The sequence below is a fragment of the Paramormyrops kingsleyae genome, chromosome 17 (genome assembly GCF_048594095.1).
Source record: "Paramormyrops kingsleyae isolate MSU_618 chromosome 17, PKINGS_0.4, whole genome shotgun sequence".
NCBI lineage: Eukaryota > Metazoa > Chordata > Actinopteri > Osteoglossiformes > Mormyridae > Paramormyrops > Paramormyrops kingsleyae.
Window position 1 is genome coordinate 19823753 of NC_132813.1, and position 288358 is coordinate 20112110.

Consider the following 288358-nt stretch of genomic DNA (forward strand, 5'->3'; position numbering starts at 1 on the left):
CTGCCGTTTCATCACAAGCCAGGATGGTGGTGCGGCAGCAAGCCTGGACTCTGGGAGACTTTAAATTCAGTAACTGTATGAATATCAGTTTCCTGTCTCTAACAGGCCCCTCTTTCAAATGACTCGGCATATTTCTCTCTCCTTCTTTTTCCAACTTTAAGAGGACTAGCTTTATCGGTGACAGACGAAATAAGGTCCTTGACTTGGGTATTCATTACGTGACGGTTCACGCCTACAACTTATTGTGAATAAGAAACACAGGGTCCCCCTGCATTCAAACTGCTCAGTGACATTCAGCCTATAGGATTCATGCAATTTCATACTAATGCCCTATTTGTGTGGCTTCAAATTGGTTCATCCATCCATTTACTAATCAGTATATCAGCCTATCACAAGCAGCGTAGTGTACAAGCCTCGATTGCACCCTGGAAGGGATGCCATCAGTGAATACAGATTCTATATGTGTATATACATAGAGATAGAAGGTATCATGTGCAATATTGTTTGAAATATTTGATAATCTGGTTCTCATCAGCTAAAGCATTTCAGGTTTGTGTCTAATATTATTATCCATCCATTTTCTGCTCCTGCACCTGGACATGTGGTCGGTATTGTCCTGGGAAGCCTCACACCTGGCTGGGAATTGGTGCTGATGGGATATCACAGACGGATGGTTATGGGGAACAGGTGGAAGCCTGCATGAGACTCCTCCCAGTAGGGCCAGAAGTACCACTGGAGGGTTTACTGAGGAACGTTTGCTTCTTCCAGTGATTTGATTTAGATTTGATTGATAACTTGGAGTTTTAAGACTTGCATTATTAAACATCCACATGCACATTTCCTGGGGTTATTGCTTTGAGGGGCAAACTTATTTTACTTAAAAGAAAACACTACAACTGTTGAATGTCCTCTACCTTTGTCCTTTGCCAAGTGCGGTGCCATAGCGACAGCTGGTGACGGCCAGGCTGGCCCACAGGTCCGGCCAGATTCAGGGCTCCATGTTAATTCTTCCTTTCCTAAATTCATCTCCTGACTGGTGCTTCTCCAACTGTTGGCTGCTGGTTGCCCTCTGGCTTGCTGGTGGCCATCATGGCCTGTTGTGGTATTAGGTATAAATCGAGACAGAAAGTCAAAACAATGCAACTGAAATTAATGTGAGGATGGACAGGTAATTACCATTTCTTAATGGTAATTGAAAAGTTTAGCCTGGCAGAGAGAAGCAGTCTTTGGTGTCGGCAGCACTCCAGAATATATTTTATCGCTAATGAGACTATCTAATTGTCACCCAATACACCTGGCACAAGGAATACAATACATTTTCACAATATTAATTTTAGCAATTATATTATTCTCTATCCAATAATGACAATACCTTGGCATTTGTAAGTTGAAGATGTCTGTAAAATGCTTGAATTTTTTTTAAAACATCAAGATGATATCAATAATGATATTTTTACATTGCTGGTTTTTAACAGATAAAATCACTTTCCAATATAACAAGTGTTCTATATATTGGCATACAACCTTTTCCCAGGAAGTGAACCAATAATATCCTCTAAGACCATAAAAAAAAGCGTACAACGTAGGTCATGCCAGTGTCTCAGAGTGGCAGGAAGCTGGCCAGTCATGTGACAGTTCAGGCTGTGAGCTGACAGAGGAGCTGTCAGCTGCTGAATCAGCTTCAGGGTCCCGAGTTCCTTGGGGTGCTGTTTCCTACTTAGCACTGCCTGACACTTGCTTTGAAGTGGAATCGAGACGTGGGGCTGACTAGTGCGCACACCATTTCCTGTGTGGCTGATAATTATGCAGTGTGATCAGGTCTTCATAAAGCACTCAAGGACTCTGACTTGCCAAGTGTAAAAAGGAGTAACGGATAGGATTGTTGTTATCCATCATGCTTTACTACGTACAGAGACGTACAGTGAGTGATGTCAGAACTTAATCATCAGCTTCGGAAATGATTAATAGCCACTTCGCAATGCTTCTCCGGAAGTATTACTGATTGGCAGCAGGAATTAAAATATTGTCTTAAGGCAAATTAGCATGCTGTAAACCAAGGGCGTAGATTTGGGTGTGGAGAGAAGGGATAGGGTCCTACCAGTACTGCGTTAGTGCCATGTGTGTTTAGGGCTGCAGGAAGTTTGGAGCGGATTTGGTCCCTAACAATGTTGAAGCCGAACTTACACCCTTACCTTAAACTAAAGAAACTACTATTACCGGTATGTTTCATGCAAAGACCAGGATCACTATGTACATCAACTATGACGTGGAGAACTGATGAACCATGACAAACGCTGCTGGTGGGCATAAAATATCAAAGTTCATGCCTGGGTCTTTCACACTGAAGGCAGTGACCCAACTCCACTGCCAATGCAGAAGGGCCCCTTATTCAGGCCCCTTGCATCACTGCACTACAGAGAAACCCTCGTGCTTTAAAGTAATCAAGTAATTTTGACATTTTTAGAATGTAAGTCGATCAGTAATGGACTGGTGTCCCATGTGGGGTCTCCCCTACCCCGCTCTGTGTCCGACCAGGGCTGGGCTACAGGCGCACTGTGTTGGAGGATGGATGAATAATCTAATGACAGTTAAATAGAAAACATTTATTTGTTTAATGTTTAAAAATAAAATTGAGACTGAAAAAAATATATGAATTTTGCATCAATTTCTGTTGAGCAGCAAATAAAGCATATCTCTCCAGATTTACTGTATGCCTCATGTAGTGAAAAAGCAACAGGCAGTCCTTTTATCAGAAAATTTGATTTCTTTTATAAGTGCTGTCACTGTTGCACTGCATTCACTGAAGTCCTCTGTAATCTTACTAGAAAAATCAATGCAACCTGGTGTTGATGGTGCCTCTTCATTCAGCATCAAAACGGCAAGACAATACTCACGCAAATGTACTGCATACAGAAAATGCTTCAGAGGCTCGCAGAAAGATAACCATCTTGAGTCATACTGTAGAGGTCCATCTTCCAACTGGCCATTCTGGTTGACAGGCTAACAGGAGGGGGAGGGATGGAGCTTATTCTAAGCAGCATGAGGCCCAAGAGATATTCTGGGTGGGATGCTAGTCAATCACGGGGAAAGCCACACCCCCTTTTAGAGACACTGATTGACCTGAATGCAAGACTACAGAAACCACAGCATGCAGAGGTAACCCACAAAATACATGAGGAACACGCAAACTCCACACACTCAGGGCAGAGGTGTGATTTAAAAACCCAGCCCTAGAAATATAAGGTAGCAATCACACCACCCTAGAACGTTCGACATTTAATATGCCTTTGTAAATTCAGAGGAGAGCTCTATGCAGATCCAGCTGATGCCACAATGCATAACTAATTCAGACTACCTGTAATGTTAAAAAAAAAAGAGAAAAACCAGAATTTAATTTGTCTAGAGTTAATTAACACTTAGGAATGCAAGAAAGCAGATGGAAGGCGAGGCTTCCTAAAATAAGATGTCTCTAAGACCTGAAGGAGTTTGCAGCCGAGCCTGACTGTGTCACACAGCAGGGTCCTAGGTAGTGAAACAGACGGAGAACAGAACAACACTTAATTTGTCGGCGGGCCTGTGAAAGGAAGATGCATGCTGGGAAGGCTGCAGTAGGCTGTCGCAGTGCTATGGAGATGATCGCAGCGTGGGGCCACTGGAAACGAGCTGGGATCTGAGGCCCTAATGACGCCGGCCGCACTGCCGGCTGCCCCTCTTCCAGCCCCTCGCAGACTTGGCTGCACACGTGAAGCAACTTCCAAGCTGTGCAGCATCACCTTCATTAGCATGGAGCCATAAGCCAGGGCGTTTCCCCAGAATGTTCACCGATATCAGCTCCTTGGTATACGCCAGGGGTTCTCAAAGACCGGACTGTGTTCTAGGTGCAGACCCAACCAGAAGGCGGACCACTTATAATAATGCACCTTATGAATCAGTATGGTTAATATAAACGTGGTTTGAACTACAGAAATACAATGTAGAACCATCAAATTCCCACCCCCCGAAATGACAGATGGTCGATGCAATCAGTGAACGTTATGTATTGATGTCTACTTTGAAGGTTATTAATTCATGAAATGCTGTTTTATTACTGAAAATTGTTCCGGACCCCTGACTTAGAATGAAAATCCGATGATCAAAACGTCTGAGAACCCCTGGTATATACGCAGGCGCTGCATGACATTTTTAATATCTGCACATGGACTGATGTCACGCCCAAGGTGCGCCCTGCCTCGTGCCCAGTGCATCCTGGGATTGGCAGACCACCTTTCAGCTGATTAGCCGGTACAGCTCTGCGGTGACCTATCCCAGGAAGGCAAGGGGACTCCCAGCAAGGGAGCTCAGTTCATAGCATCGCATAATTAATGATTGTAATCATTTTGATGTTGCTCTCCGCAATGTTGCCCATGGCATCCACACCGGGTTTATTGTCCTACAGGAGATCCATCAAAGACTTTGCTTTCTTTACACACTGCAGGAAACCTGGGGCTGTACAGGAGGCACCTTCAGGCTGCCAGACACAATTAGCACTATTTCTGTCTTTTAGTAAGTCTGGGAAAGTTACTGCGAGGGGCTGTTTGGGGGAGGGGCTGTTGTTGGAGGACAAGCTCCACTCCTCACCTGTAATCAGCTGTAAGGAATATAAAGTGAGGCTTCCCTTTGTGCCAGATGGGGACACTGGGAACAGGAATTTGGCTCTTTGGGGGTTCAGATTTATTTGTTGTTGGTTTAGAAAGCAAAGCAGCTATTTGTACACTTGTTCGGGTCGCCCACCCCTCCATGGGTGACGAAGAAATCCCCCGTTTCTTGCCAAAAGGTCTATCAAAGACCCCGAATGTCGTGCCGACAGAAAGCTGCACTATATTGCAGAGGGGGGCCCTGTCGTCTCACCCGAGCGGCTATGTGACAGATTGCTCCCGCCTCGGGACAGGAGACGGCTGAGCGGATGGCGTGTTCTCTGACCGTGTCCGTGCCACTCTGGTGAAGATGTTTAGTGCTCTGATAAGGAGAGGGCCAGTGAAGTCAAACAAAAAGTGGGTGGAGTCTAAATGACATTTTGGGGTTTTGCTGCAAAAATCAGAAATATTAACTGGATGTGGAGGGGGGGGGGGGTCTTGGCTCACCCTGTATGTGGAGTTTGCATGTTCTTCCCCTGTCATAGTCCAAAGACATGGGGTATTCCCCAATATGCGTACTTGACCATTCTTGTGTTCTCACATACCTAATTGACGTCATCTTCCATTGCCAAAGACCAGTTCCAATACAAAGAACAGAAGTACAGAGGACAGCAGAAATCCCCGGATGTCATTGTTGCTCCGCCCCAAATATCAAGGATACATCAGTTGCATCCCCGCCAAACGAGACCAATCCCATGATTCATTGCACCCCAAGTTCTTTCTTGGGAGGCAAGTAAGCAAGACCTCTCTCGGCAACATCACAACTACGATCTTTGCGTTCTTGGTATTGAAAAACACCCATGCAGTTCGGTAAATTCTCTAAAATTGTCTCCAGAACATCTCTAAACTGCTCAGTGTGCCTGTGTCTGTGAGCACGGCGATGTGCTGGCATCCCATCCACTCTGTCCCCTGCCATGCGCCTGACGCTCCCGGTAATTCGCTCACCACGAGCCTACACTGGATAAGCGGTTATGGAGAGTGGATGATTAGATTACAGCACATCACATTATAAACGGGAAAAAAAAACAAGTTGATTAATCTTGGAAATGCTTCTGTGGGTCCTGCTGGGAACATGAGCACAAATCTCAAGACAGCTAGATAACAGTCATAAAGTTATCTGTGGCTTGCTAATAATGTTAATGTTATTTCAGTTACTGTACAGGGTCAGTTTTCAGTCACCACTTTAAGAGTGGCATTACATAAAACAGCCAGTAGGGGGTGCTTCAAGGGGTGTAATAGAGTAAGCGTCTCTGGACCGGTTTATGCTGTAAAATGGCGTGGACCTGTAAAATGGTTCCAAAATTTGCCAAGGTTGGGGTTGGTAAAATTGTGTATGAAGATATGGATTTTTTAGTGGATTACTGCACTTTACTATTCAATACAGGACAGTAATTCATGGGATGGACAGCAACTCTTCTGCCAGCATTGCGTGGCCTGGGGGTCGGGAACTTCTACTATAGACAGAAGATGCTCCCAGATTATTAGTGAAAAAAATTCTGTGGTTTGACAATTTGTGTAAATTTTATTAAATTTGTTGTGATTCCGAATGACTAACTGTGATGAGATCACATGTAATTAATACAGTCTCTTGCAAAACAAAATTACAGGAATGGAAATTGATGATGATTTCCATTGTCAAATGCAGACTGTTTTTTTCCCAGGTTGAAGGTGGATGGCGACAGCCCCAGATTCAGACAGAAAGGGACACAGCCCTGCACCGTGAGCGGAGCGAAAGCAGCCTCATGCACGCAGGACTTTGGGATACAGATGAGATAAACAAATCCATTAACTCAGGACCGGTGTTCATGGATCATATCACACATACTATCACTTGTTTGTCCATTATTCAAAAATTGAGAACTCTCCTATCATTTTTCATCCATCCATCCATCCATCCATCCCTGCTCCTTCTGTTCTGGGATGTTGAGGTCTGGGGCCCATACCAGGGGCTATGGCTGCAAGGCATGGAATAGCCCGGGATGGGGCACCAACCAAGTACAAACACACCATTCTTGGGTGGGAGGTGCCCAGAGGAAACCCCATGACAACAATGAATTAAGAAAGCTGTCAATGTACAATAAATATACCATCGTTCGTTTTCTTCGTGATGCCAGGTGCAGTTACTCAGACCTCTCCTGCAAGCCCTGGTCATTCAGCATCTAAATAAATTTGCAGATTACAGATCTGCGGATCCCCAACATCCTTCACTTAAGGGAGAAGGGAGATAACTTTCTGAATTGAAAACATGCTCTCTATCCTCAGCACCTTAAAGTGGCCCAGCAGGGAAGGCCCTGAGGAACCACTTCACTGCTATTAGCTGCTAGCACTGCCTCCACCCCCCCCCCCACCCCCCACCCCCTGCAGCTCCGTGGCAGAAGGAGCCGTCAGCCAATCGCAGCCGCGAAGGGGTCGGCCCGTCTCCCTGCTCCGGAGTGCCGCTCGCTCGCGCATCAGTGTGGCGAAAGTGGAGAATAATCAATGAGAGCTGAGTCTGTCTGCTGCCTTGAGCTGTGCCGGGAGAGCGGGACAATTAGCATTAATTAACGGGATTGAGCAACATCGCACCAAAAAAAAAAGGGAGAAAACAACAAAAGCAAAAGAAAGAAGAGAACATTTTGAAGGATGTACAGTCAAGTCTGCTTCCTGGTGTTTCTGTGGATGTTTGTCCTAGTCATCCTGTCAGGTAAAGTAACTCTCTTCGCGCTGCATTTTTTATGACGCCGATCACAGCACCTTCCTGCTGTGGCCAGCAGGGAGCATAGCAGTTAAGGACATAGTCTCACCTTGGGGCACCTGAAAGTGCTCATGCTGTTGTACCACTGAAAAGAGAAACTCGTTCTGAATTAGTCCAGGAGAACGTTTAGAGGTAATATCTTTAAACTGCGAGTAATTTTGGATTTAAAAAAAAAACTAGACTGCATTAATCGCACGATGCTGAAATGCATAACAGCAGCCTGCATGAGATGTGAGTCTCCCTAGCTGCCCTGCACTGGCGCTACTTTGAAGTATCTTCATCAGGTTTAAACATCAGTCCTCAGAAACAGAGTGAAATATACACGACTTGCGCTTCCCTGAGCAGGAGTCATACAGAAGGCTCTCCAGAATTACATTTCCTCTAAGGTATAAAAGAAATAACCATCCCATCACCCTTTCTTCAAAAGTTCATTGCTTTGACCCTCGTGCTGAGAGAACCGCCTTTCTCCACGGTGACGATGGAGTTACAGTCACGGAAATGCAGCTGCAGTCGTTTTGCTAGTAGATTAGATGAAGAGGGGAAATTTAAGGACATCTTGATAAGGTGAGGTAATTATAAGATAATGAGTCAACTTGTTCCAGGTCACGAGGTATGAGTCAGGAGGACTCTGAGCTCCATATGGATAGATGGATGCCTTTGCTCTTCCTATTATTATTATTTATGCTGTGCTGATGAAGCCAAGACTGCTGTCAACTAACTGTCGAGGTAATTAATTAAACAAAATACAGAAATGAAGCCGACTTTATATGGACTCGATCAATTCCAGGTTAAAGGCTTGAAATGTATGTTGTCTGCTTGGTTAAGGATAGATCATCAGTGAATGTATCGTATATGAACTTATAATTGAACTTTCATTTGCTTACTGTGTTGGCCTCAGTGTTTTTAGACCTAAGAGCTGAGATGCTGTATTACAAAGTAATATTTACATTATCAGAATGCTATACAGATTTGGGTGCTTCATTACACGTATGTAGTCACTTGGGGTCATGATGACAGGGTGCAGTGAAGTCACACAAGCCTCCCCCACTTATGGGGGGGTCGGCACAAAAATTCATGAGCTACTTTTAGATTACTGCAGAGACATCAATGACATCAGAGCGCAGAGCCGATGTAGAAAAAACTCCGTCAGAGTGAAAGGAGCGGCGGCTGATGCTCCTGCCTGAAAGTCCTGTGCGATCCCTGGAGTGAGTTTCACACACAGCAGAGTGCGTTTGCATAAAGTGTGCGTGACACCCCCAAAAAAAGAAGCCGCCTGTCACAGGAAGAAATGAAAGCAGCCAGGCCCCCCCCCCTCAATAGTGAGAAGCAGGAGCATATATAAACTTTGAGGTGTGAACTCGGTCTTCCTCAGATTTTAGAGCAGGCGCTTTTTTGAGGGGGGCGGGGGTGTCGCTCTGATTGAGCCACAGGCTCTCATACTTATACATAATTCTACAATGACACACGCACTTTGCATTAAACCAACAACCAAATCCCACATATGACTGTTTAGCAGAACCTTTCCGCTTCAAATCAGCGTTGTAGTGCGCTTCTTAACAGCCTCAGTCTTCATAATGCATACAAATCACGCTTTAAGCTACTTTGAGCACATTTTACGACGCATTCTAGGATTTGAAAAATACATCTTAGAGGCTTGGGATGCTATTATTCAGCGCTGAGAACTCAAGAGGGAGCCTTACGCATTTCATTTCTGACAAACCGCAAAGACAGACTCTTTTTCAAGCACCAGAATCAGATTAAATATTTTGAATGTATTTGCCAGTTTTTTTTGCATTTTTACAGGAATCCTGCTAAATGCTGATGCTAATCCTTCCATGATTCCCTGTTTCATGCACTTTAAAAAAGCAGTCTTTTCAAAATGAATGGCTGGATTATTCTGTTCCTTTTGTGTAAATTTGGCAGCTATTTGTAGCAGTTATAGTACATTATTTTAACGGATAAGCATAAATAATGTGTTTATCGTTTCATAAAGATCTATCAGACCCTCTGCGGTGTGCTTATACTGGGAGGTGTGGCCATAAGGCTTTCTTAGTGGACCACTGATTACATCCTGGTGCATCATTCAGCAGAGATCTGGGTTCGATCCCCACACCAGCGAGGAGACCCAGTTCCCGTCCTGCCAGCTGGGCCGCTCTCTGTCTCATCGCTCGGTGCTGGTGCCGTCGTCTGGGTCCCCGTGGGCGGGATCTGGCGGCTAGCATCCTCCCCCAACTGTTTCGCCTCTCTGGATGAAGGCCGCGGTGTGAAAAGCGGCGAGAGGCTGACGGCATGTGTACCGGGGGAGGTGTGGGCTGGTCTTCACCCGTTCAGAGCTGGCGTGGGCTTCTTGGTTTCCAGGGGGAACCTACCATGACACCATCAGTCTGCAGCACACTGGGGGACATCAAAAGAACAGTTTATACTCTGATGTGGTTCCCTTTTTAAAGTAGCTATTGCCCTAAGTCGTGTTTTTTTTAAGTAGGATTTATAAACAGTGTTTGTATAGATGGAGGTGAAGCCTTATATGTGTTCATATCTGAATGTGCTGCTGGGAAATTATAAGGTCAAATCCATACAATCAGAATTAAATCTAGTTCCTCGTCATCCTATAACATAACATAGGAGAGATATCTGGTTCACACTTGGGAAATGATGTCGTCTGTGAACAATCAGCCAAAAGCCAATAGGAGACCAGGTTTAACCAACCCGCCATCTATGCATCTTGGAGGTGATTACAAAGATGGCTGTCAGTACCAGCTCACCTAGGGACATGCCGGCCTTGTGAGAAGATTATACTTCTGCTCTGGAAATTATAATATGTATCATTAGTCATTATCATAATAATAGATGTAATCATAGTAATCATAATGATATAATTGCAAACTTCCCTGCCTGGAAAGATCTGTGTTTGGGATGTGGGGGTCCCCTGGGGTGTGCAGTGTCAGAGGCAGGAAGTTTGGCTCCCCACTGCAAAGCCATGTACGTTAAATATTACCTGTTCTAACACCTTGCTCACTGAGCCACTCAGCAATGCAGCATCGCTTCTGTGTGCGAAACCGCAGCTCACAGCTCCCCCCCCCCACATGCAGCCTGTCTCATACACATTCTCTCTCAAAGTGGTTCCTCAAAGAGAACAGTTCCCTCCCACCAAAAAGCAGAACCCTATTTCAATTGGTAGAGAACATTCCATGACCACGCTTAATATTTTGTTTCTTCTATTTTCTACTGATTCATCCAAACATATGCCCTATATAAATCGCACTGCTTTTAGGCCTGAAATATAAAAACACATATTGCTATAAAAATCTGTATCAAAGACAAGTTTTGTTGTGCATATGTGTTTACTCTGGTCCTGAAAACTTCTAAGAAGCAGCTTAAAAGCTTATTCTCTCCCAGCAAAAGCAATTTGTATATGCGCTGTTTTGAACAATAATGGCTTCCTGCACTTTCAAAGGCAGCATTGATGCTCCCTGGTACTGTGTCCCAGCAGCGGAGCCACTTTAGGCCTGAAACACCAGACTCATCCATTGTGGGTCCATTTTCTCTCCCTTCCCACACCCCCACACTTTTTTTTTGCTGAAGGATGGAGCGACAGCATTTGGTCGTAGGTGAAGGAGATCTTACACTACATAGAGTACAGAGAAGTCTTTCATCCTTCATGGCAGGATGTAGAATTTGTGGGGTTTTGTGCCAAAAAGGCACAGAAAACCAATTTTATATTGCTGGTTGAGTTTGGAAGCAGTGAACATTGCTAGCAGTGTTACAGACTTAGTGACACGACCTGATGATTGCACTCCTGATCTCTGTCACTGGATGCCTTCTGCCTTCTAAGACAGCCATCTTAGATCTTACATCGTCCTGTTTTTACTAACATACTGCTTCATTAACATCCAAATGTCCAGCATTAAAATAGCGTGAATTAATTGCAAATGAGTTTACTCAGAAGGAAAACGTTCACGGTGAACGTTGATGAGAATGAGGAACATCGCCGTGTTAGAAGCTGTCATCTTTTATGCCGTGATTGCACAGGGAAACAGTTTAAGGAGAGAGCACGCTGATGACATGAGATTGCTTTTGCCCTACCTGGGCACGTCAAACATCTTAGGAAATTTGCCTTTCAGATTTGGGGAAGGTGCACTTTTCTTCTCCTGATATCGCCAATGACTCTTCTAAAGAAGACATTACCTCGCTGAAACGTTGCTCTGGGTCAGGAGATTTTCTTTTCCATCTTCAAAGTACTTTTGTGGTGGACTTTTAAACATCTACGGATTTGGGCTAATGTGCCGATGCTTAGTTTGAGGGTTCACGTGTGTCTGATGTATGGGGATGATCCTTGATGTGTATTTATACCAATATCTGTATCTGTGTGTGGAGATTATTCTTGTATATATGTGTGCTCAGTATGTGGGATGATCCTCTGTGTTTGTAGGGAGGATCCTCTCTGTTTATGGAATGATTATTAGCTTTTTGTTGCTATTCCTCTGGTTACTCCAATTTCATTATAGTGCAAAAACATTTTGTTTGCTTCTAGAATGATCTTAGGGCACGAGTTTGTGTATGGAGGTGCCCTGAGATGGACTGGCATCCCATCCAGGATGTCCCCAGCTTTGTGCCATATGCTCCCTGGGACAAAATCTAGACCCCCCCCCTCCACATTACCTTGTCCAGGGTAAGTGATATGGAACATGGATGAATCCTTGTAGTAGCCAAGACTAAGATCCTGTCAAGGTATTCTTACACTCTGCAGTAGGTTTGAGGTCAGATTCCCGGAACATCTTTGGTTTTTCATTCACATACATGATGTTTGTTGACTTTATATAACTATATACCATCGAGAAAAAACATTACTTTATCTCATCTATCAGTCCCAGGAGTGTAGCAAGGAACTTTGGAGCCACTGTAAAATTTACGCCCCCCCACCATCCCCCAGGGCCCAGGAGAACATAAAGCACTCACTCCCTCCCAGTGACGGCCGTGATCACTTCATTACATGGTGACATGCAGTGCTGAGAGGCCTTATAAAGAAGGTGGACAGGGAGACGCTGTCCCCTGTGAAAGAGCAGTGTGTAGTAAGCATCCCCTTCTGTGTGAAAGGGGAAAACTGGAGTCAAGTGCCAGGGACAGCAGTCACCGAGAAACAGTTGGCATGACAACACCAGAGGGTTTGCTGCAGAACAGAAGAGCTTGCAGTGCTACACAGTCTTACGTTAAAGTTACTGATACAGTAGGTGCATTACAACAGAGTAGCAGAGGACACTTTTGAAGCTCTGTGATTGAGTGATGCAGCCTCCTGACAATAGATGGAATTTGAGGTTTTACAGTGGGGGAGCAAAGAAAAACAAAATCACTTGCTAATCCTGTGTGATATCTATCTATGGGGTACCAACGAACCACTTATGCAAAGCTGCCCTTGTCAATTAATTGCAGTTTTGCCGCAGTTTTGCTGCAGTTTTGCTGCAGTTTTTGCCCCAAAGTTCATCCATGTTCCTTCCAGGGCTGGACTGGGATTAAAAATCAGCCCTGGAGTGGCAAATTTTGCTTGGGGGGAGTCCCCATTAATTTTTCAACTTGGGGGGGGGTCTCTGATGATAAGTTTTGCCAGCCTACATACCCAGTGATCCACCAGGAAAATGCCTGCTATGCCAGATGGCCAGTCCAGCCTGTCAATGCAATGTGCAGGACCTAGATTTATGAGAAACTCTAAGAGTATTTTGTATTTCTGCTCAGTAGTTTATTTAAAGCTTGTGTTAATTGAGTTGGTATCATTTATGCTCAGAATGCCCTGTTTGTTTTAATGCAGAAGGAATCTTCTTAAGAAACTATTTATAGACTGACTGGCTAATTCAACAAACAGGGGATATTAACATGCGATTGCATTCTACACAATGCTGAAAGCTTCGTGCAAACCGCAGCAGAAATGCACACGAGAAGGAGACCATGCGTGAATGCTTGCAGTGCCGTTTTTTTATTTTTCCTGCACCGAGGCGTGTTTTTTATTTATTTTTTAGAAAACGGTGCATTTCTACACAATTTGAAAGGCAAGTCTTGCGTTTTGCTCTGACTGGTAAAAAGCACAAGAACTACCCAACATGATTTTTCTTATTTTTATAGAGATTAATCATTTTAAATATATAGCGAAGCAGGCATTTCCATCTGTTGTTTGACTACTTCGCGGTGCATGTCCTTCACTTTTACTCGCAAGGTCAAACGAATCATTTCGTTACTATTCTGCTCTGTTGCAATCTGCTGTCATTTGTTTAGTCATACAAAACATCTGAATTATTTATGAAATGACAGCAAGTTTCTCATAATTTTGTTTTATTGTGCCACCCTGCATCTCTTCCATCAGTTCCACATCCTTCATTAATAGTTTTCCACTGCAGTGTATTTTTTCAATCAGATATTTAATCAGTTTTATGTATCTGTGCAACTGTGTGTGTCTGTTTCTCAAAACCCTTTGAAAATCAACATTTACAGCCTGAGAACTTTGTCTTACATATTTTTAAAAAACTAAACTTACACCATATCTTAATTCAGTGTGAGGTTTTTATGCAGAGCCAAGTTCAGTAAAAGTCATATGATTTGCGAGGACTTTTCATTAGGTTTGATCATGAGGGCACGGTGCTTGAGTCTGAGTCATTGTAACGCAGTTAGTGTCTTGTCGATTTTAGCTTGATAAATCTTGCATGACGGGATGCCACAGATGTTTTCATTAGAGCTCATAAACAAATGACGCTTGAGAAGATCTATCGGGGAAGGTTGGCCCTCACTTTGACAGATGCAGAATTATTAACGCACCGGCATGAGCTGAGAAATCCTGCTCCCATGTTTTCTTCCCCCCTCTGCCACGACACTTCAAAGAGAACCTCAGATCAGCAGATCGCTTCCAAATAAGCAGAACAAGCCGTCCTTGGGGGCGGCCTCATCCTCAGGCAGCAGAGGGACATGTTGGTGACATTTGAAGATGCGGAATTTGAATTTGCCCCAGACGAACGTTGCAGGTTTGTGTGGTCAAGTGGGGTGATCGGCTCTTCTTTGGCGCCTTTACGTGTAATATCCAGAAAAGAGGCATCTTACAGATGACATGAAAGATGTGCTGCAACCTAAAACCGGAGAGGCTGACTCTTGATCTCAACAGACAAGCATTCAGTGTTGATTACCTTGGTCGAAGCTGCCTGTCAGAGATTACTTAGTTACTGGCTGGGGCTCGCCTCTCCATTAGGAAGTTTTATACCAGAGATATCCAAGATATCTAGTTATTTACAAGTGTGGGGGGATCCTGACATTTCAGTGTACATAACGTCTGTCAACTGTGTCATGTGACCTCTGTATGGGACAGCTAGGGGCCCTGTATTAGCCAATGAATAAGATGCAGTAAAACTGACATATTTCACTTTGGCCTGATCTTTCATGCCCACTGTGCTGGTTCTCCTTACCATTAAGCCATAGAATCAAGCCCACGAAGTAAAGCAAATATCTCCCAGTGGGGAAATGCAGCTTGTACTCATTACAGCATTTAAGGTATGCACTGTGTCTGTGGGAAGCCTGTTAATTAATCATGGGATTTGACAAAGCTGCCATTGTCAGAATCAAACAGGCAGTATCTGGGAGAGCAGGCACTGATAACAAGGGTGATATCGAGTATTAAGCTGTATTATGAGTATTATGGTGGCTTGATGGGTAAAGTAAAAGAGGTTATTTTAAGAGCCTGTGTGTTTGGGTTGTAATTCTCATTACGTAAGCAGACCATAACTTTATGGAACCATAGGCCAGTTAAAGAGAGGGAGAAAAGAGTCATGTGACACCTAGATGGGAGGTTAAGTTAATTGTTTGAGTGGAGCAGAGTTATGTAAAACCCCAAATCAGGAAGAGTTGGGGTGGTATGGAAAAAGCAAATAATAATCATAATTTAAAAAAAAAACACAATGATCCTGAAATTTAGTTTGACTTTAATTTCATTGCAGACAGTTTGAACCTAACCCACTGCGCATAGTGACGTCGGAATGACATCTTTAATATGTCGTTTTTGGACGTCCAATTTTGGTCCACTGAAGGGGTTGTTTTGTAACGCCAGGCGACGTCTTTTTTTGACGTCTAATGAACGTCTAGTATTGACGGCCGTGGGACCTCCATGTATGGGCTATTTATAGTCCAAATGTGGTCGTTGTGGACGTCTTATAATACCAAAAGCAGACTAATTTTAGACATTGTGTAGCCTATGTCGTGTCTCGACTAAATTCATATATAAATGAACAATTTCACTATGCTTTCAATTAAAACTTAAATTTAAATAACGTATTGCTGCGACGGGCAGATGGAGGTATCGCGAGCAGAGAAACACGGAGATTACTCTGTCGGGGAACATCCACTCAATTAATAATCCGTACAAGGATTACATCAGGCACCCAAAGAGCACCAAACATAATTATACGTAAGAAACACAAAGTTGTCAGACAACGAACTGTAAGACGCATCCACGGTGGGACATTTCTGTAAGCTAATTACACACGAGGATCAGACCGGGTACACACAAGACACATGTAAACACATGCGCAACAATAAGGAATTACCTATAAACAATAACAGCAACAACACAACAATGGCTAATTACAACTGCACGCGGGGCATGCTGGGACATGAGCCCCGCCGGTGCTACAGTGTATACAACAGAACAGTACAGAGCTAAAGTATCATGAAAAGTAAAAAACATAATTTAGCATTAACCTGGTTTAGCAAGCTGGATGTTAATTTGTTCGACCGGGCATCAAGCTGCTGCCAGATTTTGAAATCCCGCGTTCTGCACGTGCACAAAAGTGTCCGCGAGGGACGTGGATAAAACTGTTACAGCTGCTCTGCACTACTCAGTTTTCACATGGTTTTCAGAACGAACATAAAAAACAATGCACGATATAATTTGTTATCATATCAGCGCAAATGCACATAAAATACGTACGCATTGGCATAATAAATCATGTTTGTTTCGAAATAATCATCTGTATTCACATTTATTATGTTGATAACAACAATGTTGATATTTGTAAATAAAACTATATTTCCTTCACCTGTCATAGTCGTCCAAATAACGTCAAAAAAATTACGTTCAAATGTTGAATGTCATATTGACGTGCAAGTTGGGTCATGGATGGACGTTCAAATTGTGGACCTAGTTTGGACGTTGTATAGATGTCCAGAATTGGTCATGGACTGACGGACCTAATATAGACATGATCTGCACGCCTATCCGACGTCCAATGTTTAGTGGGAAGATATTTCAGGTTTTGTCTGATCAGCTTCATTTCATTTGTTAATATACATCCATTCCTGCATTTCAGACCTGCAACACATTCCAAAAAAAGTTGGGACAGTAAAGTATTCCCTACTTCGTAATGTCACCATTCCTTCTCACAACACTTCACACACAGACTTTTTGGCACTGAGGATGCCAAGCGATGAAGCATTTCAGGTGTTATATTCTCCCATTCTTCCTGCAAACACGTCTTAAGGTGTGCAACAATATGAGGTCGTCATTGTCGCATTTTCCATTTTAATACTCTCCACACATTCTCTATTGGGGACAGATGAGGGCTGCAGGCAGGCCAGTTCAGTATTCACAGCCTCTCCTTCTGCAGCCATGCCTTTTTAATGTGTGCGGAATGCGGATTTGCATGGTCTTGTTGAAAAATGCATAGATGTCTCTGGAAAAGTTGTCTTGATGGCAGTGTATGTTGCTCTAAAATCTCAATGTACTTTTCTGCATTAATGGTGCCATCACAGTATAAATTATCTTTGCCAAGGGCACTGACACAACTCTAGGCCACGAGAGGCCCTGGCTTTTGGACTTGTTGCTGGTAACAGTCTGTATGGTCCATTTCGCCTTTGGTCTGGAGCACAGTGACCATTTCTTCTAAAAAAGATCTAGAATACTGATTCATCTGACCACAACACACGTTTTCACTTGTGATGGCCCATCCCAGATGCCTCCGAGCCCAGAGTAGTCGACGCCGCTTATGGACATGGTTAAGAAAAGGCTCCTTTTTTTGCGCAGTAAAGTTTTAAGTGGCACTTGTGAATGTAACTCCGTATTGTAGAGCTTGACAAAGGTTTGCCAAAGTAATCCCTTGCCCATGTGGTTGTATCAGCTATTGATGAATGACGGTTCGTGTTGCAGTGCTGTCTGAGGGATCGGAGATCATGGGTGTTTAGCTTAGGCTTGCACCCTTGCCCTTTACACACTGTAATTTCTCCCGATTCCTTGAATCGTTAAATGACATTATGCTCTGTAGAGGGAGTAATATGCAAATCCCAATCTTTGACAAACTGGAGACCCTCTGCCCATCTTTGTTCCTCAAAGATTCTGCCTTTAGTGGATACTGCTTTTGTACCAAATCATGATTACAATCACCCGTTGATATTACCTGTTTGAAATCAGCCTTAAATTGCCCTCAACCCAACTTTTTCTGGAATGTGCTGCAGACCTGAAATGCAGGAATGGATGTACAAATGAAATAAAGCTGACTGGACAAAACATGAGATATCTTGGATTCTTACTGTCTGCAGTGAAATAAAAGTCAAATTTCAGACTCACTGCATAGTTTTTTATTTTTAGACTTGTTATTTGTATTTTCCATACCGTCTCAACATTTTCTGGTTTGGGGTTGTATATCAAAAGGAAGGTTAAGGAAAGAATGGACAATCAAATAAGAAAAAAATTATGGATCCAGTGTAAACACACTCAGACGTATATCCATTCATCTTCCACAACTTTTGACCAGTAGAGGGTCAAGGTTAGGCTGAAGCTTATCCAGAATGCAGAAGGCACAAGGTAGGAGAACAACCTGGATGGGATGCCAGTCCACCACTATGGCCAATGTGAGATGCTAACTCAGCCAGGCAGATGTTTTTCACTGCAGGTAGAGACCCACCAAAACAGAAGGAGAACATGAATGCAAACTCCTACACAAAGTGTGTGTGTATGTGGGGGGGGGGGGGGGGGGGCAATTAAGATAGGATGACCAGATAATCCATGTCAGGGAGGACACTTTGGATTTGAGGATTTGTAAACTACCACTTCAAATAAAATTACCTGGATTTCACTTAAGCACTGAGTTCTTGTTGTGTGCTGATTGGTCAGTCACCTATAATCATGCATGTGTCACTAATGTTAATGTGAAACAGCAGGATGAGTCTTTCAATCAACAAAAGAAGCCAGTCAAAGCACAAGAACTGAACTATTTAGCAAAGCATAGCAGCCTTTCAGTTGTACAGTAGTCCGTAAAACCCGAAGTAGCTGAAAGTGTCCTCTCTGACATGGATTATCTGGACACTCTATCTAAGCTACTATGCCACCTACATGTGTCAGAAACACTGTATGTAGGAATTGTTTTTTTATGGGTTACAGTGAGTTTACAGTGGTACAGTCAGCAGTGCAAAGAAATTTACACATCAATTTATATACATCATTGATCCCAAGCTGGATATTCTGCAGTGTTGTAATGTTGTGTATATGAATGTATGTTGTGTAAGTGTTGTGTAGAAGACAAATTTGAAAAGCTCCCCACACTCTCACTTCTTATCAAGATCCTCTGCTCTCAGCAAAAGTGTTTTTGAAAAAAGTGTCATTTTAGGAAGCGTCCCAGAAAATGAAAATCCCTGACCTTTGCAGCTGTGCACTCATTAATGCCCAGTGTGAATTTATTAATGTAACATAATTAAAATGTGTTTTCATGTTATTATCATCTTATTAAAGTAGCTGTTGGGTACTTATTGATGGAGGAAAGTTTGTTTTACTATACTGTGCAAAAGTCTTAGGCAGTTAAAGTAAGTTGTAGTCAATGATTGTACCATAGGCATAAAACTGTTGTAACGGCGTGTGGGCGAGCAGGGAAGCAGGCAAGTCGAGCCGTAAATATAGGCAAACGGGGTTTATTAGCTTGAACCGGACAACACAGCAACGAACATCAATGACGGATCTGGGGAAACTAACTCAGACGCGGACTAAATACACAGGACAGGCTGAACATAACAGGCAACAGGTGATTACAATCAGGAATTAACATGAGGTAACGAGGGGGGCGTGGCACACAGGAGGATCGAACAAGCAGGTCATGACAAAAACCCCATGTAACTTTTATGTCTCCATATACACTCACCTAAAGGATTATTAGGAACACCATACTAATACGGTGTTTGACCCCTTTTCGCCTTCAGAACTGCCTTAATTCTACGTGGCATTGATTCAACAAGGTGCTGAAAGCATTCTTTAGAAATGTTGATAGGATAGCATCTTGCAGTTGATGGAGATTTGTGGGATGCACATCCAGGGCACGAAGCTCCCGTTCCACCACATCCCAAAGATGCTCTATTGGGTTGAGATCTGGTGACTGTGGGGGCCATTTTAGTACAGTGAACTTATTGTCATGTTCAAGAAACCAATTTGAAATGATTCGAGCTTTGTGACATGGTGCATTATCCTGCTGGAAGTAGCCATCAGGGTACATGGTGGTCATAAAGGGATGGACATGGTCAGAAACAATGCTCAGGTAGGCCGTGGCATTTAAACGATGCCCAATTGGCACTAAGGGGCCTAAAGTGTGCCAAGAAAACATCCCCCACACCATTACACCACCACCACCAGCCTGCACAGTGGTAACAAGGCATGATGGATCCATGTTCTCATTCTGTTAAGCCAAATTCTGACTCTACCATTTGAATGTCTCAACAGAAATCGAGACTCATCAGACCAGGCAACATTTTTCCGGTCTTCAACTGTCCAATTTTGGTGAGCTCATGCAAATTGTAGCCTCTTTTTCCTATTTGTAGTGGAGATGAGTGGTACCCGGTGGGGTCTTCTGCTGTTGTAGCCCATCCGCCTCAAGGTTGTGCGTGTTGTGGTGTTACGTGCCGTAAGTTTTGGTTACGTGCCGTAAGGGATATGTGCCGTAAGTTTCGGGTACGTGCCGTAAGAGTTACGTGCCGTAAGTTTAGGAGGATGCCTGCAGGTGCTTCGGACGTCCTGCCCACTCGCCGATTGGTCGCCCGCCCCCTCGACTCCGCCCTCAGGACCTGACCCCGCCTCCCTTGCCCTCGGAGCCGTTTCCGGTTCACCGGCTGAAGAGTTCGCCGCTTCGTCCCTTCGTCTGCCCGCTACTTGCTTCTCGCCTGCTAGCTCGCTCTTTGTTCGCCTTTGCTTTATTGATTGATTGTGTATGACTGTTTTGCCCTTGACTTTCGATTCTCGCCTCGCCCTTATTTGTACTTTCGCCTTGGTTTCTGATTGCTTGATTGGTTTTGGACTTTCGCCTGTGTTTCGACTTCGCCTCTCGGTTTTCCCTTTTGATACCTTTGCCTCGGCTTGGTGTTTCACTAGGTGTGTAGGGAGTGTCTGCCTTTTTGGTTTGTTCGTTAACGTGGGGATTATTGTGTGTTTGGTCAGGGAGATAGATTTAGGCATTGTTGTTTCGTTTCACCATTTTCTTTGTGTTCACTTAGATAGCTCAGCTTGGGTTACTCGGTAGATGTGCTTTTGTTTGTTTCTTTGGCCTTTGTCACTCCTGACGTTCGTTACACCTAGTGTTTGTACTGTGTTTGTGAAAAACTATAAAAAAAAAAAAACTATAAAAAAAGACTCCCTCTGTGTCCCGTGTTCCCTTCTCCTAGCCCTAGTTGTCCTGTCCTCCCCAATCCCTCCTTCCCTTTCACTTTGTTGCGGTCCAACCCTAGACTGGATCGTAACAGTGGCTTCACAAATGCTTTGCTGCATACCTCGGTTGTAACGAGTGGTTATTTCAGTCAAAGTTGCTCTTCTATCAGCTTGAATCAGTCGGCCCATTCTCCTCTGACCTCTAGCATCAACAAGGCATTTTCGCCCACAGGACTGCCGCATACTGGATGTTTTTCCCTTTGCACACCATTCTTTGTAAACCCTAGAAATGGTTGTGCGTGAAAATCCCAGTAACTGAGCAGATTGTGAAATACTCAGACCGGCCCGTCTGGCACCAACAACCATGCCACGCTCAAAATTGCTTAAATTACCTTTCTTTCCCATTCTGACATTCAGTTTGGAGTTCAGGAGATTGTCTTGACCAGGACCACACCCCTAAATGCATTGAAGCAACTGCCATGTGATTGGTTTATTAGATAATTGCATTCGTGAGAAATTGAACAGGTATTCCTAATAATCCTTTAGGTGAGTGTAAGTGTGTGAGCTTAGCTCTTTCAAAATCTTTCCAATATGGGAAAACTCTATTTTATAAAAATCTGTGACTGCAATGAAAAACTAAAAAATCGAAAACTCTTGTATTTTGTTTTGTTACTCATGGTTAGGGCTGGGTTGGAGTTAAGGTTGTCATAGTTAGCATTAGCATTTTTCCCATAGAAATTCTTATTTTTCATTGTTGTATGTTAAAATGTTAAGCAGTTTTTTTATTCTGAGAAAATATACATTTACTAACCAGATCAGATTATACGGACACAAAGACTAAGACTGAGACTTATCTAATTGAGACCTAAACTGTACGTGTGTTTGGCATGGGCCATTAGCAGCCTCTTTTCTCCACCACGTCTTCAGACTAAAGTGAGCAGTGATTTTTCTCCACTGTGTATTCAGGCTGAAGTGAGCAGCGATTAAAAAGACCAGCAGAATTGCCAGGTCTGGAAAGAGCATTTAACTGCGGGGAATAAAGAAGACAGACCTTCAAAGCTGGAAAGTATCCTGGTAGCACATTCTTCTGAGGTGCGAATGGGAAGAGGGTGATTATGTAAGATGGCAGAAAGTGTTCTGATGGAGTAGCATATTTCTCCTGAGGTGTGAACAGGAAGAGAGTGATTATATAAGCTGGCATATACAGTAAGTGACTGTGTGGGCAGTGACTCTGTGCGTTTGTTGGTATTGTTGCCATCAAAACATGAGGGATCGAGCCCGAATGTTCCATTTTGGCTGCATAAACTGTGAGATTTTCCAATTGTTGGCTAATGGATATTTAAAAAGGGTCAAAGGGAAGTCTTCCTTCCCTGGAACTCATATAGGGAAATTGTATTGCAAACATACAGCCATATGTCTGGTGTACATTGTCACAAGGCAAGGGACAAAGGACTCGGGGGCAGACGTGTAGGTGAAATATAAGGGGCTTTCTGAAATGTTTCTGAAAAACATTGGCAAGAATCAAATGGGATCATTACGGGAACATGTAAAGGCATGGGCGACACAAGGGTTTGAGATCAATGCCTAGACTGGGGAACACAAGACTGGGAAGCACTTAAAGAAGTTAAATACATGACTAACAAAGGACCAAACAAGAGACAGTTGGGAGTGATTCACATGAGATTTAGGAATGGGAGGTCAGACAACATGTAACAGACATGGCTTGTCAGGGCCACAATAGGCTGGAAACAGGAGGGTAACATGGGCAGAGCATGACAGTACCCCCCCAAAGTCTGCCCTCAGGGCATGAAGGACAAGCAGGAGAGGAGACCAAATGCCAGGACGGACACACAGGGCTGGGACACTGGACAAGATGGAACCTGAAACAGCAGGCTTCGTTCAACACAGGACTGGGAAGCACTTAAATACATGATTAACAAAGGACCAAACAAGAAGTGGCTGAGAGTGAATCATGAGGTCTAGGAACAGGAGGTCAGATGAATAACATGCGTGGCTCATTAGGCCCACGTTAGGGTGGAAATAGGAAGGTCAGATGGGCAAGGCATGACATACAGGTATGGGGGTACATTCACATATCAATATGTGTACATATACACTGCATGTATGGGAATGTATATATTATTGACTTAGAGTAATAATGGAACCAGCTGAGCTTCTAATGTAACCGGCAACAAATGCAAGTGCGCACTGGAGCGTCATATTATGTTTGGAGTCAAGAAGCGATAAGAACAGGATTCGATGAGCAGAATCGGAATCAGATTTGGAATTGATAAAGTTTAAATGATACCCAACCCTATGGGTGTGTGCATGTGAGGGAGACAGAGACTGACTAGAGTAGAGAGCTAATGCTAGGCTGTTGTCATCATAACGTGGGTTGGAGACAGTTATGCGCATCTACCTGTGTCCGGTCTATAGCCTCGCTCTCACTTTGACCTTTGGTGGGAATGAAACCAACTTTGGTGCTTATGATTAAAAAAGCACCATCGAACTTAATGATTTTTTTAATTAAAGCACTGTTCACTCTGTAACCTTTTCCTTTAAAATAAAATATTACATTGTTATTTCTTTAAATTGTATGTTTATTACTTAAGCATTTATCAGAAACTCAGTTAGAATGGGAAAAATATGAATGCGTTGCATGTCAATTTAAGTGGTGCACTTAAACTTTGTGCTGGTGCTCCTAAACTTTTCAGTAAGGAGCACCACTGCTACTAGAGGAAAAGGTCAGTCTGGAACCCTAATCAGCATTATCTCCTCATTATCTCCTATCTAGTGTAAATGATTTACTTGTCGTGTGTCATCTTCATAGTGAGTGCTTAGGCTTGTATATTCTATTCACAAAAAGGCCTGAACTTCTTTCACGTTTTATTTACTTTATACCAGTGTTTCCCAATGGAGTCCTCGGGGACTGGCAGACAGTTGACGTATTTGCTCCCTACTGGAAGTTAGGAGGGAGCAAAAATATTGACTGCCTGGCTGGGATCTGGGAGGGAGCAAAAATGTGGACCATCCATGGGTCCCCAAGAACCGGATTGGAAAACACTGATTTATACTATGCATTTTAGCAATAGTTACTGTATCATATACTAATTTTAAAATAATATAAACCTCCATCCATTTTCTATAGCCACTTGTCTAATGCAGGGTCATAGGACTACTGCCTCAGTCACAGTTGCAGTCTTGGTATGCAGGTTCGGCTTGTAATGGTGCAGAGTGTTGGAATCCAGAGTGTCTCCTGTATTGTGCCCAATGTATCCTGGGTAAAGTTCCAGGCTCACCATCACTATATAGTTTATCTGCAGCCAGAATTTCTATCACTCGGAGCTTTTGTTAAAGAGCTTACTGTTTGTTGAAATGTGGCCTTAACTGTACTCGATTTGACCTCGTATGAGGCACACAAGAAGCGCCCAAACAACCGCTTTATGTCAAGAAACATGATCTGTTTTGTATTGTTATAATTTCTGCAAAGAATTTGCAACTTTATAACATAGCCTCACACTTCCCATCCGTAGCGAATTTCAAAATCAATTTGGTCTCCCACGCATGCCTGCTTACTGGTGGTGGGAGCATCAGCCCTACTGACTCATCATCGTGGTGAGGGAAACAGACTGTTCAGCAGATGAGAAAACAAGGGGTCTTTCCTCTGTTTCCTAGGAGCTCTCAACAGGCCCAGATGTTATAGTGAAAAGACGGCAGGCTGTGTACTAAGAGTCTAATTACCTATATGGGCAGCCAGTCACACAAAGGTCGGGATTTACCGGCGGGTGGAATATAACACAGCAACAAAATAGCTATTTACGCTGTTTGGTGTCAGTCATCGCTTGTTCTATCTCTCTGCAGTGGAAGGTGGCTCCATGTATCTTCTGTAGCTGTCATGCCACCCAGGGTATCTGGAGTTTGTATGTTGACATGGATTTCCTCTCGCATTTCAAACACATCTGCCTTCATTGTATTTCTGTTGCTAAATACCCTTGCTATGCAGTGGTAGATAGTTAAGGTCCAGTACAAATCCAGACCAAGATCTTGTTTCACCCATCCAGTTGAGTATTCTATGATTGTAAATCTTTATTCTCAATTGGTTGGTTGAAATAAAATCTTCATCTGGATTTTTGCTTTCTGGACCTGAACTTTCCACCTATGTTGGTGCATGATTTTTGGAATGTCTGCCCTGCCTGTCATTGTTGGATGGACTCCTTTATCATTGTGATAAAAGCATGATTATGGGAGATGGATATACAATTCCGTTTCCAAAAAAGTTGGGATGCTGCATAAAATGTAAATTAAAAAGGGATGCATTGATCTGCAAATCATATAAACCCACACTGAACTGAAAATAGAACGAAGACAATACATCAAATGTTGAAAGTGAGAAATTGTATTGTTTTATGCTTAAACAAAACACCTGGTTGAATATCTCACAATTAATTATTGATTGGCAACAGTTCAATAAGATGATCGGGTATAAAAAGAGTCTCCCAGCGAGACTCCGTGGGAAAATAGTGCCACAATTTAAGAATAATGTTCCTCAACACAATATTTGCGAATTTCATCTTGTATGTCGCATAATATCATTAAAATATTCAGAGAATCCAGAGAAATCTCTGTAGGCAAGAGACAAGGCCAAAACCTAATACTGGATATCCATGATCTTCGGGTCCCCAGGAGGCACTGCATTAAAAACAGACACTATTTTACAGTGGAAATCACTGCATGGGCTCAGGAACACTTCCGAAAACCATTGTCTGTGAACACAGTTTGTTTCTGCATCTACAAATGCAGGATGAAACTCTACCATGCAAAGAAGAAACCATATCTAAACATGATCGAGAAACGCCGCCAACTTCTCTGGGCCTGAGCTCATTGACGATAGGGTGAGGCAAAACGGAAAACTGTCCTGTGGTCTGACGAATCAAAATTAGAAACTCTCTTTGGAAATCATGGACGCTACATCCTCTGGGCTGAAGAGGAGAGGGACCATCCAGCTTATCGGAGGACCATTCAAAAGCCAGCATCCGTGATCAGCATTAGTGCCCGTGGCTTGGGTAGCTTGCACTTCTGGGAGGGCACCATTAATGCTGAACGATATATACAAGTTTTGGAGCAACATATGCTGCCATCCAGATGACGTCTTTTTCAGAGAAGGCCTTGCATTTTTCAGCATGACAATGCTAAATCGCATTCTACGTGTATTACATCAGCATGGCTCCGTAGTAGAAGAGTCCAGGTGCTAGACTGGCCTGCCTGCAGTCCAAACCCATTGAAAACATTTGCTGCATCATGAAAAATACAACAAAGAAATGAACTGTTGAGTACTTGAAATCCTGGCAAGAATGGGACAACATTTCACTTTCAAAACTTCAGGAACTGATCTCCTCAGTTCCCAAACATTTAACAGTGTTGTTAAAAGAAGAGGTGATGCAACGCAGTGGTAAACATGCCCATCATAACTTTTTTGAGATGCGTTGCTGGCAGATTGAGCATATATTTGTCATAAAACAATAAAACTTCCGTTTCAACATTTTATATGTTGTCTTTGTTCTATTTTCAATTAAATATAGGTTAATATGATTTGTAAACCATTGAATTCTGTTTTTTATTGACATTTTACACAGCATTCCAACTTTTTAAAAAACGCTGTTGTATTACAGCTCTATCATTTGGCAGCACTGATATGCAAGACTATGAAGGAATGTTAACAGCGGAAGATCACCGGTTGCTCAATAATAATAATGACAGTGATGCGGCAAACATATGACCTTACATCACAAGAGGACTAACTATGCATCTACCTTTTAACTGTTTATTGTGGTCAAGATCCCCCCTGCCCAGACTGGATGCCAGTCCATTGCAGGGCTCATACACACAAAATCATGCTCAATGGGCTCAATAAAGACACAGAGTAGCCTAATTGCATGTTTTTAGGCTGAGCAAAGGCAGGATTTGAACCCGCAGCCCCGGAGGTTTGAGGCCACGGTGCCTCTCCATTAACTAAACAATCAAAGCAAAAAGCAGATATCTCACTGAAAAAGAAGACAGACAGTCTTATCGTACAGCCGGCGCAACACAGGTATCTTTGCTAGCATGTGCCCAACGCATGCATCACTTCATGCATCACTTCATGCATCACTTCTGGCGCCCACATTGTTTAAATACCAAATGTACTTGCATCCGTGGGTGTATGGAATTTAAAGTGAGGTGTACTTAGGTGTGATGTTGCCACATTGCTACACTGAGACACCAGACAGCGGCCAACAAAAACCTGGTCTGGCGCAGTATTACACTGTTATTTTAAAGGCGACGTTGGTTATCAATTGCACGTGTTCACTTTGCAAACCAGCAGATCCGTTTCCTCTGCAGAGAAGCATTCTTTTCTACTACAGTACCTGGCAAATCTGCCATTATTGCAATCTGCCAAGGTGCAAGCACACCTGGCTCTTAGAGGGAATGGAACACTTAGAGAGCCTTCTGGACCATGCGCCTGGCACAGCCATTATTTTTTCACTGCTAAGCATGTATTTGGCAATGCCCTAAAAGAACTTGGACTATGAGCCTCAGGCGTCGTCCACACATACACAGGTTTTATTAAACACATAGCTTTTTCCATGCATTTTGGCCATTTGTCCTCAAGCGAGCAATGTTTTATGTCACTGAAAATGGAGTTTTGTGTGAAGATTTTCAGAAACGTCACTTTCAGTGTGGACGTGTAGCCGGGGAAAACAGAACTTTTGGCTTGTAACGTCAGAGTGTGCATCGATATCTACTTCGAGGTCAGAGTGTGCGTCTTTCGCTGTTACCATTAGCTGCTTCTAGTCTAGCGGAACTTGCTGATACACAAAACTGCATGTTTCTGCACACTGGGAGGGAATCTGCACATGGCGAGGTCATGCAAACTCCTCACAGAGAGTCAGAGGGACTCCAAACACGGGATGGGGGGCATCATACCACCAAAAAGTCACAAAAGTCACCCAGAACTATAATAACAGAACTATTAAGCATCAAATTTACATACACAATTACCTCCTTATACATCAAGTGCAGACAGATGGCGCTACGATATTATATTCTATAATGTGGCGGAGGCAGGACAGCAGGGTTCTAATGAGCAAAAGGAATTTACCATAGAAAAAGGAGCAGAATGTGGACGAGGCTCATTTAAGACATTCCAATGCAGCACTTTATCTAAGAAAAGCCCTCCAAAGCCCAAATAAAGTCACTTAAGTAAAGTCTTTACACAACTCAAGAAAGCTTCCTCTCCTCCTCCCAGCTGACCCAGTAAGTTCCCATCAAGGCTATAAAGATAACCCGGCCCAGCTGGACGTCATTATGGATCTAGTGGTCGCTCACCTTGCCTAACCCTAACCCTCCACCCTATCTCTGCCACTGACTCACACATGATTCTCGTGTGTTAATACAGTGCTCAGCTTGCATAATTCAGTAAAATCTTGCAAATTTATAGCAAAAATTATTACTTCATTCATTTACAATATGCACTACTGTTCAAAAGTTTGGGGTTGCTTAGAAATTTCCTTGCTTTTGAAAAAACTTAATTGATCATTAGAAAACCCTTTTGCAATTATGTTAGCACAGATGAAAATTGTTGTGCTGGTTAAAGAAGCAATAAAACTGGCCTTCTTTGGACTAGTTGAGTATCTGGAGCATCAGCAATTGTGGGTTCAATTACAAGCTCAAAATGGTCAGAAACAAAGAACTTTCAGTCTATTCTGAGAAATGAAGACTATTTCCATGCAAGAAACTGCCGGGAAACTGAAGATCTCGTACAATGCTGTGTACTATTCCCTTCACAGAGCAGCGCAAACTGGCTCTAACCACAACAGAAAGAGGAGATGGAGGCCCTGGTGCTCAACTGAGGGAGAGGATAAATATATTAGACGGTGTAGTTTGGGAAACAGACGCCTCATAGGTCTTCAACTGGCAGCTTCATTAAATAGTAACTGCAAAAGACCAGTCAGGACGTCAACAGTGAAGAAGCAACTCCAGGATGCTGGCCTTCTAGGCAGAATTGCAAAGAAAAAGCCGTATCTCAGAATGGTCAATAAAAAGAAAAGACAGAGATGGGCAAATGAACACAGACACCAGACAGAGGAAGACTGGAAAAAAGTGCTATGATGAAGTTTGAGCTGTTTAGACCACAAAGAAGAACGTTTCTGAGACTAATCAAATGAAAAGACGCTGGAGGACTGCTTTACAACATCTGTCAAGCGTGGTGGAGGCAATGTGATGGTCGGGGGCTGCTTTGGTGATGGTAAAGTGGGAGATTTGTATGAGGCACAAGGGATTGTGAAGAAGGAAGGCTATCACTCCAATTTGCAACTCCATGCCATACCCTGTGGATGGCGCTTAATTGGAGCCAATTTTGTCCTACAACTGGATAATGACCCAAACACAGCTCCAAACTATGCAAGAACTATTCAGGGAAGAATTCATCAGCTGCTATTCATTGTATTATTTAGTAGGCAGCACAATCATCGGATCTCAACTCTACTGAGCTGTTATGGAAGCAGCTTGACCGAATGGCAAAGTTTGAAGAACACAATTATTATTTTAACTTCAAAAATGATTATTTCTAACTTTGTCAATGAATATTTCCTATGTATTTAGCTACATTTCCTATTCAAACTCATTTCATGTATTCAAATGTTTTCATTCAAAATAAGGAAATTTCTAAGTGACCCCAAACTTTTGAACGGTAGTGTATGTATCATGAAACAATCAGTAGTTTTAAGTAAAACATCCATTTCAAGTAGTAATAAATTGAAACCTAAAACATAGATCTAAAAGAGCTGTTCTGAGTTTTAAAGTTCATTGGCAAGCAGTCTCATTTGGTGCTTTTTAATTAGTATCACCGTTGCAGTAACACAGAGTGTTTAGTTTCCCTTTGGGAGGCAATGACTACAATTATAATTAACAGCAAAATGGTAGGAACAGAACTGAATGAGTCAGTCAAAAAATTATGACACTAAATAGAAAGAAAAGATATGTGCAGATGTGTTAAATATTACTTGTCAGTGGGCTTTTGTTATGAAACCAATACATTTCCAACATTTTTACAGAATCAAGCAAGCGTCCCAAGACTTTCTGTGAGCACTGTATTTCTGTACATCTGCACATCTGAGAAGCTGGGGACCCTACATTCACACTCTACTCTGGCATCCCCTCCAGGGCATCTCTTACCAGTTTGTCGGAGCTATTCTAAAGGCTTTTCCATTCTATTCCGTTATACACTCTGCTAAAAAAAAAAATTAAAGGAACACTCTTTAATCAGAGTATAGCATCAAGTCAATTAAACTTCTGGGATATTGACATGGTCAGTTAAGTAGCAGAGGGGGTTGTTAATCGGTTTCAGCTGCTTTGGTGTTAATGAAATTAACAACAGGTGCACTAGAGGGGCAACAATGAGACGACCCCCAAAACAGGAATGGTTTAACAGGTGGGGACCACTGACATTTTTCCCTCCTCCTCTTTTCTGACTGTTTTTTCACTAGTTTTGCATTTGGCTACGGCCATTGTCACTACTGGTAGCATGAGGTGATACCTGCACCCTACAGAGGTTGCACGTACAGCACAGTCCAACTCCTCCAGGATGGCACATCAATACGTGCCAATTGCCAGAAGGTTTGTTGTGTCTCCCAGCACAGTCTCAAGGGCATGGAGCTGATTCCAGGAGACAGGCAGTTACTCTAGGAGAGCTGGACAGGGCCATAGAAGGTCCTAAACCCATCAGCAGGACCAGTATCTGCTCCTTTGTGCAAGGAGGAACAGGATGAGCACTGCTAGAGCCCTACAAAATGACCTCCAGCAGGCCACTGGTGCGAATGTCTCTGACCAAACAATCAGAAACAGACTGCATGAGGGTGGTCTGAGGGCCCGACGTCCTCTAGTGAACCCTGTGCTCACTGCCTGGCACTGTGGACCTCGATTGGCATTTGCCGTAGAATACCAGAATTGGCAGATCTGCCACTGGCACCCTGTGCTTTTCACAGATGAGAGCAGGTTCACACTGAGAACATGTGACAGATGTGAAAGAGTCTGAAAAAGTCATGGAGAACGTTATGCTGCATGTAACATTGTTCAGCATGACCGGTTTGGTGGTGGGTCAGTGATGGTCTGGGGAGGTATATCCATGGAGCGACGCACAGACCACTACAGGCTAGACAACGACACCTTGACTGCCACTGGGAATCGGGATGAAATCCATGGACCCATTGTCAGACCCTACGCTGGTGCAGTGGGTCCTGGGTTCCTCCTGGTGCGCGACAATGCCCGGCCTCATGTGTCGAGAGTATGCAGGCAGTTCCTGTAGGATGAAGGAACTAATAGCATTGACTGGCCTCCACGCTCGCCTGATCTAAATCCAACAGAACACCTCTGGGACGTTATGTTTCGGTCTATATGACGCTGCCAGGTTGCACCTTAGACCGTCCAGGAGCTCAGTGATGCCCTGGTCCAGAACTGGGAGGAGATCACCCAGGACACCATCCGGCGTCTCATTAGGAGGATGCCCCGACATTGTCAGGCATGCATACAAGCACGTGGATGCCATACAAACTATTGTACGATTTTGAGTTAAAAAAAAAAATAGACTAGCCTGCCGCATCATTTTTTCACTTTGATTTTTGGGGTCTCTTTGAATTCAGCCCTTTGTAGGTTGATAATTTTCATTTCCATCAAACGATGTGGCATCCTTTCATTCCTAACACATTACTTAGTCCATATCAGTATAGATATCCAGCATGATTTTTTCCCATTGAGATCTGAAGTGTTCCTTTAATTTTTTTGAGCAGTGTATGTTTGTCCTGCTAGAGAATGGTTCATCAGTATTAATGGGCTGGTAATTTATAATGTACAGAAAATATTTATGATGTATAGAATAGTATCTGTCCATTTGCTTAGCTTGTCCTTCACCAATCTCATAATGCACAGCAAGTGCTGCAATGGTTTGAAACACACAGATGTTGTTTTGTGTTAGTTCATGCATTGCAATAACAGAAGCTGTGGCTGAGAGAGGCTCACCTGCTGAGGGGTGTTAATTATACATACGTGTGCTTTCTGCCTCGATTTTATTTCTGTTATCTGTCATTATTCATGAGGCTTCCGTGTTTCTCTAGGTGTAATAAGAGGTCTGTCTCAACCAGCTCCACAGCTGTGTGTATAGATAGAGTACTCTATAGAATACTACCACTGGAGTATAGTACTGCTATGTAGAATACTACTGCTGGAGAATAGTATTACTACATAGAGTACTACACCTGGAGTAGAGTAATACCACATGGAGTACTGCCACTGGAGTAGAGTACTACTACACAGAGTACTACTGCTGGAGTAGAGTACTACTACATGGAGTAGTGCCACTGGAGTAGAGTACTACTACACAGAGTACTACTGCTGGAGTAGAGTACTACTACATGGAGTACTGCCACTGGAGTGGAGTACTACTACACAGAGTGCTACTGCTGCAGGGCTACATTCAGCCATGGTGCTCTGGTGTGTACACACATCTTCAGTCAGATTTTCTTTTCTGTTTGGTGTTCAGTCAGAAGCCAAAACAACATTCGGATGATGACATTGCCCTTATTACCATCCATCCATATTCCAGCCACTTATTCCGGTGATGGTGATGGGGGAGCCTTGTGGCTGCCCCAGCCAGCGAAGGGAACGAGGCGGGGGGGCACCCTGGATGGGATGCCAGTCCATCAAAGGGCGCACATTCAGGGTGAAAGCAATTTAGAGACAGCTTGGGAGGAAACTGGTTTATCTAGAAGAAAAAATGACATGACAAAGTGGAGAGTCTATTCCCTACACACAACGGGGGCAAGAATCGATTGCCAAACCCAGACAGTGTGAGGCAATAGTCCTACCTGCTAAATTCCAGGCTAACTACAGCATAGACCAATGGTCACCAACTGGCAGACTCTGGGCCGCATCTGGGCCGAAGCAAAATTAAATCCAGGCAGTACAACCATTGGGAACTCCCCCACCCCAACCCCCCCACCCCCCACCCCCAGCCAGCCACATGCTTTGGACCTTGGCTTTGTGTAGCCAATGGTATTTGGCCCTCGGAAAAAAAAAATAGCTGGGGGCCGCTGGCGTACAGTGTACACCGTGTTTATGTATCATTGACAGCCCTGAATCAAGCACCTAATGATACTGAATTCTTCAGTCCCATTCTATTTACATCAGCAGAATCATTGCAGAGAAAATGAAACAAATTATGCAGTAATAATATTTTCCACACGAGGTCTCTATAGCCCTGCTCATCAGTCACATTTACCAGACAATCACACCTACAGTACCTATCATAAAGCAGGAACAATGGCACTATGCAAATATTTTACCATTAAACTAATAGTTTGTGAGGGGATAATATTAGACCGTCTTTCTGTTTCAGGCTCACTTTAAGCTGAATGAGTAAGAATATCCCAAGGTTGGCATTTTTCTTTTACGACCTTATGTTCCAGCCCTCATTTACTGCTGCCATCCCTTAGAAAGGCCTACGTTTTATTTTATAATAAAAATTGTAGGACCTTATGGGGTATGAGTGGGTGCTGTTATTATCTCACACCTCCAGGGTTGAGGATTTGGGGGTGGGATTGCAAACGCCTCCCTGCTTCCTTAGGGTCTTGCTGGTTGTCATTGCCCAAAGCCGGATAGTTTAAGTGACTCTTTGCTGTCCTTGGTGCGTGGAGGACTCGAAAACAGACAGGCCTGTTGTTCAGGGCACGACCCACTTCGCACTGTGGCCTTCCTGGGATGGACTCTGGATCACTGTGGCACTTAATGGAGGTACATAGTGTAGATTCCATTTTCAGTCCAGCTGCGGACCAGAATCTGCCAGTCGGAGACCATTGGTTTACGCTATACAGTTAGCCCGGGGCTCCGCAGACAGTAGTCCTATTTCACTTGCCTCACACCCCCTGGGTCAGAATGCTTCATCTCAGCAATACTGGAAACCACAAACTTGCAAATCAGGCTTCAGAATATATTTTATGAAGGGATGAAATAACACAGGACAATGAAATTCTTCATGTGTTTGACAAAGGGTTACTATATTTGCGTACTTAAAACGTATCTGCAAGTCTGTCAACTTGAATTACATTGGCATTTTCCATTGTGGATCGAAAATATTTTTTCCTGGAATCCTCGGTAAAAAGAAATGGTGGTTTTGCAGTAGAAATACTTCACTTGAGGGATTGATAGGCATAATAAGATTTAAAGAGTCATGTTTAGGTGTGTTTATAAGCTTCTGGTGTCCTGTTGAGGGTCTTTTTTAATCTGCTGAGTCGTAATCTTCTGCGTGGCCCCCACTTTCCGTCTCCAGGATTAATGTTGTGTGACGAAGATCACAGTGAAGTGACAGGAGGCCAAGAGCAGATTAAACACCTGGCATTTCAGAAGACATGGTGATTCTTTTTAAATCGCAAGATTTGTAGAAGTACAAACCAGTTTTGTATTAAAAACATGCTTTGTTTTAATATTTAATGGGTCTAAATCTTGTTACACACTTGTTCTCGCATACTTTATGATTAAACAAAAACATGAATGTTAACGTCCAACAATATGAGTATATTGCAATATTTTGTTGAATGATGTCATAAATGGGCTTTATAGCTACAGTTTATTGCCTCCACAAGAGATGAAGATGATGAAAATCAGGAGCCAGACCAGATTGAAACATTTAAAGAACACCATTTTATTTTACAAAAATGGATGGAGAATTGTATAGAGAACTGTCATCCATCCATCCATCGATGCTTCCATCAGGGGGTGAGTCTGGAGTCTATCCCAGGCAACTAAGGGCATGAGGCAGGGGTGCACCCTGGATAGGTGCCAAGCTATAGTTATCAATACTTATTATTTATTTATATAGTTACAATACTTTCAAATTCGTACTTCACCACGCTGACATGTGTTGTAGAGTGATCAAGCTTTTGAAATGATAAACAACATCCTGGTTTGTTTTTTCATGCATTTCTGTGTTGGGCACAGACTTGCTTTCTCAGCAGCAGTGTTGCTTGGCAGCACTGCAGCCTGCTGCATTGTTTGATATATTCACATGCCATGTAATTATATAGCAGTTAACACAGCAAAGGCCTCATACTGTCCTTCCACATTCAGATGCTTCTCACGTTACAAGAACAATTACATTTGTCACCATGGCTAAAAATATGTTGAAAGAAAACTTTTAAAAGCTTTGCCGAGTCAAACTCATTTTAATTGCGATGCAAGTGTGACCAATGCATTATGATGCACCAATAATTAAGAAAGAACCCAAATTTGTGTAATTATGTATAAGCACTGGGTGCTTCTGTATTGGGGTCCCCGTCAAGCGCCCTCATTCTCAAACCCTTATGGTGTCCAGGTGTGATTGCTGGTGTGACTGGATACAGGGAACTGGGCACTGACCTACTGCAGCCGTAACAACTGTGGCAGAACTGGCTGTTTGCCCTCATTGTGTGGTCTGACTCAGAACATCCCCATGCCCTTGTAATTATGATGAGATAATTGGTTTTCCATTTTAATAATGCTTATGGCATATTAATCATAATCATGGTGGATAAATACAACAGCAAAGGCAGCAGCAATAGTAATTTAATTTAGAAATAAATTGCATCGAGTGCTGTCATCAAGTGCCAAATGTGAAATGATAAGTCTTTTCAGTGCCATAAGCAGATATGCCAGAATGAACATCTTTGATTTCAAGCCTGGATTTTAGCGGATTTGGGGTCCAGGTGCATATTAACTGGTGGAGCTCCAGTGACAGGAGGATGGGGGTGCGGTTGTCAACAAACAGAATGTTCCCCTGAGGCGGAGGTGGCCGGGTCTGTGTCAGGGTCCGACTGACATGGATCATTAGGTCACAGATGCACATTATAATTCACATCAGAGATGGCAGGGAAGCTGATGGACTGGATCAACAAAGGATTTGGGATTTTGTTCAGTTTCTGGCCGAAAGACCACGTATTTACGGCCTCTAGGGGTGGCTGGTTCTCCTGGAAAGCGTATATACAGCAAATGCAAGAAATGACATACTTGTATTTTTCCATCAATGGGCTAAAAGTCACGTAACATCATATTTCAGGCTGGCCACAAACAAATGTTTATATAACATACTTAAATTAAAACTAATAGTCCATCAGTTAGCGTTTGTATTAGAAACAAGCGGTAGCCTATCGTGGTAATATTACTAATACCATGTGACAGACTGGCATCCTGTCCACAGCGTGCCCCAGGTTTGTGCCCCATGAGACTGGCATCCTGTACACAGCGTGCCCCAGGTTTGTGTCCCATGAGACTGGCATCCTGTACACAGCGTGCCCCAGGTTTGTGCCCCATGAGACTGGCATCCTGTACACAGCGTGCCCCAGGCTTGTACCCCATGACAGACTGGCATCCTGTCCACAGCGTGCCCCAGGCTTGTACCCCATGACAGACTGGCATCCTGTCCACAGTGTGCCCCAGGTTTGTGCCCCATGAGACTGGCATCCTGTCCACAGCGTGCCCCAGGTTTGTGCCCCATGAGACTGGCATCCTGTCCACAGCGTGCCCCAGGTTTGTGCCCCATGAGACTGGCATCCTGTCCACAGCGTGCCCCAGGTTTGTGCCCCATGAGACTGGCATACTGTACACAGCGTGCCCCAGGTTTGTGCCCCATGAGACTGGCATCCTGTCCACAGCGTGCCCCAGGCTTGTACCCCATGACAGACTGGCATCCTGTCCACAGCGTGCCCCAGACTTGTACCCCATGACAGACTGGCATCCTGTCCACAGTGTGCCCCAGGTTTGTGCCCCATGAGACTGGCATCCTGTACACAGCGTGCCCCAGGCTTGTACCCCATAAGGGAATGGCATCCTGTCCACAGCGTGGCCCAGGTTTGTGCCCCATGAGACTGGCATCCTGTACACAGTGTGCCCCAGGCTTGTGCCCCATGACAGATTGGCATCCTGTCCAGAGTGTGACCCAGGTTTGTGCCCCATGATAGACTGGCATCCTGTCCACAGCGTGGCCCAGGTTTGTGCCCCATGAGACTGGCATCCTGTACACAGCGTGCCCCAGGTTTGTGCCCTGTGACAGACCGGCATCCTGTACACAGTGTGCCCCAGGCTTGTGCCCCATGACAGACTGGCATCCTGTCCACAGCGTGCCCCAGGTTTGTGCCCCATGACAGACTGGCATCCTGTACACAGCGTGCCCCAGGTTTGTGCCCTGTGACAGACCGGCATCCTGTACACAGCGTGCCCCAGGTTTGTGTCCTGTGACTGACTGGCATCCTGTACACAGCGTGCCCCAGGCTTGTGTCCTGTGACTGACTGGCATCCTGTACACAGCGTGCCCCAGGTTTGTGTCCTGTGACAGACTGGCATCCTGTCCACAGCGTGCCCCAGGTTTGTGCCTCATGACAGACTGGCATCCTGTCCACAGCGTGCCCCAGGCTTGTGCCCTCTGACTGACTGGCATCCTGTCCACAGCTTGCCCCAGGCTTGTGCCCTCTGACTGACTGGAATCCTGCCCACAGCGTTCCCCAGGCTTGTGCCCTGTGACGGACTGGCATCCTGTACACAGCGTGCCCCAGGCTTGTGCCCTCTGACTGACTGGCATCCTGTCCACAGCGTGCCCCAGGCTTGTGCCCTGTGACGGACTGGCATCCTGTCCACAGCGTGGCCCTGGTTTGTGTCCTGTGACGGACTGGCATCCTGTCCACAGCATGCCCCAGGCTTCTGCCCTGTGACGGACTGGCATCCTGTACACAGCTTGCCCCAGGCTTGTGCCCTGTGACGGACTGGCATCCTGTCCACAGCTTGCCCCAGGCTTGTGCCCTGTGACGGACTGGCATCCTGTCCACAGCGTGGCCCAGGTTTGTGTCCTGTGACGGACTTGCATCCTGACCACAGTGTGGCCCAGGTTTGTGTCCTGTGACTGACTGGCATCCTGTCCACAGCGTGCCCCAGGCTTGTGCCCTGTAACGGACTGGCATCCTGTCCACAGCGTGGCCCAGGTTTGTGTCCTGTGGCGGACTGGCATCCTGTCCACAGCGTGCCCCAGGCTTCTGCCCTGTGACGGACTGGCATCCTGTCCACAGCGTGCCCCAGGCTTGTACCCTGTGACTGACTGGCATCCTGTACACAGCGTGCCCCAGGCTTCTGCCCTGTGACGGACTGGCATCCTGTCCACAGCGTGCCCCAGGCTTGTGGCTTGTGACGGACTGGCATCCTGTCCACAGCGTGCCCCAGGCTTCTGCCCTGTGATGGACTGGCATCCTGTACACAGCGTGCCCCAGGCTTCTGCCCTGTGATGGACTGGCATCCTGTACACAGCGTGCCCCAGGCTGGTGTCCTGTGACGGACTGGCATCCTGTCCACAGCGTGCCCCAGGCTTCTACCCTGTGACGGACTGGCATCCTGTCCACAGCGTGCCCCAGGCTGGTGTCCTGTGACGGACTGGCATCCTGTCCACAGCGTGCCCCAGGCTGGTGTCCTGTGACGGACTGGCATCCTGTCCACAGCGTGGCCCTGGTTTGTGTCCTGTGACGGACTGGCATCCTGTCCACAGCGTGCCCCAGGCTTCTGCCCTGTGATGGACTGGCATCCTGTACACAGCGTGCCCCAGGCTGGTGTCCTGTGACGGACTGGCATCCTGTCCACAGCGTGCCCCAGGCTTCTACCCTGTGACGGACTGGCATCCTGTCCACAGCGTGCCCCAGGCTGGTGTCCTGTGACGGACTGGCATCCTGTCCACAGCGTGCCCCAGGCTGGTGTCCTGTGACGGACTGGCATCCTGTCCACAGCGTGGCCCTGGTTTGTGTCCTGTGACGGACTGGCATCCTGTCCACAGCGTGCCCCAGGCTTGTGCCCTGTGACGGACTGGCATCCTGTCCACAGCTTGCCCCAGGCTTGTGCCCTGTGACGGACTGGCATCCTGTCCACAGCGTGGCCCAGGTTTGTGTCCTGTGACGGACTTGCATCCTGACCACAGTGTGGCCCAGGTTTGTGTCCTGTGACTGACTGGCATCCTGTCCACAGCGTGCCCCAGGCTTGTGCCCTGTAACGGACTGGCATCCTGTCCACAGCGTGGCCCAGGTTTGTGTCCTGTGGCGGACTGGCATCCTGTCCACAGCGTGCCCCAGGCTTCTGCCCTGTGACGGACTGGCATCCTGTCCACAGCGTGCCCCAGGTTTGTGTCCTGTGGCGGACTGGCATCCTGTCCACAGCGTGCCCCAGGCTTGTGCCCTCTGACTGACTGGCATCCTGTCCACAGCATGCCCCAGGCTTGTGCCCTCTGACTGACTGGCATCCTGTCCACAGCATGCCCCAGGCTTGTACCCTGTGACTGACTGGCATCCTGTACACAGCGTGCCCCAGGCTTCTGCCCTGTGACGGACTGGCATCCTGTCCACAGCGTGCCCCAGGCTTGTGGCTTGTGACGGACTGGCATCCTGTCCACAGCGTGCCCCAGGCTTCTGCCCTGTGATGGACTGGCATCCTGTACACAGCGTGCCCCAGGCTTCTGCCCTGTGACGGACTGGCATCCTGTACACAGCGTGCCCCAGGCTGGTGTCCTGTGACGGACTGGCATCCTGTCCACAGCGTGCCCCAGGCTTCTACCCTGTGACGGACTGGCATCCTGTCCACAGCGTGCCCCAGGCTGGTGTCCTGTGACGGACTGGCATCCTGTCCACAGCGTGCCCCAGGCTGGTGTCCTGTGACGGACTGGCATCCTGTCCACAGCGTGCCCCAGGCTTCTGCCCTGTGACGGACTGGCATCCTGTCCACAGCGTGCCCCAGGCTTGTGCCTTGTGACGGACTGGCATCCTGTCCACAGCGTGCCCCAGGCTTCTGCCCTGTGACGGACTGGCATCCTGTCCACAGCGTGCCCCAGGCTTGTGCCTTGTGACGGACTGGCATCCTGTCCACAGCGTGGCCCAGGCTTCTGCCCTGTGACGGACTGGCATCCTGTCCACAGCGTGCCCCAGGCTTCTGCCCTGTGACGGACTGGCATCCTGTCCACAGCGTGCCCCAGACTTGTGCCCTACTCCTAGGCTCCACCCCCCCCCCCCCCCCCATGGCTCCGACCAGGATCAGCAGTTAGAATGTGGATGGATGGATGGATGGATGGATACTAATATGTAGAACTTTTAATGAAAATATTATTCATTAGGAGGGTGTGGTGTCACACCTCCAGGGTTCTGGGTGTGCAGTTTGCATGTTGTCTCCATGGACACAACTTTATGACCTTTAATTTAAATGCACAGGATGAAACCCCCTCCCTTGTTTTATATACCTGAGTAATTACTCTCAGAGGAATAGAGGGGCTTGTTCTAAGACCTCACCCCTCCCTCAAAGCACGCACAGCCTTCATGTGCCATACCCCCACAGTTCTGAGATGTGCGGTCAGTGGAATTGCTGCATCTAAACATCCCATAGTGCATCCCTTGCTATGTGCCCTGTGCTTCCTTAAAGGAGAATAACCTAATGAATATCAAAAATTTGTTTCACAGTTGATTCTTGGTTCTTGAGACATTTCACAAGGATTCAAATCCGGTCGGCACTCTGAGTCACGATCATGCCAAGTTTACGAGAACAACGGTTTGCTTGTCTGCCTGCTGAAACGACACAAAAATACATTCCCCCCGTGCCGCTTGTGCGCCAGAGAGTCACGACGGCTTTTCAATTCAACCCTCAGTGCTTTTTCGGAATATCCGAAGCAGGTCAAAGGTGAACACAACTCATTCAATCATTCTTCTTGGTTCTCAGATCTTCACGGCCACGTCAGCAGAAAAAAGGTCCCTCAAGATACACAGGATGAAATATCACTTTGGAGCCAGATAACACAGAGACTAATGACTCAGACTCAAAGGCCGTTGCCACCATGTCATCCTCATAGCTAGAGGGTTGCTTTGGACTTGCTACTTTACCATGTGACCTTGGTACTACAGCCTGTCATCCAGGATTAACTCGCTCATTTCAGCATTTCTGCTCATTGGGGTCCTACCTCGAGGGTCGTTAATTCCCTTCTAAAGGCATTAACACACATGGTACAGTTTCACAGACCCGTTCACAGTTGGGCTGAGTCCTGCACAATAGCTGCTCTTTAGGGAGACGCTCCAAGTCAGCTCATGTACTAAAATCAACAAGCACATTCTAATAATAATGATCCAACACAAGCTGCCTGTTCAAAACAGCGTCTTTTCTTCCTCGTGCATGAGAGTCTGGCTCAGATCCCAGCCTCTCTGCCTTAGTCGCTGAGGTGTCAGCTTGCTTACATTCGACACAGAGGAGGCGTTTAAGTGCACATTACAAGCCTGTAGAAATTGTCACCGTTCATTTTTAATGTCTGCAAAGCTGCCGTGTTCATAGTGGTTTGACAGGATGATTAAAAATGTGCAGTCTGCACACGTTTGCCTCTGAAGATGACTTATGGAGAGAGACATGTGGGTGTTCTTTGTGTTTACTTTGATTTAAATGTAATTCTGTGGTCCTTATGTATTTTCATCCATATGCACACGTTTGCCCATGAAATGTATTTATGTCTTCTGTTTATCTGTCTGGTCTATATCAAATTCATTTAGTTCTCCTGAATTAATTTGCAGTATTTCGTACACTTGGACACAACCCAACGCAAAAACAGAAGCAGCCAGATGTGTATATAACACATGCAACAAGAACACAGTAACTTAGATTAGAAAATGCGTCTTACAGTCATATATAACCCAGTGTCAATAAGGGGATGATCTGGAAACATTTGTAGTATCTGGACTCTTCATTCCCTGAGTCCCCTCGGAATGGACGCTTTATGCATTTCAAAAGGCTGGCAATAGTGATGGAGAATGAGCAGATATAATGTTGGAAACACTCACTCAGGTGGCACGGTGGTGCACTGCTTTTCACCGTTGCCTCACACCTCCAGGATTAGGGGTTTAAATCCCAGCCCTGATCTGCATGTGTGGAGTTGACATGTCTCTTGGAGTCCAAAAACATTCAGTTAGGAAAAATGGAGTCTCTAAAGTGCCCTACGATGGACTAGCATCCTGTCCATGGTCTCGCCCGCCTTGAGCCCAGTGACGGACTAACATCCCGTCCAGAGTGTCTCTGCCTTGTGATTCCTGAGATAGGCCTCAGGCTTACAGTGACCCGGTACTGGATGAAAATTTATAAGATGGAAGGAAGATCTTATGGAATTAGAAAACACCATGCCTTGCCCTTTTCTATTACGCTGTCCATGTTATACTGTTTCACACCATTATATTTAGCAAATTTTATTCTTTCGCTTTACTGAGGGAGAAAATAGAGTTCAGCACAAACTGCATGTTATTCCTGTCTATCACCTACATGGCTGCTGCAACCTTCATCTGTGTGCGGTATGAAGTTTCAGTTCAGGGAATTGAGACCAGGACCTGCTCATCATTATATGGCATCATCCAAGTCCCTCGCGGTGTCGTCTTCTGAAAATATGGCTTGTAATATCCCAGCTAACAGTAAACATCCACAGACCCACAGGGAATATTCCCTAGATGTCATATGGCTGCTGCATGAAGGTTTAAACATAACATTCAATAAATATTCAGAGAGTATTTTTTTCACCGGGCAGCACATGCACCTATTGTAAGTTTACTTGTCTTGGCTGAAACTTTCACATGAAGTAACTTAAAAATGTGTCTGTTTATGCAGTTGGATATTTTAGGTTCACATTAACCCCCTTGCTTAAATATACAGAAGCAGGGGCACCCTTGGGATTGGGATTTGACCCAGCAACCCTGACAAGGTTCAGATCTTTTTGACTTAAGGAGAATATTTCTGAAATAAAGAGAAAATGAAATGAATTCTCTCTGGCTTAAACTTTATATAACTTCATTAGTCACATAGCCAAATTTTTTTGGATTGGATATTCCCTTTTGCCCTCTCAGATATATTTACATAAATTCCGTAAATATTAACTTTCTGAGAGGTGGAAAGGGGAACAGGATCAGAGGCATGAAACTCCGGAGTTACTCCGGTAAGGAATAGCTACTCTTAATCGATCTCCTGGTGAGTCTACATCATAAGAAAACAATGTTACATGTTAAATAACGACACGGAAAATGAGTGATGGATTCAGTGGGTTCAAAATGAAGTCTGACCTTTCTGACACAGACTTAAAGCCCTAGTTAAATCCACTGAGGCATTCTTAAGCGCCATTAAATATAAATATAGCTCATTTCTGACCTCACTTTTCCCCAGACACACTGAAGATTTTTCATTATTCCAAGAACTATGAATACTGTACAAAATATTCCATGGTAAGACACCAGAGTAGCAGTACAGTCTTTAGGGTCTTGGTTTAAAGGATTACAGCTTGTCAGCTGTGACCTTGCCCAGGTTCACCTCACACAGCTTAACACAGCCAAAGACCTTGCTTATCTCTTTGAAAGAATACTTCTGGTATAGGCTGTAGCTGTCATACATCATATTGTTTCATGTACACTATATGTCACAGTCAAGCACGCCTTTCATAGACGCATGAACCAGCTCTCCGCAACCCTCAAGCTCCAGTCCTGCATCATTAACACCAGACTGATCCTACTCTCACAAAAACCACCTATGAGTCGAGCACGCCTCTCATAGACACATATACCAGCTCTTAGCAATTTGCAAAACAGCCCCAGTCCTGCATTATTAACACCAGGCTGATCCTAGTCCAAGTTGGGGACTAGGAGAGCAACAGCCCCTCTGCAACAACTACAGAAGCTGTATTATTAAACAGGTGCTTTGAAGTCAAAATGCATTATTATTTATTTGATCTTTGACTGCCTTCATTTTGATAATCCAATGGGAGAATAGTATATGCAAAGATTGCTAATTGAATTTAATTTCTATACTGAATATACAGTCAGTAAATTCTTTTTTGATGCCACTGCAACATGCTTATGTATGTGATTCATCACAATTTAAAAAATAATCGCTTGACAGTCCTATTAATCTCGGCTCATCTGGTCGCTACTTCACTAACAGGGCCACCGCAGCCCTTTTAGGGGCGTTAACCAAAATATGAATTGTAGCCCCTTGCTGGGTAAAATTTGCCAGGGAGGGGGTACACTGCAGAGGGGGCCAGTACTTCTAGTGGTGCCCTAATATCATGTAGCTGTTCTGTGCCAAGACTGCAGTGGGTTAGTGTATTTCTAAGGGCCCCAACTTGCCAGCTAATTTCACTTTGTTTCAGATTACGTGAAATCGATTGTTTATAAGTTGTTGCCCCCTCAGAAGGGGGAACCCTAGAAGAGTGATTGCTCATGTGTGTCAGTCCCTGACATACGTGTGCAAGTGCCCCATGACAACCAGGCCTGAACTGGCCAACCGGAGTACCAGGAGTTTTCCCGGTAGCCTAGCCTGCCTTTCTGAGCAGACCTTTAAATAACTGGATGATGAAACAAACTAAGATGTTTTAGTGCAAATTGCGCACACATTACGATCCTTCCCCATGCTTCTCATTTCACGACAGACAGACAGACACCATGTATGGTTTCGCTAAATAGGTTATCAGTGAGTGTTACTTTTTATCTATTGGTTTATAAACAATTTTCATCTTAAATCGATGTCAGCTGTGTAGCATCATCATTAATTTATTTATTTGATGCCGTAGTTTATATTATGAGGTCATCCCCCCTTGATCCCATCCAGGAAGTTGTACATTAGATAGAATGGAAACTTTTGAGAAAATGTTTTCTTGTAAATAGAGAATATTTTGCAACAACCCAACAACCTGTGTGCTAAATTTTGCATAATGTGGCCACCCAGTCAAGAATATGGCTTCGCAGTGATCTCATAGGTTATCTCATACTATGCAACCAGAGGTATATGGGGTAAAGGCGTCCCGTACATATCTTTGCCTATTGGGCACCTAAATCATTAAATCCATCTCTGGGTACAGTATGATGTCATAGGTATCTCACAGTGATGTTAGACTAGTGATATCGTGATGTGATGTCACTGTGAGATCATTATGAGATTAGGATTTTATCTCATATACATTAGAAATATATGACATTGAGGTGATATCTAATATATATCATGTTCTGACTGAACAATACCGGTCCAAGCTTCACTGCCAGCGCCCCCAGTCTGAGGCAAAGTGAAACTAGCTGGCAAGTGCAAGTATTGGTCTCTGCAGGATGGAGTAGTGGGAGTGTTGACAGATTAGTGGGCGTGTTGATAGATTAGTAGGAGAGTTGACAGATTAGTGGGCGTGTTGACAGATTAGTGGGAGAGTCGACAGACTAGTGGATGTGTCAACAGATTAGTGGGGGTGTCAACATATTAGTGGGAGAGTCGACAGATTAGTGGGCGTGTTGACAGATTAGTGGATGTGTCAAAATATTAGTAGGAGAGTCGACAGATTAGTGGATGTGTCAACATATTAGTGGGCGTGTTGACAGATTAGTGGATGTGTCAACATATTAGTGGGCGTGTTGACAGATTAGTGGATGTGTCAACAGATTAGTGGGGGTGTCAACATATTAGTGGGAGAGTCGACAGATTAGTGGGCGTGTTGACAGATTAGTGGATGTGTCAAAATATTAGTGGGAGAGTCGACAGATTAGTGGATGTGTCAACATATTAGTGGGCGTGTTGACAGATTAGTGGATGTGTCAACAGATTAGTGGGGGTGTCAACATATTAGTGGGAGAGTCGACAGATTAGTGGGCGTGTTGACAGATTAGTGGATGTGTCAACATATTAGTGGGAGAGTCGACAGATTAGTGGATGTGTCAACATATTAGTGGGCGTGTTGACAGATTAGTGGATGTGTCAACATATTAGTGGGCGTGTTGACCGGTTAGTGGATGTGTCAACAGATTAGTGGGGGTGTCAACATATTAGTGGGAGAGTCGACAGATTAGTGGATGTGTCAACATATTAGTGGGCGTGTCGACAGATTAGTGGATGTGTCAACATATTAGTGGGCGTGTCGATTGATTAGTGGGCGTGTTGACAGATTAGTGGATGTGTCAACATATTAGTGGATGTGTCAACATATTAGTGGGCGTGTCGACAGATTAGTGGATGTGTCAACATATTAGTGGGCGTGTCAACAGATTAGTGGATGTGTCAACATATTAGTGGGCGTGTCGACAGATTAGTGGGCGTGTTGACAGATTAGTGGATGTGTCAACAGATTAGTGGACGTGTCGATAGATTAGTGGGAGAGTCAACAGATTAGTGGGCGTGTCAACAGATTAGTGGGAATGTCAACAGATTAGTGGATGTGTCAACATATTAGTGGGAGAGTCGACAGATTAGTGGATGTGTCAACATATTAGTGGGAGAGTCGACAGATTAGTGGATGTGTCAACATATTAGTGGGAGAGTCGACAGATTAGTGGGCGTGTCGACAGATCAGTGGATGTGTCAACATATTAGTGGGAGAGTCGACAGATTAGTGGGCGTGTCGACAGATCAGTGGATGTGTCAACATATTAGTGGGAGAGTCGACAGATTAGTGGGCGTGTCGACAGATTAGTGGATGTGTCAACATATTAGTGGGAGAGTCGACAGATTAGTGGATGTGTCAACATATTAGTGGGAGAGTCGACAGATTAGTGGGCGTGTCGACAGATCAGTGGATGTGTCAACATATTAGTGGGAGAGTCGACAGATTAGTGGATGTGTCAAGATATTAGTGGGAGAGTCGACAGATTAGTGGTTGTGTCAAAATATTAGTGGGCGTCTCAACAGATTAGTGGGCGTGTTGACAGATTAGTGGATGTGTCAACATATTAGTGGGAGAGTCGACAGATTAGTGGATGTGTCAACATATTAGTGGGAGAATCGACAGATTAGTGGATGTGTCAACATATTAGTGGGAGAGTCGACAGATTAGTGGATGTGTCAAGATATTAGTGGGAGAGTCGACAGATTAGTGGGCGTGTTGACAGATTAGTGGATGTGTCAACATATTAGTGGGAGAGTCGACAGATTAGTGGATGTGTCAAGATATTAGTGGGAGAGTCGACAGATTAGTGGAAGAGTCAACAGATTAGTGGGCGTGTCAACAGATTACTGGGCGTGTCAATAGATTAGTGGGCGTGTCGACAGATTAGTGGAAGAGTCGACAGATTAGTGGATGTGTTAACAGATTAGTGGGTGTGTCAAAATGTGGCCATGTCAACAGAAAGAGTGTGGGGAGGTAGGTGGAACCACACATGTAATTTCCTTTGGGCTTTCAGGAGATAGGGCTGCAAGTGTAAATAAGCATTGGAAATGTTCTTATGCTATATGATTATATATGAAACAATCATTTAATTATTCATATTTGTTAATTATAGTTATTGTGTAACCCAGTGCCCAATAGCCTCGTGGAACACTAGACAGTCCACGTTTTTGCTTCCTCTCAGCTCCCAGCACACCTGTACCAGGTATTCCGTGTTCCTGATTGGATGGAGCTGGGAGGGAGCTAAAACGTGGACTGTCTGGGGTTCTTCGGGAACTGGACTGGGAAACACTGGTCTAACATAGGTTTGGTAAAAGTTTGGTCTCTTTCCGAAAAAACATTTATTGACACCATTTTGGGCCAATAGAAATAACGTTTGGCACTGTTCTACTGCACAAGTCACCTTTGCATAAAGCCACCCTGCTAGTCACCCATTACTACATCCATTACTACATCCTGCAGTCACTCACATCCTGGCAAGTCGTCACCCCCTCAGAAGTTTTGCACCCTAGGCAGCAGTCTATGTCACCTATATGACTGACCGGCCCTCAATCTAGCCTATATCACATTTTTAACAAACATGTAGATAGCATGTAAACCACCAGAATACTAATTCCGTTGGTATTACGAATAAACAGGAATTTTAAACTTTAATTCATTCTGATGCTATATACAGTGTGTGGTGTTAGATTTCAGATAATGAAATTTAAATTAAATAAAATGACCCAGTCTTTGTCAACAAATTGTATATATTAATATCTTTTATAGATATACGACTTTCAGTGACATAGATATATCTTGTCTGAGTTGCCGGGCTGACGACCATTTTAACACGCTTCACCGGTGTTTTAAAGGGGAGGAGCAGCTGGGATGCTGCGCGGAATCCATCGGCACCAAGGATAGGAATGTTACTAACGCGCTTCTCCTCACTGAATTTTACTGAGCTACATACTTATATAATATGCATGTGTGAAATTTTAAGATTCTCTGTGTAAACTCCCGCTTGATTCTGTTAACTTCACGCTGACCGAATTGGTTTCGAAACATTAAGATTTTCATAGAGAAGTACGCTCGGGAGGAGCCGCCTGCACATTTCGGAGTTTTCAATGGAAAAATAAAAAATATTATTCAAAAGTCAACGAAGACTGCATTTTCAATCTCAAAAGAAATGTTTTGTGTTGCTTTTTTCCCTTTAACTATTAAAAATAACTATGGACTATGAATTATGATACACTGGATATTTAAACGTATAAGACTGTTAAACTCATATATGTGAATCAATTAATCAATCGTGCAGCAATTCACGCTTCCTGAAATTCTGTTTTCATAAACTTTTGGGCTCAGCCGAAGGATTTCTCCGTCGTTGGCCGGGGATGGCTGTTCACGGGTGTTTTGTGCTGCGCCGGAGGTGCCTCGCCGGGATCGCGCTAAGACTGCTGTTTCTTCTGCCTGCAGGAGCTCCAGCTCAGAGCGGGGACTCGTCTTTCTCCAAACCCATGGACAACGTCACCGTCAGGCAGGGCGACAATGCCGTTTTAAAGTAGGTTTCTGAAACGCTTAAATTCCAGCTGTCATCATTCAGTGTCATTTTCGTGACGTTTTGAACATATGCCATTGAAATGATTTCTTTGTATATGTCAGGTGTTCTGTCTGATATTGCTTCCCCTCCCTTTCCCAAAAAGGTATTTTACCTGGCCAAGTCTTCAATGCCGCAGTCTCTGAAAGCCGCAAACAATAATTAGGCTACCTAATTTTTCGATGATTTTGTCCTTCAAGCATAATTTGTTATTCCCAATATAGCCTAAACCTAAAGTAAATGTTAAAAGCATCCTCCATATCAAGCTTTAACTTAGTCTTATGACCAAATGTTGCACTAATACTAGAAATCAATTTGAGGACAGGAAGAGAGTCTGTGTGAGACTTGGGTGGGGTTTGTGTTTTTGCTTGTTTTGTGGAACTCATTTGTTTGACACAAGATATATGAGTAACCCTGAACAGGTCAGGAGAGTTTTGTAGTATATAGTACAAAGAATAAAGACTTCTCTGAGATATGTAGATGCAAGAATGGTTATGATGTCTGTGGCCGGCAGGAGCAAACATTGGTCTATGCTTTGTGGACTGGTAGAACAAAGACTGGTCTGTGCTCTGTGCTGTACAGGGCAAATGCAGGTCTGTGGTCTGTGGTCTGCATGCCACAGCAAAGTGAGCTGTGATTTGCAGGAGCAAACACTGATCTTGGGTCTTCATGAGTAAAGACGTTTTATAGTGACCATAGAGAATTGGTCACTGGTTCCTTAAAGAAGCAAAAGAGACATATAGTTTTATTAATAAGCCACAAGTTGGATGAGGGCTGGGCTGTTACAGTGTTGCATTAACCTGATTATTTAGTGGGAAAATCATTAAGATTAAACACTTCTGTTTCAAGCTCTGTTTTCTTCTGTAATTCCTTAGAATTCGCGGTCAGGTTGAACTTTGTTTTGGGCTATGATGCACTTTGGAAATTATTCAAGAAGCGACTAACTGCATATCTCTGTAAATGTGGGTGTGACCATGTGTTTCTGTGCAGACTCTTAATTTGAAAATTTAAGCAACAATATGAGCAAGTGCCAGATGGAACAGCTGGCGCTGAAAAGAATTAGGTCATGAATATATTTATTATTCATTTTTGTAAACGCTTGTTTTACAATAGGGGATTCATATCATATTCGGAAAGTTCTATTGCTAAAGTTTCATGAGATGTTTTCACCAAACAGTAAACCCACCTTATCGTTTAAAAAAAAATCAGAATCCAGGCACTATGAACAACTGAGGGAATATGTTTACATTTTAAGTGCCATAGTGCCTGAACAGAGACATCCGACAGAGCAGACAGATGGCAAATTCAAATTTTGTATAGCTGAGGTGATTTAGAAACGTAGTCAAACATTTGACTTTGGTATCCAGACTGGAAAATTACTCTATAGTTATGGCATAATGAGTTCTCTCTTTCATCCCAAACATTGCAAAATGATCCATATTAAATTTACCTCCTCTGTCAACATCTTAGACAATTTCTTGCTTATTGATTTACTTATAAAGAAGAATTAAACTTGCCTTTAGAAAAAACCTTACATTTTTTTTTTGTTTTTGCACTAACCAAACACAGAGGGCTGAAAAGTAAGGGCATCATTATGAGACGTTAATGCTGCCTGTGTCTCTGTTTGTAAACGTGGTAACTGTATAAAGGCCATTTTCTATAGTATAATCCTTACATTTAAGTTCAGTGCTCAGGTTTATTAACAACCCAGATCTACAAAATTTCAGCCCTTGATAGAAAGAAATGAAACAGAAACCAATTTTATGACGACAAACGGATTTGCATTTCTAACTTAGTTTTGCTTGTGTAACTAGGTAAAACTGAGAAAACGTAATCTCAGATGTCTCTAGTTTATTAATGTAACAAGAGTTTGGGTCATCTAAATGCTCATCTAAAATGTAGAATTGCTTTTTTCCATTTGATGACCAAATTGCTTAAAGTCTGAATGAGTAACGCTGATTGCTGTATGTGTCTAAGAGTGAGGGATGTGTTTCCTATGGTGCGCCATCTAGAGGCAGCAGTTTGCCTAACTATATGTTTTTGGACTGCAGGAAGAAACCAAAGCCCCTGGAAATAAGCATGGGGAAAACTATTCTAATCCATAACCCTTATTGCTAACCCTAACCCCTAACCCTAACTCCACACATGCACAGAGCTGGGAGTCAAACCCTGACCTCTGGTGGTGGGAGGCTGAGTTGCAACCAACAGGGCCATCCAAGAATGAGGGGTATGCAGTTTTAAAATGAAAAAGAACAGCTTGTCTCTGTGAATCATCCTCTAAATACTTCTGACAAACACCTCCTACTTGCCAATAGTAATCAGCGAATAAAAATTTCAGTCAAGGATGGAATCTGTGAATTAGTAAATGGTTCAACACATGATGTGCATCCAGGTTTAATAATACTGTGTATCGATAAATACATTGCTAAATACTAAATGTATAAAGGATTTGTAAAATTATTTAGTCAGGTCAGGTCAGGTTGGGGTGCCTGCACTGGTGCTGCGAGTTGCAGGGCCCACCAATTATTTAGACATTAACAATAATAATTATAAAAGCAAGTGCATGGTTTTTGGTAGCAAAATGAGTGTCTGATACATAAACTGTAGATCAACCCGTCTTTATATAAACACACGAATGACACTTTTCTTTGTCAGGCTGCCCTGAACAGCTTTGTTATCTTTGGTTTGAAAGCGGCACGTAAGACATTGTGTCACACTCCCACGAGCAGTAAGCTGCCTGGATTGCTATGGCAGTTGTGTCTCCTGTCTGAGTGGGGATCTGCTCACAGCAGCAGCCGCTTGGAGACCCAACATCCTGCTTCCTGCACTTAAGAGCCACCTGGGCTTGTGCAGCGACTGTCCTCTTTAGTGGGACACCAAATAGGAAGGGTTTAAACTGCTTTTAATTATCTAAGTTTGTCCACTTTAACAGAGGCTTTGAAATATCTATTGCTCCTAGATATTCTTAAAGAAAATTTATTTGTTTTGTGTTATAGGGAATTATGAGATGATTATGCTTGTGAATTTTGACTTGATTTCGCTGGAGTTGAGCTGTACTGTTGAGCTGCCTGGAGGTTCATTTGGTTGGACAGCATCTGCTGCAGAATTTGGTGTAAACTAGATGGAGGATTAAAGCCTCCTGATTTGCAGGACAGGGAGAATTTGGAGTGAACTGGTTTTGGTGGGAATACACTCACCTAAAGGATTATTAGGAACACCATACTAATACGGTGTTTGACCGCCCTTTCGCCTTAATTCTACGTGGCATTGATTCAACAAGGTGCTGAAAGCATTCTTTAGAAATGTTGGCCCATATTGCTAGGATAGCATCTTGCAGTTGATGGAGATTTGTGGGATGCACATCCAGGGCACGAAGCTCCCGTTCCACCACATCCCAAAGATGCTCTATTGGGTTGAGATCTGGTGACTGTGGGGGCCATTTTAGTACAGTGAACTCATTGTCATGTTCAAGAAACCAATTTGAAATGATTCGAGCTTTGTGACATGGTGCATTATCCTGCTGGAAGTAGCCATCAGAGGATGGGTACATGGTGGACATAAAGGGATGGACATGGTCAGAAACAATGCTCAGGTAGGCCGTGGCACTTAAACGATGCCCAATTGGCACTCAGGGGCCTAAAGTGTGCCAAGAAAACATCCCTCACACCATTACACCACCACCACCAGCCTGCACAGTGGTAACAAGGCATGATGGATCCATGTTCTCATTCTGTTTACGCCAAATTCTGACTCTACCATTTGAATGTCTCAACAGAAGTCGAGACTCATCAGACCAGGCAACATTTTTCCAGTCTTCAACTGTCCAATTTTGGTGAGCTCGTGCAAATTGTAGCCTGTTTTTCCTATTTGTAGTGGAGATGAGTGGTACCCGGTGGGGTCTTCTGCTGTTGTAGCCCATCCGCCTCAAGGTTGTGCGTGTTGTGGCTTCACAAATGCTTTGCTGCATACCTCGGTTGTAACGAGTGGTTATTTCAGTCAAAGTTGCTCTTCTATCAGCTTGAATCAGTCGGCCCATTCTCCTCTGACCTCTAGCATCAACAAGGCATTTTCGGCCACAGGACTGCCGCATACTGGATGTTTTTCCCTTTGCACACATTCTTTGTAAACCCTAGAAATGGTTGTGCGTGAAAATCCCAGTAACTGAGCAGATTGTGAAATACTCAGACCGGCCCGTCTGGCACCAACAACCATGTCACGCTCAAAATTGCTTAAATCACCTTTCTTTCCCATTCTGACATTCAGTTTGGAGTTCAGGAGATTGTCTTGACCAGGACCACACCCCTAAATGCATTGAAGCAACTGCCATGTGATTGGTTGATTAGATAATTGCATTAATGAGAAATTGAAGAGGTGTTCCTAATAATCCTTTAGGTGAGTGTATAGTGTCTCATTCCCAGTTGTAGCATTTCTGGAGTTGAATGTTTGTGTTAAATAAGAGAACTGCCAGGCTGGTTTACTGAACACACAGATAGTATCACTATGGCTGTGTTAAGTAAGAGAACTGCCAGGCTCATTTCCTGAACACACAGATACTGTAGTATCACTATGGCCATCTTCCCCAGGCTTAACGTCATAAATGCTCTATAGGCATTATGTTTCAGTAACTATTTTTAATATTTGTCTTTGCACTTGAACTATTTATCCATCAATCCCTCCACCCACCCACTCACCCTTCCATTCATCTTCAGTGCACTTGGTTTAGAAGCAAGTAAATTGTCTTGTAGCTACACATTACAGTTCTAGGTTGCAGGATGGCAAGTACTAGAAGCCACAAAAAGACAGTAGGATAAAGACATACAAAGAAACCAGTCCTATTTTTTGCTCAATGTGAAAATTTCATACATTTGAAATATGTTAATTACTCAAAATGAATTTGTTGTTGGTCATAAATTAATAAATGTATGTATATTAGGAAATGTATGCAAAATATAAAACTGTAAATCTGTTTTGCAAAACACAGCCAAAGACTGCATCCATTACACTGCAATTGTCTTTGTACCCCCCCTCCCCCCCCACTTCCTCCCTAGATGCATCACAGACACGAAGGTGTCGAGGGTGGCGTGGCTCAATCGCACCACCATCCTGTTTGCCGGCCAAGAGAAGTGGTCCTTGGACCCCCGCGTGGTCCTCCTGAACGACACACCTGTCACAGAGTACAGCATCCGAATCCGCAACGTGGATGTGCACGACGAAGGTCCCTATGTTTGCTCCATCCTCACCAACAGGAAGCCCAAGTCCTCAAGGGTACACCTCATAGTACAAGGTCAGTGTCCACCCGGGACCCCTCTGCCTTTATGGAGGCTGGAAGTCAATAAAAAAAAGGCCCATTTCTTGTATATCACAATTCCTTCACCTAAAAACATGCTCAACTAAAATACACATATGAATGATATTAGCACTTGCATAAGGTTCCAAAACTCTAAAAGTCTGGCTCAGTTTCCCAGCATAAATCCGGCAGCTCTGTACAACCTTTAGCTGAACAAAGTCATTCTGCCAAAAAAACCAAAGTAAACCTGGTGACAGAATGAAATAATCTGGTAAAAACATGCGGCAGTTCTAAATGTTTTTCTTTATCTTACCATTCTGGTCACACTGAATTCTTTCAAAGAATGATTCACCTGCACATGCTCTGTGGCCTCACAGCATCTCCATTCTCTGGTCCCTGAGCCTGTTGTCTCTGTTGGCTCTTTTTAGAATCACCTACTATAGACTTCTATTTTTAAATATTTTTTGGTGGTATCTTCTTGACAGTTGGAGTGCTAAAAAGTTTCTGTTTTCTGTGATTTCTTTAGTGTGATGCATTGTTGTTGAAAGAAATCAATGTGTAATCAAGGGAACTGGGAAAAACACAGGTGATTTTATTTAGGGTCACGTGACATGGGCCTCTGCAGTGTGTCGCTTTAGCCAACGGCAAGGAGACCCAAAGAGAGTCCAATCTGACCTTTGCTATGTCTGGAGGCTTAGATAGCTGGCTTCCTCCAACTTGCATCACTTTCCAGCGGTATCTTTTATCATCTGGACGCCTGCAGGGCTGCGGGCGGAACTGAGCTCTCTTCCAAGCGGTTCATGATGCTCGAGGAAGCTTGGAGCCCCCAGGAAGTGGGTGGCTGACAGCACACTCATCAAAGGAGGACGTGTGCTGCTCTCCATCCTCCCTGCGTGTGCTGAGGGGGAGATGGGTGTTACGCGTTATTTGGCCGATACGGAATTTGGCGAAAAATTATGCAATTAAAAAAACAGCGTGAGATATCAGTTTTCGCATTATTTTGCATCGTGTTTTTTGTCCTGCAGTTCCTGCAAGGATTGTAAACATATCCAAAGATATGACAGTGAATGAAGGCAGCAACGTCAGGCTCGTATGTCTAGCTACCGGGAGACCAGAGCCCAGCATCACATGGAGGCGCCGTTTAATGCGAGGTAAGAGGAGCGTGCTCGCATGCCAAGACTGCTTTCTTCTGCATTTGGCATAGATTTGGCGCATTTTCCACTGCGATATGCCCGAAACATTATCCCAGAAGCTAAGTGAGCTGGAAATGTCAAAGCGGTGAAGCTGGCTGCCCTTAGCACCCTGGCCGGGTGAGGTCGACCACGAAGCAGGAGGGTCTCGTTTCAGCCCTCTGCCTCTAGGTAGATCTGAGCAGGGAGTGCTGGTGAGCAAGAGCCTCTGCAGGATATTCAGGTCAGTTCAGTTCAGTTTATTTTTATTGTTTGAATAAGCACTTGGCTGTGTGCTGTACCAACAGCGCTAATGAGATACGACTGACGGTCAAATGCAAACCCACTATGCCTGAGAAACAGTAAATGTGTTTAAATGTGTTTTGAGTTTAGAAAAGCGAGTGCAATGCTGAAAGAGAACAATCCATATTGTTAGACAGATATTTACAGTAGTGATATGCACTTTGTAGCTTTTCTTAACTGTTTCACTGTAGTAATGCTGCGGGAATCATGCTGTATAATCAAAGAATATTTAAATATTTAAAAACCAGCTTCTGTCCATCCACCCCAAGATCTTTTCCCCAATAGGCAGCAATACAAATATACAGTCCCAGTCAAAAGTTTGGATACACCAAGCCGCCTACAAACGGGAGTGATAGTGTCACGTCACATGACCTGGCCACCTGACTTAAACACAGTAGAACACCCAGAACAGGATGCCAGTTCCTCATAGGGCACACGTACTGTCATTCTTCATCACACACCGTGAACACTTTAGATCAACCACATGTTTGATCTACGGAAGCATTGGGATAAAGCCCATAGTTACATTGGAATTTAACTGCAATTCCAAGAGCAGAGATACCCAATTTAGTCCTTGGGGACCCACAGTCGGTCCATGTTTTTGCTCCCTCCAAGGTCCCTGCCAGACAGTCCACATTTTTGCTCCCTACCAGCTCCTGGTAGCAAGAATGCAGACTGTGTGTGGATCCCCGGGGACCAGATTGGGAAACACTGCTCTAGAGCAGGGTTCTTCAACTCTGGACCTCGATTCCAAATCCAGGCCTTGTTTTCAGTTCTCCCAGGTAGTTGTTTAATAATTACTGATTCTGATTGGTCAGAGGCTTCACACCTGACTGACAGGTAAAGGAAGGCTGGAAAACCAGCAGTGCTCGGACCTCGAGGACTGTAAGTTGAATAACCCTGCTCTAGAGGGACTGTATAAGGCCAAAGTCCTGATCACTGTGCCAGTTAAAAATATTGACATACTGTACAGTACTGTGCAACAGACTGGCAGTCAAAGAAAATGATGTTTAAATGATCTTTATGTTGGTGTAAAACTATGCTATAACCTCTGCCAAAATCACCCCATTATTTCCAGCAACTATGCAATATACCCATGTATTTTTGACTTGACCACTAGCATACCTGGTTTTTAACTGATTTTTTTAAAGTAATTAAGTTAATTAATTAAGTGAGCTGGTGGTGAAATTGAAGAAACACGTGGAATGGCTGGGGTGCCCCTGAGGAGAGGTTTGGGAATCGAAGTGGTGTTCATCTTGCCATCCAACATGTCAGTAACTTTTTGGAGAACAGAAGATATTTCTACTAGTTTTCATTGTGTTACTCTTAATTTGCACATGTTCTAATGTTAAATTGTGCACTTACTACCCAGATGAGTAGCTTTAAACATTTCTTTTTACTGCCTAAGGCTTTTGCACAGTACTGTATATGAAAAATAATTTTTATAGTATGTAGAATAAAATAATGACATTATTTATGCTCACAAATGATGCGTTAAAGGGCAATTTTCCCTCCTAATGATCTAAAATGCACTGTTATTTTAATTGCTGTGTTTCTTGGTTGCACACTAAAGATGTTCTTGCTCCAGAGCCAGTCAATGATCTGAATGTAGACATGCCAGGCTAATTAATACCTTCATTAGGGAGATGTGCCTTTGCTAGAAGCCTCGAAGGATTCTCTGTCGGTGCCATGGGGGAAGGCCAGCAGTTAAAGGACACATTAGTGAAAGTGGGATAGTGATCTCTGTTATGCTGCACACTTGTTTTCTCTGGGCAGGTGGAAGGGTGATCAGGTCATTATGCAGCTGACATACACAAAGCTCCCCCCATCGTCAGAGCCGGTTGTGTCATTCTGTTGTTGAATATATTTCTTCTCAGTATTGTCTTAATTACTGTTGCTCACATGCTACATTTTCGTTCCTGTTCTTTTTCAATATGCACACTGCAAAAATGATTCAGCACAATGCGACGGACTTTCCAGATAAATCCATGTAGACCGTCTGTCTTGTCACCTGTGCTGAACGAGTCCCGCGTGAGTCTGTTTCATTTGCGCTGTGTCACCTGTGAGAGGATGCAAATTGGCCTACGGACCGAGCACCGCTGCGTTCCGTCCAGGCTGTGGCCCTGCATAATCTGGATTCTCCCTCGTTGGCGCCAATTACTGTTTCCACAAATCTCAGCGAGAACGGAGGCTGCAGAATAATAACAAGCTGGGTTTTTGCGACACTTGTTTAACATTTCCAGTCGACCCCAGTTGTACCTCAAAGCTAAGACCTAAAAGCCATAATAGAAAAGGAGATAAATTACTCATGAATTAAAGGACAGATAAAAACATTTAATTAGCCAGTGACTGAATAGTGACATCAGCCTCACCTGCCGATGCTTCGATGAGCCATTTCCCATGATTCACTGCAGTCCAATGCTCCTATAAAAAGTGACCAATGAAATGTACTGCTCTGAAATCATCGTTAAATTGTATGAATGAGCGTGCAAATCAGACATCTCACCTCTCCCGGACAGTTTTGCAGCCCCCTTTCCTGCACTACCCCCCCCCCCCCCCCCCCAGGCATTATGTAATTTTTAATACCACCATACTAGTATACCATGTTATGTAGTATTTTAACGGTATTTTAAAAGCAGCTCTATTCTAATCTGTCCACCACCCTTGTTGGTCCTTATCCACCACCCTGAAATCAATGCCTAAGGTGTGAACTTGGATATCCTGTTTGGTGAGCAGCTAACTTATTTACTTTGTATATTTGCCATAATCATTTCTGCTTCTATGAAAAAGGATGTTTAGGAAAGGTTACGGGTTAAAAACATACTTTTAGAATGTCAGAGTTCATTTGTTTATCAGTGTTTTTGCCTCTAGCATGAATTGTAATGTACCCATGAAAAATTAATATTGTCTTTTTATTCCAGGAAACAAATTCCTGTCGGAAGGCGAATACATCGACATCACAGCGATCACCAAAGAACAATCTGGAATTTATGAGTGTACCTCCAGCAATGACATCTCAACTCCTGACATGAGAACAGTGCACATCACAGTCAATTGTAAGCTCAAGACTGACATTAATTCACGTTAATCATGCATCATGGTTCGTAATGAGTGTGCTGGATCACTGCAGCAGGAAGTGTAGGGAATCATCTCAAACTGGACCTTTAGCAGTCTTCATTGGCAGCTAGCGTTCAGTACCAGGCCATGGACTTTGAGTATGCTGCCATCTTGGATGTTTAAAATGACAGGATTTGATGCATGCTGCAGCATAAAGGTTCATGATGCAATTACCCTGATTAAAAAAGTGTGCATTGGATAAAATTAGGGATGAACTCAGGACATTGTTTCTTTCTCTGTACCATATTGAATTGCATAGCATCATATTCTTTTGCATCATATCGCATTGAATTGCATTTTGCTGAATCAAATCATAAAAAAATGCACTGCATTGCAATAGGGGTGAATTATATCCTATCACATTAGTAGTTGCTTCCTATGTATCTATTATGAATCAGACCATTGTCAGTGTATTGAGAGATGTGTTTTGAACTGGCCTCGGTGACAGATGGAAATCCCTAAAGTATATTGTTTTATCAGTGTTCTGTTTTAAACTGGAACAAAAACATTGATACACTATGAGAAAGGATAATTCCTAACAAGTGTCTATGATTAAATTTTTACTTATGAACGATGTCACATAGATGATAAAAATATGCAACCAGAAAATAACTAAATCACCCCAAAGATCAATGTATTATCTTTGAATGTTCACAACTGATTGGTTTAATTGAGTTTTGATCTGTCTGATGAGCTTGACCTTATTTTTAGGCCCCGCCCTTCATTATGATTGGTTTAACCGAGTGTAATGTGGTCTGCAGACCCGCCATCCATCCTTAGCGCCAGGGCGACTGGAGCCACCAGGGGGCAGCAGGGAGCCCTGCAGTGTGAAGCCTCGGCAATCCCGGGGGCGGAGTTCCAGTGGTACCGAGAAGGTCGCAGGCAAGTATGGACCAAAGGGGTCAGGGATGATCTGGTTAGTCTGATCTGAACCTATATTGACAAGATAAAAACTTCATCTATTATGATCAGGGCATAATGGATAATGCTTAAGATATGGGTTTAAGATTAACTAACATAATAAATGATGAGAGAAAGCTCTCATTTAAATGATGCCAAGAGGAAGGAGAGCTCTGTAAATATCCATGTGATGCATATGTCTAGGTATAGTGAATTTGTATTAGGTTCTTAATTCATATTTAAATTCGTAATTAGTTTTCATGATGGCTCAATGGGAAGTGCTGTCTGTGTGTGTCTGTGTGTCTGTGTGTTTGCATGTTCTCCTCATGTTTTCTCTCAGTACTCTGGTTTTCCTCTGTAGTTGGTGAAATTTCCTTCTGAGTCTTTGGATGTAGTTGTCCTGTGATGGACTGGCATCCTGTACAGGGTGTACCTGTATCTTATGATCTATACTGCCGGGGATAGTTAATATATACTGAGCTATTGGAAACAGTGAACACTGAGCATTTACAATTTATGATTTACCTGTAAGTCCTTTTAGACGTAATATGTTTTTACACGCTCACATGTCTGACTTTTTTTCAGGATCCTCAGTGGATTGAATGGGGCAAAGATAGAAAACATGGGTAAAAAATCCAGGCTAGTCTTCTTCAACGTTTCTGAGGAGCATTACGGCAACTACACCTGTGTGGCCACAAATGTGATGGGAAACACTAATGCTAGCATGATATTGCATGGTAAGTATTACTTCATATTATTGCTTTTGGGAGTTTTCTTACACAAAAATGTTCTGAGAGCAGAAGGAAAAGCTATTGGTTCTGAGAGATAACCAATTAGATTGTAGAGGAGATGGGTCCAAGCAACTAGAGGAGGTGGGACCAACAATCAGATGTCTAGGTCCCGCCTCCATAGTTGCTTGGACCCACCACCTCTACAATTTGATTGGTTATCTTTCAGAACCAATCAGTTTTCATTCTGCCCTCAGAACATTTTGAGGTAAGTAAAACTGCCACAAGCCATATGATTATTACTGCTATGTAACAGCCTGTACAAACAGATCTTATTAAATGGGATCTATTCAACCCTTTCCATAATTTCCTTGTGCATTTTTCATCTTTTAACATTTGCATGTTATATTAAGATTGTTCACAAGTCAGGCCTCTGAAATTAACATTCATCCATTCATCAACCTACCTATCTTCCATGACTCCTTATCCAGTACAGGGTCCTGTGTTGTGAGAAATAAAATTAACTGTTTTTTTCCCTGTGACATTTTTTTTGAAGGGGAGGGATTACTCATTGTGTGAAATGGGCCTCACAACATGTACAGTATCAAATAGGGTCAAGCATGAAAGAATAAATTAGCTTCCAGTATAACAGATTCTCTCGGAAATTTCTAGGACCAGATGCTGTTCACGACGTGAGTGGGGCATGCCTAACCAAGCACTCCTCCCTGTGCCTCCTATGGACTGCAGCTTTTCTGCTTGCTGCCCCCTTTTGAAAGAACTGTGAACTGCATCCAGCAAAGGGGCTGTTAAGGTCCAAGCAGCCATATGAAAACAAGCTACACAAACCAGTTCAGTGTCTGGTTCAGTCTTTGTATTTTTTCTTTTTGTGATCTGACAGGGATAAAGGTGCAGCACACATGTTGGCATTTAAGTTGCATTACTGAAAACAGAATTAAAGATGGTGTATGGTGTAAGTTTTTTGTATGTAAAAGCATAGTACATATTATGAGATTTTAGTCATATTGTATATTATCCACAGTCAACACCCATTTTGACATTTTTTTATTTTCACTGGGGTTTTAATATGTAGATGAATTGTTTATTTAAATTATGTCTAATCAGCCATATGGCACGGAGGAGTTATTTCAGTATTTGAAATTGTACGTTAACTTTATAAGTTGCTGTTGTCTTTTTGGTTTCTACAAACTTCTAGAGATATTTTGTGTCTTCGTGCTGTTTTATTTGAATTTTAATGTAACAGAAACATTAAAATTATGTTGAATGTGGGTGATTTTAGAAACAGCACAATTGAAAATGTCTGATTAGTGGATACACCAATGAGTCTAACAAATATTTGAACATTTTCTTGCATCACATTCCATATTCAAGGGATTATTGGTATTTAAAACAAAAAAATGTAATTAAGGACGAGGAAATGCCTGGTATAAAACAAAAGTCTAGTTAAAAAACTAGATCATAAAACACATAGAGTGCAAATAGCTTGCGTAGAAGTAGTGAAAAGCTGATACTGCAACAACAAGAATATACTTTTCATGGATATGCGTGACTTAAAGTATGCTGCTCTCTTCAGTTAGTCATAGAGAGAAAAACTAATATTATTCCAGGTGTTTCATTCTAATTCATCACTGATTACAATGCACAGCTGTAGATCACTCACTCACTTGCTAGTCTCATTCTGTATGGACTGAAATGGAAATAAATATGTTAGGACTGCAAGGTTCAGTGTGATTATGGCTCACTTTCTGTTGAGGTTGTGTATATATGAGTGTATGTGACCGTATATAGGAGTATGTGACATCTGAGTATGGGGCAGAATGAACAGGAGTCAACAGCATTGCCCTGTGTTATTTAGGAAAATAAATATCATGAGAGAAATGCAGAAATCCTGATGAACAACCTTAAACCAAAAATGCAAAGTGTGAACCACATTTTCTTATTTTCAACCCAACAGAGATTGTTCAGATTCCAACAAAATCTTTCACCAATGAAGTAGTATAGCCTAGATAAAACTGTCACTGTTAATCTCCATAGTGACCTTGTATGATGTCAGCAGTCCTGCTTAATATGTAATAAATACCAGTAATGCATATGTAACACGTAACGCTTCCTCCAGGGAGAATGGCAAACAGATACAAATGTCATGGGGGGGGATGACACCAGAGAAGGGGTAGAATGCAGAGAAACGATAGGAACAGATAGGGGAAACCCAGCGGGGCCGTCGGCCATGTAGGAATTAACGCCACAACCGAGTCGGATGCATTTATCACAAGACCGAAAAAAACAAAAACAAAATACCAGGTTACCAAGTGCCAACTGACTACCCCGCAAAATAAAAAACAAAAATTATACCCAGTATTCTGAAATACAATATACATGTTGAATTCCTGCACATGAGATATCAGTTAAATACCTTACAGGGTTCACATTATTTACAAGTATTTTATAGAGGTAAAGTCAGATAGCGGTCCATAAGAGGAATTTTACAGACTTACAGGAACTTTGCAATCATGGGTTTATACTGTAAATGTCAATTACACCAAATAGTGAGTCCAAATTACATGTAATAGTGAAGATAGATTTCACTGTACAGTGATTCTAGATTACAATGAACAGTGAGTCTAGATTACACTGAACAGTTAGGCTAAAGGGAACTCTGACTCGTCCAATTAACAAATAGAAAAAGATATGTGTGAAATCAGTGATTATTCAAATATTGTTTTACAGGGCATTTAAGTTTGGCCCGTAATTTTGTTTTTTATTGCTTTTAATTGTATTAATACGACAGTATTAATTGGCCAAACAAGCTTGCAATGCCGGAACATGATTTTTGCTATATACTGTATCTTTCCTTGCTGTGTCATATTTCAGCACTGTAGTATGTGTTGCAAATGTTCTAAAAAAACATTTAAACGAGTTATGTTACATGTAGACCTAACCACACTGGAAATGTGACCATCCACACAAACAAAAACTAGGTGATCCAGCTGATCTCCAGCTTCTAACAACCTCAGAGCTGCGGCCCCAGGCTTATTTACAGACATAATTAATTCAACTATTGAATTATTTAAATTGCTTATTGAAGTGATATCCTGTGTGTAATGGTCTGCCACCAGAATTACCCAGACAAAGCTAAGGTGTAAAGCTTTATTTACGTTATGAATAGACTGTATTTTAAATATGATAATGCTATACTGCTGGAATTAATTTTCTCTAGTATTTCAATAAAATGGCAGTTGCTTTGAATTTTCCCGGTCAGCCAGTCTTGAGAGAGCTGGTCTATCATTCTCAACCCTAACATTATATAGCCTATGTACCAGGGGCACCCAACCTGTCAGTCGATTTCGGTGGGATTCCAGGTCAAAAATAATTGGATTATTATTGGTGACCAACTGGTTCATTGGTGGCAAAATAAACTAAGGGACCCCCCTCCCAAATTCCTGGGACAATTGTTGATGTGATGTGACATAGTAATGAAAATACACATTCCCATCTTGATATCGAAATTTTTTAAAAAAACGTTTCATAAGTTATTATTTTGCATTGTTGTCTGAAACATGTCACACTTTAATTCAACCCCATCACAGTCATATTGTAATTCAACTATTCAGGTTTGCTATAAGTTTATAATCATATTCTGGCATGACCTCTCAGTTTAGATATCTCTAGTAAATAAACACATATTATAATTAAATTTTTAAAAAATAGAGAGAGAAAATGTCAAGCACCTTCCGCTACAGGTTACCAGTCTAATCAGTAGTATATTTTGGGACATTAAAAGTTCTTAAACCCTCAAACCCTGTCGTAGATTAAGCTGTCCTGATGTACAGTATTCAGCTTAAGACACGTGCTCGATATCTACAACGCACAATTACTTCTTTATGTCATAATATACACCAACGTAGAATAAAAGTGTCTTTATGCTTGAATAAGTGAAAGACGTGTATGATGATATATCATTATGATAATATATTGTGTTCTTTTCAGTCATTATGCTTGTTTCATTATGCATGGTCCCTTCATAATGATGTGTTTGCCATGTATACAGAATCAGCAGGCTTTGGTCCTGTAAATTAAGACATATATTTATAAACTATATGATGAGATTATAGAGTTCGGCTCTTGGAGGTTTATCCTCAAGCAGATAATCAAATGTTAACATGTGGTGCAGGAAAAAAGTGTGCTGTGATCATTATTCTCATTATTGTTGCCTTTTAGTGAATATATTAAAATATAACGAATATGGCTAAAGACATATTACAGGAAATACCTTTATGTTAGATTAATTAGGCTACAAGGATAACGTTTAACATTATTAGCTTTTTTGGAGTAAAACGGTTTCATATTTTCGGCCAGCACTGAACGGCTTATTACTGTTTTCTGCATGGCACCTTCCAAGGGGAAAAGGGACGTTTGAAGGAAAGCGGTTGTCACGTCATTAATCACACTGCTGCCTGCCCTCCAAGGACAAAGCGCAAACACTTCCCTCTCGCCTCTGTCATGGCATTTTGTCTTGCCTTTGGATATACATCTAATTCCGAATATGTAAATGGCGTAAACTCTATCGATAGTCCAGCCTCGTTCATATTCCATTCCAAAGTTAAAGAGACAGGTATATAACGGAGGCATAGTACATTAAATGGAAAGTTCAGCATGGAAATATTTAATGCAAGTGACCTAAAAAATGTGAAATGCTCTTTCAATTCACAAGCAAAATCTATACTGGTGTTGCTCGTCATTTGAATGCTCACTCGCTGCTGACAAAACGAAACCAATTTTGCAGGGAAAATAAATGTTTTGAACGATTTTGAAAGAGCCCGATATATTTCAGTTTGCTTTTCTATAGCCTCTTCCCAAAAGAGATAATTAGTGCACAGATGCACTAATTGTTGCATGTAAACACTGCGACCACGGGGCATCCGTCAGATTAGCAGCCAGAACGTTTTCTTGGTAGGATTCCAGTGGGTGAAGGCTTTACTGTCAACAATTATTTACTCGAGGAATTACGAGGAAGTCGGCATTCTGTGATCTGTAAGTATAAATTGGATAGTACACATTAGTCAGCCCCCTTGCAGCACTTTACAACTGAGGAGAGTTTAAGTCCGTTCTGACCTCTACAGGAATCGAGTGAAGACGCATCAAGACTGCTAACAAACCGTGTGTTCTTCCTATGGCTAAAACTCCTACCACGACATTTTCGATTTGCTGTGGACCAGAACGAGCGGTATGCTGGCTCCCAGACAGAGGTGTTGCAGTATTCTAGTTTAATTTGCTACAGACAAATGCGTGTGCTCGTTTTTCTGTGTCTAGCACAATAACATCTTGAAATATTTCAAAACTATAGGAAGCATGTCTAATATATGGAGTTAAATAAAAGATGAGCCTACATTACAAAATGAAACCAAGGTTTCTACCCGACTCCAGAAAACAAAGCCCTCAGAGGTAAAGCCTTATAAGGAGACATTTTTCCTGTTGTCACTTTTTGGTCGATTCTCGACTTAATTATTACTGGTTTCTAGTGAGATCTCTTTTTTTCTAAAATCCTCCTTACTTTAGCTGAATGCGTCTTTTCTTTTGCTGCCTTGGCAAGGGGCGAGTCAGTTCTACATCAACCACCTGCAGACTGACTTGTGCCTAGTCATACAGTGCTGTTCAGTGTACCAGCATCTCTTAGCCATCTTTTAAACACTGCGGGGTGGACATTTGACACAGAGTCACAGGCAAAAGCCCGTTAGACTAGCCTAATGAATATCAACAATGCCATGGGCCAAAATTAACAAAGAGCAGGAAGTCATACTTCTTGTGAGGAACAGGTGGAACAAATCAGCATGACTAGACCCAGTCACCTGACTCTATCCCTTCATACAATAGCTTATTATTAGCACTATGCAGGCTGTGGTCTATTTTAGAAGCTTAATAGCAGTGGAGAACATTAACACAAGCCTGTGGAAGTGCCTGGCAATTATGTTGATAGCGAGGCTCAATTTAACATCCAGTGTTCTTCTGCAATCAAAAATTGCACAGCACTAAACTGATCTAAGGTTGTAAGTGCAGTTGAGGGCGACTGATGGAGCGAGTGTCTTTAAAACGAAAACAGTAATATTGCATTTTGAGAGGAATAGGCCCAAACAACTCCAGCCTATTTTTGGCTCATGGGAGTTTTCAGTTTCAGATTGCAAAGGAGGTGGGACCAGCTGATCAAATGTCTTGGTCCCGTCTCCTCGCATTGCCTCCTCTACAATCTGATTGGTTATCTCTCTGAACCAATCATTTTTCATTCTGCCCTCAGAACATTTTTGTGTAAGTAAAACTTCCATGAGCCTATTTTTGTCTTGATTTTACATAATTATCTACCTTCCATACAATCTGGCAATCCTGGAGCGAGTGAGTTAACAGCGGGTGCACGTGCATCAGTAATAACACACGTCATACTGAGAGCTGCAGTACAGGGTCATGGGACAGCCTGAAGTCTATTCCAGTCAGGGTAGGATACCAGCCAGGGGGACAATCCAGTCCATCACAGACTCACACACAAGTAGGTATTTTTCTTGGTCTGTGTTGGAGGGCCGATTAGAAAATAAAGGTTTTCCTCAGTAGCATTGTCCCCTGTATCAGAAACACAGACAGTGGCTGGGAAATCACCCAGATGCGTACTCATCTGGTTATGCAAACTGTGGTGGAAATCGGGACCTTCTGTGCCTGTGTTTGGTCAACAGAATTGGCAGATTTGTTTTATCAAGAAAGCTTTCAACCTCCTGCAACTGATTGAAATTAAGCCACCGTCTGTTCCTCTCAATGTGTGATCTAGGGTATTGACAGCCAGACTAAAGCATCTGGAAATGTCTTGGTAAACTGCAATCTAAAGCAGGTATAAGTGTCATGAAACAGTGATACTCAGCATCTCTATTAGAGGGATTAGACACCAGCCACACATGACCAATCTATCAAGTATTCTTGGATGCAGGACAAATTTTTAACATCAAGATCAACATGTTTTGTAACAAATTATTGCAAATGCACACAATTTTAACAGCATGAAAACCTTGTGATTTAGTGCTCAGGTGGAAAGAATCTCTCCATAATTGCCAAATGATTTTTAAAATATCATCTAACAGTAGACTCTCTAAATTCTACATAAGAATATTGCATTATGCTACTGTTTCTCACACAGAGATCAAGATAAATGTTACATTTTAAAAAAAGACATAGAACCAAAGTTGGGATTGTGTGTGTTTTTTATTTGGAATGAAACAAATACGTTAACCCATCACAGAATATTACTAGAAGGACATCTCAACAGTGTATTTAGTATACCACCTGCGATGTATTATGCACATTCATTATTGATTTATTCATTGATGCTTGTTTGGTTGCATATTTGTTTTCATTTTGGGAGCCTTTGTGTTGGGATTTATCTATACAATGCTTCTGGACAAACAAAACATTCCCTTCTTCAACAAACAAACATATGCACCAAAATGTGACATGCAAAGTTTACCATATACACCAACAAGTAATATTTTACTTAGAGCACACCAGGGCCGGTCAATCCTACAGGCAACATAGGCGGCCGCCTAGGGCGCCGACTTGCCCCCAATTTCAGTTTGCCTCGGGGGGGGGGGGGGGAGGGGGGCGGGGCAGCATTGATGATCGCCTGGGGTGCCACATCGGCTAAGGCTGGTACTGGAAAACACATCAAAATTTTTAACTGGGAATTTTAACATATTCAGAATATTTAAATAAATTACTTCAGTGTTAATAAATCCATTTCTTTTTTTTGCATATTGCCACAATTTAGTGCATAAATTCAGTGCATATAGGTTTGCATGAAACCAAAATCTGTGCAGTACAGTTCATCATTGTAACCATGGGTTTGGTGAATAGGCCACAGCTTTTGAAGGTGGTACTTGCAGCTGAAAGCCTATTTTAGCAGCATCAGACAACAACATAGACTGAAGACTACGGTGACAAAGTATGAATCATTAATAGTATTTCACATGAAAAAAAATACTAACAAATTACTTTGTCCAAAAGTATTTCTTCCATCACCAATTTCTTTATATTATATATTAGCATCATCCAAGGAGTGCTTTCCGATCACGAAATAATAATCAGATGCCTTGCTCAGATACTCTGTGAAACTGAATGATCATTACTTAGCAATTAAAAAACTTAAGTAAGATGTGCATAACACAATCTCTTACATATGCCATGTAAGCAAACAAAAATAAACAAAACACTAGATTTAGTACCAAAAAAGCAAGAAGAACTGAAGGTTTAAATCAAATATTTCTCAGTAAACACTAAATATTACTGACAAATGCTCACCATCAAAATGTTCAACGTTGATGAGAGGTGACAAAACAATTTCATATTGTATTTACCTTGAAAGCTATTATTCGGCATTGATATAATTCCATGAAGGTATACTCAGTAATGACACAATCAGTCCAAAAGAAACATATTAGCTGATCATAATTTGATATTAGATTGCAAAAACAAAAATCATTGCTAATAAATATTACTTTTGTGCTTGAAGGCATCATTCTACAGTCTATAATAATAACACATCACACCAAAGCTGGCATCCTTCTGGTCAAGGACGACATCAAAACTTCAGCAAGACCTGAGCGAGGACGATGACGAGTAGACTGGTGAGGGAATATTCCATCATGGTGCCTCCGCTCCTCTCCTGCACTGACATGAGCCCTGCCAAGGAGAGTGGACACTCAACAAGAGCCGTGGCCATTATCAAACGGGCACCACTGCCATGCCGTTAACCCACCAACACAATAGCCGCCACTGTTTTTATCAAAATCAGAACAGATGATGTTCTTATCACGGTAACATGTCGACTTATTACAAACACCCATCAGTTGCATATCCTATGAAACACAACAGCTTTAACGCACAAATGACCACGTGTCTTGACTGAAAAGATTATTAGCACAATATCTTTTAAGCTATGTTTTATTATTTTGTATGAATCCTAGTATTCAGCATCTATTTTTTGTCTCCTTTAAAAGACAAGTGGCAGTGACTTCTAAGTAATGACAGCTTCGGGTTAGAAAGCAGCCAGTATCCCTTGACCAGTTGGGCTTAAGGATCTTGTTGAAGGACCCAACGGTGATGATTACTCTGCTGGCTGTAGGATCTGAACCCACGACCTACTAGACAGAGGAACAGATCTGTAGCTCACTGAGACATACACTGTCCCCAGCGTGACAACTCCATGGTTACATCATGAGCCTCAATGACAATTCTCACACATAACTGCACACCAAACTTCCTATGGAATCAGAGAAGCTGACCAAAAATACAAATCATAGCTTTAAATAATATTTAGAGACTGCAGTCACATTTAGGACAGATGTACTAATATGATTTTATGTGTTTTATATGGTAAAAATAATGATATGATGCAAAAAAAGAATCATTTCTGTAATGTAATGAAAGTAAAAGTAACAGCATATTTTCAGCATGAATATTTTTGCATTCACTAAATCCCCTAGCACAAACTTAACTGAAACCGAAATTTCTTTTATCAACTGTTATCTGTTATCAATGGTTATCATCATCAGATGGAAAAATGATTGAGATGCTCTGATTCTGTTTCTTTAATTGAATTTGCATGTCTCCAGAAGACATTCTTAATATGCCAGACAGATCTTGGGTTAATTTCGCTGTTTTTTGAAGGAAGTACTATTTCTTAAACAACATCCACAGAGACACATGAAATACAGAAAAATAAAAATGAAGAATGGATACTTACATGAAGATTCTGTTACAAATACCAGCAACATTCAGCCAGGTTATGTTGAGGTTTTAAATATCAAAAGAAAAAAAAATGTTAATATAAATGCATTTACCTTTTCTGAAACACACATTCACACACAGATTACATAATAGCAAAAATGGCAGCAATTTCTGATTTTGAGCCATTAACTGTGAATCACATACGTCACATATTTACATACAGGGGGGGGAGCCCTCTGAATCTGAATTTTCCACAGTATCCATGCCCCTGTGACTCCCCTGTGTGTGTACATCACACACACGCACACACACACACAGACACACACGGACACATGTGTACACACACAAACACACACACATATAAGTGTGTGTGTGTGTGATTATATTGATGGTACAGCTTGTGTTAAACGTGCATTTTTATGAGTAATACATCACACATTACACATGCATATGTCTATAATCTATGTGTGTAGATTGTACTGCTTTTGTCAAATGGCCACGCATCGAAGTAGATAGTACAAAGTGTATCACACGTGTGCGTATTTATGCATCCAGAACTGCATGCTCACTAACCTTGTAAAACAGAGCGTTTGGTAGCTTTTATAGTAAAGAACACATAAAATGAAGCAAAATAATATATAACATATCCTACACTCAGTGAGAACTTGCAGACTTTGGAGCAGAAATACACGTGAACCAGAAAGGCAAAGTGCTGTCCTCCAATTAAACATTACTCATCATTTACAAAAATGTTAATAAGTTGCATGATTTCAGGCAATCTGATTCAACGATGAAAATCTTCCATTCAGGCACTATATTAATTAACAGTTAATTAATTAGTTAATAATGGTAAGACTTCACGAGAGGGCAAAAATTACTTAACTCATTTACTACTCAAGAACAAATCATGAACTAATATGGGGTTCCCTATGAAATGCATGAACTGAATTGATTAATTACGAATGAACATGGGATTAGTACTTAGTTAATGGTTAATTAATGCATTAAGTAAACATGTACTACATTATTCATGTCCCCTCAAATAAAGTTACCATTTTGTATAATTATTGTAAATGAGGAAGATTTATCAACCATATTTAGAGTTTATAATTCTCCTGTTTATTCTCCTTGTGTAAAAAACAGCAATGAATAGATATTGCATATATTGTACATAAGTCATAGCCAATAAAATACTGCAAACAGAAGTTGCATTCTGAGGAGTTTCAAAGATAATAATCCTTACTTACCATAGAGAACCATGCTTGCATTTGCAATACCAAGGTTGTTTTTGGCAACACATGAATAGTTTCCGTAATTAGCCTCTGACACGTTGAAGAAGATCAGCTTTGAAAGTTTGCCCTGGCTTTCTACCTCAGAGTTGTAAGAGCCACTCATCACCCTGCAAAGTGATTGGTTGAGGATTGACATCACATAGGGCACCTTTAATTCTGACCAAAACCATAAAAATATCACAATCAAGGAAAAGACCATATTAGTAAACGATCATTGTATAATTTGATCAGGAGTTAAAAAGATTGGCTACAGCTGGATGAGTTCCCATGGTTACCTTTCATTATCTTTGTACCACTCAAAATTTGCTGCAGGTTCAGCCTCCGCTTCACAACCAAGGACAGCCTGCTGGCCAACGGGAACACCAACATCCTTCACCTCCATCAAGGTAGGAGGATCTGCAGCCAGCAGTGAGGGAATGTAATGACCATCGGATAGTAATACTGAAGCATTGACATACTGATAATAATTTACATTTAGTTAATATGGACAGAAACAGAAACACTGATTAACTTACAGTTGACTTTTAACTCAATAGTTTTTGCATCTGTAGATACGTCATTGATTGCTGAGCACTCATATGTTCCCGCTCTGTGCCTGGAAATATCCTTGATTTCCAAGTATCCATCCTCGGAAACAAGGGAATACGCTGAGAAGGCAAAGACAATGATTGAGGATAAGTTGTGTTACATGTAAACCATTAATTTTTATCTTCAAGGTTAAATGAACTCATTACAATTCTTAAGATTACTTTTCTTCCATTGTCAGGGGTCTTCCAGATTAAAAGAATTAAAAACTATGAAAATATAAACCTTCTATATTGTGATGACGGTGAAAACTGTAATGATTTAGAGCATTATCTATATCTGGGCTATTGAAGATGATCATGGATGATTAACTAGTCCTGAATAAATCCTCTCCACCATCTTTGTTCCAGTTGATGATGGGTTGTTGTGTCCTGTCATAATGAAGAGTCTTTCATAGCTGCTTATCTAGTACAGGGCCACAGTTAACTAGGGCTGGGCAATATATATCTATAAAATATTGTATCGTGATTATGAACATTCATGTTGTCATCAGCCTTGTTGATACACTTGTTTTCTTGAACAGTCATAATGCATTATTTGTACACAGATTCCATAAAGGTATGAGTCAGAATAATTATTCATTATACCGGTCACATGCTCCATAACAATTAGTAAAATAATTTGATCACTATAATCAGAAAACCTCAAAATCGCCTGTCATATTTTATGTGTGAATTTTGGAATATTTGGAATAAGCTCTAAAAATCATCACCTGCACCTATTAGCGGTTTAGGCAAGAGGAAGAGAATCTTTCAGCTGTCAGAACTGAAGTATGTACATACTTGTCTTCTTCTACACGTCCCTGGGCATTGACTGTGAGAGGACCAGAGCGGCATACTCTGCATACTAAGCTTGAACTGGCCAAGAAAGGCCAAGCCAGGGAGTCACGAGTCCAGCCATCAAAGTCACCGCAGGGTGGAGATGGATCAGACAAGCTCAGGGAGTGAAGGCTTGGGATACTTTTATTTCCCCACAGGGGAGCCGGGGTGGGTCTGGCCCACCCAATCTTGATCTTAACCCACCCTAAGGCTCAGCCAATAGCAAGCAACACAGATTTTTTATTCGTTTATTTTTTTTCCAAGCTGTAAGGACTGCAGGGCACAACCTAACACATTTTGGTTTTGGCTGCATAATTTCAAAAGTATATGAGTTACATCATATTCTAATCATATATATTATACAAGCAACATACACACCTCTGCTACAAATGGCCACTTGAAGTTTGTTTCTAGGACCTAATGTTTTTGTACAATTCCACTGAAAGTGGCGGAACTGAAATGTTATCTTACTCTATGGGCAGGGTTAATTGTAACGCTTGCTAGGAAAGAATGTTTGAATGCAATTAATTCAATACAATTCTATCTATATATGACACGGGGATACTGCTTATGGATCTCTCTCTTTAAACGCATTAACGAGCCACACAACATTTTTTGGGAGTCAAAAAGTCTAATAGAGTTCAATCTGAGGGGGGAAAAAACTCAAACCTGAAAACCCATATTTTGATGCTTTGGCAATATTATTCTTGAAATCTTCATGCCAATAAAGCCCATGGAATTGAACTGAATTGCATTTAGCTATTTTTAATCCAGTATCATTGTACTCTACAGGCAGCTTGGTTGTAACACCATGTCACGACTAACCCTGTTGTCCAGAGTTTTTCTCAAGCCTGGTTAACACTTGCTATGAGTCGGTCACATGTTTCAAAACAATGCTATGTTTTAGGCAACAAGATGGTTATTAAGGTAATATAAAACTGGATTCCGTGACTTAGACACGCAGCTCAGTAACTGAAAAACAACTACTTTCATGCCTCGAAAACACTCTTTGCTGTATATCTCCACGAAACCTTGGGCAAAATCTGTGAAAATTAGCGGGATACCATCTGCTAGCCATGTGGTAAACTGACTGGAAGCACACCCTACTCCACCCTGTGGTGACATGTAAAAGGTCAGTGTTACATTTAATGCTGCCTTAGCAGGTACCCCATGCACCCCTACTCTTACAGACAACTCCCCCAGACCCCCCAGGGAATACTGTGCCCCACCTTAGACCACTGCAGTTAAAAAGGTATCCCACAGAAATATCTAGGCCAAACCCCAATAAACCCCGAACAATGCACTTTTGCAGAGTCTTTTCTGCCAGAAACACTTAGCTTGTTTTTTTAATGTGTCTTTGTTTGATGCCAAAACTCTTTAATTTCCAATATTACAGCCAATAATGGGAAGCTGATTAGATCCATAACTGTTATCCCAATGTTCCAAAGGAGTGACCCTGACTTGCCATGTTTAATGCGCCCTTTCTGGTACCATCTGTCTGTTATCCTTTCCTCAGTGAATCGGGCCAGAGAATGGACCCTCGACATGAAAGCAGGTGTTGTTTCAGCTGGAACAAAATCTAAATATTTACATATCCATTGCACAGATGAGGGACAAAAAAATCTCTGGCAGTCTGAACTGTAAGATGGTGAAAGCACCTGCCAGCACGGCAGAGCAAAGAGCGAGGAAAAGCACAAGCCCAACGCGGGTGTCAGTTTTTTAATCCCTGTCGAAACTGCTGCTTTTGTCAAGCTTCTCTTTTGTACACCATTCCCATTTTTGGCTTGTCCCTGAGAAGGGATAATATAAAAACTCCGGTAGAGTACTTTATTATTATTATTATTATTATTATTATTATTATTATTGCTGTTGTTATTGTTGTTTCATAATCCCCTTAAGGCTATTCCTCTACTGATTGTGATTTCATATAATAAAAATAACAAATAATAAAATAAAAACTGCATTAACTCTCCAAATATTTGTCATCCTACTTCTTTGTTTTTTCTTTTGTTTGTTTTTATTATTTTTTTTTACAAATGTACTGATATTCATATATGTAGCTTCCCTTCTTCCCTCCTCCCTCATGCTCGTTCTTTTCTCTTTATGTCCTTTGTATTCATTCTCTGATTTGCGATCACTACCATTAGTAGTAATACCATTATATTTGTTATTATTATTATAGGTATTATTGTGCCATTTAACAATGTTTGTAGTGACTTTTATTTTTGAAAAGAACTAAAAAATGTGGATCACAAAAAAACAACTTTCCACACTGTCCACAGAGAAGCCTTGTACTTACAGTCCCCGAACAAATAACAACCAACTCGTCATCCACCTTTTGCTCATGGTAATTCAGATTTCAATAAATGCTTCAAAAATGCACAGGAAGCAACTCAACTGTTAAGAGACTTTAAGGAAATGGGGCAAAGGAGAGTGGGTCAGAGCATGTGTGCGACCGAGAGAGGAGAAATCCCGCCGTCGTGACACATACCTGTGGGTGACACTCGTTTCCAGCTTATGGTGGGTTCGGGGTTTCCGCTGGCGGAACACATCAGACTGACGTCGGAGCCCTCCATTAGTGCCATGTCCTCCGTTAAAAATGTGATCTTGGGAGGGACTTGAGGGGAGGGAGAAAGAGAAGCAGCAGTACTCTACATCACCAAATTAGTAACAAACTACAGAGATGCTTTACTTCACAATGACCAATGACAGCTTTGCTAAACCATGTATATCCTGTGTGTGCTGTATATAAAACACATGTGTACACGTTACGTAATAAATACAGTCAGGACCATAAATATTTGGGCAGAGACGAAGTTTTTCAATTTTTAAGTTCTGTACATCAACACAATAGATTTTAAAAGAAACAAGTCAGATGCATTTGAAGTGCAGACTTTCAGCTTTAATTCAGTGGGTAGAACAACATTGCATAAAAATGTGGGGAACTAAAATAATTTTCCTACCCAATCTCCTTTCAGGGGCTCATAAGTAATTGGACAAATTAATATAACTCCAAATAAAATATTCAATTGTAATACTTAGTTGAAAACCCTTTGCAGGCAATGACTGCCTGAAGTCTTGAACTCATGGACATGACCAGACGCTGGGTTTCCTCCTTTTTAATGCTCTGCCAGGCCTTTACTGAAACAGCTTTTGGTTGCTGTTTGTTTGAGGGTCTTTCTGTCTGTAGTTTAGTCTTTAGCAAGTGAAATGCATGATCGATGGGGTTGACTCAGGTGACTGACTTGGCCATTCGAGAATATTCCACTTATTTGCTTTAATAAAGTCCTGGGTTGCTTTTGCTGTGTGTTTTGGGTCATTGTCCATCAGTATTATGAAACGCTGTCCAATCAATTTGGCTGCATTTGGCTGGATTTGAGCAGACATGATGTCTCTGAACACCTCAGCATTTATTCGGCTGCTTCCATCCTGTGTCACATCATCAAGAAACACTAAAGACCCAGTGCCACTGGCAGCCATGCACGCCCAAGCCATCACACTGCCTCCACCATGTTTTACAGATGATGCTGTGTTCTTTGGATCATAAGCTGTTCCAGCCCTTTTCCATACTTTTTTCTTTCCATCATTATGATACAGGTTGATCTTTGTTTCGGTAATCTAAAGAACAGAAATGTCATGACAAAAATTGGTATAAGGATCTTTAATTAAATCAGAGTCAGATATAATTCGGTCTTTACCTAAAACGGGTAAGTAACTTTACAGGAGCGCTCGGAAGGACCCACACGCATTCCAAGCCTTCGGCTGTCCAATTGGATTCCGCCATTAGGCCAGTGGACGGTTCCCCTACATGTTGTAACATCTCAACACTACTCTCATAATCTGAATCCAGCACTTCATCGACTGATTTTTGGCTTCATATTTCTTTAACAAGCAGATATGGAAAAGAGATGTCTGGGTAGATGTTTGTTGTAATTCTTGTTTCAGTTGACCAGGTTTCCATTTGGGTTGTGTGGCGCTCCAGAGCAAATCTAGATGTTCCACACTGGTGTTGGAGACCTAGCAGGAGATGTCGTGAGATTTCATGTGAAATATTGGTGAAGGGGTATGACGTACCTTGGACAATAACGTAAACCACTGTCTTCCGCATCCCACGGGGGGTCTGTGACACACAGACGTACTGCCCATCCTCTTGAATGCCCACATCATCGATCCTGATGACAAACTCACTCCTGCTCAGGAGCTCCAGGCTAACTCTCCGGTCAGTCGTCCACTTTGTCTCTCCCGTGTAGAGAAGATTTGTGCGGTTCAGCCAGGCTGAGAGAGTTTTTTCATCATCCTGTGGGCACCTGGAGAACAACAGCAGAGACACACACGCGTGTTCTCTTCAGCAATAATTTACATGAATTGAGAAGATAATTAGGGATCTCTGGGGGAGGAACACACAGGTATGTGAGGTGAACAAAAATTGCTACATAAACATCATTCCAAGAGTCTCAGAAAAACCTTTTGATCAAATGTAACCGCGCAAGGACAAATACAATGGCAAGAAACAGGATTTTCTCACATCATCACAGCTATAAACCGCAATGCAACAATTGGATACTGCAGTTTTAGTTTTCATTAAAAAATGTACAAGCTAAGTTTCATAGATTTGTCATAAGCAAATAAAAGTGAAAAATCCCATATTAATTGTATGCCCAAGAGGACAGGAAGATCACAAAATCTAACAAAGCGAACAGGAGCTGGCATGGGCTGGCATCGTATCTCCTTTTTATTGCTGTCCCTGAAATATTGGCATCCCTGCCAGTGTGTCTGCCCTTGTATCAGTAGGCTAGCCTTAGCCTCTGTCTAACTGGGCTTGTCTTTAAATCACAAGGCCCACCTCATCGTCTATATCACTGCCAAAGTGCCCCTACAGATCAGAGATTTTTGTCTTTCCATAAAACTGAGCCAAAGTTCTAAGCACTACGTGACTACTCTCTCAGGGAGACTGGATCAGACTCCGCAGCCCAGCACAGGTTAATGCTGTCAAACATGGTGCATTAAAACAGTCTATGGCAGTGTTTCCCAATCCGGTTCTCGGGGACTCAGACAGTCCACTTTTTTGCTCCCTCCTAGCCCGCAGACCGGGAGTTCTACAGGGTACAACATCAGCTCACTCACTGTCTCTTCCAACTGGCAGATTTATGAAGCTTTACAAGACAGCGATGCTTTGAGAGATGCAAATACTTTTAGCAACTGTTAAGACGCTGTTATTTGGGAATGTGTGTGTGAGTGTATGCAAAAAAAACGCATTATCGTTCTGAACTACAAATGGGATAATTTCATTTAGTTTGGTTTTTGGCTCACATACAAATATGCCGAATGTCTTTTACACCGAGAACAATAAACATCACAAAATAAGTACGGAACTTGGCCTTCAGGTCTGGTGATCCTGTGGCCCTAAGCCATGATGGGCAACTACATCCCGCCGGACGTATCCTGCCGCCTTCACTCTTTTTTCCAGCCTGCTCACTGTGCACAAATATTAAAAGTATGTTTTACAAACGCACGAAAGAGAAACACTTTGAAATAAACACTAGCCCGTCATGCTGGCTGACCACTAGGAGGCGCTGGAAACAGTTACCCAGAGAAATGTAAAATGCTAAGGGTGAGCATAATATCTTTTTGAAACAAATATCCGGTACAAATAACATGCTCTTTTCAAAAGTGACTGCCATCCGATCATTACAGACAAATGTCTGTGCCTGTCTTCAGTGTTTCTTTTCATTTTATGTTGTGCATTATGTTGTTCGCGTTTTAATCTATCTTGGTTAAATATTATTCATTGTTATTCATCATCCGTTCAGTCGAGTACGACTCTTGGTCACTCTATGGATCAATGCCTTCCATGTTTTCTGATCCATTGCGAATTCTTTCAGTTCTGCTGCTCAGTCCAGTGTCATCGGTGATGGTATCTAGCCAGTGAGTTCCTGTGCATCCTCTTCCTCTTTTGCAACATCCTTCTCCAGTGATTTGCTTTGCATGACGTGACCAGAGTAGAAGAGCTTTTATTTTGTTATATTTTCCTCTAATGAGAGTTTTGGTTTGATGTGTTCCAGAACTGATTGGTTAAATGTTCATAATTAACTAGCTCAAAATTAAATACTGCCCAAGCCTACTTACATGGCTTGTTTGCTTTGCATTTTTCACTTTGTGTTTAGTCTTCCTCCCTTGCGTGCATTTTTCTGCATTGTTTTCTAGCACACATAGTTTTGCTATGTATTTTTTCATAGTCATCATTCAGACCATGGTATATCGTATTTTGCAGGAATTTTCAAGCAATATGTTAATTCGTTGTTAACATATAGGCTTACATGTGCCTATGTATTTGTGTTATTTGGTCCTAATTTAAGATATTATAACATTACAAAAGGTATACAATAAAAACTTACAATTTTAATATTGCTTGCAATGCTGGCGTGGCTAATCGGAATATAGATAGAACACCCACCCCCCCAACTTGATAAAACTGATTGACCCCATCATAGCTATTACTACATGTTATTGCCCAACTAGGGCTGCTCTGTCCCAGGCCATCAGAGTTACAAAAAGGGCTTATACACAAAAAAATCTATAACCATATCCTTGACACTAAAGACACACTAAAAGATGTATGTGGCAAGGAATGCAGGCCTTCACAGATTACAAGTCCTCCTCACATACCATGGATTGTGATACCTGCCTCCCTGACAGGCTCAGCCCTGCCCAGTTTAATGTGGCACACAGCAAGCAACAGAAGAACACCCCCCCCCCCCCCCAACCACTGAAAAGACACTCCACCTACATACAGCAGAAGTAAGGAGCACCCAGTGTACAGTGAACCTCAGTAAGGTGGCTGGTGCTGACAATATCTTAGGTAGGTTTCTCAGGGACTGTACTCATGAACTGAGAGATGTTCTGACAGACATTCTTAACACCTCATTCAGACAAGCATTTATCCTTGAGTGCTTTAAAACCATTACAATCATACAGTGCCTAAGAAGACAACTGCTTCAGTGCTTAATGACTATCGACCCATAGCTCTCACTTCTGTTGTAATTAAGTGCTTTGAATGGCTAGTTATGGGACACATTAAAGTGAACCTCCCTGCCTCCTCCGATCCATATACCACTCCAACTGATCTACCATAACCTAGGCCCTACACACCATACTGAAAAACCGGGACAATAAAAACAAAGAACGCAAGAATGTCGATCGTCTATCGAACAACTTCTCCAAAATCTGTCCCAGCTTGGCCTGAAAACATCATTATGCAACTTGATCCTGGACTTTCTGATAGAGAGACCACAGTCTATCAGGTTGGTGACATCATCACTTCTGAACACAGGAACTCCCCATGGCTGCTGCCTTAGCCCCCAACTATTCACGTGCCTGGCATTCGACCACCTCTAACCACATCATTAAGTATGCAGACAACACCACCACTATTGGCCTTATAAGTGAAGGAGATGAGTCTGCATGCAGACACAAGGCAATAGAGCTGGTGGTAACATTGTGCTAAACATTGTGGACTTCAGAAGAACCTAGGGGGAGTAAAACTCTTTATAGGCCTACATCATTGGCTCTGTTGTCAGAAGAGCTAAGAGCATTACATTTCTGGGTGTGCACCTCATTGAGGAACTCCCCTGGAACCAGCATGTAACCTCCCTGACCAAGAAAGTGTCCTGTGGTGCTTGAAACAGGCAAGACTGTCCATCTCCTATAGAGGCACCATCAAAGTTGTCCATGCAAACTGCATCACAGATTGGTTTGAGTCCTGCAAAATGTCAGACCACCAGTCCCTCCAGCCGGTCATCAAAATTGTGGAGAAGATTGCTAGGACCGCTCTGCCATTATTTATTGCACATTCTGTTCATTTGATTCCATACCAAATTTGCACATTTTCCCCCACCAATCAGGTAGTTAAGTGTATTTCTTTCGTCTATATACAGTATTATGATATGGCCAAGTCTTAAAATGTCATATCGTGACCAAAGAGGATGATATTTCACCTCAGCGTGTGACTCCAATACATCATGTCTGAAGTTGACAATAAAAGATCATTTGACGTGTTAATCCCTTCTCATACAGGCTACAAATCAGCAATTATGTGGAGTGAATAGAGGATAAGCTATATGTTGCGCAGGAAAGAAGATCTCCAAATTAGGGTAGATAATTGAAGAGTTAATCAGTAGCCTCACAGGGCCTTTTTAATAAACTCAGGATATGACCACGTTCTTCTGGTGCACATTTCTCAGTGGATCATTGCAATCGTCATTCTGTTTAGAGGAAAACAGTGTTGCGATGCATTTTGTTCAGGACTGATACATAAATACAGTAAGATATTCAGAGGTGGGTAGTTCATGTTCAGAGAGAAAAAAAGTCCAGAGCAAGATTTTGCTTTGATCAACCAGTTGAGTATAAAGAATCACAGTCACACAATACGTACTCAGCTAGTTAGTTGAAAGAAAATTGACTTTTTCTGGACTTTTACTTTCTTGACATGAACTACTCACCTCTGAAGATATTCAGTCACAGAGATGCCGAAATGTTGAGATATTCATCTATCAGCCCATCTTCCATCTGCTTATCCAGTACAGGGTGACAGGGTGACCAGAGCCCTTCCTGAGAAGCACGGGGCAGGAACTCCTTGGATAGGATGCCAAGCTGTTCAGATGATCAATCTCAGAGAAAAGAATTAAGTTTCAGACGTCCGGTCGTCGACAAAATCCAATATTGCATAAAATAAAAAACAAGCCTTTTTGAGATAAAATCAAGGGAATGAAAATAGGGAGAGCTTTATTTTTGATAGGCCAATTTGCTGACGTCGACAAATCGCTGACTGTGAAGCACCTGCAGGATGATGCTGTCTCCCCTGCTGTTGTTCACGGGTGACTTACTACCCTGGGGCCTTATCTGGGAACAGCTGGAGCCACTGAAATTGGAACGATATGATGCTGCACAGGGGCAGGAAACCACACGCCACATGCAGTTATCAGAATAAAAATAGAAACCGCACCGATGAACTGGCATTGTGAGCTCAGTCATGAGGAGTTTCTGGGAAATAAGTCCGTTAGTTCACTGAATGAACACAGTATCCATCAAAGTGTCTTCCAAACTCTTATCCTGGAGTCTATCCCAGGCAGCACAAGGCAGGGGTTGCCCTGGATGGGATATGTGCGCGGGCACACACACACACACACGTTTGGAATTATATCTTTGTGGGGACTCTCCATTCATTTCCATGACCCTAACCCTAACCCTAATCCCAATCACGACACCCTTAACCCCTACCCAGGTCTAACCTTACAGATAAGTACCCAAACAAAATACAAGACTTTTGGCATTCTTACTATTTAGTGCATCCCAAAAGTAAGGAAGTTTCAGATTTTACCACGCTTTGGGGACATTTTGGTCCCCAAATGTGATCTATGCAACCCCCCCCCCCCCCCCCAACACACACACACACACACACACACGCACAAACAGATTTTGAAAACCCATTTCCTTTTATTTTATTTTTAGTATTTACAGCCAACATATGTCTGTGTGACCACTAAAATCACATAATAAATTCCTAACCAATCAATAAATGTATATGATAGCTAATCCAGAATTCTGAAAAAAAAGTAACTTAAAAATGTAACAGAGGGTCAGAGGACAGATATGAGAGCAGAAGACGGATTTTACACAGACGTCAATACAGACGATATTTTATATTGACTCTCTTTCTCCGTTACATCTGAAAATAAAAAATAAGAGGGTAAGAAGAAAAGCAAGGCAGCTGTGAGACACACAGTCACACTGTCAGGTGTGAGCCCAGATGTTTTTGCGTCAGACTCCCGCATTAACATCGGAGAGGGACAATATGCTTGCAAAATTTATCTTTTTTCTTTAAATGTACTGTAATGCTATACCTAGACAAGAAAAAAAAATAGATTAAATGTCTGTGAAAAGTGCATTGAAGTTGCTTAAGTGCAAATCTCTAAGACAAGGTGAGCAACAGTAGATACACACTCTATAGTGCAGGCGTGGGCAGTCTTATCCACAAAGGGCCAGTGTGTTTGCAGGTTTTTGGGATAACCTGTAGGACAGCTGTTCAAACCCAGGTGTGAGGACTCCTCAGCCAATCAGTCCTCGAATTAGTAATCTAATTAGGGAGTTGCAGCGAAAACTCGCATACACACCGGCCCTTTGCGGATAAGATTGGCCACCCCTGCTATAGTGAGTGTAACAGAAATGATAACCATGGACAATAATGATCCATGGGCGACCTCTGCAGGAAACTTCCGGTACTACATCTCTGCAGAAAATTAATGATTCACCATATAATTCATATTATTTACATTGTAATCGACCAATTAAGATGAACTGATTAATATTTTTTGTCTCAGCTTAATCTAATTTCATATTAAGTTACTTCCTTAGCATAGATTCAGATGGTCACAATGCAATTACACAGTAATTACACAAATAACTATAAGCACAAAAGAATAATTCAGCAGCAAGCGATCAGAATGTGTCACAAACCTGAGGAAGACAGTCTCCCCTTGGCGCACTGTGATATTCGCCAGAACTCCATCCAGATGGGAGTCCCCATAGCTATCAACTGGCAATCCTGGGTAGGTTTGGGAGAGAGATGGAGCTTTAGTGTCAGAACAACCATGCACCCATTGTGCTGAAGTAAGATAAAAGCTAGTTATATATCAGTGGACCAGTTATGGATACGGTTCCCTGGGAGTTTGATTCTGTATATTGAACTGCACACACACAGTATTTCTACCCAATGGGAGCCAAAATGTCAATATATACAAATAGCTCCTAGTAACTCCAGAATGTTATTTGTGGAAAGAGAGCTGGTGGTTTTCTGTGTGGTCCTCAAACTCCATTCCATCTTCAGTCGAATGAGTGTTTTTTCCATAAGCTAAATTGACATCTTAATAGCTTCCCAGATAGCATCATTTTTTTGTTTCGACATTGAATTATAGTTAAATACATTGAATTATGGTCAGTGTTAAATTATCAACGTTGAAACTGAATTGATTTTCGGGCAGATTTTCAATAACGAAAAATTGATGGTGGCAAAACCTTGATTCAATGTTGATATAAAGTGAAAGATTGAAGATCAATGTTGTTTCAACCTTTTTGTCTGATATGGAATCATATGGAGTCATTTCAACGTATGTGTGCTATGTGGGTTTATTTACATTCATTCAATTACCTAAAATTGTACCCACTAGCCAGCATAGTTAGCATAATAAAATGGCATTCGACACATAATAGGAACTTTAGATATGGCAGCACATTGTGTCAATGTGTCCTGTGGATGTACAGAAATCTAGAGAAACTGCAAGCAGCCAGTGGAGGGAAGCCAGGTGAAATGTGTCCTCGCTTCAGGAGACATGAGGTCAAGGGTCAAAGGCTACATGTTGGGAAGGGTTTCCGTGTAATATCAAGCTACACTGAACCAAAAGGAAATTGTAAATAGCCCTACAAGGGCTTGCAAACCAGCAGGTTACATGGTATGCACTACCAGTTCATCCCACCTACCAACCATTATATATCTTGATCAGAGTCATGGAGATGGGGGCCTGGAGCCTACCTCAGGCAACACAGGGCACAAAGCTGGGGGGCACCCTGCCTATTAATCATAGGGCACAGACATGAATACACTCACAGAAGCAATTATACTCTCTGGGCAATTTAGTGACTCCAAAATGGACACTGGACCATTAGTATATTCCCTTAGAAGAGTGTTTATCAGTCCAGTCCTCGTGGACCTACAGTCAGTCCATGTTTTTGCTCCCTCTAAGCTCCCTACCAGACAGTCCACATTTTTGCTCCCTCCCAGCTCCTGGCAAAAGCGTGGACTGCCTGTGGGTCACCTAGAACCAGATTGGGAAACACTGCCTCAGATTGTGAACAGATGAGATGTACAGTAGCAATATACCAGCAAACTGAAAGTCTCTGGTCACTGAGCTGCTCCCACAACAGGAGGATGTGTTAAATGACAGAATGGTGATGCCCAGCCAGCTCTCATTACAAAGGGCAAGGCAGACATTCATACAAGCAAACCATGACCTGCTGTCAGCGTCGCCGACTCTAAATGGGCCATTGTCTTTGGGATTTCAGACGCATCACGCCCACAGAAAGGCGCGAATGCTGCCTGTGTTCTGGAGGATCACGAGGTTCATGGCATTATGTACACACACGCACTTGGGCCACACCGTCGTCCTCCCTGCATTTACGGATTTAACTATTTTACTATTATTTTACCCTTTAGGCTGTCCCACCATATGCCAAACTCGTCCTGACCCCATTCTAAGTCACACTCAAACACAACTGTAAAATCAAACAATCGCAATGCTATACATTTTAATCCTACACATTTGCAATGTCACATACATCAGTGGTCACATGATTTATGGTCACATGATTGCTGTGCAATTGGATTGCATTCCTGCCTATCCAGTTCCTATAATTGCTTATCCAGTGCAGGATCACAGTGAGCCTGGAGCTGATCCCAGGACGTACAGGGGATGCCTTTGATAGGACACGAGTCCAATGAATGAATGGATGAAATGAAATTAAATGAAATGAAGGCAACTTTATTGTCATTATACGTTCAGTACAATGACACACTGTTTTGCTATTCTCAAGTCATTAAAAAATACTAAGACAAAAAAGACACCAAAAACAGATAAATAGCATAAAACCGAACATAAACTAATAGGTGCACTAAGCCCTACTATAGTGGGAAAAGAAATGTGGTGGATTGGACCAGAAAATTTTAAGCCAGGATCACTCTCACTCTCAGTCCACCACAGTGCATTCACACTCACATGCAGGAGTGTAGGTCTGGTTTCAACACTGATTGGAACTAAATCAGCCCTGAACCCCCCACCCCCTAAAACAGGCACAGCACTCCTATCATACTGGTAGGACATGTCTCTACCAACATGTCCCTACTGTTCATACCCATATCTATTCCCTTGCTCACAAGTAATCCCGCTCGGAGACACGAGTTTTTTGATTGAGGGAGGAAAAAACCTTCTGGGAAAAACCCAAGTAAACACACAAACTCCTCAGCAGCGCCAGGGGTGAGAATCAAATCCACAACTACAATCAGGTTTTCTGATGGGAAAGCAACCTGCATAATAACAGCATAGAAGTACCACGAAGAATGAAACAGGTTAAGTCATTCAAATGGAACAGAAATCTGAAGGTAAATGGGCTTCACTATCTGCAAGTGCACAAAAGAGGGCTGTAATGGTACAGGTATTCGTCGTGTACCTTAGGTAGGTACATCCTATTCACTTTGCTTCCCACAATAAAATGAATAAAAGGCATTTATTGACATGGGCAAAACCTAAATTCACAAGTAGATGTTCAACATGGAGAACATGCTAACTATGACTGTAACTTGGTTATGGTTAATCCTAGTTACAATGTCAGAATTGGTAGCTGGGGGAAATTATGGTTTCCCTATACATTACACTAGCTCTGGAAAGAGAGCAGTTAAGACCAAGACTCTGTCGGCTCTGTGTTATACCAAAGTTGGGTATGATGTTGGAAACACAACCAATGGGCTAACTCATTAACGATGACATCACCTGAGTGTGTGTGTGACCGGAGTGAAGCAGAAACTGCAGCTACAAGTTAAGGTGCTTTTACCAGGAAATTCAGGGCAGGTTAAAACAATAATTATGGCTTTTAGGGGTGTTGATTGTTACAATGAAACTCAATTCTGTAGTAGAGAAGATAGGATTCAGAAAGGATTTTACTCATGATGATTGTTATGATGCAGTCTTATTTTGGAATTTTTGTTTAATAATTTGCACATTGTAAAAAATATGTCTTAGGTTTTGTTCAGACATGTCAACACATTGGCTTTGGTTTACAACTGGTCCTCATTGTGCTTGTGTTTGCAGTTTTAATAATAAATCATTTCCATATAAATTCTGTTTTCCCGCCTTACTGAAATTGGACAACCGTGAACCAAAAACCGAGGATGGTACTGAACCATGAATATTGTGCACTGTTACAATCCTGGTACAAAACTGTTTGAACTGCAAAGTGGTAGATATTGGGCAGGGTGTTTCAAAATGACAGGATTGGGAGAAAAGGCACAAGGAAAGTTCCTTTTTTTTGTTAGAAATCAAATCTGAACACTCGCCGGACAAATAAAAAGTGAACCAGCCGAGATTAGCCACAAAGTAGCTTTTGAATGTCTGTCGTACGACATATTTTGAGATCACAATCGGAAGGACATGATAAAGCTCATTGTTCTCAGATGAATAAAGAATCACAGAAGCAGCCATCCGTGGGCTGAGACATTCCAGGCAGCATGGGACCAAATTTCACTACTGCTCTTTTGTCGAGGGGAATTTCACAATCAGTCATTACTTATGTTTCTAAATAAGTAAATAAAGCATTTGCAATGCAAGATGCAATGTAGCCCGGGCCTGTTAATTACTATACTCTATTGCAGCATCTTCCATGCATCTCCACAGCTGGACACATGGTGACCTAAGCTGACGTAGTTACTTTGGGTACGTCACCTTTGGTGCATCCAGGTGAAAAACTGACTGCCGATTCTCCTTTACGAGAGCGAAACACGACACCTCAGGACTTCCAATGACACAAGTGTAAAAAGAAATTGAAGAATATCAGGAAGGTCATTTCGAGTTCAGATTATCCAGATGGATGGAACAAAACACAGTTTACCCAGTACAGGGTTACAGAGAACCTGGAGCCTGTCCCACAAATGGATGGGATGCCTATCCATCGCTAGGCACGCATGCACTCCCACGCTGACCCCAAAAACTCCAGTTTGCTTAACTGCATGTTAGTGGATTCCAGAAGGAGACCCAAGCCAAACAAGCGGAACATGTAAACCCCACTCACGCACAGCAGGGGGCAGGATTTGAAACCCAGACACTGGAGGCGAGAGATGACACTACAAAATGAGTTGGCTACCTCCGGGTAAGGCTATGCTGCCTTGCAATGCTGTGACAGTCTCCCTGTCAGAGTAAGTAGTCCTGCTCAGTCTTGGCTGAAGTGGCTGCTATTTAGACAGCGAGAGGATACATTTACGTTCCTAAACATCTTTCCTTTTACACCGTCTACTGGTTGAAAATGTACTACATGGCTACCATACTTAAGCCTGAAACAAAAGACAGGTAGAAATAAAATAGTATCTCATCTTCTGGTCTGTAGTGCTTTTCCATTCTGTATTGTCCAACAGCACAGCACACATTGCAATCCTTTTTAAATCCAATGCAACATATCTTGCATAGGATTCAATGCCCGGTTTAAGACATGCAATAAAGAGTGCGCTTGTGCTGATGTTCCTTGTGCACTTTGATAGATTTACCAGTAAGTTGGTTGATGGTGACATTTAATACATTATGCACATGTATATGTTAACGTGTGAGTATAGTAGCTTTGTCGAATGTACACTTTCTCTTGCTCACACTTTCGTACCTGCTTTTCATGATAACAATGTAGAAAGTACATTAGGTAATAGGGTTTACTAATCCCATTCTTCGGGGGACTGTAAGAGTATTAAGGGCTCAGACTGGATACAAAATCTAATTACTGTTGTAACCTACCCTCTTACCCTCATGTCAACTTATCCTTAAGTAAGATACAACTAATTCCGTATACATATATACCACACCACTATATCTCATGTGGCATTGTCACACTGTCATGATCCAGTAGAAACAATAGCCATTGGACAACCGTGACCAATTGTAAACCAAAGCCAATGTGTTGACATGTCTGAACAAAACCTAAGACATATTTTTTAAAATGTGCAAATTATTTAACAAAAACAATAGCCATTTTTAGCCAGTTTATTTTTTTTAGCCTATAGACCGCTTCTACAATTTAGGAAAAATACAATTGAAAAGGTCAAGCCATCAATCATTCCATTTTAAAATGTATTTATTTCTTTATATTTCCCCAGGTCAATTGTGCAATGTGATTTTTAAATTTGTGCCATGAAGGTGGAAAGAATATAGTGTGAGACATATGTAATAAAGAATATAGTATGAAATATACAGTATGTAACATGAAGAATATAATGAGAGATGACCATGAACTTATGCAGCAGTTTCGCATGAATCGTAGGAGGACATCAAGTGACCTTCCAAAGGAATGGGAAACATTAAGTGCAGGTGTGAAGTGCACCGCTAAAATAGTTTGCATCAGGCTCCTAGAAGCAGGACTGAGGTCCCATACAGCAAGGAAGAAGCCCTTCATTAATGAGAAACAGGGTAGAACCAGGCTGCAGTTTGCAAAAAAAAAAAATATATATACAGTATATTATTCACAGACGCACACCCATAAATTGAGAAATGAGTGAAACAAAAAATTGTACTGTGGTCCCAGAGCTGTATGTAACATAAAGACTATATTTTGAGACATGTGTCACACAGCGAGTAGCACTGTTGCCTTACAGCTCCAGAGTTATGGGATCAAATCCCATTTCTTCTCTGTGTGTAGAGCGTGCATGTGCTTGCTGCCGCACAAGATCCCTCCTACAGTCCAAAGATATGCAGTTATGGTGACTGGTATCTCTAAAGTGTCTGTGCCTTGTGATGGACTGGCATCCCATCCAGGGTGTCCCCTGCCTTTTGTGTCCTATGCTGCTAGACTCCCTCACAACCCTGGCTAAGATTGTGGATGAATGCTTACTGTAAGCCTATTCCAACATAGTTATATATTTAACTAACACTTCATAATATATTTTGAGATGTGAGAAGCTGATATACACATGCTGGACTCAAACAATAAATCAAACTGTAAAGAGAAAACCAAATATCCGGCTTGTCCTCAGCAGAAGACCAGGAGAGTTAATGCATCTGCATCTCAATCCTCACTGTATGGAGTTAGTTTTGTTTTTAACCTCCGAGACAATGACCACTTATACAAGATGCATAATTTCGGCTGTGGGGGCTCTGTTTCCTCCTGGGGGACTGTGCTTTGAATACCTCCTCCCAGTAGCGCAGCACTGTATCCTACACATTTTTTATGCTTTAACTTTGCATATAATGTCCCTTTGTACATAATGTCTCAATGTATGCTCAAAAAATGTAACAATATATATATTGTACATAGACAAAGAAGATATGGGAATTTACAATTCGAGTGTAGAGGTAAGAGTACATTACAGGCTCTGCCCATTCAACTGATTGCAAATACACTGAGCGAATCCTACACATGTGGCATATTCAGCTTCATGCTGCTCCTTGTAGATTTCTGCTCATTCATGGACGGTTGATGACACCAGGGCTTTCTTGATCTTATTTTTGATTGTGCTAAGGTATAGGTCTACATTCCATATTTTGTGAATTGAAAATTGAATGCCTTTCTGAAAAAACTACATTTTATGACTGATGCAATATCAGTGATATTAAAAATTGTTCTTGATTTAGTGCTAAATGATACAATACACCGAATCAATAACCACCTATCCATCTTCCAAACTCTTATCTTGGGCAGGGTCACCCGTACCTCCTCCCAGGGCACATGGTACACGCTGGAAGGCATGCCAGATCATCACACGGCACACACTACAGGCAACTTGTAGATGCCAATCAGCCTGGTCACATGTCATAGGATTGCAGCAGGATTCCCACACAATGTGGAGAAAACAAGCAGACTTCACATATGCAGAGAAAGGATTCAATCACTGGACACAGAAGGCGTACAGTACCAGTGCCACCTAACATAACACTGCGCCACCCAACCAAAGAGCAACCATCCGTTAAAAGCAAACAGAGGAAGCAGTTGGACTGCTTACACGAGCGAGTAGCTTCACAACCAGCATCACACTACTCATTTAAGCTATTTATATTTTTATAGCCTATTTAATCAATTTATTTAATTACATTATATAAAATGTGAGAGAAAGAGTAGCCAGTGAGTTTAACTGATATGTAACTGACACGTTTTCTCTTTATTTTACCATCCATATTGTATTCTGACATGGGTGTAGACATTAGTCATTTTAATAATTTATTCATTTCACTGCATTAATATTTATGTGACAAATACAAAATGCATGAAATGCAGACTTTAAGGCAATTTAAGGCAGTCCAGCTGAAACACAATTCAGTCTATCTTCATTGTATAGGGTTACTGATCCGTACCTGTATACAGAAGGGTGTGGGTTCAAATCCTACGGCTGATGGTGTAATCACTGTTGGGCCTTGGAGCGAAGCCCTTAACCGCCAGCTGCTCCGGGTGAGGTGAATGCTGACTGAGCCTGCTCTCTGAACCGTGCCAGTACGTCACTTTGCCCAAAAGTTTCTGATAAATAATTAAACGCTCCAAAGTTATAGGTGATGCAACGGACGAAGATCCACAGAAATTTCACCTTCTGTTTGAAATCCTGGGGGTTTTTGTTCCACGTGCGTAAGGAGGAACCCAAATATTTTGATGTGACAGCTGACAGATACGTTAATGCGCTTAAACTTTGCTCAGCCTGGACATGCGATATAACACACCTCTGCAAAACCAGTGTTGGATTGTAATCCATCACAATTACTGAGAAAAAACATGCAATTAAATTAGTTACTAAATTAAAATGCTGGTGGTTATAGAGGGTTATATCCAAATATATTATTTTAGGTAAAAAAGCTTATACGTGGAATATAACATTCATTTTGTTACTTTGCATCAATTTGTCATGCAGAAACGCCTTCTTTTGGCATATTGGCAGACAAAGCCATTGGGACTTTGGGCGTAAAAAGCCGATCTGATTTCCCCTCAGAGATACGTCTAAATGCTTGTAGCCTTAGGACACACACCATAAACAGATGTGAGGGTCATGTGATGGTTAGTTTTTCAGCAACATATGTGCATTGGAGTGGTGGAAATATAATTACTGTACTTTACACTGAAGGAAAAAAAGCAGCCAGACTACAGAGTAGTATGTAGGGTTAGTGCTGATTTTCTTAAGTGTGAACACAGTAACTTTTATACAAAACGAGATGTTTTCAGACTTGTATTTTTCTAAAGTTTGGTACTATTACTACTTAAACCTTATCTTTGCTCCATTGTGTATTTGGTACTGGAGACTTATGCATACTTTTTGACTAGAAATGGTAAATTGGAGCATGCAGTAATATTTTTAATCATGGATTTCTTTATTATATTAAATTTGGCAACAGACTGCACAATTTGCACTTTAAATATATTTCTGTTAATTTTTGTGAAAGCTGTTATTGAATAAAACTAAGAAACAGACTTTTGTAAAGCCTGCTGGGGGTGTATTTCTTCCTGTAGTAAAGCACATAGCTTTTGCTTGAGCAACATGATCATGTTTTCCCATTCTTAGCATACTCAAACAATGCCACTACAACACGAAATGCAGATAGTTTCCCATGTTCATTGAAGTGTATTGATACAAATATATATTTTAATGCTTAGTAATTGATAAAGGGGAAAAATATCAGACTGGTATCAGAATTGGCAGATACCCAAAATTTTAATATCAGTATTGGGATCGGACAAGAAAAAAAACGGTCTTGTGCCATCTCTACCTATCACATTTCATAAGATACCATGCCAACACTGCATTACAGGACATCAGCCTGACGTTAATGTACAAGGCTTTGAAGAGTTCATTGGTTGCTGAGTAAGGAACCCAAGATCGTGCTTTGGTAGTGGTGCATGACAGGAAAAATTCCAATCGGCAAACTCTGGACAATATCCGTGCCAGAGCGACATCAGTGATGAACTTTAAGTGTTAAGAAAGCTGAAGGTTAATCTTAATCTAGGATCTGCTTACCTTTGCCTTACAGGCAGACGAACCACACATGGAGGAAAGCTGTAATCCACAAGTCCCTGCTTCAGTCTCCTGCCTTTGCAAGTGGCCTGGGATTAAACTCATACAGTCTGATGCAGTAAATCATCCCAACTAAAGTGGTCAAGTAACAGCTTTGCATATGAAGAAATAATAGGTGTGTTTTTTTTCCTTAATTATTCATTACAGGGAAGAGTGTAAATGTATTTTGCAGGTTTTAAACTTTCATGTGCAATCCAAAAGTAGTTCTAAGAGTTCAGCTAAACATGTGACATTCTCAATTCATACTCCTGAGTCAGAATAGATGTTTCTTCAGTACTGATACTGAACCTTCTACAGTACTGATACATTACTACTGACGAATACCTTGTGCATAATTCACTGGAATATCTCTGTCAGTGCACATCACATATGCAGGAACTCTGACACATTTATAAATCATAAAGAGTATGGCAGACATTACATCATGTACTATGTTACATTGATTTATTTAGCATATGCTTTTGTCCAAACTGATGTATAATTAAGAAAGTAGGGTCAGCCTGTCTGCAGAGATATTAGGGTTAAAGGCCCATTTTAGGGGCCCAACAATGAAATCATTCTACTAACCACGGGATTTGAACATGCAACTTTCCAATGCTATAAGTGGCAAGTCAAAAAAACCAAGCATTTTGTAAGCTTGAAACGTTTTTCCCCATCCGGTTTCTTTTGACCAATACAAGGTTGGTCTGACAACAGTAAAGGGATTCTGGGAAAAATTACGTACTTGCCGGAAGCAATTACATTTGGCACTAGAAACTTATTCCAAGCAGTAGGATTAAAGTGTTGGATTCAAATAAAGTCATAAGTGGTGTATACAGCAAATTCTAAAGCTCAAAACAAACAGATAAAATATGATTTAAACCAGAAGAGCTTTCATCACAAATGTCAACAAATCTAAGTTTAGCAGAAGCCTGACTTAAATAGAAAGTTATCCTGACAAACGTGTCAACATTCTGAAACACAAAGTGCACTTGAGTCCGTCTAGCTCCTTCACCTCAATTGAGATATTTGTTTTTTTAAATTTAGCAACATAATATATTTTTCAAGCAGTGTTAGATGAAGCTTCACCCCCCCCCCCATCTGGAAAACTTCTCCTTGGGGCCAAGGCGCATATGTAGAGTGCGAGAAAAAGTGACATTGGCTGGCTGCGTCCATCCCCCCAGAAGATGGCTCTGGTTTCAAACTAGCACTATTGTCTCACACATCCAGGGTTGGGGTCCCAAGTACCTCCACTCTGTACGTGGAGTTTGCATGTTCACTCAGTGTCTTGCAGGTTCTCTCCCGCAGTCCAAGACATGTAATTAGACTAATTGGTGCCCCTGAATTGCCTGCAGTGTATGTGCCTGCGATGGACTGGCATCCCCTTTGAGCTGCACTCCAGACTCATGCAGCCTGGAATAGACTCCAGGAGACTCCAGGCGAGTCTGTCTCGACCAAAAGCAGAGCAAGTTCAAAATATTTTTTAACTCAAATTGCATTTGAGAAGAAAGTAAAACATTTGTTGTGACACGATTAAGGATAATTTAACTAAGCTTTTTTATTTACCTCAAGATAAACTCGATAGAAGCCAAGACAAATATTATGAAAGGAGAGTCACTCTTCTTTGATATACGACTCATTTTATCGGTTACCTCTACTCTAGTCCCGCATGGGGCTGCAAGATCCCTGTCATCATAACAGCGTACCGAACGACCAAAAAGCCCCCCTGCAGCACCGGAAAGGAAGTTACGGGCTAACCTGATATTTCGATATATCGTTTAGTTTCTTATGGTAAAGCCATCAGAAAGTATATGCGCGAAGAAGCAAACTGAAACCAAACGTCACATGAACCGGCCAACCTAATCATCAGCATATAACTTTTGTTACATATTAATTACTTAATTCTAGAATTTGTATCTGTTTAAATTATTTAATTCTATAAACATCCACAATTTATACCTCAAGCTGTTGAATCGAAGATATTGAATCATATATGTAAATAGGCAAGTTTAGTTTACTTTTGACATGGTGAACTTTCACTGAGGGCCATTCTTGCTATTACTTACTTATTAGCTATTACCGACTTTTCTGACAAACGCCATCTGCTAACACAATTAGAACCAAAGCAAAATTAAATCAAACACGCTGCGCTGGCATAAAATAATAGTAGCATAATAGTAATAATAAAAACTAATTATCATATCATCGCAGGACTTATGTCCCTTATATAATAAAGATGACACCGGAGTCTCGTTGTAACATTTACTCACCACAGTAAGCAACACTAACGAATCAAGTAAACAAGTCACTTTTACTTCACAATATACTGTACCACTCAAATGCGCATCGCAAAGGGCAGCCTTCTAACTGTTGACAATTTTCCTTTTTTTATATATATACTAAATATATTCATAAATATGTACACTTTTATATATTAAACCCGAAAAATGTAGCAATGAAAAATAAAGGTCGCGTACCTTGCTGAGTTACCAGAATGACGACTCCCATGAAGATGACACAGCGGGCAGTGTTCATGGTTGTTCAGATTGAAGACACTCTCAGCTTGCGTGCAGCCTCGAGAATGGAGCGCTTTCCGCGTCCCAGCTCCCTTTGATACCGTCCCTGCTGTCAGCGGCGAGCCTCCTTCTACTTTAATCAGGCTGTCTATTGGTTGCAAGTTACTCATTGTTCATAGGCGATTTCTAGGACGCAAGCGTCCAGATGTTTATATGGGATGTATTTTTTTTAATCGACACGCATCAACAGGTCTTTTGTTGGGGGCTTGGAATCCGAAACTGAAAGAAGCATCGCTTCCCCGGACAAACCCGTTAATACTGCAATGACCATGCGGTCTTACCTTGCGTTTGCCTTGCCAGTAAAGAGAACCGCTCTTCCTTGCGTGACGATGAGCGCACAGTTAATCCCACGAAGGTGACGTCGAGAACTCCATCCATTGCAAGCAAAAAGGTAAAACACAAGGTCGACTGGAGGACAGACATTAAGCACCTATAAGGCTAAGTGATAACGGGGAATATATTCATCAATCACAAATTGAAAGAAATGAGCAGGGGCTGCTTCAAAGTCTTTGTGAATGAATCAGCAATGCAAAACAATTTCAGACCTCTACCAATTATTTAATATTTTCCACAATCACCAGTGTTTGAAGTGGGCCAGTACACACTGGCATGCAGTACCAGCACCTCTTTGTTTTTTCTTTAGAGTTCGGACACCTCTCAATATCTGAATCTACTGAATAACAAGGGGAGTACCAGCATCTGGTGCTGAATAACAAGGGGAGTACCAGCATCTGGTGCTGAATAACAAGGGGAGTACCAGAATCTGGTGTTGAATAACAAGGGGAGTACTGGAACCTGGTTCTGAATAACAAGGGGAGTACTGGTGCCTGGTGCTGAATAACAAGAGAAATACCTGCACCCGGTACTGAATAACAAGGGGAGTACCAGCACCTGGTACTGAATAACAAGGGGAGTACTGGCATCTGTTACTGAATAACAAGGGGAATACTGGCACCTGGTGCTGAATAACAAGGGAAATACTGGCACCTGGTGCCGAATAACAAGGGGAGTACTGGTACCTATGTCAAGCCTTGACAATCAGTGATGCATACTGCTTTTCTCTAGCTCAGTACTTTAGAAAATAGAATGTGGTTTAATATGTAGTCATCATGTGAAAATGTATTTGCTCTGGGGAATAATCAAATTGGAAATGAAAAATATGACCTGATTACTGAAACTTACAGTAGCATATCACAATAGCGTAAAAATGTATACTTACTCTAATGCAAAAAAATGGGAAAATGACATCATTGAGTAGTGTGTTTCGTCTGTCAAAGTGGTATTACATTTCTTAGTTTTTCCCATGAAAAATTTATGTGAGCATTAAGTATTAAGCATTGTTGTTTCACTCAATGAACTTCTATCAGTAGGAATTGAATTTCTTACGGTTTTTCAAGTGCAAAATTTATGTGACCATAAATTTTTGTGCAAAGCGTTATTTATGCAAGAAAGATGAAATGGAAAATATTGTGTATTGTTGTCTTTGTCATGACAGCCTGACCGTTAATCTGTTATCCAAAGTGGGTTGATTTCAATGGAAAAGCAACATGGAGGGATATGTCTGCTATTACAGCTGGAGTTTAGTTGACTGTGAAGAAACATATGTCAGACTTCTATAACATGGTAGCAAAAGTCTCCACTTCAATTAACATATTGAACTTTTAGTTAGGGTGGGAAGGCAGGTCTATCAGCAGCTGTTCATTGGGCAAAAAAAAGACATTATTTTCATTTTATACAGGAGTAACAGTATATCCATGCAAAAATGTTTTTGTCTCTCCAGGTCCCGTGTCCCCGGTCTCGACGCGTCCGTCGCCTCCCCTGGGGCGCGCCCGGAGTGCGCGTCTTTGGGGGTGGTTCTGTCATGCCCCGATCGTCCACTCCTCTCGTGTGCCACGCCCCCTCATTAACCCCATGTGGATTCCCTGTGTTTACCAGCTGTTCCTGATCGTTGTCAATTAATCCATTGCATTTAGTCTGCGTTTCCGTTTGTTTCCCCAGTCCGGTCATTGTATTGTCAATGTGTTATTGCCTGCCCTTTTGTTGGATTTCATTTTATACAGGAGTAACAGTATATCCATGCAAAAATGTCTAGTATTCACCAAACAGTTCATTAACTTCACGTGTCTTGATGTGTGTTAACCCGGAAAATAAATCCCTGTTGTGCATATTCACGGCTTCCTTCGCCTGCTTCCGCGTTTATCGCATGACGTCAGTAATATCAAAAAATGTTAGTTGAACTCGGTGAGGTGAACAAATCAGCAAACCGATTAAAGTTGCAAACATAATCTGTTTTAACGCAACCGAACAAAACATCAGTGTCAATATTAATATGCATAACCCTATATTCCGTCAATTTGCTAATCATATTCAAATAATCAAAAATACTACATAATAACTTATATAACTTGGTCACAATTTATTGCATGCAGGCTGTATTTTGTGCATTTTAATATTGTTGACACTCATGTTTGGTTCGGTTGCGTCAAGATATACAGTACTATGTGTTCCACTTTACTCGGTTTGTTGATTTAATTGTTCGCCTCACCAAGTTCTCCTAACATTTCTTGTCATTACTGACAGCTATTTATTGTATTTATTGTACCTGTGTATACCTGTTTTATTATTGACTACCGATAATGAAGGAAAAAAGTATTGTTCATGGCGCTTCAGCTCTGTCGCGACCATTCACACGGACTATACCTCAGCCTTAATGTCAAAGTAGTGCGCGGCAGCGTTGTATTTACTCCTTCCAGTAATATTAATTGCAAGGCTATTGTATCTTACTGTACCCTAATGCCAGGTCTAGCAAACATAGTATGGCGTGCTGAAATAAACCTCTTACAACATGACAGCTATACGCAGCTAAGCTATTCCTTCCAAATAATAACTTGTGCGCAAAAGACAATTATTTATAAATGTATGAATATTTTTTCTTTTTCAGTAGACACAGTCAGTCTAAGCTTAAGTAACCAATTTAAAGCTAAATTTGGAGAGAAAAAAATCAGTGGTCGAATGCTACCGTTGTTGTTTGTTCTACCCACTTTTTTCTTTCGACAAAGCTAAACACCCTCCCACTGACAAATCCAGGCTGTGCGTGGAGATCATGTGATATCAGGTACTGCCTCCATGGCGTAAGTTTGCATAACGTCATGTCCGGACTCTCTTGTGGAGATCACGTGTTTCCGTCCCTCTAGTGGAGATCCTCCTGGTGGAGATCTGCAGCCAGATGCTCTTGGCTTCTCCCAGCTGCAGACGCCTGTAGAGTGGAGATCCACCGGAAATACGTCATCTCCACAGGAAACACGTGGCCTCAACTCTGTGTCACAGCGAATAAACCCTAACCTTAACCTTAACCCTAACCGGAACTCCACTTTACGTCCTTAAAGATCACATGTTTCCAGTGGAGCTCCACTCTACAGGCGTCTGCAGCTAGACCCTCTTGGAGAATTTGCACTCGCAGGTTGGTATTTGCAGGAGGACTTGGATTTGCAATACAGGTTTTGTACTTGAAAACCATTCCATCTTTGTAAAAAATATTTTTATGAAGATGTTTGGTTTCGCATTTCCAAAAAATATTGACTTGCATTTCCAAAATATCTTTTTATGCGAATGAAAATTGTGTTCAAATTTCTTTTTACGAGTGCAAATTGGAAAGTACACATACAAGGACATATGGCACTATTCTGACTCCATACCTGTACATCTAACCGTAATGCATTGCGTCAGGATCAGAATGCATTGCTTTAAGCCAGCGCTGTAAGCAAGTGGAACGCACCCAATGACCGGACTGGGGAAACAAACTGAAACGCGGACTTAATACAGAGGACTAATAACAACAACCAGAAACAGCTGATCACATGGGGATCCCGCACGAGGTTAACAAGGGGGCGTGGCACACGGAAGGAGCGGACGATCGGGGCAGGACAGGGATAAGATCTTTATCGTTTTGGAAGCCATTAAGAAAAAAATGCTCTTCTTGTTTAATCCTATTCATTTTGTGTTTAAATGCAAAAAAAAAAAAAAACATATTTAGGTGTAATTTTAGGGGGCCGGGAACCAATTAATTGGTTTTCCATTATTTCTTATGGGAAAAATTCGATCAGAACTCGAACTTTTTAGGATTCTATCCGGAGTCTGAGGTACCACTGTATATACACACAAACTCACACACAAACGGTTGCTGCAGCGCCCCCCGAGGTTCCTGTGGCACCGCCAGTGCCCCCCGAGGCTCCTGTGGCACCGCCAGCACCCCTGAGGTCACTGCTCTCGCCCCCGAGGTTCCTGTGCCTCCAGCTCCAGCTGCACTACCTCCTGCGGTGCCCCCAGAGGTGCCTGTGCCTCCAGCTGCTGCGGCGCCCCCTGCTGGCCTGGAGGCCGCTGCTGCTGCGGTGCCCCCTGCTAGCCTGGAGGCCGCTGCTGCTGCACCGCCTGAGGTCCCGGTCCTGGCATCCCCTGTGCTCCCTATGTCTCCCGAGCTCCCCGCTCAGCTCCCCGCGGCTCCCGAGCTCCCCGCTCAGCTCCCCGAGGTTCCGGTGGCCCCTGCGGCGTCCCCTGCGGTTCCAGGTCACATGGCTCCTGATCTGGCGCCCCCTTCTGAGGAGCTGGCCCTGGCTCCGCCCACGCCCGAGGTGCCCGCTGAGGCGCCCCCTGCTGGCCACACGCCCGAGGTGCCTGCTGATGCTGCCGCTCTGCCTGCTGCCGCCGCTCTGCCCGCGGCCCTGCCGGCTTCCGCCGCTCTGCCCGCGACCCTGCCGGCTGCCGCCGCTCTGCCCGCGGCCCTGCCTGATGCCGCCGCCCTGCCCGCGGCCCTGCCCGTCCAGCCCGGCTCGCCTGTCCAGCCCGGCTCGCCCGTCCTGTCCGTCCAGCCCGGCTCGCCCGCGGCCCTGGTTGCACCGCCTGTGGCCACGCCCGCGGCCCTGGCTGCACCGCCTGCGGCCACGCCTGCTGCCACACCGGAGGCCCTGACTCCAGTCCCCCAAGCCCTAGTCCCAGTCCCCAAGGAGGTCCCAGTCAGCCTGACCACCGCTCCTTCCTCCTTGGAGGAGGAGGAGCTAGAGTGGGACCTCCCTGATGACTCTCTCTCCCTTGCCCCACCGTGACCGACGCCCCTCGAGACCCCGCCTGTCAGTGTCGCCTCCGGGCCCTCCCCCGGTTCCTCGGTGCTGGTCCTCGGCCTCTCCTCCGGCTCCGTGTCGCCCGCCTCCGGGCCCACCTACTTTGGCAGGGCATCGGACGGCGCCTTCGCCGGCTTCCCCTCCACCTGCTCCGGCTTCCCCCTCCTGCCTGCCTCTGCCGGTGGTCCCTCCTGCTCCCTCCTTGTCCCCTCCGGCTCTCCCTCGTCCCATTCCCTTGGCCCCTGTGGAGTTCCCTCTGGCTTCGGCCTCCCTCCCGCCTGCGGCCCCTCCGGCCGCTGCCTGTCGCCTGCCTGGGCTCCTTCGGGCTCCCTTTTGTCCTCCGTCCCTGCCTGTCTGGTCTCCCCTGTCTGCTGCTCGTCCCTTCGTCCCTCCTGTTTCTGCTCCTCCTCCTCCTGTGGGTCCTGTGTTCCCTCCTGGCTCTTTTGTTCCGCCTGCTTGTGTTCCCCCTGTGTCTCCTTTCCTGGTCTGTTTGTCGGCGTTTCCCGTTCTTTATCGGTTCCTGTCCTTCTTCTTGTCTCTGTGCCTGTTCTGTGTTTCCGTCTTGTTTCCTGTGCCCCGTTGATGTGTTTTGCTCTTGTTTTTGTCTCTCCAGGTCCCGTGTCCCCGGTCTCGACGCGTCCGTCGCCTCCCCTGGGGCGCGCCCGGAGTGCGCGTCTTTGGGGGTGGTTCTGTCATGCCCCGATCGTCCACTCCTCTCGTGTGCCACGCCCCCTCATTAACCCCATGTGGATTCCCTGTGTTTACCAGCTGTTCCTGATCGTTGTCAATTAATCCATTGCATTTAGTCTGCGTTTCCGTTTGTTTCCCCAGTCCGGTCATTGTATTGTCAATGTGTTATTGCCTGCCCTTTTGTTGGATTAAACCCCATGTTCCCCGATTCACGGCTTCCTTCGCCTGCTTCCGCGTTGTATTGTGACAATATTATGGATATCTTCAGTCATGTGAAAAAATTAGGACACCCCATTAAATATTTCTGTATTAAGACATACCAACAAATCAGTATTAAATCTTCTTTCAAATTATATCTGTAGATAAAGGTGATGTAATTGCATCATCTATGGATGTTACCAATGTCAAATTCTTTTTAGTGATCAACTCCTCCATAATGTCCTTGCTGCTCTGTTGCAAAATATGGAATGGCTGTGTCCGAATTCAAGGACTGTATTTTGTAAAGGACGTGGTCTACGAAGGTGTAGCCTTTATTTTATTTTTTGTTGTATTTCTGACAGTCGTTGAGAATCCAAAGCATAGCAATGTTTCTTGTTCTCTCTTTGCAGTGAATATAGCCACTTCATTGCAGGACGAAACTCTTATGGTGGCAAATGACTACATGGACTTTTGCATTGGAATAAAGAGGACACCTCCCAGCGAGTCCGCTAAAGCCATGCGATACCTGGCAAAGGACGTTGAGAATATTTATGGGTTCAGACTGCGCCCACTTGTGCAGTTGTTCTTGGTCAGCAGTGGCTTTGACACCTGGACCAAACTCAGGAATATGATGCTGGAGGTGGTTGGAGGTGAAAGGATGAGCTGGGGCCAGATTGTGTCTCTCTTCACCTTCATGGGAATACTGGCAGTTCAACTGTCTACCGAAGAAGAAGATGTCGCCTGCAGCAGACGGCTAGCGGAGATGATAACTGATGTTCTCATTGGAGAAAAACAAGAATGGATGATCCAAAATGGAGGCTGGGTAGGTGCATGTAATTTTGTAATTAAAAACTGCTCCTTTTATGTACAGTAGTTTCCTGTTTCTTCTGTACCTGCTTGGGTGTCCCCCTCCTCTTTGTCTCAAAGGTTGCAACTGGCATTTATCCTCTCTCTGTCTCTTGTGTAGAGGGGGTTCGTGGACTATGTCCACACAGTCAGACCTGGATATCCAGAGTCACCTGGGAAGACAGCTCTTCTCACAGCTGCAAATGTGGCAATTGCAGGGATTGCCAGCTCCAAACGCTCCTCGTGCGTGTCACGCCCCCTCATTACCTCCTGTCGGAATCCTGATTGTTGTCACCTGTTCCCTATTCCGTTTGCCTTGTCTCTTGTATTTAGTCCTAGTCTCAGTCAGTCTTGTCAGATTAGACATTGTGATGTCATGTAACGTTCGTCTGTTTGCTTCCCCGGTCCTGTTTCCCTAATTAAATCCCCGTTATTCTGACCTCCTGGCTCCGTTTCCCTGCTTCCCTGCTTGCCTTCTTGCGCAACGTGACAATCTTCTTCTACGTTAGCGTATTACCTTTCCATGTTATTCAGAGAAATGTTTTCCTGAAAGATTTTTGATCAAGTTTTTGTTAATTTGTTTATGTACATATGGTTGACTGTTGTTTCCCCCATGACCCTTTTCTTGGAAGTTAGAAATTACCTATAGTCTGTTTGGTATATTTGTTTCATTTTATGACATTGTTGCCCTCACAGTTCTACAGTATAAAACCTTAAAAAAAATTAATAGTTATTAATTTAAAATTAATTGTTAAACAATTTCTCCCCTTTTTATGAAACTAGTATATTTTAATCTAGTAGAAGTGTATTTTAAGTTTTAAGTAAAAGTAACTTGCAATAAGAGATTTAAAGAGACTTGAATGAGAGACGTTTTACTTATATGACGTCTTACATTAAACGGGTGTGGGAATTTTCTTAATCAAGATGGCACTTTCTAATTAGGTACCTATTTAGATACTATTTAGATAGATGGATATCTAAATAGGTATTGCATTACCTAAATTGTTAATTCACGTTGTTGTAAGTGAAATTTGGCATAACGGGGGGCAGATTGTGTATATAGGCTGATTTAATGATTTGGTTTAGGATTTGCATATCATATTATGAAGTTTGTGATTTGTGTGTATAGTTTACTAGCTAGTTTATACTAGCTGGCTAATGCAGCAAACTCGAGCAGTGAGTAGCCAACTTTCAATAATTAAAACCAAGGACACAGAGATGTTTGACTTCATAACCACCTCTTTATTGTTTTTAATAGATCAGATATCTGCTAAAAAGAACCCTATCAGGCTTGGTTCAGTCTTCATTTGTAATCTTCAGGAACATCAGTTTGCTAGACGGGACATTCTACCAGAAATATGCATTATCTGTCCTGGATTGTTACAATGAATAAAGCTTGTATTATCCAAAAAAGTCTAAAACTGACTTGATGGTTAATTTCTGTGAATGTTTCTGTAAATGAATATGTCATTCATTTGATCCTCAGATGTTTTTTCTTTATTAACACTTTTGAAAATTACAAATCCTGAGAAATGGACTGTCCCCAGCCAAATTGGGCTACATTCTTCAGTTTGTTATGATGAAATTAAGAAAAACAAATGGGCTGCCCCAAGAACACATTATTCTCTCTCTCCCTTCAAAACATCTTTCAAAATTCAGTGTAACAGAACAACAAGATTGTTAATTTAACACCGCAAAAAACTGCTGCTTCTATAAACCTGTAAATTAATGTATTCGTGTATAGAGTCTGGCTGCCGATCGAGTGTCGGGGTTTCAGGCTTCACAGAGAACTCTACATATCGGCACTTCTACAAAAACTACTAGTGAAACTTTGGAAATTAAAGGAAACAGTAAGTTTTTCTATGCCATTTTTGTTAATCGAGTGTGCTTAAAAGCGTGCCAAAATCATATGGCCTAGGTTGTTTGTGTCTATAGTATATACGAGTAATGAACAAACTAACTATGGGATATTTGAAGTGCTTATGTATGTGACGAGTAATTAATTTTTAATTTTTTTTTAGATCGTATTTTACGATGTTCTGCTTGCAATCCAATGCTGCCTTATTTAGTTAGACACGCTGTCTCGTTCCAAAAATGTTGTATCTGCCGTCGACAGTCGGGAAAGAATTTCAAGAGAAACTCGTTCGTATTAGGCCTACATAAGTATAAAACAAACGTTACGAATATATATTCAAATGAAACTGGTGATACTTAAATTTAATAATGATTAACGTAGTATTGTTTTGGCGGGAGCGAGAGAGGCTCGAGCCACACCTTTTTCTCTTGTGAGGATCGATAACTCATCTGCAAGTGAGACTTTTATTTTTTTAAGCCTAAGAAGTTATATAATTAGACAGGACATTTGGTAAGACATTTCGCAAAGCAGTTGTAATATATGTCACTCAATTTTTGTTTCATATTTCGATTTTAGAGATATTTTCATCTTTAAAAACGATTTGACTAAGGTTTGTTAGCGTTTGGACTCGTTAGCTGACTATATGATAAGCTGCTAGGTTTCCGTTTTTAACAGACGTGAGAATCTAAGGTACAATATGTTAGAGAGTATAATTCAATAAAAAAATATTTCACATGACTTATTCAGGGTTACAAACTCTCATGTATCTGGCGACGCTGACGCTTTCAGGCTCACGCAAGAAATCTTAAAGTTTTCAATACATATAATATATATCGTTCCATTATAAACCTAAAATTAGCTACATCAAAACGTGGGGATATAGTTTGCAAACCTTACAAAAACTGTTACCTACATATCAATGCGTGTGCAGACTTAACTCGAATTTAAAATCTCACGCCAGCCAACTGACCAAAGTAGGCAACCCTGCTTATTTGTGGTATTTAGCTTGCTCTTTAGCAATTACTTTGTTGACATATCGGAAAACAGGCGTTTCAGAGCAATTTTTGGCAAACAAGAATTGCCAGACCACAATATCGATTGCCAAGAGTTGGTGAAGTAAGGAATAATGTACAGGCAGCCGGTAGTTATCGCAGAAATAAGCCCCGACAGTGTGATCAGGACCCGACGCGAAGCGGAGGGTCTTGTATCACACTGAAGGGGGTTATTTCGCGATAACTACCGGCTGCCTGTACATTATCCCGCTTATTACACGGCTACTTGCCACATAAGGAAAAAAACTGGACATGAATATGAATTTGAAACATTTTATTGGCATATTTGTTTTAGATTAACATTTTTAAACGGTAATCTTTGTTGGCGCGGAGGGATTTTAAACATACAAGTAGTACCGGCTATGCGTTATTACTTTGGAGCGGTTATTATTTGAAAAGAACGAACCTGCAAATGTCTCAACTGACCAATCAGAATCAAGCATTCCAGAGAGCCGTGTAATAATGACTCATAACGAATCTTTTAGATGAAATGTCCTAAAATATTCGCCCATCACTAATAATCACGGAATGTCTCGAATATGCGCGAAATGCACCAACATGTCAGTTGACAATTTTTGCTTCTAGTGGGCGGGACGGTGTGACGTAAATTGCAAGTTTTTTTGACGTGGTTTAGAACGTGCGGAATCCGTGTCACAATCACCATGGTAACGGAGACGCTTATATATACTGCAGGACGGGATACAATGCTCATTTCGTCTCAGATAAGATGGGAATCTTGAAATTTGCGTGTGCAACTGGCGCGGTGGCTGCTGCTGCCGGTACATGGTACCTCTACCGGCGGTTCAGGAGAACGCCAGAGCAGGGGGAAGGTACCTGAATAGTTATGGTCTCTATGTATATGTAATAGCATGGATGGTGTCATGGAGTCGGTATATTAATGTAATGTATATTGTTGTTATATATTTTTATACCAGTGATTTAAAAAAAATGCTTCATGTGTCCCTTTCAAAATTGCATCTCTTTGGCGCCATGAAGAAATTTAATGTGAAAGTTTGCTTATTTTCACCAAACATATGGTTTTATTGTTGTATTTCTGACGTCGTTGAGAATCCAAAGCATAGCAATGTTTCTTGTTCTCTCTTTGCAGTGAATATAGCCACTTCATTGCAGGAGGAAACTCTTATGGTGGCAAATGACTACATGGACTTTTGCATTGGAATAAAGAGGACACCTCCCAGCGAGTCCGCTAAAGCCATGCGATACCTGGCAAAGGACGTTGAGAGTATTTACGGGTTCAGACTGCGCCCACTTGTGCAGTTGTTCTTGGTCAGCAGTGGCTTTGATACCTGGACCAAACTCAGGAATATGATGCTGGAGGTTATTGGAGGTGAAATGATGAGCTGGGGACAGATTGTGTCTCTCTTCGCCTTCATGGGAATACTGGCAGTTCAACTGTCTACTGGGGAAGAAGATGTCACCTGCAGTAGACGGCTAGCGGAGATGATGACAGATGTTCTCATTGGAGAAAAACAAGAATGGATGATCCAAAATGGAGGCTGGGTAGGTGCATGTAATTTTGTAATTAAAAACTGCTCCTTTTATGTACAGTAGTTTCCTGTTTCTTCTGTACCTGCTTGGGTGTCCCCCTCCTCTTTGTCTCAAAGGTTGCAGCTGGCATTTATCCTCTCTCTGTCTCTTGTGTAGAGGGGGTTCGTGGACTATGTCCACACAGTCAGACCTGGATATCCAGAGTCACCTGTGAAGACAGCTCTTCTCGCAGCTGCAAATGTGGCAATTGCAGGGATTGCCTGTCTTCTTGTACGTTAGTGTATTTCTGTTCCATGTTATTCAGAGAAATGTTTTCCTGAAAGATTTTTGATCAAGTTTTTGTTAATTTGTTTATGTACATATGGTTGACTGTTGTTTCCCTCATGACCCTTTTCTTGGAAGTTAGAAATTACTTATAGTCTGTTTGGTATATTTGTTTCACTTTCTGATATTGTTACCCGTACAGTTGTACAGTATAAAACCTTCAAAAAAAATGTTAATAGTTATAATCAAATTAATTGTGTTAAACAATTTCTCCCCTTTTGAATTCATGAAAGTAGTATATTTTAATTTAGTAGAAGTGTATTTTAAGTTTTAAGTAAAAGTAACTTGCAATAACAGATTTAATGAGACTCGAATGAGAGCTGTTCTACTAATATAACTAATGTCTGACGTTAAACAGGTGTGAGAATTTTGTTAATCAAGATGGCTCTTTCTAATTAAGTTCCTATTTAGATATCTAATTAGGTTTTTCTAATTAGGTATCTAAATAGATATTTCATTACCTAAATTGTTAATTCACGTCGTTGTAAGTGAAATTTGGCATAACAGAGTGTAGGTAGTGTACATTGATTTAAATTACCTCTGTATTGTTTTTAATAGATCAGGCATCTGCTAAAAAGAACCCTACCAGGCTTGGTCCAGTCTTTCTTTGTGATCATCAGGAAACTGCCAGGAACATCAATTTTATAGACGGGACATGAAATGTGCATTATATGTCCTGGATTGCATTATATGTCCTGGATTGTTACAGTGAATAAAACTTGTATAATCCTAAAAAGTCTAAGACTGACTTGATGCTTCATTTCTGTGAATGTTTCTATAAAAGAATATGTCATTCATTAGATTCTCAGATGTTTTTTTCTTTATTAATACTTTTGAAAATTACAAATCCTGAAAAATGGACTGTCCCCAGCCAAATTGGGCTGCATTCTTCATAGTTGTCATGACCTGCTCGTACGATCCTCGTGTGTGCCGATTGTGATCACCTGTGTCCTGTTATTTTGGCTAGTCTTGTGTATATCAGTCCACGTCTTCCTCTGCTTCCCAGATCTGTCATTGACATTTGTACCATGTGGTTAGTGTTGCTTGTGCTTTTCCCGATTAAAACCCAGTCTTTCTGGATCTCTGTCTGCCCGTGTGGTGATTCCCCGCTTTCTGCTTGATCGCCCAACACGGAACATAACAATAGTTTTGTTATGATAAAAAACTTTAATCTAAAAGAAACACCATTACTATAAATATAAAGTATCATCACTTAAGACATGAAAATTATACAAATTTCTACAAAAAAGCAGTTTTTTACAACTGTCCCCATGTTTTTGGTCAGTGCTGTTACGTTTACATGAAACACTACAAAAAATGTGTGTATTACGACGTTATGTATTTTCTGTCATTATGTATTTTAAATAAAATATTGTGATGGGCCTTGTGCCCTAGATTCTGGATAGTCTCCAGACCCACCGTGACCCTGAATGGGACAAACAGGTACAGAAAATGGATGGATGGATGTGTCATTGCTATATTGATATTCGTTTGGATGCATTCTCAGTGATGACAATAATTGCCAATGTTTATTAATATAATTTGGTTACAGTCCCAAACAATGTAATTCCTTTTGAACATAAGTCAAACAAGGTTTCCCTCCACTATGTCCGCCAACACTCTTTTTTCCCCCTGTTTATGATGATGTTCTCAAAATGAAGGGTAAAAGTTTATGAACAAAAACTAAATCTAAAACCTATTTGGCAATTGGCTCTAAAATGAGAAACCTGATTACCACTGAACGACAACCAGGAGACACCCACCCAAAGCTGCATAGCAAATGTTTATGTATTACCTATTAGTGTTACACTGTAGCGGTCAATCAGAATTCTCAGGGCAGATGATTTTCTTCCTGCCAGAGTTCTGGGAAGGTTGTGTGGGTCTTAGAGGCAACTGGATATTGTTTTTCCCTTTTTTCTGTAATAATAAAGATGTCCCGTTCCTTCACAGACGAAAAAATGCATCTCCTGTCTTCTCTTGCCACAACACAATAAAACTTATCAAAGAATTTTGAGTTTACAGTTTATTGTTGGTAAATTAGGCCTACCAGGTGATGGTAAGTCCAGAATAGTGCCACCATGTAGGGAGGAAAACACACAGGAAGGGTGCGGGCTGCAGAATGCGCATTACTGAATGCTGAACCAACATAATCATCTAAGGTAGGTAAGAAGGCGTTTGTGGCACCATGACACTTCTGAATTTTCCGTACCCCTTGAGGTATTTCAACACCCTTAACAGATGCATTCTTACAAAAGCTGATGTACGCTTCGGATCCATAGGAATCATAATACTTTAACTGCTGACCAAAGTCATATCGAGCCGTCTCACCCACAACCCGCACAACTCGTCTTTTTAACTCCTTAATGTCAACTGTGCCTTGGTCCGGAGGGATTAAGAGTGCCGCTTTGTAGTCATCTCCATATACCATCACATGGAAATGGAGGTGGAACTCACTCAATGCATGACGCTTTTGTAGAATATATGCAAGCATCCAGGTGTACTGATTAAATCCTGCAATTCCTCCTTGTTGCCCCTCCCAGTGATATGTTCCAGACTGATCTGGAAGATAAAAGAAACTTTTCTCATATGCTTTCTGGGTCTTGGCAAAAAATTACTTGACTCCGAACAGTGCATCAGCTACTTCTTTACTGATTGGTTCCACAGTCTCGTGGCGGAAATTACTGCACCATCATGAAACATCAAAGTTGATGTATAGTACTCGCCAGTCGTGATATAGCTTAGTGATATTCCTAAATGAGAACATTCGTCGAATAATCCCCAAATTATCAAGTCATTGACTTATCGGTAATGTACTGATCTAACAGGTGTTTAATGTTCTCCTCCTGCAGGCAGCTTCTGTATCGATCTTGGTAAGTTTTACACCCAAATGGGCATTGCCACATAAGGACTAGATATAGCAGGATACTTACTAGTTCTTTTTCGGAGTGCAACAAGTGATCCAATAGCAGTCGTGTTTGTTTCTGGTCCAGACGGGTGGTAGTCCTGACTACATAATACGGAGCACACTGAGCAGTGGCGGAGCCAGGAAATTTTTTGCCTCATGTAGCTTACTAAACAGTTTAATTACGAATTCACCGAGGCATAAAGAAGTTAGAAAATGCTTATACTTTTACTATCTTTTCTTTTGTATTAGATTAATAGTGTTTAAACAAGATTACCTGTAATTATTTGTTGTTCCGTCGCATTTTCAAATTCCCGCCAGTGGTATTGGACTCCTCTCCGCTCCACTCCACTCCACTCAATGACAGTAAAAGAACTCCACTCCACTGGCAGTACCAGGATGTGCGCACACAAAAGTGTCCGGCATTGCTGTGGCAGTACAAAAAAGGTTCCGCGTCACGCGGGTGGTTGCATGGATGGCTGTGGTCAGACCAGGGGGGGCCAATAGGGTGGCCGGGGTTCGGCGGGGGGTGGCCACGGCCCCCCCCGGCCACCCCCTGCCTCCGCGCCTGACACTGAGAGCTTTATCTTTCAGGAATTGACTATAATGCTGCAGGGTATCTAATTCCAGTATCTGCCTGAGATCAACATGCACAAAATCCTGTGTGGATATTTTCCCAAACCACTTGATAATCCAAGATGAATACCAACTAATACAGCAAATTGTTCTTCAAGGTGGATAAAATTACGGAGAAGGGTGTCACTCTTTGATATCCTACCAATGTGAGGGTTTGGGTAGGGAACAAAGAGGACGCTGTCGCGGAATCAGGTGCAAGGGACTTTAATTAATAAAGAGAAAAAATTGTCCGAAGATCAGAAGGTCTACTGGCGAACGTATCGCTCAGAAAAAACAAAAGGAGCAGGCTGGATCGTAGTCGTGGGACAGGCTGGGGTCGGGTGATGTACGGAGTCGGTCTTGGGGGCTGGGCTGGTCTCGTAGTCGGGGTACAGGCGAAGGTCAGGCGATTCACGTCGGGCATCAAAGGGGCTGGACAGAAACTCGGAGTCAAAGCGGCAGAACAAACGGTCAGAAAACACGGAGAGGCAAAAACAGGAAAACGCTCGAAACTCAGAAATAATTCTTGAAGATCTCGCATCAGGGTGCAAGATCCGATGGCTAAAATAGTCTCCCTAATCTTGGAAATAATCTGCAACAGCTTGCGGTAGGTGGAAGCACAGAGAACCGGAGAAACCGGACAACCCGGTATAGCGGCGTAGGACTGACAGCTCGTAAAAACGGGGAAGGCAGGATCAAGGAATCCCCGGCGGCATGATCCTCGTGACGTCAGTCAGGGGATCCCCGGGGTTGATCCGGGGTACCCCCCCCCCCCCCCGACGACCGCCACCCGGCGGACGACCAAGCCCCCCTCCAGGATGGTCCTGCCAGAAACCAGCAATGAGGGAGGGGTCCAGTATATGCCGAGCCGGCACCCAAGACCGCTCTTCAGGCACGTAACCCTCCCAATCCACCAGGTACTGCAGGCCACGGCCTCGGCGACGAGCAGCCAGCAGGCGACGCACTGTAAAAGTCTCCCCCCCACCTATCAGCCTCGGCGGTGGAGGAGGAAGAGCAGGAGAGGCCAGGGGACTGACAGCGTGTGGTTTCGGCAGGGAGATGTGGAACGTGGGGTGTATCCTACGCATAGCAGCTGGGAGCCGAAGGCGTACGGCAGAGGGATTAACGATCTTCGCAATAGGAAAAGGTCCCACAAAACGAGGAGCCAACTTCCGTGAAACCACATGTAAGGGAAGGTCCCTGGCATTCAACCAGACCCGTTGCCCAACCCGCAAGGGGGGTGTCCGGGACCGGCGTCGGTTAGCGTACCTCTCCATCCGGGCTCTCGAGCGCAGCAAGGAAGTCCTGGCGATCCTCCAGGTGCGATGGCAATGGCGTAAAAACTGGTGCACGGAAGGATGGGAACAGAGGGGGTTGGTACCCCAGGCAGGAGTGGAAAGGAGAAAGACCCGTAGATGAAACCGGCAACGAGTTATGGGCGTATTCTGCCCAGGTCAGGTAGGAACTCCATGTAGCAGGCGAGTGGGAGGCCAGACAACGTAGCATCCGCTCCAGGTCCTGGTTGAGCCGTTCCGTCTGACCATTAGACTGGGGGTGGAAACCAGAGTACAGACTCGCTGTGGCCCCAAGCAGCCTGCAAAACTCCCTCCAAAAACGAGAAACAAATTGTGGGCCTCTGTCGGACACAATATCCACAGGTAAGCCATGGAGCCTAAACACGTGCTCGATCAACAGTTGCGCTGTCTCCTTTGCAGACGGCAATCTAGGAATGGGTATAAAATGGGCTGCCTTCGAGAATCGGTCCACAACTGTAAGGACCCCGGTATATCCCCGGGAGGGGGGAAGACCGGTCACAAAATCCACCGCCACATGAGACCAAGGACGTCTAGGGATGGGAAGAGGCAGCAAGAACCCAGTTGGAGCTCATGAGGGGTTCTTATTTCAGGCACAGGTTTCACACGCAGCCACAAAGCTACAAATATCCCAGAGCATGGAAGGCCACCAAAACCTCTGCCCAAGTAGAGCCCGAGTGCGGTGAACCCCTGGATGGCAGGCCAGGAGAGAGGAATGTCCCCACTGAAGGACCCGGGAGTGCAAGAACTTTGGTATGAATAAACACTTAGAAGGGCACCCCTCTGGTGATCTGATGAGAGGTTGGACCGCCCGGACTGCCTCCTCAATGCCCCACGTGACAGCTCCAACAAAACATGAGGTTGGTAGAATTAATGATTTATGTGCTAAATGCTCACACAGTACTGTCTATTACGTGACGATGGCATAAAGCAAGCGGATCCCTGATTGTGGATACTCAGCAGGTTTATTATGAACACAAGCAACAGAGTCAAATCAGGAGACAGGAATCGTAGTCGCGGGACAAGCCAGGGGTCAGTTGCCCGTCGAGTCAATCCTACAGACATGAATGGGACAGGAAGACGATGGGGGAGGACAGGATTGACATGGACTGGATTGGAGGGACGGACAGGCAAGGCAGGCAGGGCAGGGCAAGGCAGGCAGGTGAGAAGGCAAGACGGGCAGGGCAGACGGAGCAGGACAGGAAACAGGGAGAGACGAGAGACAAATAAGTGCATTGGCAACAATACGTTGCACCGGGAGTCTCATCTGATCTGCTTAAGACACTGAGCTAATCAACGGAAGATTGCCATTCGTTGCTAGGTCCCGCCCGGGTGGACTTGACAGAACCCCCCTCCCTGACAGCCACCTCCTGGGGGCCGCACGAGCCATCGTGGATGACCCCTGGGACGGAGTGCAGGTTTCGACGGATAGGTCCGGTGAAAGGCATCGACCAGGGCCGGGTCCAGAATGTCCCTCGCCGGTATCCAGGAGCGCTCGTCAGGACCAAACCCCTCCCAGTCGACCAGGTATTGTAGTACCCCGGCCCGTCGGCAGGAGTCTAGGAGTTCCTGCACCTGATATACTCCCAAGCTGTCCGGTAGTGGCGAAGGGGGGGGGGAACTGTCACCACTCTTGGAGAATGAGATGGGCTATGCCGTACCAGCTTCAGGAGGGAAACATGAAAAGTGGGGCAAATGTGGTACACCTTGGGCAGTTGCAGGCGGTAGGTGTTGGGTCCCACCCTCCGTGTGATCCGGAATGGGCCGATGAACCGGGCTGACAGATTCCGACATGTGGGCAGCTTAAGGTTACGAGTGGAAAGCCATACCTGTTGTCCAACCCGGTAGGCAGGAGCGGAACGACAACGTTTATCCGCTTGGAACTTCTGCCTTTGTGTCTGTTGTGAGATAGCGGTCTGAGCGTGGCGCCAGACCTGCTTTCTGTCATTGTACCAAGCCTCCACACTGGGCAAGTCGCTGGCAGGAGCTTCCGATGGGAAGATCGGGGGTTGATAACCTAGAACACATTGGAAAGGTGAAAGGTTCGTGATCGGATTCAGCTGAGTATTAAGCTCATACTCGGCCCAAATCAAATGGGTGGCCCACTCGGCAGGTCGGTCTTTGTAAAAGAACAGCAAGGCTTTGGTCTTCTCAGCCAACCCATTAGACTGAGGGTGGTAGGCTAATGTCAAGCTGAGCGACATGTCGAGCTTTTTGCAGAAAGCCCGAAATACTTGTGAGGCAAACTGAGGACCTCTATCAGAGACGATGTCTTCCGGGATGCCATAGTAGCGGAAAGCTGGAAGCTTTGGGGAGCTTAGGAAGGTTTCTGACATTTTGGAGAATTGATAAACAACTGTCAATTTGACCGTGTTACCATGTGATAGGGGAAGGTCCGTGATAAAACCCATGGCCAAGTGCGACCAAGGACGTGACGGAATTGGCAGGGAAGTGAGCAGTCCTGCAAGTGGTTGGTGCGACGCCTTGAGTTGTGCGCACTTGAGGCATGAGTCTGCATACTCCTCCACGTGTCTCCTCCATCCGGGCCACCAGTAACATCAGGCAATTAACTGGAGGGTATTAGACACCCCTGGGTGTCCGGAGCTGCGGGAGGTGTGGACCCAGCGGATTACTGCTGGTCGGTGTTGAGAAGGCACATATAGTCAACCCTGTGGGCATCCTGCTGGGGGAGGGTGCCTCTCGTTCACAGCTTGAAGGGGTTCCTCCAGTGATCAGGTGATGGTGGCCACAAAGCAAGTAGGTGCAAGGATGAAAGCAGACTTACCCTCTGCCTCTTTTACACAACTTCAGCCTCTGTTCATTGAGTTCTCTTCATTGATAGTCACTACCTCTGTGCAATCTGGCTACTAAGCTCTGAAACCTCAAACTCGCCTGAAATATCGTGAGACTCTCTCTCAACGGCCGTGAGGGGAGCTTCGCTACCAATCGTTTACATTACCTGGTGATGCAACTTGCTGGACGAACCTTCTAACCCAGGTTACTAAACGATACTGGTAATTAGTGAATCCCACAATTTTATTTTCTTGCAGGGCTGTGTTTAGATTTGTCACTTGAAGCAGAACAGGGGTTAAGTGACATGGAAGGGAACTGGGCTTACAGTGAGTGGAGCAATATGAGAAGACGAGCACAGAAAAAGGTACAAAAACTTGTGGAATCGTTAGAAAATGACCAGGATAATGTGAATTTTAATAGAAATGTGAAGGTTTCAGATGTGTGTGAAGAGATGCACACTGATAGTGAAGAAGAGAGTGCGCTTAGTCTAACTATGGAGGCAGAACATAGGTTTGATGATTCTGATGAGAAGGACATGGATCGCACAGATGCGTGCGGTGAGAGCAGACTGGGGCATTGAGTTTAGCATTTCCTCTTTCTGCCCAAAGATGGAAGAACACTGCTCAGAACAAAAACAACATTGAGACTTTAGCAGGTGGAATATTTCACTATTTTGGAATATTGAATGCTTTTCATGGGATTCTGGATAATGTGTGGTCTGTTCTGCCAGACACACCTTTAAACTACAGCTGAATTTTGACAGTTTTCCACTTTTTAAGAGCACTGGTACTCTTGGCATGTTGCAGGGGTACAGTAAGAACCCAGTTCTGATTGGCCTTTTTTGTGGCAATTCTATCCCTAATTCTTTGTCAGAATATTTGCAACATTTGGTGAATGAATTAAAAATGCTGAGCAGTGGATTTGTTTTTGAGGGAAAGACATTCATGTTGAATATCAGCTCTGTTGTGTGTGATGCCCCAGCCCGGGCCTTTATCAGAGCTATTAAATCACATACTGCATACCATGGGTGCGACAAGTGCCATCAAAGTGGTGTTCGAATAGGTAGCCGGATGACATTCCCTGAGGTCAGTGCAAGGCGAAGAATTGACAAATGTTTTAGACAAGCCACTGATGAGGACCACCACCATGTCTTGAGACTTACTGAATTCCTCATACACTCGCTTTGACTGCATTTTCTATGGCTGGATGAATTTTATAGGTCTTGATGAATTTTTGCCTATATCCAATTTTTGCATGTGTGTGTTTTAGCGGCTGTGCGACATAATCGTCTCACTTCCAATGCCACAGACCAAGAAGCTGAGATGAGGATAACCAAATGGCTGCAAAACGCGCCTGATAGGAATGGCGGGCGAAGTCAGAGAATGAGAAAGGATCTGTGAAATTGAAATTGTTTGTTGATGTGATCCAGTGTGTTTTTGCAAAATGTTAAATTTGACTTAATTGTTCGTTTTTTTCACAAATTTCAGTGTTTGAACTGTGTTTGCATTGTTAATGTTTCAGTTTACAGTTAAATGTTTTTTGAATTTGATGTTGTTGATTGATTTCCATTTAATATATTATTTTATATATTGTTAATTATAATAAGTTATTCAATTCAAATAAATATTTGTATAACTGAATCACCTTTGTTGAGGCATTTTTAATTTGCCAAATACGGCACGTTATTACATGACTTGATTAAGGTACACATAGGCTGACATTTGGTATCAGAGCTGAAATTGTTCTGGGCCAGAACAGGGCCACCAACATGTCTGCATCTGGCTTTGTGCTGGCCCATGTGTGGGCCACCTGTGGCAAACCAGATCTGGGCCACCAAGGGGCCATCATTCATTGCGGTATGTGGGCCGGTAAGCGCATAGTGTGGGCCAGATCTGTGCCATACCAATTTTGCTATGGGGCGGGTAACGCTAAATTCAGTCTCAGCCTCGCATTCGCTGTGATAGCATCGTGCATGTTTACACTAGCTGAATACATATATTTAGACAGTAAAAATACATTTAGACAATGATAGTAAAAGTAATTATTATTAAATAATAAAATACATTTAAAAATAAAGATTTCTTATTTTAATATTATTAATAATAAATCATTAATACATTTAATTATAATATTGTTATGCCGAGCGGGGATGGAACGTAGGCAAAGGCACAGACGTCAGGGTATCGGGGAATACGGGGTTTAATTACAGGTAAGGCAGGCAAAACGCAGATGGACAATACAATGACCGGACTGGGGAAACAAACTGAAACACGGACTAAATACAGAGAACTAATGACAACAACCAGAAACAGCTGAACACACGGGGATTCCACACAGGGTTAACGAGGGGTCGTGGCACACGGAAGGAGCGGACGATCGGGGTAGGAAGCATTGTTTTTTTTTTAAACTTTACACATTGTCTTGATACATTTATTTTGTTACTTTACAAATTACTGTTTTGATAGATGTGTTTAGTATAGTATATGCTCTTCTTGTTTTACCCTGTTCATTTTGTGTTTAAATGCTAAAAAAACATTAGGTGTAATTTTAATTTTTTGAGGCTGGGAACCAATTAATTGGTTTTCCATTATTTCTTATGGGGAAAATTCGATCACAACTCGAACTTTTTAGGATTCGAACCCGAGTTCTGAACGGATTAAGTTCGAGTTCTGAGGTACCACTGTAATTACAAGTAGTTTATTTTTGTAATCAGGTTACATAATTAAGATAACATATATAATCCATTACTACACAACACCTCATCAACAGCTTATAAGGAGGCCTAATTACAGGCTTTGCTTGTTTTCTGGAGTGTTTCCCAAAGCCTTCTTAACGCTACGTCGTTTGTAAGTTTTACCTTTTAACATAGTACTTACGAACGACGTAGAATTAAGAAGGCTTCAGGAAACTCACCCCTGGTTAATGTTACCCTGTGTTTTGCTGTAGCAGCTGACTTAAACAGTTTCAAGAACTGAAAAATGCAAAAGATGCTAGTTTATAGAGCATGTGTATATACACACACTGAAATAGCATGTCATGTATTTTCTGCAATAGAAAGCCTTTCCTAGAAAGTCCTTTAATGACCGGACTGGGGAAACGAACGGAAACGCGGACTAAATACACTGGATTAATGACAGCAATCAGAAACAGCCGGAAAACACAGGGAATCCACATGAGGTTAACGAGGGGGTCGTGGCACAGGAGGATCGGCACGATCGGGGCGTGACAACTGACACCTATTGCATTTACTGTACCTGTTTATCATAGTGTATTATTATTATGATTATTACACACGGACTGTATAATTCAGCCTTAATACCAAAGAAACAGTTTGCAGCATTAAAAAAATGTAAAAGTAAAAGTTACTTGTTGACTGTAAATGAATGGCTCTCCAGTTCGATTTGTTTGAGACATAGTTTTGGTAGACATAGTTTTCATATTACTCTCGGCCTCAAACAGAGTAAATTATCATGTGCGCACAGAATATGCCTACTAATATTGACACTGATGTTTTGTTCGGTTGCGTTAAGACAGATTATGTTTTCTACTTTAATTGGTTTGCTGATTTGTTCACCTCACCGGGTTCAAGTAACATTTTTTGATATTACTGACACCTATTTATTGTATTTACTGTACCTGTTTATCATAGTGTATTATTATGATTAACGATAATGACCGAAGGAAAAATATTGTCATATCGCATGAATTCATGTCGCTTCACCTCTGTCGCGACCATAAACACGGACTGTATAATTCACAATTAATGCCAAAGAAACAGTTTGCAGCATAAAAAAAATGGAAAATGAGTTCATGGTGTTACTTGTTGACTGTAAATAAATGTCTCTCCAGTTTGATTTGTTTAGACGTCGAGACGTAGTTTTGGTAGACATAGTTGTCATATTACTCTCGGCCTCAAACACAGAGTAAATTATCTTGTGCGCACAGAATAAATTGTGAGGACAAGAAAATAACTTGTGCCACACGATTTAAAAAAAAAAATCACCCTATGGGACTTTGGGGGCTCCGTATTAAAGTGAGAATTTAACACGTACCGAAATAATAAAAATAACACACGCTATTAACATCCCTTCTTGTAGAATTAAAATACATTATTAACGTCCGTTTCCAATGTTAATAATATAATTTAAATCGATCACCAAAATAATAAGTATGTACTTCAAAAGACTCGATTTCTGTTCGGTCGAGTTAAAGTCCGGGCTGTGTGTGACGATATTATGTGATATCTGGTACCACCTCCATGCATGTTTGCATAACGTCATGTTCGGACTCACTTGTGGAGATCACGTGTTTCCGTCCCTGTAGTGGAGATCTGAAGCCAGATGCTCTTGAACGTAGTACGGCGTCCTGAAATAAACCTCTTATAACATGGCAGCTATACGCAGCTAATCTATTCCTTCCAAATAATAACTTGTGCGCACAAGACAAATATTTATAAATTTATTTATAATTTTATAAATATTTTTTCTTTTTCAGTAGACAGTCGGTCTTATCTTAAGTAACCAATTTAAAGCTAAATTTGGGGAGAAAAAAATCAGTGGTCGAATGCTACCGTTGTTGCTTGTTCTACCCACTTTTTTCTTTCGACAAAGCTAAACACCCTCCCAATGACAAATCCAGGCTGTGCGTGGAGATCATGTGATATCTGGTACTTAAAAAAATTTTTTTTTAATATACTTTATTCAACAATTGCACAGTGTACAGGAATGTTAATCTCCATTATAGAAATCACAAATTGTGCATTTTCCAATATTGCAGGTGTTTTAACACAAACAAAACATAAACAAGACTCACATCATCACATTTTGCCAGGGGAAGTACGAATTTACAAAAAGATATCAAAGTGTTTACAAACCTTCACAGTTCTTGTTGCCTTTTGATTAAAAGAATGCTTAATCGAATTGACATATTGCTTGACCTCATTGCTAAAAGCAATAAAAGATGTTTTGGAATGCGCAAACTTACATTTATGAATGTAATATTTTGCCAACAGAATAATGAGATTAATAATGAAAGTTTCATTAGGTATAGTTTTAGTTCTGTTGAGGTCATAAAGGCCAAAAAGAACATCCTTCCAAAATAACTTGAAATCTTTCTCAATTTTTCCAGCAATAAAAATACAAATGTCAGACCAGAAATTTTGGACAAAAGGGCAGTGCCAAAACAGATGGGTAACTGTTTCAATATTCACAGAACAGAAAGTGCACATTACATCAATATCTTTTTAAAATTTTTTAACATGATCATTAGACGGGTAAAACATATGAATTTATTTAAATGATATTTCTCTAATTTTGTTGGTCAGCAGGTATCGGCTGGGTAAGAGCCAGACCTTCTTCCAGTCAATGTTTTGCACAAATTTATTCCAGTATGGAACCACATATGGGACTGTGATAATATCTGTTTTGAGCAAAGATCTAATTAGTTTGTTGTTCTTTCCATTGTTACAGGAAAAACAAATCTTACCAACTGAAGTGTCAGTCAGTGATAACAAGGTTAGTTGTTGTGTGTCCAATCTTGGTTGAGCTCTAAATAACATGCAAACACCAGAAGAAATTGCTCCAAAGACTTTGGCATAATCTCCAGGAGACACAGGAATTTTGTATTCTTCTAGAAACTCACAATAGGAGTAAAGACAACCAGCCCTGTTAAACAATTGGTCAACAAAAATAATGTTATTATTAAACCAGTAATCAATAAATAAAGATTTGTGTTTAAACAGTATGTCTTTGTTGTTCCATATATAATATTTGTTGGGTGAAAAGTTATGTTTGAAAATAAGAGACCATGAAAGGAAGGCCTGGCGGTGAAAGGATGACATTTTTATCGGGACTTTATCAATATTATAATTACAGGTTAAGAAAAAGCTCAATCCACCCAGTTTTGACAGAATATGACAGGGTATGACATTCCAAATAGAGTTAGGGTTTTTAAAGAAATGTTTTAACCAATTTACTTTACAAGTATTATTAAGAGTACAGAAATCAATAAAGTTTAATCCACCCCTTTCATAGTCATTTGTTAGAACAGATTTCTTCACATGATGAGTTCTATTTTTCCATAAGAAGTTAAAGAGTAGCTTGTCAATCTCAGTATTATGTTTGTAATGTCCACATACAGAGATAGAGCTGGATATGTTAACCGTGATAAACCTTCTGCCTTAGACAGTAGGGTTCTGCCCCTGAAGGAGAGATCCCGTAACAGCCATTGGTTCAGCTTTTTTTTAGTTCTTTGAATAATAGGGTTGAAGTTCAATGAGGTTCTTTTTTGTTGGTCCTTTGTGATTGTGATTGATATCTGGTACTGCCTCCATGGCGTAAGTTTGCATAACGTCATGTCCGGACTTACTTGTGGAGATCACGTTTTTCCGTCCCTGTAGTGGAGATCCTCCTGGTGGAGATCTGCAGCCAGATGCTCTTGGGCAGCTGGAGCCTGGACCCTTCTCCACTATTCTGACTCCATATAGATGCATTGCGACCTCTCACCCGGCTGCACAAACTGGAACCGCCTCTGTGACGACACACCTTTGCTGTTATTGGCTGAAGAGTTTAGTTACACGCATGACGTTTGTATCCCAGGCAGTTCCGATGCGTAATCTGCTGTTTCTCCCGAATATCACGTAAAGCAGTGAGAACTGGTTTTCAGTTAATTTACCTGGTAAAATAAAGTTTAAATAAATGACATAAATGCTCTAATAGTACATGTAAGTTAGTGGTTTATTTATTGTTAGCAGAAGGCATTCAAGTAAGAATTGCATTGTAGTATGACTCATTTCCTGGCGCGTACAATTTATATTAGGTCAGCGTTCATGGTTCAACTTCTGATATTCAGATCGAGTTCTAGGTCAAACTGGTTTGTTCGACTTTCAAGAAATTCGACTTCTAGTGAGTTCGAGAACCGAGGTACCACTGTGTATATACACTCACCTAAAGGATTATTAGGAACACCTGTTCAATTTCTCATTAATGCAATTATCTAATCAACCAATCACATGGCAGTTGCTTCAATGCATTTAGGGGTGTGGTCTGTGGTGTGTATATACACTCACCTAAAGGATTATTAGGAACACCATACCAATACGGTGTTTGACCCCCTTTCGCCTTCAGAACTGCCTTAATTCTACATGGCATTGATTCAACAAGGTGCTGAAAGCATTCTTTAGAAATGTTGGCCCATATTGATAGGATAGCATCTTGCAGTTGATGGAGATTTGTGGGATGCACATCCAGGGCACGAAGCTCCCGTTCCACCACATCCCAAAGATGCTCTATTGGGTTGAGATCTGGTGACTGTGGGGGCCATTTTAGTACAGTGAACTCATTGTCATGTTCAAGAAACCAATTTGAAATGATTCGAGCTTTGTGACATGGTGCATTATCCTGCTGGAAGTAGCTATCAGAGGATGGGTACATGGTGGTCATAAAGGGATGGACATGGTCAGAAACAATGCTCAGGTAGGCCGTGGCATTTAAATGATGCCCAATTGGCACTAAGGGGCGTAAAGTGTGCCAAGAAAACATCCACCACACCATTACACCACCACCACCAGCCTGCACAGTGGTAACAAGGCATGATGGATCCATGTTCTCATTCTGTTTACGCCAAATTCTGACTCTACCATTTGAATGTCTCAACAGAAATCGAGACTCATCAGACCAGGCAACATTTTTCCAGTCTTCAACTGTCCAATTTTGGTGAGCATGTGCAAATTGTAGCCTCTTTTTCCTATTTGTAGTGGAGATGAGTGGTACCCGGTGGGGTCTTCTGCTGTTGTAGCCCATCCGCCTCAAGGTTGTGCGTGTTGTGGCTTCACAAATGCTTTGCTGCATACCTCGGTTGTAACGAGTGGTTATTTCAGTCAAAGTTGCTCTTCTATCAGCTTGAATCAGTCGGCCCATTCTCCTCTGACCTCTAGCATCAACAAGGCATTTTCGCCCACAGGACTGCCGCATACTGGATGTTTTTCCCTTTGCACACCATTCTTTGTAAACCCTAGAAATGGTTGTGCGTGAAAATCCCAGTCACTGAGCAGATTGTGAAATACTCAGACTGGCACCAACAACCATGCCACGCTGAAAATTGCTTAAATTTCACATTCTGACATTCAGTTTGGAGTTCAGGAGATTGTCTTGACCAGGACCACACCCCTAAATGCATTGAAGCAACTGCCATGTGATTGGTTGATTAGATAATTGCATTAATGAGAAATTGAACAGGTGTTCCTAATAATCCTTTAGGTGAGTGTGTATATATGTATATATATATATATATATATATCTCGTTTAGGTTGGGTGAAATTACCTCAGTGCGTCATGTTGATTAATTGAACATTTAACCTTGATTACGATCAATGAGCAATTATTTTGGGTATTTCTTGTGTTTTTGCCCTCATAGTCCACTGACTAGGTGGCAAGCTTTATACTGTAAATATGCTCAGTTATTAAAGCTGGGATATTTTTTCTAACGAAACAGTGCATATCTTTGTGATTTTAAAATGATTGAAGGAAACACAAATGAACTATTTATGATTATTTATTGAATATTTCAAACTGAAATCAAAGCAGGTATCACTTGCAATGAAAATGTCTTATGAAAAAGGTCACATTTTTGTTTTAATGTTAAAAACAAGTATCCTACAAATAGCTTGCATTTCTTGCAAAGAATTTTAAATATTTCTATGTGAAAAGCAGAAAATAACAACTCTCTTGTAAACAAACTATTTTGAATAATGCTATGTCAAAAATAGAAAATAACTTGCATCTCTTGAATATAAATATTTTAAATAATGTGCAAAAATGTCAGTAGAATGCTGCTGCTTAAGAGCAAGAGAGGGGCTTGGACAGGACACCTGTAACGGATCAGCAGGCTGTGTTTCCTGTGTGCTTGTGGTTTTCTGACTCTTGACCGCTACACGTACGTGACCTTCCTCTCAGCGATCTTACCTTGTCACACTGCTCCATTTACTATTAATTAATCTAGGTTCTTAGTAAGAAACACTAACATGTTTACCTTTTTGGGTTTCAAACGGATCTGAGGCGTGTAACAATATGATAATCTTTAAGACAGCTGACCCTGGCTCGCATCACAATGGATAGAAATCAACTGCGCGTAATTTGAAAGTGGCAGAGACCAAGGTTTCGCGAACGTCTTCCCAAAGGTTTTGAATTGCCCTACACCGCCACCTAGTGCAAAATGCGTTATTTGCAATTTACATTTTTTTCCACAGCAGCCTGGGAATGGGTATGTACGTTATTTCCAGTAATCACTTTAAACGTTACCTTTGCCCTGGGACATATTGTTATTGTTAAGTTACAAAGTCGCTGTTTAGAAAACCAGCTTTCTATTGCTACTAAATGCGTTCTGTATACTTCCATTAATCCCCACAAAAAGCATTTCCATGCATGGTATCGGAGTTTACATATCTGTGTCTTTGGAAATGTGAAAAAATGGTTAACTCAAATCAACACCATTTCCCTACATTTTTAACGCTCTTAAGTATTCTACTCTGATACCCAGAGAATCACCTTCATTAGATTTAAGTTCCAGTAGAGAAGTTAAAAATTCAAAGCAGGAATCTCAGAACTTTTGGGAGAAAGTCTTTATTTGTGACATGAAATGCATGAATTTCTTGATGGGTTCAGTAATAACAGCTATTTAATAGTTGACATTACTGAGTACTACACAGGCCCATGACAGTTGAAATAAATGTTTTCAATTCCATCCTTTTTCAAATGAGTATTAGTTATCATTTTTTTTCTAAAAATGATGTAAAAAATACAATTCTTTTTCTCTTGTGGGACAGTTGTAGATATACTAAAACATGTTCCTCTAAAAAGGGCTCGTTCTTTGTTCAGGAGATGTTACCAACAGAGTCATTTTTTACTTTTCTTCGTTCACTGAATCGCTTGAAGAAGACTGTAAAGGAGGAGAAGATAGAGCTTTCCTGCCCTTCCGTCCTTGGCTTCTCCTGAGATTTGGAGGGTTTGGATGAAGGAGTGTGTGCTGTCTGGGTAGATGCCACCCCACTGTCCCATTCAGAGTCTGCCTTCGGTTGGCAGGAAGTCCGTCGTTCCGGCCCTGATGAGGGACAGTTTGCATCACGAGTGCTCGGGCTTCTTGAGGGACTGGGATGGTTTGCACTGTGTGAAGGCCTTCGAAACACATTCTGTTCTGACTCAGGGAGTGATACTTCTGATATTTGGCTAGTGGGCTTCTCCACTCTCAATAGCTGACTGCCATCTACAGACTTCACTTTGCCTATCACCCCAAGAGAAGGCTGGGCTCTATTCGCAATACTTGGAAGGACAGACACATCATCTTCACTGTTGCTGCATGTGTTGCGGAAAGAAAAGCTATGACGACGAGAGATGCTGGGCATGTCCTTAGATGTTAGGCGAGGGCTGAGGATGTTTCTCGGTGTGCCATTGCTCGAAAGGTCCACCAGAACCTGGGCTCTGTCTTCCTGGAACTCCCGACGGCGAGGGGATACGCTCTTTACACTTGGTGACCGCGGATTATCTAGACCGTAATCTCCAGATGACTGGCTGCCTTGGCTCTGGTAGCGAAGGATCCTGCGGGACACCTCTCTAAGGTTCTCTGCTTCCTTATCGTCCACCTCCTCATCCTCCACCTCAACCAAAATAGAGGTGGATCTTTTGGGAAAAGGCCTATTGTCATTGGACAGCTGTTCATGAGATATCTCATCAAGCTTATCAGGAACTGGCACATCAACCAACAAAATCCTCTGAGAGCCACTCTCTTTTGTTTCAACTGTATCCAGGGGTATAACCTCTGAAGGACTTGGGGTCAGTTCTGGAACTGAATTTCGCACATTTTTGTCCAAATCCTTAACCTTGGATAAAAACTGTGTAGCGTGTTTCTTGTCTTGTGACTCCAGTTTTCTGTCTCCAGGTGAGCTGGCCTTAATTATTTCAGTTAAACTGTTGCTGGTGGGCAAATGCATTCCAGCTTTCTTCCTTGAAGCATGATCGGTCAGGAAATTATGCAGGAAGGACTCCAGTGCCACACCTTCAACATCCTTTTCCTGAGCAGAGCAGGTGGCGGTGGAGCGGCGCTTGGTGACGCTCTCCAGCCTCGCAAGTTGCCTCTTCTTCACCTCTGTCACCTCTCTATTCCTGTTCTCCTACAGGGAGCCAGACGCAGGATCAGAAAGTTCAGCATTAGATAGGAAAAAAAAACAACGGTACAACTAACCAACCGGGAGACCCGACCTTCTATGGGCATGTTCCTTGGACTTACCTGGATGGCTCGTAGGAACTTCTCACAGAAGGAGTGAAAGATAGCACAGCACTCTTCCAGTTTGAACTGGTTGGGATCCTCACAGAAGAACTCGGCTACGGACTGAACCAGCGAGTTAAGGGCTTGAAGGGAGGAGTCGGTCTCAGCTAGCTGCGACTCTGCCCTCTAAAGATGACATCACACAGCCACGATCAGTTTTTAGATGGAACAGTGTATTTGGAGTAAATGAAGGCAAACATTATACTTGCAGAGTAGCCAATTAAGTCACCTCGAGAAAGATCTCCATCTGTGATTGGAGGTCAGCTTGCTTGCTGGCTTCCGCCTTAGCTTCCTGAACTTTCTTTTTCTCTCTCTGGAAGTCGGCCTCCACTTCCAGTTTATGGATTCTAACAGGAAAAAAATTACATGAGAAAGCCCAAAATTAAGTAGACAATAATGTATGCCTATTATGCAATGATTCACCCTGTCATTTAAAACCTGAGAACAGTTCTACAATAGAATCTTGCTACTTGATAGTTTTCTCAGCTCAGTTGAACGTAAACCCACAAAAGGATGAAGTTATTGTTTAAACACAAATCAATTTGTAATGTCATTTGGTGCCTTTATGACTTAAGCATAATTAAAGATTATTCAGTACCCATTCATACCTAGCTGCTGTACCAATGTTTCTAAGTTTACCCGGGAACTCCAACAGGGTGATGTCAATGTTCTGTGCTTGCTGCAAAGAGAAAAAAAAAGTTTTTTTAAGCTATGCAATATAAAAACACAGATGTGCAAAGATCAGCAGTTAAGTTTTCAGAAATTCTACAGGCTACTTGCACCACAGGAAGTGAGTATAGTTTAAAGGATATACGTCCCATTGCTTCTGCAAATATCTAGCAGTAGGAAAAAAAAGGAAGAGGGGCATATTTCCTGTGTCATCTAGATTTATCTTACTTTAGTATCTAAATAAATAGTTGTTTTACCATCACCACATAATGCATGAGGTTCATGCCTGGCTTGTTTGCTTTGGTGTCTGCCAGTTTAAGTAGAGAGGTCATCCTGAAGCCCACAGCGCTCCCTGCATAGCCACCCTGTGAACACAAAGATGGACGATGGGCGTGGCTGTCGTTTTCTGTCATGGGCATCATTAGAAGCAGGTCACATGCTTCTCCACAACTCACGGCATTCATGTAGTTCCCTGTCTTCAGCACCAGGCGGATGACAGAGTGAAGGTCGTCACAGCCCAGCAGCTCTGGAAGAGACGGGAAACACACGCCAGTCAAACACACGCACGGGAACGCCTGAGGCCAGACACCAGGCTTAATGTTGCATTGTAAGGGTGGCCATATTGTGGTGTCTATGACAACACGGCCATCCCCCCTCCCCTCCTACCAGATAATGCCAAATGATCATCAGGCGCATTCGCAGGCCTGTAGCAATACTCGGGGACTAATTTAGGGGGCGGGGCTAAAGTAATTGTTGGGGCCCTACCTACAGTATGAAATGCTGCTGCTGGACCAAGCAGAAAAAAAGCCCCTCCCCCCAGCCCAAAACATGGGGTCCAGTGTAGCCCATGCATAAGGCCGGCCTTGGCTATACGTTACCTTTGGCTGCTTCGGTCATAGTTGTGATGGACAGGTCAATATCATCCATGAGGGGAAAAAATTCCTCCTGGAGAACTAAACACCGAAGTCGTTCCTCATAACTGGAAGAAATTAAATCTTATTATATATATTGATTCATTCATTCATTAAAAGTAGAATTTACTTTATGCCCAAATAAAGGATTTTTCCAAACACAGAAGATGAAGTACAACAGCACAGGGGCTTTAGAGCCACATGAGCTTGTCAGTTTTTATAAATACATAATCTTAACTGATATGGTTATTCAGATACTTTGGAGGTACAAATGTACCAGATCATCATTAGTGCCATATTGATGGTACTTCCTTTATGGTAGATGACCTATTTAGTTCACTTTAGTGATAAGGGCCAGTATTTTTGGGAAACACACAGACGTGCATACACGATCACCTGGGTATCTTCACTAAAAGCACCATGAATTGGTCGGCCTCGGAAATCAGGGACATTTCCCCAGAGAAATGCAGCAGTTTCTTCACCTGAAGTAACAGACATGCAGCAAACAGCTCAGTATGGATGGTTTAAGACTATGAAACTATTCTTGTTATGCTAACAAGCGAAACAGGACCTAAAGACCTTTTAAAACACTCTAAAGATAAAGCATGAGAAACCAAAGTCAAATAATATTCTGCATGAGGCCTAATACATTTAGAAGAAAATTGATGAATTAAACCTTTTTCCAGAAGAAATTAAAGTTCAAGGTGTGTTGTCGGTGTTAAAGCGGTTTACCCACTTCTCCATCGTCAGGCAGAAGTTTGCACAGCTCCTGCAACTTCCCCGTGCCAAAGTTCACCCCGTTGCCCTGGCTGATGTCATGCACCATGTCCCTTACAGGCCTGTAGGGAGCGCATGAGAGCAAATAATAGCCACCGCACTGAAATATAGACCAGAAAGCTGTGCCAAATTAATCTCTGTAAATCAAATGGGAATTTACACCTATGATAATGGCAGGCGGAAAAATGCATATGGATGAATTAAAACATCTACACAGCAAATCTTGCATTTCTCCTGCGTGAACTTGCAGAAAATACAAGGTAAAGAAGATCTGTTCAGGCCATCACTGGGGCACACACAGAAAGGGCGCGGGGCCTTATGGAGAGAGAGCCCATGGGGAAGAAACAAGACAGCCATGAGTAAAATTCTGGGAAAGCTGTGATGTCACTTGTGTCACCAGATGCCTACTGAGTCAGCAGACAATATGTCTGATGACATTTCTCCACAGTAAGGAATTACGTGAGAGCTTAACTCCTTTACAATTCCAGTTTAAACCAGTTGCTAATCACGAAATTGCATGTAAGTCACAAAAACAGGCGAGAGATTTCTAGGAAAAAAAGGGAAAAAAAATTATAAACTTGACAGCGCAGATTACTTATAAAAGGTGATTACATTTTTTATGCAAATTACATAAAGGTGTTTGCATGTGGGGGGTGACTTCTGTCAACGTTTAATCTGCTGAACAGCAATGGTAGCATAATAGTTCTACATTTGCCCTGGAAGTGAAGAGTTATTGTTACTAATACCATCCATCCACCCGGGGATGTTGTTAGAGATTTTTGGCCCCATGAAAACACGTCATATTGGGCCCCCAACCCAGACAAATCATATTATGCTCCAAACTTTTTAGGGCCCCTGTCACTCTTGGAATCGTCCTAACTGCCCCCTTTATGGTGCTCCTGCATCTACCTACTCACTGCTTATCCTGTACAGGCAGCAGAGGTACAAAGAGGAGATACACTCCGCATGGGATGCCAGTCCACAGCAGGGCACACACAGATCAATCAGCTTAACCATTTAAAAATGCCAGTGCATCATCTGTCTCTTAAATTTTAAGCGGCAAAAAACACTTAATATAGCCATTTCGACAGGTTAAAACATCTCGACAAAATGACCAGGGCTGTTAATAGTAAAGTGCAGACACTGTAGGATTAGCATTTATAGTGCAGAAGAGCTTTGACCAGCTAAATGAAAACTACTGCTACAGCAGGGCTAAAGATGACACATGCAAAAAGAAGTGGATCAATATGCAAATCCAAACAAAGACACGCGCCCAAGAGCAGCAACACACCGATAACCCACTTAGTGGTTATTAATTAACTACGGTTTTGGGTTTTGTGAGTTTGTTTTGCTTTTATTCTGTAGCCCTTCACCCATTTAAAACAACAGCCCATTGCTGTAGATAGTAAACCCTGCACATTCATACAACTGGGGATTTACGGCCTACGGGAAGTTTAAACCAGGAACTGGACAATCGCAGGGTGTCCTTGCTTGTGCCTGTGCCACGATAGCCCCGGAATTTTTCATTTAACATGTACTTCATGTTATTACAGTTTTGCCCCACTGCTTCTGTATATACTACCTCTATGTGTTGTTATTTATGTTTGTTATGTTTACATTTATGTTATGTTGTTTTTTATGCTGTTAATCCTAGAGCTGCTAAACGGTCTTTCATTATTTTTAAAACAATGACAATAAAGATCTATTCTATTGTTTTCAAAAGTCATATCACACATGTATAAGCTACAGGACACCGTTTTACAGGATCCAGGGAAATCTCAACACTGAAACACAAGCCTCTGCAGAGGAACATACTGTCAAACAAATACTCCATACCACCAGGGGCAGCGAGTGGCTCTACAAGTTACGTGTGTGCCAGTGTTCAGAAGGTCATTGGTTTGAATCTCTTGGCTGGAAGATTAATCATATCACTGTTGGCCCCTTGATACAGCTCTGCATATCCTGGAGAAGTGCCTGATCACCAAGCTTCTATCTCATAGGAAGATGAAATATGTGAAAAGATGAAACAAGTGAAAACCAAGAGAGTTCATTTTAAATAATAAAAACGTGATATCCCGAACTGATATCAAAGAATCAGGGCCGATCCAGGAATTTTTTAATTGATCGGTATCGGCTACTACAGCCCTATCCAAAAGCCAATCTAATTTCCTCATTTACATCAGTTGCACAAACTGGAAGATTCTGTCACATGTTGCAGCAACCCTGCGGCACATGGCTTGGAACCACAAACTATCGGAATGTCAGCCGTGTGGGAATTCTTTCAGCTTGAAACTCAAAGTGGTGCAACAGCTACCTGGAATGTTTACAAAGTCACCCTTTTGAGAGGAGGTATCAACAGAGTGTCATTTACTAAACAAACCTAATTAGGCAAATGCAGAAGCAGCTACAGAAGCGCTAAACATGACACATGCAAAAAGAAATGGATCAATATGTAAATCCAAACGAAGACACGTAGTCAAGAGCATAAAGCAGCATAAAAAAGAATACAGTGAAATCGCAAGGCTTATTCAGATGAAGGATGCACCTACCCCTACTGTATCTGTATACATATTTAAACACTTATTTAAAAAATCGTACTAAGACTTGGAATCAGCAGATATAAATATTGAATGGAACAGATTGGATCAGGGTACCAAAAAAGTGGACCAGGATATCAGTAATTAAAACGCACTACTAACTTCCTGAAGTCAGAAATGCGTGAAATGGAGAATACTCAGCTTCAGTCTATTCAATGCTGTGAGTCAGCTCTGTGCAAGCAGTGATTACGGTAGTGAAGGCCTTAGGTTTACTTATCCGCCCCAGACCCCACCATTACAAGCCACTCCCAGTCTTATTTTGGAGCATGAGATCACCAACAAGCCCTTTCTTGCCAATATCCGCTGTGCTGCAATCACCTTGACACCTCATTGCTGGCTTGCATCCGGTGCTATACGGAGTATAGAGTCATCAATACCATCACAGGACACAAAAGACCTCACCCCTCAATGGTACACAATTAACATGTGAAAGGGTCGACCACTTACCGCTTGAATTGCTTCAGGAAAATCCCAACATTCATGTTCTTCTTGGAGCCAAGGATGGACACCTAGCAGTGCAGACAGAGGACAATGGTGAAAGGGGGAACGAAATCTAAACTGTTAAAGATCCGGAGGAGAAAATGTAACCAGCCTTAACAAAAACCAATTAAAATGGTCTTAGCTTGAACAACCACAGATTTTCCTTAAATCGGCTCATATAAGCATTTATGATTAACACCCTCTGGTTCACTACACTTGTAGCCTTCCAGTCTTTTCAGTGCAATACAGAGGTTCAAGGTAGGTTTGGGCAGTATCTATTTTATGTGTTATGTACCATCATATCTTCTAGATATTTCACCCCAGTATTTAAAAGAAAACAAAAAAAAAAAACAAACAAATCTTGTAGGCTACTGTATACTTCAGAATCGGAGATTCTAAATGGGTTGATTATGTGAAAGCTGAGTGCTAGGGAAATGAACAAGCTCCTCGTTGAAGAGTTGAGATCACCCTTCGTTTACTAACACCGTTGTCCCCGCCCAATCTGCGGCTGCATGTGCACTAGGTTTCATGTACACCACGAATGCTCCAGCAGTTCACAGTTGCGTTCATGGTGCATTTTGGTTTTGTTTTTGTGGCTTTTACCAAAGCACTATGACTTTTTTTTCCTAACTTAACTGAGGATCCAATCACTGCTAACACTGTGCACTGCAATACACCAACAGCATCTCCACACTATCAGAAAAAAGTACCAATTTGTACCTTTGGAGGGTACAATAACTTTTCTTTGGAACTGTACCCCCAAGGGTCTGCCAATTGTACCTTAGCTGTAGGTAGATGTCCCAGTTTTGGTACAGAAATTGATTCTGAGAAATATTTATGTACCATTGGGCATACATTAATCTTGTTTGTACCTTGGTGAACAAAACTGTACCAGAGCTATACCCGTTTTTCAGACAGTGTATATCAGTTTAATATAAAGAGGCACATCTATATTTCTAATGGTATTATCTTCTTAATCATACAGAGCACATTCATGACCTCAATCTTGTCTGCAAGAAAACCTATTTGCTCAGAAACTGGTTCCATCAGAATTCATTTAGCAGCAATGCAACGGTGATGAAAAAATGAATAGGTCCCCGCCTACTATGAATGAGTTCTAGATTTCCCAACATAAAGACTTCCTCTGGATTTCAGAGCTCCTGCTAAACAGTCAGTGCTTTCTGGGGCATATGTACAAATCCAACATTTTTCAGGGATGCACCAGAAATACCATGTCAACCCTCATACACATTCATTACAAATATAAATTACTGTTACCTTGGCCGTGCGGCATCCAAAGTAAAACACCTTTAAAAACACTGACACTGCCTGGTGCCAGTCAAAAATATTTATTGCAAACAAGTTCAAAGTAGAAAACATTCATCATGAATTAAATCCCCCATCCGCTTCCCCCCCAGTCTCCCCTACATTGCTTGACTACAGCACCTTTCACATGTATAGTTCTCAAAGCGCTAGGCTGTATACTGGTTCATCTGGCATACTGGTTTTAATTTCCGCTACAGTATGATTTTTATACAGCACCATACTGTAGCACAGGTTAAACAGCTCTAATGCTTCAATAGGCAGCAAATTATATAATATTATTTGCTGCTAGAAGCGCTATGGATGACTGTCCAGAGTGTATTGGGAGGGGCCCCTATTAACTGTGCATAGCCTTCTTACTAACAGAACTTTATAGCAATTCCCCATGTTTAACCATTTAGCTTTATATAATTTATAGATACTGCTTCAGTGGAATTTGAATTATGTCTAATATAATTAGGTCTGCAATTAAATGCGTATTTGTAAAGCAAAATCCATTTGTCACAATAATAAATGCATGCCAGTTAAGCAAACATGTTGTTACCGAACTAAATATATAAGAATCAATAAAACATGCAGCTGTTGTGCTGAATATACTTTTAATCTAATAAATGGTTATACTATCAAGCTAAATGTAAAGGAGTTTTCATAATTAATAAAAACATGCCTTTATAAAACCATCCGTAAACAATTGATTGATGTAAATGCTTGCTGCTGCGGTATGGGTGAACTTTGGAAATAAAATAACGTGCTATACCGTGAAACTGCCAAAATCTTAAATACCACGATGCAAATTCTTGGTCATACCACCCAGCACTAAGTTCTCCCGATCAGTTAACCTTGGACAAGTTTTCAGCAGGGAAGCGGTTGTGTGTGCAATCAAGGGCACGACTAGGAAATAAGCCCTCTCATTGTGGTTATACTTACAAACAAAAGAAGGTTGCTTTAAACTGTCTTTTCCCATAACAAGACCCACAATGATGTTACGGCCTTTCCAGAAAACCAGCTATCTGCCCCCCATCGAATACAAAAAGTAAAAACCATTGCAGTGTATTTATCTCCGGTTTTAGTTCATGCTGCAATCACTGAAAGCAAGTAAGAAAATGTGTTATCCTGGAATTCTCTTCAGAAAAAGATTGTTGCCTAATTTTCATCGATCAACACAAAACGCAAAATGTATGACTGGGGCAGGACAGAGTGACAGCTTGTGGGTTAGGTTTTGGTTGAGTTATGTTTTAAGTGGACCAATGCACAATAAAGTCACCAGATTCTGCTAAACCAGTGATTCTCAATCTTGTTGATGCAGCCCCCAGAATGTTTTTATTCCAACTCACACTGCTTTCAACCTTACACATTCATTGTTAGCCGTAAGGTCACACATTTTGAGAACATAAGAAATTTACAAACGAGAGGAGGCCATTCAGCCCATTAAGCTTGTTTGGGGAGAACTTAACTAATAACTCAGAGTTGTTAAAATCTTATCCAGCTCTGATTTAAAAGAACCCAGGGTTTTAGCTTGCATTCATACACTAGCAGGAAGACTATTCCATACTCTAACTACACGCTGTGTAAAGAAGTGCTTCCTCAAATTCATTTTAAAATGATCTCCCGCTAATTTCCACCTATGGCCACGAGTTCTAGTATTTAAACTAATATTGAAATAGCCATTTGGCTGAACAGCATCCAGACCTGTTACAATCTTATATACCTGGATCATGTCTCCCCTTAGTGTTCTTTGCTCGAGGCTGAACAGATTCAGCTCAGCTAACCTCTCCTCATAAGACAAGAGACTTGAGAAGATCCAGTAACTTAGTGTAGTTTGCAGGAAATTGTAAAGTTCAACAATTTCTTTTATTATGAAAGTTTGAGATTTTCATAGAAGAAAAGCTGATTTTGTAAGTATATGATGTTAATTATAGTTCTTGGAAAGAAAATTATATTGGCTGGTCACACTTGCAAAAAAAAATTAAAAATTAAAATATTCGGAAATTAGAATAGGCCAAGAAAAATATAATGAGTGCATTTCTAGAACTAATATTTATAATGCTAAAGCACAATGGACAAGTGATTAATGCTAAAGCACAATGAACAAACACAAAAAAACAGCAGCATAAGCAATAAGAAACAGACCAAAAACACAAATGACAGAACATGCTGCCTTTCTGACAAACCCTACAGGAGATGTGGGCTCTCACCAAAAACGAGGGGATGGTTATGTGTGGCTGGCTCTGTATAGACTAGGTGAGATGTTGCTGTAAAAGTCAAGCCATTCCCTGCGCAGCTGTGAACCATTGGTGTAAGGACCCAAGAGTGAAACAAAATGTTTATCAGGTTTTTACTCTGTGTTTTGACACATCATCATCATAATGATCAGAAAAAAAATTCTTTTGCAAATGCTCGGACAAGACTAGACATGCAGCCTTAGGGAAGCAGCACAATCAACAAGGAGTGCAATACAGAACGACTGCATGCCCGAGATGGGAAATACCTCAAACGGGAACACGCTTAAACAAACAGGTTTGCGCATGTGACCTCGAGCCACATCGTCAAGTAGGTCACATTCAACAACTGTTACCACCACCACCATAATTCCACTCCATTATAAACATTTTGCCCATCATAATTCAGTAATACACCTGCTAATTGGTTAGTAAATCAGATGATTTTATTCAGTATGCGATTTAGGACGCACCCAGTGTTGACATCCAAGGCAGCTATAGTGAGCTGACATCCTACTATGCATTAGAAAATTACCTCATAAACATTGACTTCTTAGTGCTGTCAAACAGGCACAAGATTTGGGCATTTCTTTTGAACAGTAAAGCATGGATTATGATGTAACCAAATGAAAGGAGTGATGAAGTCCTCTAGAAGAATGCTGTCTTTGTGGTTTCCAGGATTCTATCCATCATCAAACCATGCATCCAGGTTAGGGTCACGAAGGGGCATGAAGCTTTTCTATCACATCACAGAGTACACACACACACACACGACAATACACAGGCTGTCCTCTAGTTATGAACGAGATTCATTCCCCAAATCTAAGTCAATTTTGTAGGCAAGTCCGAAAAACACATAATAATGACTATACATAATACAGTAATAATAAAAGTAACTGCATACGGTGCTGTACTCCAGCAAATGAACTGCTGAAGCTGTGCAATGTTTTCCCAAGCATCACAAAGCAGTGCATGCATTCGTTATTACAAATTAGTGTCGGGCGGTATACCGGTTCATACCGAAAACCGTTTTTTTTTTTCAATTATTGTTATGATATGAATTTGTCTTATACCGCAATACCGGTTTAAATAGCCTACACAACGTTCGGAAAGTGGCGCAGCTGGAAACTGTTTAAGGGGGACGTTTTTCACTGCTGCACCGCTAAAAATGTACCGCGAAAGATCAGGATTGGAAGATATAGCTGACGCTGGAGTTGAAAATAATGAGACACTGGGGTTGACAAAAAATAGATTCTCATATACTAATCGATATTAAAAATTAGTATCTGATTAGATACTAATTTTCACCATTATTGATACCAACAATGTGGTTTTCGCCTCATTCGCCAGACTTCACACGGCACCACTACAGCGCAGGCGCGGGTGCACGCACACACTTGCGCAGGCCTTCCCCTCCTCTCAACAGACGCTAAACGCATTCGCGCTGGTTAACACACCCTTACCGAATTGGCTGAACATGGCATACGCTGCAGTTGAAGGCACTTCGCAAGCTGTTTTATTAAAAAAAAAACAAAACACAAAAGTGCCGTTTGGAAGCATTTTGCAGATGAGCAAGGAAAGGCTAAGGATGTCAATAGGCCTCTATGCAAACAGTGCTACAAAGTTGTGGCGGCGAAGTCAAGTAGCACGTACGTCAAACTTGGCGAAGCATCTTAAAGACCGACATCCTGGATAGGTGCAATGGCTAATAATAAAATAATATAGTTAATGTGGGAACAATGCAAAAATGTAAAACAAAAATGTGTCCTGTAAAATCCTGTAAAATGTGGTAAACGCCCAGTCATACTTCAAAAAAAATACAGTTGTATACCGTGAAACCGATATAGCTTTGGAAAATACCATGATATAAATTTTTGGTCATACCGCCCAATTACAAATCATTGTACTTAACCCATATTTTTTTATGGAGTATAATGGGGTTTATGGCAGTCCATTCAGGCACTGCATGTACTAGAGACAATCAGCTGGCCTCCCACGCAAGAGGAACCGGGCGTACCCGGAATAAACCCAAATGAAACATGAAGCACATGCAAACCACACATACACACAGAGAATGGAGGTGGGTGCTACTCTGGGGGTGTGAGCCAAAACCAAGTTCATAATTGTCATTTTAGCATTTCAAATGTTCAAAAGCTGCAAGCTTATTGGTGGAGGAGCTGCTTACCACCTCAGAGGCCTGCGAGTGGGGAGGAGCCCCCCGCACACTCTTGCGGACGGCTAGCCTGTCCTTCTTCTGGGCCTGCTCCTCGTTACTGAAAAGCTCCTCCATGCGCTTGGTATCCAGCTGGAAGCCATCCATGGGCTTCTGCACGGTCCAGATGTTGTGCTTGCCCAGGACACTCTGTTGCGGTATGGCCTCCCAGTTGAAGTTACGCATCCTGGAGCGCCTCAGGGCAGTGCGCGAAATCGGACCTCCACCACCGGGGCCTGGAGGTGGCGGTGGTGGAGGAGGTAAAAGGGGAGGCGGAGGCGGAGGTGGTGGTGGCGGAGGAGGTGGAGGAGGTAGGAGGGGAGGCGGAGGTGGTGGAGGAGGTAAGAGGGGAAGTGGAGCTGGCAGGGATGGGGTTGCTATGACATCCATCAGTTTCTACCCAAACGTATAGCTGGTGGGGTGAGGCCAGGACCCAACCCAATCCAACAAGCAGAAGAGTAGGTATTCAGAATAGTCCTCTATATAATTCTGTATTTTCCTTCTTCAGAGCATCAACTCAAAGATGATGTCAAATTTTGTAAAAGCCCTCTAAGGATAGCAGGACATGTGTCTTGATCTTCTGTAGCCAATGCAGACTTTATTGCGTTGGTCCCAAAAATATCCTGCAAATAAAAATAAAGGTAAGTAAGGCCAAACGATACAGTTATATTTGGAGCAATAAGCAAAAGTACAGAAAAGTGGCAACATAATGGTTTCTCCATTGCTGATCAGGCATATTATAATACAGTGGCATATTATATCGGTGGGTGTGGATAAACAAACGCAAACACCTATAGCCTACTTTAATCCTTAAATACACCCAAGCTTCTATTGATATAGCTTTAATTGCTGAAACTGATCAGTCTAGTAAGTAATCGGGTGAATTCCTATAAAATAGGAACTTGATAAAGAGCGTAGATATTTCGGGAACTTTGGCCAGTTGGCATGTTGTTCTCTATCAGGAATTACCTGCCAGGAGACCGATGAAAAAAATAAAAACAACTACAGTACATTCCAGGGTAAGGTTTTAGGCCGGTTTCAACATGTACCGTCATTCATCCAAACGCTGACTCTACATCTACTTTTTTTTTCGTAAAATTAACAACCAGTGAAGTGAACTGCGTTGTTTTATGCAGATTACAGTCCTTGAACCGGATGACTATATCCTAAGACAATAAAAAGGAACTCATTGGGAATAAATAATAATTACTATAAATTGCCGGAAAACACAAAATTTCTTACTTTTCATCCACGACAGTTTTGAAATTTAACGAAATATTTTCCCAAAATCATAAAAAAAACGGCCAACAACATTATCTACATGACAACATTATTACTGTATATCGCAAAAAAAAAAAAACTTCCAATCAACTTACCTGTAAAATTTAGACATCCACGTTGCCGAACTTAACATTTCGCAGGCCTCGGTTGCACATTAGGTTGATCTTCCCTGTTCATTTTTCCAGCACGGCAATAGATACAATATCAGTAAAAGAAACCTACCATAACCAACTCGTGTTTTAGAATAAAGATAAATAAATAACACGCAACGCTGAGGAGTCTAAATCCCGGTGCCCTACATCGCATTAAATTAAAGTTCAAGGGTCTCTAAATCTTCGCATAGTCACCGGCGTCTGTGAACTTCCACGTTAAGCGATTGTGTCGCCTATTATTTTAAGCCTATACGCAACAGAAACTTCTGCCCTCTCACCTGCGCCGCCCAGTTATTAAGCAATGAGCCTATTTCCTCTCTGTAGGACGTTTGGGAAGTACGGGAAGAGTGGAGTAAAAGTGTTTTATTAAAAAAAAGAAGAAAACAAAACAGTGTTTTACCAAAACTGGCAAACAAAATCACATAGACCTATGCATTGGTGGTTTTCAATGGAACATAAGTGGGAAATTCCACTATAAATGGAAGCATATGAAAAACACTCGGAATAGACTCAAAGCTCGTCATATTTTAAGTTGCATTTCTTTTTACACGGGATAACGAGGCTGTAGACCTACCAGCTTATTAAGATTAGGCTATCGTTTGTTGGGCACATATATCTTAAAGAATAGAAGCATATCATGTTTTCTGTTTGGTTTTATATCAGTGTCATGCCGATAAAGAAAGTATCACATACACCTCATTACAGTAATTTTATTTATATTATCTTAAACATCACATATTCATTCAAACTACAATGCCGCAGCCTAAAACATAAAGGTATGTAAACGGTTCGCATAAAACACATTTCTTTATAAACAGACCAACGAATGGAAGTGACAATAATATTAAAAATAAATTATGAATTTCTTTGAACGGCAGCGATGGAACCAATACAGGAATAAATGAGTGTCGATCAGGTTAACGTTTGAGAATTTGGTCACGGTTGATAGGTGAAAGCGCCACGATTTCTAGCACACAAGCATCACATTGGTTTTTAAGTATGTCATCCAATAAATCCCCACAATCAGGTGTAGTGACCCCGGACACCTGACAAAGGCTTGGAAGACTGACCAATAAAGCTTTCTCCTCATGTCCAATGAAATTAGTGGATCTGTTTGTTTAATTTAAACAAACAAATTCCCTCATTCACATGGCAAATGGAAATTCCTCTCTGAATGAGTCACTGTTTGGGAATTGACACAGATCCTTGGAATCCTATAAACGGCTAACTTTTATGGTACTAAGTGCATGAAAAATATTACATATTAAAATCTGTTCACATCATATTCAGCCATTTTTTATACAACACTAACATTGGTGAATTTGAACCCAATTTAGCCTAAAGGATTAAAGAAAATCTTATATCTGTGTATAGTTATCAAAAATGGTCTGTTTTGTGGCTTCTTGAAAAGTACTGTGCAAAAAACAAACAGTGCCTAATGCAACACAGGAGATAAAAACCAAATGACAAGCACCTTTATAGAAAACTCTTTCATGTAACTCCCAATGTACCTTTATTATTGCTCTTAAGGGCCTCGGAATAATGTTACAAACCTCAAGTATGTTAAATGGTACACTTTAGCTACGATCGAGCTCTGAAAGACAATGTGGCATATTTGCTCCACCCAGTCACAAAGGCAAGAGCTTCAAAAGAAACAGCCTGCAGGAGCTGAGGCCTTAAGTTTGCGTATAAAAGACAGGTGGCCTGGTTCATCATGCAGAGCAGTCAGGTGACTGGTTTGTTTCCATCCAGACCTCAGAACACTCAACCTGCCTGTAGGCTATACAAACCCAACAAAAGGCGAGCGTTTAGAGGCGATCCACACCATTACATATCTGTAGTACATATAACAGAGTTCTCAGGGTCTCTGGTTAACTCTAGTGAGGAATTAAGCTTCATTTAGGTAATAGCAGTAAAACAAGGTACCTGAAAAACAATTTAACGACATTAACAATACATTTATGCAGAACACAATGCTTGTTTTATACAAGTACAATTACTTGCATCCAAGGACTATTCCTTGAAAACCTTCAACCATGTACGTGAAGAATTGACTATGAAAACATATATTGTTCAGTCTTCATTGCAGTTACTAGAAAGGAAATAAAATGCATATTCAACAGCACAGTCATAAACTTTGTCGAAGAGGTTAAAAACAGAATTAAGAACTCGCACCTGCAAATGCCAGGAAGTTGCTCAAGGCTTCAACTGTCATTTTGGTTTTTATGGGATTGCAGTAATGTCACCATGAAAGTTTTCAAGAAAGACGTTTTCAGCGTCAGCGACAAATGACAATCAAAGTAGGTCCTGATTGTTCCATAGGTCAGACATTAGAATGGTTTTTGAAATTTAACATATAAATATATGTGATTATATACTGTTATATCCAGCCTTACATTTCAGACCCTAAAACTATAAGCTTTTGAAGACCATATAGGTACAGTGATAGGTTTATGTACTAATGTCGTGCCTGCTGTATATAGTTTTCTTCATTAGTAAATAAATTAGAGGATATTGACCTGGGTAAGACACTAGTTAGCGTAGAGTTGTGGGCCAAATAATGCCTGCCACACCCATGACCTCTACCTGAAAACAAAGCGATGTGTAACAAACAGATAGCAAATGAGATGAGATACAGAAAGTGCGCATACTTCACAAAAAAAAAAAAACACATTACAAATATCAATGTTTTCGATAAGGATGCACGTTTCTACTTTTATTTGTGCAAAAAAGGTTACTAGACACAGTCTAGACTCTTCAAAATGCAATCACACGAGGCAGATCACCTTCACAAAGGAATGTCTGGTCTGCTGCCCATTCCTTGATTTTTAAAATATTTTTTTTCACCATTGAAAAAAGAACATTTTCATGCAAATGGACAGTGAAATTCTACAGGTGCTACTAGTTCCTGATCTTTGGACTGTGGTAAATCGTTGCTGATATTTGTTGCCTTTCGATGAACCCGATACACACGTCCTTAGCAACAGGCTGAAGCTTCAGACAAGGTTCACTGTGCTTAAGTGTGTGTCACTATGTACCTGGGTACACGTTTTCTTCATCGCGAATAGCAGATGTCACTATCAAAACATGTCCGGAAGACACCAAATGGTCGATTCATCTGTTGCGGGACTCTGACAAAACACATGTTCTGTCATCATCTATCTATGCTGGAAACAATTAATTTTTTGTGAAATCATTAACCTGAAATAGCAATGCATTTGGTTTCTTAAAAATATATCTAGAACCGGATTGATTAACCAGTGATGACCAATCAAAAACTAGGACTTTGATCACATACTAATTTCTGACCAATAAAATAGCACTTGGATTCAAATACCGAAACATAAATAGAAGATCACTAGCTGTCATGTGGAAAAGCACACACTTCCTTTTCCCAGTACAACTTACCAGGTCAAATCAACTAAACAGAATAGTCATTAATAAAATGTATAGTGCCATTTCTAGGTTTCAGTGATGTGCACTGGTACCTCTTCTGTTTTCACACCTTTGACATGGCGAATCAGAGCAGTCTTTCCATGAGACAGGATCAATGTTCCTATTTATTTCATGCCAGAAATCATATCTTTATTCCTGTTATGAGTGTCTATAGACAACCAAATAAAAAATAATGTCTGTGAGAAATGTTGTAAGACATGGGATTTCTTAACGGTCTAAAATGTTATGCTTTCTAAGTGTTCTTTTTTTGACTACAGAATGATAAATGTAGAAAAGATTCTGCAGAATGTCTGTAAAATGTGTAAGAAATAATGATAAAAAAAAATGAGCCCCACCCTCTTCAAGTGTCTCCATGACGACGGCCTTTCCCTTTTCCTGCTGCTCCTGGTCCTGCTGCATGCTGTTCTCTCCTGTGCCCACCCGCCCTACACTCGCAGGTTTGCGTGCACGTCCCTTGGCCTGTCTGGTCCTTTGTGGGACCTCCCCCCTGCCCCCACTGCGGCCCGTCACTGCTCCTCCAGCCAGGAGGGCCTGCCCGCCCCCACCGGCTTCAGCTTCACGTTGAACTGCTTCAGGGTCTGTTCCAGCTGCTGCTGGTTGCCGGCGAAGTAGGCCGAGATAGCATTGTGGAAGAGGACCAGCTGTTTGTGCATCACTTTTACCTGCATGAGGAAAGGATTCCAGCCAGGTGTTCAGGTCAGACCAGCCCAGCCAAGGATTACAGGTCACTGTGCAACTGAGAAGAGTCACTGATATTTTTATGAACAATGAAAGGAGCCCATTTGCAATTACAGTTCTAGCAGTTGAAGCAGGTTTGAATGGACAGTCCCCACAAAGATGTAATAAAGATATAATAACCTGTGTGTATGTGTGTGTGTGTGTGTGTGAGAGAGAGAGAGAGAGAGAGAGAGAGATCCAGGTATACATTACATTGTGGGGACCAAACGTCCCCACGATGTGATAAAAATCTGTTATTTTGAGGTTGTGAGGGCCATTTTTTCGGTCCCCACAAAGGGAAATTCAATTTTATAAAAATCCATGACTGCAAAAAAATAAAAGTGCAAAAACTCTTGTATTTTGCTTGGTTACTTATGGTTATGGTTAGGACTGGGTAGGAGTTAAGGTTGTCATACTTAGCGTTAGCATTTTTCCCAGAGAAATGAATGAGCAGTCCCCATAAAGATATGTTTACCTGACATGCATGCGTGTGTGTGCGTGTGTGTGTGTATGTGCGTGTGTGCGTGCATGCGTCCTACTATCCTGTGCTGCCTGAGACATGCTCCAGGTTCACAGTGACTTTATGCTGGATAAAGGGAACAAAAAATATATAAACAGATGTCTAAGGTCAAAAGCCTCCAGGGGACACTGATAAAGGTCACTCGTGTTCTTGGAGATGATTCTGAAACTTTTACTCAACCAAGCAAAAGCATGTGACATCAACAGGAGATCAATAACTGACCAAAATTCTTAACGGAGGCTGAAATAATCAGCCATTCAGCAAAACACTGTTCAAAATGACCACATTCTAGTGTGGTAACTGGGAACCAGCTAACCAGAAACACTTATCAAGTGTCAGATTTATATATTTGAACTGAAACTCTCAAGAGAAATGCATGCATCCATCCAACTGCTAATCCTGTTCAGGGACACCTGGAGTATCTTCCAGGCAGCAAAGGATGTATACACACACACTGGACCAGCCAATCCTACAGGCAACATAGGCAGCTGCCTAGGGCACCAACTTCTGAGGGGGCACCGACTTGCCAGCCAGATTCACCCGGTCCCATACAGGGGAGGGGCGCCGGCAGTGATACTCACCTAGAAACCACGTCAGGTAGGAGCAGTACTGCACACACAGTCACATACTATCGGCAATTTAGAGACACAAATTCATGTAATCATGTTTGCGGACTGAAGGAACATAGTATTCAGACATCCAGCCCTAAAGGCCTGAGGCTACAGCGTTCCAGTGAGATAGCCCATTTCCATCATGCGTTCGACCCCGATTCGTCACTGCACGGCCAGAGTGGCACCTGGCCACTGAGCGCATCGCTACCTTGTTCTCTTCCAGGAACTTGAGCTTGATGGTGACGTCGCTCCGGAGCCTCTCATACTTCTCCCTCTGGAGCTGGAACTGCTGTTGCGCCGTCTCCATGCGGGCCAGCGCCACGGCGTCCCGGGGGCCGGCATTCAGCTCCTCCAGGTCCGCGCGGTACGCATCAAACTCCAGCCTAGCGAGGCAATGGACAAGACGGGCTGGTCTCTTAGCAACCGAGCCAACAAACACTTTGGTGAGACCCATCCATCTGTCTTCCACAACTGCCTATCCAGTACAGGGTTGCAGTGAGCTTGGAGCGTATCCCAGGAAACATGGGGCACAGCACAGGGGAACAGCCAGGATGAGTGCTTGAGAAACACCAGTTCTCAGAATTAGGAGATTACACCTACAGACATGCAGAGAGCATGCAAACTGCACTCACACATAGCAGGAATCAAACAACGCTGGAACTGTGAAGTCGCAGTGCTGCCCAGCCAAAACAGCAGCTGTTAATTCTCATCTGCTTTCTGTAGAGCCGTGTTTCCCACTCCGGTCCTCTGGGTCCCACAGACAGTCCACATTTTTGCTCCCTCCCAGCTCCAACGTGAACTGTCAGGCAGGGAGCTCAGAGGGAGCAAAAACACGGACCAACTTTGGGTCTCTGAGGACCGGATTGGGAAACTCTGCTGTAGAGTATCATTCACACGTCGTCCCTCACTGGGTCGGCGAGGCTTTCCTTAAGGACCATGTGCTACCTTGTACATTCCGGCTGAGCATGGGTACCTTGCGTTCTCATACATCTTGATGGTCATGAGGGTGTCCTCCATGGTCTTGTTGACCAAGGTGTTGATGCCAGAAATGAAGAAGTTGATTGCGCCCAGCAAGATCTCCCCATTTTTGCACAGCAGCCTCTGCGTCTCCGCGTTGTAGCCGAACTCGTCCTGCATGGAAGACAGGCACGGGGCTCCCTTAACCTTTGACCTGTCCCACTGTCTCACCCAGAGGACAGCAGATATACAGGTATGATAATCGCGAAGCTGCTTTTCTATTTTCCTACAGCCAACCCACAATTCTAACTAGGACACATTCCTTAATTCAAGACTAGGGGACGCAGAAGAGCGCCACCACATGGTGGGTCTGCTCAGGACACTGTCTCAGAAACGTCCGTCGTGGGATCGGCGCTGGAGGGCACCTGCAGCTCGGGGGACTTCTGGCTGAGGTCGGCGAAGGTGTCGCCCAGGGCGTGCTGCGTCTGCAGCATGCTGTAGAGGTGCGCGCTCAGCTCCCGGGCCAGCCGCAGCACCTGCTCGTATTTGTGACGCGTGTCGCGCAGCACGTCGATCTGGGCCTCCAGCTCCATGTCCACCGTGCGCTGGCCCCGGCCAAAACGCTCCGAGATCATCTGCCGGGTGCACTAAGGGATGGGAGGAAGGGTTACAGAATGGTGAACATGGGCGGGGGGGGGAGCAGAATTTTCACGGAAGAGCTGAAAAATAACACCAAGAGTTCTATTTCAAACCAGTAATGATAAGATCTGATGTTACTGTCCTGGGAATTACATCATCATGCTTGTGAACAGTTTACTGTCGCACTGTTGTTGCTGCTGCGGTGGGCTCACCTTGTATGTGTTGATGCCCCATCTCTTCATGATGTCGAACTTCTCCACAGCCACCCCGCGTGGGGCCTCCTCTCCCACCATGCAGGGGTTGCTGCCGCTGGGGTGTAAGCCATGCCCTGGGGGGGTTGTGGGGGTTGGGGGGGGGGGGAGGTTTTAGCAGGAAAACATCATGAGTCATAACTCAGTATGTGCAGACACGCCCTCCTGAAAATCAGAAAGAAAAATCATCAGGTTTACGCTTAATATGAAAATCCTAAATTTTAAAGTCAGAAAGAGTCTATAAGGAATAGCAGTGACTGTTTTATTTTTGGCAAAACACACATAAATGTGCTATGAGGTGTTTATGAAATGAGACATGGAGGAAAATGATGGTGAGGGCTGGTTACCGGGCCAGAAGATACCTGAACACTCTGCCTGGAAGGCAAGCCGACTGGCTGCAGACTGGCTGGAGGGCATGTGTACCCCCCTGGCCTTCATACGCAGATCTGAAATGGGTTGTGGGTAGGGGGGGGTCGAGGTCGCAGTGGTTTTTGGTGGGGTTGGGGGAGGGGGGCGGCAAGAATGGAATTTACAGGTGTATGTGTCAGCGTGGCGAGGTGCCGGGAGAGAGAGAAAATGAACGTGCGTGGAACATGAATTGATACATGGGTCATGTGACAGATGTGGGGGCAGGGTTGGGGGAGGGATCGGGTGGGGCAGACAGAGGGGAGGAGACAGCTGCAGTCAGACGTCTAAACTTGTAAGCGTGACGCGGGGCAAAGAGGGCGTCCCATGGCCCGCAGAGACCAGGCACCCGGCCGGGCGCATGCTGTAGGAAGAGATCGGAAATGCACCAGAGCCACAATACCACTGTCCTTTCAGATATGCAACTAGAACTGCAAAGGGGTGGAAAATTTCCAGTAAATATCTATATATGGTTATATAATTCCTTGGTAAGACCTCACCTAGAATATTGTGTGCAGGTCTGGTCACCATACCTTAAGAAGGACATTGCTGCTTTGGAAAGGGTGCAACGTATAGCTACAAGAATGATTCCTGGTCTTAGTGGAATGTCTTATGAGGAGAGGTTAGCTGAGCTGAATCTGTTTAGCCTCGAGCAAAGGAGACATGATCCAGGTATATAAGATTCTAACAGATCTGGATGCTGTTCAGCCAAATGGCTACTTCAATATTAGTTTAAATACTAGAACTCGTGGCCATAAGTGGAAATTAGCGGGAGAGTATTTTAAAATGAATTTGAGGAAGTACTTCTTTACACAGCGTGCACTTAGAGTATGGAATAGTCTTCCTGCTAGTGTATGAATGAATGAATGCAAGCTAAAACCCTTTTAAATCAGAGCTAGATAAGATTTTAACAACTCTGAGCTATTAGTTAAGTTCTCCCCAAATGAGCTTGATGGGCCGAATGGCCTCCTCTCGTTTGTAAATTTCTTATGTTCTTATCAGGATTTTAACATGGCAATTAAAATGCACCGCCAACTGGTGGTCAGTTTGGAGAATGCAGGTTTGTAGCTACTTTCGTCGCACGTTTGAGTGAGAAAGGCCAAGCTGTGGCATATTTGTATTTTTGTTATTTTAAATTAGAAATTAAACTGTAAATATAATGGATACATAATGTTCAGAATAGCAATCAGCTACCATCAAACAGGCTAATGAAAATTCAGCTAGCTAACCAGATAGTTAGCAATCCCGCTAGCTAATCGGTGTCACTGAAGTAAAGTTTATTCTGTGATGATGTAATTCGACATTAACCTAGTGGAAGGGTCCTTGCTCATCTATGGCCTTTTTACCAGTTGCTGCACTTATCTTGCAAATCAGAGCATCAGGTCTCTCTTCGGTAATGTGCGCACTAAAGTATGTAACAGGTTTGCCAATGTACAGGTGGGGAGACAGGTGGAAATTTGGGCAAATCTGAGGCTTTGAGACCGAGCCGCACCCATGCTACACCTTAGCTGAGCTGGATAGTGACTCAGTGAGTGTAGATTCCCACTTGATTGAACATTTATAACTTTAAGCTGATTCTCCAACATGATCAGACTTAAACTACTATCATCCAGTTTTAAGCCTCACGCTGTGTTTGTGTTCAATAATGTCAGCGAGGGAAAAGTGTTCATGTTCAATCACGTGTTAAGTTCTAAATATGTAAAAGTCCTCAAAACCCCTTTTATTAATACACTTACTGTACTAATAAATCACTTTATGTGCTTGACAACTGCATATGTACAGGAAAATAGCAAAGCCCCAATACCCAATAATTTTTATAAATCCCCAAACATCACAACAAATTCCCATGGAAAGTTTCCCAGAATTTACATCCCTATACATAAGGTACCAAAGAAAGAGAAGAAAGCAGGAAACAAGGAAACTGCCCCATTCAGTTTGTATGTGTGTGCAAAATATAACATGAAATCTTCATTGAGTGTTATATAATAATGAAATTACTTATTACTATTACACAATACTTTCTAATAACAGCAGCAACGACAATAAGATTATTACAAAATACAAATGGTATAATAACATAATTTTGTGGTTTTTTCACCCAAATGTTAATACTTCTTAGATCTTGCCCAATGCCCTATACAGTACCAGGGGTCTCCAACTCCGGTCCTGGAGAGCTACTATCCAGTAGGTTTTCTGTCCCACTTGACTTCTGATGAGCCACACCTGCTCCTGGTATTTACCTGAGAACAGGTGTGGCTCATCAGAAGCCAGGTAGGATAGAAAACCTACTGGACGGTAGCTCTCCAGGACCGGAGTTGGAGACCCCTGCCCTATACCATACCATAATACTTATTCTGCTTGGAACTTTGAAGACCAAATTATCCAAAGCCTCACACTTTGGAACAGATTCAAAAAACACTGACTGTGTGTTATAATATGGTGTTACTGATGCTCTTTGTATAACTGGACATCAGAGACCTTTCACGAGCTGATTATATGAGACATGATATGTTGATCAGGCACAGCTTCTTGAAGACCCAAAGCTGTACATGCAGAGGAAAAGATCTGCAGCAGAAATATCATTCCTCAGTGTTATTTGTTAGCCTTCTCCTGTGTGATGCATCGCTGGGCTCCAAGTGAATGGGAGTTGGCACTCTGTTCAATGCCAATGATCTAACATCTAACATTGGGGGTGAGGGGGGTGACATCAATCTTCCGGAGACACAGATGGCAGGAGTTAAAGCATCGTCCTGGTTTGAGACGTGATGTAGGAGAAAGGAAAAGGAACTGTTTTGTTGCAAGAGGAGTGGAGGGACCTTGTGCAGAGGTTGGGACGTGTCTTCGGCCCAGATTCTCACGGTTGAAGAGGATGGCAGGTCCTGAAAAGTTTGTAAGCAGCGAGCCAATTCCATCAGGTGTACCTCCAGAAGACACTGAGCCCGAATGCGCCACGTTCTCAACCTGAGTCAGCGCAAGAGACGCAAGCAAGGAAGGGGAGTGGCTCCTGAACAAGTGGAAAGTTGCTGGAGGAGCTCAAATCCCAAGAATGACAGCAGGATGACAATGCAGAAGCCAATGAATCCATGCAAAGAGGGGAGTGTCAGGCTTGGCCTTGGAAAAGGGTGCAGCACTGTAAATGTAGTCAGTCCCAAAACATTAAAGAAACAAAACAGCCTCTGTAAGTACCAGTGCACGACAATGAGTATAGCTGTCTCTCCTGGGGCTTGGAAAAGGATTTTCTAAAGTTTTTTTTTTTTTTTTACTGAGACCCATTATTGTTGCAAGGAAGATACAGTCGATTAATTGATTAGTTTGGCTGTTCCAACTTTCCAAGCACATGCAAAGTCCATCTTACAAACGTGTTAAACTATACCGTTAGAAAATCTTAACAGCCTGGAAATCTCACAGCAAAGAAACAAAAAATAATATTTTACACAACTTTTCCACCCATCTGTTACCACCTTTACTAAATGAACTTCTAATTTACAAATTTGTATCACAGTATTAACACAATTATGAACAAATAACAGATTAGTCATTAAATTATTCAAACACTTATTTAGTGATCTACAAATCCAGGAAACTACTTTATACTCTCATTGTTTAATACTCTCTGCTCACTGGAAAACACCCTTACAGATTCATGCAGTACAGGGTGAGGGTCACCTTGACAGGTGATTATAGTAAATACTCATCCAGCATCTGGATGGTTTACCTTTAATAGTACAGGTGGGTATGATGGCCTCAGCTGTCCCGCCGTACCCCCCCGACACGATGCTGGTCTCATTGAGATTGGGCCCCGACACCATCACCTGCTGGAGGTCCTGTAGGAAAAATGGACAGCTGATCAATACCAGGTGCAGAAGCAATGAGCAGAGGGAAAACGGCAGCTCTTCCATGACCCCCTTCAGCAGACCCAAAGACCATCTCATCACCTGTTGCCATCATCACCACTGTCTTAATTTGTTCCTTTAAATCAGTGTTTCTCAAACCAGACCTCAGGGAATCCCAGGTGGTCTAGGTCTCCCAGTTCTCTGGGATGGAGCGAAAACGTGGACCGACAGAGGGTCTGCAAGGACTGGTTTGAGAAAGACTACCTTAAATCGCTGCATGCTGGTGAGAAAGAATTCACTGGAAGAAATTCTCATTTCAACCCTGTATAATATAATTTTTATCATTTACATGATCAAATATGACTAACAATTTTTGCAGTTATTTGGGTGAAATCTTTGCTCTATATTAACAACAACATTTACAAATGTGAACTTTGTAGTATGTGGTGTACGCATTTAGCCACATGCATAGTACTGTACCTGAGAAAATCACACCATTGACAGGCAACCTACTGAAACCAACTAACACATCCAAGGGTAAATAGCCACAATAACACTTAGGAGGACGATTAAAACAAACCTGAGGATTTATATATGCCTATTGTAAAAAAGAAAATGCAAGTTATAGTACTATAAGGAATGAAGGGTAAAAAAGTAACAACAGATACAAATAAAGCAGTTACTCTTGAAAATGCCCTACTGATTCAGCAGTGCTGTGTATACAGAAATGCATGCAAAAGTTACAGTACTCAAACAGCTTATGCAGCTCCAAAACAATGCATTAAAAAAAGGAACCTACCTCAAAATGGGACCAACTTAAAACAGAACTGGAATTGTATGAAACTAATTGTCCCTACCTTTGCCAGAAAAAAGGACATTCAAACATTTGACAAAGAACAAACTTAATACTCTTACAACTCCACCTGCCATGTTTGCCATCAGCTCACCTCAATACAGATGAAGTGCTCATAAATTGTATTTTTTCCATGTTTATTGCCTTTGTATGTGTGTTTTTTCATGGGTGTATTAATTTTATATTGATTGTTGATGCTTTTTGTCATTAGTTAGATAGGCAATCATTGGGGGATCTGAAGCAGATTAAATTCATTTACACGATTTCTTATTGGGAGATTCGACTTGGATCTCGACCAAATCGCAACTCGACCAACCATCTGGAACGAATCGAGTTGTGTTTCAAGGTACCACTGTACAGTATATTGAAATGATGAATTTAGTTTGGTGAGCTATTTAACCCATTCAGCTATTTAACATTTTTATTTAACACATGCTTTTATCCAAAATGAAACCTTTTTTTTTTCCCCCAGAAAACAGCATCAGACTGGGGGTTAAGGGCTTTGCTCAAGGACCCAACAGTGAAATCGCTCTGTCATCCCTAGGATTTGAACTGGAAACCTTCCGATTACAGGCACTGTGTCCTAACTCACTGTGCCACATATCACTTCCCATTTAACCAAAAATTAAGCATGCTCTGTCATCTCTACGTCCCTGGGGCATATGACGGCGTACAGAGGCTGGCAACACAGAACAATCATTCAGATATAAACCAGCCTTCAGCCACGATAAGGTGGAGCATCTGTTGCAAGTTCCTGCAGGTCAGCCCCTCCCCATCGCATTTACCAGGACATCGGCAGGTCCACCACACCAGGCCTGGGCTGCAGCTTGCTAAGATATCTCATACACTCCCTAAAATACTGGTCTTGCCTGGACAGTGGCCAACACATCTGCAGCTCCTCCTTCCAGGACAACCCACTGTACCCTCTCTTGCAGAACTACAGGGTCAACACAAGGGCTTAGACCTGGCCAGCCAGCCCCAATGTGTGAGGAGAGAGCACCAGGCCGACAATCCAGAAAGCATTTCGTTAATGGGCGTCTCCCCTGACAAACTACAAATTCACAAGCACGAGGCAGGCAACAGAATCTCCCACTAACACTTTAAAGCAAAGAAAGACATTTTGAAGCCCAGTTTAAAACCTGTATATCTAAATTAATATTCAATTTCTGCAAACACAGCAAAAATGTCAGGATTTTGTTAAACCTGATCAAATTCTGGGGCCGGTTGCACAAAACACCTTAAGGTTTAATTTATCCTTAGCTGAGGGATTTATTTAAGGGTGTTGCACAGAAAAATCTTAAGGGATTTACTGCATTGAAAGGCATTTTACGGCAGTAGAATTGTACATTATCCATGGAGAACCTTAGCTTGCCCTCATGCCTGCTCGTGGTGCCTGGAGAACCTTAGCTTGCCCTCACGCCTGCTCGTGGTGCCTGTTATCGCCTCCAACGTTAACTCCGTTGACAAAAATGTTGACGAGAATATAGCCTAACGAAGGTTTTTTTTTGTGTGAACTAAAACAAAAACATGATTTAAATATGTGTTTAATGACAGTGAAGAATTTAAACGTATTATTCATCAGATGAATGTAAATAAAATTTTAAAAGCCGGAATTTGTCCCCACTGCTTCGTTATCTGATGAAAATGTGGGCTGTTCCTCCTGCTTTATTGTGCTCACTATGAGTAGGTATTTTTCGCTCAACTAAGAACAACCGAGCGGGGCTTATAGCAATACACTTTGCTGAATGGATGACGACAAGCACCGGTGCTAACTTGGAAGATACGCGGAAGTACTGGGAAAAGAGAAGTAGGGGAGGAAAAATTGAGCAGATAAAATTATTGATGTATCTCAGCTACATTAAATGCATTTTTGCATGCGTCTCCATATTTCTGCATCGGAAAATTAATTCCATAACCGATGTACTTCAGTCTAATATTGCCGGTGCTCAGAGTGAAACTTGCCAGCACTTAGTAGTGGGATAACGTTACATCGTTTTTTATCCTGTGAAATCGAAAGATCGATCTGCTGGCCAGATTTAATAATCAGTTATAAACATGTCACGGGCCATATAAATAAAATCATAAACTGACTGTCGGTCAGGTAAAATCAACTGGTGATCATTAACTGCATGTATTCACTGGGCACCAGTCGCAGGTCACTTTTCTCAGGATGCATTCATTTATCGCCATAAACTCAGCCATGTTGCGGTTAAGATACAGTCAGAGGTACCTTAAGTGTTTTTTTCCCATACTTTGGATGTTAAGGTCTTTTGTGCAACCATTAAGGGAACCTTAAGGGATTCCTTAAGAATAACACCAAGGGGGAAAAGCATAAATACTTAAAGAAACCTGAACTCGGACGTTAAGGAAAATCTTCAGGTGTTTTGGGCAACCAGCCCCTGGACTTCTGGACTATTATTTAAGAAGTAGGAAACAAATTCAATGGACCCAGGTGATTATGCTTTTCTTTTGAGTAAAAATGCACTCAGTACAATTAAGACCACTGCACACCAAGTCCACATTTTTCGACTGAAATTGTCACATGTTTAAAAATAAACAATATGGGTAAAAGTATTAGGATGGACCTCAATCATTGAATTCAGGTGTTTTGTTCAACCCATTGCACAGGTGTACAAAATCAAGCATCTACTGTAGGCATGCAGTCAGGTTTACAAACATTTATGAAAGAATGAGTCAAGAGCTCAAGGAATTCAAGCGTGGTGCTATCGCAGGATGCCACCTTTGCAATAAGTCAGTTCGTGAAATTTCCTTCCTGCTAGAAATTCCATGGTCAGCTGTAAGTTGTATTATTGCTAAGTGGAAGCATTTAGGAACAACAGAAGCATGTAAAGTAACAGAGAAGGGTCACCAAAAGTCGCCAACTCTCTGTTGGCTCAATAACTCAGTAAGTTCCAAACTTTCGCTAGCATTAACTCCAGCACAAAAACTATGTTTGAGGAGCTTCATGGAATGGGCTCCCATGGCCAAGCAGCTGCATGCAAGCCTCACATCACCAAGCACAGTGTCAAGTGTCAAAAGGAGCATGCTGCCATTGGACCCTGGGGCAGTGGAAACGTGTTCTGTGGAGTGATGAATCATGTTTCTCTGTTTGGCAGAGTCCAGGAGAACATTACGTGCCTGACTGTATTGTGCCAGCTATAAAGTTTGGTGGAGGAGGGATCATGGTATGGGTTTGTTTTTCAAGGGTTGGGTTAGGCCCCTTAGTTCTAGTGAAGGGAACTGCTAATGCTTCAGCACACAAAGACATTTTGGACAATTCTATGCTTCTAACTTTGTAGGAACAGTTTGAGGAAGGCCGTTTTCTGTTCCAGCATGACTGTGCCCCACTGCACAAAGCAAGGTCCATCAATACATAGCTTGGTCTGGAAGAACTTGACTGGCCCACACAGAGCTCTAACCTCCACCCAATTGAACACCTTTGGGATGAACTAGAATGGAGCCAGGACTTGTCCACGTCCAACATCAGTGCCTGACCTCACAAATGCTCTTCTGGATGAATGGGCAAAAATACCCAGACACACTTCAAATTCTTGCAGAAAGTCTTTCAAGAAGAGTGGCAGCTACAAAGGAGAGACCAACTCAATATTGATGCCTATGGACTTAGAATGAGATGTCATAAAAGTTCCTGTAGGTGTCCCAGTACTTCTGTCCATATAGGGTTAAAACAACCTCATGTTGTGTCAGTCACATTTACACACTTGTGCATGTGTGGGTTTGTAATTATTATTAGATTTCCTCACAATGTGATTAAAACCCACAATGTTTTACCTTGTGGGGATATTTTCCTGGTCCCCAAAATAATAACTTCAATTTTATAAAAAAGTCTATAAATGCAATAATAAGATATTTAAAAAAAAAACTAAAAATGCCAAAAGTCTCATATTTTGCTTGGTTACTTATGCTTAAGGTTAGGGCTGGGTTAGGGGTTAAGGTTGTCATAGTTGGGATTATGGTTATGCCCATAGAAATGATAAAGATTCAAGTACAAATTTCCGTATCAGCAGGTGAAATTCTCCTCCTTAATTCATCTCTCTGATGAATTAAAAAGACACATAAAAATTTGGACTAGGCATGCAAAGGCTTCTCCTGTGCAAACACTGGAAAGATTATCTCGTGATCTAGGAGATAACCTGTTTTTTTAATTTATTTCTTTTAAACCTGACACTGTGTGTATCTGTCTGTTTTAGTTTAAACGTTGAGAAACTGCCTTCACAGATGTCCTCTGCCAGGCTTTAAAGATGTCTAGACAATATCAGAGGCTCCCATTGCCCATCCAAACTGTGAGTCACTGGCTTAGCAAGAGGCACATAACTGGAGAATATTCCCCCGCCTGGGAAACTGGGATTATCATTCATATGCTCATTGGCTTAATTCACCCAACAGGAAGGGCAAAATGCAACTTGACCATAAGATATTACCAACACAATGTATGTCATGTGATTTCTCTTCAGTATATAACTGGACCAATTTCCTCAGTGTCTAGGCTCCATAACACCAAAAAAACTTCAGACACATGGAGAAAAGCACATAGAAAGTTGGAAGAAGAAACCAGAAGTCAATTTGGCAGTGGACTCTTTGCATTCCCAAATTTACGGCTGTTTGGAGCTCTGTCTGATGGGCGTGCAGAGTACAGCATGGCCCACAGGCCTACATCATCCAGCCATAGATGTAAAAACAAATAACAAAACAGCAAACAGCTATAATACTGCTTTATTTCTGCCCATATATCTAAGACTAAACAAAGTGATTTGACAGAAATCAAAGCTTTATGTGGCCAAAGTATACTTCTTTTGCGGTATAAAAGTTAACAAGCAGAGTCATTTCAAATGCGTACTTGCATACCAGTTATGTACGGAAGTCCAGACAGGACACTCATTATTTTTTTCTTCCCCTTATTTCGAGATCACAACTTATTTTTTTCATGATCTCGACATGACAAAAGTTCTCAAGATCATGACATATTTTTCCTGTGATCTCGACATCATGAAGGGTGTTTCATGAAGCAGGACTACTTGTTGGATTTAAGGTAGTCTGGGCTAAATGGACTTTGTCTTTGTTCACTTACAGTACATTTAGCTCAGGCTACCTTAAATCCAGAAAGCTATCCAGCTAACCAAGAAATCCTGCTTCGTGGAACACCCCCACGACCTGTATTTTTTGTTTTCCTGATGTGGTGATGTAGATGCCTGCCGCTCACTGAAGTCCCCTGATTCCTCCTCTCACTTATGTTAATAATCTACTAGAGATCTAGTGAGTTGTAATCATTAGGTTACCTAGCAGTCTGTGATAATGTCCTCTTGATTACGGACCAAATGTTAGAATTCCTTAACAGCTCAATGTTATGTCATTGTAATGTTCCTTTTTATTGAAAACTAATTCAAAGCTATAATGTAGCTGTCCTCTTTTTCTCAAGTGACGAACACTAATATGATTATTGTGTAGTGCTGATAGACATATTGCTATTTCTGCTTGTGCCAGTCCATGAGCAAGTAAAATGAAATGCGTTTCTGCATGATGATGATGTATAACCAGTTAAGCTGCTAAGCATGTCGCAACATGAGAAGTTGTGATCTTCTGTGTATGTGTAACTTTTGTTATCTCGAGATCACAAAATGTCGTGATCTCGAGATGACAGGAAGAAAAAATAGCAATGATCTGTGTCCTCTCAGGACTTCCGTAATTATGTGCATCACTGAATATTATATTACTTCACAACATGTGGTGGGTAGAAGTCCAGATGTAGTTTGCAGTGGGACAGGGGGTATGCAGGCCTCCCTGTTACGATTTTGCAAGGCAGTGGTGAAGAGCATCACTGCTCACCCGCTCCAGGCTAGCATCCTCAGGCAAGCTCCCGGTATCCCCGTTGCTGTTGATGGGAATCTCCATAGTGGCCGCTTTACTCATAATGCTGTCCGTCATGGTGGGTTTCCTCACTCGGGCACGCAGATGGGGACGCTACGGGTGGCAAAAATAAGGTTGAGTAAACATGAAACAAAGTTCTCATACCATCCAGATAGGGTTTCAGACTCCTTCAGGGCGCATACTGGGATACTCTTAGAACTACCAACTCTGAATTTACAATTAGAAAACAAAACTCGTCACTTAAATTGTATTTAAATACGCCAAACTGACATTAACACTTAACGAGAAATGCACTTAATAACGAGAAACAAAGCAAGGACTGTGTAACTTACTTCCAGGGGATAAAATCTACTATTTTGATTTAGATACCAGCAAAGATCAGTCAGGAACGCACGGTATTACACTCGCCTCTACACTTATTGCAACCCCTTTTTCGAAAAAATACACCCAGAGAGGAAGCTCAGAGTAAGCAAGTCTAAAGTAAGGCCACATCATCCTAAGTGTTATCATGTGGAGGCCGCAGACACGCCCACCCATGGCCGCTACGTGGGGCATCAAGACATCCGATCAGCAGCCGGCAAACAACGTCCTGTTTTCGGACTACAAACCATGCAAAGAGACATGAAGCAATACACTAAATTAATTCAATTAGAGCCATTCATGAAATCTGTTCAGCTCGTTCATTTTTTCCCCTTAATTTATAATGCAACGTGTCAAATGATCACTGTGGAAAAAGTTACTGTCAACTGATGGAAAAGATTTTTTAAATAAAAACGCATACTTTGTACTTTCTGTTGCCTAGTAATTAATCCTCTATCCCGGGTGAGGTTTTAATTGCCAGCATAACAAGGGTGGAAACTAACCCTCGCAACGGGTCACAGATGGTGATTATGTCAGCGGCCAGGTTGGCATCTTACGGGTACCGGTTTACAGTTTCGGATTCATCGCATGCATGAAACACACAATCCGAGTCTGCGGCTTCACGGGGGACACGCAGAGCTCCGGAAAACGGCACCCCTGTGGTAAATCACGGAGGACTCTGAGACTCCGCTGACAGTGTGCTTGCTCCCGATCCTTGACACCAGGAGGAGTACACCTTGCCAGACTATCAGGGCTGTCCGCCTGCACGAAAAGGCCCATTCTCTACAATCCTGCTGTGCATCAGTCACCTGCATGACCGCCAGCCAGTCCGGACGATTAATCTCTCCAACATGTTAAACGTATAGCCCATCGGCAAACTATAGGCTAATTGCAAAACAATGAATGAAACCCCACATATCGTGTAGCCGTACCTAGCAAGCTAGCTAAACTAGATCATCTGGAAAGATGATCATACCTGTATACAAGGAAAGTCTGACACCTCCGGTTAAGCTTCTTATCTGGCGTATTCCAATGACGCGCAGTGCGTTTCCAGCAAGGGAGAAGGTGACGTGGAATGACAAACAGTCGTTATTTTATTTCTGCCTGACGTTTACATGACTGGATTACTGCCCTCCTGAGCACCTCTGCTAGTATCTGCTCTCCTCCTCCTCCTCCTCCCCCCATCCAAGACGCAACGTTGAGCGGAACTGACGACATGGTCTGAGCCCCTCTCCCCAGCGCGCCGCAGCTCCAGCATGGCTGGGACGCGAAGGGCGCCCCGCTATTTCACCCAAAGAAGGCAGATAACGGTGGACATATGGAGATTAAACGGGGCATTTCGCCATCTCGCATTAAGTAAAAAGGAAAGGAAAAAAACAATGGCTGACGTGTTGCTTTTGTTACTAGGCCAGATATAACGATTTTGTGTTATTTTTGTAGACATTGCATAAATATGAAAATCGCTTTATAAAACGTAAAAATGATTTATAGTGTTTCATTATTTTAGATTTGGAGCTGTTTCAAACTTATTTTGAACGGTGTTTAAACAATGTAAATTCATACATAATATGTATTGACATATTTTATATTATTTATTCATTTTAAAATGGCCTAATTTTTTATATTGAAAAAAGACGAGGGATAGCACTGAAAATGATGATAGAATATATACAGATGTAAAAACTGTACATGTGAGCCAAGAGGTGGCAGTATAACCCAAGAAAACACTACGCAGTCTCCGAAAGTAATTAATACATCAGTCTGAACAAGAGACCTAAAATGCAATGAGGATATCACAATTATTATTGTAATAATTAGTGTAGAAAAATGCGTAATGTTTTCTGTTTTTTTGCACATTTGATGCTGTCTTTGTTTCTTCATTGCATATATTGTACTTATAGAGCATGTGCAGTATTGGTTAACCAGAGAGAAATTTTGCACTCTGCATGTTAACGGAGTCTATTTTTTAACATGGAAATTTAACATATTATATTGACAAGCACTGCAAACAATAGTGTGCTGTTAATAGCTTATTGCTTACTGTAGCTTACTGTAGATGGTGCACCTGAAGCTATAGGAGCAAAAAGCACTAAATTGTAATAAGGCAGTGCTTCGGGTTCATAGTATTGGCTAAACCAAGAAGGTGTGATGAGTATCGACTTGGGTTAAGTTAATAGTCAACTCATTATTCCTTTTTGTTAGTGATTTTCATTAGACTTCTTAAAAATTGATCAAGGACACAGAATGAAGGCCAGTCCTCTATTTGTATTAACTCTCACCACACATGGCATTGCAGCAAACTCTGCACTTTCCAACATGAGTAATTTTCCTTTACTTGAACACAGCCTGTACTGGCACAGACTAAAAAATGGGCTGCAGTCAGTGTAAGTCAATCTGCTCATTAATATTAATTTGTTTCAGTTGGCTGAGCCGTATTTGCAGCTCAGACCCCCCCCCCCCCCAATCTCTATACACATCACAAAACAACAGGCCAAGGGGCTGACAGTAATGAATATTAATGAGAAAATGCAAATAGTCTCTCGTGTCAAAGGTCACTCACAGTTAAATCCCAGCTGAATTTTCTCAAAGCTCTCTGTCTCAAATGTAAACACTGATCCGGGTGTTTCAAAATCTCACACGCTGAAATATCCACTATAGGAAAGGAGTCAGTGGATAACCAATGAACTGGGGGCACTATTGGGAAATGGGAAGCGGTTAGCATACCAATCAAGGGGTGAACAAAGGTACAGTTGTCCACTGTTTTGTTAAACTTTAAATTAATTGTAGGCCGTGTTGTTGGGAACTGCCAGTTTGGTTGTACTCTGCGGCCTTCTGGAAATCAGATTACACGAAATGCGGGAAGCGTCGGCTAAGAGGCAGGCCTTTCCAAAGAGCTCTCTGCCCATCTCTGCAGCTGGAAAATTCTTCAGTTACTGGCTCTGAGCAATACGAGTGACATAAGCTTTGTAACCGAGCTGCATTACCATGACTGGGCCGGGGGGGGGTTGGTATTACGGTCTTGGTTCCAGGCAGAAGGCAAGATTTTGGCCTCCTGTTTACTTTTAGCAACAGCAGTGCCAAGAAGAATAAGGAACAATAAAAGGAAGGAATGCCATGAGCCTTGGGTGGGGGGGGGGGGGGGGGGGGGGTCCTGATTTCATTTATGATTCTGATTTAACCCCTAGTTTGGGCTTGACTCAATGGCACTTATGTAGCACACAAATTCAACTGTCATTTTTTCATTTACTTGCAGAATGATAAACCATCCATCCATCCATTTTCTATTTTGTTTTTCCGACAAAGGGTTACCCTGAATAGGACATGCAGTTTCAGAAGATAGATGAATGGATGGAACTTAGGGTCACAGCTCAGATACATTTTCTGTTGCTGGTCAGTTATCTATATTGTTGACTAAAACAAAATTTAGATGGTAACTATCTAGCACTCTAATGTCACTTTTACGAACACATCCAATTAACCTTAACACATAACTGTAACTACAGAAACAACTGCTGTGTAAGTCCATCCATGTTCCATAAACAATGCCGAACTGCAGCCAGCTTGGAGCCCAATCCAGCCAAACAGGGCAAGAGACTCCCTGGAAAGGATGGTAGCCCAGAAGGGCGCACACACTCAGTTGAGAGACACCTGTTCACTTAATGCTGTTTTTTTGTACTGTGGGAAGAAACCCACATTAACACAGTAAGAACATACAAACTCACCACACACACAGAACCAAGAACAGGAATAAAACACTGCCGCTGAGAAAGAGCTGTGTCACCCACTGACCCATCAACCAAACCCACCCTGAGTAAATGAGAAATCTGAGGAGTATAATGAAAGTAGTCACTTTCACACAGGTTTAGAGAATTTCCTAAATTAATCAAGCTGTTAACCTTTGCTCATCCATAGGGCCATGCCTAACAATGCAACGGACCAGGTATCCATTGGTTTGGCTCTGATTGGCTGAAAAATCAGATTTAAGTAACTTTGGAAGAGGAGGATAAGTGTTAGGGCATGTTTGGCAAGAGCCTCAGTGATGAAGACTGCTGAGCTTGCAGAGGGACAGTGGTTAAGGGAACATTGCTGAGGAAGCTTAAGAATAATAGGAGTCAATGTGTATTATAGTGCTTACTCATTCATTGTGATGCCCGCAAGTCTGAGATACAAAAAATAACTTGACTTGAGAGACAATCAGCTTGATCGCAAACGTCAGTCCAAAGTATGAGCCACTAGCTTAGTCAAGCATGATCCACATGAATCATCCTTCACCCACTTCTCAATGGCCAGAGGAGAACATATATGGAAAATGCCAAAAACTCAACAGACTGAAGCTCTTATTTTCCACTGTGGAAGCATCCATTTTGATGTGGGCCGCATTTTCCCACCACGGTTTTCATCAGCTTCATCCTTTGAAGGTCAAAGTAACTGACTGTAGATGCAAAGCTATTACAAGTCAATGCGTTCGTCCTATACTGAAACATTTCTGTCCCGATGGGCTGGAATCTTCCAGGATGACAATGACATCAGCCAGAGGGCATAAGTGCTCAATCAATGGGTTGATGATAGTTTGTGCTGGAAGTCTCCATATTGAATAGCTGTCATCCAATAAAAAAAAAAAGTCCAGAACATCAACAATACCAATAAACTACAGGCACGAATGTTTGCCTTTAACTACAGGTAGCAAAATGACATAACAAAGGGGCTGTGTCTCTCCTGAAATCGGAAAGCTTTCTTACTTATGTCATCTTTTCAAAGTAAGACCACCCATACCAAACAGTAATTGCTATTAAAGTGAAAATTTTCCTATATAAAATATATTTTTAAAATTTACATAAAGGAACAGGACATGCTACTCCTCTTAAAACTTGGAAAAAAAGTGCATTACAGCTTGATGCATATGGGGCTGTGTAGCTTCAGACCAGTCAGATTGTCCATGCTGACCCATCAACTGCGGAAAGTGCCTACAATGGGCATATCAGAATCAGAACTGGACCGTGGAGCAACGGAACAAGGTGGCCTGGTGTGATGAGTTACGTTTTCTGTTACATCATGTTTGGGCAGCAGGATGCACTATGGGAAGAAAGAAAGTCTGCAGAGACAATGTCCTGCTGGTAAGCCTTGGGTCCTGGAATTCATATGGGTTTTGCTTTGGCACGTAGCACCTACCTAAATATTGTTGCTAACCAACCACCCCGCCTTCATGGCAACAGTATGCCCCCATGTCAGTGGTCTCTCTCAGCAGGAAAATGCACCGTGCCACACTGCAAAAATTGTTCAGGGGTGGCTTGAGGAACATGAAAAAAAGTTCAAGGTGTTGACTTGACCTCGAAATTCCCCCAATCTCAATCCGAATCGAGCATCTGTGAGATGTGCTGGACAAACACGGCTGATCCATGGAGGGCGCACCTTGTAACGTACAGGACTTAAAGGATTTGCTGCTATTGTCTTTGTGCCAGATACCACAGGACACCTTCAGAGGTCTTGTCGAATGCAGGCCTTGACAGGTCAGAGCTGGTTTGATGGCACAAGGGAGACCTACACGATACTAAGCAGGTGGTTTTAATGTTATGGCTGATTGATATATGACTGTAACTTGTATCTCCTAAAAGTTCACCCATGTATGTCCTGTACAAAATCTTGCAAAATGATGGATAATTACGCAGCCGCTGGGAACACATAAAGCTCAGCTCTTCCAAGAGCTTGATTTGGCACTCGGCCTCCATCCAGGTCTTAATTCCTCATTCCCACCCAGTTCTAACAAAAGTGGGTAAGCTCTCCAGTTAGCTTAGTAAAACCAAGTCTATTTGGCTTGAATAGTTAAATTATTCAATATTATTCCAAGATTGCCCTTGGATTACATGTTACTGTCTCTTTAATGTTACAAATATTATCTGCAGGTTGGTAGCAGTAGATGATTATGTATGTCTTAGTACGTTAAGACACCAGGATGACCCTATCAAGTTCATGTGTATAATTGCCTTATATACTGTATGTTTGCTTGACTTCCAGTAGTAAATGCATATATGAATAAATCAGTTATTTTCATGGTAAGCCAGCCGACCATGTTACCCAATGACAAATTGACAAAGTGTGTTTTCACTTAACGTTTGACGAGAGCAACAGACATAACATCCTTTCACCTAGAACCGCTGACCTCTGCATTATCCACAGACAAACGATTCAGCTATTCCTTCAGCTTAGATTATAAAACCAGTTGTTTTTTTTCCCCTTGGAGCGTGGAAAAAGAAATAATAAAAATCATCGACTGCTTGCATAAACAGACAACAACAACAGATTGGTGTTTGGCATCGACCCTGATCTGTGCACGTAAGTACACACAGAGTGGCCACTTTATTAGGCACACCTGCTCATCTGCACCAATATCTTGCTCCTACAAACTGAAAATCATGTGGTTGAGATTCAGGAAGTTTAGCTACACACACACTATATGAATGTATATATTAATTTGGTGTCTTGGTGTGCATGTTTTTTTATATGTATATATTTATGTTTTGTATATGTATACCCATATGTGCACACACCAGGGTTATTTTCATTAACAGAAACAAAAACTAAATAACCCATAAATGACCCATAACCAAAACTAATAGAAAACTATGAATATGGTTTACAAAACTAACAAATAAACAGTGCCAGGTACTGTAAATTTTATAAAATACTAGTTAGCTTAACTAATAATCTGTTTATCTTTCCTTCATGGTTGGAATCATTCAAGGATCAACGTTACACAGTATATTACCCTTAGATGATAAATAATAAAACTAACCCAAACTAAAAGACAGCACTGAAGACTATAACTAAACCAGAACTGGATTTCAAATGGAAATTGAAAATAATATAATTTTAAAAATCAGAACTGATATTTGTATGGTTCAATCACTATACTTAGATCCTAACAAAACTGTGATATTAGTCATATCTTATGTTCGGTATTAAAGGCAAGAATCACATCAGGTCGGATGCCCCATCAGCTACATACGTCACGAGTGTGTGAATCACAAAGACACACTTAATAGTTAGCATGTGACTCAGCATCCCGGAGCTTTATCAAAGAATCCCCAGCAAAATGATAGAAGGCAAGAGAAACCACATCGCTGGGCTTGCAGTATTTCTATTGCCAGAAACCTGGTCATAATTTAGTCCCATTGTGTTCTTTCACACGCACAAACATTAAGGAAAAAAAAATTACACTTCACTCTAAAGCTTAGAACAAAAGTACTGTAATACTTTGTATCATTTTATTTTAGCCAAAGTTTATCCTGTACAGTATACCCTTGCATCACGGGGATCCGTTCCAGGACAGGATGCTCAAGTCGCTTATATAAAATGGCATAATATTTGCATATAACCTACACACATCCTCCCATGGACTTTAAGTCATCTCTAGATTGCTTACAGTATAACATCTAATACGATGTAAAGGACACATAAATAGATGTTACACTTTATGTGCTAGGGAATGACAAAGGTATACAAGTCTGTAGCCCACATGCTCAGTACAGACAAAGCCATCATAGAAAGAAAGAAAACATAAAATAATTCTCCCTTTTTACCTACATAGCACTTCATTCACGTGGATTCAGCGTAGAGCTCGGCGTTTTGCTTTTAGGAACTTTCAGGAATTATTATTACTTTTTTATATTTTCGATCCACATGTAGTTGTTTGAATCCGCAGACGCGGTAAGTTGACTGTAGTTTAAAATATGCATCGACACATCCATTTTCCATGAATGCTTCACCAGTACAGGGTCTTACATACACATTAAGATGGATTTGATTTCTGGGTTTTGAAACTGCAACCCAGTGGTTTCAAGCCCTGTAATGTACTTGTTGGGCTCCGTCGTGAATGTACAGCCCACTTTGCGTACAGGAGCACCATGCAGATCTACGGTTCGAGCTTTCCAGACCCCATAGAGTTTGTGTCTCACTCCTGTCTCGAGGAGTGTGATACCTCTGTCTCTCACGACCAACCCCTGATATTCAATAAACGTTCCCTTCTCTTTTTTTTCCAGTGGTCAGTAAATGCATTTCCAGATGTTGGCTGGCTATGCGTCCTCATACAGTGCGTGCCGCGTGTCTCTGCGTGATAATCGGTACCCTGCAGTGGAAAGTAAAATGGGAGATTAACGCGACGGTGCCCCGTATTCCTGATTTCTCTCTGGTGACATCATTGCTCTCAGCGAAAACAACTGCAAACACTGGTTAGTGTTTACAGTGTATCGCGCATGGGCACGATCCTTTAAAGTCCCTCGTTATTCTTGCTTTAGAATGTGCGATTTCAAACAAGCTGTCAAAACATTTTTCTGTTAATCAGTACCCGATCCAAGTACTCGTAATCAATCATAATTATGCATAGGTTATACACATCAAACCTGACATTTATTTTCGTTTATAAGAAGACAGAAACTAGTATAAGTAGTAACAACTGAAACCTGTGATCCATTTGGTTTTGTCCCCAACATATTTTAAAGTACCCTCGCTTTTCATGACACATGGAATTGCCCAAAAGGGAATTAAAGAGGAAAATCTCATTGCAGAGAGGAGTGAAGAGGAACAGAAAATGTGCCAGTAGCTGCCGTGCTGAACATCCATCTCCAACGAGTGAGTCCATGATAGTGAGACAGCATCCTGGCTGTGATGTGACCAATAAACTTCCCAGCGAGGGACCGCTGCCGTGAGGACGTGGTGACTGTTAAGGGTGTGGCCGCCTTCGTCCCAGGCCCACGCCATCGGCTGGTTCTTGAAAATCAGGCAGCCAGACTTTAGAATAGCTGGGGAGTGTGACGAAATCACCTCGGGGTCATCATACGCAACATCCTGCAATCACTCGGAACTGAGTCGGACGGCGAGGCTCGATGGCAGCCGGGAGCTGAGAGATGTGATCGCTATGAAGCTTAGTGGGATGCAGCAATGAGTGCACATACTTCTTTTGGAAAGTGTGTGTGTCTCCTTTTTACTGACAATAACAAAGAGAACATAAATGGACGTGCTGTTCAATGAGAAGCTTTGGGTTAAGCACCATCAATATTTACACAACAGGCAACTTTCACATCTCCAGTGATGTGGGTTCAAATTAAGTAGATACTTAGATCTTTCAAGTTGAGGATAATTCATAGGTCAAGGACAAAGGCTGTCATCCTAGGACTCGACCCCCATTATGTCAGTGCTTTTACCAGCCCCCAGCAGTCCCAACTGCCCTCCCCCAGGCACGCTGGGTCATGGATAGCTGTGTGTGGCCCATTGTAGTGGTCATACAGCCAGGGATGGGGGTAATTTGGGAGCTACCAGAAGTTAAAGGGTTGCAATCCAGGGCGCCGTCCTCAAGATGCCTGTCCTTTCTTGAGCAGGAGAAAACATTTCCACAAAGGGTCTGGGAAACCGATACCCTAAGCTATTCCACATCATCTTTGATGGCTTCATCATCTCCATCCATCCATCCATGAATGACAATCACCTCCGAGCAGTTTAGTCCTATTTTTGTGTGGCACACAAATATGAACTAAATCTAGACACAACACACTGCAGCATCTAACACAGTTAGTTACAGACAGTTTGGAAAAGGCACAGGAATTAGCTCTTGCAGAAACACAGACAAACCTCCTTAACACTGGTAAAATCACCAACTCCACCAGTGAACATCTGACACTCTTGTTGGCAAATCATATATTAGATTTGATAGATACAGACACTCCTCACTTAAAAAACCTATCACCATTTCTCTGCCTCAATCTCGTTCCTAGTCGCTCAGTATTCACCACACTAGTGTTCGTAATCTCCAGGGCTACATATTTAGTCTAGAAATTTATATTTTGTTGTGCACCTCATAGTATAAGATCTACGGTGAAACTAAATAAAAACAATTACCTGTTACCCATGTAAACATTTATAAATATACTAACAATGTTAGAAATGGTGCAAAGGTGACCTTAAAACAATATTCAAAGATGGTTCATACAAACTCACTTCCAGTAGCCTTCAGCATACTTGAATATCAGTAAGGGGAGATTCCTTGCTTATCGACCAATTCGCTTAATGACCTTTGGAGCAGAACTTGGTTCTTAAGTGAGGAGTGCCTGTATTGTATTACATGAATGCTACCCCCCACCCATTGTCTATGATTTCTTTGGACATTATAAGAGAATTTTCCCATGGGGATCAATAAAGTATTATTCTGTTCTAATTACTTGTCAGGGAGGATTTAAGTGCTGAAGCCCCAGATTTATTTGCAGAGTCATAGTCCTCAAACAGACGAAGGGTCAAAAACCAGGCAGAAACAGAGATGCGGATAGTAATCCAAACACAGGTAGGTGTCATTACAGGTAAGGCAGGGCAAGGAACCACAACCAAAACATGAACCAAAATACAGGAAACAAGGAATCGAAACACCTTCACTGTATCCAGGAGACCGGTACAATTTCCCACGCTACACCCATGGCCAAAAGTGTTGAGAATGACACAAGTATTGATTTTCACAAAGTTTGCTGCTTCAGTGTTTGTAGATCTTTTGCCAGGTGTTTCTATGATATACTGAAGTACAATTACAAGCATAAGTGTCAAAGGCTTTTATTGACAACTACATTAAGTTTATGCAAAGAGTCAATATTTGCAGTGTTGGCCCTTCTTTTTCAAGACCTCGGGAATTTGCCCTGGCATGCTGTCAATCAACTTCTGGGCCAAATCCTGACTGATGGCAGCCCATTATTGCATAATCAATGCTTGGATTTTGTCAGAATTTGTCGGTTTTTGTTTGTTCACCCACCTCTTGAGGATTGACCACATGTTCTCAATGGGATGAAGGTCTGGGGAATTTCCTGGCCATGGACCCAAAATGTCGATGTTTTGTTCCCCGAGCCACTTAGTTACCACTTTTGTCATACAGCACGGTGATCCATCATGCTGGAAAAGGCATTGTTCATCACCAAACTGTTCTTGGATGGTTGGGAGGCTGTGTTAGGCAAAATTGTGAGTGAGCCCACTCCCTTGGCTGAGATGCAACCCCATACATGAATGATCTCAGGATGCTTTACTGTTGGCATGACACAGGACTGATGGTAGCGCTCACCTTTTCTTCTGCGGCCAATCTTTTTTCCTGGATGCCCCAAACAATTGGAAATGGGATTCATCAGAGAAAATGACCTTGCTACAGTCCTCAGCAGTCCAGTCCCTGTACCTTTTGTAGAATATCAGTCTGTCCCTGATGTTTTTCTTGGAGAGAAGTGGCTTCTTTGCTGCCCTTCTTGACACCAGGCCATCCTCCAAAAGTTTTCGCCTCACTGTGCCTGCAGATGCGCTCACACCTGCCTGCTGTCATTCCTGACCAAGCTCTGCACTGGTGGTGCCCTGATCCCACAGCTGAATCAACTTTAGGAGACAGTCCTGGTGCTTGCTGGACTTTATTGAGTGCCCTGAAGCCTTCTTCACAACAATTGAATCTCTCTCCTTCAAGTTCTTGATGATCTGGTTGATTTAACAGCAATATGCTTGCCTGTGAAGCCTTTTTTGTGCAAAGCAACGATGTTTCCTTGCAGGTAACCATGGTTAACAGAGAAAGAACAATGATTTCAAGCACCACCCTCCTTTTAAAGCATCCAGTCTGCTATTCTAACTCAATCAGTATGACAGAGTGATCTCCAGCCTTGTTCTTATCAACACTCTCACCTGCGTTAATGAGAATCACTGAAATGATGTCTGCAGATCCTTTTGTGGCAGGGCTGAATTGCAGTGGAAATGGTTTTTTTGGGATTAAGTTCATTTTCATAGCAAAGAGGGACTTTGCAATTAATTGCAATTCATCAGATCATCACATTCTGGAGTATACAAATTGCCATCATAAAAACTGAGGTAACAGACTGTGAAAATTAATATTTGTGTCATTCTCAAAACTTTTGGCCACAGCTGTAGACTGGTTCCCTTGCCAGAATGTGGCATCTCTGATGCATGGGAGCATGGATTTAGCCTGGATATCTTATGCTATTGGCTCCACTCTGTAACCAGGTCTTCTTTAGACCATACTGGGGAGCTGCTAGGATCACTACGATGCTGGAATGTGAGAATCTGAATCAACCCCAATCCAGATGGGATACTTCACCTCATTTACCCCTAAAATGCATCCCAGCTTCAGCCGAAGGTCAGAGATGCATACTCTGCAAGCCATTTCCAACCAGACCTCCAGGTTTCATGACTGAATAGCAAAGCTAAGGAAAACTTTAGCGCAACGTGAGCCACGTCTCGGCTGAGAAGCAGAAACAGAGCACAAACAAATAAAATGTATATCAGGGATCACAGCTGCTTCTTGTCCCCCCCCCCCCTTTTCCCAAACCCCCATCGGCCACCCTCAGCAAAAATAAGCAGCAATTCAGGAGTCATAAAATCAATGGGGGGTGTGTGTGGGGGGGGGGGCTGTTTGTTTTCTTACTTGACTGTTAAAGTGTTTTCTAACTGCCGTGCTGTACATGCTACCTGTGGTTGGCAGAGCTGACCTGTCCAAATGGAGTGGAGTTTGGCAGCCGTCATGTTTTTGTGCTGCTGTTCCCACCCCACATCCCTGGTGATATTTTTAATTTACAGCACTCTCGAAAGTCACGCAGAGCCCAAACCGAGCCCCGAGCTGACACGAAGCCTGGCCCACAAACACTCTGCACATGTGCTCCACAAACACTGGGACGCACGCACACTACTGGTCATTCCTCTGCTGAGGAAGCCATGACGACCATAACCTCTTACAGATCCCCACGCAGGAGGAAGCTTGGGCTTCGGAGAGATTAACAACAGTGACTGGGGACACTGGGAAACTCCTGGATGTTTCTCTCTAGCAAAGTCAGTGAATAAGCTGGATATAATCTATATTAAGCTGCGCGGTTCAGATGTGCATAGTTATACATTTGAGATCAGTGTTTCAAGTCATGGGGGAGTGTTTGGAATATGGTACTGTGAGATGGGGGTGGGGGGGTGGGCTAGAGGTAATCCTGGGGCAGAGCAAAGCCGTTTACTTTCCTGTGCCTTATCAGTCCAATATGACTGAATTATGTTTTTCTCTCAAGGCCAGAAAAAAGCACCCAGACCCTACAGGCTGATCAGTGCTGGTAGAAGCCCATGGAGAGCCTGAGGCAGGCCTTACCGCCAGCGCCCCCTGCCTGATACAAAGTGAAACTGGTTCGCTAATTCGGTGCCCCCTCTGAAAATGGCGCCCTAGGTGGCCGTCTATGTTACCTAATAGGATGGCTGCCTATGTCACCTAATAGGATGGCTGCCTATGTCACCTAACAGGATGGCTGCCTATGTCACCTAATAGGATGGCTGCCTATGTCGCCTAATAGGATGGCTGTCTATGTCGCCTAATAGGATGGCTGCCTATGTCGCCTAATAGGATGGCTGCCTATGTCACCTAACAGGATGGCTGCCTATGTCACCTAATAGGATGGCTGCCTATGTCGCCTAATAGGATGGCTGTCTATGTCGCCTAATAGGATGGCTGCCTATGTCGCCTAACAGGATGGCTGCCTATGTCACCTAATAGGATCGCTGCCTATGTCACCTAACAGGATGGCTGCCTATGTCACCTAATAGGATGGCTGCCTATGTCACCTAATAGGATGGCTGCCTATGTCACCTAACAGGATGGCTGCCTATGTCACCTAATAGGATGGCTGCCTATGTCGCCTAATAGGATGGCTGCCTATGTCGCCTAACAGGATGGCTGCCTATGTCACCTAACAGGATGGCTGCCTATGTCACCTAATAGGATCGCTGCCTATGTCACCTAACAGGATGGCTGCCTATGTCACCTAATAGGATGGCTGCCTATGTCACCTAATAGGATGGCTGCCTATGTCACCTAATAGGATGGCTGTCTATGTCACCTAATAGGATGGCTGCCTATGTCACCTAACAGGATGGCTGCCTATGTCACCTAATAGGATGGCTGCCTATGTCGCCTAATAGGATGGCTGCCTATGTCGCCTAACAGGATGGCTGCCTATGTCACCTAACAGGATGGCTGCCTATGTCACCTAATAGGATCGCTGCCTATGTCACCTAACAGGATGGCTGCCTATGTCACCTAATAGGATGGCTGCCTATGTCACCTAATAGGATGGCTGCCTATGTCACCTAATAGGATGGCTGTCTATGTCACCTAATAGGATGGCTGCCTATGTCACCTAACAGGATGGCTGCCTATGTCACCTAATAGGATGGCTGCCTATGTCGCCTAATAGGATGGCTGTCTATGTCGCCTAATAGGATGGCTGCCTATGTCGCCTAATAGGATGGCTGCCTATGTCGCCTAATAGGATGACTGCATATGTCACCCATACCCTCTGCAGTCCTTTCCATGACCCTATGCCCATTTTGTTTTCCTCAGTGTTTCCCTCGGGCTGACGCCAAAACAGCTGTCTTCTGCTTCCCATTCTCGTTGGCCATCTCCAAACAAAATCCTCATTCTTTATTCCAGTCCCTGTGTCACGTAGTTCTGTTCCGCTGAAAAACATTGGTGAGAACGGATGTGCAGATTGCGAGACAGTGGCATTTGGGCAGAAGTTCAGATCCGCATTCCCACAGAATTATGAGTGCGATTTTTCATCGCGCAAATGTCACATGACATTGTCTCTGTGCATGAAAGAACCACAACTGTTGGAAAATCAAATGAAGAATAATCAAAATACGCACATTGATTAAAACCAAAAGGAAATCCGTGTTTTTCAAAACCTCAGGCACAATTTGGCTATACTATAAATTGTAAAGCAATTCACAATTGCTTAAATTGATTAAATTCTGCTACATAAAGAATGTAAAGAATGCTGAGAACTTCACCCTCCACAGCTGGGTCACTTGGTGGTGCTACAGCAAAACATATGCTGGAGTGTCACCCAGCTTGCCACTCCCATGGCCTGATTTCCTGCATTGCTGCCCAGAACCGGTTATAAAAATGAAAGTGAAATTCTGTTTAGTCATAGGTGCCCAGTTTTATAGTTGGGGTCTATTCTTGATACAATGAAAAAGCAAGCTGCACGAGCAAATTATTATCAGGAGAAAACAGTATAGCATGTGTTGGGAGGTTAGGTATTTTAATTAGGGAAATGGTTTTTTAACCAGCTACAAAACAACAGACATCTACATTTGCTACCTAATAGCTACCAAATGGCAAAGTTGAAAACGAAAACATGAATCATTCAACACAGATACAGTACAATTTCATAACATTTACATGACTGTAGTAATATAGTTTAGCTATGTTGTTAAAAATAATTGTCCTAAGAATGTGCCCACATAGACTAATTTGAGAAGAAGGAACATTTACTTCTCAACAGAGTCAGACGATTTCTGCATAATCCTAGCAAATGTATGGTAAGCTATGCAAAAGGCCGCAGGGGGGGGCTGCCATCGCTGACACGTGTGACGGGGGTAGACAGGCACTGTCACTGATTCTGCCTCAGAGAATGGCTACTATTCTTGGAGTCTGACCAATCAGCTGAGGGTCACTTACTTCAATAAGTTATTTTGCTAAATGTATCCTGCTTCATTAGACTTTCATGAGACCATACAACTTTATAGGTAAGGTAGGGTGACCAGATAATCCATGTCAGGGAGGACACTCTGAGCTAGTACAGGTATTGTAAATTACCATTTCAATTAAACGGACCTGGATTTCACTTGAGCACTGAGTTCTTGCTGTGTGCTGATTGGTCAGTCTCCTGTAATCATGCATGTTTCACTAATACTAATGTGAAACAGCTGGATGAGTCTTTCAGTCAAGGAAATAAACCAGTCAAAGCACAAGAAGAGCTGAGCTATTTAGCCGAGCACAGGAGCCTTTCAATTTGAAAGTAGTTTGTAAAACCCGAAGTAGCTCAAAGTGTCCTCCCTGACATGGATTATCTGGTCACCCTATTACGGTAAGGCAATCTCTAAACTCCATCAAGACGGTTTGAAACTGAGGTTTCATTTAGATAAATCACTTTCTTATACAAATAACAACCGTACAAGGTATTTTCTGCCAACTTTGTCAATGACTGGACATTTGAGAGGTTAAGCTTAAAAATACAGTTTACTAAGTTAACGAAGGCAGAGAATCCAGAATATGGAATTCATTGCATTGTGGTTTCAAAGGTGAGATGCTTATGAATGGTCATGCCCGCTACTTCCTCATGATTGCTTGAATGGGGTGCTCCGATTTTTGGGGTACTCAGATCTTGCTCCTTTCTGTGTGCACGAGTGCCCTCCTCCCTAGAAACCACATAAACCGTGCACCCAGAGTCACAGAAGCTAAAGATTTTTTAGCTAGCATGGCGCGCAGGAAGAATGCTTTCCAAAGAAAGCTGTTCATTTCTGCTTGGAATGTATTTCAGAATAACAACCTACATATAATCTTCCCCCACAGGAGGGAAGACACTAGGGGGGGGGGGGCTTGGCCTCTAGCGTACCATCTTCTGCTGGAAATGGAAGCAGGGCTTGAGAATACTTCCCTTGAGATGGTCAGCACCTGTGAAATCCACCCCCCCCCCAAACCAGCAGGCCAGATGGGATGAGGTATGTACACCACAAACAGGATTTTGATTAATCTCCCCCTGCCTTGAGCTCTGAGCAGAGGTCACTTCATTCCTGCTAGACAGCCTCCCAGCCACAGGAGGGCGATGTAGGATGCTATCACAAATTGTCCACCTATTCCTCGGTGTGAATAACTTGGTGCCCTGTGCCATGCCCCCTACCTCAGTTACCCTTTGAGTGATTGCCAAAATTCAATAAAACCAAAAAACTAACATTTCTGGTTGAAATGAATACTTTGTGGGCCAGTCACTAAAAGACCCTGCCAAAACAATCACGAAATAAGGAAACGAAAGGTTATAGAAAAACATAAACTGCACAAAGTATGAAAGGCGAATTGAGTTATTTCAGTAGGAGCCCATTTCCAGACAACTATGCTGGGTTTTATGGCATTCGTCGGAACACAAGTACATAAGTGATCCGAAATTAGCTATTATTTTACTGGCCTAAATACCATCTGTGATCTTCTGGCCATTATTTAGGTCATAAACAGGAAGTAAAGATGCTGAGGTGGGGTGGAGAGAGCATGTGGCTGACACAAAATAACAAAAAACAATGATATAGATCCTGCTTTAGTGAAGGCAAGAGGGGAGGGTTTGCTCTGAGCCCATTAATATGGAACAATTGTCAGTAACAGCTCGATTACTAACAAACAAGGCAAATAGGATCCAGAAAGCGTCTCCCCCATGAGGAAACAGAGAGCATGCTGGGCATGTTCATTACAGTTCAGGTTTTCTTCTAGTTGTTCCCAGTCCCTGCATGTCTGAGCAGCCCCCACCCCTGACCCCCCACCACAAAAGCCAATGTCCTTCTTCATGTCCTGCTTCACAGGAAGTTACATGAACAGAACCCTGACAGCTCCCCCCCCCCCCCCCCACATGTGTATCTCCCCTCCTCCTTCTCTTTCTTTTGGCTGGAGCTTGGTTAAGTAAATGAACACCCACCCCCCATTACCTCCTGGACGCGTAAAACAAGCACAGCATCAAACAGATGCTAGATCTCGCAGAATTGTGGTAAACTCCGGAATTTCAGCACGGATCCATGAAGCTCCGCTTCCGAGTGCTGGCTCACCAACAGACTCTCTGTGTGCCGTTAGTGCCGGACGACCTTGAGAGGGGAGCAGAGCCCAATGTCTGTGAGCCAAGGGGGAAAAACAACGGCAGAAGCAGGAGCCCCGGTCTGTCGCTCTGAGCGAAGACCTGCTCGCCTTCTGCTTGTTGGCCGGGGCGGTGGAACGCTAATGAAAATATTCCTTCCACTCCCCCAGCCCTTAAATCTTTAACATGCTACAAGTTGAGGAGGAACCTCCATAAGCACTTATTAAAAAAATCAGTTCTTTGTACATTTATTTTATTTAGCACTGAAAACGTGCTTGCTGTAATATCCATCCATCTTTCATATCTGCGTACCCAGGACAGGGTCAGTGAGAGCCTGGAGCCTATTGCAGGAGCAGGAGGAAGGGGACACACTGTGGGGGATGCCAGTCCATCATCGGGCAGACACACTTATTGTACAGTGTTATGAACGTGTTCTTCATCTTCGTATGCTTTTGAAAGTGGTTGCTACAAATTTATTTGGACCAACACGTCTATGATCTTGTTTGATGGCAACTTTAAGCTACATAGCATGCAATGCCTAACTGCAGATGCTAAGTTGTAAAGCAGCGACGTTTTGAATAAGGTGACGGCCATATTAGCAGAGAGAGACATTCGAGGTCATTATTAGACGCCGTAATATCTGCACTTCAGAGAGAGCCGAAAGGCTTAGAAGCACAATTTTAATATTCGCTCCATCGAAACAATGCAGAGTGAAAACCGCCTGTTGCCATGGAAATAAACCCTAACCAGGATCTTAGAGTTACCATGGCTTTTGGCAACCCCCAACAGCACCAGTACCAGCACCATGAAATAAGGAAACATACAAACCTTTAGACCAGTGGTCATACACACACACACACACACACACACACACACACATTGTCATGTAATCATATCTTTTTGGGGACCGCTCATTCATTTCTATGGGAAAAATGCCTATGGTAACTATGACAACCTTAACCCCTACCCAGCCCTCCCCCTTAACCATAAGTAACCAAACAAGAGTTTTTGCATTTTTAGTTTTTTTCATTGCAGTCATGGATTTTTATAAAATAGAGTTTTCACTATGTAAATATAGCCCTAGCTTTAGCTAACTCTTTTTTAGCAGGAGTGAACATTCTCTATTCTTAGTGGACAATATAGCGACACTCTATACTACACTCTAATATATAATATATATATATATTACATACACAAAGTGGTACCTCAGAACTCGAATTTAATCTGTTCAGAACTCTGGATCGAATCCTAAAAAGTTTGAGTTGTGATCGAATTTTCCCCATGAGAAATAATGGAAAACCAATTAATTGGTTCCCGGCCCCAAAAAATTACACCTAAATATGTTTTTTTTAGCATTTAAACACAAAATGAACCGGATAAAACAAGAAGAGCATATACTGTACTAAACACATCTAAGCACATTTATCAAAACAGTAATTTGTAAAGTAGGAAAATAAATGTATCCAATGTGTCCTGCCCCAATCGTCCGCTCCCTCCGTGTGCCACGCCCCCTCGTTAACCCCGTGTGGAATCCACGTGTGATCAGCTATTTCTGGTTGTTGTCATTAGTCCTCTGTATTTCATCCGCGTTTCAGTTTGTTTCCCCAGTCCAGTCATTGTATTGTCCGTCTGTGTTTTGCCTGACTTACCTGTAATTGAACCCCGTATTCCCCGATACCCTGACGTCTGCGCCTTTGACTCCGTTCCGTCCCCGCTCGGCAGGACAATATTATTATAATTAAACGTCTTTTTAAATGTATTTTATTATATAATAATAATTACTGTTACTGTCTATACTGTCTATGTTAGTGTAAACATGCACGGTGCTATCACATCTGAGGCTGAGACTGAAGCATTACCCTTTGTTTCCACTGAGAGACGTGCCGCGTGACTCATTTCCTGGCCCGTACAAGTTATCTTAGGTCGGCGTTCACGGTTCGACTTCTTAGATTCAGATCGAGCTCTAGGTAATTTTTTTTCTAACTGGTTGGTTCGACTTTTAAGAAATTCGAGTTCTGATGAGTTTGAGTACTGAGGTACCACTGTGTGCGTGTGTATATATATATATATACTGAAGATCTTTGGTGTCCCCCTGCCTTCCTGGGACAGCCAGTAGGGCCATTTATGACCCTGTACTATATAAGCTTGGATGGATGACATATTGTTGGGTATCCAATCCACAGAATGTACTGTATGACCATCCTCTGTGTAAGGATTGTTTTTTCTGAAGCTAATTATTGTGCTAATCAAAGCAGTTACTGTACTTCACTGAATGACCAGTTTGAAGGTACTAAAAATGAATCCCTTGCTTGTTGGGTGGTGTGACTGGTTTACTGGAAACGACATCTGCTGGGCAAAGCAAAGGCAGCAACAGGCAGCCCTTTCTGAACAGGGCGGTTCTGGTCGGTGTTTGGTTCTGAAGTGCAGAGGGGCTCCAACTGGAGAGCACTTTAAGCACTTAAAATGGATGGGTGGTGGCAGGAAGTCAATTTCCCCTGGAGTGAACCTGGAACTGGGCGGCGCTAAATGCCAAAGATTAGCTACATGTGTATGTATGGAGCAAACATTCCATGTATTGCTCTTTTTTTGCTCTTTTCTTTGGGGGAATAATTACAGGCATATGCCCAAAACTGTTGTAGGTAAAGGCCTTTTTAGTATTGGGGAGTAATGGCCACTAATCTGACAACACCCCCCCCCCCCCCCCACCACCTCACCTCTGTGTTCTTCCTGAGCTAAGCTCTTGAAAACAAAAGCACAATTCAATAATCTGTGGATTTAAAGAATAAAGCTCTGATGTCCACATGTCTGACATGGGTACAGAAGAGGCCCCTTGTTCTTACTCAATTGACCCCCACCCCATCAGGCCACGCCTCCAGGTTGAGACATAGTGACATTAGAATGGTGAAAATCCCACCTGGGGTCTGTCACCTTTCATCAGGTGATGGAGAGCTTCGACTTCCCTACTAGGACTGCCAGTAACATGCTTTCTGTGAAGCCATGGTGCTGAATAACCTTCTGCACACCAGCCATGAGAGTGTGGATTAGAGCGTATATTTCACTCCCCCCCATGTCCCATCACCCTGGCCTTCATTTGTCCCCAATTTCCAAGGCTCTCCCTTCTGTTCCTTTCCCCTCAGCTCCATTTATTGCGAGAAGGTGAAGAGCCAGCTGGGCCTATCTGAAGGGAATCTCTCCCCCCGGAACGATCCTCCCCGGCAGGACACTTTAATGGAAATGTCTGGTCCTGCCAGTTGAATCATGTGTCTTTTTCTCTTTCTGTCACACAGCCTGGATTAATATTATGTGCTGCTGTTGAACTTGGCATCGGGAAATCCGGAAGATGAATGCGGGATGGAGAGAAATGACACCATAGATATCTTAATCTCTTTTTGCTCCGCTGAGAAAAGTTTTTCTTTTAGCTCCATCTTTCTATGCTGTTTTATAAACACAGTATCCTTTTCCTAATTGTACAATGATTACAGTCAAATTTGGAAGAAGCATCTCATTGTAACTATCATTTTTTTATTCATTGTGACGTTCCTAATCATTAAAGAAGGATAACTGTGGATTTAAACCTTGCTGACATTTTCAAGCATTACGTAACTGTTGCGAAAGCTGCTCTGTACCGTAAGTCTCGAACGTGCAAAAGAGAACCAGCATTCCTGGGTCCTTGAGTTATATCCTCTCAGCTTTTAATGCCCCCTTAGAGCAAAATCTCCCATCACGTGGCTAGAGACTCAGAACCCTTGGCAGATGCCCTCAGCGAAATCCCTCGCATATGTTCACGCACCCTGCCTGTAAGATCAGGCCAAATGTGAGGTTCTCAGAACTCTAATGCTAAAGCGCTAACTGCCATGGGAGATATTTCACCACTCAAAACTAACCTAGTAACTTAACTTTCTGATTTCTGCCACGTTATTTTTGAACAACTTTTAACTACTTTTAAAAGTCCTGTGAGCATGTAAATTAGGAGATTTTTGACAAAAGCTAAAAGCATCGCCCCCAGTACTCAAGCTTTGGTTAAGTCATGCTACTATAGTCGCTGGATATCTAATGAGAGTGAGAGGCAGCAGGACCTGATTGGCATTACTTGTCCTGGGGGATGAAAAGGCTTTGTGGCACCTCAAGCTCACCCTCGTGTACATGTGGCCTGGGGACAGTGTGGGGATTGAGGATTACTGCGCACCCAGCCTGAAATCGGGGGCCATTTCGCATATGTTGGAATTCTGTGCTTCACAATGTAAAACATTAGCCTTAGATCATCGCTTTTTTAGCAGTGGTGAATATTCTCTATTCTTATTGGACAATATAGCAACACTCTAAAAATGCCTGATTATGAAAGGACAACTGCAGACCAATGAAACCTGTAAAATAGGTGGGACTGATTAATACAGAAAAATGATTCTTCTAAATAAAAATTTTAAATGGTACCTTTTCTCAGTTTATCTTCTCAAGTCTTATTTTAGAGTTGTCTCTAAAAATTACCTCAGATAAAATAGTGGTGGAATCTCCCACAGAAAATTCGGTACTGCTTAAAATAAGCAATGTAACAGAAGAAAATATACTAACATAGTAACACGAAAAACTGCAAAAGTCCCCAGATTTTAGTTGCGAAGACTTCTTAAGCAGTATTGATTCCAAGTAGGTCAACCAGTAAAGCAATGGAAAAAAAATCTCCAGAAAATAATCAGCTCATTTTTTAAATTGAGCTTTTCAGATGCATGTTTTTTTAACTGTTTTCAGGCTGTTTTTGAATGAGCTGTGCTTTCGTGCCTGTGGTTTGGAGGAAAGCATGGATCCTGACATCGGTCTTGGTCACCTCCGAGAAAGGCATGTGCTGAATATCACAATAAAGCATCCTGACTCCTCTGTTGGCTGATTCAGTTCCTGCGTTGATTCAGCGCTCAGGATCAGTCATTGCGGTTTGCTCTGTCACATGATACAAAGCACAGCAACATACAATCAGACAGGAAACACCTCTTTGTCAAAATGTAGCGAAGGTCTGGAGCCGGAGACATCACGGGTGTTTCTTGTTCTCGCTTCTATGCCAGCATGTCTTGAGGTTTCTCATCTGGGAACCTCAAGTGGGCTAATTCTACCCCTTATTTCCCCCATCCAGAGGAAACTTGAAGGTCTGGGATTTCAGGGACATAAAATCGGTCCCGGTGAGGCCTGGAATCAAAATCCCATCTACAGAGACCTCTTGGGAAATCAGTTTTGCAATGGTCCATCCTGAAGAAGAAAGGCAATCAATCACCCAGCCGCTGGGCAGCATCTTGGATGTGGTCCTATGAGAGGATGTGAGCAAATCCCTGCTGAAGAGAAACATGGAGGGCAGGTCCATCATTTCTGTCAAGGGAGCCCGGCCCGTGCCAGGGGGACCTCAGGGAGTGATCACTCTGCCCTGCCGCAGGGATTCTGGGGGAAGCCAGTTCAGTCCGGTTCAGGTGTAGCCTGCAAGATTAAGAGATACTATTTTGTAAATATCAGCTGTGTAGGAACCTCTCAGCACACATCAGGACGTATTTGGACACGCTCGCAGATGCCATCAGACAAGGGTTGTGTTTGATCCTGAAATTCTTCAGATTTGAATTCAAACTGAATTTGCTGCGCTGGTCATTTTGTTCTGGCGTGAAACACAAACAGTCTATCATAGCAGACCCCAGCAGGCCCACGAGCCGCCCTCTACGAGGATTCATGTGTTATAATCAAGCTCTGGTAATGGCCGGGGCCTATAGGGGAGCAGGGAGACCTGCTTTTTTTGAAAAAGCTACTTAATGCTTTCTTTTAACCATGCTGTGTGGACTGACTGTAATTATTCACTGGCAAGTAAAACAGCTTGGACTCTATTTGCAGTTTACTAACTGCACAAAACGCTGGGAGCAGAATGAATGGAGCCACCAAGCGTACATTTTTTTTATCAAAGATTTAAAAAAAACTTTTGTAAGAAAAGATTTTTTTAGTTGATTTATAGATGTTATTACCAAAGTTATGCCAATCCACAAGGCAGGGCTGACAACTCTCTCGCATCTGCCGTGACACTCACGCTTTCAGACTCTCCTGCTCATGCAAGAAATTTTACGGCAAATCTAAATTATTCAGTTATAAACTTAAAATTTACTGCATGAAAAGCGTTGGGGTAGTTTTGCAGACTATTTTCATGATAACAAAACTGTTACATACATGTAAATGCATGTGGAGACCGAACTCGACTTGAAAATCTCACACCAGCCAGCTCATCCAAGCTGGAAACTCTGAGAAGGTAACTGTATTTTATTAAATCTGTGCAGCTCAGACTGTGAAGCACATGAAGAAAACTGAATTTTAAAGTGTCTTCTTTCACAATATGTAAAGAAAGAAGTTACCGAGAAAAAAAGGACACAAATCACAGTTGCATCTCTGGGAAAGGATCAACCAATAGGAATTGGGTGTTTGGGTCCCGTCAAGGACACTAGTCCAGACAGAGGTTTTGCTCAGTGTTCACTGCCCAGCTTATGGACAGTCCTCCTCAAAACGAGGCCTATAAACATATTTTACATGCGCTAACACGTCTCCCAACCAACTTGGGGAGTTTTCTCCTAGACGGGAGCCGCGTTTACATTTGCACAATTGCAGCTGCTCGTTGTGACACAGTTGCAGACATTATAATAAAGTGCAATAAAAAAGCACAGAGGAGGGATCTTTATTTAGGTGGAGAATCGAGGCCCAAAGTGAAAGCAGATGGAACTGAAGACTGGAATTTTTTCCACTTGAAGTCGGCCGGTCAGGTTGGACCTCTCTAAGGGGCTGGGTTCAGTCCAGGGCTCTGGCCAGTATTGTGGAGGATGACTGACTTGGCATCGGCCGTCTAGGTTAATCTTTTGTCGAGCTGAGCTATTGGTTTACAGAAAACATGAAGGTTACCAAACAAAATCCAGCTTCGAAATGGAGAACAAAACCAAACAGCTCACTCCCTCTTGATGCAAAATGGAATAAATCTTCTGAACAAACTCAACTCAGGACAAGGATTCTAAGCACGGTCCAGAGAGATACCTGAAAAACAAAAGCCCCGTGAAAAACAAATCATAATTTATGTCATTCAGCTTATACACTGGAGAACTTCCTGGCAGGCTCAAATGATATTCCGTAAACTCATAAATCTCCTCATGTTGGTTTGCTAATGCAAAAATTTAAGTTTATTCCTTATTCCTTATGGTCACAGCATTACCATATAGGGAAGAAGCTCCATAATTTACAACAATATTTAATAGAATTTCTCCGTGAATTTGATATAAACCAACAATTTTCTTATAAATTAAATTGCTTTATAAGTATGGATGAAGATATAGTTTATATTAAAAAATCTTTTAATATGCATTTTAAATGAATAATTTCAATGAACTCATTTGTATGCTGCCAGTTTTTGACACAGCTTGAAATGTCTCATTAGGTATTCTGTGTGTCATTTACTCATCGGAGGAAAATTTAACATTCATTGTAATCTTCATTTTGAAATCAGACGGATTTATAATGAACCATCATGTAAATATTTATTGGAAATCTCACATCTGGTGAGAGATATGCTGTATAGGAAAGTAGGAGGATTTAAATCATGAAAATGTACATTTTGCACAGGAAATGCAATTGTAGTCATACAATCAATATGGAATATGCAGAGGCTTTTAAATTATTTTTGGCAATAATGCAATTTGCATGAATAAAAGTGTTTTTCCGATACATAACTACATTAGCAGAGACACTATTTATTCATGCTCATATTCTTATTACTTTTAAAAATGTATTTGAAAACTCCATGCTAAAAGCTTCTAAAATAGTCTGCATTTCCAGTGATATTCTTATTTTATATACCAATGCTTTGCATTTCTGAAAGTGGTATAAGTCTACGTGAATTACAATTCTCGAAACATGTTTCAATCTTGCATTTATTTTGTTTGTCTATTTACTTATCGCAAGAACTAATGCCAGGGAAGGTAATAAAACTTATGAAAATTCAGGTCTGAGTTATAATTTTATAAACCTCTTTGGCAAAGGAAGGTTTATTATAGTACTAACTGCACAATAAGAAAAACAGCACAACAGTACAAACATATTTCTTTAATATTTAAGAATTTTTGCTGCTAGCCAACTGGGCTAGTACAGAAAAAAAAAGTAGTCCGACAGGCAATCTTTTTTACCAGCCAGCGGGCTACTGTTCTGTTATTTGGGTTCTTCATCTAAATTACTTGCCTCAGGCGACTAGGTGAGCTTAATCTCCAGTCTTGGCCTTGATTAAGTATCGGTGTTAATGTAAATATAGCTGCTGGCACATATCCGCGCAGGTTAAAGATATCAAACACACAAATATTTTTGTTTGTATCCCAAAGGCTTGTCCTGTTGTGTGTGCTCATTACTGTGACTCAGAGTGAAAAAAAATAATTTAAATATGAAGTTCATCCTTCTTTTGGTTAAGGTTTCATGGTGTCCTGGAAATTGTCTTATTGTTATGTATCTTCCTTATTAATTATCTTCATATACACTCTGTATGTAAGCTCCAGCTGAGCTGCCTTCACATCTCTCAGCGAACAGAAAGCAAAAATATATGTAAATATTCTAAAAATATAATTTTATGACATAAAAGTATTGCAGCATCCAGCCCTTTCTTGGCTAATAAGAGAAAAGCGGGCAGCCATTTCTGATTTAACGTAAACACGTTCGCAGCCAGAAAAACGAGAAGAAAATAAAAACCAATATAATGACAACGTGATACCTACCTGCTTAAAATGGATGTCTGAAGGATTATGGGCACTGAAATCTAGTTAAAATCACGATTCACGTTTTATTCATATGCTACATTTCATATGTTATTTATGTTCCATGAATCTCACACTGCTTTTAACATGCGAACTGAAATCCATTTCTTTTGCTATGCAGAAGTATAAAGTTCTGGATTTATTACAGCATCTATCCATCTTGCAAACATTGTAGTCACGATGGTGGTGGGGGGGGGGGGGGGGACTGCAGCCCATCCCACACAGCATGGGGCACAAATCAGGGCTACACCCACCAAAGGGATTCCAGTATATTGCAAGGAGCACATGCACCGAGACACTGTGGAAGCTCCAGTTCCCATAGCTACACGTCCTTGGGCCCCAACAGGAAACACCAGCAACTGGGAGGTGTGGAGTGACAGGGCTACCTACTGCACCGGCACTCCGCTTTCTGTGAAATCATTATTGGCATTATACTCATAATCACTCTTGGGTGCCCTCCTTACCCACAATAGTGAACTTTCACATGGTACCCTTCATTAAGGCTGACACGTGCCAAAGCATGTCTCACTGATTAATTTCAACTTCACGCCTTGGATGGATGGATGGATGGATGGATGGATGGATGGATGCAATGGCATCAGAGAGTTTGAGGTGGGAGGAGACAACTTAATAATTTAAATAGAAAGGTCTGTTTATTGGGGGAAGCCAAATTAAATATGGGGGAGGGGGGTTACGTCTTTCCCCAGTTCCTATACGCCTGGATGGATGGATGGATGGATGGATGGATGGACGGACGGATGGTGCACAACAGCCCAGTTTTCTTAGTGAACACAGCGGGCTAATGAACTGAAAACATCCTCGAGCAACATTATTACATAACTGTTCTACTGGAAAATAAGTGTCTTCTAGTATCCAACGAACAATGCTTTCAACTGAACAGCACAATTCCACCCATAATACAATTTACAAGCCATTATGGCTGAATGTTTACAGCCACAATTCAAACTCTTTATTGCTGCTTGTTGGAAGCTGCTAAACCATCATAGAATTCAAATGAAACACATTCACTCTGTAGCATCCTAAATACTTTTCTATTAAAGTTTTGTAGGGGAATAAAGATGGCTATAAAATGAGATGCAGCTGGCATTTGTTACACACTAAAAGATGCAGAGCACTGACAGAACGCTAACGTCAATATTATAATACATTAGGGGAGATTTACATATCTCAGAGGAAAGATGCCAAACAGAAACAATGCAAATAACATTGGCCATCAAAATAAACAGTTTATCACGGTCAGAAGATAAGGATAATTTTATTTGTCATCAGCGGAGATTTCATATTGCACCGGCTTGTGCTCACTACAGTTCTGTGTTAATAAAAGACAGCATTTGGGACAGCTGTAGTAGAAATAAATATCATCAAGAGAATCCGACTCCCTAATTATGTTCTCCAGTGATAGAATCCGAATAGATCTAAGAAAAGCAAGAGAAATTCAATAAATATTGAGTTCCCTATGAAATATTTTTTTCTGTTTGTTAGGTTTTAAAAAAATCTTATTGAAGTCAAACTCAAAGGCTGAAAGAGATTTTCCATCCTCTGTGTTTTTCTCCGCTTCGCTTCCTGACCGACACCGTGGCACGCTACAAAGCTCACGGCTGTGATCGTCTGCAGGCACGGATGGTAAATCACTCCTTTTTTTATCAGGCAGAGGAATAAGGCCTCCTGTAGCCTCTCCTGAAAGCACACGTTTAACGACAAATAAAGCGCCAATTCCCATGCTGGGACGCGCCTGATCTTTGTTGGCTGTTTTCTTCCTGCGCTGGCACACAAAGACAGGGCAGTCGTTTGTGGGGGAGGGGGGGTTGGTTGTGCATGACTCTCTGTGTGTGTGGGGGGGGGAGATTGGCCACAAAAGCACTAAATGGTCTTCATAGGACTCTGTTATGGTCTCTCAAAAATGAAATAAAATGCATCATATCTGATGGTGGTTTGGTATTGGGACAAAATTTCTAGGTAGGTGAACTCTCAAGCCCTTCAGTCAGAGATCGCCTATGGGCTTGCCAGGGGTAGAGAATAGATTGCTGTGGGATATTTTTATTTTCTAAGTCCTCTGGTTCATTCTTGAGGTCCACACTCCCAGGAAGCTTGAGAAACATCAAACCTGCTGTCAGTCTGCGAGATTTGATTGTCACATCATCAGTCTGAACCCGAGGTTGAAATCCCAACGGTTTACTTACCGCCTCTTGATTGCTGCACGCCCTCATTCCCAAAAACCCTTTTTCGGTAAATTCCACCATCCACAAAACCCCGCTGCGTTGCAACCAACAATTCTCACGGCAGAGTAAAAGAAAAAAAAAAAGTTACAAAACAAGAAAAGATAAACAAATCCTGGCCTTATTATTATGTCCCTTTTTCTGCCCTTAGTGGTTTACAAACGTAGTTTGAATTAAACATGATAAACAAATAAAAGTGTGTAAGAACAGAACCAGCTGCATAGCATATTGCTAAATCCAACCACAGGGTTATCATTTGCAGTGTGTTATTACGTGGGGCCCTCAGTTAGCCGGAGGATGGCTTGGCCCTTCTGTTGATGTAGCATGTTTAGAGTTTAAGATGTTAAACGCTTTAGCTATGGCCTGAAACCTGTTCTGCATGTCAGGATGCCAGTATTGTGTATTGTGGCCAATTTTTCCTCCCATTTTGACAAGAATACCGATGGAAAAATACTCAAATCATAGTAGGACTGAAATTATTCTATTTAATAAAAAAAGAAAGATTGCCCTTTTGTAGTTTTGGGTCGTGAAAATCTCTTTCTCGTGGTGTTGGGCAGCTTCCACACGCAGCCCGTTCCACATAACATCAATCATGGAACTGGTCATCCAAAAAACGATGAGACTCTCAGGTCAAATCTACCCTTATTTTTCATAACATAAAGCAGGAATCTGTTAAAAATGGAGAACTGCTGTCCTGGACTTTAGCAAGTGAGAAGTTTTTAAACAAACAGACAGACAGACAGATTAGATAGATAGATAGATAGATAGATAGATAGATAGATAGATAGATAGATAACTTGCAGAATAGTAAACCACATTTGTACTAATTGACTAATCAGGCCTACAATCTTTGAACTAGCACACTTTGTGTTAATATGCATCAAATGTAACATGGAAACTTTATCACAAGCTAATTTATGAATTACTTCACAGAGTAGAAATATTAACTAGAAGCCAGCAACAGATATAGTTTAGAATGACTCTGTTATTCATGTGTGTAAGATTCTTAAATACTTATATTTATATATACTTATATATACTTAAATTATATTTGCTTATAAGATAAATCGTCTGAAAGAAACCAATGAAAAAACACCAGCGTTTGCAGGGTGAGATCCACATGAGTCCACTGCTGGTTCTCTACAAAGAGCAAATGCAAGGGTAACATTTTATAATACAATTCCTAGCTTATTAATTTAGTAGTAACCCATTTACTAATCAAGAACAACTCATGAACAAATATAGTAGCTACTTGAGATCAAAGATGCATCATGATTCATGTTATTTGATATGATCAGTTATTTCACGTTTTATGTCGTTCCTTCAGTAGTTCACAAAGGTTTATAGAATTAGCAGATATAGTAACTGCTTGGGATGAAAGATACATCACAGTTAATTTGGGGGCAGTGAGTGGCTCTGCAGGCTTAGTCTGTATGTCTGTGATCTGAAGATTGCTGCTTTGAGGCCTGGTCATGGCAGAGCAGTCACATGTCTATGAGCCCTTGAACAAGACCATTAACCCCCAGCTCCAGGGGGGGGGGGTGCATGTTGGCTGACTCTGTACTGCATCCTGCCAACTGCAGAGAGCACGATGGGGTAGGTGAAAAAAAGAATTCTAATGTACAAATAGCAAGTAAAGGATATATCGTTAATAATGGACAATTTATCAAACATGGATGTGTTTGGACTAAGGACAATCAAAGTAAGTGAGAGAATATGCAACCAACCTGTGTCTGCTTTTATATCTAGTTAATCCTTTTATGCAGAACACATGCCATATTAAATAGGCTGGGGAATAAATAATCTCTTCCCTTTGGGGCTCATCTTTGCTAATTCCAATTAGTTATTATATTTAATTAACCATTTCCTGTAGGCTCATGTCTACCCAGGGCGGCACTACTGCCTAACACATCTGGAACCTGGGTTTGTGTGTGTGTGTGTGTGTGTGTGTGTATTGCATCTGCATGTTGTCCCTGTGCCATGATGCCATCCATCGTGGATTTTCCACCCGGTACCCGGGTTCCCTCCTGACAGAGTGAATGGTGTGTGTGTGTGTGTGTGTGTGTGTGTGTGTGTGTGTGTGTATTGCATCTGCATGTTGTCCCTGTGCCACAATGCCATCCATCGTGGATTTTCCACCCGGTACTCGGGTTCCCTCCTGACAGAGTGAATGGTGTGTGAGTGAGCCATGCTGTGCGATGGCTCAGTGCCCCATCCTAGGTTTTTCCCTACAATGCACCTGTACCCTCCAAGAAAGGCTTTGGTCCTTCCATGACCCTGAATAGGACAAGCGGTTAGAGAAAAATGAATGGATGGTAATTAATGCTGTAATGTGATCTACTACCGTACTAATTACTAACTACTGAGGGAAGAAACAACTAAAAGTGAACCACTGGATCTCATGTTCATCATTAAGGAATCCTAACACATTTTTATCTCCAGTAGCTGCTGTATTTCTTCATGATTTGTACTTGAGTAGTAAATGAGTTACTACTAAGTTACTAATGAACCATACAGCAAAGTGTTACCAATGCAAGTAATCAAAATATGCAAAGGTACTAACTCAGTATGAGGTTATTCTGAGCAAGATAGCCAAGAAAGCAAATAATAAAATCCTTCCATCCATCCATTCATCCATCCATCTATCCATTCTCCAATTACTTATCCAGTACAGGGTTGGGATGGTGAACTTGGAGGGGGACACCACTAATGGGGACAAACATTACCATACTAGCATAAACACATTTCACAGTGATTATTAAAGGACGTCTGTTGAAGACAGGGTGACGTGAGTGACAATGTCTGCTCACACGTGTTTAAGCTTCTCTGTGCGCTGTCCTTTCTCCTACTACAATTGTTACATCATTATGTGGAGCCGAAGATTCTGGACCAGATTCATCCATCACGGACCATCCAACCCCCCCCCCCCCCCACATTGGCTTTGCCGTGCATTCTTTGATGAAATACAAAACAGAATCGCATCTCATCCTGATGGAAATCTTAGAGTCTCTTTTCATGGAAATCCAGGCTCATCTCAGTCAGTTCTCCTGTTTCTGCGCGTGATGGATTTATGCACGAGATTTACATGTTTCTTCCTGCCTCTCTCTCTTAAGGTAAGACCCTTTGGACTCCTCCGAGGTGACTCCTCCCAGGCCTGTCACTGTGTAAAAAATAAATCATATCCATATTTCAGCAGATTCCAGTTTTATTATAAACAAAAAAGTAAAAAGATACAATAAAAAATTTATATATTATTAAACTATATGAAATATATTAAGCAACAAGGAAGAAATGCATAGCGAGACGGCCAAGAAGAGTGCGGGAGTGGCCTTTATCCCGGCCTCCCTTAATGGATTCGGTGATGCATGGTAAAGGCACGACACCAGGCTTCTTCATGAGGTCAGCCATATTGCTGTTTAATTTTCTAATAAGTAGTATCTCAAAATGTAATGTTTTTTTTATAGGGTTTCATTACACATTTGAACCAATAACTGAAAAAGTACGCAGCATTCATGATCTTAGGGAGGAAAGGGTTCTTTGGGAAACTGCTAAATTAACTTACCACAGAAGACCACTACTGGAGTCACCATCATACCTCCTGTTTTTTTTTTTTTCTATAAAAAGCCTTATGTCCCACTTATAAGGTAGCAAAACGCTCCTGCTCTCAACCTGAACCTGAGCTGTTGTGGCGTGTCAGTCTTGGGAAAATAAATTCAAGACTAAACACAAACACATAAAGACATTTCCTGTGATAACTCAGACCTCCAGTTTAATGACTATTTATGTTACATTTACACGCACTGACAGGAACCTGCATGTTTTTTTCCTTTCCATAACTCCACTGGTCGCAGGTTCACGATAAGACCGCTGTGGAAGTGCGAAGCATGAAACTGGAAGTCCTTTCTGGCTATAGGAGAATCACTGCTTGTTCTGGAAGTTTCTATGTAGCCTTAGTTAAGAATGAGACATTTGGAATGAGCAAGGTTGAGTTCCATTAATTGCTGCATAAAAATGAAGGAAAGCTAAAAATTCCATAACTAGATACGGTAGGTAACTATTACAGACAAGAGGACTATGATCTACAGCCCATGACAGAAAAAAACAGTACTTGATGATTATGACGGTTAAGGTGTTGCATTACTTCATTTGTACCCTGTATGCCTCGCACAGTGTGTTAATGCATACCCTGTTTATTTTAAAAGTATATATTTACTTTTAAGTTTGTATTCATGCATGTTATAGCACCATAAAAATTCAGCTCCAGTCCAAATATATGTGATTAAACTAAAATATATTTAGTAATTAGGTAAAAGGGGACACTTTGTTTTGTAATGTAGGCTGGTCATTTTCACCTTAAAACATTTTTTGTAATTTCCGTCACACAATCTATCCAACGAAATGAAAATTAAAAAACAGTTCTGGATCATTCTAATTGCCTTCTCTACTGTTTCTTATCATTTTCTTATCATGTTAATTAGTTTAGTAATCAAATTCACTTGGACACTGCTTCAAAGGGAAATTCATATTTTTTCATAACACAGTGTCTAGCAATTTCATTTCTATCTGGCCATGTAAATCAATCACCCTGACACTGCATTCCATGTAATCTAAAGCAGGTAAGAAATATGCCTTATTGCAGACATAAATTCACACATCGTGTAATTGTGCGTAATGGGGAGTTGTGTACCCCTGCCTGGACCATATACTGTGGGAGTGAGTTGTATGGCAGTGATGGGTTGTGGGATCATGACCCAGGATATAATCTACAGAGACAGTGAAGGTTTAATGCATTCCAGTATTAAAGGTAATAAATATGGTTCCTGTGGATAATATGCGGTGCAAAAATAGCTCAGTGTAACTAATTAAGCTTTGAAAAATGTCCTGCTTTACCAGACAAGACATTAGCCCACTTTGTCTAGTTCTCATAGGTAGGCAGCTGCCATTAATTAGCTTTTCATAAATCTTGCTATTTTAAATTATTTTCGAGCCAGTGTTCGTTTTCTTATAATGCACCAGTTACCACTGAAATAATCTTAGCAGTGATGTGTAAGCATTCCATAACATGTGTTTTGGTATTCAAGCTTTCTTGTTATGGATATAAGACTGTAATTCAATAGCGACACACAAATCAGAAGTAAAATTTAATCATTTAAGAATGTTAGTCAGCAATCCAAGGACAATACTGCTGATTTGCAGTTGATGCAAACATAAATCAGCATTGCTAAGCTGGTCTTTTTCAAAACATGGATAGAAAAAGCAATATTCACACACACACACACACACACACACAGAGTCATGTAATCATATCTTTTTGGGGGCAAATTTCTATGGGAAAACGCTAAAAAAAACACTAACTATGACAACCTTAACCCCTTCCCAGCCCTAACCATAACCATAAGTACCCAAACAAAATACAAGAGTTTTTGCATTTTTAGTTTTTTCATTGCAGTCACGGATTTTTATAAAATAAAGTTTTCCCATATGGGGACCAGGAAACTGGTATTCATCACGTTGTGGGGACATTTGGTCCCCACAAGGTAAGGCATACCTGGACCACACACACACACGCACATACACACAAACATACAGTACAGCCAAGAATCAAACCCACAACCATGGGAATGCACCAAGGTGTAGCCTCTGACGCACCAAGGTGTAGCCTGTTGAGCCACACATCGCCCCCTGCTGGATGACTAGAACAGCTGAGCTTGAAAATGGAGAGAAAAAAAGGCAAGGACTGGAGAGTCACAAGCATCAACACTATATACCTACCCTAGTAGCCTGCTATCAGAATAAACTCAAATGGTTACATTAAAATAAAAGTGTGGTGTCTGAACAGAACATTCAGAGGTAAAACCACAACCATTTACCCGACCAACCTCTAATCGACTGACTCATATCCTGTACCGACATTGTAGGGTTTCTCTATGATCCTCTGGATGCCTGGATTTTCACATAACCTTTTTATGCATTCCTGACATAAGGCAGTTATGGATTTTTAAATATCTTTAACCTGGGGTTTTCAAGTAGGATAATGATTGCTAGGAAATGCAGCACAGTTTCCATTTTCAGTATTATTCCTAAAATTCGTCTAATGTGAGTGAAAGAGGGCCGTTTTAGACACAGTGCTTTTATTCTGCATTTAATAAGACTGGAGACATGGCACTAGTGCCTATTGTTATTCTCTGGTTGATGGCAGTTCAGGCTTTGTAGTGACAGAAGCTAATTGAAACCATTCCGGTGGAGAAGGCAGACCTGCAGACCCTGGCTGACAAGGTCATCTCCTACAGACCTGTCAGGCAGCTGTAGGTTTGACCAACTCCTATAGCAAGAGTCTCCCAATTATCACTGCCTCTAACGTGTGGCACCATGTGAATTTCGAGAACTAACCTCCTGAGCCGAAGCCAATATAAGGAACCAAGTCAACTGGGTGAGAACCAGGTTGAGGTATAGGTGACGTTAGAACTGTGATAGCGAGTGTTTCTCAGTACCAAGAAGGCAAAGGACATATTTGTGTTCTTGGCAGGAGTGTTGTTGCTAACTTGCCTCCCAAGAACAAACTTTGGATGCAGTGAATCATGGGATCGGTCTCATAATGGAGGTTGCAACTTGTATCTTTGATATCTGGAGTGGGGCAAGAGCGACGTGCAAGAATTTTTATCATCCTCTGTACTTCTATTCTTGAATAGTGGAACTGTACTTTGGCAATGGAAGATTGCATGAAACAAGTATGCAAGAACACAAGTATGGCTTTTACACTTATTGATAAACATCCAGAGTCTTATCCAAAAAATGTCTTTCCATGTTTTACACGCATTGCTTGCTAGGACAGGTTTCATGTGACATCAACCCTCACTGGGAACAATGTGCACGTCCTGAGTTCAGTGCATCCCTGGGTCAAGACGGGAGGAATTTGCATTGTCACAGTCTTCATTGTATGACATCACCACATTAATTAAAACTAGTATTTTCTGTTAAGGGGGAAGGTGTACAGATTTTTGAAGTACCTCTTTTATTGTGTATGCCTTTTGTTAAGGAACATGTCATACATGCACAACTTAGAAACATGCTTACTTGCAAAGGCTGCATGGAGCAATGTAAGGGTGTGTCTTAATTTCATGACAATAATAATGTGGGATTGTTAAGGAATTTGCCCATGGACATGTGGTTATCCTGCGGAGGCCAAGCTCAAACCGGGGACCCTCTGACCAAAGGCACCAAGGTGTAGCCTGCTGAGCCACACACCGCCCCCTGCTGGATGACTAGAACCCCTGAGCTTGAAAATAGAGGGAAAAAAAGACCAATGTGGTGATGTCATACAATGAAGACTGTGACTGGTTAAATAAATGCAAGCCCCTCCCTTGTTGATCCAGGGACACATTGAAATCTAGAAAATCAGGATGTCCGAAAATGGGGATTACTAAAAACAGAATCGCACTTCTATTGAGTTTTAGTTAATCTAATAGTGCTTTCATTGGAATGCATTTGCCAAGGTGAATCTGAGATAATGACTGACACTGAAGTTCAGCTCAGGCATGTTTGATGATGAAATTTCAAAACGAGCAATGCTGACCTTCATGTTCTGATGGGAGAGTAAGAATGAAGGGGTCCAGCAAGATCCATTGTGATTACCCACAGTACGATTCTCTCCGGTGACTACTCTTCATTCCCAGAAGGACGTAGCAGTGAGGCACATTGTCACATTGTTTACTGTGTGGGGCTGTTTTAGGGGTCTGGGAGGGGGACAGCCCCCCCCCATCCTTCAGCAGTGTCACTCATCGCCATTGACGATGGCAAATAAAAAAACAAAAACACGCAAAGCAGCTCCCTAAGACTAATATTTAGAAGTTTTGTTCACACAAACTCGGTACCCGAAGCACCAGCTTTTCAGGCTAGCCCCTTCTGGTTCCTGTTATTTCTTTAAAGCCGGCGACTGAGGGAACATGTATGTGACATCCATCAGGGCCCCTGGTGGGAGGTGTCAAAACCCCCTTCTCAGGTGGAGAAATCGCAAAGGGCTCTCCTGGCGGGGGGCAGAGAGGTCTGGCCAGCGAGCTCGGCCTTACGAAAATAAACACAAACTGTTACACAGCAGGCCGGTCCTGTTCTGACGATCTCCGACTCCTCTGGCTCCTTACGTTCCTGTTCCTGGTCTTTCCGCTCGTCCGAGTGGCTGTCAGAGCGACACGAGGTTTGTTTAAGACCTCGGCTCTGTCCCGACATTTTCTTTGACATCTGCTGCAGGAAGTTTGGTCTGCCTAAGTACCGAGAGTTAACCTGCCAAAAGACGTCTCCCACTTCCACTCGCGACCTTTCCAAGTCGTCGTGATGCCAGCACTGATGTTCTCAGGCAGAGAAGCAACCGTATTAAGATAATAAACAAAGGTTCATGTTCATTTGTATTAACACTCCTTTCAGGTTTGATTTGCTGCATGTCTGAAACTCCCACTGAACTTACCAATGAGGTCAGAGAACAAATCATGGGTAAAAATACTATAAACTCCAAATCTGAAGTTAAGCTTTAAATTGCGTGATAATAGAATAATTCTGGGGTACCCTTAACTTGTTGAGATTTAAATGTCACATTCAATAAAGATAAACTGAGAAAATAGTCTACATGTTTCTTCCAAGGTTCATCCCAACTATGAACCAAAAACTTATGTCAAATATGCGTACTGTTTTTGTTCATGTTCTTTAATCACATAGAGCCATTTAATAATGGCAAAAATATTATGGATTTATCCAACAGGTTTTTTTATTTTCATAGAATAAGCTGTTGTTTATTGCAGACAATCACAATGTAATGTGTTTTTTCGGAAGCTGCTGTTTGTGAGGACCAGACATACGGCCTTAAAATGACTTTTTTATGCAATAAGAAGATCTGCTCAAAGAGTGGTAACTCTACTGTGGTGATTTGAAAACTAAAAAACAACAATGCAGACATGTTGAAGGTATAGAGCTAATCCATATAAATCTGAAGAATGTAATCAGCAGGAGCTGGTGGAATTTTACCAGGGAAAGAGTATGAGGATTGTTTTACTTTTGTATTTAGTTACTTAGCTAAGGCCATTTTCCAAAACATCTTACAATATTCCCATTGACAGAAATGGATATCTTACTGAACAGAATTAACAGGGGGTTTTAGTCAGATGTCGGGGTCTTTAATGAGAGCTGACTGGAAATTCAGAACAGCCCCCTTTCCCCGAGGTCCTAAATGTCCTTCATTAGCAACCAGAAAGCAGAGAATTTCTTCATATGTTGATTGGGATGGCTGTCAGTCATCATAGGGGTCCTGCGGGGCACGTGATCCCCCCCATAACAGCCCGGGGTGGGAATCTGAGACAGGGCAGAACAACTGTATCATGTGGGAGTGCTCTGTATTCACTCAGTCAATCTTACCCCCCACACCGAAGTGCTGTCCAAAAGTAACGTTTAAAAAACCCAAACAACTAAACCAGCATGAAAGGTTAAAAAACACATAATAAGTCAAAATCCATCCAAAATATTTGTTTCGTTTTTGGATAATGTTACTTTCAAAAATGTACTAAGAGTAATGTATTTGGACACTTTCCTAAGCAGATTTGGTGTTAATACCATCATCCCTTAATCCCACATTCATCTGTAAATCTACTTACACCGAATGACTCTGCTAGTTTTGCTTGCAAATGGATCCTGATTAGACTTCATACCTCCTCACCCTTTCCATCAATCTTCCAGCCGCTTACCCTGGACAAGGCAGGGCTACACCCTTGAATGAGATTCCAGATCACTGCAGGGTACAGACACGCACACACAAGGAGAAATTTGGAGATGCCATTTAGCCCAACTGGCTGCCTGGAATTGCGAGAAGAGACTGGAGCACATGGAGGAATCATGTACAACATGGGGAGAACATGCCAACAGCACATATATACAGTACTATGATCAAACGTATGTGGACACCAGCAGTCCAACACCTCATTCCAGAACAGTACTAATATGAAGTTGGTTGGTTGCACTTTATTGTAATATCCTTTACTCTTCTGCAAAGGCTTTCCATTAGATAATTCTAATAGAATTTATTGCCATTCGGGTTGGGTATGGATGTTGGGTGATCAGGTCCCATTCTGTCAGCCTGTGTGGCCGACCACATTTTTATCTTCACAGTCACCTCACTCGTGGTTGACCGATGTAGTGAGCTGACCTACTGGAAAGATGGCGTCCTATGATGGTGCCAAGTGGAAGGTCACTAACCTCATCCAGTGCTACTGTTTGCTGCAGGAGACTGTGTGGCTGTGCTTAATTACACACCTATGCCAGCAATGGGTGTGGACTAACCAGGCAATTCCTCCATTTAATAGGGGTGTCCACATACTGTACTTTTAACCATATAGTATGTCAATTGCAAGTGGGATTTGAACCCCAACCCTGAATATCAGAGGCAACAGGGGTCACCATGCTGCCCATTCACTTCCCCTGACCTCTTCCTCAAGTTTGTGCTTTACAAGAAATGTATGCTGACCTGGACATTGTGACATATTCGGGTTAGAGTGACTGAAAGCAGCAGTGCTTGTTGCAGAGTGAGCACCGTTTACTTCTGTATCTCCTTAATGGCCAATCAAAAGGAACATTCAGAAATACCTGTAATGACACCAGGAGCATCTCCTGCTGCATGCGTGTGCCATGACCATGCTGCTATACCCAAACACCTACCTCACAAATGGATACAGATCTAGAGATGCTGCTATACCCAAACACCTACCTCACAAATGGATACAGATCTAGAGATGCTGCTATACCCAAACACCTACCTCACAAATGGATACAGATCTAGAGATGCTGCTATACCCAAACACCTACCTCACAAATGGATATAGATCTAGAGATTCTGCTATACCCAAACACCTACCTCACAAATGGATACAGATCTAGAGATGCTGCTAACTGGAGACTCAGGTATTCCTAAATTTAGTTAAGGCCACTGCAGCACGGCGTGCCGGCCTCTGATATCCAGAATACCAGACTCTTGTTAATGAATAAGTCAAATAAGCAATTGTTTATGCCTTGTTAACAGCTTTTCGAGACATTGAGGTTGGGAGGGCCCTGCTGGAAAGTGAACCACAGTACAAAGAGGGTGGCCTGCTCGCACTGTGCACTGAAATGCAGAGCTGCAGGGTCCTGCTTTGATTAATCCAAAGCTGTCCCTGTTTGGGCACATCTGGATGCTGGCTCCAAACCGCATGAGGACAGGTACCATCAGCGACCCAGAAAGCTGCACGAGCGGCGCCTCCCGAACATTGCTCAGGGCATTTTCTTCCGCCATTATACTCTAAGATCAAGAATCAAAGCCCTAAATACCCAATTGCTCCAAGGACTGGCTGCTCCTGCTTTCCAGGACATCTGACTGGTCCATGTGAGCAGGGAAGGGAGGGAGACTTCATTAGCACTTTTGGGAGCCAAACCTTGATCCATTTTGGCTTTCACTAGGAGCAAAGTGGACAGGAAAAATACAAGAGTCTGCATACAGGGACCAAAAATGGTGTCTGGGCTTTTAGTCTGTCCTTATACTCTCTAGCTGGTGAAAAAGTTAAACCTTTATATATTTAGCAATTATTAACTGATTCCTGGTCAGTTGTGGGAGTTTGCTCACTTTTTTATCCCTCTTTCCTGCCACATCCCTTCTCATAAACACCTTATCACACCTTATCTCATTTTCTCAAGAGCATTGGTTCTTTTCAAAAGTTTTGTCTGGAAACCTCCCAAAAAAGTCTCATGACCAGTAGGGGGTCCTCCATGATAATATTCACCGAGCGTGGGGGTGGGGTCCCGACCCACAGTTTGAGAACCACTGCTGTAGAGAAGCGATCTCCTTGAATGATATACGAGTCAATTTTGAAATATTGTGCATTTCCTGATTGCTGCTAATGCAGAACATCGAGAAGAACTTGAGGAGTGAGGAGTGAGTGTTGAGGTCTTGGTGTTCAGAAGAAACAGCAAAAGTTGCCGTAAGTTTTTCTTAGAAGGGAGTTAAATATGGATGGTCTGTTGACAGCAACTCTCACTGAGCTTCTGCTGTCAGCAAAGAGTGAGCAGAAATGGGTTCAGCAAAAGAGCAGCGCCATCGTTCTGAAAACATCCTGGCATGTCAGTCTGAGTCCAGCTGTGGAGTGTTCATGTTCACACACATTTCTTAGGTTAACAATTGTTCTCTCATCTTAATTTTTTCAATAAAAAAGCAGTAAAGTCTTGCCGCCATCCAGAACGGAAGCGTACAAATGAATTTAAGAAAGAGCAAAACAAAAGAACAATTAGCGATGAGCCTGCACCCACCAACAAAAGCCAATTGTGCTCTTTTGACGAAAATGATACAAAGTGAAAAAGCAGAGTGCTGGGATACCTGCACAGCTGGCTGCTTTAATGAGAAGCAGTCCAGAGTGGTTGCTAGGTGATGCACACTGTGACGCAGGATCAGGGCAGAGATGGGAGGGTGCAGCTGACCCAGGGCTGGGCTGTGCCGAGAAAAGCACGCCTCCCCAAGAAAAGCTCTCCCTCTCTCCACAACGCTGTGGCCTGCGCGACTCAGTGGCTGGGCAGGAGACAGCGCCCGCCAAATGAGAAACAGACTACTTTTATCCCTGCTGCCTGATTCTCCTGGACCATTTTTTTGGTGTTGTTTTTAAAGAAAAAACCAGATTCTCCAAAAATAGTTGCTGGGGATCGCGTGCCAGAGGGCTCCGAAGGCTTTTTTTCACCCCTCCTAGTCACGCAAGCCGCCTGGCAGGACTTCGGCGGGAAAAGAGCGGCAGCCCAGGACCGTGCAAGTGAGATGCTGCTCCCCCTGACCTCGTCCTGTCCTCATCAGACATAGCTGTGCCATGTGATCATTATGAGCAATCTGCCCTCTGCTGGAGCTCATTTGAAGAGTCTAGTTGCCTTGTTGGTCAAAGGCTGGTGAAATTTACTCAGCACAAAAGCACTGAATCATGTCTCACATTGTCATTATAGATCTCGTTAATACATCCTGATGATTAATAAAATAGAAATTCTATCTATCTATCTATCTATCTATCTATCTATCTATCTATCATCTATCTATCTATCTATCTAATCTAATCTGTGTGGTTCTGAAAGTCCCTATGTTTCTGAATCCACTGAGAACTGGTGTATGTGTAAAGTGTTACAGCTTGTGCAGTATTTAATTTTTAAAAATACTTCCTCACTGTACCACACTGGCAGTCTGGATGGAAAAGACACAGTCAGTGTGTACACACTGGTCAGTGCTAAGCTGGTCAGACTCATGGAACAAGCGGCAAGACCTCAAGGTCATTATTTCATTATTGTTATAATGTCGCTGCTTAGCTCATACCCTTATCCAAAAAGCCCTGTGATTTAGACCATTTAAAACACTGGGTATGTTTGCTGCATTAAGATTCCTTATCCAAAGGTTCAACAAAACATTCTTTTTCCAAAGTTTCTGTAATTTATCAAATGTATTCACAAATGAGATATAAGTGCTGTTTTTTATCAAATATTTTAACGTTTATTGGGGATTTTTTTTATCAAGACAATGATAGACAACACTATCACCACTGTGCCCAGGCAGATCATTTGAGACCGTGTAACAGAAACTGTATCACTACAGAGAAACCTAAAATTCCACATGCAAATGCGAAAATAAAGAACCACATTCCATTACCCATTAAAAAAAAAACTTACATTTTTAAAAACATTTGGAAATTAAATTGCTTTTTTCCTGCCTTCATCTTGCAATAATTCACAGGATAATTGCCATGTTTCAGTATCAACTGGAGTCCAAGCCAGTGGTGACAAAAAACCAGTTTTAAGGTGTCGTAAGCAATAATAGCTGGTAGACCTGAAAATTCCACATGGCTGTCCAGTTGCATTTTGCCAAGTGCTGTCACATCCTGCAACCAATTCGAGTTTCTCACTTGTGTTATGGTCTGAAAATTCATTTTGCTGCATATAAAATACGGTGTTGAATCGGTACATGTTTATCGTGAGTAGCTAAGGCTCTGGTACAGGTGAATATCCAATTCTAAAACACATACCATCACCGTGTCCATCTCTGGGCAGCCATTCACAGGAAATGGGACTGAGCAGGTATAGACGTGAGTTTCAGTCGCATCCCATAGATGAACAATGGCCAAGATGTGCTGACAGGACCAAGCCTGGCATGGAGGCATGCCCCGTCTGCTGTAGCATGCGTAACTATGTCACATGAGCATGAGGTTAGAGAGGACACGGGACACCAAAGGGAGGTCTTTTCCTCAAATGACCCTCGCATTCATGTGAGCATGAGGGAAACTCTAACAGAAATATTACAATAACATTTTGAAATGGGTAACTGATGTACAGATTAAAGAATAATAAATGGGATGAAATTGTATGTTGGCAGAAGCAATGGGAATTTTTGTAATGTCAATCTTGAGGGATTTGTGTATTAACAGTAATCACACAGCCTAGGAGATACCATTAGCGATAACTTTTCGTAGCCTGGCCCCTTTCACGGCGTACATTTGAGAGGAGTGCACTATTGTTGTTGGAAGACCAGGAGTACCTTTTAAGGGGATATTCTTACAGGAGCATGCAGAGCATGCAAGGGTTTTAACCGGCGAGTCACGAAACAGCATCTCGAGATCAATAGCTGTATACGTGCCCTTCTGTCTAGTGGAACGGGACTCGTCAGGCACTGCTGACAGAGCCTCTGCATGGTTCCCAGTCATGGGCCTCTTGCACTTGTCTCCATAACTCCTAGCCGTGCTGAGAAGCCTCACTGTAATACTCCCAGGCAGTCCCACGAGCTAAACACTCTCCCAACATCATCTCCTTCACAGGACTACCACAAAAAAAAAAAAAAAGAAGAAATTTGCACATGTTAGGTGCTAAATTTTTCCTTTCCAGAACATATTTTTAATACAAACTTGAAATGGAAGCTGTTACAATTCACAGAAGAACATGTGAAGTCCAAGACAATTCTCAGTAACCTATGCCTTTTCACCTAAATGTCCCATAAATGTGGTTCCAATTTGTTGAAAACCATATAAAATCTCTGAGGTCTGGCTGTGTTTGTGCCATTACATGTGAAGCAGCTTTAAGCTAAAATCAAAATGCATTTTTATATGCAAGCCCTCTTCTTACTCTGTTGCATTGTGTGTAGCATATTTTCTGGACAGAAGCTGTTGTGGTCAGAGTGGTGGTCACCATGGGAACAGAAGTCTGCTATCAGTAACCATAGAAACAATGGGCATTAACATCACTCTAAAAATGCCCTTTCACTACTACGGTTAGTAATATAGAAAAATGAAGCATCACCAACAGTAATTATAAATACATCAGAAATATACAATAACTATAATACTATTCATTGAGGACTATTCGTAACTACATAAAACAAGACAATACCAAGATCTTTAGCTATGTATTTTCAACAGATGAATGTGGATCTGGAGTTAAATTAATCATGAGTTCCGTGTTAGACATGATTTAACCAAAACTTTAACCAATAGTTTTTTGGGGTGAAGGTATTAAAAGATTTACTTCAGTAAATGTGTATTTAAGAGGCAAAATGCCCAAGAACAGAGCTTGTTATGCGGCGTATTCAGAAAAGGTGACTTCTGGTTTAGAAACACCAGACTTCTCCAGAGTCACTTTTGTGGTTTTCTTGTAACAAAACATACAAATCAAGGCTATTAGACAATTTGAATCATAAAATTCAAAATGTGCTGTCTTTTAAAGACCCTTTTGGTCTAATTTATTGTTTTTCTTCAGCTGCAGCCTTCTCAGATTCTACAGTCCCTCGATGCTATTATGACATCATGAGATTTAGCTAATAGGAAAAAATCTATTGTCTTCAAAAAAGGATTCCAGAGGTTTTAGAAAATAATGTGGAGGCTATCCGCTCGTTTAATTTGAGCTTTATGTAAACCAAGTACAAGACAACATGACAATAGAAGAAGGAAGTTTTTAAACAGCAATATATCTGTATGTGTCAAAAACGGAAAATAATTTTTGGAAACAAATATTGATATGTATTTCTCTTACTAAGTAAATTTCACATTGCCTAATTTCCTTGACAACATTTGGAATTATTATTGATAATTATACTGCCATTTACAATTTTTACAACAAAACAAATAATTATGAAAAAGTAAAAACATAAGTTAGCAAAAATGCTCTTCAGTTAAATTACAACAAAAATGTTAAAACAGACACTAGGGCAATGTGCTGTTTTGTTAGCAAGCTAAAACTATCCACAGGTTTAATTAAAATCAATACAGTACCCAGATTATTTCTGTTAACAATGGATGAGTTCAAGTTTAATATACAGACAGCTGGAGGCTAGGCTGCAACACTGTATCACATTCCAAATAATCAGCTATATATGGGACAGTTCTAGACTCTTTGGGCAGTGGTTCTCAATGGGGGAGGGGGAGGCACGGTCCACTAGGGGGCCACAGTGAGGGGCCGTGCAATTTATTTAAAAAGCATAGAAAAAATTATGAAAATAAGTTGCTACGAATTTGGGTGGTATGAGTTTTTGGGTGGTATGAATTTTTATGGTATATTGATATTGTTTTCAAATGAGATATAGCATGACACAATACCTTTTATATCAATATTCTTTTACTGTGGATTAAAATCAGGGCTTTAGTAAAGATTTTTTAATAGAAACCAATAGTATTCCTTCCTGGTTGTAAACAGTGCCAGAGCTGCGGTGATGATGTAGCTCACAATCACAGAATTCACAGCTAACATCAAACCATCCAGTTGGCGGCATCTCACAGATAAGCTGATGGAGGGGAAAGGTGAGGAATCATTGTAACTTGGTTCATTTTGTTTTGGTACGTTGTTAAATATATAAAGTATTTGCCTTATTTTGTTGAAGGCTAATACTTTAGAATGATGGTCTTTTCACCTTCAACGCACTTTTAATGGTTGTCAGGCTTCAAATTATAGAAGCCATTCTTCTGTTTTGAGAGTAATGTTATAAACTGAGAAAAAAGAATGTTGGAGGACATAGAGGAGTGAATCCTTGTTTCTTTTTTTCTTATTTCAATAAAAGAAATTCAGTTGTTTGGCAGTGTAACCAAATAAAAATGTGTTTATATTAAAAAAACACTGGCAATATTTGTCATGATTGCAGAAAAAAGAAGAAAAAACACAACATCATAACCTGTGTAGGAATCCCCAAACATGTTCTCCTGAAAACAGGAGGACCATGAGTGAAAAAAAAGCTGAGAACCACTGTCTTATGGGAACCAATAATTGGGTTTTGCTGCTAAGTGATTTCAAAGATCACGTATCACTCCACAGCTCAACCGTGACAACGCTCATCGTGATCCTGTGGTGCGGAGCCAAACACTGCAGGAGAACACCACTTTTTTTTTAAAACTAGAAATGTTCTCTCATGATTAGATAACTGAAAGGAAGTGAGACTTTTATAACCTGTCATTACCGTCCAAAGAACACTGTGCTCCCAGCTAATAAAAAATAAATAAGCTGTATTGACATGTTACCAGTTGGAAGCAAAACAGCTAGGAAAGTCATTTCCAAAACAAATGGGAAGATGGAATTTCCAGACGACAGAAAAATGCTTGCATTCATACGCTGGGGTCTTACACAAATGTTCCCCCAAGGTCTCTATCTCTGACTGCTGTAAAGAGTTTGATCAATGCTTCAGAGACTGAGGAATTTAAGAACGACAACATTCTCTCCTGGCCAAAGGGGAGAATTGGATGACCCGCGACACAATCGTCATCCCAGTCCCAGGCAGGCCCCGTACTTATGACCATCGATGGAAAGTGCTAAACAAATGCTTCACTCACTTCATACTGTGGCAGTACACAAAATTAACATAGACACTGCTGGTATATGGGGGGCTTTAGCACTAACATCTATATGAATCAAAACCAGGCAAAGATTCATGCTACAAGGACAGCTGTTTCACAAAGGATGGCAGAGCTGGCTGAAGATGTGTGATGTCATTTCAGAACCCCCCCCCCCCTCCCAAGTTTGTTTTGGTACGGTCCGTTTGTTGTCTCAACAGTGTTTTAACTTTCCTGAACTCTGTTGCCATAAAATCAAGATTAAGGTTATATAGTGAGCTTCTAAGACGCTTAAAGGAGTTTATACAGTTCACCAAAGATGGATATCAGCAGTTGGCATTAACAGCAAAAAGGCACAAAAAAGACAAGATTTTCCACAGAAAAAAAACAATACAATGGAACTGCCACAAGAACAGGAGAATGCTGACTCAGCACAACAGACAGGTTTTTTTTGTGTTTCTAAATTTATTGTTTTCTTTGCTCAGCTTTATTTTCTCCAACTGCTTTAGTCTTGTCATTGAAAAAGCTTTATTAAATTACACATTTCTACAAAACAATGTTCAGAATTATAGAAAAATTCTTAGTCCTCCCACTTAGGGAAAAAAGGCAAATATCCATCAAAGTTATGTAAACAAGACCGTAGTCCACTTGAGGGAACATACAAGGGAAATATCCTTAGACTACTGAGCTACGTCAACAATATATACATTCTTCAAAACATTCCCCTCACCTAACCTGGTTGATCAATGAAAACATAATCTTCACTTGTCCATAATGTTCAGCTCAGTGATTCTTGATGGATGTAAAAGAAAAAAAACAACTATTTACATAATGAGAGAACGCATCAGTTTGAATTTATGAAGAACTGCTGGAGGAGGGCCAGGCTTTTCCAGTTTACTAGTACATCAAGATTGTGTTTGTGTCTGAGTCACTATGTTTAGCATTTATGATACGTTTACTTTGGGATTTTAGTATATAGCTGCCATCAACTGCCACAAACACTTTGCTGAAGGTGTGTTAGTTGACGTCTCATGTCAGGCACAAGAATTCTGAACTGTTCTACAGGATGTCGACTTTAAATACAATGATACCCTGGCCTTCAAAATCTCTTGTGACAAGCCGAGGCCACATCTCTGAGGGAGATTTCCAGCCTCCATTCCACGTGGGGAGCCCCATGCCTTTGTTTAGCACTAAGCGCCTTAGTAATGCCTAACACCTTCACATCAGCTGTGAACCCCAAGAAAAAAAATGTCAAATTATACAGCATACCAAGAACTGAATTAGTATCTGTTCTTCTAGCGAGCATTATCTCTTTTTTTATAAATATATTAAAATGAAGATGTACTCAGTCACACGTTGCAAATACTCAGAATCACGAACACATTAAATGACTGTCCCATTAACAAAACCAAGCATTCAAACTCTTCTTACATACAGAAATACATGTATAACCAAACAAAATGACAGCCCCTTGGCATGAATAGTTGACATTTTCCATTAACAAAAATCAGTATAAAAATATATATAAACAAAGTGTTTTTAACACTAACTCAGCAATCTTGGCCCCCCTATATGTGCAAAAACTGGGTGGTTGCAGATGTCTTTGAACACCACTTGGATTTGAAGGGAGGAGATCACTGATAAAGGGTGACCACACGGTTTCATTGAGACGCCAAAAACCTTGATCCACATATATGCTCAACTGAACCAGTTCCAGGCCATCAACCCTCTGGCCAGCCAGTGAGGCTGAGCAGCACTACTGAAATACTGAGGTGGTGCTTTTTTAAAGACTCCCTAGAACAATACCAGGCAGGAGGGGAATAATGACACTATGTTAGCATTAAGGTATCACAGTGTGTCCTGAGACCAGCGGTGTCAAATCCTCATCTCTGCCTCCTCACCCTGCTCCAGAGAGTGCTCTGCCGTGCTTATTATGGAGGTCGGGGGACCCTGACTCACTCCAAACGGGGAGATGGTGGGGGAGCAGGCCGCCAGTGGCGAGAGCGAGGGGGAGAAGCTGGGGGACATGGCTGTTGAAGAAATGGAGCCATCATGGCTGATGGGTGATCGCCGAAGGGACAACAAGTGTGGGAACGTCCGTCCAATGGCTGGCTTTGGAGGGACAGATTTGGCCCCTGGATGGGCTACAGATGTAATGAGGGGTGGCGGGTCGATTCTAGGTTTAGGGTCTGTCTTTGCTTTGGGATGAAAGGGTCGACGGTGACTGGGTGGAGCATTCTCATCCTTTAAGCGGGCAATCTCAGTGAAGACACTGGCCAGGGGCTGGAACTGGGGGCACCAGTTCAACAGATAGTCCCAGTTGTAGCTGCCCCGAAGCTCTTCGTCGCTGGCCACAATGGCTGTGAGAGACCCATCTACGGATGGCTTCCCATCTTCAGGAAAAGCATAGTCCTTGGGGTGTGAAAGACTTAGCCCTCTTCCCACACTCAAGTAGCCTCCACCTTCATCCCTATAGATGGGGTGCTGTCCAGGCAACAAAGTCCCACTAAGCGCTCCCAGCTTCTTCCCTTTGAACCACTGTCCAGTCTCCATCCCTGGCTCACAAGAGGTATCTGACAGTTGGTCGGCATCCTGCTGGATTCCAGAATCAGGCCCCCGAGCAGAAATGTGCTCCTGCATGGAGGAAGAGATGCTGGAGACTCGTGGGTACTCATTGATCATCCGGATCTCATCATCTTCTGCTGCTTCTGCCTCAGCAGAGCCCCTCCCACTGGAGTGAGAGGGGTCCAGGGATCCTCCACGAGGATATGGCACTCCGCCCGTCCCACCCTGATCAGTGGTGTATCCCGGTAACGTCTGATGATAGATTCTCTCAGCTCCAGTCACCCTCGATTCATCAAGCTTCTGCAAGACAGTGCCAGGTGCCACTGTTCTGTTATGGTCATCCTCCTTTTTCCTCTGGCGTCTTGACCTCAAAAAGACGAGGATGATGGCAATGATGACTAAGACAACAATGGACCCCAGGGAAGCAGCCACAATGCTTATAAGCAGCATGTTGACATCTGACACTAGGCCAAAAGAAGTGTGGGTAATGTCAATGGTCAACTGTGCTATAGCGACACGGGAGGTCTCCAAAGGGCTATGGGCCATCACATCCAGGTCCATCTGCCGAATCTCCCTCTTAGAGCGTCCGCCAACAGTGTGAGTGCTCGACCCGTCCATCTTCAGGAATATGATACCTGTTGTTTTGTTGATGTCGAAGTATGGTGAACCGTTGATGGAATACAGCACAATGCCATCTACACCACTGTCCTCATCTCTGGCATGCACCTGCCCAATGCTCTGCCCCTTCCTGGCTCCCTCAGGAACCTTAAAAGAGAAGTCTGTTGTGGTGAAAACTGGCTCATATTCATCTTCGCCAGTCACATAAACCTGCACGGTGACTGTGGCCGAGTAGTTCCCGGGATCTGTGGCCTGAGCCACAAAGCTGAAAGAGTTGACTTTCTCATAGTCAAATGACAAGCGAGTCCGGACCTCCCCTGATGTCTTGTTGACCGTGAAGGCATCTCTACCAACTCCAGATTTTTCCAACATGTAGTACTGTAACTGGCCGTAGACACCAGCATCATAGTCAATAGCATGCAGCATGGTGACGATTACATTGGGTGGCTGGTTTTCACGGATGCTTACTGTCAACATTTTCAGGGGGAAATAAGGTCTGTTGTCATTGATGTCTTTCACTTCTACATTGACGGGAGCCAGGGCATAGTGACCATTGCCATCGGAGGCCTGGATGATGACCACATGGGCAGACTGCCTTTCGCGGTCCAAAGGTCTCTGAAGCTGCATGATTCCTGTCCACTGGTCCACCGAGAACAGCTCCATCTCATTCCCTGAGCTGATAGTGTACTGAATTTTGGCGTTCACAGGAGAGTCCGGGTCAGTGGCGGTCAAGCGCAGGACCTCCATTCCAGTGGGGGACCCCTCGCTTAGTGCCACACTGTACTCCGTACGGCTAAATGCTGGCGGATTGTCATTGGCGTCGGTTACAGTGATGATGACCTCCACGCTAGAGCTGCGCTGTGGTACTCCGCGGTCAGACGCCACGACCGTGAGGTTGTAAGAAGGCTGGGACTCGAAGTCCAGCTGTTCAGCCAGTATGAATGTGCCCACAGTTTGGAAACCCCGCCCCTCCAGGAAGCGCACGCTGCTCTCGATTTGGAAGGTGTTCCCTGCGTTGCCGCTGGCAATGGTGAAGTCGAAGCCGCAGTTTTCCCGTGATAAGTCTCCATCCACTGCCTCCAGGGTGAGGATGGTAACTCCGGGCAGACTATCCTCTGACACGGAAGCCCTGTACTTTGACTGGTGGAACATGGGTGGGTGGTCATTGAAATCTGTCACCAGAATCTGCACGGTGGTGATGGAGGACAGTGATGGGATCCCGCCGTCTCGGGCCTCGATCACCACAGTGATAGAAGGATGCTCTGAGTCAAATTCTGCTTTCTGGTTGATAAACAGAGTGCCTGGTGAAAGACAATAGTGATAAATGTTAAAAGAAACAAAACACCATGAACAATGCTCGCTTTTGCTCTAGCAGTGCTATAGCACACTGAAACTCAATTACTTCTCAGTCTCCATGTAGCTGCTACACCTTGATGTCACTACAGTCATTTCCTTTTAAAATGCCTAATATGTATAGTATATCTCAAATTTATATTATAACAAATTTTCAGATGAAATGACATTTAAAAACAGTGACTTCCCAGCAAGCTATGGACACCAGTTTTTCATCTTAGCTTGGACGGTAGCGCCAAAAGCAAACGACAGAGGTGCTGCATCCTTACCATTGCTGGCGTCGATGTAAAAACCATCCAGGGTCGATGACATCACTCGGTACGTGACCTTTCCATTCTCCCCAGAATCTCGGTCCGTGGCGGTTACCGTGATAACAGAACTGCCCGGTGCGGAATACTCAGGCAAAGTTACCTAGTAAACCAAAGAACAGCAACGAATGGCCTCTCACTTTTGCTGCAGCAGAATGACATCACTTCATGCATTTTGCAGGACATTCAGAATCAAAGGGCTAGTGTCAAGCACCTCCCTCGGACACGCAGCTGGATTCGTGTCCAAATTCGCCATAAAAGTTTAATTACCTTAAGTTTATGTGTGATGGAAATGCTGTGAAATACTCTTGCTTTGAGTGACATTTGCTGGCTTGTCTATTAAAATTAATGGGGTGTGAAAAACCTTTAAAATAAGCCCCCTAAGGAACAGGTCTAAAGGCAGTTATTGTGATTTTATCATATGCACTGAAAAATTACATTACAGCACCAGAGGCACATCTGCAACTCATCCTGTATAGTAAAAAACAATAAATTATGAGGCAAGCAACATTTTAGCCTCCTTCAAAAAAATTAAGGAAAACGATGCTATTAATAAGAGGCTGGGGTCTTGAGGTGGGTACCTGGTACAGATCCTGGGTGAATGTGGGGCTGTTATCATTCACATCCTCCACCAGCACTGTTATGTTGGCCTCGCTCTGGTGCCTCGAATCTGAGGAGCGGACAGTCAGCGTGTACCAGGTCCGCTCCTCAAAGTCCAGCGGGCCTGTCAGGGACACCCCTCCCCCATAGCGGTGAATCCCAAACCTCCCTTGGGAGTGGATGTCCAGCTGCAGCGTGTAGGATAGGGGTGGGCCTGAATCCACATCGTTTCCGGTCACCTGCGTGATCTCCGTGCCGATCATGGTGTCTGCGCACAGAGGTCGGTGGGAAAAGTGAAACACAGAAATCCTGACGAGTGCAGCTGGCAAAAGCAGATTTTACATTGTTCCCAGAAGCTATTATATTTAAATTATATTCAATTTATTGCTTCTCTTGGCCAGAGCATGGCCAAGTATGGTCAGTGGTACTCAAAAATGTGGTACTCGCGGGTATCAGAATCAGGGTAATCACTAGCTGAAATCTTTATATTACCTATTCAGAGAAGGTTCTTTGAGAAGCGTGACTTTTTAAAATATTAAGCATTCATACGAATGGGCAAAATGTGCCACCTGAGTCTCCTTAGAGAATAAAATGATTGCTTTTCATTTCTTTATGTTGTAGGTTACTTTGCTTCATTGGCTTGAAAGATATGAGCACTCACACAGACGAGGCTACTACAGGTCAAGGTCACAAAGGTCACGTCACTCACTCTCAGGCACGCGGACCTCGCGAGGCAGGGGGATGGTAGGGCTGTTGTCGTTGACGTCCATGACGATGATGGTCAGGGTGGCAGTACCTGCCAGCCTGGGAGTGCCCCGGTCTGTCGCCGTGACGACAAGCCTGACAGCACAGCAGTGAAGCGTTAGACCGTGTCCTCACGCAACCTGTCGCAGTTGCTCCGTGTTCACCCCTTGCTCTGCTTTTATAAAGCATTTCATGGGGATTGTTTTAATACCCATTAAGGTGTAGGAACACATTTGTAAAATCAAACTTGGACACCGCCATGGGTCTTGGTTGGAAATAAAAGAGATCCGAGGCCTGGATCTGAAGGAAAACACATGTCTGTTGTAGGATACCTGGCAGGAGTTCCCAAACTTTGATAGTTCAGAGACCCCCCTCCCCACTGATATGCACCATCTGTCAAATGCCCCCCCCCCACTGTAAGATCACACTATCTTCCAGAACATCTTACACATTAATAATCTACTGGACGTTATTGCCCAAATGTTATGTGAGATGATTTGTTTATTTTCCTCTTTCCTGAGGCAAGAGAAGGCTACGCAAACAATTTGTCTGAACTGCCGGCGACGCTCTTTCGAGAAACATAACGAGGTATCCGCAGGCTGCAGGGAGGCGGACACCACCTGAGATGAAAGCTAGAGAAGTTGGAAGGAGGTGACGGTTTAGGAGATGTTTTTGTTTGGGAGTTCACTCATGGGATGGGGATGGCACAACTTGCTGGATGTCATTCTGAACAGGGGGGGCACGGGGGGGGAGCATAGAGTCATGTCCAATTGTGGGTTTTCTTCTTAAAAACTTATATAGGATACATATATATATATATATATATATATATATATATATATATATATATATAATATGTGTGTATATATATATATATACATACATACACACACACACACAGTGGTACCTCAGTACTCAAACTCATTAGAACTCGGATTTCTGGAAGTCGAACCAACCAGTTCGAAAAAAAATGACCTAGAACTCGATCTGAATCTCAGAAGTTGAACCGTGAACGCCGACCTAAGATAACTTGTATGCGCAGGGAAATGAGTCAGGCGGCACGTCTCTCAGCGGAAACAAAGAGTAACGTTTCAGTCTCAGCCTCGCATTCGCTGTGATAGCATGTTTACACTAGCTGAATACATATATTTAGACAGTAAAAATACATTTAGACAATGATAGACAGTAAGAATAATTATTATTATGTAATAAAATGCATTTAATAAGATTTTAATATCATTAATAATAAACCATTAATACATTTAATTATAATGATATTGTTGTGCCGAGCGGGGAAGGAATGGAGACAAAGGCGCAGACGTCAGGGTATCGGAGAATACGGGGTTTAATTACAGGTAAGGCATGCAAAACGCAGATGGACAATACAATGACCGGACTGGGGAAACAAACTGAAACGCGGACTAATACAGAGGACTAATGACAACAACCAGAAACAGCTGAACACACGGGGATTCCACACGGGGTTAACGAGGGGGCGTGGCACGCGGAAGGAGCGGACGATTGGGACAGGACACATTTGGTTTTTTTTTTTACTTTATACATTGTTTGGATACATTTATTTTCTTACTTTACAAATTATTGTTTTGATAAATGTGCTTAGATGTGTTTAGTACAGTATATGCTCTTCTTGTTTTATACTGTTCATTTTGTGTTTAAAGGCTAAAAAAAAAAAAACATATTTAGGTGTAATTTTTTGGGTCCGGGAACCAATTAATTGGTTTTCCATTATTTCTTATGGGGAAAATTCGATCAGAACTCGAACTTTTTAGGATTCGAACCCGAGTTTTGAGGTACCACTGTATATATTTATAGGATATAACCCTTTGTTTTGCTCTGCTGCTAATAATGTTTTGTCAGTTTGAATTAATTTGTATTTTTTCATTATTGTTCATCACTGTATTCTTATCGATGCTCTAAAAGTTACCCATGCCTCTTGGCCCATTAGCTGGGTGTGACCAGAGCAAAGATCTGATAATAAATGAGAAGACATGAGCCCTCACTTTGCTTGTGACCAGATCTCTCTGTCCATGATGGCAACAGTGGTGATGCTGCCTGTTAGTGGGTTGATCCTAAAGAGGCTGCTCATGGAGGAGGACCTGATGGAGTAGGTCACCTGACCATTTTGACCCTGATCGAGGTCATCAGCCACAACCTACGTAGAAGGCAGAGAAAGCAAACATATTTATAAAAATATAAAAAGAAATATTTACGAAATACTGACCAGGACGTTATTTCCCTATGTAATTCGTTCACCAGATATGTCTTAATGCCACAGACTAAGCTAAATCTAGTTTTCAACAAGAAAGTAATGATACTTACAGTATGGATTTAGCGGTAAGACTGGTGTATGCTTCTACTAAAGCCTAATGCTAATATGCATGTAATATCGGTGATACCTGAATGATGGGGAAGTCATATCCCTGAGCCTCCCGAATATATGCAATGTAATTCTGCAGCTGGAAGCGAGGCAGGTTGTCATTAACATCCTGCAGGATCAGGTTAACGGCCATGAAGGTGCTTGATGATGCAGTTTCAGCCTTCACCACTAGGCGGAGCCTGGGGCTCTCCTCAAAGTCCAAGCCGGCAGAGCTCTGAACCAATATCTCACCTAAAGTAGGAATGGGAAAACAGCAAAAAGGAGCGAGGAGGACTCTTAATTGTTCACTTAATTAGTATTTATTGTTCCACTAAATTGGTGTTCATGTTTCTAGCATATGGAATTAGCATGAAGCTCATTCTGCTCTTAACCCATTGAGCCGTACCTGTGGTGGAACTGATACGAAATGACTTGTGCCGGTTGCCGCTGAAGAGGCTGTAGCTGATGCCCCTGCGGGAGCCGTCAGGATGCTGGGCTTGGATCTGCACTACAGCTGTGCCTGGGGGAAGTACAGACAGATGATTCCCAAACTTGAAAATTGATCTGCTCTATATGCTGCTGTTGATAATGAGTTCAACTATGAAACGGCTTTAGGACACCAATGATTTTAACGTTATATTTTACTGGTTATTCCTTAATCACCTTCAAGATAAACTACAGTTTAGAGCAGTGTTTTCCAACCTGCTCCTCAGGGATTCACATTTGGCCCACATTTTTGGTCCCTCCCAGCTCCCTCCCAGACAGTCCACATTTTTGCTATATGTCCACATTTTTCCCTCACCTACCGGGAGCTGGGAGGGAGCAAAAACATGGACTGTCTGTGGGTCCCTGAGGGCTGGATTGGGAAACACTGGTTTAGACAGTGGCCAATGAAGCTTAATCCCCAGCAAAGTGAGATTTCGACTGACCTTTGGCTGCGTTCTCCTGGATGCTGACATCTCGTGTGTTGCGAGAGAAGCGAATTCCCTGGTATTCCTGCTCCTTGATGTAGATGATCACCACACCCAGGGATGACTGTGCTGGGTTGCCTTGGTCCATAGCCTCCACGATCAGGGTGCGCTGTCGCTGGGTCAGAGACTGCAGGCTTTCTGTCACCTGGATAGCCCCCGTCAGGGAGTTGATAGTGAAGCCTTGTGCCAGGCTGGCGAATCGGTAGAACACAGATCCATTAGCACCAAAGTCCCTGTCCTCGGCCCTCATGGTGGCCACCACTCGGTGACTGGGGATGCCAAAGCTGGAGATATTGATGATGAGCGGATCCTGGACAAAGAAGGGAGCGTTGTCGTTGATGTCCAGGATGCTGACGAATACCTCGGCCGTCGCGTTGCGGGGGTCAGCTGGGGACGAGTCTACTGCAAAGACGTGGAAGCTGTAGGCGGCTAGTCTCTCACGATCCAGCGGCACCGCCGTGGTGATCCTTCCCGTGTCCTGGTCTATGTGAAACGTGCCGCGTGATTCCTTGCTCAGGAAGTACAGGACTTTGCTGTTGTCGCCCTGGTCCTTGTCAATGGCGGTCACTTTCACCAAGAAGGAGCCCACAGGTGTGTCCTCGGGGACATCGACGGTGTAGCTGCTCTGCTCAAACTCTGGACTGTTGTCATTGATGTCCAGGACAGACACCTCCACGGTAGCAGTGCCTCGCAGAGACGGAGTCCCATGATCCTGGGCAACCACAGTCAGCACATAGTTGGCTTTTCCCTCCTGGTCCAGAGGCCTGGATGTGGAGAGCACTCCTGAGGCGCTGTCCAGATGGAAATCTCCTGCTGGGTCTCCAGCTGTGGGGGGGGGGGGGGAAACAGGGGGCAGAAACACACACACAAACAATGTGGGGAACTTCAGTATAAGGGCAAAAATGTGAGAGTAAGATTCTTTTGAAAGCAATGGCTGAAATACTTTAACCATGATCAGATCTTTTCTACACCATTTGATTTTCTAAACAGCAAAAACGTTCAAATACCCAAGATATCAGTTTACTACATAGCGGATTCCAAGAGGCAATACTATTCATAATAAGAACCACTCGTCTCTGTTGAATAACTAAAGATTACATTCGAGAGCAAGCTGTACAAGTTTATGTGTAACTGCATAATGTGGACACAGTTAATGTGCTGTAGCTGCGGCTTCAGTGCCTAGCGGCCCCCACCTGTGATCCTGTACTCCACCTCTCCACTGGCCCCCGTGTCCTGATCTGTGGCCCTCAAGGTAAAGAGCTCCACAGGTTCCATGTTCTCAGGCACTTCCAGGCTATAGAGAGATGCAGTGAAGGTAGGTCTGTTGTCGTTGTCATCCAGGACTGTAATCGTCACAGTTGCCTTGGCAATGTTGGGTGGCATTCCACCATCCTTTGCATACACTGCAAGAAATGATGCAGATTTTTAGAGTGAATGGCATCATCATATTGAAAAAGGACGGACTTGAAACTCCTTTTCACAATACTGACTACACACTCATGGCATGAGGTGTCCAGACCAACCCCATGGAGAATTACCTGTCACTGTGTAGTGTTCTTGCACCTCCCTGTCCAAAGCCCTAGTGGCAGCTATGACGCCGGTTTTCGGGTCGATGGTGAAACACTCCTCAACAATGCCCCCATAGGTGAGACGGCTGTTGGACCCTGAAAAAGGTTAAGGATCATTTTATTGTGCTGACCAACCACTATCAACCCCCGTTATAGGTCACTCATTACTCTCAGGTTAGGAGAAAACATAAGCCAGAGGGGTCAGCATGACAACAGCAATCGTAGAGTTATTTTTGTCACATGTAAAAGAAGGCTTTCGTGCATTTGCTGTATTTATTTTGAATGAATTCTGCTTCTTAAGCAGTGGTGTCCTGTGCTTGCCGACGATGTCTGGCTGCCAGATCGCGTGCTAAGAGAGAATAGTCTGGCACCACCACCTGTTTACCTCATTAATTGGTCCTGGAGAGAAAGTTTATAATCGCTCTGTTTTATGTGAGTCTGATTCAATCCAGGAGAATGCAAACTGCCAGTACACCCCCACCCCTCCGCCCGAAACCCCCAACAACCTCCTTGCACGCTGTGTACCCCCCCGCATTGACACCAGTTAAAAACACATGCTGGTGATGTGGTTGTGGAAAGGCTATTATAGTGAGGATTAATGAAAGGTGGCATGATGGGTTGAGAGGACAGTACTGTGGCCTGACACTTCTAGAGACTCGGGTTTGATTCCCAGCCCTGGCTCACTGTGGTGTTTGTTCACCTGTTATTTGGTCAGGTCTCTACTCAACCCAAAAACACAATGTCTCTGAATGCCCAATGTGTGTCTATGAGCGTGTGCTCTGTGATGGACTGGCATCCCGTCCATGGTCTCCTTTGTCTCACCTCCTGTGTTTGTTGGGAAAGGCTCCAGGTTCCAGGACAATGGATGGTAAGAGGTGTATTGAATATATTTGCTGGTATAGTGAGTGAGGAGAGTGAGAGAGGTCAGTTAGTGATGTGACCCACCTTGATCTCGGTCAGAGGCGGATACCGTCAGCACAGTGGTCCCTGGGTTCTGGTTTTCCAGGATCTGCGCCTGGTACTCATTCTTCTCGAAGAGGGGTGCCTCGTCGTTGACGTCGATCACCTGGACGGACAGGACCTGAGTGGCGGTGTGCCGGGGCGCCCCATGATCCTCGGCAACGATGGTGAGGTTGTATGTGTCTTGTTCCTCACGGTCCAGTGGCTTCAGGATGGACAGGGAACCTGGGAGAAGCAGCGTCAGTGAAAGATTCGCCGGCGCGGGACATGTCTGAATGCTCCCGCCGAAAACAGGTAACGGCCATGTTTCCATGGGTACAACAGAGGCAGGCAGCGCCCTTAAAGAGGGAGTTCCCAGAATGGCACAGTCTGACATTAATGCAGAAGGAAGAAACAGACCTTTAAAAAAGGCACTGCTGCTGGCTTCAGCTATTTCGAATAGCAAGAGGCTAAACATTTTTGGATAAAAGCATGTTTGTTAACTATTATAGTAACATATTGCTTTTGGTTTCATTAGGAGCAGAGACCAGCTGACAAGGTGCCTCTCCACATGGTGTTAACACGGAAAGCGTATGCCCGCCTGCCTGACAGTTACTGTAGGAGCTGGGAATCGGGACAAGCTGGTCACAGCTTCCAAGTGTTTCCAAACTAGCAGGGTTGCGGTCAGGAGTACGAGACAGTAAACACGCTCCAATCACGCAAGGCTGGATCTGCCGTGCCCTGCTGGAATTAGGCACCGTTCCCCACCTCCCGCTCTGCCCGTTAATGACCAGGCAGAGACACGCTCACACGGGCTCCACGGCCGCCCAATTTCATGCTTTTAATTTGGGTGCCGCTGTAAAGCGTGGAGCACACTGTGCGTGCGTGTGGTGTGGAGGTGGGCACCAGGAGCTGGGTGGAGTCTGCTGTGGTTCTTGTTTTGGAAGTTTTTTTCTTTATTATTTTTTTTGCCTCTCACTAACCCCTAAGATAAATTGCTGCTCCAGCTTCAGTCTGGTTGGAATTACAGCCTGGAATTCTATGACCAGGAAAGCCTGACTCTAATCGAAATCAGTGGCAGCACAGTGTTTCTCCAGTGCGCGTTTCTCTCCTGCCTTTGGCCACCATATTGCTTTCTGCATGAATCACACACAAACGCAGCAGACGCCTCCCTTGACGTCTCCATGTTAGCCATTGCAAGCATGGTCTTCAAAAGGTTTGCTCCTTGAAAGCAGAGGGTTACTGGGCATATCCTGTCCTAACTGGTTTTTCAGTTACTAGAGGCTTCTGGGGACATCCTTCTAATGCTAACATCCTATAAATAAACCTCGGACATGAATTTAAATTAAAACAGAGGTATACTTTTTCAAGGGATTTAAACAGATTTTGTCAAATCAATAGACATTCAGCTAGAGGTTATGCAAGATCTTGACGTTTCTTATAATCTAAGAAGGAAGGTATTCACACTGTTTTGGTGCCATTAAACTACTTCTATGAGGATCATTGTTTTGGATGGCAATTGTTAGGCAATTACTCGAATCATTAAAAAAAATCAATAAAATAGAAGGAAAAGCGGATGGACTCACCAGTGTTGGAGTTCAGGGTGAATTTTCCCCCAGAATTCCCCGTGAGGATGTGGTAGGACACTCTGCCATTTTCCCCGTTGTCCGGATCACGGGCTATGACGTAAAGCACCACAAACCCCACCGGCTGGTCCTCCATCACGCTGACAGCAGTGGGTGAAGTGAAGGCTGGCTCATTATCATTCACGTCAGTCACAAAAACACGAGCGGTGACAGTACCCCAGCGCTGCTGGCTGGTGTTGAGGGCCGAGTCCATGGCCTGCACCACTAGGTAGAGGGAGGAGGTAGCCTCGTGGTCCAACCCTCGCTCCAGGGATAGCACCCCAGTGAGCGGGTCAAGAGTCAGCAGGTCAGTACTGTCAGGCCAACGCTGGAGGATGGAGTAACGCAATTCACTGTTGGGGCCACTCCCATCTCCATCTACTGCCTGGAAGGTATAGACTGAGGAGCCAGGCTCCATGTTCTCTGGGATGACGATGGTGACGAGGTCCTCAGGGAATCGCGGAGTGTGGTCGTTGCTGTCCTGCACCTCAATGTCCAGGTGGACCATGTGGCTGCTAGGATAAGCTTGTGAGAAGTTGTCTACCTCCACCTGGAGTGTATAGCGGGAACCCCGCTCATAGTCCAGTTCCCGGGCCAGGTACACGTCACCAGTCAGGCGGTCCACCACAAACGTCCCATCCCGATCGGTGCCGCTCACCACAGTGTAGGTCACCTGCCCTGATTCGGGAACATTCTGCTGATCAGATGACCGGAGAGAGCCAACCACGGAGCCTGGTTTCAGGCCCTCCATGAAGTTAAGGCTCATGGACAGAGAATTGGGTTTTGCGGTGTTTCTGCTAGAGCTGAGGACCTGCAAAGACATGTGTGGTACGGCAGGGATTGAGATCAAAACTTTTAGGGTCAATGATGCCTTCATGGTTAAAGGGTCAAGATTGGGGATAAGATTCATGTGTGCTGAGTTGTTATTCAGTTATAATAATGCGAGCTGGACGGTGCATATTCCAGCTGAAAAACACTGAATGTTTAATAAGCAAATGAAGGCTGCAAAACGAAAGCAGATTGCAACCCAATTTTTTTTGTCTAATTCGTAGGGAACAGAACAAACAAGAAGGAAAAAAACATCTCTCTGCAGTTTTACAGGCTTGAACAGCATGCCTCTTAGTGTAAATCAGATTTAATCAGGTAGGTTTGTTAGAGCCAGGAAAAATAATTAGGGATGTAAGTAAACGCAATCAGAAAAGGAAACTGTTAGAATGGTGAGGTTTAACCACAGGGCCCCATTCTTAAAAAACACAGAAGTCGACACTGTGACCACCGTCCAATCAGGGGCACAACAAACAAGGAAATGATTTTGAACTCAGTATGGAAACATTGCACCACGACGCTTTAATGTGCTCGCGATCGGGATCAGAGAATGCAAAGCTGCTCGCGAAGCTGTAACGGATCAACGCCGCCAGTGCAGCCTTTACGGGCTGCATGAACACCCAGCCCCTCCCCAAAGATGACCTCACTAACTCCTGATTAATCACATGGTCCACGTTATCGAAATGCAGATTACGAACTTGACCTACAGCGTTCAGAAAATTAGCCGCAGTGGCCAGAAAAGTGATAATGCGATGCAGAGAATAATCAGGCCCGAACTTGTCCCAGAGAAAAAGCAGAGCGTTGTTTATTCCCAGAAACATGGATTTATTGGGTCTCTCTATTAAATTGTTTTAGGTCACTTTTAGATGAAGGAATGAATGGATGGTTTTATAGAGTCAGTTAAAGGATCACCCTTGAATTAATTTACAAACGATAAAATTTTATTAATAATATTATTAATCCAGCTATGGAAGGGTTTGGGAGGGGGAATGCGATGCATTTTTAATGGCTTTCGGGTTTTCCAGGCATTGCGTGTAAAGATTTACAGCACGCTGCCCCCCCCCCCCCGAGTCTGGCGTTACTCAGCGGCATGCTACATGCTAATTTGATTAACTTCAATGGCACGTTTAATGCTCGAAGGCCCGTCGGCCCCTCGCTCAAAAGGGCTACCGTGCGAAAAGTGCTGAAGTCACGGGCTGCGGGCGGGATCAGAGCGGCCCAAAGCTGGCACTCATCGCGGCCCAGCTGCCAGCATTTGCTTTTTCCTGTCAAGACAGGAGGCAGGTGAGGGACTTTCTGGACGCTGCTGCTTTTGATCACATAAGGTCTAAAGGGTGATGACTGACCGCACTGCAAAAACACCTATAATGTCAGTGAGGTGCTTTTTAAAATACTTCTGCTCAAACACATGTTAAGATTAGATGTGATTTCAGAATTTGCACACCGAGCACACATGCTCCTACCACAGTGAGTTAGACCTGCCCTGCTCAGATTCAGAAGAAGCAGCTGCATGGATTTAACACGGCCGTCCCAACCATCGAAATGGATTTTTATGTATTTGAAGTCCGTGGACAGGATTCATTGTGGGACTAAAATTGAGAAGAGTAAAATTGCAGGGCAGAGACTTATGAAAATACAGTGAAGGTGAATGAGGTAGAGGGGGAACAACATGGGGAGGTGGAGTGACCCCCATTCGTCTGGGAGGCTCACCTGGATAAGCAATGCGGTGGAAGCACTGCGGGGGGCCAGGCCCCGGTCCGAGGCCGTCACCGTGAAGCTGTACTCAGCACAGTCAGACTGGCTCAGGGGGGAGGCCGAGCGCAGCTCGCCGGTGGTGGGGTTGAGGGTGAAACGTTCTGCCCTGGGACCTGAGGGGCCGGAGGGTAAACGGGGGTCATGGAGAACACATAAAAACTGACTGTCTGTAAAAATACACTCCCAAAGGGTTCACACACTAAGATGCAGCCATGGCAAGAGCAGCTTATGATGTGTTTACGAGCTGTTTACTACATCACATATAAGCACAGAGGCACACACACACACACACACACACACAGGTACACACATACATGCAGATACACACACACACACACACATAAATGCAGACAAACACACACACACACGCAGGTAGACACAAACATGCAGACACACACACAGGTACACACATACATGAAGATACACACACAGGTACACACAAACATGCAGACACACACACACACACACAGGTACACACATACATGCAGATACACACACACAGTAACACACAGGTACACACATACATGCAGATACACACACACACACACACACAAACAGGCAGGTACACACATACATGCAGATACACACACACAGGTACACACATACATGCAAATACACACACAAACACACAGGTACATACATACATGCAGACACACACACACATACATGCATGCAGATACACGCTCACAGGTACACACATACATGCAGGCACACACACACACATACATGCAGACAAACACACACACACACACACACTAACACACACATACATGCAGATACACACACACATACATGCATGCAGATACACGCTCACAGGTACACACATACATGCAGGCACACACACACACATACATGCAGACAAACACACACACACACACTAACACACACATACATGCAGATACACACACACACACACAAACAGGCAGGTACACACATACATGCAGATACACACACACAGGTACACACATACATGCAAATACACACACACACACACACAGGTACATACATACATGCAGACACACACACATACATGCATGCAGATACACGCACACAGGTACACACATACATGCAGATACACACACACACACATACATGCAGATACGCACACACACACATACATGCAGATACACACACTAACACACAGGTACACACATACATGCAGACACAGACACATACATGCATGCAGATACACACACACAGGTACACACAAACATGCAGATACACACACACACACAGGTACACACATACATGCAGACACACACACACATACATGCAGATACACACACACACACACTGTCAGGGTCAGCACCTCTTTGTCCCAGTCTTTCCTGTCTTCCCCTGTTGTCAGTCTGTAGTGTTTCTCCTGCTCCCCGTCAGCCACTTGGCTCAACGAGCTGAGCATGCAGCTACCTGTTAACCCCTCTGCTGTATGATGTATGTGATGTATGTGATGTATGTTCTGCCTGCCTGCGCCTTGTTGTCCTGACCCATTTGTAATTAGTCTTTGTTTGTCCCCTTTTGCTTTTGAGCCCTCGTGGGGTCCTGTCCTGTGAGCCGTAAGTGGGTCATCCACCTCCTTCCCAGCCTGCACCATGCCACGCCGTCGCCCCAAATCCGCCGTGATCCATGACACACACACACACACAGACGTGCATAGCCCCCCCCCCCCACCTGACAGGGAGTAGATGATGGTGCCGTTCTCGCCCTCGTCGGAGTCTGTTGCCTGCACTGTGCCCAGCAGGGACCCGGGGGGCTGCACCTCCATCACCTGTGGAGAAGGTGGAGTTCAGTGCCAAATGGTGTTTGGATATAACGGAGTGTGAAAAATACTATATTAAAGACATGATATGAAGACAGGACCGATATAGAGCCTTTCATGTAGTTCTAGATTTAAGATTCTTCTCTGCTTTACATCATAGTGTTTTCATGTATTTGCAAACAGGGTCCAAGTGAATAATCATTTATGGCCTGTCCTGCACCCGGCCATGTGTGAATTCAGAGCTGAGTCACATGATCCCCTGTTGCCGTGAGATGGCTGGCAGGCTTACCTGCATGAGGAGGCCTATCCCGGGCTGGGCGTGGGAGAAGCTGGGGGCGTTGTCGTTCTCGTCCAGCACGCTGATGTGGACAGTGCCCGTGGTGCTTCGGGCTGGCATGCCCCCGTCCTGCACCAGTACCATCAACTGGTGACTCGACTGCTGCTCGCGGTCCAGTGTCACCCTGGTGCTGATTTCCCCTGGGGGACGAGAGAGACGCAGAGGTTCTGTGGAGGGTCCGCTTACAGCAGCGAGGTGCACCTTACAGACTCCAGGCTGCTAGCAGGTAAGAGGCGGGGCTTATACACAATGACTGACTGACTGTAACTGTAATATGGAATTTATGAAATAGCATAAAAACACAAAAAATGAATTAAAGTGGTTTAATAGTTAACTATAGCTGGCTAGTTTGACATAGGAAGGGATGCTGCTGTTAAACCCATAACCTGCACTGGTGCAGGGAACTATTACGAAGTGCATAAAAAAGTATAAATCTTCTAGATGATAGTGTTGCCTGTGCTGTGCAATAATAATTCCTTGCACGCCTGGGGAGGAGACGGCCAAACCGTCTCTTATTATTCCTAATACTGGATTCTCTGACAGTGGCGTTTATGTTTTTCTCTCCCTGTGCCTTTCTGTGCTCCTGGGTTATTTTGCTATGCATGTTATTCAACTGCCACACCGATATTACGCATTACAAAGGCCGTCACTCAGAGCCGACAGGGCTGGGGGGATGGTGTGACCTGAGAATATAGTGTGGGATCTTGGCACACGATCCACATGGCATTCAGGGTTCTAGACAGAACCCATTCAGAGAGCAGGTGAACTGGGCTATTCTGCTCTACGCCAGAAGCTTCTGGAGGCATCTGACCATGACTGGCTAAATTTTACTCAGTTTAACTGAGGAACAGGTTTCAGGCAGGGTGCTGCTGGGGATGAGGGTCTCACCAGTCTGCGAGTTAATCTGGAAGTTGCGCTCCGCGTGCAGGATGCGGTAAGTGAGCCGGCCATTGAGGCCCGCATCCCGGTCGGTGGCCAGAACCCGGCCGAAGCCAGTGCCAGGGGAAAGGTTCTCCCGCACGGCGAGGAAGGACATGTCGTGGGCCAGCCGGGGTGCGTTGTCGTTCTCGTCCATCACGGACACCCGCACAGTGGCGCTGCCCGTCTTCTTGAGCTGCCCATTGCCCGAGGTCGCCAGAACCGTTAGGAAGTACAGATCCTTGGTCTCACGGTCCAGGGCACTCTTCACGAAGAGCCAGCCGCTGTCGGGGGCGATGCCGAATCCTGCCGCGTCGCCGTCGGGCCGGAGATGGTACGCTAGGGGTGCGGCCGGCCCGGCGGCCTCCCGGCTGAGAGCCCGTACCTGCAGGAAGTGCGTGTTGAGGGCCGTACCCTCTTTCAGCTCCACGCGGTAGGTGAGTGCATCAAACACGGGGCCCTGGTGGTTCTCAGCCTGGACGTGCACGACCAATGTGAAGATGGCACTTAGCTGGGGTGCCCCTTCGTCCCGTGCCGTCACCAGCAGGTCGTAACGTGGCACACTTTCGTATGACAATGGCCCCACCAGGCGAATCTCCCCTCTCTGGCGGCCCATGCTGAAGGTGCGCAAGGCGCTGCTGGGGGCCAGGTCGAAGGTGAGCTTCCCGTTGGGGCCCGAGTCAGGATCGTGGGCCCGCACACGGTACACCACGGAGCCCAAGGGCGTGGCTTCGGGCAGCAGCAACGATTCGGAGGACGAGGGCTGGAAGCTGGGTGCGTTGTCATTGACGTCAGCCACGGTGATGAGTACACGTGTTTGGCCAAAGGCCGGCGGGGATCCGCTGCTCGCCTGCACCTCCAGTTCCAGCGATGGCCGCGCCTCGTGGTCCAGGGGCTTGTTGGTCCGCAGGACGCCCGTCTCCCAGTCCACCACGAAGTAGCCTTCTGGGTCTCCCGAGCAGATGGAGTAGGTCATGCCCTGGGAGGCTCCTAGGAGAGCCGGAAAACACTTAGCATAGCATTTAAACAAAAAGGCAACACACTTTTTAAATGTCCAAAATAAACGATCAGGAATAATAAACGATCCTGAGCTCCGGTAAACACACCGACGGAGCCGCCGGCTCGCACGCCGCCCACTTCGGTCCCACGCGGCGCATCCTCAGGTACGGTGAAGCGATACTGCGCCCGCTCAAACATGGGAGGCGCCACTGAGCCGGCCACCACGCTGATGTTGACGCGGGCACTCTCGGGCACGGCCAACCCGCCGCCATCCTGAGCGGCGATCACCATGGAGATGATGGAGTTGGCCTTGCCGTGAAGGGAGCGAGACAGCGAGATCACACCTGGCAGTAGGTGAGAGACGTGGCGTTACGCTTCTCAAATTAGACCCAAGGTAATTCCAGAATGTATGAAGTAATATATATGATCCTAAAGGAGATGATCAGAGCAGGAGCTTCGCAGGTAGCACTGCAGGCTCACACCTCAAGGTTAGCATCCGACTTCCCTGTGTCTCCCCAGGGTGTGTGACCAGCCTTATGCCTTGTGGTTCCTGGGACAGGCTCCAGGCTCACAATAAATCTGTACTAAATTAACAGTTAAGGAGCATAGATCGCTGTATATACAGTACCTGCCAAAGGTTTGGACACGTCAAGCTGCCTACAAAGGAGAGTGATAATGTTGCATCACATGACCTGGACACCTGACCTCAATACAAAATAATCAGTTTTGCAGGAGTTTGACCAGAAAAGCAGCCAATGAGTGCTCAGCATATGTGGGAGCTCCTTCTGGACAGCTGGAGAAGCTTCCCAGGAGGCCACCTCATGAAAGTGGCATAGAGGAGACAACAGGGTCAGCCAGTCTCTGGGGCAATTGGGGTTAAGGGACCAATCAGTGCATAATTCCATGTATGCTATTTTATGGTTTTCATGTCTATATAATTATTCTAAAATCTAAAGAATAGCATAAATAAACCTTTTTATATGTAGGCATGTCCAGACTTTTGACTGGTACTGTATTTTATACCTAAACTATAAATTAATCAGGCTACATAAACTAGCAACAGTGTATTTGTTACTTATTTCCAGTAATTGCTAGTTCACTTCCCAACAAACAGGCAATTTAGGTTCACCAGTTAATCACAGCAGAAGATATCAAGAAGCCACAAGACAGTACATGAATAAACATCTCAACTCACCAGTGAACTACAAAGTTAAAATTGTTAATGAGCAAATTTAAGCAAAAGGCAAAGAGATACACTGAACAGTCTATGCAGGCAGGCACACAAACCTGTGTCTTTGTTTAGGGTGAAGTAGGCGGAGCCTCTTCCTGGGACAATGTGGTAGGTCACCTTGCCATTGTCCCCCGCGTCAGGGTCATGAGCCATCACACGGATGACGGAGGTGCCAGGGACACTCTGTGAGCTGAGGCTGACTGCGTACTGCAGAGGGTAGAAGTACGGCCTGTTGTCGTTGATGTCCACTAGGGACACCTTCACGTAGGCCATGGAGTTTAGGCCACCCTGTGTAGAGACACCAGCCAGCCAAATTATAAGTCAACAGCAGTCCTGTAGCCATTTGTACTGTTTACTAAATAATACTTAGAAGTCTGGTAAATGAAATCCCTACTGATGTAACTTAATCAGATGACCTTTGAATCAGTAGTGAATGATGGTGAAATAGTGGGTAGAGACTACAATTTGTTTTGAGGGAGACAAACAAGCAAACAAAAGAACAAAACACAGAGGAGTTACGCAAAATGCAAAAGAGGAACTCTGATTCTTTGGGGCAGGTTGTAAAAATACTTTTCTGGGGGGACAGGCTTGGCTGAAGGACCAAGACTAAGGCTTTTAAATATTACAGTCCAGCCTTGCTTCCACTGATTGCTTTACCATGATTGTTGCAATTTCCTGCCATATATATATTTTTTTGCTTTGCTTTAGAGTATAACTGGCTCGCTGCATGCGCCACACTATGGTATTTTGAAGTCACGCCAAGGAGTCCCGTTTCGCTACCCTTATTCTATCCATTTGACTGTGTCCTAGCTCTGAAATAGTGTTACGCATCCATGTCTGCCGGGAATTCTGGGATTGCGGTGTGGCACAGCGCCCTCGACTCACCCCATCCACTGCGGTGACAGTGAAGTCATAGCTGGAAGGGCCCTGGTCCCGGTCGAGAGCCACGACGGTACAGATCTGGCCCGTCTCCTTGCCGACAGTGAACTGGACGGGAGCTGAGCTCCCGATGCCGGAGCCGATGGAATAGGTCACTGTCCCGAACGAGCCGCTGTCAGCATCCGTAGCTGTAACCTGGGAAAAAGCACAGGGAGGCTAATGGGTCTCTGCTGCCGCTGTCAGCTAACAGCCAAACAACCTCACGCTTCCTCACACGCAACCACTAGAAAATCATGTGTTTTCTCTGAAGGGACTGGAGTCTTGCTGAAACATCTGTATTACAGAAGATAAATGAGACCGTCAAAAGCACATTTGAGGCGAACCTGGCAGAGGAGACCAGGAAAAGTCCAAAAGAAACCCAAGCAACAAACTATTTCGTGATTTCTTACAGCCAAAGGCAGATGGAAGAACAGGAACGACATGAGGAACAACAAGCAGACACTACGTTTGGCTAATGCTGTGTTAGACTCCAAGGTCATATTTGGCCACACTCATAAACACCTGACCCGACGTGTGTGTTTGGGGAGTGTGTGCCAGAGATAAAGCAAAGAGGTGAACCAGTTCCAGTGGAGAGGTACCTGGCAACGTGTAGTTCTGGAAAAGGTGTGACTTAGCTTGGCGAAGAAGATACAACCCAAAACACATCACAATATTTACTATCACATACCATTAATTTTCATATGTTACATTTGATTTACTCATTTGGCAATAAATAAAAATAATGATCGATACTTTATTGATTCCCGTGGGGAAATTGTCTTTACGCCTCCCTCAACTATTATCAAATATTGGGATGCATAGCGGAAAACATAAGAAAATATCTCATATATTTCAAAATAATCCTATAAAACATCTAAATACTATAGGTAATTGCTACATGTTATAATTAGTAAGTAAAAATTAATGTAGTGCCTCAGATGATTTCAATAAGTATCACATTATCACCCACATTGCTCTGCTCTTGGACACACTGCAGTGTGAGAACGTGTATAGACCCCCAGTATGGGTTTGGACTAGATATGCAGACCTTTTGATGGATTGAGTATCAGCCATACATGACTGATCCACATCCGATATTTGCTTATTTAGATTCTGGCAGTCTCTAAAAACACAGCTCCCATTTTATGTTAAATGTATTTGCACAGTCAGTCGCACGACAGCTCTTTCCCGTTTTAGACGTGCTTTTTGCGACATTCAAGCTTAACGCTATCGCTGCCACTCAGTTTTTTGGTACTCAGTGGGTGTGAGCGCAGTGACTTCTGCCTGCTGTGACGTCATATGCATACCCTTTGCAACAAAAGAAGTGTAAAAACAGCAGATAAGGGGGTGACGGTCTGGAAGTAATTTATGCTTTTAACAACAATTTGTATCACAGCGATTTGCAATCTTTGTGAAAACAAAGTTTTGAGAGGTGGGAGTAGCATTTAGTGGAAAATCCCACTAAACAAAGCGCACATCATTGTGTGAGACAACGCGAGTAATATGAAGAAATCAGTGGATGATTTGGGCTGTTTTGCGCACTCGCTACAGCCTGTGATGCACGAGGGGCTGCTGTCACAACTAAGTGTAATTGACGCTCTTGCCAATGGGAGAAAAATTATGGGGCATTTTAAGCATTCGCCACTTATGCATATACTTATTTGTAATATATTCAAAATGAACTGCAAAATGTCTCAAAAAGACTTTAAACAAGATGTAGAAAAGAGGTGGAACAGTATGTTATGTATGTTTCTAGCAGCCTAATTATAGATTTTTTGGCACAGATTTTTTCATCTGTATTTGCTAGTTTAAAAATATTCATAATATATAAAGTATAAATATATATTATATATATTTATTATATTACAATGAAAAGAGCTCTTGTATCGGAATCTGTCTTGGTATCGGCAGTTCTGTATCGGAATCGGATTGGAGCTGAAAAAATGTGGATCGGCCCATTCCTAGCTTGGACGATTGCAAAGCCTTTGCATAAACCTAGCGATCTCTAGAGGCAGGCCAATCAGCCCTAAGGCTGCTGGGACTGAAAAAGTGGGGGCCTGGCTGGCTTCCAGGGATGCCTGTCTCTGTGACGGCTCCCGAGGAGACTGAAAGCAAATGAGCCAATCAGATGTGCCCCCTTGGTACACGATAATTATTCCCAAGTGTTGGCTGGGACCCCTTCTGGCACGAGATGGAAGCGGCGTGACGGCACACGTGTTGAGCAAAACTGTCCTTCTCGTTCACTCTCGCCCCCTCTCCCTCCCTCCCTCTTGCAGGAAGGCCGTCAGGAAAGGTATGCCGAAACCGAACAGAAGCCTTCCTGCCGATCGCAAATGGCGCGGAAAACCAGGATACGCCGGGGGGACGAGCTTCCACGATAAAATTCTAAATTGGCTCCCAAGGGCCGAGCGGGGGGGCCTGCAGAGGCAGCACGCTGAAAGGGCCCCCGGACAGTGGCTGGGAATTCAGGGCCACCTGGGGCACATCCTTCGGGAGAGCTGTTGGCGGGAACGCAACGTAAATTGCAGGGGGGGGGGGGGAGATCTCGGTGTTCTGGGGTGACAGATGGCAAGGAGGAGGGGGCAGGGAGCTGGAAAGTAGCACCCTCCATTTGTACAGCATGATGGCAGCAAAGTGAAGGCAGCAGCTTAGTGGGGGTGTAAATAACTCATGTTTCTGGTGTAGATATAAAAAGAAGCACGGGGGTGGGCAGGTAGTGCAAATACATGTGATACCTGCTGTATGAGTTCAGGATATTATCCGCTGCCTGTTACGAGTGCCTGCCACTGAGTTATTGTGGCCTTCTTCTGCATGCGTGATGACGGTGTGGGCCAGTTTCCATAGGTTCGCTTTCTACCTGCATCACAGAGCAGGCAAATGATTATTCCTACAGAAGTAATGTTTATTCAATCTGAAAAATCAAGAAACATGGACGATAACGAGGAGCCCAGCCTTGCGAACAGACAGAGGAGTTCTGAGTTTATTTCTTGTCCTAAATGTCTACTTACAACAGGAGTGAACTGGGTAATGTGGAGAAAAGGCCCACACTGGAAACTGGTCCCCATAAGGGAAAAAAAATGGGTATTCATCACATTGTGGGGACATTGTGTCCCCATAAGGTAAGGTATACCCGCTCGCAAACAAAAACACAAACATACACACACACACACACACACACAAACACGTCTGCATTCACACACAATCCTGGAGAAAACAACAAGGCCCAACCTTTCATACAACCTTTCATTTTTCCCTCATACCAATAAAGGTGCCAGTTAGGAGAGTCTGAGCCTGATGATTTCCCACAAACACCCTCGGACGGGAAGGAGCAGGACATATTGACTTGGGGCAAAGGAAACTGTCAAAAACATTCTGGCCAGGGAGTGACAAATGGATCATAAAGCTGGACCTCCAATAGAAGAGCCGCTTCGTTTTCCATTTTAGTGAAAAAGTTTAATGTATTTATTTTTCCAGACTCTCCACAATTTAAATATTTATGACGTGAAATCCCAAAAAATAACCTCTCACCTAGTTACTGAGAACAGGAGACAAAAAATAACAGAGATTTGTATCCAAAACGCGAGCATGTATTTCATTTCTCGATTTATTATTAATACAGAATATAAATAATGAAAAGACAGAATCAAGTGGTAGCCCATGATGCAACTGAATTAATGACTGCTGTTGCGGAAACATTTCTGAAAAAAATGAGCATAAAAAAGAGAGAAAGGAGAGATTTTGGGAGGCATGTCAGCAAGGGTTAGGGTTAGGACACAAGCCTGAGGACGAAAAGGTGTGTTTGCAGGATGTAGCCTGTGGGGAATATTTTAATCCTGAACAAGCTGCCATTCTGGGAAAGGCTTTTATCCAGTGCTGGGGGAGAGGATGGCACATCTGCCAGGAGAGCTGGCATTATCAGCAGTGGCAGCCCCCCCCCAGAAAACTACATTTTTTACAGGCCTCTCCACTTCTGCAATTTGTCAAAAACTATTACCTGCCCCCCCTCTTGGCCAAGACCTGCACCCTACATTTCATGGAGCATAAAGCTTGAATGTACACCCACCCATATATAAACTCATACGTCCTTATAGAGTGACCTGTATACATGACCACATGTAATCAGATATATGAACACATATATGGGCATTTTACAGAGGATAGAGAGACCCCTCCCACATTGAGAAGTGTGCCCTGCACATGGGCCAGACTCAGACCATGCTCCGGGCTGGTTCGGCACAGCTGGGTCCGCTCAGGACCGCACACACAGACACAGTCAGGCACGCCTCGCCTGACCCAGCCATGTCACGGCACCCAAGATGACTGGGCCTGGAGCCGGCCGGGTGGGCCGGGCACATGGAATATTTTAACAAGCGGGGATGAGGGAATGAGACAGAAATGCGAAAGCAAAGCTTCAGCCTTCATGGTGTGTCGCTCTCAGATCCCAGTCACTCAATCATGAGCAGCTCACAGAAGCTGAAGAGATCTGAGACTCCGCCCCCCAGCCCCACCCCACCCCCCCATTGTGTGGCTTTTAGGTTTCCGCTCCAGGAGGATTAAGGCCTCGAGTCCAGTTTCCACCTCAAAGTGATCAACAGCAGTAAGACGCCATGAAGGAATTCCAGCCTCGGCCAGCGCGGTTAGTGGAATGCAAGGGGTTAATACTCTGACCTTTGACCTCTTTGACAGGTGCCAACCTTTTTCTCACACCAATGGAAGATATCCCTTTCCTACAGCGAGTCACCCGTCCATATAAATGTTAGGTTTCTCTTTCGGCACCAACAAAGTCCATACTTCTGGACTGAAAAGATAATGTTTTCAAAAGTGTCAGCTATGTGGAATAACAGCACTCATACTACAGTCATTGTTCTTTTACTTTGTCAACTGCAAGAATCATTTTTTTTTACTCCAGCATTGTTTTCCCATTTCAGAACTGGAAAAAAAATCTGGGCAGAAGAAATGTTGGTCATAGCAAGTGGCCAGCTGTCCCAAGTCTACGTTTTGATTGTGTGATTGAGTGAGGCATGATGGGAAAGGAAAGCTTGGACTGGACCCTCCTAAAACAAACCAGAAGGATCCAAAAACAGCCAGCGCATACTGCGGTTCATGCATTTTTTTCCACTCAACTTGATTTTGCATCAAAACGCTAAGGCAAAATTTTACAGCAGGGGAGGCAGAGACCTCTGTGAAGGTTCCACCTAATTGAAGGTCCCTAAAAGATCAAAAGGGTCACAAGGTTCTGGAACAGGGTTCTGACCATGCCAGGCCCTAAATGGGGAAGCCGGAACCGATGATTTACAGCAACGGGGTTAAGCGTGATTGCTGTGGAGTCACAAATCCTCCTGCTTTTTATTTTTGAAAACAAAGAACGTTAAAAAAAAGAAACAGAAAATAAAAAGACAATTACAATAAGTAAATCAAGTAAAATACACAGTAGCAACACAGTAGAACCACAAAAAAGAGCAGCATCATAATAGGACAGAGCCGAGCTCCACCAAACACACTTCAACCCCATGACTAAACGGTGGTGCTGAAGGGAACTGGGTTGCTCTGTGCTGGATGGCGCCAGGATACAGAATACGGAAACTGGGCCAGCTTGGGGCACGACAAAAAGCAGCCGGATGCGGACATCGGGCAGACAGAAAACCCATCGAGCAGCAGCGGGGACAAGGTGGCCATTGTTCATCGTGGGGTGGCTAGACGGGATTACCGTGTCTTTATTTATTCTTGGAATTGGCGATACAGGGTCAGCACCCCCACGTGCCTGTGCCCTAGCGTGGCCCCTCGCTTTCTGGTTAAACTCCTCCTCAGACCCATATTTCCTCACAAGGACATATTATCGACTCAGGGGGTCTCAGCCTGTAGCTCTGACAGGCCAGCTGACGTGCGGCTTAACACACTCATACTCTGGCTGATTTCCGCTTTCTTACTATGTTAAGAACATAACAACTTAAGAAATTTACAAACGAGAGGAGGCCATTCGGCCCATCAAGCTCATTTGAGCTCGTTTAACTTCTTGTCTTACCGCCAGCTGTGTTTCTTGAGGAGATTCTGAAATATCTCTTTTGCTGGTTTGTTTCAAATAAATACTCACTCTCCAGAGAGGGTGATAGGGAGGGTAAAAAAGGGAGAGAGACAGAAAGAGATAAAGAAAGGAAGAGACAGACAGAGAGAGAGGAAGAAATGACAGGTAGAAAGAGGACAGGGATAGAGAGAGGGATAGGAAGGGAGAGGAAAAACAGATAAAGAAAGGAAGAGAGAGTCTGAGAAAGGGAAAAAGACAAAGGAGAATAGAAAGATGAATGAGTGAGAGAGGGAAAAGAGAAAGAGCCAGTAAAGGAGGGAATGGAAGAGAGAAAGAAACAGACAGAGAGAAGGAAAGAGGAGGGATGGAGAGAGGGATGAGAAGAAGGGAGAAGAAAACAGATGAAATGAACAGATATGACAGACAGAAAGAGGAAAGGAACAGAGAGAGGGATAAGGAGGGAGAGACAAAAGGAGAGAGCGAGTGAAAGGTACTGAACTACCAGAGCCATTACAGAATGGAATGACTGCTTTCATCCCGATGGGCCGGCTCTGCTCTGACTGCAGGGGAACGGGGAGCCCCCCACACTGCGAAATCCAGGCCTCATGCTGAGCTGGCAGAGAGACAGCCACGGGCCTGGAGACATGGACCACGAGATCAGCCTGGCCCGTCAGCAACACTGCAGCAGAACGTCCCGGGGTCCTTAGCCAGGGGGCGGGCTCACGCAGCCAGCAGAACTCAACTTCTTCCTGGGTCAACCATCATGCAGGAGACTTCTTGTCTATGGAGTGAAGGTCTCAGGTTCTGAACAGGCTGTGTTAACCAGCCCCTAGAAGACCTGTGCATTAGCATGGCCTGTCATCCTGGCTGCATGGGGCTAAATGCCAAAGGTTCCCTTCCTCCTTCTAGAGCTACCAGCCAGGACACAAAGAATGCTGCAGAACGTCAGCCTTGTAAGCCAGAGCAAAACCACTCACTCCCATGCTGATTGTCTCCTTTATGGCAGTGTGTAGATGTAAGTTTAACCCCTTCGGCCCCAGCTACCTCAGTGACAGACACTCAAACAGAACTCTAGACAAGGAGCCTCTATCTGTGAAAATAACGATGTACCACCTACATTTCAGTCCAGTCAGTTCTCAGTTAAAGGAATGGCTCCCTTGTTTTCACTGAGCTGGGATTCATATGCGCTGATTAGCGACAATAAAAAATCTGTCTCCAAGATGACTGGCATTTTCTCCTTCTCTTTCCAGTTTCCTTTTTTCTGCTTGCTATTCTCTGCTCAGTGCGATGAGGCACCGCATGGTGTGTGATGTGGGGGACGCAGCCCCCATGAAGTAAGGCACTAGGCACCGGCGGCAAGACCACAAATGGTGCCTGAAAGAGTATAGCCCCCCCCCCCCTCCCCGATTATTACAGGCACGCGTTATTTATCTGCTGTTCACACCTGGAAGTGATTAAAACATGAAGCCTGCACAGAGTGAGAGAGAAAGGGAAAGAGGGAGGGAGCAACAGTGACAAGAAGGGAAGAACAAGCAAAGGAAAGAAAAAGAGAAAGGAAAAAGAGTGGGGCCCATCTGGCACGAAAGGTAAATAAAGTGGCAGACACGTGCGGCAGAGCGCAGTGAGCAGTGTAATTACAGAAACATGCAGTGCGGCATGTGACCAGGCGACTCTGGCAGCTGTGTAACACAATCCCCTGAAGGTGGGCAGGTATTTGATTTGTGGTTCTAACTTAGAGCGCAATTTACCGGGATGAAATCAGACACTGTGCAGTTTATGCCTCAAAGTGGACTGGGCTGGGGGGGGAGCGGGGGCTGTGCATCGGTGGGTCACTGGGGGCTGGGAATGACCCATGAGTCGGGTATTCCTCTGGTGAACCAGCAGCTGCTGGAGCCAGGCGGGGAACATGTCCCCGTAACCATGGCTACCGCTTCCCACAAGACTTGAGGTCACTTTTTTTTGGGTAAGGTTACACTTTGTAGGGCTGGTTCTAACAGAGACCCACATTGCCCCGGCCAAAATTCCTGCTTGTGATGCGTGTGTGCCGGCCTCCTTATCGCACTTGCCCCCAGAACGCCGCATGCACCGGAACACCATGCGAGAGTTTGTGAACAGCAGCGTTATTTGCCAGTTAGGATAGTGGCGAGATGGGAATGGGGGGGGCTTCCCTTTCAGTGCCCTTCACATCCCATGAAATCCCCAGCAGACACCGCTTCCCAAATTATACACAAGTAAATGGGGGTTAAGTGACCCCCAGGGCCTCAGGTTCTGGAGGGCTGTGAGCCGCCTGGTACTCCGAGGCCTGGGATGTGCGACGCATGTCCTGAAACATGCGTGTCCCAGACAGCCGGCACTCCTGCAGGGCAGCTCGCTGACTTTCACACACGGGGGGAGATGGGGGGGTACGACTTTGGTGGCCACGACTGAAATGGGCCACGCCGGGATTCAGAATGTAGGACGACATGAAGGACTCGGCTCTCCATCCGAAATACGATGATCACACTCACTCTGACATGCGAGGGTTACATTAGACCAAGCTTTGGGATTGCATGAATTATCATTGTTGTTATTATTAAAAAGGAAAAGAGTTTGGTTAAATAATGCAATTTTCCTCAATTCGTGGTGGAAACGGGGAGAGATAAAGAGGCAGGTAACAGGATTCGAGAAGGGAAATGGAATGTAATAGTGGATAGGTATGGTACTGTATGCCTGAGCGACCCTGGGTCTTAACAGAACCCAGCTCAGTTTTGTTGTTTCCACCATGGGTTTTACAGTCAGACTCTCACACACAGTCACAGCAGAGAGGTAATGAACAGTACTGAAGAACAGGGGAACGCATATTCACACTGTGGGAGGTCAGTGAAATCAAACTGGGGCGAGAGTGGAGCAGAGCATCATGAGGCTGGACAGGGACTAGCGGCTTGGCCAGGGTACAAGAGAGGGAACACATGCCCCCCCCCATGAGCTGCGGTTCCTTCTGCGGGTGGGGGAGATCGCGGGGCGGGACCCCGGGTTAATGCGAACCATGTGCAGCAGTGATGTGGGCGCGCCAGACGCCGTGTGCGCCGGGCCGCTGCGGGGGGGGCGCCCATGAGAGGGCGGGGCCCGTGTTGAAGAGGCGCCGGCGCTGCTTGCGCACTCCCCTCCCCCCTCCCAAATGCCCCGGGCGGCGTTGCCTGCGCTGCCAGGTGGCAGCTGTGCCATCAGAGAGTGCTTACGGTGCAAGTCAGCCAGTCACGGCAACACCAAATATCACAGCGACGCGACTGAGGGAGCTCACTGCCCCAGCACCACCATGCCTCCAGGAGGCGCCATAAAAGCACGGCGGTGGCTCATTATCACCATCTGTCTTTCAGCTTTATTAAGCACCAAAAACGAGAAAAAACATCTGTGAAAGACCCACGGTTTAAGGATGCTTTCAAAGTTGCTGAAATATTTCCAAGATTTTTTTTTTTTTTAACGAGTAGGTTCAGTACTCAGAAAAGGGCATTTGTTGAAAGCTACATATTCAATTCAGTTGTGTCCCCTGCTGGGGTGGGGGGCAGTAATTAAATCAGCCGGTAAGAGGAATGTAACGCAGGCCCGTTATGCTTAAACATCGCTGGGACTAGGGGGCACCAAGAAAAGTAACGTGATGAGGTGGCTGCCTTGCTTTATTCCATCAAAGAGTAAAAACAGGCTGCTGTGATGAGAGACTGTGGAAGCTAATTGCGCAACATGCCACTTAAAGACCCCCCATTATTGTCAACAAAACAAGACTGGAAAGTACCAGCTGCATTCCCCCTATCGTTCTGGGTAACCGTAATACAGATCTGTGTATTGAAGCACTCAGCAGCCATGAAAAGCTCCCAGCTTTTCCCATCTGACTACATAAACTTAATTTTTCCTATAGGTTCATTGTCTGCTTTGCTAATCCCACCTGTTTGGGTTGAGATATCCAAATTGTAGCAAAACACATGGACACACACTTAGGACTTCCAATTGACCGGATTATTATTTATTGCCAACTCAGCAGTGGAAAAACAGATGACGGTTAACAGGAAACAGAGGATAGATTAAAAATGCGTAACAAACAAATATCATGCCAAATTTTGAAAGCATTTATTTCATGAGCACTTGCTTCCCACACATTAGTAGAAGTGAGAGAGGTTCCTGTTTAGGGACGAAGCATCCTGATTGGCTCACAGAGGTCCTAAAGCCTACCGAACCAGACCTCATTCAGCTCAAAATCCCCTTTTAGTCTCTTGCTGATCATTTTGAGGCTGAATGAGGTGGTATAATCCTCTCAGCTCATGTGCCGTGACCCAGCAGCAGAGCCGACACCTCGCCATCGCAGCAGCCAAAAGCCCATCATCACGGGTTTCCAGTTAATTTCATTAAAAATGGCCCCGAGTCCAGCATCCGCAGCCCTGATTATTGACACATTGCAATCTAAGGATCCCCCTCCCAGAAGGGGCGGTGCTTCAGTGTCCTTGACAAACGCTCACAGCCCAAACTGCTTAATCAAATACACATAAATAAATTTGACGATGTGTACAGTGCACGTGTAAATAATAAATTATTATTCTATATGCATGTGCTGAGAAGGCAAACAGTCATAAAATAAGAACTGAAAATAATAACCTTGGGTAGTTTATCTTTTTTCCACTGCCAGACCACTGTCAGCCTCCCATGGGGCCAGAGGGCTTTCAGCAGCGGTCCTGAATATCGCAGACTAGTCGGCCAACAGACCGAGCAAGAAACCGCCAGACCCCTCCCCAGACTCCCCTGCCACCCCCCACGCTCGGAATCAATAACCTGACCACCAGAAAGCCACCCCCGCAACGCCACACTGGTAACCGACCCCCTGGGTGAGACAGGCAGGGGGAAGTGTGCAGTCGTGGGATTCATTAAATATGGATTAACATGGCAGAGACCCACTCCCCCGCGGTGGGAAGAGATTAAAGAAGCCAATAGCAGCCATTATTCCCGCGGTGAGGGTCGCGATTGCGAGCCGCGTGATTGCCAGTCCGACAGTCATCCATGGTAATTAAAAGCTCCGTCGAGACGCCTCCCTTCCAGTGACAGAGGATGGTGTCACCCAGGCCGGCCCGGAACCGGCATTTGTGTGAATGCACAGCGGGGGCAGGTTGGGTTTGCAGGAAGTCAGTCGGCATGGATTTGGGGAGGCAGAGAGGGAAAACATGAAGAAGAATTGGATGGTGCTATTGGGGTGAGAAGTGGTAAGATAAGAAGCAATGCGGGGGACATGACATCCTGACAGGGAGCTGGGTATATACTGGCATTTAACCAAAACTAGTTATACAAACAGGCATTTGATTTTTTTTAATTTATTTTACCAGATGTGATGCTTTTATCCAAAGCGGCATATACTTGAAAAGCAGAGTTAGCTAGGCCCTGGAGCAATTGGGGTTAAGGGCCTTGCTGAAAGGTCTGTGTCACTCAGCTGAGCACTGGCTTAGCGTTGGTGACCTTCTGTTAACAGGAACACAGCCCTAACCCACCCAACCACACCTGGTTCACATGTAGTTCGAGGGCTACTGCAAACTAATACTTTATGTACACTCAGTCTAGTAGACTCTCAAAAATACATTAGTCAATGACAATGGTGTCATTTTAGCATTATATGTTATGTTAATGTACAACGGGGGAGCAGGTGTGGCTGATGGTGACAAGAACGCTCAATGGTGCCTTATTGGCGGTCATATAAAAATGGGCTCTTTGTTTTCAACGCTGTGTTTTCCCACACACTGGCACTGGGAAAGGCTTTCTTTTGTTTTGTTGTTACCTTTAGTTCTCCTCCATTGTTTTATTAAACCTGCTCCGATATACAAAAAATATCTATTCCTTACTCTGAACCTTGGGTCACATGGCTCTCTACACCATCTCACCTAGAGCGAGTATTACAGAGCATTGCAGTGGGCACCATTATTACTGTACATGCCAGTAATCCCCCTTAGTTGGTATAAAAGCTCAAATGGTGCAGCAACATGACACATTTTTAATCGTGCAATGATACCCAGGTCAGGTCATGGGACTGCTCCACTCTACTGGAATGCTCGATGTACAAATGACTTGTCACAGTATACCAAACAAACCCCTACAAATGATCTATAAAAGAGCATTGGAGTTTGTATGCCAGCAGGCTCACTGCAGACCATTCTCCCCTGAGTACACATGAAGGTCAATGAGGGATAAACGTAATTTAGTAACATAAATCCTTCTGACAGTTCAGAATGTCCTTATCTTCATAGAACATCCTTGACTTCAATGGCAATTTAACGAATGCTGCTGATTCAATGCACGCATGCTCACACTGCGCACAGAAAGGGAATAGTTAGGCATCCAGGTGGAGTAACCTGTCGCCGCTAATTTCTGTCAATCATGCATGTGATTCATCTTGCAGGAACCAATCATACTTCAAGACCCAGCAAAGAACCATCCTGTTATTTTTCCAAATTGGAGAGATTGGAGAGATACTGAATAACTTTACTAGTCTGATGATATTCTGGAAAAGACGATTCTTCATCAGTGATGCATAATTTAGGCCCCAGAGAGGCTAAACCAGTTCGTATCTGATTCATTACTGCAGCTTTTCTCATCAATACAGCTCCCAAGTCTTTTGAGATTATGAGACGAGTGAAATCTCTATCTTGGGCTCCCATCAACCTACCACGGATTTCCTCCATGACCATGTGTTCTGCTCCATTTAATTACCACCTGGAACTGTGCAGTAAGGCGGGCAAAGTCAAGCTACCAATTACAGATGCAGCAGAAAAGCAAGGCACCTTCAAATACACCTTCGGGGGGTCCTACTCAAGTGCCAGGAGTCATGATTTCCCTTCGAGATAGCTAATGTGACATAAATCACATCAAATAAATCAAATTCTGGATTTAAAATTCCTTAATCTTAAAAAAGTAAAAAAAAATTGACGTGAAAACACAACTGAGAAGTATGATTACACGTTTTCTGTAAATATCCAGCTTAAAAACTTGAAACCAAATTATATAAATAACATTATTCTGCCAGTCTTCCTGGTTCTGCAAGCTCAGCCATGCTACAGATCTGAGTATGTAGGCTGAAGTGGCACTGTGGATGGGCAATCCCAGACCTACGTCATCATGTCTGGCTGTCAGGGAGAAACAGGCTCATGAATGGAACACTTCTTAAACCCCCTGGGCTCAACAAATCCCAAATCCAATCAGGTCTGGCCAGCATGTGAGGTCTAAGATTGGGGGGTGGAGGGCGATCAGAGGTCACCCTAATGCCCAGCTGTGTCTCTCCTGACCTCTGACCCCAGTGACTCCTTATACTGTTTTTTACCTTGTAACCCACCCCACCGCCTCTACCACCCCCGACACATGCATGCTGAGTTTGGGATGTCAGTCCTCACTGACACCATGCGGGGGAAGCATAGGTATACATCTCTTTCAGAAGCTTTTCCTCATGTAAACATCTACACACCTTATGTATGAACGCAACTGCAGTTTACAAATATATGTCAGGTATAAGTGCAGCAGACCCTCTGAATATCAGCAAAATGTAAAACCTTTTTTAACCAACCAGTGGCAAGGTAACAGGAAAAAAAATAGATGTGGTTAATAATTTTCAAGTAAAAAGCTTAGCAGGAAAGGCCGAATTTCCTTCTGCAGGATTCAAATGAAGGCATCCCCCCCAAGCCTAAAAAAGGAACTCTTAATCCATGAAGTTTTCCCACTGTAATTACTGACTTTTTCTTGAGGTACAGCTTTATAATGCCTGTTCATTCCTCAAATTATCTTCAAACAGGCCGCACAGAGTGGCTCCGTCATTAAACCGGCAAGCCAGAGATGGAAAGAATTATTGTCAAACATAAAGCCAAGGGCTTAAACTCTAATATCATATGGTAATGCTTGAACATGAGCATGTCCTTTCGTAAGGGACACCTCATCCTATCCTATGCCTCCAACAACTCGAGCAGAAAAACCTCAAGAGCTGTTCTGAGCTGGAAAATAAGCCTCGCAGGCATCCATCTGCGACTGCTCACGCTCATAAAGCCTAGCAGCACGTCCATCATAGTGCTCTTGTTATTGTCTTTTTGATGACTCAGTAATGGCCAAGCCATTAAAAAAAGTTTCAGCACAGAGACAGTCGTCGTGTCATGTAAGTGACCTGTCAGGCTTCCAGCTTCTATGCCCCAGTTTTTCCTCCACCTGGATATTTTTAGGGAAGTCACTGGGTATCACACAGGAGGACATAGGAAGGAGGTCATTTGAACCAGGGATTTGAACCAGAGCAAACTTAGTCTATATCTTAAATGCTGTGATTCACATCACTTTCAAGACAACAATGGCAAAAACATTAAAAATCCAACTATAACAAGATTATGGGGGAAAATGTATTAAACATTTTCAGATATTCCTTGGGAATAAAAAGTTACAGGTGTCAATTTTTCTGCCCTAATATCAAAGTATTTCTTCATACACGTGTCTCCTGGGCCAGCAGGATGAATGTTCTGGGTGTCCTCTTCTTCTTCTCGCCCCCCCCGGGATGAAAGTTCTCGGTGTCCCCTTCATCTCCTGGGCCCACCGGGATGAACGTGCTGGTATCCCCTTCTTCTCCTGGGCCCACCGGGATGAACGTGCTGGTGTCCCCTTCATCTCCTGGGCCCACCGGGATGAACGTGCTGGTGTCCCCTTCTTCTCCTGGGCCTCAGTTTGTTGACAACATATGAGGCTTGAATCAAAACAGCTGCCGGCTTTTTTACCCTGAGCAAACCTCCGCTCTGATTCCAGAAAGGTAACCAACCAGCCCCTTTATATGAAAACCATTGCAGTAAAAAATAACGAGGCTGTGAATACACACTACGGGCAAAATTCTCTGACGGCTTTGGGTTTCAGAGGGGATGACTCACGATTTCTTGCAGAACTAAAAGAAAAACTGGGACAAGGGGTCTGGAGAATCCAAAAGGATAATAAAATACAAAGAAACAGAGATCCACAAAATAGGTCAGACATCACTTTCAAGAAGATGAGGAATATCCATGTTCTCTTAGAGGTGTGAGCAGGGGACCAGCTCTCAGTGGCATCCTGCTGGCACTGACATGGAGCTGGGCTCACACCTGTGACCCACAGCACACCTACGGCTCTCAATGGACCTGTCCAATGAATCACTGCAGACCTGCTCTACTGCAAGCTCCAGGCTGCTTTAATGGCATTCATGTCGGTCTGGATGGAGTGAATAATGACTACAGAATTTAAATCAGGCATATCATATCACAGTAGTAGAAGTCCATTAGCAAGTCATTATGATTAAAGATTCAGACAAAACTCCACATTTTATACTACATACTTTTAATTGCACCTTATTTAACCCTCTGTTTTTTTTCTTCCAATTTTAAGGACATAAAGCTGTTGACGGATGGATACTCAAGATCTCCCAGCATCAGCTTATCATGGCAACATATTATATTGCTCTTTCTTTTTAGTTTTTTTGCGACATCAGTGAGACTGCATCATCTCCAAGGACAGCAATGACAGTCTGACATCATGTACGGAGATGGACAGAAATAGGCTGGATGAGGGCAGACTTGTGGTAGGCTCAGAGGTAGGCTGAATGCCCGGTGGGGCCAGCTCAGCTCAGTAGACCATCCATCACAGACATAAACTGGTTCTCCATGGCACACCCCTGTGCTCATCTGCCCATCCTGTTATATCAGACTTGAGGGACTGCCAAGGGGAAACGGAGCCTAATAACACTGGGATCAAAGAAGCAAAGATGAACTCTGCAGGGAGGGGAGAGGAGATCTAATACTTCAATCCTGATTTATACCTACATTGACGTTTCATGCATACCAAGCCATCAGTCACCAACGCGCATCTCACTTTATGATAGAATGGGTCTTTTGATCTCCACAATGGAATGGAATTTATGCTGTACTTTCCTATGAACCAGGAATGATGGGCACAGGTTGATGGGTGATGTAATGGAAAAACAAAAACATGGTGAAGAAAGGGAACTCAAAAACTATCACGCTAACTAGTGCCAGTTAGGCAGCCATCATCCTCTAATCAGGCATCAGCTGTTAATTGAGATGCATGTGGCCTGTGTTTATATGAAACACATGGCGTCATCATGACACCTTTTTAAGAGGAGAGCTTTATTAGGGTTGTGTTTTCTTAAAAATCTGTCATTCCTTAATTGGTTACACCACAGCAGTAAGTAGCATCTCTAATTATACAAAGGCACGCAATGCAATACAAGCCATGAAAATACAAGAGGAATTCTGTACTTTGCAGGTCCACTGCTACATCTAGGTTGATTAAGCAACACCATGTGAAAATATGCAGTTTAAAAGCTTTAAAACCAATGTTTAATACTCAGTCTTCAAGGTCTGACCAGTTCCTGGTATATTTGTTAGATATAGATATATATTATCGGAGGTTTTACCGAGTTGAGAGGAACAGGCCTATGTAATCTCTTGTGCCCAGAGCACATACTAGCACATGTACACACTTACAGAGAAGACATGGGCTTCCCCACGAACGACATAAGGCAGACCTAAGTGACATCCCAGATAAGGTATGATCCTCCTTTTTCCGTCCGCCACCGGTGGGAGCCTTTGGAGGAGCCGTCACCATGGCGATCAAAGGCCAGGAAGCGACAGCCCGCTTTGTTTGACGGGAGAGTAAACGGCATGAGGAAAAATGGCAGAAAAACCTGAGACATCTAAGGGCTATGTAAAGGTGCCAGCTCCCCTAGGACTAGTTCAACCTAAGTTCAGATGAAGAGATTACATCGATGTGGAGTCACAGTGCTTTTTAGAACAGAACTTAAATCCCAGAAGAATTCTGTGAGAAAAGACCATGTGTAACTCCACTGTGTTGAGCTGCTGCGCTGTGTCATGCTTGCGGTAAGAGTATGTTTGCAGGGAATGAAACCTGATTTGTAGGAAGATGAGAATTACCCTAAGTCAGTGCAGAGGCACACATACAGAAGAGAGTGTCAGCCAGATCGTTTCCTGTACCACAGAGACATTTACATGGCAACATTCTTGCCTTGTTTCAGATTAGCATTATAGCTGAGGCATAGGTGTGCTTTACATTTTGGCGTTTCAGCTAAGATTTTACTACTTATGTTCAGGTTAAGAATACTGGAACCTCTGAAGACTGCAATGGGCAACCTTCAAGCCCACATTGTTCACTACAACACTACCTTCATCTCCACAGGCAGGCTGTTTCAGTGAGCTGATGAGGTGGAGAGCACATTAACTGCAAAGGGAAGGAAATTTCATAAAGTTAAAAGTATTAAGAACAACTGAAACAAACGAAACTGGGGATTAATGGAGAAGCATGGGAGCCTTTTGAAGATGTGGTGCAAACCTAAGCTGGTCCCACAGCGTACCGAGCAGACACCCTGCTGGCTTTAGAAGCAAGTGAAAGCAAGAAGCAGATCAACATTCTTTCAATTAAATTTCTCGAATGAGTTGGGGATAAAGACCTCCAGGTGTAGGCGTAAGTGTGGGAAGCGTGGCCCTCCTACCAGAATGACTTCATTCTATGTTTAAAAGTGTTATTCTACAAGTAAAAAAAATATGCATTTGTTTTCACCCCCCCGCCCCATGCCCTGCACTACCCCCAGAAAAAAAAACATCGCTCTAGTACTGCTTGCCTCCCTGCTTTACAGACCAGAACTGAGTACAGAACTGGGATGTCTTTGATAGTTAAACTGGGTCCAACCCAATCCCATCCTTGCTAACACGTCTCTCCAGTGTTGACATGGGAAGGCAAAGTGATTATGAGTAATTATGGTCTATTGCCGTTGTGGGTTGACTCATTGAGTTTGGCCATTCCTAAGTTCTGGTGGAACAGAAGCCTCCTCCCTTTCAAGCCCCTGTGGATGCAGAGCCAAGGATCATACATGCTTTAACCCATCCCACATTAGCCACTTGGCTCTAAAACTGGTCTGTTTCCTTCTTGCTCCTTCATAGTAGTTTTCCATTTAGATTCCTGTAGGATGTGAAGTTAATGAAATTCATCCGCAGTTCTTATGACATCCTGTCCAGGGTGTCCCTTGTCTGGTGCCCTATACTACCTGGGACAGGTGCCAAACTAATCAAGACCCTCTACTGGAACTCAAAGCTATTACGGTAGTTGGATGAATCAACAGGTTAGCTCTCTGAGATGGCACTAGCAATTTTAATATTGGACATGATCTGATCTTATCTTGTATTTAAGCATTTTTTAAGCTTGTTCAGCATGGGTGAAAGACACAGATCATTACATTTAAATTTTTATCCATTATAATCACTACCACTGCATCTGTTCCAAGGTCAGTGTGTTCTGCCATGTGCTTCCTGAGACTCATCGTGACCTTATACTAGGTAAGCAGTTATGGAGTGGGCTGCAACCACTAGGATTATTACTGCCATTTATAATGCTAAAAACCATAATTTAAAAAAAGAGCAAGTTGTACAACTTGAAAAATATAAAAAATTTGCAGAACTGTATTGTAAATGGCTTCAACAGAAACAGTAATTGGGTCGTCAAACTGTCAGTCATTGTGATGCTATTAGTCTGATTTCTGCTCCATGGATCAGTGGGTTGGGACTGAGCATCAGAATCACTTCTTGGAATTCACCAATTCTCCGGGCTCAGCTGAGGCTGGCTATACAGGGCAGACCGCAGAGCTTCATAAAAAGGTCTCTTCACACATAAACTCCCACTCGTTGTGCTGTATTATTTTTTTCTGGTTCGCTGCTGCTGCAAATTAGAATAAAGAGTAAAATTTTATCTAAAAATATATAAATTGTTTTACTGGCATACCATCCAGACTGTAACCAAACCTGGTGCCCTATGCAGCTTGGGCTAGGCTCCAGCCCCCAGACCAGAATAAGCAGCTGGAAAATTGATTAAATCATTGAGTAAACATATATTACACATTATGCAGAAATGATCTGACTACTGTCTTATCATGACCTAATAATTTTGCTACCACCTAATGAATGATTACTTACAATACAACCAAGCATTGACAATGGCATCACTGAATGGCACCGTTTAGTGCTTACTGTTTTCAGAAAAGTATGCTATTACACAACTTTAATTTAGGGCTGGGTGATAATAACACCAACAATGCATGCTTTGCACAAGTAACTGTCACAGTGAAGGATTGCAGTAGTGAGCTGGATTGAGATTAGGCCTGGGGGCAGTATTTAATTTTTCCCACCATCCAGGCATTATTCCATGGTATATACGTTATTATATATATATATATATATATACACGTACATACACACACGAAGCAACGTTATTTCGCAAAACAGTTCCCGTATTTGGTTATCTCAGCCAGAAAATTTGCCAAGCTTGAGGAGTCCTGTGTTAAGGTTCACCAAACGCAAATCATCAATAAATTTCAAGAAAACATTTTTACTCTCATATGAAACATTTTGCGAATTTAGCATCATTAATGATTGTGTGCGTTTTCGAGATTATCTACTGCTGCTGCTTTTGCATGAACCAATCATAATCATCACTGACCTTGCTGTCAGACTTAGATAGAAAGTGCTGTGTGTTTGTAAAAAATTTAACAAGGAGGAGAAAATTGAACCTGGTCACCAAAAGACTTCCTGTTGTATGGAATGTGTTGTATTCCATATAGCCGATATTGAGCAGAAAAATGTTATTTGTCGCCACAGCACAAGGTGACACCACCTGCTTATTTGATTGACTCTATTGGTATCTAATAAATTCTATTTGGCTAAAGATTATTTGCATACATTTTCAACGCATTTTTTGCTTTATAAAAATGTATTGCAAAAAATTCAGATTGTGGTATTTGAAATTTTTCCAGCAGTTTGCAACCCTACTTTTACTGTTTTTAAATTTATTACAGTGCATCTGTTGTATATTTCTTTCTGTTTGAGCTTCCCTTGACAGAACAGTAGTTACTTCACGGACTTGGTAGCTGCAGTTAACTTGTTTTTTAACTGATGCTTAAACTCCCTTTTTTTTCCCTGCTGTGCCATTTGTTTTGCTCAGGGTTGGAGTGGAAGAGCTGAAGAAAGCAGGGCTGCACACAAAAGTTACTCTGGCATTTGGGCAGAGCTTTGGCGGCAGCATCACTCCCCATTCCCCACACGACAAGGACTGGCACTCGGTCTCCTTAACAACCATGCAGCAAATCAGATGCGCCAGGATCCTGCTCCATCTGGGGTATGGCTGCCATGCTCCATAGCCAGCCTGATTTCTTCTCTCTTGTGCCGATCTCGCAGGACATGAGCTATATGTCTCGTGAGCAGTGTAGTGCAGAGGCCCTGGGGAAGGAGATGCTAATGAAAGGAGGTGGCTAATAGGAGATGCTAGGAATGCCATGGCAGCTAGCAGCTTAGTTAAAACAGTGGACAAAATATGTCTAGAACATTAACCTGGCCATCACAGCAATGCTTTTAATCTCATCGTGTGCCACGTTTTGCATATGAGGAAGCCGCAAAGCTCCGCGACGCTTCAGGGCAGCGTGAAAGTCGACAAGCCTTCGCCGTTGCACGCAAGCTGGGAATGGTCTTTCTTTTCCACGCCACTATACAGGGGGGAAGGGGAACGTCTAACTCATTTAGCAGATGGTATAAAAATGTGCAACAGGCCTCAGCTTGAAATAAACTCGCACAAAGGGGTAGAAAGGCTCTCCAGCAGCCGATCTGCTGGAACCAGCACTGGCTTTACTGTCCAACAGGCAACTATTTAATTACACATAGAGCATAATTCATAGAAGCCTGAATAATCTACAGGGACATATTCAGTGTACGGTCTTATCAAGCTGTTACCCAGAATCAGTGTGTTAGTGTGACTGCTGAGCTTGTCACAAATTAGACAGACTTGGGTGCTAATTAGATGCATTTATCCATGTCCCTCAAAAAACAAACCACAGGCAAGAATAACGATTGCCTTGATGATCTCTACTATTTCTCTACTAACTCTATTTCTTTCCTACATGATTAAATTAGAACAATAGTTTTTTTAGTAAAATGGAAGGAATCATTTCCATTTTCTAAATCATGCTCTGTCACCGTGGCTTCATCTCCTACCGATGGTCCGGGAAAAAAGGAGCTGAAGAAAGGTTTCTCTCTGAGCACAAAGCCCAAAAAAGCCATCTTGACGAGGCTGATGGAATACTGTAGGATCACTGGCCTCAAGTTCCCTTTCCAAATGAACTCAGAGAGGTAGGTAAACCTCTCTCTAAAAAGATTTTAGAGAGTCATTTTGCAGTCATTTCATCCTGCAACCAGGAATCCTTCCTCGTTGCATGGAAATGCAAGCAAAAGGCTGGGAACCGTTGCAGAAATGGTTTTCTACAAGCTTTTCTAGAAAATTCTTTTAGGTTTTTCTTTTGACATTCCCACCACCACACACAAACATTGATTTTTTTTGTGTGTTCTCATTCAACACAAACACATACACTTTATTGACTCCTAACTCCATTCAAGCAACACTGAGAAATGGGTAACGATTTACCAAGAAAAAAAAACTTCTGACTCTTTGTTTTTTAAAAAAGCAAACTAAGCTGTAAAGAAAACTGGCATTTTTTTTTCTTAGAGAACCATTTTCTCAAAATCATGACCCTAAAAAAAACAACAAAACCCCCCCCACACCCACACCAAAGCACTCAAATCAAAAGTGAAACTGAACTACATTCCTGTTTGGAAATGTCTTATTTTTCTAATACATTTAACATGGTGCAAGAAGTATTTTTTTTTCTTCCTCACTAGGGCTGGGCAATTAATCAGAACTGACAATCAGAACCTCTAATCGACGTAATCTTGCCCATGTCGGTTACTTTTTAAAATTATTTTATTTCAGTTAACACACTCAGTGAAAAAAAAAAGTTTAAAAGGTTAAGAACCCACACGGAGTGGTGAAAATGAAATGAAAGGTCATATGATTGTATCAACATGACGCAGGCCATTCATAGACACATGTCCCATGTGTGGACGGGTGTTGTCTTGTTGAAAGACTGTACCAGGGTGCTGTCTCAGGAGGGGTAAGACACGTGAACGCAGGATGTCACTGACGTAGTGCTGTGCCGTCAGGGTCCCCCGAATCAGTACCAGAGATGACCTGAAGTCGCACCAAAGATCATACCATACCATGATGCCAAAAGTAATGCCGGTGAGACTTTGCAGGATTGGTCCTCTACCCTCAGCGCCACCCTTCCCGCACACGATGGTCATCTGTGCTAATGCAGAACCGAGATTAATCACAGAACATGGTACGACGCCACTCGTCATCAGTCCAAGCCTCCCTGATACAGCACCGCTCCAAACGCAACCGTCCATGCGCTGGTGTTAACGGCAGCCTACGCATGGGACAGTGAACCTGTAGGTTGATGCCAGTCGTCGAGACACAGTGCAGGATGACACGCAGTGTTGTAGAGAGTCCACTACCTGTGGCTGGATGGCAGGCGCAGATGTCATAGGGATCTGTAATGCTTGCCACACAATGCGACGATCCTCCCTTGGTGTGGTCCATCTTGGGCGACCAGAACTTTCACAATGTGTGTGGGTGCCCTCATCTGCCCATTGGTTTCAATATCAGGCGACTGTGAAATCTGCATGCCCCACATGCCAGGCAATTGCACAATACGACCACCCGGCCTCACGCAAAGCCGCAATGCGACCCCTATCAAACTCCGTCAAGTGCTGGTAATGCTGTGTAATGCGCCTAAAAGGCATCCTCTGTGTCTGGTGACTAGACGTGTCAGCTCCTTGCAAACTGAATCATCTACATACCCATCGTTGGTTTGCACGTGGACAAAATTACATCCAAATTGAACCATTACTTTTGGGTGCTTAACTTTTTTTGTCACTGAGTGTACTTTCCCCAGTGTGTGTTCATGTACTGTCCCCTTAAAAACATACTACCGCCCATGTTGTCACGTGGTAGTCCAGTCTGCGACATGGGAATAACATGGAGGAGAATTCAAACACAGAGCCGACAGAGCAACTCAAGCAAACAACAACAAGAAAAACATGGACTATTTAATTTATATTGTGAACCTACCTGAAATCTGCAAAAACCCTTTTATTTTGAAAATGGAAACATGGTAGTAACCGATTACGGTTATATTTGGTCATTCTCATAATCCTCCGACAAAACAAAATGTTACAGTAAAATACATCCGTCCATCCATTTTTTGTAACTGCTTGTCCTATTCATGGTCAGGGAGGTCCAGAGCCAATCCCAGAGTACCTGGAGCAACCCCACGATGACATGCGGCGAACATGCAAACTCCACTTGTTTTGTTACATGTTCAGTTTTCTGGACACTGCAATATTGCATTTGGCCATGTAGAGGCTCCTGACTTAATACGGCGCTCCTGAGTGCATAACGAAAAATGCAATTAAACACTTTTTTCTCCCTTTCTATTAAAAGTGCTGAAGTCATTGGCAGAATGCGAGTAAAGGTCATTTACACGCAACACACTCAAATTTTGGTGCGTATCTAGCCTAAGTGTGCATAAACCCCAAACTAAGTGAAAAAAGCGCCCAACTATGTGTTTTTTAAATGTAAGCGCATACAGAATTCATCCCTATACCTCCCCCAGTTCCCCTGTGTATAGCTCAGATAAAGAATAGTGCTTTTTTTGCAGTTTCAGTGTGTTAGTATTTTCTGTTCAATGGCAAAAAAAAGTCAGATCACTCATTTCCAAGCAGCCAATAAGCAGCGTGATTTGCTGTTCGAGCATTTATATATACAGTGTGTGTGTACTTATTTAAAAAACAGTCCTGATGGGAACTTAACCACAATGTTTTACCAATCTGCATCTATCTGTGTTTTGTAGGAGTGGTGTCAGAAATCGTTAATGAATGAGAGTCAGCGGACGGTCTCCACAAATGTGGCCATGTAGCCACATGAGCGTCTGTGTGCCATCTGCAAGCCTTAAGCCAGCAGCTCCATGGCCCAGTGTTACCCCAAGTTCTTACCACCGAAACATACTCTAATTAGTATGTAGGCACGTTCTGATGGTTTCATTTGAAAAGGATTTATCGTTTTAAATTTCTGTATAATTTCATTATAAATTTTAGTATAAACGGTCATTTATTCTGGATCCAATGATGTTCTTTAATTAAGCACCGGATTTTCCATTTTCAGAGGACCTTAAACACAGCTGGACCCGAAAGAATTTCAGAAGCCAAAATTTAAAAAATTAAGGTTTCCCTCAAGACCTGCATAAACATCCCAAGAAGACATTTACGTGACGTACTTTTGTTTTTAAAAAAATCACCATACAATATATCTCTGTCTCAGGCACATGCCGTCCAGGGTATATACTTCAGGGAGAGTTCAGCTAGTGAAAAATGTCTTGCAGATTGTGCCTGCTTTGCAGATTCCTTATTTATTTTTTTGTAGCTATGTTTTCCACTTAGCTTGGCAGCTCCGAGACAGTGCCATGAGTCCTGGTTAGGTAGGTACTAATAAAGACGTCTCTGACGTCAGTCATGACTGTTCGGCGATCATGAGATTGGGAGATTGACACTTTTTTCCACTAAGCTGATTGTGAAAATGGCCCTACTGCTGGGACTGAAAATTAACGGCCGGGAAGGATTCTCAATGTGTGATGTCATGGTGTGGTTGGGGGGGGAGGGGCTGACTACGAGGCTGTGAAACTGAGCCTGGAATTGGAGGAAAAACAAGGAGAAATTCTCACATCTCACACAAAATCCAATTAGGCCTTCCAGAGTTAAAAGAGTCACCTATCCATCACATACATGTGTCAAGACTCACGTTAGTCATGGTCCATAACATGGAATACATTTTCTGTCTGACATCTGAGGCAAATTTTCATAAATCTAAAGAACTGCACAACGTCCTGGTTGCAAATTAACTCGTTTTTTCTGTTTTAACAAAGCTGATCCTTTCTTAGCAGGTGATGCACTTCAAATCTTGTTACCTGACATTTTGTTTCTCTCATGTGAAGAGAAATATAGCTGGAAACATGCCCTTACAGTGTGAGGGATCACAGTCGGGCTCCTGTGCAAGTGGGGATCCAAAAGGCCGAACCCTGACCGATAATTAAGCCCTACCATGAAGTGTGGCAGGTGACAGATTTGATAAGGGAAGACTGAGGCTGCCCGATGGGCTGCTGCAAATGTCAGGCGAAGACACCCCAGACACAGCCACGGCCCTACAGTGACATGCGTCTGCTGGCCAGACGGTTAGACCTACAGTACAATCTGCCCCCCATTCGCTTCTCTGAATTATACAGAATTGCACTGTATCCGTGATTCTAAGGCAAATGAAACCCACATGACAAGCAGCTGGTCAGAGACAGGAGATCTACATTTTGGGTAATTATGGTCCTTTATAAGGGCTATAGGCTTCGAGAAAGGACACATAAAAGAAAAATTATACATAAAAGAAGATAAATAAACAGAACCAAATGCAAAATTGAACAAGCTATTAAGTCTTGGAGAAGTGCATCGGAATATCTGTCCAGGTTATTAGGGGTCACAGAAAATCAGAACGCACCCATTTATAGAGGGAATGTGGGACAGGTGGAACTAATCAACACGTGAAAGCCTGGTCACCTGACTTTCCCTTGTGCAGCATAGGCCACGCCTCCCTTCCCCTACATCCAAATTGCAGGGTTTTCTACAATTACATATAATACTATATATACATATAATACTTACCATCAAGCTGGTTTTTAAAAAGCCGGAGTCCTGTTTTCTTTCTTTTATTGTTGTTACTTAAGTGCTTTGAGAAAGAAGCGGGGTGGGGGAGGGGTTGCTTTGCAAATGTTCTTTTAGCATTTTGGCTGAACAGCCAAGTTGAGTTTGATTCGACAGATCACAGAGAAATAATAAAAGGTGAAGTCTTTGATTTGTGGTAATTCCAGGTAATGGCTTCCAGAAGGTGCCACTCAGCACCTTGGAATGCGGAGAGATCCCACCGCCGAGCCGCCGCTGCACCGTCCTGTGATTCCATGTCTTTAAACCATCTCTGGGCTGTAAAGTTTCCAGCCTCTTCTGGCCTGTACTTTTTAAATCTGTGTGTCTACAACATGTGTGCATACAGATATCCATAAAATGTCCCTGCAGACAGATGATGATGGCTGAAAAAGTAGATGTTCTGGAGACGGCCCATGAAATATCCATAATTTACTGCTTGGGATCAATAAAATACACCTAGCTATCAAAACAAACAGTTTTGACTTTAATAACCTCAACTGATGTCTAATAAACTAAATGAGCTAAAATAAAACAGGTTTTCACCTGTTTTTTGAGTTTCTTTAGTTATGTTAGAATTCATTAATCACTTTTAAGTGACATTTAATTGGAATTCCCCAGAGTTATCATGTGTGCGTGAGGTATTGGACAGATTCTCGGAAACGGTACGAGCTCTCCATCACCTCTAGCTGCGTTATCTCCAACCACGTGCAGCGGTAACTTCGCTAGCTACAGACCACGCTTCACAGCTACAGACATTCACTCTCGCCAGCCCCATATCGGACACGGGCAGCTTGCGAGGCTGTAGCTGCCCAGTCAGGCATGTGAAAGTCCCTTACGATGGGACCAATGTGAATGATACCAGCCCTTTCCTGCTCTAACCCCACCCACCCAAAAAGAATGTCCTGAGAAGTGATTCGCTGTGGAATGAATATCCATGATTTATCCATTTCATAAACTGTCTCTAAGTATGTCTGTTTTCTAATTCAAAATGGAAATTTCAAATTTTAGTGTCCCATTAATTCATCACGGTGATATTAGCATTGTCTTTTTTTAACAGCAACAGGTGTCGCTCTTTTATTCTTTTCTTTTTTTTACCACCCGAACAAAGAACAAATAAAGCAGAACCCCCTCCCCCCCCTCACACCCCCCACCAGACGTGTTTCTTGTTTCTCTAACAAGTCTCTAAACAGCTCAAAAGCTGGCTGGATGCATCTCAAAATCCTATTAAGCCGCCCACTGATGTGAAAGAGACTTTGTCGCAGAAGGGGACAATGGCTGCCATCCATATTGGTTGGTCATTTTTATTAATTAGGCAATGTGGTGTATGGGGGCATGAAGGGAGGGGAGGTATGGGGGTGACTGGGTGGGAGGTGGGTTGAGTCCAAACCCGCACAACTGAACTTTTCTCACGCCTCCAGGAGGGCTTTTGACTCCGAAAGGAACCCCACAGTAAGATCTTCAAAAGCGTGCCGGAACAGGAGAGAGAGGCCCAGTGAAATCAGAGAGGGGAAAGAGGGGGGTTTGGGCTGGGAGCGCTGGGAGAGGTGGGGAGGTCGGGTTTGGGGGGGGGGGGGGGTGTATAACAGACCATGCGAATGGATGAGTGTCCCTACCACCCTTAATACCCGCTTAATATAAAAGCAGGATCAGAGGAAACAGTGAAGAGAGCTTCGGGTAACAGGTGGGGGTGCAAGACAAGGGATTAGCTGCTCATCTGACAGCAGGCGGCTGGTCACTGGTGGGGCGAGGGTCCAAATGTGCTAATCACTAAGCTTAAAGCCCTAGTTGCTGGGTCTTCATTTGTAACTTTGCTTTCTATCAGTCAGGGAGGGTTCTAGAATATTTATCTATTAACCGAAAGCCTCAGATTTCAAATCCTACTGCCCAATCAGGAAATGTCCTCAAAAAAACATGTCAAATACATGGAGTGTCAGACAAATAGATTTACTAGGTGGTCTGAAGTACTTCAGCTTACAGCTAGCCTACCACTGTATTCTTGAAGCAGTGCTTCACCTGACCTTGCACAAAGTATTCCACTGTGCAACTGAATAAAGCTCAAAACTGCAAGCTAAGTATGCTGACTAGGATAAAAACACAGCAACAAATACAAATAAATGAGTGGATAACTCAGCTCACTGCGTGACAAACAGCCCCTTCAGAGACGAAAAGCACAAGTATGTTTGCCCAGACCTGGAGCAATCAGCAAAGCAAATGACAATAGTATTAAGATTTTAACACAGCTTCACTGTTATCAGGTACCAAGGCCTTTGTCTGAAATGTCGTTCTGGGAGGAGTTGAGGAAGAATGCATTAAATGACAGAATAATGAATGAGTGCCCTACACCATTCATATCACCTTCCATTATGGTTATGACTGATGTTGCATACGGAGGGAGGAGGAATGCAGCCAGGTGGAGGCTATGCTGGGTACAGCTGACATATTTCATATAACATCTGCCCAATGTTATGATAATTCCACTGAGGAATGAACCTTCTAGAAGCTCTTATCGCTCTCCTTTATCTTGCTTCCATAAACATAAAAAAATATTGCTGGTGTGCTCAAGAAGTTCACAAGTTGTACAGCTGAAACCAAATTAATTTCAGCTCTAACTTACAAATGGACCCCAGTTTAGTTCTACAGGCATGTTTGTCATTTTGGTGGTGAACAGAAACCATACTGTCTCCTATGTTTGGAGGAGAAACATCCAAGAACCCAGGAAGAGGCACACAAAGGTTTTTAGTGTGTATGTGAGGGTGAAGGGTAGCTTCCATGGCAAAGTACAGCTGAATAAATGAATCTCATCTCTAAGGGTTTATGTGCTGTCCCTCACAAAAACGAGAGCATAAATTCTCTGCAGGGAATTGGTTCACATATCAATGATATAACCTTTGGTTCATTAAATTTTTTTCTCATGATTTTAGGAAATTAGCTTTCACCTTTCTCACATATGGAGGTCCAATCTAGGCTAATATGTGTAGACATGGGGGTTATCCTTATTAATATTATATGAAAATGGCCATGCGTATATCATGAACAAGTTATAAATTTAATGCATTTTACCCGTCAGTCTTCAGATCCCATTGTCAGCACACAAAACTGAGCACGTAATTTGATCTATCGTGCTTTGGCTATCATTTAAAAGTTCAAACGACGAAAGATCAGCATGCCAGATATCACAGACACCCTTGACCCCTGGATAACATACAGTGTGAGTAGGCTGACTTCCATATGACTGAAGAGGTTTTTAATGATGGATTAGTTTAACTTGACAGATTAGCTTAACCCCTGTAACCTCTGCTCTGGCTCCTCCTGACTGATTGGTGTTGGAAAAATTCCTGATGTCCCAGTTCTGTGAAGAGGGCACATTGCTGCCAGTGACCCCCTGATCAGCAGGCTCCTGCTCTTTGATACACCGTTCCCTTCTGCTCCTTTATTGGCTGTAGTGACCAATGTTGATCTCTCCAACTCTACTGGACAAAGGGGCTTCCACTTCCATGAGGCACAAGTTCAAGACCCATAAATTGTGCCTCCTGCATGAGACCTTCCTGGTTGTTATTGCAGACTAAAACAAGCAGCTACTGAAATGGGTAAGACAAACTCCGAGAGGCAAGAAGGAACTTTGAATGCGCAAGTTGGATGCACACCCAAGTCATGATGGCACATATCAAATAAACACAGTTATTCTGCCAGATAACCAGTCATATAAATTATAAGTCGTTTCATACTAAATCCAGAAGCTATTTTACCAGGGCTGCATTACAAAATTTTTAATTGCCCTTGACTGTGCTTAACAAGCTGCGAACTGCAACTCCCATAAGTCCAGTCTGCTCGAACACTTTGCAGAAGCCTGGGAATTATTCCTCCAGTCAAATGCTTGGAGGAGAACAGCCTTTGACAAATCGTCAGCAAAATCAAAGAGCCCAGGAGTAAACATTATTCAGTCCTGCAGGTGCAATAATGGACATGTGGTCATTGGTAATGACTTAATTTGTTAGAATTTTCCTGCCAATGACAGGAACAGCCTGATGGGATAATTAAACCTTAACATTCTTGCATTCTTTAATGTTACTGTGTACACATTCCCCCCTTCTTCTGCACTCCTCCCAGCTTCCGCCCACTCCCATGTGTAGAAGGTTGTTGAACAACTGCATGGTCACGGCCCAGGTTTGCTCTAGGCGCTCGCAAGCCTGGTCGGAGATTAACGTACGCACATGTCTGTAACAGGACACGCTTTGGCCGGGGGACGCAGATTAGTGCAGCTGACAGGCAGTGTGCTGACAATGATGGAATTCCTTGCACAGCAGAATCGCCGGGCTCACTCCAGCACGTTCATGGACACCCCCACCCGAGGCCCTCACAAACCTGAGCAAGACCCCAAGACAGATGCCTTGGCAGCCCACCCAGCACCACAGACAAGTATGAGAGGGGACGGGGTCCAAGCCTCACCTTCAGTCTCACTTTCCACCCTTCTGTTCCGTTTAGAGAGACTATGGGCTGAAAAGTGATATTTTAACATGATCTGCATTGACCCGTTATTGCATTTCATCAAACTTGACAGTTCAGCTCAGAGCAAGTTTGCTTATGCTGGGAAGGTAGAACATTCTCCTAAAAGCCTCAAATTCTTTGTTTATTGTGGATGAAAGTACCAAGAAGCATTTAACATGTCATAACTTTTTTAATGAGTCCATATAACGTCACAGTAAAATGTTTTAAGGAGAAATCTACTGTTAGAAGCTGTAAGAATAATAATAAGAATCTCTTTTAAAGAATATATCTCAACAGGATGGTTGGTTTTACAAAACACAACTGACAAGAGAAAATCTGAAATCTACAGAGTAGATAAATTTATCTCTCCTTAGACTTCCAATTAATACTGGAACAGAAATCTCCCTTTATGCTAGAGTGTTTTTGGACAAAATCACGGCTTCTCTGCTTATTGCACATCAGACTTTTGTTTTGTAACGAAAGTAAATTTCATATTGGGCTAAATTTCCCTTGAAATAACCTATACGGGGCTCCAAAGACTGGAAAGCAGCCAATATTGAAGATGATGATAAAAGATCTGCAATAAACAAAAGCCAACAATCACTGAGCAGAAGGAAGAGCCAGAAGCAGAAGCTTAGGACTGTCCGGCCGCCATGTCCTTGCAAAAGGAAATGGCACCTCCAAGCAATCTTGCAAAAATATTGTTCCCCGGTCTAGCCAGACCTCGGCAGCCGGCTGGACTAACTCAGTGTGACACTTACCCCGTCTCCCCCCACCCCCACATGGCGCTGACAAAGGAAGCCCACTGTTCTGGCAGACCCCAACAGGCCTCCGAGGTTGGGGGAGGGCGGTGGCTTGAGATGGATATCCCCCACCTCGTCTCCACTTCGTCCCTCGAGAGCCAAGCTCACCTGCCAACTCGACGGGCGGAAGGCGGCGGTGGCGGCGGCGGCAGAGTGCGACAGGAAGCGGGAGTGGGGCCCATGTTACATCCTACGAACTCTTGCCAAGACAAGCCAAAAAAATTACGTAAAACAACGGCAACTGGACTGAAAGATCTTCTGGCTTTAGTGCTGTGGAAATCAGCCGTAAAGTTTGTAAACAGAGAGAAAGTAAATCACCTAAGCAAGGAACGCTGGGGGCAGGAGAGGGTGTGGCCACGGCGTTGGGAAACCTTGCCGTGTTCAACCATTTGTTCCTCGGTCCCAGCTCAACATAGCGCTAACACTCAAGGCCTCCGGTCTTCAGCTTGTGTGAGGACAGATGGGTGCCACCTTCTGTCTCATTCGCTGTCACCACACTTCACTCCGCAATAGCAGGCCCCAAACTCCCCTACAGACTTCTCAAGATAGAGTCGTGCTACTGCAGAGCGAATTCACAACCAGCACTGGGATTTTGACAAGGAATTATTACAGGGTCATGACATACAGTGTTAAATCTATCAACGAACCGGGCACAAGAAATGAACGTATCTTGATCTCCATCAACAAACCATACAGCTAAACCATTGACCCTGATCTTTCTAAGTGTTTTCAATGTGGTTCATTCTTGGTGATGCATATGAATGAGAAACTTACTAGAAATAGCTAAATGGGTCCATGAGAACAGAGACAAGCTTAAGCAAAGATGCTGAATCAGAACTCCTCTGGTCTGAGAAAATCATCTAGATCATCTAAAATAGCCCTTTCTATTTGAAGTATAGGTTTTGTGTCAAATTGTGAGAGAGATTTCAGTTAAATTTTATATATATATATCTCCATACATTTCCCATAACTACTGCAGTGAACTAGACATGGGCATGGATGGGATGCCAGTCCATTGTGAGCCACATTCACACGCATACAGCATCATACCCTAAGGGCGACACCAATTTAGGAACAGCAATTCACCAAACGTGCAAACAGCCTGGAGAGGCAGCTGAAGGTGTTTATGTGTGGCAGCTCACTGAAGGCTTCCATGCACTCGTCCGCTTCATTTTAACTGGCTTTACTTAGAGCTCCTTCATTTCCTCCTTGCAGGGCAATAAGGGCTAGCGACGGACGTCCCATAATCCTTCGGGGTGAGTCACTAGCGACCCCAACTTTCCAGCATGAAAAGCGCCGTGGTCTCAGCTGAGGGGCTGCGTGCCTCAGTAAACCTGGCAGAACCAAAGTGATTTGCCGAAAGCTGGGAAGCTTTTGGTTCTGATGTGCTTCTGGTCTCCTTGTGGTGGCTCCTTGTTCTTCTGAAGATCCACTGAATTATGTAGATTATGTAAGTTGTTTGCTTCATTTTCTACATAAGAAACCCCTTGTGTCCAGCAGCTGTGTCATACTGGCCCTGAGCAAAGCTTCTCCATCAAAGACCACTCGACTCTGTTCACTCGATCTACCAAAACTCTACATGGTGATGTATGGTTTTTCAGTCAGAAAACACTTTCAAAATTATACCTACCATCCACCATCACATCCAACCATTGACCTCAGGCAAGCCGCTGCTCATTTCTACCATCCACAAACGACAAAGCGGGCGAAGCCAAATTACACCAACTCATTTAACAGCAATTTCACTGCTATCGCGAGCATAATGAGAAGGACGCACTCCTCAGCTCAGGAACTCGTTCCATTAAAGTGCTGTGCTTGTCTCTAAATAAATATCCAACGTCCATAATTGATTTCCTTTTATCCCACATCTTCCAAAAGCTATTACTCAGGGAAGAGAAGGTCAGCGCTGGTATTTTCCATTCTAAAAGAACATCCATCGCAGGCTTCGTCCTGTCCGTGCTTTCACTCCTTGTTCCCATATCTTCGCTCCGGTTGACAGTTGCTGATGTATCGGCCTCACGGTCACTGAGACGGCTCGGTGTGGAGATTGCTGCCAGATGAAGGGAGCTCTTCGTTCATTCTGGATGAAGCTGTTACCCTCTGCTGCTGGCAGCACCCTCCCAAAAGGCCATATGCTTGCCCCCTTTCTGCCAGAAGTCAGCCAGAACCATGGCCAAACCCTACATTTTCAGGCAAACTTTTTTCATCGTTATTAAAAAAAACGTTTACATTTATTTCCATACCCAAGGCCGTTATGCAGGACAGCTTAAATGGCTTCCACTGTCTACTTAATTACGATAACATTACAGATTGATATATCTTGCAGGAGAACTGCACAGGCTGCAAACCTGCAGCTCCGCTGTTATAGGGCTAGCTCTTTTATGATCGGTGTTTGTTGCCATGGCTTCGGCCCAGTTGTCCGCAGGGAAACATTATGCGGTTACACATATGAGGCGCTTAAAGAACAGTGGAGCAGAATTTTGAAAGATTTGGGTCAGACGGCTGCAGAGATGAAATCCAGGGCCGTAATGTAACAAAGAGGCTTTTTCATGTGGCCTGATACCAAATGAGAAATTAAAATTACAATCACAACAAGGTAAATTAAAGCTTTGCCTAATGTAAAAAATGTTTTTGTGAATGAAAGAGGATGAAGGGAGGTGTCCATCTGAAAGGCAGATCTGGTCTGGAAACAGGGCACCCAGAGGATGCCAGAAGGCTTATCCCAAGTTAAAAACCCGATGAAGGAACTGACCACAGCAGCAACAATGGCAGTGTGCTCAGTGTGCCTAACTGCAACATGATGACCTTAACTCCTACCCAGCCCTGACCTTAACTATAAGTATCCAAATAAAATATGAGAAATTTGGCATTTTTACTGTTTTCATTGCATTCACAGATCTTTGTGGGGATCTGAAAAATGGTGCCCACAACGTCAAAATAACAGGTTTTTATTTTTTTTCAGAAAAGTCAGAGGTAAAAGGCTTGGGGTGTCCCTCTCCTGCTCGTGCCTATTAATGCAGTGAAATCCCCTTAAAGCATAAACTTTCTTTTGAAGAACATAAAGCAGGCCAGCATTCATCGTCTGAATGTCTGGTGGAAACATTGGCCCTGGAGACCAAAGCTTCGCCTCCTTCCTCGCCCCACGTCCCAGACTCTGGCTCCCACATTCTCTACTCCAACGCTTAAACATCTCGGGTACTACATGCCCACAGGTAATCGACCCCATTTCAAACCCCAACATGCCAGCATCTCCAGCAAGCAGAAATCAATTCTCGCTCAGGGGGGCTTCATACACCATTCAAAGCAGCTTCCAACATACCAAGCCTGGAAAGAGAAGCAGAGAGTGAAAAACCAAATTATTTATCCTCCAGCAAGATAAACGGACGGGAGTAATCATGTAGCTAAGAGTCATGATTATCCCTCTTCTTTTAGGGGAAACAAGACAGCTGCTCTCGAAATCCTGTGAGTGCCGTGGTACTTTTGGTTTATTAGATATTACATATTCAGCGAAGCACCTCAAACTTCAAAAAGGCCTTCTGTCAGCAAGACAGGGTGTATTGGGGGGTGGGCAGGAGCAGAGAGTAGTTAGTTCTGAGCACCACTTCCAGGGAACGTCACTGAAATACACTATGCATTGAGAAAGCTTTATGAGGAACATGATCAGACACAAGGCTTCAGTGACTTTCAGTAGCCACTACTGTGACAGGCCACAGGAAGCTCAGGAAGGTAGACTCAGATACTAGCTTGCACCAGCTAAAGCAGATAGGTACAATCCTATACAACACACAGTCTTATATATGGAAGTTGAAGATCTCCATGGACTACATTTCCCAAGATGCTTTGCACGTAAGTGAAACAAGGGGCAGGAGCAGGAGCTTCGCCAAATTTGTTCTGCTTTAACCTGCTGCTCAGTTCTCCCAGATTAGGGAACCTCAAAAACAGAACCAAATGGACAATGCCTCAGCGTATCAATACATACTGTTACACACGTGTACGATCGCTTCACTATCATGATGCATACACTAGACCATTATATCACAAGCTAGCAATAAAAAAAAACATTAAGTGGCCCCCTCTTCGAACGAATATATTCCCCCGCTCGCCTGAATGCTAAGATGACAAATGCAGAGAAGTACTGTCCATAAAAGTGTAATGCAAACCAGATGTCTTTTTCTCAGGCCGAAGCAGGGGGAAAAACAGAAAAAAAAAGCCACATGACCCCCTTAATCCACTTAAAATCTAAAATTTCAAACAGTTATGAAAATATTTTCCCTTTAAATGCGCTCCAGATGAAGGAGAAAGTTGGGCCTGTATTCATTTTTCCCCTCCTCTCAGATGCCATCTCTTTCTGGCTATGCGTTTCCCGGGCGATGGGTCTCTGGAGCCCGCCCTCTCACCTCCACCAGGCACGTGATTGAGTGGGCCCTTAACGACATGCTGAGGATGGCACCCTCGCCAATGCAGGCTCCAACCCATCTCAGTGCAAGTTCACTGATGGTGGAAGCTGAACGAATAAATATGTGCAAACCAGGGACCTGGTGAGCACAGGACAAAATGTAAGGAATAAAACATCATCTCCCATCCTAACAATATGCTGTTTCATCAGATGCAGCTCTTCCAAACAAACTGCCGGCCCGTAGCGCCTGGCTTGCTTTTCATTTGTGCACCTAGCCCCCCCCCCCCCCATTGCTCGGTCACTGTCATGTGACATAATTCCCATTTTGGTCAAGTGATGTAAAAGAAGCAAGCGTGCATGTGGGTTTTGCTATTCGTGATAAATGTCTTGCTCTGTCATACTGGACATATTTTGAACAGTCTTGGCTCGTCAAATCAGGTCTCGGTTTCCAGGGGCCTCGTATCATTGCTACAGCTCCCCCTTCTTGGCTCTGTGGGTAAGAACCTGGCCTCCTGTCAGACTGAAGCCAGCCAGGGAGCGTGGCGCCTCTGAGGTTAGCGGGTGGCCTTAGTGAGACACTTGCTATGTCCAGGACCTATTTTTACCCAAATCTCCTCTCTCCCTCTTTCTCTCTCCCCCCCCCACCCCCTTGTCTATGTGTCTTGCCCCCCCCCCCCCCACCATCCCTTCTGTGATTCGGCCCTGTTGCGTGACAGGGTAAATGAAAAACCAACTGAGGCTATGGTTTCTGGTCTGGATCGCTCCCTGCACCACCACCACCCCCCTCCCCCCCCCCATCATTTTCGCATATTTATTTTGAAGTGTCGCCTGCCAAAGCAGCAAGCTCTCCCCATCACTGGGCCGACAATTTCTGGAAATAAATCTTTTGCCACAGCCGATGGATTTCTCCCACTCCCCGCCCCTTTGTCCGGCTTTGTCTCAGCCCCTTTGTGAAGCCGAGGTCACAGGAGGCCTAATTACCTGTTGCAAGCGCCGATAGCAGCGGTTCCATTACAAAAGGCCCCCGAACAAAAAATTTGAAAAGCAGAAAAATGACAGGGAACAATATTAAAAAAGTGATGTACGGTTAGCGATTGTGGGAGTGCTGGTGGAAATGCAGCAGAGTAATCTGTGATTGGATGTGGTGAAAAGGGTCCCGTTGCCTTTATATCGTCACAAAAGGCTTTGATTGTGTTTGACAGGACTGGGTTGTCACTGTCGTCACGGCTGATGCCGCCCGCAGAGCTGGTTTGCGTTGTGCTTGCTGCTGCTGGCGTTGCGGTTTAACACCATTCTGAGCCCGTTTGGAGCCTATAGCTCGTACGGGATGATCAAGTCAGACCAGGCAGGACCAGAACCACCTGGGACTCCAGAAGCCTGGGGGTGCCAGGGTGATGTGCTGTTTTTGCTTTCTAGCTAAGTATCATCTACTCTTCTCAAACTACATCCTCTCCTCCATTACTGATTTCCATTTCTAAGGCTAAAGCGCCACAGAAAAACAAAAAACAATGTGACACAGGCAGATGGTACAGCAGATAGTGTCCGTTTAATGTAATGGGTGATAGCATTTTGCTGAGCGTAACAAGGGTTAATGCCAACATGTTCTACACCAAGGGACCTGGCAAGAACTACTGCTTCATGTTTATACTTCAGTAACCCATGCTTTGCACTCGTAAAATACCTGAAAGTCCTCCGGAAACAGGAATATATTTTTAGAATCTTTCTATTCCAAGTCATTTCCAAGCAATTCCTCCGAGCCTTGTAACCCGTCTAAAAGTTTAAGGCAGCCATTAATATCTGTTTAGCTAATGCCTTTCTGTAAACATATGGTTAACAATAATGCATTTTCCCTCCACTTTTTTTTAAACTGCGTTAATCACTAAAGCGCCACTCAGACTAAGAACCACTTACGTCTGTGTGTGATCAAAGTTTTCGTTAGCGGGTTCCTTTCAGTAATTAGCTCCTATGCAGCGCATAATAGCTTGCATCTGTGTGCCTCTGCACTGCCCAGACTTCTCTGTCGCTTTACCCACAAAAGAAACATCAAGCTGCACGACATTACAGCCTGTTTCCTGTGAGGTAAATAAAATGGGACTTTATGGATTCCATACCCCACACACCTCCCACCCCTTTTCCTAAGGACCCAAATTATACAGATGAGTCTCTTTAATCCCCAAATGTGGGCCGACCCGATCCCAGCGAGGCTCATTTCCTGAACGCCGTCTCGAGTGTGAACTCAGCTTTCATGTCGCGCGTGCAGCGGCTCCCCGGCAGCAGGCCCACGTTGGGCTCTGCGGGCTGGGCTGGGCTGGGCTGGGCTGGGCTGGGCTGGGCGCTTGTGCTGAAAGCCACAACAAGCAAGGGGACAGATCGCTTTCATCCGGCTGGGGGTGGCCAAACCCTCGCTAGGGTACTTCCACAACATAATGGCGTTCGCATGCTGAGGGTGACAAATATGGTGTCAATAAGGAGCTTCATTTATGAAATCTAAGCTATAATGGAGAATCGGAGGGCAGAGTCACCCTGGCAGATTCAGGGGGACCAGAACTTCACATGGGCCCTTGAATACATACAATAATATGTAAGATTGGGTGGGAGTGGCCAAGGTGACATTTTGCCAGGGGCTCCAAAATTTATAGGTACATCCCTGGACTATAATATAAACTATATACCCCTAACCCTTACAGGACAAGACCTATTTGTCCCATTTTCTGTTTCTCTCAGGTCTTAACTCAACCTTGCCCTCGTCTTTTCCTCCATCTCTTATTCTGTGTCCCACAGTAACCAACTTGTCCTGATTCATTTCTCCTGGTTATCAGACTTTCAAACATTAATTTTAATCGGCTGCCTCACTGTGGTGAAAGACAGTGAGGTTTTGGGCAGCACACTTTGCACGACACACCCTGCTGACTTTGCTCCGAGACAAACAGGGTCATGATGGGAAAAAGAAGAAGGGAGAGAGAGAGAGAGAGAGAGAGAGAGAGTGGAGAGAAAGGGAGAGGGAGGTTACATATTCGGAGCAGCTTCTTTTTAAGAATGGATTAGTTTTCCATTTCTGAAATGAGTAAGACTGTGCCAGTTCTTCACATTGTGCAAATGTTTTGCGCTTTTTAGCCTGTTCAGCTTCTACAATGTCTGTGCTCAGCTAAAACTAGTACAAGCAATGGGATACATGCTGCAGCTACTAACAGCATCCTGGAACAGGATATGTTTCACGACAACTTAATTTTTAGATTTTATTGACTTTGTTTGTTTGTTTGTTTGTTTGTTTGTTTAAAGAGTAATATAACGCTAAGCCTAAGCCTACTCAGATAATCATTATGCAACGTAATCGTGGAAAGATTATTCTATAATCACGACAATTGTTTGTTTTTAGGCTTTGGGTATTCCATTGCTACAAGTGGTGACAGTAATTCTGTTGCATCAAGAGACTTTTTAACAGGCCCAAAGAAAATTGCATAAATTACGGCCTAAAGGTGGAATTCTGAAGTGCTTCAGTCAACAGACACTAACAGACCAGTACAATGAAATGGTGCCTATTGTTTGAGGTTCTCTTAAAGAAAACATCACAATTCCCATCACGTTTTGCTTCCTTTTTGACATATATGGAAGAAACACCTGACATCACCTGACACAAAACGTCCATCTCCACAATTCCATAATTCCACCTGAGCTCAAACCACTTGCTGCTGCTGTGGTGATGGAAGCCAATCTGTTCAGCTAAATGGGGATGATGAATACCCACGAAGAGGGTGGGTGCTATCTTTGCTGGACAGAGCCATTGTGATTACGCACCAACAATGGCAACATCTATGATTGAGAAGACAGATGTTTGAGGTTCTTTTGCCCTGACATCTGCTTGGGGAGAACCTGGGTAGTAATCTCCAGTTACTGTCGAGTCAAGATGTCCATTGAAAAACACACGTAACAGAAAAAGCCAATTTCAAGTATGTCTAGATTTACCAAATCCATGTTGACTCATTCTTTTCCGATTTTCCTTGCGTCATCATCCAGAGCTACTGTTGCCTGCATGCTTGCCCACAGTTTAGCTTCCAAGAAAACAGAGCATAAAGGAACTCAGCAAAACCCCATCATGCACACACAGCGTCTTTCCACGTTGAAAAATGGCGACATCGAGCCACTAATCTCACGCTACCTTGGCGAGGCCCAGGCAAATCCCTGAGCTGAATAAGCAGTGGGTTTTGTAAACCACGGCAAAACTTAGCGAGTCCTGCTCTACAACCCAAGCTGCAAGCCTCACAGGGGGGTAGGCAAAAAAATAAATCAGATCATCGCAGAAAGGAAATTAAAGGATCCATGAGAAGAAACCATAGTCGGGGCTTCACACACCCAACCTTTTGAAACATTTAATATGTAGCAGTGGAAGGAACCCCTAGACTAAACAACTGAAACAGTGTCAATCACAACAGAACCATTTCTCTAGACATGCTTACAATTACACCCAGATGAGTCCCAACCAAACTGGTTTAGGCTACTTAAGATCACTACACTGACAGAAACGATACCCATAAGACATTTAGAGCGGTGGTCTGCTTGTGCTTCCAGAACCCTTTATTTAAAGTGGTTTTAGTTCTAGCTGAGCTCATAATTAACTCAACTTGACTGAGTGGTTGACTGAATTTTGAAATATGAATTGATGTTTGTTAGGTTATGAATTCTTTGAGATCTACAGCGCTGTTAAATGATAATACTGTATTAAACATTACTGAAGTCAATTAATTAATATAAAAAATAATCAACAACTTGACATCCCAGTACCCGGAATAACCATACAATTTAAAAATGATTGAAACACTGTCTTATTTTGTTTGAAGAGTAGTGACAAATGTGGATTTTATATAGTTTTAAAGTATATGTGGTTTCTAACCATTAACAGACATAATGGTTGTTTTAGCATCTGACAAAAGGCCAATTAAGCTTAATTAATTACTCGCACAGCGGGAACAAAAACCTGGCAAACGCAGCTGGGTATCCAAAACTAGAACTGACTTCTGATAATTTATAGCATCAGCTCCCAAGTGACTGCGCAAAACGGCACAAGTGAAGCAGTGTCAATTCCAACTACCCACAATTCAACTCTTCAGCCTCATCCACAAGCTGACCCATTTATGCCAACAAGATGCTACAATTATCCTCTATAAGAGCTAACCGGTCATGTATTAGATGCTACATATTACACTGTACACTCAGGAGTTTGTTTAAAGTCTACTTGAAGGAGAACCCTCAATTTAGATGATTGCTTTCATGATTATTCTCTTTCCAAAATCTCTTTCCCAGAGAATACCTTTCTCTTGCTGAAGAGGGTAACCAGACCAGTAGACATTTTGGGGTTATTCTGGGGTGCCTTTTTGGTCTGTAGTGTAGGTCATTATCGACAAATATGCTCATTGCAGCAATTCTAGAGTTCCTAGGCGTTCTCACTGGTGGGACACAGGCACACACAACATGCTATTCTCACTCACATTCCTGGATAGAACTGACTTGCTACTGATTAAATTAAGAGCAATTGGGAGGTCTCCTTATCGAAAGCCCATGGGTAGTAACTCCTAAGTGTGACCTTCTCCTCCACGGCATCATCGTGTGAGCAAAGACCCTAACCTAACAGGTCTCCAAACACTCCTCGTCCTGCCACAGGGAACCTCGCTCCCCCTCACACTTCACATGGAGCCCCTATCAGCCGCACTCCTCTGGAGCTCACTGATCTCGTTCCAATGACTCAAGAAATTCCAAAAATAAGGGAAAATTCAGAATACGGGAAAAAATGAAACCCAAAGTCTGCTTCTTCTCAGAACAATGGGATTGTAGAAGGTTCAGCCAGGGGATTAATACATTTTCTTAACCCCTTAACCCAGCCCCAAAAAAAAAAGAGATATTTGTTTAGGTCACACTCACACATGTTTATAGGTACATATGAAACCGGACAGCGGAGAGTTCCTCCTAGTTTGGGGTAGGGGAGGGAAGGAGATGGGAAATCATCATGTTTTTTTGGTGGTGGTGGTGGCCTATTTCCTTACAGTCCCATCCCACAAGGGAAATGGCTGACAAAGTGGCTCACATTGCGTATGGAGACCCTGGAGACCAGCAGGGCAGTGGTCCTTTCACAGATGGGGGGGTGCAGGCATGTGGAAGGGGGGGACTCAGGGGCAGATGCTGGTGCCTGTCAAAGTGCTAGGAGGCACACTATGACAGAACCTCCCGGCAACAAACACACCCCATATTACACACCACATTACACACGGTGTGCCCTCCATACCCAAACACAGCTGCCTGTAGCTGTACATGCAGCACTCATTAACAACTGAGAAAAAAAAACACTTGTTTTTCCAGAACGGTTACCACTTTGGGTGACTTAATTAGCTAATTTGTGAAATACATCTAGTGTGTTACTGATAAAACAAAGACACTCTTCAAAGCCAGACTACTTCTGCTTACGTAATTTTGACAATTGTAAGTTTTTAACTAAGTTAAGCAGATCAATTAAACATCAAAATATTTAATATATTTTTACAGAATACCCCTGTGTACTTGGGATACATTTAATAGCCAAAAGCACAACCAGGGTTCTATTTTCCAATGAATTAAGCTGGTTAGAGTAAATGGAGGGGGCCTTATCTCACTTTTGGTAGTGAATAGTGGGCATACAGTACAATATTCCCATGAATAAAGACTGAAGACTCACACTGCTGTACATTCTTTGGGAAAACACACACACACTGGGACACGCAGCAGGACAAGGAGCTGAAAGAACCAATCGGATTCTGTGACACCCCTCTGCTTCCTCCACATCCCCACGGCAACCCCTTCATCCCCCACAATCCCCCACAAGTCTGTGAGGCTTTCTTCCATGTCCCTTAATTTCCTGTGATCCTTTTCTCTTCACCTTGTCCGTGGTTTCCGCCCGACCTTTTCACCTTTGCCCTCTGTACCCCCGTTAACATGAACCGCTATGGCTTGATGGCTGGTGGCGCCAGAGACACCCGGTGTGGCAGGAGCGTGTCGTCTGAGACAAACGCTGATTGACGGTCACAGATAACGGCCTTACACGGTCCCTCATTCATTTAATTACTTGGCTGCAAATGATCCAGTCCGCTGCTGTGTGCCAGCACTGAATTACCCACGTCTGGTTAATCATCCGGGTCTAAACACGCTCGGTGATTTGAAACCCTGGTCCCTTGGTGTCGACCTTTTGCCGTCTCCAGCCCAGCACACTGACACCCCCACCCCACCCCCTGCTGCATACACGCTTCTGCCCTCATGCATTAATAAGAGAAGGTAAATGATGGACCGGAGGGTGACATAGCTCAGTAAGACCCTATTTATGAACTTCACAAGCAGCCTTGCTTGCTGTGTGTATGTTTTTGGGTCTACAGTGTCACCGATTTCTGTCTACTGGAGGGGAAACCTCTGAAAGAATTTCTGAAAAAATTTACCATAACTCTACCATGTTTACTAAACAGAATTAACAGTTTAAACAAATTGAGGGACCCCCACAAAAAACCATAATCCTTTCTGTTTGTCTACGAAACAGAATATTATTATTATTACTTGTTAGACTTCCTCTTCAGACTTAGTAACGACACTAGAAAATGCTGTGGCCATCACAAAGTCCTTTGCCTCACATTTCTCATCTGCTCCCATATTTTGCAGGAAATAAAGAAATCTCCAGTGCAATGTTTTGCAAACATGTCTGAGTCACTAAGAGACAGAGGCATGCAACAGCATTTTGGTTAAGAAAGTGGAAATCGCTGCTTTGTACCAGACATGGATCAAGCAGGAAATCCATGTCAAACACACCCCCCACCCCCCAGCTGCAACCCTGCCATGTTTCAGGAAGGGCCATTCACTTATGAGGGCTTTTGGCCCATAATTAACCGGCGATCTAAAGTTTAACACTCAATGTGTCATAGATCAATATATATAACAAAAAGCATCATGTATCTATCTGTAATACAAATTACATCAGTACTGCTACCACCATTATTTTTCTACAAACATTATCACAAATTCTGAAACCGATTGGCATTCCATCCGGGGATGCCTTGTGCTTCCTGGGATACATTTCAGGCCCTCTCAGTGGATGAATGGATGGATGAATGGATGGATGGATGAATGCTTTGGAAACTGTTATGAGAATAAAGCTCCATGGATTTTTGACTGAAACATTATACACAGAACAAGCAGGTGTGCTTGTGCTGAACCAGAGAGAGGGAAGAGCAAACCAATCCCTTTGCCTGAAGCTTATGGACAGTTTCCCTAATACTCCACCCCAGAAAGTCAAGACCCGGACTGAGTGCTGGAGAATAAACATGGACAGTGATATTCCACTGTGCCGATTAACACAGAGCACAGATGGCGTGGTGTAGCAGACGACAGATTTGCAATAGGTATTAAGAGATTGCAAGTCGATCTCAGGAAACTGAGGATAATACATCCAACTAAGTTATCCAACAATGTCTTCTAGCACTCAGTCATGGAGACCCATGCAGCTAGAAGCCTGTATATCTCCCACTCCTGGCAAGATTAAAGACTGCTTTGACAGTTTCTTTCAAGTTCTTCTGCAACATTGGGATCTAATGAGCTACGACAATAACCTAGTAAAGCTTAACAATGCAGTTCCTGAATGCTAGATGATGCAGGACATGCGCTGCTCCATTACTATGAAGAAAAATGGAGATGTCTGTGGATAAGGAAAGGCTGTCTGTTAAATTGCACAATGTAAGGATCCTCAGCCAGGTCTCTGGGAGATATTCTTGGACCTGAACTATAAGATACCATTTAGGATCTTCATAACCATCTGTACTCACATTAAGATATGTCAGATCACTCCTAAAGGACCAATTTAAAGGTAAGATATGACATTTTTCTGTCACATTTCCGGACAGCTTGAACTGTCCTCTCCTTCCCAGACTGTGCAGCTGGGTGTCTGCTTCTGCAATTTATGGGTTGAACAAGATGGCTACTTATGGGGGGATTGGGGCAAAAGCTATTAAACTTGTTTCCTTCTCCTCCTCTACTCCACCCATCAATGCCTCAGATCACACAGATGTGCCGCTGGATGCAAGCTGGATGCAAAACTAGGACACCAGCTCCATTGCTGTCCCTCCCAATGTTGTCTCCTTCATTCTACAACCATAAGACTGCAATGTCTGACCTAATTATAGTTCCTGCTATCCTTTCTCCTTTTCCACTCTCCCAAGGCCCTCTTAACCACGGCACGGTAAGGAGAAACCCTACACTGACCAGTGGTGTGCCTGGCTGTGGTAGTTATGAAGGGTTCTGCCAAAATAATATCTTTCATCTTTGACGGCACCCCAATCAGGCAAGTTCAAAAGGGCTCCATGATTGGTGCCGTTCCAGCAAACTAAAAACACTTCCCCAAAAAACATCTTGGAAGGGCTATTAAGATGATGAATACCGAATGTCGAAAGTTGTGGAAATGCTAAGATATCCTCTTGCATGATGGTGCAGGAGGGAGTGGAGGCTGTCTGGGCCTTTCCACATAGGACTGGCTACAATATTGGACAGGCAACATCAATGTCAATATTTATGCTGAAAAACCTTTGGACCATGTTAAGCACAAAAGATCATCCTGGGGTACTATGCCCATGAGCGACAAAGATGGCACAAGGTTCGGCTTCACATTAGCATAATTTACGTTTCGAATACTCGGGTTGAGACTTCCCAAAGACAGCAAAATAAGGGTGCTGGAAGATGCCGTTTGTAGTCTTAGGCAAAAAAAAGTGCTTGTTTTGGAAGAGCTGGAGGAAACCGCCACTGTCGAAGAGCACTCTTTCCACCCGAAAAGACGTGGGGGAATGTGGTTCGGCTTCTTTGGGGATTCTGCTGGTCTCCCACGAGGAAAGATGGGACCACGAAAGTGCTAGCTGGGTCTGGGGGAAAAAAAACACGGCTGACGGGGAGCAGGAATCGCCAAGCAATGTGGTGGGGAGAACCTCGTCTCCCAGAAACACTGTGGAGTTTGGACGGCCAGCTCCATGGTACAGAGAAGGGGTCATGTCAGCTCCGACCACACAAGCAGACCTGTCAATGGCTCTGCTCACACATGGATTCTGGCCTCCAGTGAAAGCTTGTTCTTGGCTGTATGCACCACCTTGCCGGTCCGCTTCCGTTTGCCACTCTTATACTAACATGGCACATATAAGCTGTATGCTAATCGTTCTCTTCCCTGCCATGTCTCATAATTAGACCTTTCACCAAACCCTAAGTCAGCCCAGCAGGCCAATCTGACTGGTCACCCAGACTACAGGATTTGGTTCACCTCTGGAACTTTGTGTGTGTGTGTGTGGGTGTGTATTTGACACAGACTTAGCTAACACATATGAAACAGCAGAACTAGGCAGGGATAATTTGTAATGTTAAATGAATGGTAAATGCTTTGGTTTGAAAAGGATGAAAAGTAAATACTGAAAAAAATGACACACGCCTATTTCTAATATCAATTCAAGAGTTGGCGGTAAACATTGGTCCTAAAAGGATGATGCCACAATGCACTGTGGGACCAATGTGAAGAAGGGGTACTGGACCACAGCTGGTTTAGCCAGCCTGTGACTCATTCCTATGAAATATGGTGCCATATACAGCAAAATCTGTAGATCTCAATCATCACACCATGGGAGTAATTATGAGTGATAATAATCACATCCAGAGCTGCAGACGGACTTCGAAATTTGGATATGTTTGAAGTGTGGAAATGTGCGGCTGAACACATTTCCGTTTCACTCCGCGCATCGTTACGCTGGGTTGAGTGTGACTGTGGGATGAGTGATCCGTGGGAGCAAAGTCCTTCACAATACAACACTCTGTGAGAGTTACTCAGCTCTCTCAAAGGGCTACCCAAGTGCTGCCACTTAGGCCACTATCCGGAGCTCATATAGAAAGGATACGGCGTTGGCGGAAACAGGCGGAGCATGAAGTGTGGGAAAGTCTGGAGACGTAGGCAACGTGACAAGAGAAAGTGAAAAGGCAGAAGGCACAACAACTGGAATCCCGTGCCCTCGCACTGCCCTCAAGCAGTGATACACAGCTGTGTCTTTCACGCACATTAAACACCATTTCTTTCCTGCAGTGTTACCCTGTGCTGCTGGCCAGAAGAGCTGGTGAAACACCCCCCAGTGAGAGGTCAACAGCCAGTCTGCTAAAAGCAGGTTCTGCTATATTTCAGAGACAGTAAATTTATGTGTGGGAGGATGAATGAGTTAAATAGTGTTACAACAGTTTCTAACAGGATTGTCACCAGAACGAGCTTTAATCAAAGAAAATTATCATGTAGCATTTTTAAAAACTTGGTTGTTCATAAGATCTGCTGTCGCATCCATTTTGAACCAAAGTGCATAGTAATAAAAGCTTATTGTATGAATGCATTATTAGTATTTCATGTCATTGTAATAACGTCATCCACAGCAGTGTTTCCCCTAGGTTTACAGCTATGGGGGGGGGAGGGGCAGATGGACACCGACAGGATTCATGATGTGTTTCTTTTAATGAAAGCAGTCAATATAACAACTGAACTAAACACCAGAACATTTCTTTTTATCAATATTTTCCACAAACTGTGCAGCTTTTGTCACTGCAGTGTATCGTTCTGGGTACGCAGATATTTTTGCTTTTCAGGTGGTTGACACGACATTTTCTGCCATACGCTCTCTGTCCGCTGGTGGGAGTGTGCTCACCTGTGTCTGTGCATCGGGGCGGAACTCCGCCATGGGCGATACAGAGAGTAGAGGAGAATTGTAAACGCGCAACCGAGTAGAGAGAAAAATGACAAGCTGTTGTGTAAATAACATAAGGCTATTTAGTTTAATAAAAGGACAATGTATAGACCTGTTCTATAGGAAAGGTAACCTTAAATGACTTCTGTTGTGATCTGCCTCTATATAGAAAAAAAAATTTAATAAAATTAACTTGACCTTCAAGGGGGGGGTGGGAGGTGCTGTTGGGGGGACAGGGCGCCCCCATAATATAATGGTAGGGGAAACACTGCATAGAGAGCAACCGGTCTCCGTGGCTATTGAATGGAAAATCAAATTCAAGCCCTGGGCAAACCAGGGAATCCTGAAAAATGGGGACAGGAAACCCCAAAGCCGTCTGGCCGGCTGCTCATCCCCAGCAGTCTATTCCGCCCCTTACTGGTTCAATTGAAAGCTAGGATTTTGTCTTCGCTCCCGTTTCTGGGGTCAAACCGAAAGCCTTCCTCTCCACCTTGCACCGCTGCGAGCGGATGGAAGGGTCCAGTTTTATTTGTGCTAAACCAGTGTGACCAGGGATTTTTGGATTGGAGAGCGTGATTTTGAAGGGAAGGGGGCATGATCTGTCAATTCAGCAATAGGAAACTCCACAATTGCTCCAATCACGAGAAACAAAGGCTTCAGCGAGGGAGTTAGATGCAAAACAGGGGGTTTCTGTAAAAAAACACCATATGGTGCTGTTCTTTCTGCTGTATTGCCTCCCAGTTTCCTTCAAAACCATCAGTTCACCCTAGAAAACCCTCCATTAAATCTGTACAATTTAATGTGAATCGAGTGTACCCTGAGCGAGAGAAAATGCAGAAATAATCCTGAAAAGCAGCACCGGATTTCTTTTATTCTGTATATGAATGGAGAGCCACGGGCTGAATAAGAACGGGAGCCCATGACGGATGAGTGAGACCTCGAACACAGGCCGACAGCACAGCTGCGTAGAGGGTGAGGGCAGCAGATTGCAGATTATATCTGACTGAGCTAACCCTGTCCAACCTTCCCATTCGGGGCAGGTTACAGACGAAATGGTTTCAGTGCAATGGAGCCCCGTGCAAATCCACCCACTGGCTTACAGCAAAGGAAATAGGTTGACCTCCAAAGTGTCTGAGAGGCAAATGACTCTCACGGCACAAACAGAGCCAAAGACATACGGCTATGAATTGCTCCTCAATGTGTAAAGAACAAGTTCACTGGGTTTCTGTAAACCAGGCATGAAGTCAAAGAGGTTAAAGGTCAGGTCAGAAGCACTGATGTGGCATTAGCCAGCCATGACATCACAGATTACAGACTTCAGAGTCCAGACCCCTAGTGTTTTTCCACCAAAATTTAGTATCAGCCAATCAGCACATCTTGTGCAAATAAATCAGGCAAAACACTGGACACCTGCGTATCAAGGGGCTACAGCTGGGAGGATCATTCTGGTTACTAGAGAGGAATTGAAGAGATGGAAGATGACTGGCCAAAAAAGCATCGATTGTGCTTTACAAAAAATACCTCCCCACTCATTCCAGTCTCACTTATTGTAAACCTTTCATTCCATTGTTCCTGAGACTCTCACATTCACTCCCTTCACACACATGCACAAATGCCTGTGATTTTCCCACAGTTCCTATTCATCAATTCCAGGTTGCAGCCCAACTTGGCAACACTGCTATACTTTGTGAAGAAACAAAAAACACAATATAATAAAAATCTGTAAGAATGACCATGCCCTTAACCCTGGGGCCACAGGAGCACGGCAATGACAAACAGGTGTGTGATGTCAGCAACAGGACGGGGCACCGGGTTCAAAGACATGAAAGGGTACAGAAGACATGACCTGGACAGGGAGCTCTATGGAATGCAAAGGAGTTGATAAAACCATTTCAATTCTAGCAGGACTGCAGCACTACCAGGCGCAAGCCTCTAAATGTTTTCATTTCTTGCTGCCCCATTGCGTGGGCGGGAGGGGGGGTGTAACAGAGCAGGCACTGGGTAGGACTCTCATCTCAGAGGGGTGCACTCTCTGCTAGTTCCTGCAGCTAACAGGACCTGATGTAAGATCAGACATGGGGCTGGGAAGATGGTGACCCCCCTCATATGCAAGAGGAAGCCCCCTTCTATCCTGCCCTCTTCTGTGGGGCAGGTCTCCCCCACACCCCGTCCTGTCTCCTGGCCTCCTGCTAGGCCGAGAGGCAAGACATAAGGCCGATTCTTATCTTGACAGGCCTGCAGTGTATGCTGACAAGTCCTGCGTCTAACTGCATGCAGCACCAGCGGAATCAGTCACACATGGCCCTCGCAGAACGCCACGACTGGCGAGGGAAATGACAGCATCGTTTTACATGAACATAAACAAACAAAGCTGTCTGATGATAAGGTCATTTGGAAACACTGGACCTAGTGAAATCGTGGGCTCCATTGTATGGCCAGGACCCACAGAGGAATGGCACTTTGTCTACCCCAAGGCTCTCCTATTCAGTCCGTTAAGAAGAGGAACTGCAACCAAAACGCACCAATTACGCAGCAGCTGCCTCTCTGGCAAGGTGGGGAAAAAAGTCCTTTCAATTGGGTGCGACCCCCATGGAGGATTCTTTCCAGCCAGGAGTTTGAAAGAGATGTGAAATGTGGGCTCATTGCCATGTGAGGTACTCCTCTGACAGGGGGACATTTGCCTCCACTCGAGACCCCTCGCCACGGCTGGGGACAAAGGGGTCACCCATGGAGTGCATGTGAGGCTTCGATGGCCTTATTATGGGTAACAAACACTTAACAGGAAGCTGGCACTGTTTAACAGTGAACACATTTAAGAGGCACAATGGGTAAAAAATGAATATAAATGCTTACACTAATAGTAATACTTCATTCCAAACAATTATAAATAGTCCAACTTTAAAGTTCTAAAGGTGAAGCATTTTAGCTCTCATACATCTCATATCATATTCTTTTACTTTTCTTCTATCTCCCTTAAAAGATGGGCGTTAAAGGTAGACCGAGCACTTTCCTCAATGGCCTCATATGTTTTTATACAAATAATTTAGATGCTCCAAAACTGGGGCTGGGAAGCTCAGAAGTGAAGACAGCCATTGCAGCCTGCTGTAGGTACATTTGGAAGTAACGAATGCCGGAGTAAGTTATTCATGCAGACCCCTAAAATGTGGGATCAGGAGCCAGGTCCAAGGTGCCAGCGTCCATATATCCATCTCCAACACCGGGGTGGTGTTCTGTAGATATCCAGAAATGCCCCACCTATCTATGAACCAGGGCATGGTGGGGGCACAAATGGGAAACAAATGAGATATGGGGAAAAAATACACACACACACACACAGCAACATTCCTACTACAGGGCTAAGCTTTCACTGGTCTCAAGTAGCTGTCTGCCACACCGAGGAAGAGGAAATAGCTCCATCAAAACCTGAGAAAGACAAAGGAAAAAGAGGCGACAAAAGGGGAATATCGACTAATGTTTTCGTGGAACTGTTTAGCAATCTCTGTGGTGTGCCCTCCATCTAGTTTCTTAAAAACATTATGATCACTGTGAACCAAATTTATTGGGCGATCCTCTTTGGGGTTTCATTGCCCAGCATTCCTCGGCAGTTCCCTGGGGGGACCTCCAAGACAAGCGCTAACGGCTTCTATTCCTCGAATGCATGCCAAGAGCCGTCAGACAGCGTCAAGCCCCCCCAGCCACCCCTTCTCCCTATATCCCCAGAGCAGCCTCTGGTCCAGACCTCACTTGCCAGGGCCTTTGTCAGGGTCGTTCTGCGCCTTGCAGAGTTGGCTGATGCATCTCAACCGCAGACACGTTTGAAATATGAATTAAAAGGCTGTGTAACGAATGTGGAATTCCTGCATGTGCTCTCTTTTTTTTAACTTGGGGACCATTTCTCTTTCCAAAGCTCCTGTTGGAACATGAGATTACAGTACAGCTTTGTAGTGCTGGAGAATATCACTAAGTGAGAGTGAGCAGAGAGCAAGCATCAAGCACCTGAAAAAGAAAAGCATTTCGATTGTGCAGCAACTTTTTCTTACTGTCGTTGCAGTGTTTTTTTGCCCCATGTTACCCACCAGTTGAAATGTGGCTTCAACTTGCATTGTTCCATTACCTGCCTTGGAGAAACCTTTAAGATCTTAGACAATGCAAGCAGATCGAAAGCAGCCCCACTCAAGAGAGAAGCTCTCAGTGTCTAATTTACAGAGGAAACCCTATCTGAGAGGTGAAGAAAAGGACAGCCAGCTCTGAGTAAATCTTCTGAGCTCACATGCTGCAGGTGAACCCCTAACCAATATTTTTAAATCCCAATGGGTTCTGCAATAAACGCACTTGATTCCAGGCCAACAGAGAAAAATCAAAATTAATGCGCCTCAGCAGCTGCGGTCTACCTTGACATTTGTCTCAGATGACATAAGAAAAAACACTCTTATTCATGAAAATATCGACCATCGTTTTTACCCAGGGCACTGCTCCAAAATAAAACAAATCTCAGAAGTACAGGCTTAAAAACTGCCTTACAAAACAAGAAAACATATTAAGTCAAATATGGCAATAAACATGACTCATGGTCTATACCCAAAGTTATTTATAACTTAATGGCAAAATTGCACTCTATCTTAGCAAGATTTCATGCGGTCAATTCTTTATGTTAGAAATTAACATAATACTTATGCAATGAACAGCAAAAAGAAGATCCTACCTCCAAGAAGCAGGTTCCTGCTGGAGTGTTTTCGTTGATGGACACTTCATAGAAGCTCCTTCCAAAAACAGGCTCATTGTCATTTATATCCTGCAGTATGATGTTCACCACAGCTGTGGAGGACAGAGGTGGTTGCCCCCCATCGGAAGCCACCACGATTAGACTGGGTTTAGGATCAGTCTCGTAATCCAGCTGTGTTGCAGTGGTGATTATCCCCGTGGCCGAGTCAATTGTGAACCAGTTCGAGTGAGTCCCATAATCTTGAAGAATGCTGTAGTGGATGTCACCATTGGGCCCTTGATCTTTGTCCCTGGCTGTGACTTGCAGCACAAAACTCCCAGGGAAAACCACCTCTGGTATGGCCTGTGTGTACACCTGCTGCTCAAAGAGTGGCGGATTGTCATTGACGTCAGTGACCTGGATAGTGAACGAAGACTCTGCCTGGAGAGGCGGCGTGCCAGAGTCTGTGGCCATGACTCGCAGCTCATAGGAGTCCCTTTCCTCTCGGTCCAAGATCTGGTCCACACAGATAAGGTAAATGATGTTGTCTTTGGTGGTCAGGGCAAACTTGCCATCCCCACCCTCCAGGGAAACATTGACATTGGAATACTCGCCATAATCGGGATCGGAAACAGAAATCCGAGCCACAAACTGGCCTGGCTGTGCTCCCTCTGAGATTTGAGGAGAGCCATCCTCACTGAGGAAGATGATGGTCATGGTGGGCTGGTTGTCATTGTAGTCACGGACATGGATAGTGACAAAAGTGTTAGTGACCTCTGGCTGGCTGGCGTTGTCCCTGGCCTGCACCACCAGCTCATGGACTTTGCGCATTTCGTAATCCAGGGGCTTGCTGAGTGTGATCACACCAGAGTGTGGATCAATAGAGAAATAGCGGTCAGGGTCGCTCTGCCTCCTGTTGATCTCATATAAAACCAGGCCATTGTCCCCTTCATCAGCATCATTAGCAAACACTTGCAGGATGCTGTTGCCAGGTTGCATGTTCTCCATGATGACAGCATGGTAGCGGCTCTGGTTAAAAACTGGAGCATTGTCATTTATGTCCTGCACAATAATGTCAAGGATCATTTGTCCAGTCTTCTTTGGAGACCCACCATCAAAGGCTTCGAGGAGCAAAGTATAAGATGATTTTTGTTCTCTGTCCAAGATGCCATTAACCACAAGATCCAAGGAAAGACCTTTGTTGCTTCCCCTCTTGGTCTGCAGAAGGAACTTCTGCCCCTCATTTCCATCTTTGATGAGGTAACCCTGTGTTGTCAGCTGGTCCTTGTCTGCATCGGTGGCAGAATCCAGGGGAAACCGTGTGCCAATAGCAGTTTGCTCAGGAATTTTGAAGGTGGTTCTTTGCCTGGGAAATGTCGGTGCGTGGTCATTGATGTCATTCACTGTGATGATCACCTCCATAGTCACACCAGTCATGGTGACAGCAATGAAACTGTAGCGGTCTCTCACTTCATGGTCCAGGACCTTGGCAGTCTTGATGATGCCAGTTTTCTCGTCTATATGGAGGTCGCTGCCCACACCAGTACCCTGGTGGTCAGAAATAAAGTACTGGGAGGCTGTGACACCAGGGGGCAGGCCAGCAGTGATATCGCCCACGATGGTGCCTGCAGGCTGTTCCTCATCTAGCTGGAGCTCCAGAGTTCCCAGGAGAACCGACGAGTGAGCAGTCATAAGTTCCAGGGCCATGTACAGCAGCAACAACATCTTTTTCGTCCAGCTCCCTTCTTTCCGCAACGGATCCAACATAGTCTTCCCCCAACCCTTAGACACTGCCTTTGGGTCAAATGATTCCTTCTAAGCCTGCGCAAACAAACAGACACAAAAATTATCAAGTGCTTTATTAGCCAAATTTAATTACATTAAACACATTATAAAAACAAGATAACAGATGTGTATGATACTACCACCTCTCTGACAAGCAATGCAAGCAAATCTTTGAGCTATATAGAAGAATTGAAGCCCTTATTCACAAGCTCATCACCCAACCCAATATATCCCATACTCACATATTTTTCTTACATTTGTCTCACACAGGCCATTACTCAACCGGACTGCTCGGAAACCCACAGCTCCAGGAAGAGTTCACCCTGGACCAAAGAACCCATTTTATTTGATCTGTGTTCAGACTGAGGTCCCTGTGCTTGGCTCTTGCATATCCTGTTAATCCCAAGGAAACAAGCTGGACTTTTAACAGAGTTGGGTTCAAATCTGTACTGGGCGACGCCCTAGAGAACCCACGTGTCAAGGAACATAGTATGGGAAGCTGATGTTGGTGGGCGAGGCTGGTTTAAAGCCTTTTCACAGTGTTAAGAGCTCCCAGGACATGTGTTAATCTTGAGATGTAGATTTGAGGAGGAATGTTCTCCTCCAGAGAACTACGCAGAGGACACACAGAGGAAAAAGTCGTCTCGCATCATTCAGGGGAAACAAACCTTATAATTATGTTTAACCTCCGATGCGCACACAAATTTCTTTCAAACACATAGGTCACTTGTACAGTCGACATAAAAACAAGGAATTACACTTTTAATAAATCACTTAAAAGGCAGGTGAAAAAACAGGTCATTTATTAGCATAAAGGGTGAATTTTTGCCAACTGATGTATTGATGTCAGTTTTCAAAGGGTTCCTGAAACTGCGGAAAAGTCAGCCAACTAGTTATAATAAATCACACTTTTAATGAATCATTTAATTATACGTATGCTGTAGTGTGCATTCTTGGCTCCAGTACATTTTATCAGTCACAGAAGTGGGTTTGTCTTCTTAAAAGTCTTAGCCAACCAGCCATATTCTTACTAGCACAACCTGTGCTCCCTCATGTATATTATATATGACATGGCTTTCAGCTACACTGAGGCTCATTCAGAATTTCCACCTCTGGGACCAACCCTCTGCCAACTGCAATGCTAAATAAATAACCGTGCTGACCTACAGTGTATTAATCTGTGCGTTTAAAACAAAAGCCCTGGTTTACTCGGGCTAAGTATCTGTAGCCTCAGTCTGAATGATGAAGGACGATATGGTCAGCAAAGGGAGATGAAGAGGAGGAAACACTGCGTGTGTGTGTGTGGGTGCTCTGTTTGGAAGAGCAGCAGTCCCACACTACTCCTCGCCCCCAATTACACCCCACCTGAAGCAGTCTTTGCCCTTCACACTCTTTGGGCAAAGACTTGTGGGTGCTAAACACTGAAATATATTCACAAAGCTCATGAGACAAAGAAATCACTGCAACTCTTCTGGCAAGGACGATTCTTTTGTTAGATCATATTATACACACCTAGGCACACGGTCTACTCAACAAGTAATGATACAGTACACCTCAATTCAGGAATGATTACAGTTCAATCCAAAAATGATACAAGCTCAGACTGAGTATGATTTACATTTATTTAGTATGTATTAAAGTGCCCTACTTTTGAAGTAAAAACATATGATTTTTTTTCCCTTAAAATAAGTCACGCATTTATTTTAGTGTTTTAGTTTATCTTAACATAAAAATATATTAGCCATACACAGTTATAGCACCACCATTTCTGACAGCTTTACCAGGTTTTGGCTGATTTCTTCTAAATTACATTATCCATGCTTCTATACTGAACATACAGTGTCACAGGATAAGCAAGTCACATTTCTTAGTTTGATGACCAGACACAATATTGGCTGATGGTGTTTAGCTGAAGAATTATATTCCCAACATGTACTTGTGTTTTTGGCATGGTTTTCTAAAGTCAGTTGTAATCTAAAGTCAGTTGTAATCATGTCAAAAAATACACTGAGAAGAGACGATTTATTCACCGCCTGCAGTGCAACCTCAAAATAAGTCAGGAAGGAGGACTTCAAGAGGTAATTTTGTGTTTTGTTCTTTGCTGGACCTCAGTGTCAGTATTTCCTCCTAAATGGCTTGTAAGTTGTGTTCATTATAAATGTCTCATGTTTTGAATAAGGAAAGTTTTTCTATTTGGATCATTAAAATGTCTGTAGTTGTAAACAACCTGCATTAAACTTCCCAGAAGTTCTCCTACAATAGGTACTTGAACGAGATCTGTAAGGCTCCCCCTAGTGGCAATTCTAAGAATTGGAATTTAGATGGATCCTTGCCGGAGGGGACAAGGCACATAATATAGTTGCAAAATACACACACACACAAAAACAACGGAACCAACTTCAATAAAGAATTTGCATTTTTGTCAGTCCTGTGTGTTTCTAAGTGTTTTTCAGTTTTTTCAGCAAATAAATTAATAATTCAAAAAATAAATAAATTCAAAATAAAAAGATCTATTAATTATATATGCAGTATATCACGGCATTGTCTAATTCTCAAATCTGAAGGGTGCTTATTTTCTATAACCTCAAAAGTGGCGTATCACAGAAATAAATCAATGTGCGATTATAATGTTTAATTCTAACTATATGTAAAACCAAACACATTGTTACAAATCACTTAGATAAAAAAGTGCTTCAGGCTGAGGGCCAAGACCAAAATGATTTGCCAGCCAATGTGGCGCCCTAGGCGAGCATCAACGCAGGCGCCCCCAGACCAAGGCAAAGTGAATTTGGCTGGCAAGCCGGCGCCCGCTACCTATATGATTGACTGACCCTGAGATGATTGTAATGCACTTGTCCAGCCAAATATTAGAGTCCTGTTTAACTTACATAAGAGGTTTTACACAAGTCGATCCTGTTTTAATAATCGAAAACAAAACAAACAGGACAAAACAAAATCCTGCTTGTTACATTTCTTTGCCTCTGCTGCCGGTTGTTTAAAACAAAAAATGCTAAAATGTTATTAAGCTGCTTATAGCCTACCATGGTTACTATACTTTTAGCTTACACGTTTGTAATGATTTTATCGCCGAGTGGAGGGTGAGGTCCCTAAGATAGCTTCGTCGAAAGTACACAAGTCGCCCAAGCCTAGCCATTCTACTAATAAATGCGTTTTCGGTTCGAACATGTGGTAGATATCTTCAGGTAGCGACATGTAAGCAAAATGCGTGGTAGCTTCAAACGGTGCGTTTAGTTTTCAAACTTATAATACACGGCTTGGTGTGCGTTAACATTTACATTAATTATAATCTGTTTTTAAGCTTTTCTGTGATGCAGCTAGTAATCATTACCTCTGATAAGGCAGCAGCAAACCGTCCCATAAAGATGCACACATTTCAGCTCGCGCACTACACACGCTCTCTCGCAGACTTTAAACATCTCTTCCGTTCGTTTGCTCGCGCGCGGTACGTCATTGTCTCTCACGCATCGCATACATTGGTTTCCTCTCGGCTTTTGTCCGGTTTGGCGCCTCATACACGTGCCACGATTCCGCGTTGCGCCGTGACAGTGCGTCTTCTCAAAGGGAGCCGAGTAGGAGGGCTCCAGGCAGTCTGCCCTGTGCTCCCTCTGGCTCAGCCGCATTGTAATTGGGGTCTGCTGGAAGCCAGCCCCAGGCACAAGGGATTCCCGACTTAATTTCAGTCTGCAAATGTGGCAGGCCAGCACACACGCACTCACACACGCATACGTGGGGCAGAAAAAAGGGCAGAAATCTTTGAGGTTTTAAGAAAAGCTTTTAGCTCACTGGGATGGCCCTGTTTTCAAACAGGTCAAGCTCTCCCAGCTAGCTAACTCCACAATGCGAGAAGCACCATTGCAGGCCCAGAAATTCCCCCAGAATAAGCCTGTGGAGATTATAAAGTGCGTGCCAGGATGGAAGCCCTTTTAAGAAACAGTGATTTACTTTATTGAAATACTGAGGCTTAACTTAAAGTTTAAGGTCTCGTGCTCACGCCGCAGTCACAGGAATTTGCCCTCCAGCGGAGCAGAGGAACCGCTGCAGTGCAGCAAGTTCCAAATGCATGTAGCAGATCGGACCTGGCGTCCTTTAAATGCATGTGGCCAAGGGAAACAGAGTAAAACTCACACGCGACACGCTTGTTCACGCAACAGCCATCCTTTTCTTAATGTCCAGAAAAGCACTAATGATTTTCTACATCGCGTGATAAAAGTTACAGTCCGCATGTATTAAAAGCTAAGCTGCTTTCTGGATGCTTTCTGGATGTGTGTGAGCAGTGTTTTTTATCCATCCACCCATCATCCATAACTGCTTAGCCAAAACAGAGTCACGGTGAGCCTGGAACCTGTCCCAGGAAGCACCCGGCCCCAGGCAGGGGTCAACCCGCATGGGATGTAGGGTTGGGACAACGCGTCGACGTAATCGATTACGTCGACGCGTAAAATACGTCGACGTAAAAAAATCTGCGTCGATGCGTCGTCATTTTCAAAACAGACATGGCGGCAGCGAGTAGCGGCAACATGAGTGAGGCAGTCGCGGTCGACCCAAACCACTCCACCCGATCACGCAGTTCTACAGTATGGGGCTATTTTAACCGAAAAGGAAGTGATTCATTTTAAATGTTTTGTTAACTTTTCCTTAATTTTATATATGTTTGCACATTTTATTTCTTGTTAAATGCTATCTCTAATATAAGATGGTACGACTACTACAACTTTATTTTGCAATTTTGTTCATTAAAAGGTCTTCAAATTAAGAAATTTGTGTTTTTCATTGATATACATAAATTAGTAAATGTGAAATTGCTATACAAGTCAAATAATGGGGAAATAATCGATAATCGAATCAAATCGAAATCGAATCGGATTGAAAAAATTAATCGTTAGATTCATCGATGCATCGAAAAATTAATCGCTAGATTCATCGATTAGGAAAATAATCGTTTTGCCCAGCCCTAATGGGATGCCAATTTTTAAATTCTTTTATTATCATCCACCAAAAAAAACCAGCATATTGCTGTAAAGCCAACATGGAAATGAAGTTTTAGGAATGATGTCATTGCATGTGCTGGCCAGAGTTTCCTTCTGAGAGATAGAGTACAGTTTAGCCCAGTCACCTGACCCAAACATACTGCATTTCTAACCCAGCATAGATGTCCGAAAATGTTGGCCATGTAACACAGCCGCACGTAACACGGCTACGTGTATCACAGCGCTTCATAGCCCGGGAGGCCATGGGCCAGAGACCCCTTCAGATCCTGTTGGTGTGTGTAACTCATCTTCAAGTACTGCTGGGATATATATTCACCTAACGGCGCCTCAGTGACAGAAGAAGCACTTCATACTTCATTAACTAAAAAACACACCCCGTACATTACGTTGAGCATGGTTGCCCCCCCGTCTGTCCCATGTCCTTGAAGCAGGCAGTAGCTAACAGCAAAGCGGACCCATGGACATCACCCATGAGCAGAGTGGAGCTGACCCCCTGTAATGTTCACGTTTGTGAGAACACTGCTGGGACACTCCTTTATCATTCGGAAATCCTCAAGGGGTCCATTTGCACAGTTTTTGGGGCCAGACATGCCGTAGATATTTCCAAGTCGTGAAACTGAAGTGCCGTTTCAGGTCCTATTAATAACGGTGGTAATCAGGCCCTGCAGATTTCCATCTCTGGCCGACGTAAGTGTCCATGGCTAAGGGACAGAAGATGGTCACGCATCACCTGGACACGCTGCAACAAAAAAATCTGCCGACTTATCTGTAACCTTTTTCAAACCCAGTAAAGTTATGGTGCAGTGAGGCGGTGGCTCTTTAGGTCTTTTGCATTCTTGCAAACGCTACAGGGGGAGTTTAGCGGTGATTTGTCACTGCCAAAGGAATTATGCAAGTCAGGCATAAAATCTCCAGCAAGAGCAATTGAAAGGGGCTTCTAAGGGCCTGACTGCATGAACAATGGTGCACATTCATTAGCTGCGATGGGCTCCAGCTTCTGTAATGCGATTGTGAGATTCGACTGATTGAAACAGCCCAAAGTAAATGTAGATAATAAAATAACAGCTGACGTAAGATATAGGCTTAGGATGCAACATTCTTCCTAAAGCAGAGCCACAACATCACCCGAGTATCATGGGCGACGTAAACAGACTGTTTCCCAGGTTTCCTCGGCCAAGAAGTCGATCTTGAGAGAACAAAGAGGGCAGTGCCCCGCCAGCCCGCGCCAGGCTGGCAAGACGCACGTGCATCCCAGTTTACAGAAAACAGTGGTTTCCAAGGGGATAGTAAATGCTCCTCTACTGAGGGCTACACTTTCAATTCCAAACTCTGGCTCCGGTGACCCCAAAAATATGACTCTTTTTATTTTTCCAATCAGCTTTTATAATTGCAGCTAGCCCACTCTTCACGTTACGAGTGGAAATATCATGACCACCAGCCAGCCCGCATGTGGTCGTGTTACGATATTGTCGATAAAATACTAGAGTCTTCCCTAAACACAAAACAGATGGATACCACAAAGGTTCCACTATTATGGTATTGTGCATATTTAAAACCGAACGCTCCCAAAAAGTCGCCTCTTTCAAATTAAATGAGAATCATGAAAGAATTAAGTGTGGGCTCTCAGAGAGCCAAACAACTACCAGATCATCATGCCCTAAAAATGGCCTTCAATTTTTTTTAACGTAACACAGTGAAATAGCTTAACTGAGGCTAAAAGATAAGGAACCACGCAGCTAGGATTCCAAATACGACTCCTAAAAAAATGGCATTTTACGAATATTTTCCAGTCACATTTCTTCAAATATCAATGACACATTGGCGTGAAGCAAGGTAGAGAGAAAATACTATGCTCATAGCCAAAGTAGTCCTGGGAAATAGGAAGTCAGGATTTGTTCAACTACATGTGACCTCTGAAATAATCCTGCATATTATTGGCCCATCATAAAGCTAGTAAATCAGGTTTTATTGTTTGATTGCAGAATTATTTACATTCACGAAAACTCTTCGTCCAGCTCGTACGCTGCCAAAATCAAATCCACTCAGATTAAAAAAAACAAAAAAGCCCATGGCTTTAGCTGGGAATCTTTTAAAAAACATCTGTCTCCCAAATAAAAGGTTAACTGCTGTACAGAAACCCAGAAATAAATAAAATAAATAGCTAGCCAAATCGGGATGGCCGATTCAGTCGTGAATCTCTAAAACGAGCCTCGGGTCGCTCACCATAACCGGACCTGATTCCAGGCCATGGGGGTTTCTGGGGGGGGGCGGATGCACAGCCGTGTGACAGAGCCTCCACAAACTTTCACATCAGCTGAACGTTAATAACACAAAACAAGCCTGGCAAAGAGAGCAGCAATGGAACCTTAGAGCAGCAATCTCCCCCCAATCTGTCCGCAGCACCAGCCAGGCTGTTTGAGGTGCGCGGGGGGATTCTCCGCATTCGGGGCGGCTCGCTGAGGGTCCTGTGGTTCCGCTGGATAAGACAGAGCCAGGAAAAGCCATCGAGGCGCCCAGATGTGCATCCCAGGCTGCTACGGGTGGGAGAGGATCGGAAAAACACATGGGTGTCTCTTCAGGGAGTGTGAATGTGTCCTGGATGCTGAAGAGTACTGCGGCCATCTGCTGCAGCCACCAGCTCGACACAGACAGACCAGGGTCATTCTAGGTTCGAATCCCACTCCTGCCCTGCAAGTGTGGAGTTTGCACGTCCTTCCTGTGCCCATGTGGGTTGTGTCCCAGTTCCCTGCACTTTCTGGGATAAGCTCCAAACTCACTGTGACATTGCATTTGATAAGTGGTTATGGAAGATAGATGAATGTTTGCACGATGAAGCTTACCTTAAGACCCCACCCCCCCACCCCCCAACTAAGGGAAATCCACTTCACTTACAACAACATATAAAAACACAGAACTTGTTCAGAGCAAACAAGTTAACGGGTTAGGACTAAACAGTCTGTATCTAGTGGTTTTTAAAAATATTTGGTCTGTAAATAAGTCACTTAAATATTTCCTCCATTTTTGTTTTGCTTTGCCCACTGGGGGCCACAAATCATGGAGCAAACCATGATCCAATTTCTGCGTGATATAATTAAAACAGTCATACATATGGCCATTTTTACATTTGACAGTTGCCAAAACACACATGCACGCATATTACTGTATATACATTCAAATAAAACTGAATACAGAAATACTTACAAAGGTGTAAATTAAAAATTCTATAAAATGTATTTTTAAATTTAAATGTGCAGAATACCGTTGCTCTTAAAATGATGACAAATAAAATATCACACACTCAGATATGTGCTATCAGCATAAAATGTGTCAGAATTTTAAGTATTTATTTTTACAATTAATATATATTGTAGATTTTTCTTGTCATGTAATTATGTGTTTAGGCCAACATTTTATACAGACTTTTGTCTGCATTAAGATGCATATCATTGTATTTATTTATTTTGAGTTTTGGCACAATTAATCCAAGAAAAAAATCTGGTAAAACAAATCTGGACAGCACTATAAGCAGATGGCGCTGTAAACCCTTTTGTTTATAGACCGTTTTTGTTTATATATCCCTCTCTGGCAGAGATTCAGGTCGCTCTGCATTTTTAGCTTTCACAGCTGATAGTTTTCCCAGCACTGCGAGTCTCCCCAGACACCCACATGGACCAGGAGGGGGCCGAAGGAGCGACAGGCACGCCGGCCCCAGTCTGGAGGCCCCTGGAGGCCCTCCAGTGGCAGATTAGTAAAGCAGCGTCTGGATCTGGGACCGGGGGGGTTATGGGTTTGCAATCCCAGGAGGTGCACTGCTGTCAGACTGTGAAGGAGATGCCTAATCTGAAAGTCTATGGTGAAGTGACTGGTGAAAGCCATGAAACTCCGGAGGAAACATGCGGAGGGGAGGAGGAGGCCGAGAGCCCTACAGAACG

At 43.3% G+C, this 288358-nt stretch overlaps 7 protein-coding genes and 1 long non-coding RNA gene across 20 annotated transcripts in view; 3 read left to right on the plus strand and 5 right to left on the minus strand.

The window, feature by feature from the left end:
- The first annotated feature begins 7117 nt into the window (after positions 1–7117).
- Positions 7118–62081, plus strand: LOC111851244 (opioid-binding protein/cell adhesion molecule homolog). 2 transcript variants are annotated; one of them, XM_023825972.2, is made up of 8 exons: positions 7118–7356; positions 48720–48804; positions 53889–54124; positions 55153–55278; positions 58521–58655; positions 59478–59598; positions 60202–60353; positions 61017–62081. In XM_023825972.2, exons 1-8 carry the CDS (start codon positions 7296–7298, stop codon positions 61115–61117), a joined length of 1017 nt encoding a protein of 338 aa, XP_023681740.2. In that variant the 5' UTR covers positions 7118–7295; the 3' UTR covers positions 61118–62081. The 2 variants fall into 2 exon arrangements, with proteins under 2 accessions (XP_023681740.2, XP_023681738.2); XM_023825970.2 differs by lacking the exon at positions 7118–7356 and having other exon boundaries at positions 48133–48804.
- A 5903-nt stretch (positions 62082–67984) lies between these two features.
- LOC111851271 (protein CEPU-1-like) lies at positions 67985–95679 on the minus strand. 4 transcript variants are annotated; one of them, XM_072701481.1, is made up of 9 exons: positions 95493–95679; positions 95113–95299; positions 83326–83413; positions 76888–77120; positions 75305–75430; positions 71926–72057; positions 71686–71806; positions 71366–71517; positions 67985–69054 (listed from the first exon to the last, which is right to left on the minus strand). In XM_072701481.1, exons 2-9 carry the CDS (start codon positions 95168–95170, stop codon positions 68933–68935), a joined length of 1032 nt encoding a protein of 343 aa, XP_072557582.1. In that variant the 5' UTR covers positions 95171–95299; positions 95493–95679; the 3' UTR covers positions 67985–68932. The 4 variants fall into 4 exon arrangements, with proteins under 4 accessions (XP_072557582.1, XP_023681784.1, XP_023681786.1 ...); XM_023826016.2 differs by having other exon boundaries at positions 95113–95679; XM_023826018.2 differs by having other exon boundaries at positions 67985–69059; positions 95113–95677.
- A 5997-nt stretch (positions 95680–101676) lies between these two features.
- LOC140579228 (anti-apoptotic protein NR13-like) lies at positions 101677–102768 on the plus strand. The gene is made up of 3 exons (XM_072701631.1): positions 101677–102036; positions 102181–102302; positions 102756–102768. The coding sequence occupies exons 1-3, from the start codon at positions 101677–101679 to the stop codon at positions 102766–102768; spliced, it is 495 nt and encodes a 164-aa protein (XP_072557732.1).
- A 1047-nt stretch (positions 102769–103815) lies between these two features.
- On the plus strand, positions 103816–107879 carry LOC111851358 (anti-apoptotic protein NR13-like). Of its 4 annotated transcripts, none has more exons than XM_072701361.1 (5): positions 103816–103909; positions 105660–105796; positions 106075–106487; positions 106632–106745; positions 107358–107879. In XM_072701361.1, exons 2-5 carry the CDS (start codon positions 105694–105696, stop codon positions 107445–107447), a joined length of 720 nt encoding a protein of 239 aa, XP_072557462.1. In that variant the 5' UTR covers positions 103816–103909; positions 105660–105693; the 3' UTR covers positions 107448–107879. The 4 variants fall into 4 exon arrangements, with proteins under 4 accessions (XP_072557462.1, XP_072557463.1, XP_072557464.1 ...); XM_072701360.1 differs by lacking the exon at positions 103816–103909 and adding an exon at positions 104315–104424; XM_072701362.1 differs by lacking the exons at positions 103816–103909; positions 106632–106745 and adding an exon at positions 104121–104424.
- A 1210-nt stretch (positions 107880–109089) lies between these two features.
- LOC140578926 (uncharacterized) lies at positions 109090–110056 on the minus strand. Its single transcript, XR_011983200.1, has 3 exons — positions 109979–110056; positions 109730–109806; positions 109090–109358 (listed from the first exon to the last, which is right to left on the minus strand). It is a non-coding gene; the product is annotated as an uncharacterized lncRNA (long non-coding RNA).
- A 13967-nt stretch (positions 110057–124023) lies between these two features.
- Positions 124024–138765, minus strand: LOC111851293 (uncharacterized). Its single transcript, XM_023826056.2, has 12 exons — positions 138303–138765; positions 136900–137549; positions 131140–131201; positions 128055–128157; positions 127715–127800; positions 127286–127386; positions 126863–126933; positions 126665–126772; positions 126347–126417; positions 125968–126085; positions 125700–125864; positions 124024–125583 (listed from the first exon to the last, which is right to left on the minus strand). Exons 2-12 carry the CDS (start codon positions 137314–137316, stop codon positions 124291–124293), a joined length of 2595 nt encoding a protein of 864 aa, XP_023681824.1. The 5' UTR covers positions 137317–137549; positions 138303–138765; the 3' UTR covers positions 124024–124290.
- A 288-nt stretch (positions 138766–139053) lies between these two features.
- Positions 139054–165009, minus strand: LOC111851294 (arfaptin-2-like). Of its 4 annotated transcripts, none has more exons than XM_023826057.2 (9): positions 164426–165009; positions 156443–156577; positions 149631–149739; positions 145873–145956; positions 145472–145587; positions 145046–145267; positions 144637–144794; positions 143872–144046; positions 139054–142477 (listed from the first exon to the last, which is right to left on the minus strand). In XM_023826057.2, exons 1-9 carry the CDS (start codon positions 164435–164437, stop codon positions 142322–142324), a joined length of 1167 nt encoding a protein of 388 aa, XP_023681825.1. In that variant the 5' UTR covers positions 164438–165009; the 3' UTR covers positions 139054–142321. The 4 variants fall into 4 exon arrangements, with proteins under 4 accessions (XP_023681825.1, XP_023681827.1, XP_023681828.1 ...); XM_023826059.2 differs by lacking the exon at positions 145873–145956 and adding an exon at positions 148732–148794; XM_023826060.2 differs by lacking the exon at positions 145873–145956 and having other exon boundaries at positions 164426–165002.
- A 38794-nt stretch (positions 165010–203803) lies between these two features.
- LOC111851299 (protocadherin-16-like) overlaps positions 203804–288358 on the minus strand; it is an 88658-nt gene continuing 4103 nt past the window's right edge. The window contains exons 1-21 of one of the 3 annotated variants that reach the window (XM_023826067.2): positions 282767–282893; positions 277633–279453; positions 225736–225924; positions 224907–225138; positions 223727–223963; positions 222591–223610; positions 221655–221842; positions 221278–221374; positions 219562–219719; positions 216988–217837; positions 215408–215647; positions 214433–214558; positions 214088–214297; positions 212853–213719; positions 212330–212443; positions 211964–212175; positions 211568–211719; positions 209512–209642; positions 208784–209070; positions 208164–208305; positions 203804–207842 (exon numbers count right to left, since the gene is read on the minus strand). In XM_023826067.2, the coding sequence (XP_023681835.1) occupies positions 205234–207842; positions 208164–208305; positions 208784–209070; positions 209512–209642; positions 211568–211719; positions 211964–212175; positions 212330–212443; positions 212853–213719; positions 214088–214297; positions 214433–214558; positions 215408–215647; positions 216988–217837; positions 219562–219719; positions 221278–221374; positions 221655–221842; positions 222591–223610; positions 223727–223963; positions 224907–225138; positions 225736–225924; positions 277633–279399 (9828 nt within the window). In that variant the 5' untranslated portion in view covers positions 279400–279453; positions 282767–282893 and the 3' untranslated portion in view covers positions 203804–205233. Of the gene's footprint in view, positions 207843–208163; positions 208306–208783; positions 209071–209511; positions 209643–211567; positions 211720–211963; positions 212176–212329; positions 212444–212852; positions 213720–214087; positions 214298–214432; positions 214559–215407; positions 215648–216987; positions 217838–219561; positions 219720–221277; positions 221375–221654; positions 221843–222590; positions 223611–223726; positions 223964–224906; positions 225139–225735; positions 225925–277632; positions 279454–282766; positions 282894–288358 lie in introns of those variants that run through there. The other 2 variants (XM_023826065.2, XM_023826068.2) reach the window with 2 other exon arrangements.

What these genes read in the sequence shown, in the direction of transcription:
- LOC140579228 (XM_072701631.1), top strand. Translation starts at nt 101,677, where the DNA reads ATGGACTTTTGCATTGGAATAAAGAGGACACCTCCCAGCGAGTCCGCT. An exon ending in TGATCCAAAATGGAGGCTGG is followed by an intron (nt 102,037 to 102,180) that starts GTAGGTGCATGT and finishes TCTCTTGTGTAG; the next exon opens with AGGGGGTTCGTGGACTATGT.
- LOC111851294 (XM_023826057.2), bottom strand. An exon ending in ACCCACCTGTACTATTAAAG is followed by an intron (nt 145,957 to 149,630) that starts GTAAACCATCCA and finishes AACCCATTTCAG; the next exon opens with ATCTGCGTATGAAGGCCAGG. An exon ending in GGGGCATCAACACATACAAG is followed by an intron (nt 145,268 to 145,471) that starts GTGAGCCCACCG and finishes CCCATCCCTTAG; the next exon opens with TGCACCCGGCAGATGATCTC.
- LOC111851358 (XM_072701361.1), top strand. Translation starts at nt 105,694, where the DNA reads ATGGGAATCTTGAAATTTGCGTGTGCAACTGGCGCGGTGGCTGCTGCT. An exon ending in AACGCCAGAGCAGGGGGAAG is followed by an intron (nt 105,797 to 106,074) that starts GTACCTGAATAG and finishes CTCTCTTTGCAG; the next exon opens with TGAATATAGCCACTTCATTG. An exon ending in TGATCCAAAATGGAGGCTGG is followed by an intron (nt 106,488 to 106,631) that starts GTAGGTGCATGT and finishes TCTCTTGTGTAG; the next exon opens with AGGGGGTTCGTGGACTATGT.
- LOC111851271 (XM_072701481.1), bottom strand. Translation starts at nt 95,170, where the DNA reads ATGAACACTGCCCGCTGTGTCATCTTCATGGGAGTCGTCATTCTGGTA. An exon ending in GGTTTACGTTATTGTCCAAG is followed by an intron (nt 75,431 to 76,887) that starts GTACGTCATACC and finishes CCTCCCCTCAAG; the next exon opens with TCCCTCCCAAGATCACATTT. An exon ending in TATTGAGTTAAAAGTCAACT is followed by an intron (nt 71,807 to 71,925) that starts GTAAGTTAATCA and finishes TGCTGGCTGCAG; the next exon opens with ATCCTCCTACCTTGATGGAG.
- LOC111851293 (XM_023826056.2), bottom strand. Translation starts at nt 137,316, where the DNA reads ATGGATGTCATAGCAACCCCATCCCTGCCAGCTCCACTTCCCCTCTTA. An exon ending in TTCCTGAAGCAATTCAAGCG is followed by an intron (nt 128,158 to 131,139) that starts GTAAGTGGTCGA and finishes CGCTCCCTACAG; the next exon opens with GCCTGTAAGGGACATGGTGC. An exon ending in TTCTGCCTGACGATGGAGAA is followed by an intron (nt 127,801 to 128,054) that starts GTGGGTAAACCG and finishes CTGTTACTTCAG; the next exon opens with GTGAAGAAACTGCTGCATTT.
- LOC111851244 (XM_023825970.2), top strand. Translation starts at nt 48,638, where the DNA reads ATGGCTGTTCACGGGTGTTTTGTGCTGCGCCGGAGGTGCCTCGCCGGG. An exon ending in GGCGACAATGCCGTTTTAAA is followed by an intron (nt 48,805 to 53,888) that starts GTAGGTTTCTGA and finishes CTTCCTCCCTAG; the next exon opens with ATGCATCACAGACACGAAGG. An exon ending in TGCTAGCATGATATTGCATG is followed by an intron (nt 60,354 to 61,016) that starts GTAAGTATTACT and finishes GGAAATTTCTAG; the next exon opens with GACCAGATGCTGTTCACGAC.